The sequence below is a fragment of the Pelobates fuscus genome, chromosome 9, assembly GCF_036172605.1.
Source record: "Pelobates fuscus isolate aPelFus1 chromosome 9, aPelFus1.pri, whole genome shotgun sequence".
NCBI lineage: Eukaryota > Metazoa > Chordata > Amphibia > Anura > Pelobatidae > Pelobates > Pelobates fuscus.
Genome location: NC_086325.1, coordinates 166,041,375 through 166,286,884, shown reverse-complemented (window position 1 = coordinate 166,286,884; position 245,510 = coordinate 166,041,375). Strand labels below are relative to the sequence as shown.

The 245,510-nt window shown below is 43.9% G+C and overlaps 4 protein-coding genes across 6 annotated transcripts; 3 read left to right on the top strand and 1 right to left on the bottom strand.

The window, feature by feature from the left end:
- Nucleotides 1-1,496: 1,496 nt before the first annotated feature.
- Nucleotides 1,497-11,772, top strand: ZMYND19 (zinc finger MYND-type containing 19). Its single transcript, XM_063431767.1, has 6 exons — nt 1,497-1,707; nt 5,353-5,412; nt 8,923-9,029; nt 9,913-10,053; nt 10,615-10,795; nt 11,137-11,772. Exons 1-6 carry the CDS (start codon nt 1,657-1,659, stop codon nt 11,278-11,280), a joined length of 684 nt encoding a protein of 227 aa, XP_063287837.1. The 5' UTR covers nt 1,497-1,656; the 3' UTR covers nt 11,281-11,772.
- A 7,952-nt stretch (nt 11,773-19,724) lies between these two features.
- On the top strand, nt 19,725-35,361 carry DPH7 (diphthamide biosynthesis 7). Its single transcript, XM_063431765.1, has 10 exons — nt 19,725-19,770; nt 29,609-29,760; nt 29,855-29,991; nt 31,294-31,381; nt 32,061-32,152; nt 32,239-32,402; nt 32,707-32,779; nt 33,044-33,109; nt 33,590-33,780; nt 34,372-35,361. The coding sequence occupies exons 2-10, from the start codon at nt 29,620-29,622 to the stop codon at nt 34,785-34,787; spliced, it is 1,368 nt and encodes a 455-aa protein (XP_063287835.1). The 5' UTR covers nt 19,725-19,770; nt 29,609-29,619; the 3' UTR covers nt 34,788-35,361.
- Nucleotides 35,362-38,663: 3,302 nt separating this feature from the next.
- On the bottom strand, nt 38,664-41,349 carry MRPL41 (mitochondrial ribosomal protein L41). Its single transcript, XM_063431761.1, has 2 exons — nt 41,230-41,349; nt 38,664-39,119 (listed from the first exon to the last, which is right to left on the bottom strand). Exon 2 carries the CDS (start codon nt 39,109-39,111, stop codon nt 38,704-38,706), a length of 408 nt encoding a protein of 135 aa, XP_063287831.1. The 5' UTR covers nt 39,112-39,119; nt 41,230-41,349; the 3' UTR covers nt 38,664-38,703.
- Nucleotides 41,350-58,947: 17,598 nt separating this feature from the next.
- Nucleotides 58,948-209,871, top strand: PNPLA7 (patatin like phospholipase domain containing 7). Of its 3 annotated transcripts, XM_063433003.1 has the most exons (37): nt 58,968-59,006; nt 62,868-62,929; nt 64,050-64,078; nt 64,757-64,831; nt 68,285-68,372; nt 74,438-74,520; nt 78,009-78,097; nt 81,555-81,695; nt 82,057-82,216; nt 82,465-82,545; nt 86,105-86,233; nt 90,483-90,563; nt 91,568-91,733; nt 99,437-99,517; nt 101,862-101,962; nt 103,499-103,657; nt 109,684-109,761; nt 111,163-111,368; nt 117,373-117,504; nt 118,220-118,343; nt 139,462-139,575; nt 146,883-146,958; nt 158,642-158,791; nt 164,900-164,963; nt 166,924-167,092; nt 173,993-174,175; nt 177,272-177,390; nt 187,885-188,041; nt 190,640-190,756; nt 192,222-192,291; nt 194,464-194,580; nt 195,228-195,376; nt 195,773-195,925; nt 196,204-196,314; nt 199,392-199,476; nt 204,845-204,954; nt 208,188-209,871. In XM_063433003.1, exons 3-37 carry the CDS (start codon nt 64,052-64,054, stop codon nt 208,269-208,271), a joined length of 4,029 nt encoding a protein of 1,342 aa, XP_063289073.1. In that variant the 5' UTR covers nt 58,968-59,006; nt 62,868-62,929; nt 64,050-64,051; the 3' UTR covers nt 208,272-209,871. The 3 variants fall into 3 exon arrangements, with proteins under 3 accessions (XP_063289074.1, XP_063289073.1, XP_063289075.1); XM_063433004.1 differs by lacking the exon at nt 62,868-62,929 and having other exon boundaries at nt 58,948-59,006; XM_063433005.1 differs by lacking the exons at nt 58,968-59,006; nt 62,868-62,929 and adding an exon at nt 59,031-59,049.
- The last annotated feature ends 35,639 nt before the right edge of the window (nt 209,872-245,510 follow it).

The following is a 245,510-nucleotide window of genomic DNA, read 5'->3' as shown; positions in this document are numbered from 1 at the left end:
TTTCATACTGGACAACAGTGGTAAGTGGGGTCCCTCAGGGTTCTGTTCTGGGACCCCTTCTATTTAACATATTTATAAATTATCTTGAAAACGGCATTAAAAGCCATATATTACTATTATAGTACTGCTTTAATATACACTTGAAATATATTATTGGATGAGAGTTATTCATTATATTCCCCTGTTTTTTTTTATATAATTATTTGTTTTCTCTTCTGTATTGTTATTGAAAAATGTATTAATAAAAACTATTTGAAAGGAAAGTCATGTTTCAGTGTTTGCAGATGACACAAAGCTCTGTAAAGCAATACAATGTGAGCAGGATATTACTTTGCTGCAGAGGGATTTGGATAGATTGGGGGAAGTTATGCACTTCGGGGTTAAGAATGCCCAAGCAATTTACACCCTAAATGGTAGTAAATTAGGGATAACCACACATGAGAAGGATTTGGGAATTGTTATAGACAACAAATTAGGCAGCAATATACAATGTCAATCAGCAGTGGCCAAGTAAGGTTTTGTCATGTATAAATAGGGGCATAAATTATCAGTATGAGAATATCATTTTCCCTCTTTATAAATCACTGGTAAGACCACATATGGAATATGCTGTGCAATTTTGGGCACCTGTTCTAAAGAAGGATATCATAGAACTAGAAAAAGTGCAGACGAGCTACAAAATTAATAAAAGGAATGAAGCATTTTAGTTACAAAGAAAGGTTAACAAATTTAAACTTGTTTAGTTTGGAAAAACGGCGCCTCAGAGGGGATATGATAACATTATACGAATATATTCAGGGTCAATACAAACCATTATGTGGTAATCTATTCACAAACCGGACTTTACATAGGACACGAGGTCATGCGTTTAGACTGGAAGAAATGAGATTTCATCTAAGGCAAAGGAAATGTTTTTATACAGTAAGAGGAATAAGAATGTGGAATTATCGGCCTGATGAGGTGATTTTATCAGAGTCCATACAGATGTTTAAACTGCAATTGGATAAATACTTCCAAAAACATAACATACAGGGATATCATTTCTAATTAGTGGGGTAATAGCTGCTTGATCCAAGGAGACATCTGATTGCTATTTTGGGGTCAAGAAGGATTTTTTTTCCTAGTTTGTTGCAAAATTGGAAGCGCATCAGACTGGGATTTTTTGCCTTCTTTTGGATCAACAGCAAAAACATATGTGAGGAAGGCTGAACTTGATGGACGCAAGTTTCTTTTCAGCTATGTAACTATGTATAATAATAATAATAATAACAATGCCCTATTCTGGGCACATTCTAGCCTATTACAGAAGCACGTGACAGGAAGTGGCACTGGCCCTTTAAACCCAGTCACGTGTCTAACAGGCATGTCATCGAGCGGCACAAAGCTTCCCGCGAAACTGACGTCATCAGACAGCACGACCTGTTGGCTCCGCCCTCCTTGCCTTGTGATTGGTCAGCTCGTGCCGGCTCCCCACGCTGAGCGTGAGCCCGGAGAGCCGTGTGATTGGCTGACCGCTCGCCCGGCCGCTGACCCCGCCCCTTCAGGTTGTAGCCTGCGCGCGCGGCGGGGAGGAGGCGGCGCGTGGCATCCCGCGTGCGGCGGCGCGAGCTCGGTGTGAGGCGGGAACCGGCCGGAGGGAGCGCGACACCGGCCGCCATGACCGACTTCAAACTGGGCATCGTGCGGCTCGGCCGGGTGGCCGGAAAGGTGAGTCTAACCGAGTGTCCCCCGGCCCAACCGGGATACTCACCGTGACCCCGCCCCCTGACACCGGAAGGGTTAACGGGAAACATGGGCGGGGCCAGAAATTGGACACACCCACCTCACCAAGGGGGACCCCCATGCTCCCTCCCCCACCATGGGGGGGGAACCACATCCCCTCACATGGGGGGGGACCACATCCCCTCACCATGGGGGGGGGGGAAACCACCTCCCCTCACCATGGGGGGGGGAAACCACCTCCCCTCACCATGGGGGGGGGAACCACCTCCCCTCACCCTCACCATGGGGGGGGGAAACCACCTCCCCTCACCCTCACCATGGGGGGGGGGGAACCACCTCCCCTCACCCTCACCATGGGGGGGGGAGAACCACCTCCCCTCACCCTCACCATGGGGGGGGGAGAACCACCTCCCCTCACCCTCACCATGGGGGGGGGAAACCACCTCCCCTCACCCTCACCATGGGGGGGGGGAACCATCTCCCCTCACCATGGGGGGGGGGAAACCACCTCCCCTCACCATGGGGGGGGGGAAACCACCTCCCCTCACCCTCACCATGGGGGGGGGGGGAAACCACCTCCCCTCACCCTCACCATGGGGGGGGGGAAACCACCTCCCCTCACCCTCACCATGGGGGGGGGGAAACCACCTCACCCTCACCAGGGGGGGGGGGAAACCACCTCCCCTCACCCTCACCATGGGGGGGGGGGGAAACCACCTCCCCTCACCCTCACCATGGGGGGGGGGAAACCACCTCCCCTCACCCTCACCATGGGGGGGGGGGAAACCACCTCCCCTCACCATGGGGGGGGGGGGAAACCACCTCCCCTCACCATGGGGGGGGGAAACCACCTCCCCTCACCCTCACCATGGGGGGGGGGAAACCACCTCCCCTCACCATGGGGGGGGACACCACCTCCCCTCACCATGGGGGGGGGGGGGCGGTAGTTCCACCCTCACCATAGCGTGGGTCACCTGCTCCTTCCTCCACCCTGCACAAAGCAGAGCTAAGTAGAGGGGCCCACTAGTGAAGCCCACATTTATTTTCAGAGCATTAAATATAACAAACGTTTCAGGACTCCCTTTATCAATGTTAAATGCCACTACATTTGTGCTTTATTATTTGTGATTCCTTATGTGCTTGCTGATTGATCTACAGCCATTCTGGGCACAGTAGCGGCACTGGATGAGACTACTTTACTATTGTGCCGAAGCACACTCCGATACTCTTTCTTTACTGTCATCCTTTTTACTTTGTATGCTAGGAATTTCACCTTTCATTATGACTGTACACAGTGGATCTTTAAAAGTTGAATATCCCTCCTTAAATCAGGGATTCTGTAAATGTATGTTAGAACGTTTAAATGCTAAGAGCCCTTAGAAATTGAAAATAAGTATAATTGTGTTAATCTCATTGAAGGAGTAATTGAGATTTTCAGAACTCCTCATTAATATTTAACCTTTGCAACATCTCATTCAACAAGTACCTTTTAACATCCCCCTTAAATTCAATCAACAAGTGCCATTAGTACAAATGTTTAATGCAAGGCTTTAAGTACAGCTGCTACCTTGTCAAAACTAATATTCTCAAACAGAGAAACCCGATTAGTACAAGGCAGCTAAGGGACTTTGTTTCCAGTTTGAAAGGTTTTTATCTAGGGAGTAGGTCCCCAAACTCTGAATTGTAGCCAATTTAAATCTGAATGGAAATATTTAGGCAAACATAGCTTAATTTGGGCAGTTCTACAAAACTATTTTAGCCTTAATTTCACAATTTGGATTGTACTTTGATTATTTTTAACATTTTATTTTATACAATCTTGGAAAACACCGGAATGTTTGCAGTTGCTGAGGACAATAATTGCTTAAGGGCACAGTTGGTAGATATTTACATTGAGCTTTAGGCTAAAAGAAAGCTAAAATGCCATGTCTAAGGGTTTTGCAGTTTGTGCAGCAGTGCCTTTAATACTTCGTGGCTATTCAAGGTATCTACTACCCTTTCTATATCACTGTTAGCCTTTACTGCTTTCACTGGAAGGCTATTCCAGGTATCTACTACCCTTTCTATATCACTGTTAGCCTTTACTGCTTTCACTGGAAGGCTATTCCAGGTATCTACTACCCTTTCTATATCACTGTTACTGCTCCCACTGGAAGGCTATTCCAGGTATCTACTACCCTTGCTATATCACTGTTACTGCTCCCACTGGAAGGCTATTCCAGGTATCTACTACCCTTTCTATATCACTGTTACTGCTCCCACTGGAAGGCTATTCCAGGTATCTACTACCCTTGCTATATCACTGTTACTGCTCCCACTGGAAGGCTATTCCAGGTATCTACTACCCTTTCTGCTTCCACTGGAAGGCTATTCCAGGTATCTAATACCCTTTCTATATCACTGTTACTGCTCCCACTGGAAGGCTATTCCAGGTATCTACTACCCTTTCTATATCACTGTTACTGCTCCCACTGGAAGGCTATTCCAGGTATCTACTACCCTTTCTATATCATGGTTACTGCTCCCACTGGAAGGCTATTCCAGGTATCTACTACCCTTTCTATATCATGGTTACTGCTCCCACTGGAAGGCTATTCCAGGTATCTACTACCCTTTCTATATCACTGTTACTGCTCCCACTGGAAGGCTATTCCGGGTATCTACTACCCTTTCTAGATCACTGTTACTGCTCCCACTGGAAGGCTATTCCAGGTATCTACTACCCTTTCTATATCACCGTTACTGCTCCCACTGGAAGGCTATACCAGGTATCTACTACCCTTTTTATATCACTGTTACTGCTCCCACTGGAAGGCTATTCCAAGTATCTACTACCCTTTCTATATCACTGTTACTACTCCCACTGGAAGGCTATTCCAGGTATCTACTACCCTTTCTATATCACTGTTAGCCTTTACAGCTTTCACTGGCCATACAAGGCCATACATGCTGCCTCATTAATAATTTGTATGTCCTTGAAACTTTTTTTCTTTTTAAGGTAATCAACATTTCTGCTTAAACACAGCTAGTCCGTTAACAGGGCTGTAAATGTGACTCCTATATTCAAGGCCAGTTGGGTGGGTGATTGTGCCCTGGATTTATCTGCATTTACTACAGGGATGAGTGGCCTTTGTCTCTTTATTGTACTGTAGAACACGTGTTTACGTGGTGTGTCTGCCTGCTATACCCAGCCAGTTGGAGTAGCAGGCATTAGGGAGCAGGTTTAACCAGCATATATAATGTGTTCAGACATGTTTCAGGTGACTTATTAATGTGCCAGAGAATTATAGTGTTGCCTTAGTTCCTGCCCCGATCTATGGGGCATATAGATCTAGGTTTGCATACTATTGCCTGAGTCCTACATATTGGGTGAGGTGTGTTTAATTTGAAGAGTGTACAAACTGTTTGTACTATGTTAGCTTGGTATACGTGGCCTGTGTAGATTTAACCTTTGGTTTATGTGCAACCTTTACATCCATATGGACTTACTAGTTCTCTAAGTGACTTTCGTTGGGTGCCCTCTCATGACTTACTACACGAAGGACAGTACCAGAAACACAGTAAACAAGTTAATGCATTAGTATTGCAGTTCATTGCTGTATTTATTTAAACTGTATCTATTCTCTTTAGATCAAATACACACTAATAGATGAGCAGGATATCCCTCTGGTGGATAATTATTCGTTTGAGGTAAGAATGGTCTAACATACTATAATTTATTATTTTCTGCATCTTCCTCTATAAGGTTGGGGAAAAGTAAATGATTATTTTAATGAAATAAAGGGTGTGTGTGTGTGTGTGTGTATATATATATATATACACACACACACACAGAGACTCCTCACTTACCGACCAGGTTCCGTTTCTACGACCCAGTTGTAGAGCAAATTGGTCGGTAAGTGAGGCGTCAAGGGATGCCCTGCTCTGCTGCGTTCTTCTATGTTCGGAGAAAACACAGCAGAGCAGGGAATCCCTCTAATTCCCACGACAGCTCGCACTTGCCACCTCCAGCAAAACGAGGACCACCTGTATGTGTGATATATATTATATTACACACACACACACACACAGAAATCACAAATTTGCAGTGATATTACCGCAAAGGATTCTGGGTGGGCATATGCAAATTAGTTTAACAAAGAATCACATTTTTGCCTCATTCCATTTTAAACATGGATTCCTTTTTGTCTGTCTGCGGTATACAACAGCTTTGAAACACAACTTGGGAAAAGATGCAAAGACAGTGAACCACTCATGAAACCGCTGTTTGTGTGTATGTGTAAAAGACAGATAAGGGCTGCGCCACATGCAATCAAATGAAGTAAAATATAATAAAAAGGTGGATAAAAATAAATTAAAAGTAAATACTGCGAGTCTTATTCCAGATGTGCAAATTGACACATGTAAGATAAGTCTCTTATTCAGGAGGTAGGTTCAACTGTGGTTCTTGGTACGTAGTGGGTCTTGTAGTCTTGGGTCTCCGTATGTGGGTGAGAATAAACACAAAGAAGACCTAATAGTGCAGTAAGCCAGGGCTAAATAGGCCTGTTATAGAATAATAGTATTGCACTCACATTTGATAGAGCTATCGCCAGCTCTAGCATAAATCGCCTTTAGTGTTCTAATCTCCACTATTTAGGATATGGTGGTGGTGGGTCTTGGCTGGTAGTTGTCTGGATGGTCAAAGACAAGAAATAAAAGAGAGGCCACAGATGGTGCTCTCAGTAAGACACAGTAATTACCGTATATACTCGAGTATAAGCCGAGTTTTTCAGCACATTTTTTGTGCTGAAAAACCCCAACTCGGCTTATACTCGAGTCAGAGTCTGTATTATGCCAATTTGCATTGCCATAATACAGACTGGGGGGAGAGGGGGGCTGGCAGAGCTGTACTTACCTTTCCTGCAGCTCCTGTCAGCTCTCTCCTCCTCCGCGCCGTCCGTTCAGCACCTCGGTCAGCTCCCAGTGTAAGTCTCGCGAGACTTACACTGGGAGCTGACAGAGGGAGCTGCACAGACCGCGCGGAGGAGGAGAGAGCTGACAGGAGCTGCAGGAAAGGTAAGTACAGCTCTGCCAGCACCCCTCTCCCCCCACTGAACTACCAATGACACTGGACCACCAGGGAAGGAGCCCCCCTCCCTGGCCAGCTAGCAAGCAGGGAGGGGGGACGAAAAAAAAAGATAATTAAAAAAAAAAAAGAATAATAATTAAATAATAAATAATAATAATAATAATAAAAAAAAAATAATATAATAAAACTAAAAATTATAATTAATAATATATCAAATGCCCACCCCCACCAACACAAACACACACTGCATCACACACTCACACTTCATTCATACACACACTGCACTCATACACACACTGCACTCATACACACACTGCACTCATACACACACTGCACTCATACACACACTGCACTCATACACACACTGCACTCATACACACACTGCACTCATACACACACTGCACTCATACACACACTGCACTCATACACACACTGCACTCATACACACACTGCACTCATACACACACTGCACTCATACACACATTGCACTCATACACACACACTGCATTCATTATATACACACTGGAAATAAATATTTAATTGATATATACGCACACACTGCACTCATACACACACACACACACACACTGCACTCATACACGCGCACTGCACTCATACACGCGCACTGCACTCATACACGCGCACTGCACTCATACACGCGCACTGCACTCATACACGCGCACTGCACTCATACACGCGCACTGCACTCATACACGCGCACTGCACTCATACACGCGCACTGCACTCATACACGCGCACTGCACTCATACACGCGCACTGCACTCATACACGCGCACTGCACTCATACGCACACTGTAAATAAATATTCAATCAATATAATTTTTTGAGGATCTAATTTTATTTAGAAATTTACCAGTAGCTGCTGCATTTCCCACCCTAGTCTTATACTCGAGTCAATAAGTTTTCCCAGTTTTTTGGGGTAAAATTAGGGGCCTCGGCTTATATTCGGGTCGGCTTATACTCGAGTATATACGGTAAATGAATATAAAGTTTCTACTTACAGACATAGTGAGCCTGCCTGAATAAGAGACTTATCTTATATGTGTCAATTTGCACATCTGGAATAAGACTCGCAGTATTTACTTTTAATTTATTTTTATTATATTTTACTTCATTTTATTGCATGTGGCGCAGCCCTTATCTGTCTTTTACTTTTGTACTTTCTTGAAGGGTTAAGAGGGATCCCGTTTTACTGGGTTGCTGCCTTATTGTTCATTTTCATTGTTATCTAGCACTGACCCATTTGTGTATTTTTGTTCTATATATATATATATATATATTTTCTGTGAATTTGGCTTAATCGTCTAGTGATGTCTACCTTGCTGCGAGTCTTAACGGAGCGCTCCAAGCCCCATGACCAATACATAATGCAGTAATGGTCCTAGGATTGCCCTGACCTCTAAGAGTAAGTAGTGAAACGGTTTAAAAATGGTTTCACCGTTTACTTAGGTCCTGCCGGGCGAATATCGTTGCCTGACTTGGTACCAGAACCACCTGCACTCTCAGCTGATGAGGGCAGCGGATTCAAAGTTGTTACTGGCTATGTAGCAGAGCTTTTAAACAGTTTGACTTCTTACTCTTTGAGCTGGCCAGAGAATGCCTGGCATTGGGCTGTAGTGATTATGGTGCTTGGAAGGTTTCCTATTAAAGGGTATGATAAGATTAAATTATTTTGCAAACCTTGTCATGTAAGGAGACAAATTGCTTACTGCTTCTATAAATTCCCCCATACGAATACATTTATTGGATTCATAGTCAATTCAGGGTTAAAAGAACACTGTAGATACTATAGCTGCTTCATCTGGTGAATGAACTTGTTATACTACCTACAGTGTCCATTTGTTTTTAGTAGGATTTTGGATTGTTATTTAAGACACCATGGTGTCCATGTGTGTATATAGAATTCCTTCTTCATGCATCATGTCTGGCAGTTGACTTATTTTATGAACACATTGAAGTGTGCTCCAGTCAGACTGTTAGTGTTTACGTCTTGGGGCTTAATCATTTAGAAATCTCCCCTGGTGGGGTTATCAGAAAAACCAAAAAAATAATGCACGTATTTGTGTTTTTGATATAAGGAATTTATTTGCTTGATTTTTTATTTTCAGGCTCGAATGGACGTTGATGCCGATGGCAACGGTGCCAAGATATTTGCATATGCATTTGACAAGTATAAAGGAAGGGGCTCTGGCCGGCTGCTGCATGAATTATTGTGGTCCGTATCAGTGTTTAAGAGCTCATTCACTCCAGCTTTATTACGTTCTACGGGTCTCTTTTTGAGCTTGTACAAACTCTGTTCATAATTATTTTTGAGTTTTTTTAAATGTGTGGCGGCTGCTTATTTATTTTTTTCCCCCTTTTCTTTCTACCTTCACAAAATGAACTCGAACGGGGACATTGTGGAGTTACATATGGCTTGATTGCACAGTTTCCTACCCCTGTAGTCCATTGTTGGCTAACCTTGCTTTATATTATAAATTGCTCAACTGCATTTCCTGTGATACATAGCCTGGATTAAAGGGACACTGGGCACAAAACTTCAACTGATTGAGTTTGTCAGCGCTGGGTCCCATATCATTATTACGTGGCTTACCCACTGTTTACCATAGATGCTCGGTCCCCTGCAGCCAAGCCCCCAATTTCAATATGGAGAATGTCTGCTAAACCTTTCATTATACCATTATTCCAGGGATTGTAATCAGCTGTGAGCGCTCAGCTGATACGCTCAGACTGTTACTCAGGTATGGCGTGAGGCAGAGCATAGCTCCGCTGTGCCATATTGTTATTGGGGGGCCAAGTTGCAGGATGTAAGGGAACGAGCATCTGCTAAATGGTGAGTAAGCAATCATTTGCCGTTGTTATTTACAATATTGTTTTTTGTTTTTTCTTTCTTTGCCCATTTCTGCTGCCTTATTTCTCTTGGTCATGTTTTTGACTTTTTAGATTGTTTTGAAATGTGACATCTGACCTGTATCAACAAATTGTTTTAACTATGTATATTTATATTGATGCCTCTTATAAACAATTAAAATAAATAAAAATACAGCCTTTACTTGATGAATTCTTACATGGATCCTGTAATTTTTTATTTTTTTTAGGCAGCGACACAAGGGAGGCATTGCACCTGGATTTGAAGTAATCCATTTAAATGGTATCACGGTTGATAATCGATTGGATAATCTGAAAGTGGTTCTTCGAGGAAGGAGGCCGGAGGTAGAAGAGGTTTCTAGCAAGCAAAGGTAACTATATATGAATTTCAAATAATACAGACCATAGTTACTCGTCTTTATTGTAGTGAGTGTTTTAAGATCATCTTATACCTTGTTTCCCACGAAAATAAGCCCTTATTTTAGGAGGATGCTCGTATTCTAAGCCCTACCCCGAAAATAAGCCCTAGTCGCTAGTCAAACATAGGTTTGCGGGATTCCATTCGCAACTAAGCTAGTCTATGTTCGGGTAAGTTTCCCTGAACATAGATTCGGAGGATTTGCTTTGCAATAAAGCTAATCTGTGTTCTGGGAAATTTCCAGTTCACTAGAAAATAGACCTGTTTACTAGGGCATGAAATCCTGCTAATCTATGTTCGAGGGAACGTCCCCCAAATGTAGACCTGCTTTCTACCACATGCTTGCTACCATTTCCCCCCGAAATAAGACATCCCCCGAAAATAAGCCCTAGTGTGTTTATTCAGGGGAAAAAGTAATATAAGACCCTGTCTTATTTTCGGGGAAATACGGTATTATGGTCCTACACTTATAACTGGCTTAGATTGAAGTGTTTTGCTGTATTTTATATTTTAGGGAGCAGTCTCTGTATTGGCTCGCTATTCAACAACTCCCCACAGACCCCATAGAAGATTTGTTTCCACTGCTAAACGTCACACGCTGCTATAACGCCAACGGAGAAGTGGTTCGAGAGGAAGAGAATTCCTGTACTTATTATGAATGCCATTACCCTCCCTGCACAGTAATGGAGAAACAGGTATGTCATGCCACCGAAAATGGCATAAAGACTGCGTTCTTAAAGGACCACTCCACATCCCAGAAGAGATTTGTGTTTGCTAAAGTGCTTTATGGGTTCGGAGTCTTACCACAGTTTATAAAAGTGCAGATTTGCTATGACAAATTGGCACTTCTATTAATATATTCAATATATAAACAGCCAGGGAGGTTTGCTGCCTCCTTCCATTGGCTCCCCATAGCTAACGAAAGTGGCATAATTGTTGAGGTATAGAATAGATTAGCTATATCTGTACAGTTGTGTTTTTTTTGTTTTTTTTTGCATTCTTAACTCATTCTGCAATTAATCTTTCTGTATTTCAGTTGCGCGAGTTTAATATTTGTGGCAGATGCCAATTAGCACGATACTGTGGTACCCAGTGCCAACAGAAAGACTGGCCCGCTCACAAAAAGCACTGCTGTGAAAAGATCCGGATTTTGCAGTACGAACCTGAGCCAGAGCGATGACTTCAGTGTTCCCCTCTCCCAGGATTTGTTTTGCACAGTTACAACAGACTGGTTACTAAAGCCAACAGCACTGAGAAGAATTTCCTATCATGCTTGAGCGGACAATTTGGCTGTGATGGACAATGCTGCCTTGGACTGTGACTATCAGGAGTGGGCCTCACCATTCCAGTATTTAGGTTTTTCAATCATAAGGACTACTGTGAAAGTCTCCCCCCTTGGAGCTTCTAATTTATGTTACTGTTTGTAAAGTTCAATGTACAGGTTTTTTTTTATATATGTTTTTGAGGTTACAGCGCAGTGATTTTGGTGTCCAAACATGAACCACTTATTGGCCTGTGTTTGCAGTCATAAATCAGCTGGTTTTATTTGCCTTTCCCACTTATTACACAACAATTAAAAAGCAACTGGACTTGGGAAGTGAGAATGATTGGGATTTGAAAATATTATGCATGAAAACGTTGTAAAACTGATAATAAAAAAAGAAAAATGGTTGTAACTTGTTTAATAGTGTACATTTCCCTGACAGCATGTAAGTATAGTACTAACCCCTGCCTGAAGTAATTCTATGATGGTGTTAGAAACATTCTGATAACTTGCCATAAGTAGTAACTCCTTCTAAATGAGTAGGACCTTTCATGCTATATAGGCTAATGCTAAATGAGTAGGACATTTCATTCTATAGTGCCAGCTAACGCTAAATGAGTAGGACCTTTCATGCTATAGAGCCTGGCTAACGCTAAATGAGTAGGACATTCCATTCTATAGAGCCTGGCTAACGCTAAATGAGTAGGACATTTCAGTTTATAGTTAAATGCTATATTATGGCATTCTATATTATGGCATTCTATAGAGCCTGGCTAACCCTAAATGAGTATGACATTCCATTCTATAGAGGTCAACTATCGCTAAATGAATAGGATGTTCCTTAGAGCCTGCCTAACACTAAATGTGTAGGAAATACTATAGAACCCAGCTAAGGCTAAATGAGTAGCATATTTTAGCTAGAGCCCGGCTAATGCTAAATTAGTAGGACATTCTGTAGCGCCTGTATACTGCTAAATGAGTTGGATATGTTATGCTCTAGAGTGCATCTACCACTAAATGAGTAGGACATTCTATAGAATCTGGCTAACGCTAAATGAGTAGGACGTTCTATAGAGTCTGGCTAACGCTAAATGAGTAGGACATTCTATAGAGTCTATATACACAAGAAGGTGTGAACAAGGTGGCGCTATTTATATCTTTAAATACAAAATAGATTTCTATTTAGCTGCTGTGTACACTCTGTGGGGACACCTAATACCCCACCACAAAATAGTAATCACCGGAAAAACAAACTTGCAGTCTGGTTGGTGTTTATACCTCCCGGGCTGTAAGTTTGAGTGCAGCGCTATACCAGTGTGTGAGGTGAAATTCCCTCAATAAAGTGCATAAAACACCCTCTTAATAACACTTGTTTTAGAGGTATATATATAAAAGACAAAAGAGAGATACAAATAATTTGTGCAGTATTGTAACAGGAAATAATAGACTAGTGGGTTTTGAGTGGAAATAAACTCACATTTTATAGAGCGTTTTCCAAACGGAGGCTCTCCAACCATCCAGATATGCTAACCCTAAACACTAAGGACAATCTCACACACAAAACTGGCCTCGACTTCAAAGATTAATGCGGTGTGGGCAAAATATAGACTCCCAATTGTGGTAGAACTGCTTTGCCAGCATTAAAGGAAGATATGAGCTTTAAGAATAACTTAGCCATTTAAGGAACACTAAAGCGTCACTTTGTCCCCTCCGCTGGCAATTAAAGGGTTAAATTACCTGACACCACGGCCGATATCCCTTGGCGTTGGTCAGGCTCCTCTCCCATGATTAACACCTAGAGGCCAAAACTTATTTTTTTTGGTCATTTGATCTTCATAGTGTGACGCCGGTGGACTATATGTATCCTCCTCCTCTGATGTCAGTTGATGGGGGGGGGGACACCTAGTGTGCATTGAACCAGCACCGCGCATGGGTTACGCCTTCCCTATAGGAAAGCATTGAACCAGCACCACGCATGGGTTACGCCTTCCCTATAGGGAAGCATTGAACCAGCACCAAGCATGCGTTACGCCTTCCCTATAGGGCGGCATTGAACCAGCACCGCGCATGCGTTACGCCTTCCCTATAGGAAAGCATTGAACCAGCACCGCGCATGCATTACACCATCCCTATAGGAAAGCATTGAACCAGCACCGCTATAGGAAAGCATTGGACCAGCACCGCGCATGCATTACACCATCCCTATAGGAAAGCATTGAACCAGCACCGCGCATGGGTTATGCCTTCCTTATAGGAAAGCATTGAACCAGCACCGCGCATGCATTACACCATCCCTATAGGAAAGCATTGAACCAGCACCGCGCATGGGTTATGCCTTCCCTATAGGAAAGCATTGAACCAGCACTGCGCATGCATTACGCCTTCCCTATAGGAAAGCATTGAACCAGCACCGCGCATGGGTTATGCCTTCCCTATAGGAAAGCATTGAACCAGCACCGCGCATGCATTACGCCTTCCCTATAGGAAAGCATTGAACCAGCACCGCGCATGGGTTATGCCTTCCCTATAGGAAAGCATTGAACCAGCACCGCGCATGCGTTATGCCTTCCCTATAGGAAAGCAGTGAACCAGCACCGCACATGCATTACGCCTTCCCTATAGGAAAGCAGTGAACCAGCACCGCGCATGCATTACACCTTCCCTATAGGAAAGCATTGGATCAGCACCGCGCATGCATTACGCCTTCCCTATAGGAAAGCATTGAACCAGCACCGCGCATGCGTTATGCCTTCCCTATAGGAAAGCAGTGAACCAGCACAGCGCATACGTTATGCCTTCCCTATAGGAAAGCAGTGAACCAGCACCGCACATGCATTACGCCTTCCCTATAGGAAAGCAGTGAACCAGCACCGCGCATGCATTACACCTTCCCTATAGGAAAGCATTGGATCAGCACCGCGCATGCGTTATGTCTTCCCTATAGGAAAGCATTGAACCAGCACTGTGCATGCGTTATGCCTTACCTATAGGAAAGCAGTGAACCTGCACCGCGCATGCATTACGCCTTCCCTATAGGAAAGCATTGAACCAGCACCGCGCATGCGTTATGCCTTCCCTATAGGAAAGCAGTGAACCAGCACAGCGCATACGTTATGCCTTCCCTATAGGAAAGCAGTGAACCAGCACCGCACATGCATTACGCCTTCCCTATAGGAAAGCAGTGAACCAGCACCGCGCATGCATTACACCTTCCCTATAGGAAAGCATTGAACCAGCACCGCGCATGCGTTATGCCTTACCTATAGGAAAGCATTGAACCAGCACCGCGCATGCGTTATGCCTTCCCTATAGGAAAGCAGTGAACCTGCACCGCGCATGCATTACGCCTTCCCTATAGGAAAGCATTGAACCAGCACCGCGCATGCGTTATGCCTTCCCTATAGGAAAGCAGTGAACCAGCACCGCGCATGCGTTATGCCTTCCCTATAGGAAAGCAGTGAACCAGCACAGCGCATACGTTATGCCTTCCCTATAGGAAAGCAGTGAACCAGCACCGCACATGCATTACGCCTTCCCTATAGGAAAGCATTGAACCAGCACCGTGCATGCGTTACGCCATCCCTATAGGAAAGCAGTGAACCAGCACCGCACATGGGTTACGCCTTCCCTATAGTAAAGGATTGGACCAGCACCGCGCATGCATTACGCCATCCCTATAGGAAAGCATTGAACTAGCACCGCACATGCATTACGCCATCCCTATAGGAAAGCATTGAACCAGCAATGGGCATGCATTACGCCATCCCTATAGAAAAGCATTGAACCAGCACCGCGCATGCATTACGCCTTCCCTATAGGAAAGCATTGAACCAGCACCGCGCATGGGTTATGCCTTCCCTATAGGAAAGCATTGAACCAGCACCGCGCATGCGTTATGCCTTCCCTATAGGAAAGCAGTGAACCAGCACTGCGCATGCATTACGCCTTCCCTATAGGAAAGCAGTGAACCAGCACCGCGCATGCATTACACCTTCCCTATAGGAAAGCATTGAACCAGCACCGCGCATGCATTACACCTTCCCTATAGGAAAGCATTGAACCAGCACCGCGCATGGGTTATGCCTTCACTATAGGAAAGCATTGAACCAGCACCGCGCATGCATTACGCCTTCCCTATAGGAAAGCATTGAACCAGCACCGCGCATGCGTTATGCCTTCCCTATAGGAAAGCATTGAACCAGCACCGCGCATGCGTTATGCCTTCCCTATAGGAAAGCAGTGAACCAGCACAGCGCATGCGTTATGCCTTCCCTATAGGAAAGCAGTGAACCAGCACCGCGCATGCGTTATGCCTTCCCTATAGGAAAGCATTGAACCAGCACCGCACATGCATTACGCCTTCCCTATAGGAAAGCATTGAACCAGCACCACGCATGGGTTACGCCTTCCATATAGGAAAGCATTGAACCAGCACCGTGCATGCGTTACGCCATCCCTATAGGAAAGCAGTGAACCAGCACCGCACATGGGTTACGCCTTCCCTATAGTAAAGGATTGGACCAGCACCGCGCATGCATTACGCCATCCCTATAGGAAAGCATTGAACTAGCACCGCACATGCATTACGCCATCCCTATAGGAAAGCATTGAACCAGCAATGGGCATGCATTACGCCATCCCTATAGGAAAGCATTGAACCAGCACCGCGCATGCATTACACCATCCCTATAGGAAAGCATTGAACCAGCACCGCGCATGCATTACACCATCCCTATAGGAAAGCATTGAACTAGCACCGCACATGCATTACACCATCCCTATAGGAAAGCATTGGATCAGCACCGCGCATGCATTACACCATCCCTATAGGAAAGCATTGAACTAGCACCGCACATGGGTTACGCCTTCCCTATAGGAAAGCATTGGATCAGCGTGGTCTCACAGAGTCTCTAGGAGACAGCCTTTAGAGGCAAGCTTCACCCGGCAATGTACACTGCGCCCGGGCCTGTCCCATTAATCACTAATAGTTATAATGATGTAGCAGCCGTACTGACTGTGTGGCTGCTGTGGCTCTGGCGTGGCTAGTATTATTATTATATTTTTCAGGTTGCCCCGTGGCTGACAAGCCTGGCATGCTGCTCCCCTGAATGATGACCACCGCGTGAGTGACTGGCTGTTAATGGGTTACAGGGTTATTACCAAGATGGGCGACTTTGACTTTAAATTTGAAATTCACTTTGAATTCTCACATTATTAACCACTTAACACCGTTACGGCGTTCTATGCCGTCCCCATTTAAAAGGGCTTTAAAGCCGTTGCGGCGGCATAGAACGCCGTAACGGCTAAAGCCCCCAGAGCGCCCGGGTGACTTACCTTCCCGGCGCTCAGCTTCGGGAGGACTGCCTCACAGCCCAGGCAGCCCTCCCACGGCAAAAGAAGCCCCCGGGGGCCGTGTGATCGCTCTCAGAGCGATAACATGGCTCCATATAGCTGGATGTGGATCTGCCAGCAGGGGGACTGTCTAAAATGTCAGACAGTCCCCGTGCTGGTGGGAGCTGTAAAAAAAAAAAAAAATATTAAACATGTGTAAAATAAAATAGAAATGTATTTCTATAAATAATATATGTATATATATTATATATAATGTAGCGGAGCGGCAATATTAAATCCCACGATCTCCGCTGGTATTAAAGGGTAATCCACAGTCTGCGCTGAAAAGTAAGGCAATATCCCAAATCCCCCAGTAACCGGACGAAACACAGTTCTGGGAGTCAACTGGGGTCTTTATTCACAGCTTCCAGTATTTATGCAAGTCCCCATGCAAGGGGTTTCCTTACTGACATAGCAGGGGTAATACAGTAAGGGACTACATGGGGAGCAATTCTCCCATCAGGCACTGCTGCACGAGAGGGATACTCCCACTGGAATATACCGTTAAGTGGATTATCCCTCCGTGCAGCAGAACCGGCATTTTACGTTTAAATTAACCACTTGTACAATATTCATGTTATTCTGACGAACGGACGTTCGGTAGATAGCTGGGGTCTGACTGCACCTTTCGTAAGAGTACCGCTCAGATCCCAGCTAAAACAACTGAACGCTGCACGAAATACACTTTATTATTAAGGTCGTCTGAAAGTACCGAACACCGATGGGGAACCACAATAGGAGAAGACCGGAGCTCCCGAACGGCCTGGAAGTACAGCGGTGTTCGTGCCGTCGAGTAGCCGTTTTCAGTTCCAGGCGCTCGACGACAAAACACCGCTGGGGAGACAAAGGATCCAAGATGGCCGACCGCCGCGTGGTCGGTAGTCGAACGACGGCCACCCAGGAAAGCACTTAACTACCGATTGCAACAATGTTGCAATCTGGTAATTGGTGCCACACGACCCTCAGTGTGTGGGCTTGGGTTCGGTACTTAGTTTGTTTCACGAACAGCCGGTAAAGTTGCTGTTCGTGAAACAACCATGTAAATGCTAGCGGCTTTCGGCTGCTAGCATACGAATGCTATAGGGATTACAGGCAAACATACATTTCAATACAGAATGCAAAGTACATTCAAACAGAATAGGGCAGCAGGGTTTAGGACAACCTTTAGAGTCACAGTTCTATAGTCTAAAGTGGCTAGGTTTGCTACATATAATATATATATATGTAATGTCATACAAAGTGTACATATATTAGTATTAAAATACACTTAGAATGACGTTACATATATATAATATATATATATCTATATAATAGATATATACACATATATTATATATATACGTATAATTACAATAATAAATTAATAAATAAAATATTGAAACAATTTTATATAAATTATATATTCATATGTAATTTCATTCTAACTGTATTTTGTTATTAATATATATATATATTGGTAACAAAATACACTTGCCATTCTATGAATGACATTCTATATATATCTATCTATATATAAAATGCAAATATATATATAATTACAAAAAAGATTACATTAGTATACACGTAGAATTTAAATACCTATAAATGCATATATGTTAAAATTCTACATGTATATTTAAGTAATCTTTTAACATAATTATGTGATTTGATTAATTAAAATTTGATTGATATGCCTGACAACACAGGGAGAAAGTGCAGAGAATTTAATTCGCAAGCACTATATTTTACCCTGTAACTCTCCAAGACACCATAAAACCTATACATGGGGGGTACTGTTTTACTCGGGTGACTGAACTCAAATATTAGTGTTTCAAACTGGTAAATTGTATTACAACGATGATATTTTAAGTAAAAGTGACATTTTTTGCATTTTTTACAAACGAACTGCACTTTTATGGACTATATTATTGTTGTAATATGTTTTAAAACACTAATATTTGTGTTTAGTGAAGTCTCCTGAGAATAACAGTACCCCCCATGTACAGGTTTTATGGTGTTTTGGAAAGTTAGAGAGTCACATATAAGGCTTGCATTTCATTTTTTTTACATTGAAATTTGCCAGATTGGTTATGTTGCCTTTGAGAGCGTATGGTAGCCCAGGAATGAGAATTACCCCTATGATGGCATACCATTTGCAAAAGTAGACCACCCAAGGTATTGCAAGTGGGGTATGTCCAGTCTTTCTTAGTAGCCACTTAGTCACAAACACTGGCCAAATATTAGTTTTTTTGCTTTTTTCACACAAAAACAAATATGAACGCTAACTTTGCCCAGTGTTTGTGACTAAGTGGCTACTAAAAAAGACTAAACGTTACCCCACTTTCAATACCTTGGGTTGTCTACTTTTTCAAATGGTATGCCATTATGGGGGTAATTCTCTTTCCTGGGCTACCACACCGTCTCAAAGGTAACATTACTAATCTGTCAAATTTCAATCTGAAAATGGAACGTTCTATATTTGACCCTGTAACTTTCCAAAACAACATAAAACCTGTTAATGGGGGGTACTGTTGTACTCGTGAGACATCACTGACAGTTACAAACAGTATTATGACATTCACAGCTAAAATGTCAGACGAAAATACAAATTTTAAAAAAAAATCTTATTTTCTCACATTTTTTTTATTTTATTCATAATAAATTATGTTCCATATATGAACAGTTAATGATAAATTAAAGCCCTGTTTCTCCTGAACAAAATGATATATAATAAGTGTGGGTGCATATAATATGACAGCGGTGAATTACGGTTGAACAGACATATAGCGCAAATTCCAGTTTTTGTTTATGTTTTGCTTTGGTCAGAACGTGCACTATTAACTCCATCCTGAAGGGGTTAAATAACCCTGATAGTGTATGGAGGGGTCTCAAATACTGTTATAGGGAGATTAAACAGGCCAATCACAATGAAGCATTGCTGTGAGAGCACAGATGATTGGCTACTCTTCCTGTCAATCAGTGTGATGTCACTAGAAGGAGACCCGGAAGTAGTAGCTATATACAGCTGACTGCATGGTGAGTGAAGATCACGTGGTCTGTGCAATACTCTGCCATAAACTGAGATTATCATAATTATCATCATCATCATCATTATTATTCATCTATAACACTGAGTGTATATACTGTATCTATATTATATCAGCACTGAGTGTATATACTGTATCTATATATATTATATCAGCACTGAGTGTATATACTGTATCTATATATATTATATCAGCACTGAGTGTATATACTGTATCTATATATTATATCAGCACTGAGTGTATATACTGTATCTATATATATAATATTATATCAGCACTGAGTGTATATACTGTATCTATATATTATATCAGCACTGAGTGTATATACTGTATCTATATATATTATATCAGCACTGAGTGTATATACTGTATCTATATATATTATATCAGCACTGAGTGTATATACTGTATCTATATATTATATCAGCACAAAGTGTATATACTGTATCTATATTATATCAGCACTGAGTGTATATACTGTATCTATATATATTATATCAGCACTGAGTGTATATACTGTATCTATATATATTATATCAGCACTGAGTGTATATACTGTATCTATATATTATATCAGCACTGAGTGTATATACTGTATCTATATATTATATCAGCACAAAGTGTATATACTGTATCTATATTATATCAGCACTGAGTGTATATACTGTATCTATATATATTATATCAGCACTGAGTGTATATACTGTATCTATATATATTATATCAGCACTGAGTGTATATACTGTATCTATATATATTATATCAGCACTGAGTGTATATACTGTATATATATATATATTATATTATATCAGCACTGAGTGTATATACTGTATCTATATATATTATATCAGCACTGAGTGTATATACTGTATCTATATATATTATATCAGCACTGAGTGTATATACTGTATCTATATATTATATCAGCACTGAGTGTATATACTGTATCTATATTATATCAGCACTGAGTGTATATACTGTATCTATATATATAATATTATATCAGCACTGAGTGTATATACTGTATCTATATTATATCAGCACTTAGTGTATATACTGTATCTATATATATTATATCAGCACTGAGTGTATATACTGTATCTATATATTATATCAGCACAAAGTGTATATACTGTATCTATATTATATCAGCACTTAGTGTATATACTGTATCTATATATATTATATCAGCACTGAGTGTATGTACTGTATCTATATATTATATCAGCACTGAGTGTATATACTGTATCTATATATTATATCAGCACAAAGTGTATATACTGTATCTATATTATATCAGCACTGAGTGTATATACTGTATCTATATATATTATATCAGCACTGAGTGTATATACTGTATCTATATATATTATATCAGCACTGAGTGTATATACTGTATCTATATATATTATATCAGCACTGAGTGTATATACTGTATATATATATATATTATATTATATCAGCACTGAGTGTATATACTGTATCTATATATATTATATCAGCACTGAGTGTATATACTGTATCTATATATATTATATCAGCACTGAGTGTATATACTGTATCTATATATTATATCAGCACTGAGTGTATATACTGTATCTATATTATATCAGCACTGAGTGTATATACTGTATCTATATATATAATATTATATCAGCACTGAGTGTATATACTGTATCTATATTATATCAGCACTTAGTGTATATACTGTATCTATATATATTATATCAGCACTGAGTGTATATACTGTATCTATATATTATATCAGCACAAAGTGTATATACTGTATCTATATTATATCAGCACTTAGTGTATATACTGTATCTATATATATTATATCAGCACTGAGTGTATGTACTGTATCTATATATATTATATCAGCACTGAGTGTATATACTGTATCTATATATATAATATTATATCAGCACTGAGTGTATATACTGTATCTATATATATATTATATCAGCCCTGAGTGTATATACTGTATCTATATATATAATATCAGCACTGAGTGTATATACTGTATCTATATATATTATATCAGCACTGAGTGTATATACTGTATCTATATATATTATATCAGCACTGAGTGTATGTACTGTATCTATATATTATATCAGCACTGAGTGTATATACTGTATCTATATATATATAATATTATATCAGCACTGAGTGTATATACTGTATCTATATATATTATATCAGCACTGAGTGTATGTACTGTATCTATATATATTATCTCAGCACTGAGTGTATATACTGTATCTATATATATATTATATCAGCACTGAGTGTATGTACTGTATCTATATATATTATATCAGCACTGAGTGTATATACTGTATCTATATATTATATTATATCAGCACTGAGTGTATATACTGTATATATATATATATATTATATCAGCACTGAGTGTATGTACTGTATCTATATATATTATATCAGCACTGAGTGTATATACTGTATCTATATATATATAATATTATATCAGCACTGAGTGTATATACTGTATCTATATATATAATATTATATCAGCACTGAGTGTATATACTGTATCTATATATATATTATATCAGCACTGAGTGTATATACTGTATCTATATATATTATATCAGCACTGAGTGTATATACTGTATCTATATATATTATATCAGCACTGAGTGTATATACTGTATCTATATATTATATCAGCACAGAGTGTATATACTGTATCTATATTATATCAGCACTGAGTGTATATACTGTATCTATATATATTATATTATATCAGCACTGAGTGTATATACTGTATCTATATATATTATATCAGCACTGAGTGTATATACTGTATCTATATTATATCAGCACTGAGTGTATATACTGTATCTATATATATAATATTATATCAGCACTGAGTGTATATACTGTATCTATATATATTATATCAGCACTGAGTGTATATACTGTATCTATATATATTATATCAGCACTGAGTGTATATACTGTATCTATATATATTATATCAGCACTGAGTGTATGTACTGTATCTATATATATTATATCAGCACTGAGTGTATATACTGTATCTATATATATAATATTATATCAGCACTGAGTGTATATACTGTATCTATATATATATTATATCAGCACTGAGTGTATATACTGTATCTATATATATTATATCAGCACTGAGTGTATATACTGTATCTATATATATTATATCAGCACTGAGTGTATATACTGTATCTATATATATTATATCAGCACTGAGTGTATGTACTGTATCTATATATTATATCAGCACTGAGTGTATATACTGTATCTATATATATAATATTATATCAGCACTGAGTGTATATACTGTATCTATATATATTATATCAGCACTGAGTGTATATACTGTATCTATATATATTATATCAGCACTGAGTGTATATACTGTATCTATATATATTATATCAGCACTGAGTGTATATACTGTATCTATATATATTATATCAGCACTGAGTGTATATACTGTATCTATATATTATATTATATCAGCACTGAGTGTATATACTGTATATATATATATATATTATATCAGCACTGAGTGTATGTACTGTATCTATATATATTATATCAGCACTGAGTGTATATACTGTATCTATATATATAATATTATATCAGCACTGAGTGTATATACTGTATCTATATATATATTATATCAGCACTGAGTGTATATACTGTATCTATATATATTATATCAGCACTGAGTGTATATACTGTATCTATATATATTATATCAGCACTGAGTGTATATACTGTATCTATATATATTATATCAGCACTGAGTGTATATACTGTATATATATATATATATATTATATCAGCACTGAGTGTATGTACTGTATCTATATATATTATATCAGCACTGAGTGTATATACTGTATCTATATATATAATATCAGCACTGAGTGTATATACTGTATCTATATATATTATATCAGCACTGAGTGTATATACTGTATCTATATATATTATATCAGCACTGAGTGTATGTACTGTATCTATATATTATATCAGCACTGAGTGTATATACTGTATCTATATATATAATATTATATCAGCACTGAGTGTATATACTGTATCTATATATATTATATCAGCACTGAGTGTATGTACTGTATCTATATATATTATCTCAGCACTGAGTGTATATACTGTATCTATATATATATTATATCAGCACTGAGTGTATGTACTGTATCTATATATATTATATCAGCACTGAGTGTATATACTGTATCTATATATTATATTATATCAGCACTGAGTGTATATACTGTATCTATATATATTATATCAGCACTGAGTGTATATATATATATATATATATTATATCAGCACTGAGTGTATGTACTGTATCTATATATATTATATCAGCACTGAGTGTATATACTGTATCTATATATATATAATATTATATCAGCACTGAGTGTATATACTGTATCTATATATATAATATTATATCAGCACTGAGTGTATATACTGTATCTATATATATATTATATCAGCACTGAGTGTATATACTGTATCTATATATATTATATCAGCACTGAGTGTATATACTGTATCTATATATATTATATCAGCACTGAGTGTATATACTGTATATATATATATATATATTATATCAGCACTGAGTGTATGTACTGTATCTATATATATTATATCAGCACTGAGTGTATATACTGTATCTATATATATAATATTATATCAGCACTGAGTGTATATACTGTATCTATATATATAATATCAGCACTGAGTGTATATACTGTATATATATATATTATATCAGCACTGAGTGTATATACTGTATCTATATATATTATATCAGCACTGAGTGTATGTACTGTATCTATATATATTATATTATATCAGCACTGAGTGTATATACTGTATCTATATATATTATATTATATCAGCACTGAGTGTATATACTGTATATATATATATATATTATATCAGCACTTAGTGTATATACTGTATCTATATATATTATATTATATCAGCACTGAGTGTATATACTGTATATATATATATTATATCAGCACTTAGTGTATATACTGTATCTATATATATTATATTATATCAGCACTGAGTGTATATACTGTATATATATATATATTATATCAGCACTTAGTGTATATACTGTATCTATATATATTATATTATATCAGCACTGAGTGTATATACTGTGTATATATATATATATATATATTATATCAGCACTTAGTGTATATACTGTATCTATATATATTATATTATATCAGCACTTAGTGTATGTACTGTATCTATATATATTATATTATATCAGCACTGAGTGTATATACTGTATCTATATATATTATATCAGCACTGAGTGTATGTACTGTATCTATATATATATTATATTATATCAGCACTGAGTGTATATACTGTATCTATATATATTATATCAGCACTGAGTGTATATACTGTATATATATATATATATATATATATATATATATAATATCAGCACTTAGTGTATATACTGTATCTATATTATATTATATCAGCACTGAGTGTATGTACTGTATCTATATATATTATATCAGCACTGAGTGTATATACTGTATATATATATATATATATATATATATATATTATATCAGCACTTAGTGTATATACTGTATCTATATTATATTATATCAGCACTGAGTGTATATACTGTATCTATATATTATATTATATCAGCACTTAGTGTATATACTTTATATATATATATATTATATCAGCAGTGAGTGTATATACTTTATATATATATATATATATATATTATATCAGCACAAAGTGTATATACTGTATATATTATATATTATATATTATCAGCACTGAGTGTATATACTGTATCTTTATATATTATATCAGCCCTGAGTGTATATACTGTATCTATATATATTATATCAGCCCTGAGTGTATATACTGTATCTATATATATTATATCAGCACTGAGTGTATATACTGTATCTATATATATAATATTATATCAGCACTGAGTGTATATACTGTATCTATATATATTATATCAGCCCTGAGTGTATATACTGTATCTATATATATCATATCAGCACTGAGTGTATATACTGTATCTATATATATAATATTATATCAGCACTGAGTGTATATACTGTATCTATATATATTATATCAGCACTGAGTGTATGTACTGTATCTATATATATTATATCAGCACTGAGTGTATGTACTGTATCTATATATATATAATATTATATCAGCACTGAGTGTATATACTGTATCTATATATATCATATCAGCACTGAGTGTATATACTGTATCTATATATATAATATTATATCAGCACTGAGTGTATATACTGTATCTATATATATTATATCAGCACTGAGTGTATATACTGTATCTATATATATAATATTATATCAGCCCTGAGTGTATATACTGTATCTATATATATTATATCAGCCCTGAGTGTATATACTGTATCTATATATATCATATCAGCACTGAGTGTATATACTGTATCTATATATATAATATTATATCAGCACTGAGTGTATATACTGTATCTATATATATTATATCAGCACTGAGTGTATGTACTGTATCTATATATATTATATCAGCACTGAGTGTATATACTGTATCTATATACCATATATTATATTATATCAGCCCTGAGTGTATATACTGTATCTATATATATTATATTATATCAGCACTTGGTGTATATACTGTATCTATATATATTATATCAGCACTGAGTGTATGTACTGTATCTATATATATTATATTATATCAGCACTGAGTGTATATACTGTATCTATATATATTATATCAGCACTGAGTGTATATACTGTATCTATATATATTATATCAGCACTGAGTGTATATACTGTATATATATTATATTATATCAGCACTTAGTGTATATACTGTATCTTTATATATTATATCAGCACTGAGTGTATATACTGTATCTATATATATTATATCAGCACTTAGTGTATATACTGTATCTATATATATTATATCAGCACTGAGTGTATATACTGTATCTATATATATATTATATCAGCCCTGAGTGTATATACTGTATCTATATATATTATATCAGCACTGAGTGTATATACTGTATCTATATATATATTATATCAGCACTGAGTGTATATACTGTATCTATATATATTATATCAGCACTTAGTGTATATACTGTATCTATATATATTATATCAGCACTGAGTGTATATACTGTATCTATATATATATTATTATATCAGCACTGAGTGTATATACTGTATCTTTATATATTATATCAGCACTTAGTGTATATACTGTATCTATATATATTATATCAGCACTGAGTGTATATACTGTATCTATATATATATTATTATATCAGCACTGAGTGTATATACTGTATCTATATATATATTATATCAGCACTTAGTGTATATACTGTATCTATATATATTATATCAGCACTGAGTGTATATACTGTATCTATATATATATATTATTATATCAGCACTGAGTGTATATACTGTATCTTTATATATTATATCAGCACTGAGTGTATATACTGTATCTATATATATATATATTATATCAGCACTGAGTGTATATACTGTATCTATATATATTATATCAGCCCTGAATGTATATACTGTATCTATATATATTATATCAGCACTGAGTGTATATACTGTATCTATATATATTATATCAGCACTGAGTGTATATACTGTATCTATATATATTATATCAGCACTGAGTGTATATACTGTATCTATATATATATTATTATATCAGCACTGAGTGTATATACTGTATATATATATATAATATTATATCAGCACTGAGTGTATATACTGTATCTATATATATTATATCAGCACTGAGTGTATATACTGTATCTATATATATTATATCAGCACTGAGTGTATATACTGTATCTATATATATATTATTATATCAGAACTGAGTGTATATACTGTATATATATATTATATCAGCACTGAGTGTATATACTGTATCTATATATATTATATCAGCACTGAGTGTATATACTGTATCTATATATATTATATCAGCACTGAGTGTATATACTGTATATATATATATTATATCAGCACTGAGTGTATATACTGTATCTATATATATTATATCAGCACTGAGTGTATATACTGTATCTATATATATTATATCAGCACTGAGTGTATATACTGTATCTATATATATTATATCAGCACTGAGTGTATATACTGTATCTATATATATTATATCAGCACTGAGTGTATATACTGTATCTATATATATTATATCAGCACTGAGTGTATATACTGTATATATATATATTATATCAGCACTGAGTGTATATACTGTATCTATATATATTATATCAGCACTGAGTGTATATACTGTATATATATATATTATATCAGCACTGAGTGTATATACTGTATCTATATATATTATATCAGCACTGAGTGTATATACTGTATATATATATATTATATCAGCACTGAGTGTATATACTGTATCTATATATATTATATCAGCACTGAGTGTATATACTGTATCTATATATATTATATCAGCACTGAGTGTATATACTGTATCTATATATATTATATTATATCAGCACTGAGTGTATATACTGTATCTATATATATTATATCAGCACTGAGTGTATATACTGTATCTATATATATTATATCAGCACTGAGTGTATATACTGTATCTATATATATTATATCAGCACTGAGTGTATATACTGTATCTATATATATTATATCAGCACTGAGTGTATATACTGTATCTATATATATATTATTATATCAGCACTGAGTGTATATACTGTATATATATATATTATATCAGCACTGAGTGTATATACTGTATCTATATATATTATATCAGCACTGAGTGTATATACTGTATATATATATATTATATCAGCACTGAGTGTATATACTGTATCTATATATATTATATCAGCACTGAGTGTATATACTGTATCTATATATATTATATTATATCAGCACTGAGTGTATATACTGTATCTATATATATTATATCAGCACTGAGTGTATATACTGTATCTATATATATTATATCAGCACTGAGTGTATATACTGTATATATATATATTATATCAGCACTGAGTGTATATACTGTATCTATATATATTATATCAGCACTGAGTGTATATACTGTATCTATATATATTATATTATATCAGCACTGAGTGTATATACTGTATATATATATATTATATCAGCACTGAGTGTATATACTGTATCTATATATATTATATCAGCACTGAGTGTATATACTGTATCTATATATATTATATTATATCAGCACTGAGTGTATATACTGTATCTATATATATTATATCAGCACTGAGTGTATATACTGTATCTATATATATTATATTATATCAGCACTGAGTGTATGTACTGTATCTATATATATTATATCAGCACTGAGTGTATATACTGTATCTATATATATTATATTATATCAGCACTGAGTGTATACAACAATATAGCAATTAGGAGATATTCAGTGGTGAATCTTGATAAATCCTGTTTTTGAGATCTGTAAATCGCAGTACGTCTGTGTGATGTCTCTCTGTAGGATGTCGCAGTAAAAAGACTGTCAGCTTTTTGTTCTCTTTCTCTCTGATTTTTTTTTTGTCATCATTTACTTGTGTGTTTTGCTCAGTTTAATCGTCGCACAGTATTCCTGCTCTCTAAATAAAAATAACGCTGTGTGTTCTGTGGCTGTGACAGGTGTTTAAAACATGGCGGCGCGCACCAAGACTCAGACGCTGCAGGTTATAGACACGGAATATAGTGCTGACTCTGTGGAGTGGTGTCCGCTGGATGGCTGGAGTAACATCCTGGCGTGTGGAACGTACCAACTGAAAAAACCTGAGAATGGGGTATGTATGGATTATTGTTAAACTCCAAATACCCCCCGGACAGGCAGATCATCCAGTTTACGTACTGACAGATTTTGCGCTGTCTCTATTGTAGTGTGGGGAGGAGGAATGGGACCGCCCACATGAAAGGCTCGGCCGAATTTACCTTTATTCCTACGCTGCCGATCAACTGTTTTCTCCCGTCGCAGAACTTCAAAGAATGGAAACGGCTGCCATATTGGATATGAAATGGTAACACACTCAGCAAAGAACTGCTGTATTGGAGGTCACTCTCTAAATAGTGTGACCTTTAGAGTCGATGTAGAAATGGTTTCATGTTCACTTTTTATGATTTATTTGGGTGTTTTCTGTAAAATCTAGTTGGAATCGTCACAGTTAAATCTTCTTAATTTCTTCTTGTCTTCAGTTGATTGATATATACGTCTTTTGTATATATAGTCTTGGGCCAAATGCTCGCCATATTAATATATGTCTATATTAATAAAAAGTACTAATACGCAATCTGACTTACGGTTACTTCAGGTTTATTCTTAGTTACTGATACATAATAAAACAACAAATGATGTTACAGGATAATGGACATTCAACAGCAGATGGTAATTGCTGGACTTCTTTACATCCAGAGAGAGCCAAGAACCAAGAGAGAGACCTCGTGTCCCTCTGTTACTATATAGATGTGCCCATACTGATATCAGACTATAACTCTAGCCATATAAGGACAAGACCCCCAAATCCACATTCCAGAGCTCTCAGACAAAGAAAGCCTTGTGACTTAGACCATCTGTTTCTTATGTCAATCCACACATCTATATATGATAAATAGAAACATAGGATATGCAATATTCTACATTTTCCCTATTTGCCCCTCTTTATTCATTTATTTTTTTCTTTCTTGCCCCCAAATATTCCTTACTGCTCTCTGTACATTTCATTTCCCTGTTACATTCTGTTTATTTTATTTCTAATTCACATCTTTCCCCCCACTGTCGGATTGCTAGACATCCCGTGAAAGGTTAAACGGCTTTGAACACCTTCCTTTTTTTTGTTTTAATGTATTTAAAAAACATAAAATAAATAATTCTTTAAATCGCAAATGCTCCTTTTGACTACTAATTTTGCTTATTTGTAAATGTAATAAATAGTGGCAGAGAGAGATCATTGTCTCACATTACAGAAAAGGAGGAAAAAAGTCAACAATGTATACAGAGTGTAGTGACAGGTTTATACATAAGAAAATATTGCGTGCGCACAAAACCAGCATGGACGTGAACATGACACATTGTATATTCCCCATTTTGCTCTAAGCCCTAAGATGAATGTCACCAACCTCCACATTTATTCAATATATCTTAGTGGTTTTCAAACGTAGCAGCACGTAGAGACCGTTTTCAAGTTACACTGACTGACAGAAGAGGTCTGATTTATTTCCCTGTACTTAATATATAAGGAATAAAAGTACTTTTATTGATCATCGCCTGTCTGGAGTCTTGTGTCAGGAAGGTGGTTAGGAAGTCTGCGTGTGTCTTGTTACAGGTGTCATTTACCAGTTGCAGATCATCCCACCCTGGCTATTGCTGATGCGAAGGGTTCTGTGGCACTGTACAGACTGCTGGACAATAAGGTAAGTGCGCGTGGCGTTTTAGAACGTGCTTGACATAACCCTCACCATTCCTCCATTGTACTTCTTTAATTAATTGTTTTTATAATTCTATAGGGATGAGTATTATTATCGCCATTTATATAGCGCCAACAGATTCCGTAGCGCTTTACAATATTATGAGAGGGTGATTTAACTTTAAATAGGACAATTACAAGAATACTTACAGGAACAATAGGTTGAAGAGGGCCCTGCTCAAAAGAGCTTACATTCTATAGGAGGTGGGGCGTAAAACAAATTAGGACAGCGTGTAAAACCTTTGTTCTATATTCCAGATTGGATATTTAAAATATGTGATTCATTACATGTATCCTCCTAAGTGCATATGTTATCTTTGTTTATTAGGAGCTTGGGTATCACAGAGCTCCACAGCAATAAAACTCACAGTAATATGCAGCTTCTTTAAGTTTATCGCAGAGTTCCACAGCAATAATACTCATATTTTTATTTATAAATTGGATTTTTCCTCATTAAATGCCATGCTTTTATTCTAAATGACTTGCCCATTTACATAAACCACTATTTATATCCCACTATCTGGAGTGGCTATTTGCTTCGTATCAATTGTGAATGTGTTTGCGCAGTGAATGTGGTGGACGTGTGTCTCACGCTAAGCTGTCACTAGCTTCTCTTCTTTCAGTAGGAAAGCTGCAGGCTTGAGTCCATGTGTAATGTGGAGTTAGGGGAAGAATGTCTCGCTCTGTCCCTCGATTGGTCCACAGGAAGATTAGTGAGGTAAGACAAAATACAACCTCTGGGTGATCTTCTAGATTGGTTATATATCTATTGGTTATACACATTACTCTTTGTCTACTCACTAGCAGTCCCATGAAGATAATCTGTAGTGACTCGAAGGGCAGGTTGAGTCTTCTCCTGGTGGATGAGTCCGGACAATCCATGGATGTCGCGTGCCAGTGGGGAGCCCATGAGTACGAAGCATGGATAGCTGCCTTCAACTACTGGGACCATGATGTGATCTTCTCAGGTGGATACTTCTAACAAAGGAGCGTATTTCATCTGAGGACTACTCACATGTGGCTAGTGTAAATTCATATTATTTTTAGGGAATGTTGCTGATAACATGAGACATATTTCTAATCTCACAGACGAAGCCAGGTTTGAGCAGTGGCGGTCCCCAGGGAGTATTGATGGATAAGGATAATGGGGCATTATGTCACTGGAGGACAGCATGTGTCCAAGGCTACACAATCCATTTCTTCTTTGAGAAGAGCTTGTCTTTGTGGTTTGAAATGTAGATCGAGGGCTCATGTTCTTTATTTTGTGTGTAGGTGGAGATGATTGCCTGCTGAAAGGCTGGGACACCAGGATTAATCCAGATAACCCCATATTTATCAGCAAGAGGTAAGCATTAAGATTATGGCAAGCTGGATTAATTAAAAGCCATGGTATTTATTAAGTTCTTTATTGATGCGTTGGTATGGTGGGCTTTCTCTTTGGTCTACCCATCCCCTAGCAGAGCCATGGTTCAGTTAAGAGGGAGACCGTCAAGAGTTCAGTTGCTCTTGTTTCGGGATTAGATCATTGCTGTCTCGATATATACAGTCAGTGGGTTACATTGTATGAGAAATAATTTATTCCCGGGTTTGTTTGATTTCTTCATACCAGGCATTCGATGGGCGTTTGCAGCATCCAGAGTAACCCACATCGGGAGAATATGCTGGCCACTGGGAGGTGAGGAGTCATTGCATACTATTCTGATATTATTTATAATATAGGGCCAACCCTGTCTGCAGCGCTGTACAATATCCAGCTGAAGTGTTTCAAGCTTTTATCTCTCCCCCTGCATCAGTTAATGACTAGATTCATAAAGCGTCAAATGAGTGATGGTTGCCGCGCCACACAAATAACGACTGGGCTACTCAAATTTAGGGAGGTTCAGACCGTATAATGAGATGTGGTGGTTTATGGGTAGACGCCTAAATATTTTAGAGAAAAGCTTTATGAATCATGTTCGTACCTGTCTTCGGGTTATTTTATTTTTTTCTCGTGAGTTAAATGCATGGGACATAAAATATCTAATGTTCTAGGTCTACTGCTGACCTGTGAGTGGGCTGTTGGATGGTTAGACAGCGTATCCGTGAATTTAGATGACTAATCCATGGCTTTCATTGAATCCAGTATGACCATTTAATCGCCTTTTGTGGTTTACAGCTACGACGAGCACGTTCTCCTGTGGGATACGCGGCAGATGAAGAGGCCCATATCGGACACCCATGTCCAAGGTGGCGTCTGGAGGTTAAAGTGGCACCCGACCCGTGGCAACCTTCTGCTAGCTGCCTGCATGCACAGCGGTTTCCACATCCTAGACTGTGACCGCCAATCTGTTAAGGATAGTGTATCAGGTATAGAGTACAGTGATCTCCGATCTTTTTAGCAGAAAGCAGTCACATGTCACTGGCTGGGGCATGTGTGATCAGCTACTAACTCACCATCTCATAAGATACTTACCCACAGCTAAAATGGGCTGGAGTACGTTCTTAGATTTGGTCAAACAGTCAGAACCTGGCAGGTAAGTTACTTCTAGGGCTGCACCAAACTGAATAAATACCCAGCTGGCAAGGAGCTCCTATGGCAGAGCCAAACTGAATAATTACACAGGAGAGGTATGTACCTTAAAAGGCCACCTAAACCAGTACCCAGTAGGCAACTTTATTGAATATACATGTGTCCACAACGATTTTTTTTCTGTTCCCGGTGGCTATTTATTGTGCTCTGACTGCAAATTACTGTAGATTGTCATTTCTTTATAAAAATAAAATCCTCTGCTAGCTAGAATTTATTTATACAGGTATTGATTATTTTTAATAATTGCACCTTAGATAGTCTTCTGGTGTATAGTGAACAGGAAGTTCTGGGGTGTTTACAGTAACAGCCTGTATAAACGCAGATTGTGTAATATTTAAATATAACATTCCCCGCTCTGTCTGTTATAGATGAATGTCCCATCCTGTCATCTTATGTCCTGCACAATTCCTTGGCCTATGGTGCGGATTGGTCCAAACTATCTCCTCAAGCTTCCATACTTGCCAATCGAGAACCTAAACCTCTTCAGTTGAGTAGCTCAGACGGTAAAGAACACAAGCTGGACCGCCCCATGCAGAACTTGAAGATCTTCTACGACTCCCCCACTGCCAGTTTTGATGTGGAAGTTGAGGAAGATCACGAAGAACATGTTCCAGCTGGTTCTCTGGAGGAGAATGAAGAACCAACAGCTGCACCAGTGGGCCAACCTGTCCTACAATCCACCACTTCCTCTGCCTGTGGCGCTTCTGAGAACAGTGTGGTGGCTACTTGTTCATTTTACGATCACATGCTGCACGTCTGGAGATGGGAATGGCCATTACCCTGAAAAATGTGTCAACTGTGAACCGGGCACTATTTTAACAAACACGGTTCTGAAAACAAACAACTTGAGAGAACTTGATTTTAAACTAGTTTGCATTTGTTGTTCTGTAATTTGTTTTTTTCAATTTCCGAGGACGCGGTTGGTGTAAACTAGAATTGCGTCCTGGCCAATGTTAGTTACCATCTTCGTTCTGACTGGCCGCATGGCAATCTCTTACAAAATACCAAGTCTTGGGCAACTGAGTACTTAATACAAGGTGGTAGAAACTGAGTAGCCCCCACGACTGGGGTATTGAATGTCATCGCAAACTATATACAGTGACTTGTGAACTCTGAAACCGCCAACAATACAGACCTCCAGAGCAATAACCTTTTAAAAATAGTCTTTTCTGCAACTTATTGACCAACGTTTAAAGGGCAGCACTCGCTCTGCTCCACTCCCACCTAATTTGACTTCTAGTCCCTGTCCTAATGTATTTTATACCCCACCTCCTATAGACTGTAAGCTCATTGAGCAGGGCCCTCTTCAACCCATCGTTTCTGTAAGTTTCTCTTGTAATTGTCAACTTTATAGTCAAATCCCCTTCTAATAATATTGTAAAGCGCTACGGAATGTGTTGGCGCTATATAAATCGCAATAATAATAACAACAACATATTGAAACTTCTCCAAATCTGTGCTTTTAGATACAGGTTTTATTTACTATATCTTTAAGGCAATCTACCTCCTATAGTGGGTTCTGCCCAAACTTCAGTCTTTAATTGATAAGGGAAATTAAAGTTTTAGATAACATATCTGAAAATTCTCCAACTTAGCTATTTTTCAATTTAAAGGGACACTATAGTCACCTGAACAACTTTAGCTTAATGAAGCAGTTTTGGTGTATAGAACATGCCCCTGCAGCCTCACTGCTCAATCCTCTGCCATTTAGGAGTTAAATCCCTTTGTTTATGAACCCTAGTCACACCTCCCTGCATGTGACTTGCACAGCCTTCCATAAACACTTCCTGTAAAGAGAGCCCTATTTAGGCTTTCTTTATTGCAAGTTCTGTTTAACCCCTTAAGGACACATGACATGTGACATGTCATGATTCCCTTTTATTCCAGAAGTTTGGTCCTTAAGGGGTTAATTAAGATTTTCTTATCCCCTGCTATGTTAATAGCTTGCTAGACCCTGCAAGAGCCTCCTGTATGTGATTGAAGTTCAATTTAGAGATTGAGATACAATTATTTAAGGTAAATTACATCTGTTTGAAAGTGAAACCAGTTTTTTTTTTTTTCATGCAGGCTCTGTCAATCATAGCCAGGGGAGGTGTGGCTAGGGCTGCATAAACAGAAATAAAGTGATTTAATTCCTAAATGACAGTGAATTGAACAGTGCAATTGCAGGGGAATGAACTATACACTAAAACTGCCTTATTTAGCTAAAGTAATTTAGGTGACTATAGTGTTCCTTTAATAATGTTGGTCTGAATTATAGAATACACAATTTCTGCTTGAATCTATAAACAAATATACTGTTGTATTGCAGTTTAGAAAAATGTAAATTTATTCTCAAAACAGTGCCATCAGCTCGGGTCTTTCTAAGATGCAGAGAGCATGAAAATGTAATTTTCTAATGATTTGCTGTGTGTAGCCTGCACTATATAAATCCGATAGCGAAGTGTGTTCCCAGCACAGTAACAGACACTGCTTACTATTGGTTTAGAAAGTCAAAATGGCCAAGTAGAATTCAAACCAATAAAGTAAAAGTTAGAGACCTCAGACAAAGCCTTTTGTTTTCGGTTCTCATCCACACAAGGTGCAATGCAATATCACACTGCAGTACAAATCGTACGGGTCAAAATCTAAAATACAGTCTCTCTTTGCACAATGGCTGCAAACTAAAAGCAACAGAATGACTTTCTTCCCTTTCCAGCGGATGGTAATCTGTTAATGGAAGCTCTGTGGCAGGGGAGAGTGGGAGAATGACTGACGTGAGCAGAGAAACGAGTGATATAAAATACTACTGAACCCAATAAGTGACAAGAAGTAGCTGTAACATTTTAATTTTAATTTTTCACTTGACAGTTTATGGCAATACTGAGGACACTTACAGGAAGCCAATAAATATAGAGTCCTGCACTTCTAGTAAAATTATTTTTTTTAAAAGGCTCCCAATGCAGCATCTAACCAACAGGACACCTGTGTCACGACGAGAAAGCCATCTCTTCGCCCAATATGTCAAAATGTGTTTATAGCAGCAATAAAAATGCAGTGCAATTGTAAAACGCTCACTCTGTGCTGAGATGGAGATTGAGGATCTTACGGTTGAAATTTATCTTGGGTGACAGGTCTGGGGGTCCTTAACATTACTCCAGCTATTTACAGAAATTATAAATGCCTCACTAAGTGTGTATCCTGCTATCTGAGAATTCAAAGCCTTCTGTCTGCCCTATCCTCTCCATGGTAGAATCTAGTAATTATTGGAATTCCCTTGGTATTGTAGATCACCGGTAAAAATATACAATCAGCTCACGGAGTCAGTCTGTAATGATTACATCCTTTAACCCGTTGAGTGCCAGAGTATTAGTTCATTGCATGTACCATATACAAGTTTATACTCCGAGCTCTCAGCACAGTGACAGCATGTGGCACTCGCTCATGGTAGATATTTATTATTCTTCCTGCAGGTATAAATAAAATGCAGCCATACATAATGTAATTTTCTTGGTTATATCCACAGCAGTGTGTATTGTAAGACTGCCGTGGATTGGCCAAGAAGTCACAATACAGAACCACACACTGAGCTGGGTCCAAGTCATGGGATAACAAGTCCCAGCAATCACTTAGCCATTTACCAATATAACCCAGCAACACCAGGGGACCTTTGCAAGTGAATTGTACTCACCCATTACTGTTTGACCCAGCCATCACAACTAATGAATACACCTGAGACAGCATTGGATATAAAATGCTCATTCGTTTTTGTAAAACTTTACCTGCACCTTTGGTATGGGAGGTGTCAGGTCAACAGCTCAAATGCATAGAATCCCTGGGATTTATCATTACCTGTGATTCCTGAGCATCTTTCACAACAGCTTCATCCATTAATCTAGTTCTTCCAGGAGAAACAGAGGAAAGAGCTATAAAAATTGTACAGACAAATATTTAAAGCTTTGTCAAAATGTCCAATGGCAGTTGAATGAAATGCTAGTAGTGGGTAACGGGTGTAAATCTATACAACAAATGGAATTTCAATGAGTGTTCGTGTAAATGTATTTTTACTAGAGACTGGCTGGAAGATCTCAGATATATCAAATTACAGTCCCACTAGGAAGGAGACTAGATTAACTGGAATACTGGCAGAGGGACATTTACAGGTGTGTCTGTGTATAGATGTTATTTGGGCTTGGGCACAACAGGAGACGATGTAAAAACTTTATCGGGGAAACGTATAGATGCAAGTTCAGAATGACACAATAACGCCTTAGGGAAAAGTATGTTGTGGTTTGCCAAAAAAACGTGTGGGTGAGTCTATAAAAACAAGGGCTCGCCTCAAGTAAGAGGTATCTTGGGTGAATTGACAAATTAGAGAGCGTGATCAGCAGTCACAGGCCATGAAGAATAAACGCTACATTATAGCCCACAACTGACACTCTCAGCCAACAAGCATGGAGCTAGCGGCTGAGGGCACCAGGAACATTGTCAGACCATAATGAAAACGTCTTGTCTATTTACAGTAGGAAGAAGTCAGAACACAACTTGCACCATAACCACGACATAGGGTTGCAGTGGTTATGGTACTTTGAGTGTTACATTAAACGCAATGAAACTTCAATGGAGCTCAGAAGCTTTAAAAGCAGACATTAACTCATTAATTTAGAAAATAATTAATATATTTGTTTTTTGGACAGAGGTCGTTAATGCAGGATACACAGTTATTGGACATAGTTTTTGGGGTACAACTGAATCAACTTTCCCTGCTGAGATGGTTCAAACCCGTACTTTTCCAAGTTCTCTGGATTAAATTTTCCTTCTTCGATGTCCTTCTTTATAGATGATGCAACAGTTTCCATAAAGAGTTTTTTAGCCGTCATCTGTTCCTCAGTGCCCTCGGGAGCCTTGTAAGACACATACGGCCTTAATTTAAATCCTGTCAGATCAGGTACCACTAATTCGGGTACCATCTCTTTCACACGTACAAATTTGCCACTGCTGGTCAGGTACCCGGCCTTCCTGGGACCTCGTGCTGTTTTATAAGATTTAGGCCCTCGTTTGCTTGTAGTGACTGACATTCTGTCTGCTCCACGGACCAGCCCTCGAACGATATTATTAAGGAGCCCCATGGCGATTCCTGAAATATAAAAAACACGAGCAAGACTGCAAAATGTTATCACATAGTCCCATTAAATGGGTAAAACATCACAAATCAATAAAGAGGAAAAAGCCAAATCAATAAAAAAAAACAAAAAAAAAAAAACACACACACACAACACAATCACCCTACAAGACGCCTAAATCAATGTAAAAACGAACTGTTCCTACGGCTTGCACCACATGTAGCTCCAAAATCGTTTTATTTGTAGCGTCTAATGGTCTACCATTATTAATAGATTGCAAGCCTCGTGCACTAGAGTTATGGGTTAAAAAAGCAGTATATGGCAAATTTAGCCAACAGGTGTCCGAAAACTGCAACTTCCATGATAAATACTCCAATACAATGTATGATGGGCAGGGATTCAGGCTATTACACGGGGGGTGTCCGGGAATCCATGCTATTACACGGGGGGTGTCCGGGGATTTACACGGGGGGTGTCCGGGAATCCATGCTATTACACGGGGGGTGTCCGGGGATTTACACGGGGGGGGGGGGGGTGTCCGGGGATCCATGCTATTACACGGGGGGGGGGGGGGTGTCCGGGGATCCATGCTATAACACGGGGGGGGGGGGGGTGTCCGGGGATCCATGCTATAACACGGGGGGGGGGGTGTCCGGGGATCCATGCTATAACACGGGGGGGGGGGGTGTCCGGGGATCCATGCTATAACACGGGGGGGGGGGGTGTCCGGGGATCCATGCTATAACACGGGGGGGGGGGGGGTGTCCGGGGATCCATGCTATAACATGGGGGGGGTGTCCGGGGATCCATGCTATAACATGGGGGGGGTGTCCGGGGATCCATGCTATAACACGGGGGGGGGGGTGTCCGGGGATCCATGCTATAACACGGGGGGGGGGTGTCCGGGGATCCATGCTATAACACGGGGGGGGGGTGTCCGGGGATCCATGCTATAACACGGGGGGGGGGGGGTGTCCGGGGATCCATGCTATAACACGGGGGGGGGGGGTGTCCGGGGATCCATGCTATAACACGGGGGGGGTGTCCGGGGATCCATGCTATAACACGGGGGGGTGTCCGGGGATCCATGCTATAACACGGGGGGGGTGTCCGGGGATCCATGCTATAACACGGGGGGGGGGTGTCCGGGGATCCATGCTATAACACGGGGGGGGGGTGTCCGGGGATCCATGCTATAACACGGGGGGGGTGTCCGGGGATCCATGCTATAACACGGGGGGGGGGGGGTGTCCGGGGATCCATGCTATAACACGGGGGGTGTCCGGGGATTCATACTATAACACGGGGGGGGTGTCCGGGGATTCATACTATAACACGGGGGGGTGTCCGGGGATTCATACTATAACACGGGGGGGTGTCCGGGGATTCATACTATAACACGGGGGGGTGTCCGGGGATCCATACTATAACACGGGGGGGTGTCCGGGGATCCATACTATAACACGGGGGGGTGTCCGGGGATCCAGGCTATAACACGGGGGGGTGTCCGGGGATTCATACTATAACACGGGGGGGTGTCCGGGGATTCATACTATAACACGGGGGGGTGTCCGGGGATTCATACTATAACACGGGGGGGTGTCCGGGGATTCATACTATAACACGGGGGGGTGTCCGGGGATCCATACTATAACACGGGGGGGTGTCCGGGGATTCATACTATAACACGGGGGGGTGTCCGGGGATTCATACTATAACACGGGGGGGGGGGGTGTCCGGGGATTCATACTATAACACGGGGGGGGGGGGGTGTCCGGGGATTCATACTATAACACGGGGGGTGTCCGGGGATTCATACTATAACACGGGGGGTGTCCGGGGATTCATACTATAACACGGGGGGTGTCCGGGGATTCATACTATAACACGGGGGGTGTCCGGGGATTCATACTATAACACGGGGGGTGTCCGGGGATTCATACTATAACACGGGGGGGGGTGTCCGGGGATTCATACTATAACACGGGGGGGGGTGTCCGGGGATTCATACTATAACACGGGGGGGTGTCCGGGGATTCATACTATAACACGGGGGGGGTGTCCGGGGATTAATACGGGGTGTCCGGGGATTAATACTCTAATTAATACTCTGTGTATTCTCACCTTCACAGGGTTCCCTCTGCCGTAAAGGAAGTCGCTGAAGTAAATCTATTTCCACCTGTCGTAAAATTGCCGCTAAGCAGCTTCTTCCAAGCCTCGTTCTAGCGACGCATCTGTCCAATCACAGAGGAGCACAGTTCATTTCCGGGAAGTGGCCGGTCATGTGATTTTATTTGCTGTTAGAGAACGCCTGATTGGAAGGAATGTAGCCCCGCCTCCAGTCCGAGTAGCCGATTTGGCGCACTGCGCATGCTCCGCCTCTGTACGCTCGGCTTCCAATCAGAGCACTGAGACGTGAGTCACCAGATTCGGTCCCCCCAGGAGGGGAAACAATAGCCGGGGAGGAAGGTTCCGGCAGTGCAGGTTTATATGGATATATTGCCATTCAGCCCTATAGTTCCAATACCGGAGATGGGATTCATTATAATGTCACTCCATGGCTGCACCTGCCTGGCTTCCGGTCAACATGTCAAAACACTTTACAGCACAGCTATCCATAACTACCTGGAAACCTGGCCACACCCACTGCCGCAAAGCCCCGCCCACATTAAAAATCTCCGCCCACTTAGTGCAGGTCACTGGGTCTATTCAATAAAGAGAGGATTACAGGGAATCAAGAATTAGAGGGAACCGAGAGTTACGGGGAATCGAGAGTTAAGCGAAATTGAGAGTTACAGAGAATCGAGAGTTAAGGGGAATCGAGAGTTAAGTGGAATCGAGAGTTACAGAGAATCGAGAGTTAAGGGGAATCGAGAGTTAAGGGAAATCGAGAGTTAAGGGAAATCGAGAGTTACGAAGAATCGGGAAAACCGAGAGTTACAGAGAATCAGGAATTACAGAGAATCGGGAATTACAGGGAATCGAGAATTAAAGAGAATCGGGAATTACAGGGAATCGGGAATTACAGGGAATCGAGAGTTACAGTGAATCGGAATTACAGAGAATCGGGAATTACAGGAAATCGAGAGTTACAGGGAATCGAGAGTTACAGAGAATCGGGAATTACAGGAAATCGAGCGTTACAGGGAATCGAGAGTTACAGGGAATCGAGAGTTACAGGGAATCAAGAGTTACAGAGAATCGGGAATTACAGGAAATCGAGCGTTACAGGGAATCGAGATTTACAGGGAATCGAGAGTTACAGGGAATCGAGAATTACAGAGAATTGAGAGTTACAGGGAATTGAGAATTACTGAGAATTGAGAGCTACAGGGAATTGAGAATTACTGAGAATTAAATATTACAGGGAATTGAGAATGACTGAGAATTAAATATTACAGGGAATTGAGAATTACATTGAATTGGGAATTAGAGAGAATTGAATATTAAAGGGAATTGAGAATTACAGAGAATTGAGAATTACAGACAATTGAATATTACAGGGAATTGAATATTACAGGGAATTGAATATTACAGGGAATTGAATATTACAGGGAATTGAGAATTACAGAGAATTGAGAATTACCGAAAATTGAAAATTACAGAGAATTGAGAGTTACAGAGAATTATTCGGGCTATTGTACCGAATGACCTATTGGTAGATAGCTGGGATCTGAGCGCATACTTCGGTAGATTACCGCTCAGATCCCAGCACAATCAGCCAAACGCCACATAAAATACATTTTAATATGAATTCTCCATAAAAGACACGAATACATAGTGTGGCGAAACCGACCTCGACACGTGTCCTTGGAGGGGGCTGCTTGCCCGCCTCTTGCCTTTGGACTATGGACCCGACTTTATGTGAATGTCTTAACCCAGATAGCCATGCCATGGAGCCCATTCGTGTAGTTATAGACTTTGGCTCCATGGCAATTAAACTGTATTTGTGTGATCTGAGTGCCATTCACATAATAATGTGCACTCAGTTCTAAGCTATCTGGGAATATGTAGAAATGTGTGTTTTATGTGTTAAATGTATCAGTATGTAATTTTATGTCTTTTACTGTCTTTTTGTCTGCCATGTGGGTAATGGAGTTTTGCCTCTGTCCTTGGAGATAATTAGATTCCTTCCCCAATTATCTCCAGGCCAGAGGGGAGAGATTGCGAGATGTGTGGGAGGTAACACATGTATGATTGGTGTACTGTTAATCCCTCCCTTGCATGGGAGAATCCTTTATAAGCCTGTTGTGTGAATAAATCAGTGTTGTTGCTGTTTAACCCTGAAGCTGGAGTGTGTCTCTTTCTTGGGGGGAAAGGGGACTGTATGCCGACTGCCAGGAGTGTAAGCTGTTCGTATTGCTTTTCCTGTTCGGCTGCTTCCAGGGTTCGTGTGTCTGCTGTTCGAGAGTTGGTGAATACGTGCAGTTTGGAGTTCGGGAGGTTGGTGATTGCAGTAGCTGCTGGTCTATCTGAATGGGGATTATCGCCTAAACTGGATTTTATCCCCTTGTGTGCAAAACGGTCCGTTACAATTGGTGGCAAGCGGCGGGATCGTTCCTACAACCAGAAGGACAGCTACAGACAACACCATTCCTGGATTACAAATTGAGGGCAACGCTAGTACCCGTACAGCGACCCTATCTACAAAGGAACTCAGAAAATGGAGGAGAAGTTTCAAGATAGAGAGAACTATTATGTCCTGGGGTCTGGAGCAGTCTCAGAGGAGGACATGTTGATGTACAGAGAGGCTGTCAGAGCCAGGTTTGGGACAAAGCCCTAGAGGAAGTACAGTATTTGCGAGGGGATCGGCGCCGCAGCAGAAGGCAGCGAATCCTGGCTCGAATGGCAGAGCGGATGCCCCTCCTGAGAAAACAGACCGAAGAAGCGTGGGTGACTAGACTCGAGATTTTAGTATATGCAGAACTGGCGCTAGACGACGCATACCAGGCGATACAATGGTACGCAGCTCAGTGTGTCCCCGAGATGGCAGAGTATGAGTTCCCAGAAGGCGGAGATTACACTGGCCTTGGCCGATTTTGGGATCATATTGACGATGAGGACTTTGGGAAAGCTACCGACTCTCGTTTTTGGGACCTGTGTTACGACCGAGAAGACATGCTGGGTCTCCCTAGCGCTATTGACCTCGAGGCAGACCTACAGTATCTGGTCGCCAAGGAATGGAACCTGGAGGGGGATTACCTGCGACTCATCAATGAGGCCCGGGAAGAGACAACCGGTCCTCCTTCCCAACAGCAACCAGCGGTACCCGAGGTAGCAGATCTCCTAGACTGGTCCTGTGAGGATCCCCAGTGGCAGTGTGTATCCCAGGGAGCTGAAGGTACAGTCCTTCCTCCCCAGCAGCAGAGTAAGCCCAGGGAGCTGAAGGTGCCGTCCTTCCTCCCCAGCGGCAGATTGTATCCAAGGGAGCCGAAGGTGCAATCCTTCCTCCCCAGCGGCAGTGTGTACCCCAGGGAGCTGATGGTGTCGTCCGTCCTCCCCAGCGGCAGTGTGAGTCCCAGGGAGCAGAAGGTGCCGTCCTTCCTCCCCAGCGGCAGTGTGTATCCCAGGGAGATGAAGGTGCCGTCCTTCCTCCCCAGCGGCAGTGTGTATCCCAGGGAGCTGAAGGTGCCGTCCTTCCTCCCCAGCGGCAGTGTGTATCCCAGGGAGCGGAAGGTACCGTCCTTCCTCCCCAGCGGCAGAGTAAGTCCCAGGGAGCTGATGGTGTCGTCCGTCCTCCCCAGCGGCAGTGTGTAACCCAGGGAGCCGAAGGTGTTGTCCTTCCTCCCCAGCGGCAGTGTGTACCCCAGGGAGCTGAGGGTGCAATCCTTCCTCCCCAGCGGCAGTGTGGGTCCCAGGGAGCTGAGGGTGCAATCCTTCCTCCCCAGCGGCATTGTGTACCCCAGGGAGCTGAAGGTGTCATCCTTCCTCCCCAGCGGCAGTGTGTCCTGCAGGGAGCAGAGACCGTCAGTCTCACACCCCAGCAGCAGGACAAAATAATGAAAGGGGAGACAGCTGGTCCCCCTCTCCACCAGCAGAGAGTGTCAGGGAGAGGAACCTGTTAACCCCTCTCCCCAGCGGCAGTTGACAGTCCAGAAAGAGGAGCTTGTTACACCCTCTCTACAGCGGCAGCCTAACCCACCAAGGGGAGATGTTAAGTCCCGCAACTGTGCAGATGGGACCGTAGTCTCTGCACTTACAGCCCAAGGGGTAGGGACGGTCGGTCCTGTCCCCCAGCCACAGAGCAGTGTAGCCAGAGGGGAGACAGTCGGTCTCTCCCTCCCACAACCAGGCTCCAACCAGGCTACTTCCGCGGTAGTACTGGCACCAGGGCAGAGTGTGGCGAAACCTCATATCTCCCGAACCATTCATCCGAATGACCTGATTCTTGAATATGTTGTCCCCCTGAATAAGGGCTATCAGGGGATACCTGTTTTGGAGGTGTAGCATATGTATTTGGGGTACATCCAGGAATTGGGAAAAAGGGTGTACGGTATAATTATATTAAGTGCTAATCTAAGGGGAGGAAATGTGTGGGAGGTACATCCCTGTGATTGGTTAATTTCATCCTCCCCCTGGGAGTGTCCTGTATGTACTTGTTTGTAATAAAAGCCAGACTGGGTGTCCCAGTCCTGAGTTCCTGCTTAACCCTCAAAATGAAGTGTCGTCTCGTTCTTGGGGGGAATTGGATTGTAAGCTGACTGCCAAGAGTGTAAGCGGATTGTATGCTTTTCTTGTTCAGCTGTTCCAGTTCGGAGTGTTATTTCGTATCCAGATCGGGAGTTTGGTGTTCTGCAGTAGCTGTGCCTGTCTCTAGAAAAGGGGATTATCGCCTAAACTGATTTTTCCCCTTTTATGCTGAAACGGTCCGTTACACAGAGTACCGCTGGTCTCTGCCCACTCAGCAACCCACCAAGGCAGACTACCAGTCCCCAACACAGCCGTGGTGAGACACCTGGACCTGGACAAAGTTCTCCTCTACCCAGGTGTAGTAACCAGTTATTGTGGGTGGGCTGTACTGCTGTTTCTGCTTTGTGGGTGGGTTGCTGGACTAACCAGGGCACTGACCGGCAGGAGGTCAGGTACCCTGTTGGTAATTGGTAAAGGGGAGAAGTGTGGCGAAGCCAACCTCGCCACTGTGAACTGGAGGAGCCTGGTTGCCCGCCTGCTGCCTTTAGATTATGGACCGGCAGCTAAAGAGTTAATTTCACTGTGCAGAAGGATTTATTTCTCCCTTTCTGCACAGCCGTTCGGTAGATTCCATCTACCGAACAAACAGCCAGTTTGCAACCTCCCCAGAGCCGTGGGAAGCCGGCCGGCGCCGTTAATTGGCCACCCAGGAGCTGGAGTGTGCTGCCAATTTACCTCCCTGAAGCTGCGGTTAACCGCAGCTTAATTGATTGTTACTGGGTGGCCGCGGTTACACTTAGCGGCCGCTAGATGGCGGTGTTCTGGAGCTCCCCGGGCAGCCAGCGCTTGTCTGCCTGGCTTTCATGCACCAAACCCAGACACTTTTACGTGCAGGCACCGCTGAACCTCCAGCCCCCTGGTTCTAATTCGTATATATTTAACCGAATGCATGTAAATTCGGTAGTTTATTTTATGTGAATGTTAACCCAGATAGCAATGCCATGGAGCCAATTCGTGTAATTAAAGACTTTAACTCCATTAAAGACTTTAACTCCATTGCAATTAAACCGTATTAAACTGTAAAGAATACACAAGCAACGTATACCCTTAATGGAAGCGAATTAGGGATAACAACACACGAAAAGGACTTGGGAATTGTTATAGACAACAAACTATGCAACAATGTGCAATGTCAATCAGCAGTGGCCAAGGCCAGTAGGGTATTGTCATGCATGAAAAAGGGCATTCATTCTCGGGACGAGAATATAATTTTGCCTCTTTATAAATCACTGGTAAGACCACACATTGAATATGCTGTGCAATTTTGGGCACCTGTTCTAAAGAAGGATATTATGGCACTAGAAAAAGTGCAGAGGCGGGCTACAAAATTAATAAAAGGAATGGAACATATCAGCTATGAAGAAAGGTTAACAAATTTAAACCTATTTAGTTTAGAAAAACGTCGCCTGAGAGGGTATATGATAACATTATACAAATATATTCGAGGCCAATACAAACCATTGTGTGGAACTCTATTCACAAACCGGACTTTACATAGGACACGAGGCCATGCGTTTAGACTAGAAGAAAGAAGATTTCGTCTAAGGCAAAGGAAAGGTTTTTTTTACTGTAAGAACAATCAGGATGTGGAATTCTCTGCCTGAAGAAGTGGTTTTATCAGAGTCCATACAGATGTTCAAACAGCTACTAGATGCATACTTGCAAAAACAGAATATTCAAGGATATAATCTTTCAATGTAGGGTAAAAACTGCTTGATCCAAGGATAAATCTGACTGCCATTCTGGGGTCAAGAAGGAATTTTTTTCCTAGCTTGTTGCAAAATTGGAAGTGCTTCAAACTAGGTTTTATTTTTGCCTTCTTTTGGATCAACAGACAAAAAACATATGTGAGGAAGGCTGAACTTGATGGACGCAAGTCTCTTTTCAGCTATGTAACTATGTATTTGTGTGGTCTGAGTGCCATTCACCTAATAATGTGCACTCAGACCTGAGCTATCTGGGGATATGTGACATGTCTGTGTTTTATGTATAAAATGTGTCTTTAAGTATTTTAAAGTGATAGTCTGTTTTGTGTCCCCACGTGTGTAATGGAGTTTTGCCTTTGTCCTGGGAGATAATTGAATTACTTCTCTAATTATCTCCAGGACAGAGAGGAGGAAGCCAGGATGCATTGTGGGAAAGTATTGTGGCTGTATGTCCTAAAGTGATACATGTCTGTCTGCTGTTTCAGTCTCCCATTTGGTCCCTTAGGGGAGTGTCCACCAAGTGGGAGAACTGCATAAATACTGGGCAGGTAGCCCTCAGTAAACCAGATTCTGCTTGACCCTCAAACCGATGTGTCGTCTCGTTTTTGGGGGAATTGGATTGTATGCTGACTGCCAGGAGTGTAAGCGGATTGTATGCTTTTCCTGTTCGGCTGATTCCAGGGTTCGTGTGTTTCCAGTTCGGAAGTTGGTGAATTCATGCAGTTTGCAGTTCGGGAGATTGGTGCTTGCAGTAGCTGCTGGTCTATGGAAAAGGGGATTATCGCCTAAACGGTTTTTATCCCACTTGTGAGCGAAACGGTCCGTTACACATAGTTTGAGCGAAAGTCCGGTGTTCCCGAACGGTCTGGAAATCCAGCGGTGTTCGTGCCGTTGAGTAGCCGATTTCAGATCCAGGCACTCGACGACCAAACACCGCTGGGCTAAAAGTGAATCCAAGATGGCCGCCGGTGCGTGGTCGGTATCCCTAATATACAGTGTTCTTCCTAACTCCCCTCCCCCTGCTCCCAGTATCAGCCTGTGTACCTTATACAGAGAGTATCCATAATATACAGTGTTCTTCCTAACTCCCCTCCCCCTGCTCCCAGTATCAGTCTGTGTACCTTATACAGAGAGTATCCCTAATATACAGTGTTCTTCCTAACTCCCCTCCCTGCTCCCAGTATCAGCCTGTGTACCTTATACAGAGAGTATCCCTAATATACAGTGTTCTTCCTATCTCCCTCCCCCTGCTCCCAGTATCAGCCTGTGTACCTTATACAGAGTATCCCTAATATACAGTGTTCTTCCTAACTCTCCCCCTCCCAGTATAAGTCTGTGTACCTTATACAGAGAGTATCCCTAATATACAGTGTTCTTCCTAACTCCCCTCCCCCTGCTCCTAGTATCAGCCTGTGTACCTTATACAGAGAGTATCCCTAATATACAGTGTTCTTCCTAACTCCCCTCCCCCTGCTCCTAGTATCAGTCTGTGTACCTTATACAGAGAGCATCCCTAATATACAGTGTTCTTCCTAACTCCCCTCCCCCTGCTCCCAGTATCAGCCTGTGTTATACAGAGTGTCCCTAATATACAGTGTTCTACCTAACTCCCCCCCGCTCCCAGTATCAGCCTGTGTACCTTATACAGAGAGCATCCCTAATATACAGTGTTCTTCCTAACTCCCTCCCCCTGCTCCCAGTATCAGCCTGTGTTCCTTATACAGAGAGTATCCCTAATATACAGTGTTCTTCCTAACTCCCTCCCCCTCCTCCCAGTATCAGCCTGTGTACCTTATACAGAGAGTATCCCTAATATACAGTGTTCTTCCTAACTCCCCCCCCTGCTCCCAGTATCAGCCTGTGTACCTTATACAGAGAGTATCCCTAATATACAGTGTTCTTCCTAACTCCCTCCCCCTGCTCCCAGTATCAGCCTGTGTACCTTATACAGAGAGTATCCCCTAATATACAGTGTTCTTCCTAACTCCCCCCCTCTCCCAGTATCAGCCTGTGTACCTTATACAGAGAGTATCCCTAATATACAGTGTTCTTCCTAACTCCCTCTCCCTGCTCCCAGTATCAGCCTGTGTACCTTATACAGAGAGTATCCCTAATATACAGTGTTCTTCCTAACTCCCTCCCCCTGCTCCCAGTATCAGCCTGTGTACCTTATACAGAGAGTATCCCTAATATACAGTGTTCTTCCTAACTCCCTCCCCCTGCTCCCAGTATCAGCCTGTGTACCTTATACAGAGAGTATCCCTAATATACAGTGTTCTTCCTAACTCCCTCCCCCTGCTCCCAGTATCAGCCTGTGTACCTTATACAGAGAGCATCCCTAATATACAGTGTTCTTCCTAACTCCCCTCCCCCTGCTCCCAGTATCAGCCTGTGTTATACAGAGTGTCCCTAATATACAGTGTTCTACCTAACTCCCCCCCTGCTCCCAGTATCAGCCTGTGTACCTTATACAGAGAGCATCCCTAATATACAGTGTTCTTCCTAACTCCCTCCCCCTGCTCCCAGTATCAGCCTGTGTACCTTATACAGAGAGTATCCCTAATATACAGTGTTCTTCCTAACTCCCTCCCCCTGCTCCCAGTATCAGCCTGTGTACCTTATACAGAGAGTATCCCCTAATATACAGTGTTCTTCCTAACTCCCTCCCTGCTCCCAGTATCAGCCTGTGTACCTTATACAGAGAGTATCCCCTAATATACAGTGTTCTTCCTAACTCCCTCCCTGCTCCCAGTATCAGCCTGTGTACCTTATACAGAGAGTATCCCTAATATACAGTGTTCTTCCTAACTCCCCCCCCTGCTCCCAGTATCAGCCTGTGTACCTTATACAGAGAGTATCCCTAATATACAGTGTTCTTCCTAACTCCCTCCCCCTGCTCCCAGTATCAGTCTGTGTACCTTATACAGAGAGTATCCCTATTATACAGTGTTCTTCCTAACTCCCTCCCCCTGCTCCCAGTATCAGCCTGTGTACCTTATACAGAGAGTATCCCTAATATACAGTGTTCTTACTAACTCCCTCCCCCTGCTCCCAGTATCAGCCTGTGTACCTTATACAGAGAGTATCCCTAATATACAGTGTTCTACCTAACTCCCCCCCTGCTCCCAGTATCAGCCTGTGTATCTTATACAGAGAGTATCCCTAATATACAGTGTTCTTCCTAACTCCCCCCCCCTGCTCCCAGTATCAGCCTGTGTACCTTATACAGAGAGAATCCCTAATATACAGTGTTCTTCCTAACTCCCTCCCCCTGCTCCCAGTATCAGCCTGTGTACCTTATACAGAGAGTATCCCTAATATACAGTGTTCTTCCTAACTCCCTCCCCCTGCTCCCAGTATCAGCCTGTGTACCTTATACAGAGAGAGAATCCCTAATATACAGTGTTCTTCCTAACTCCCCTCCCCCTGCTCCCAGTATCAGCCTGTGTACCTTATACAGAGAGTATCCCTAATATACAGTGTTCTTCCTAACTCCCTCCCCCTGCTCCCAGTATCAGCCTGTGTACCTTATACAGAGAGTATCCCTAATATACAGTGTTCTTCCTAACTCCCTCCCCCTGCTCCTAGTATCAGCCTGTGTACCTTATACAGAGAGTATCCCTAATATACAGTGTTCTTCCTAACTCCACCCCCTGCTCCCAGTACCAGCCTGTGTACCTTATACAGAGAGTATCCCTAATATACAGTGTTCTTCCTAACTCCATCCCCCTGCTCCCAGTATCAGCCTGTGTACCTTATACAGAGAGTATCCCTAATATACAGTGTTCTTCCTAACTCCCTCCCCCTGTTCCCAGTATCAGCCTGTGTACCTTATACAGAGAGTATCCCTAATATACAGTGTTCTTCCTAACTCCCTCCCCCTGCTCCCAGTATCAGCCTGTGTACCTTATACAGAGAGAATCCCTAATATACGGTGTTCTTCCTAACTCCCCCCTGCTCCCAGTATCAGCATGTGTACCTTATACAGAGAGTATCCCTAATATACAGTGTTCTTCCTAACGCCCCTCCCCCTGCTCCCAGTACCAGTCTGTGTACCTTATACAGAGAGTATCCCTAATATACAGTGTTCTTCCCAGCTCCCTCCCCCCTGCTCCCAGTATCAGCCTGTGTACCTTATACAGAGAGTATCCCTAATATACAGTGTTCTTCCTAACTCCCTCCCCCTGCTCCCAGTATCAGCCTGTGTACCTTATACAGAGAGTATCCCTAATATACAGTGTTCTTCCTAACTCCCTCCCCCTGCTCCCAGTATCAGCCTGTGTACCTTATACAGAGAGTATCCCTAATATACAGTGTTCTTCCTAACTCCCTCCCCCTGCTCCCAGTATCAGCCTGTGTACCTTATACAGAGAGTATCCCTAATATACAGTGTTCTTCCTAACTCCCCCCCTGCTCCCAGTATCAGCCTGTGTACCTTATACAGAGAGTATCCCTAATATACAGTGTTCTTCCTAACCCCCCCCCTGCTCCCAGTATCAGCCTGTGTACCTTATACAGAGAGAATCCCTAATATACGGTGTTCTTCCTAACTCCCCCCCCTGCTCCCAGTATCAGCCTTTGTACCTTATACAGAGAGTATCCCTAATGTACAGTGTTCTTCCTAACTCCCCCCCTGCTCCCAGTATCAGCCTGTGTACCTTATACAGAGAGTATCCCTAATATACAGTGTTCTTCCTAACTCCCTCCCCCTGCTCCCAGTATCAGCCTGTGTACCTTATACAGAGAGTATCCCCTAATATACAGTGTTCTACCTAACTCCCTCCCCCTGCTCCCAGTATCAGCCTGTGTACCTTATACAGAGAGTATCCCTAATATACAGTGTTCTTCCTAACTCCCTCCCCCTGCTCCCAGTATCAGCCTGTGTACCTTATACAGAGAGTATCCCTAATATACAGTGTTCTTCCTAACTCCCTCCCCCTGCTCCCAGTATCAGCCTGTGTACCTTATACAGAGAGTATCCCTAATATACAGTGTTCTTCCTAACTCCCTCCCCCTGCTCCCAGTATCAGCCTGTGTACCTTATACAGAGAGTATCCCTAATATACAGTGTTCTTCCTAACTCCCTCCCTGCTCCCAGTATCAGCCTGTGTACCTTATACAGAGAGTATCCCTAATATACAGTGTTCTTCCTAACTCCCCCCCCTGCTCCCAGTATCAGCCTGTGTACCTTATACAGAGAGTATCCCTAATATACAGTGTTCTTCCTAACTCCCCCCCCTGCTCCCAGTATCAGCCTGTGTACCTTATACAGAGAGTATCCCTAATATACAGTGTTCTTCCTAACTCCCCCCCCTGCTCCCAGTATCAGCCTGTGTACCTTATACAGAGAGTATCCCTAATATACAGTGTTCTTCCTAACTCCCTCCCCCTGCTCCCAATATCAGTCTGTGTATCTTATACAGAGAGTATCCCCTAATATACAGTGTTCTTCCTAACTCCCTCCCCCTGCTCCCAGTATCAGTCTGTGTACCTTATACAGAGAGAATCCCTAATATACAGTGTTCTTCCTAACTCCCTCCCCCTGCTCCTAGTATCAGCCTGTGTACCTTATACAGAGAGTATCCCTAATATACAGTGTTCTTCCTAACTCCACCCCCCTGCTCCCAGTACCAGCCTGTGTACCTTATACAGAGAGTATCCCTAATTTACAGTGTTCTTCCTAACTCCATCCCCCTGCTCCCAGTATCAGCCTGTGTACCTTATACAGAGAGTATCCCTAATATACAGTGTTCTTCCTAACTCCCTCCCCCTGTTCCCAGTATCAGCCTGTGTACCTTATACAGAGAGTATCCCTAATATACAGTGTTCTTCCTAACTCCCTCCCCCTGCTCCCAGTATCAGCCTGTGTACCTTATACAGAGAGAATCCCTAATATACGGTGTTCTTCCTAACTCCCCCCTGCTCCCAGTATCAGCATGTGTACCTTATACAGAGAGTATCCCTAATATACAGTGTTCTTCCTAACGCCCCTCCCCCTGCTCCCAGTACCAGTCTGTGTACCTTATACAGAGAGTATCCCTAATATACAGTGTTCTTCCCAACTCCCTCCCCCCTGCTCCCAGTATCAGCCTGTGTACCTTATACAGAGAGTATCCCTAATATACAGTGTTCTTCCTAACTCCCTCCCCCTGCTCCCAGTATCAGCCTGTGTACCTTATACAGAGAGTATCCCTAATATACAGTGTTCTTCCTAACTCCCTCCCCCTGCTCCCAGTATCAGCCTGTGTACCTTATACAGAGAGTATCCCTAATATACAGTGTTCTTCCTAACTCCCTCCCCCTGCTCCCAGTATCAGCCTGTGTACCTTATACAGAGAGTATCCCTAATATACAGTGTTCTTCCTAACTCCCCCCCTGCTCCCAGTATCAGCCTGTGTACCTTATACAGAGAGTATCCCTAATATACAGTGTTCTTCCTAACCCCCCACCCCCTGCTCCCAGTATCAGCCTGTGTACCTTATACAGAGAGAATCCCTAATATACGGTGTTCTTCCTAACTCCCCCCCCTGCTCCCAGTATCAGCCTTTGTACCTTATACAGAGAGTATCCCTAATGTACAGTGTTCTTCCTAACTCCCCCCTGCTCCCAGTATCAGCCTGTGTACCTTATACAGAGAGTATCCCTAATATACAGTGTTCTTCCTAACTCCCTCCCCCTGCTCCCAGTATCAGCCTGTGTACCTTATACAGAGAGTATCCCCTAATATACAGTGTTCTACCTAACTCCCTCCCCCTGCTCCCAGTATCAGCCTGTGTACCTTATACAGAGAGTATCCCTAATATACAGTGTTCTTCCTAACTCCCTCCCCCTGCTCCCAGTATCAGCCTGTGTACCTTATACAGAGAGTATCCCTAATATACAGTGTTCTTCCTAACTCCCTCCCCCTGCTCCCAGTATCAGCCTGTGTACCTTATACAGAGAGTATCCCTAATATACAGTGTTCTTCCTAACTCCCTCCCCCTGCTCCCAGTATCAGCCTGTGTACCTTATACAGAGAGTATCCCTAATATACAGTGTTCTTCCTAACTCCCTCCCTGCTCCCAGTATCAGCCTGTGTACCTTATACAGAGAGTATCCCTAATATACAGTGTTCTTCCTAACTCCCCCCCCTGCTCCCAGTATCAGCCTGTGTACCTTATACAGAGAGTATCCCTAATATACAGTGTTCTTCCTAACTCCCCCCCTGCTCCCAGTATCAGCCTGTGTACCTTATACAGAGAGTATCCCTAATATACAGTGTTCTTCCTAACTCCCCCCCCTGCTCCCAGTATCAGCCTGTGTACCTTATACAGAGAGTATCCCTAATATACAGTGTTCTTCCTAACTCCCTCCCCCTGCTCCCAATATCAGTCTGTGTATCTTATACAGAGAGTATCCCCTAATATACAGTGTTCTTCCTAACTCCCTCCCCCTGCTCCCAGTATCAGTCTGTGTACCTTATACAGAGAGAATCCCTAATATACAGTGTTCTTCCTAACTCCCTCCCCCTGCTCCCAGTATCAGCCTGTGTACCTTATACAGAGAGTATCCCTAATATACAGTGTTCTTACTAACTCCCTCCCCCTGCTCCCAGTATCAGCCTGTGTACCTTATACAGAGAGTATCCCTAATATACAGTGTTCTTCCTAACTCCCTCCCCCTGCTCCCAGTATCAGCCTGTGTACCTTATACAGAGAGTATCCCTAATATACAGTGTTCTTACTAACTCCATCCCCCTGCTCCCAGTATCAGCCTGTGTACCTTATACAGAGAGTATCCCCTAATATACAGTGTTCTTCCTAACTCCCTCCCCCTGCTCCCAGTATCAGCCTGTGTACCTTATACAGAGAGTATCCCTAATATACAGTGTTCTTCCTAACTCCCTCCCCCTGCTCCCATTATCAGCCTGTGTACCTTATACAGAGAGTATCCCTAATATACAGTGTTCTTCCTAACTCCCCTCCCCTGCTCCCAGTATTAGCCTGTGTACCTTATACAGAGAGTATCCCTAATATACAGTGTTCTTCCTAACTCCCTCCCCCTGCTCCCAGTATCAGCCTGTGTACCTTATACAGAGAGTATCCCTAATATACAGTGTTCTTCCTAACTCCCCCCCCCCTGCTCCCAGTATCAGCCTGTGTACCTTATACAGAGAGTATCCCTAATATACAGTGTTCTTCCTAACTCCCTCCCCCTGCTCCCAGTATCAGCCTGTGTACCTTATACAGAGTATCCCTAATATACAGTGTTCTTCCTAACTCCCTCCCCCTGCTCCCAGTATCAGCCTGTGTACCTTATACAGAGAGTATCCCTAATATACAGTGTTCTTCCTAACTCCCTCCCCCTGCTCCCAGTATCAGCCTGTGTACCTTATACAGAGAGTATCCCTAATATACAGTGTTCTTCCTAACTCCCTCCCCCTGCTCCCAGTATCAGCCTGTGTACCTTATACAGAGTATCCCTAATATACAGTGTTCTTCCTAACTCCCTCCCCCTGCTCCCAGTATCAGCCTGTGTACCTTATACAGAGAGTATCCCTAATATACAGTGTTCTTTCTAACTCCCTCCCCCTGCTCCCAGTATCAGCCTGTGTACCTTATACAGAGAGTATCCCTAATATACAGTGTTCTTCCTAACTCCCTCCCCCTGTTCCCAGTATCAGCCTGTGTACCTTATACAGAGAGTATCCCTAATATACAGTGTTCTTCCTAACTCCCTCCCCCTGTTCCCAGTATCAGCCTGTGTACCTTATACAGAGAGTATCCCTAATATACAGTGTTCTTCCTAACTCCCCCCCCCTGCTCCCAGTATCAGCCTGTGTACCTTATACAGAGAGTATCCCTAATATACAGTGTTCTTCCTAACTCCCTCCCCCTGCTCCCAGTATCAGCCTGTGTACCTTATACAGAGAGTATCCCTAATATACAGTGTTCTTCCTAACTCCCTCCCCCTGCTCCCAGTATCAGCCTGTGTACCTTATACAGAGTATCCCTAATATACAGTGTTCTTCCTAACTCCCTCCCCCTGCTCCCAGTATCAGCCTGTGTACCTTATACAGAGAGTATCCCTAATATACAGTGTTCTTTCTAACTCCCTCCCCCTGCTCCCAGTATCAGCCTGTGTACCTTATACAGAGAGTATCCCTAATATACAGTGTTCTTCCTAACTCCCTCCCCCTGTTCCCAGTATCAGCCTGTGTACCTTATACAGAGAGTATCCCTAATATACAGTGTTCTTCCTAACTCCCTCCCCCTGTTCCCAGTATCAGCCTGTGTACCTTATACAGAGAGTATCCCTAATATACAGTGTTCTTTCTAACTCCCTCCCCCTGCTCCCAGTATCAGCCTGTGTACCTTATACAGAGAGTATCCCTAATATACAGTGTTCTTCCTAACTCCCTCCCCCTGTTCCCAGTATCAGCCTGTGTACCTTATACAGAGAGTATCCCTAATATACAGTGTTCTTCCTAACTCCCTCCCCCTGTTCCCAGTATCAGCATGTGTACCTTATACAGAGAGTATCCCTAATATACAGTGTTCTTCCTAACTCCCTCCCCCTGCTCCCAGTATCAGCCTGTGTACCTTATACAGAGTATCCCTAATATACAGTGTTCTTCCTAACTCCCTCCCCCTGCTCCCAGTATCAGCCTGTGTACCTTATACAGAGAGTATCCCTAATATACAGTGTTCTTTCTAACTCCCTCCCCCTGCTCCCAGTATCAGCCTGTGTACCTTATACAGAGAGTATCCCTAATATACAGTGTTCTTCCTAACTCCCTCCCCCTGTTCCCAGTATCAGCCTGTGTACCTTATACAGAGAGTATCCCTAATATACAGTGTTCTTCCTAACTCCCTCCCCCTGTTCCCAGTATCAGCCTGTGTACCTTATACAGAGAGTATCCCTAATATACAGTGTTCTTTCTAACTCCCTCCCCCTGCTCCCAGTATCAGCCTGTGTACCTTATACAGAGAGTATCCCTAATATACAGTGTTCTTCCTAACTCCACCCCCCTGCTCCCAGTACCAGCCTGTGTACCTTATACAGAGAGTATCCCTAATATACAGTGTTCTTCCTAACTCCACCCCCCTGCTCCCAGTATCAGCCTGTGTACCTTATACAGAGAGTATCCCTAATATACAGTGTTCTTCCTAACTCCCCCCCCCTGCTCCCAGTATTAGCCTGTGTACCTTATACAGAGAGTATCCCTAATATACAGTGTTCTTCCTAACTCCCTCCCCCTGCTCCCAGTATCAGCCTGTGTACCTTATACAGAGAGTATCCCTAATATACAGTGTTCTTCCTAACTCCCTCCCCCTGTTCCCAGTATCAGCCTGTGTACCTTATACAGAGAGTATCCCTAATATACAGTGTTCTTCCTAACTCCCTCCCCCTGTTCCCAGTATCAGCATGTGTACCTTATACAGAGAGTATCCCTAATATACAGTGTTCTTCCTAACTCCCTCCCCCTGCTCCCAGTATCAGCCTGTGTACCTTATACAGAGTATCCCTAATATACAGTGTTCTTCCTAACTCCCTCCCCCTGCTCCCAGTATCAGCCTGTGTACCTTATACAGAGAGTATCCCTAATATACAGTGTTCTTTCTAACTCCCTCCCCCTGCTCCCAGTATCAGCCTGTGTACCTTATACAGAGAGTATCCCTAATATACAGTGTTCTTCCTAACTCCCTCCCCCTGTTCCCAGTATCAGCCTGTGTACCTTATACAGAGAGTATCCCTAATATACAGTGTTCTTCCTAACTCCCTCCCCCTGTTCCCAGTATCAGCCTGTGTACCTTATACAGAGAGTATCCCTAATATACAGTGTTCTTTCTAACTCCCTCCCCCTGCTCCCAGTATCAGCCTGTGTACCTTATACAGAGAGTATCCCTAATATACAGTGTTCTTCCTAACTCCACCCCCCTGCTCCCAGTATCAGCCTGTGTACCTTATACAGAGAGTATCCCTAATATACAGTGTTCTTCCTAACTCCACCCCCCTGCTCCCAGTACCAGCCTGTGTACCTTATACAGAGAGTATCCCTAATATACAGTGTTCTTCCTAACTCCACCCCCCTGCTCCCAGTATCAGCCTGTGTACCTTATACAGAGAGTATCCCTAATATACAGTGTTCTTCCTAACTCCCCCCCCCTGCTCCCAGTATCAGCCTGTGTACCTTATACAGAGAGTATCCCTAATATACAGTGTTCTTCCTAACTCCCTCCCCCTGCTCCCAGTATCAGCCTGTGTACCTTATACAGAGAGTATCCCTAATATACAGTGTTCTTCCTAACTCCCTCCCCCTCCTCCCAGTATCACACAGACGCCATGTTGTTTCCGGTATGTGTGCGTTCCACCTGGACAGTAGCCAGCTTGTAATTGGTCGGAATTGGTAGTCAGGCAGCCAATGGGCGGCTAGAGGTGTCAGAGATCACGTGACGCAGCTGTCAGGTGGAGGGGGGCTGAGAAACAGACAGAGAGGCTGCTGGGACACAAGAGGAGCAGGCAGTGAGTGACCCCTGGCTTTATTATTATTATGATATTTCTATAGGTAGGTTTAGATATCAGTCATTTCTTTATACTCTGTAAGTCACTGCATAGCCCCTTATATCAGTTTATTATTCATTATATTTATATATCATTTATACCCCATTAATTTTTACCTTATACCCCATTATATATTACATTATACCCTGTATATCACCAGATATATAGACCGCTGTGTACCTAATTAGATATTCACCACTGTATGCACATAACTACATACACACCGCTGTCTCCACAGCTGCAGGCCCAGCCCGGTCTCCACAGCTACATACACACCGCTGTCTCCACAGCTGCATACACACCGCTGTCTCCACAGCTGCATACACACCGCGGTCTCCACAGCTACATACACACCGCTGTCTCCACAGCTGCATACACACCGCTGTCTCCACAGCTACATACACACCGCTGTCTCCACAGCTGCATACACACCGCTGTCTCCACAGCTGCATACACACCGCTGTCTCCACAGCTGCATACACACCGCTGTCTCCACAGCTGCATACACACCGCTGTCTCCACAGCTGCATACACACCGCTGTCTCCACAGCTGCATACACACCGCTGTCTCCACAGCTGCATACACACCGCTGTCTCCACAGCTGCATACACACCGCTGTCTCCACAGCTGCATACACACCGCTGTCTCCACAGCTGCATACACACCGCGGTCTCCACAGCTGCATACACACCGCGGTCTCCACAGCTGCATACACACCGCGGTCTCCACAGCTGCATACACACCGCGGTCTCCACAGCTGCATACACACCGCGGTCTCCACAGCTGCATACACACCGCGGTCTCCACAGCTGCATACACACCGCGGTCTCCACAGCTGCATACACACCGCGGTCTCCACAGCTGCATACACACCGCTGCCTCCACAGCTGCATACACACCGCTGCCTCCACAGCTGCATACACACCGCTGCCTCCACAGCTGCATACACACCGCGGCCTCCACAGCTGCATACACACCGCGGCCTCCACAGCTGCATACACACCGCGGCCTCCACAGCTGCATGCACACCGCGGCCTCCACAGCTGCATGCACACCGCGGCCTCCACAGCTGCATGCACACCGCGGCCTCCACAGCTGCATGCACACCGCTGTCTCCACAGCTGCATGCACACCGCTGTCTCCACAGCTGCATGCACACCGCGGTCTCCACAGCTGCATGCACACCACTGTATACACTACTAGATATACACAACTGCTTACACAATTACATATACACAGAGAGATGTGTGACAATATCCTACCTATGTGTGTCAGGTCTGTATAAATTTGCAAATTCAGCTGGATCTCTGCTTCGTTCTGTTTCTGGTTTAAGCAGAGAATTTAAAGAGTACCTGTCATTTCCCGGGATTTATACAATTCTGTTTACTAATCTAATATGTGTGTTTTTGTGAGCTCTGATAGATTAATGAATAGTAGAAATTCACAGATCTATCCTGTCACTTGGCGAGTCCATCCTGGGTCCCTGTCAACCATCGTTATAGATGTTTATATCGCCCCTTAACATAGATAATGGAATAAGATAAGCTCAAACAATGTCTCTGATCTTCTGGTTTTCATTTTGTGTCCCGGCTGTGCCAGCAATGAATGTGACGTCACTTGCTAAGTCTTTAATATACATTGTAACGATTAATACAAGTTATAATTATAATAATAGGCGATTTATGAATGTTTTACTGATTGGCTAGACAAGTGACGGTTCTGCTGGAAATGCCGTGGAATTGTGCAATGTGCCCCTGTGTCAGATTGCCATCTGGAGTGCCAAAACCTGCCTACCCATGCACATACGAACACCCCTGGCAGGTCTCGGCCAGCTGTACCCTTTTAATCAGCCATGCCCTTTGCTGCTCTTGACAGGTTCCCAGTGCTGCTATTTAATCTATTTACACAGCAGCGGACTCAGACTAGCTGGCAATCGATGCCAGGATAGAAACTGGCACGGGTCACTGGATGGAAATTCCTATTGTTTTCTTATAGAGGTTAAAGAGCATTGCTTGATATTAGTTTCTCTGTACAGTCACTCTTAGTATATCTACACAATATATAATCTCTTGCAAACTGCTTTAGTCTCTGATCATATTAACCCTTTTCATGTTGGCTGGCTGTGCATCATAGGGAAAGTAGTCTGCAGGTGGAGAATATAATGATAACTGTATCTTTTTTTTTTTTTTTTACGCTGAAGCAGGCTAGTCGCTCCAGAGATTGAACCTAATATATTATCTCTTCATTATATCTTCAAATCTTACATCTTTGGCCATTTGACTTTCACATTGATTAAATTAGATTTTCATGTTAAAGGATTACTTTAGCAAGTTTCCAATGCTATCGTGTTTCCCTTTACACGCTGGGCAGCGCTGGTGTCGCTGTGGCTGCTCCGCCTCCCTGGCTGACATTATCAAGGGACCCTGGTTATTTCCAAATATCGGACGGCACTTTACAGGCATTATATGGCTACTGAGCAGGGCATCCACAGCTTTCAACTCCATGCAAGCACAATTTTCCAATAATGGCAGCTGGCACGCTGGAAGGGCCAGATTATCACTGGCGCATAAACCAATCCTTTCTGATCTGATGCAGGAATTAGAGAAGAGGCGAAGTGGACGGGTGTCTGGGGACACAACTCTGGGGTTAAAATGTTTAAAGGATCACTATAGGGTCAGGAGCACATACATGTATACCTAGCCTCCCTGGGTCCCTCATGCCTCCATAAATATAGCAAAATTTTACTGTATTCAAGCCTGAAGCTGTAAATCTGCATGCTGTTAGACTCAGAAAAACAAGCAGACTGCTGACATCATCAGAAGTGGTAGCCTGATCCAATCACAATGCTTCCTCATAGTATTGGCTGAGACTGACAAAGAGGCAGATCAGGGGCAGAGCCAGCATGATTCAAACACAGCCCTGGCCAATCAGCATCTCCTCATAGAGATTAATTGAATCAATGAATCTCTATGAGGAAAGTTCAGTGTCTGCATGCAGAGGGAGGAGATACTGAATCACAGGATGCTGTGCACAGTGCTGCCCTGTGCTCTGCTGACAGCAGATCTGAGTGGATGGAAGCATATTATGCCTCCAACTCAGAAGTCCCTCTGGTGGCATTCTGAGTGACTGCAACGGGAGGTGTTCCTAGCTTTCAATGTAAACACTGTATTTTCTTAGAAAATGCAGTGTTTACATGAGAAAGGCTGCAGGGAGCTATAGTTCTCACCTGAACAACTTTATTAAGCTGAAGTTGTTCAGGTGACTATAGTGTCCCTTTAACTCCGAATGGTAAGAAGCCCCATAACGACTTCATTTAGTTGGAGTTTTTATCGGCGTGGGGGTTTACAGTGCTTTCCTAGTATTACGAGGTGTAAAGTACTCGCCAATCATTACCCATTCTGTCCGGGGTGAATTTCTTTCCTACCAGCCAGTAGCGTTTACAGGTGATCCTTGGGATACGCAGAAATGAATGGGAATTTTAATTTCATGGAGTTTTATTGGCTGAACTGATCCAGTCCATTTCTATCCCCAAAATAGAAAACCAGTCGAGTCTTTATTCACTTAACTGTGAATTGTGATGAGTTGACCACAAAGTTACAACATTTAGTCCAAAGTGGTCTAATTGAAGAATTTCTTCCAATCCGCTACTGTGGCTTTAATTTTGCAACGTTGTTGTTTCCTCACATTATGTTTAGCTCACAGTAACAGAACGGTGAGTGCTGCTGGTTTTAGTGTCTATATGTCGCTGTGTTTGACCCTAACTCGCTTCTAACCTCTTTCTGTCTCTGTTGCGCACTCTCTTCCTGCTCTCTGGCTACTAGCTCTGGATTTCATCTTACTGTTGTGTGGCCTGTAAGCTCCACTCATGTCGTCCCCCAGAGAGGTAGGTTACCTGTTCTAGTGTGGGTAGTGCCACTGTCACAGATCAGAATCCCCTTCTTTAATTTCCTATCCTGCACATACACATATCTGACCGTCATTTTGCCAATATCTGTCACCTAGGCACAGTTCAGTAAAAACCCTCTTATTGTATTGTTCATTGTCCGCTGTTTTTCTGTGTCCGTGGTGGTTTGACGTGTGGCTTGTTGAATTTAAACAGTTCTCTAGCTCTGTAGTTGCGTAATTTGTTTTCCGAGTACATTAATCTTTCAGGTTCCCTTTTTTTAATTTTTTGCACTGTCTTTTGTTCCATCGTGAGATAAAGGCTAATTTCTGCATTTTATTGCCTTATATATACTAACTAAACACAGCCTTGGTTTTCACAAACATTTGTAAAAAATAAATTGCACTCTAGAAAATAACGTAAATACAAAAAAATGTCCCTGCAACTTTGTACCTTTTATTATTCAAACATATCTTGCACATAACACTTAATTCGTCAGCTAAACTAGTGGCATTCAGTTTTAATGATCACTTACCTGAACAAGCGTTCACATCAGTTTTTATATTCCCCTCTACCAAAATCAAGGCAATGCAAATGATTTAAATGCACAAAAACATGAGAAATAAAACAAGCAAATAAGTATTTTTTTTTTTATTTTTTTTTTATATACTGTTTTTTGTTTACCTGTAGTGGTGATGGTGCTTGGAGTGTTCCTGTAAATTGCATACTTTATACACACAGCTAGCATCCTAACTTTAAAATAGGGGTTAGTTAGACTGCACAACTTCATGCTTCCAGTCCTGTACCCACATGGTGCCCCCCGCCCGCTGCACGCATGAAGGCTTGTATCTCACCATCTTTGGGAGATAGTCCTCCTGCTGTCAGAAGGAGCCAGGATCTCCCAGACCGATTATCTGACATTCTTATCTTTCCAGCCCTCTCTTCTCAGCTCTCTGTGGATTTCGTCCAAAGGGGAACCATTAATTCTTTACATAATTGAATAAAACATTTAAAGAAGAGATATATCAAATTTTTTTGTTTTTTATAAATGTCTGCTTGTAGCATATCTATAATATTTTGCTAATGTGATCATAATTGTCTTTTTGTTTTCTTAATGCAGATATGGCTGAAAATAACAGCTGCATGGAGGTAACATGTCTTGCATGTGTTATAACTTTATTATTGCAGGCTTGGGGCTTTATAATAGTGTCCAGTGTCCAGTAGCGTTTGGACAATGACTTGGATTTGAACTGGAGGTGAATACGTGTCAGAGAGTATATTATGGCAATTAGCCACTTTCATTCTAGGATAGTCAGTCTTTGTCCAAATACTTAGATTAGACCCAGACAGATCTAATTCATATCTATCTCACACTGTAAAGGTATCCAGACCCATGCTCAAGCTGCTCCATTATTGCTCTGGCCTTGTGTTTGTCGTCACTGTTGTTTGAGGGGTTAACTTTCTCTCAGAATTCAGGTTATTAATGTACTATCTTGTGGTATTTTCCTCCTTTCCTCTTCCAATTGCTGCCGATCAAATATCTGCACAGCATGATGCAGTTCCCTCGCCCCCCTCCCGTATAGCGCAGCCAAAATGGTGCTAAGTACTGAGCAGTTCTGGGTATTCTACTGGTTTTCACTGGTGCTCCTGCCTAGGATAACCTTTATAAATGATAAAGCACATGTAACATGTTTCATTGTTATTGAGGTGTAGGTTAGGTTACATTTAGTTCTAGTGTCATTGATGAATTTCATAAACATTTATTGAGTTTTGCACTTACTGACTGCTCTCTTCTCACTGTCTGACCGAACGGAACCTCTTTTGCAGCCGACATTTTCTATGGGCATAGACCTGCGTAACCGCGTACTCCAATTTGTGGAGGAACAGCTGCAGACTACAATGGTAAGACCAGGAACTGTGACTGGCGTGGGATGTTTGCTCCAATATTATACATCCTCTGCTTCCCAGGATGCTGTATCAATCCATGTCTGTTATTTAAAGAGGAGTTATCATGCAGTTAAGATGTTTTTTATTCCTTTACTGTAAAAGTTATTGGGGTTTTGTTTAACGGGGATCTGCCACATATTTTGCAGAGACCCATGAAAGTGACAGATTCGCAGGGTGCTGGGGGAAGGTATGTTTTACTTATCTGAAGCTATCCCTCAGAGCCACTGCTGTCCTCCACTTTCTGGTCCTTGACAGCTCCTGGCACCTAATTTTCCCAGAATCATGTCAGTGCTGTACTCTCGTGCTGAGAGATCTGCGTTCACCGAGATTGATGCCTGAATCCCACATCTGTCAGTGTAGCGACTGCTTGGGTTGGACAAACGTTATCGGTGGATCTTCACCTGTTGTCAACTTTTATTAACATCAGGCTTTGTCATTAGACACAGTAGTCCTCAGATTGTCCAACGCAGTCCAGATCAGTATTTCATAAAAAGGATATCTTTATCAAATACTGAGAAGTGACAGATCGGTTTTAATTTCTCCCCCTCCAGTGTGAGCTGCTGTGTTCCCTGAGTATTCTACAGACAGCAGTTACATTGTAATGTCCGTATCCCTTTAATGTAAGAGATATTGGGGAGTTTGGTTAATTGCCCCTCCAGTGTAAGCTGCTGTGTTCCCCCGAGTATTCTACAGACAGCAGTTACATTGTAATGTCCGTATCCCTTTAGTGTAAAAGATATTAGGGAGTTTGGTTAATTGCCCCCCCCCTGTGTGAGCTACTGTGTTCCCTGAGTATTCTACAGACAGCAGTTACATTGTAATGTCCGTATCCCTTTAGTGTAAAAGATATTGGGGGTTTGGTTAATTGCCCCCCTCCAGTGTGAGCTGCTGTGTTCCCTGTGTATTCTACAGGCAGCAGTTACATTGTAATGTCCGTATCCCCTTAGTGTAAAAGATATTGGGGGTTTGGTTCATTGCCCCCTCCAGTGTGAGCTGCTGGGTTCCCTGAGTATTGTACAGACAGCAGTTACATTGTAATGTCCGTATCCCTTTAGTGTAAAAGATATTAGGGAGTTTGGTTAATTGCACCCCCCCCCCCGTGTGAGCTACTGTGTTCCCTGAGTATTCTACAGACAGCAGTTACATTGTAATGTCCGTATCCCTTTAGTGTAAAAGATATTTTGGTTAATTGGTTAATTGCCCCCCCTCCAGTGTGAGCTGCTGTGTTCTGCTTTACAAAATACCAATTATTCATACACTGATCAAAATAATAAACGCAACAAATGCCCCCATTTTTCATGAGCTGAACTCAAAGATCTAAGACTTTTTCTATGTACCCAAAAGGCCTATTTCTCTCAAATATTGTTCACAAATCTGTGTTAGTGAGCACTTCTCCTTTGCCGAGATAATCCATCTACCTCACAGGTGTGGCATATCAAAATGCTGATTAGACAGCATGATTATTGCACAGGTGTGCCTTAGGCTGGCCACAATAAAAGACCACTCTAAAATGTGCAGTTTTACTGTAGTGGTGGGGTCCGAAACCAGTCCATATCTGGTGTGACCACCATTTGCCTCACACAGTGAAACACATCTCCTTCGCATAGAGTTCATAAGGTAGTTGATTGTGGCCTGTGGAATGTTGGTCCACTCCTCTTCAATGGTTGTGCGAAGTTGCTGGATATTGGCAGGACCTGGAACAAGCTGTCGTATACGCCGATCCAGAGCATTCCAAACATGCTCAATGGTTGACATGTCCGGTGAGTATGCTGGCCATGCAAGAATTGGGATGTTTTCAGCTTCCAGAAATTGTGTACAGATTCTTGCAACATGGGGCTGTGCGTTATCTTGCTGCAACATGAGGTGATGGTCGTGGATGAATGGCACAACAATGGGCCTCAGGATCTCATCACAGTATCTCTGTGCATTCAAAATGCCATCAATAAAATGCACCTGTGTTCGTTGTCCATAACATACGCCTGCCCATGCCATAACCTCACCGCCACCATCGGCCACTCGATCCACAACAGTGAGAACAGCAAACCCCTCACCCACACGACTCCATACACACTGTCTTCCATCTGCCCAGTACAGTGAAAACAGGGATTCATCCGTGAAGAGAACACCTCCCCAAAATGCCAGACGCCATCGAATGTGAGCATTTTCCCACTCAAGTTGGTGACGACGACGAACTGCAGTCAGGTCGAGACCCCGATGAGGATGACGAGCATGCAGATAAGCTCCCCTGAGACGGTTTCTGATAGTTTGTGCAGAAATTCTTTGGTTATGCAAACCGATTGTTGCAGCAGCTGTTCGGGTGGCTGGTCTCAGACGATCTTGGAGGTGAAGATGCTGGATGTGGAGGTCTGGGGCTGGTGTGGTTACACGTGGTCTGCGGTTGTGAGGCCGGTTGGATGTACTGCCAAATTCTCTGAAACGCCTGTGGAGACGGCTTATGGTAGAGAAATGAACATTCAATTCACGGGCAACAGCTCTGGTGGACATTCCTGCAGTCAGCATGCCAATTGCACGCTCGCTCAAAACTTGCGACATCTGTGGCATTGTGCTGTGTGATAAAACTGCACATTTTAGAGTGGCCTTTTATTGTGGCCATCCTAAGGCACACCTTTGCAATAATCATGCTGTCTAATCAGCATCTTGATATGCCACACCTGTGAGATGGATGGATTATTTCGGCAAAGGAGAAGTGCTCACTAACACAGATTTGTGAACAATTTTTGAAAGAAATAGGCCTTTTGTGTACATAGAAAAAGTCTTAGATCTTTGAGTTCAGCTCATGAAAAATGGGGGCAAAAACAAAAGTGTTGTGTTTATAATTTTGTTCAGTGTTTATAATACTTCTATTAAGTTAGAACATCCAATAGTAGACATCTAGTGGCATTTGGTTTGCTAGCAACTCGCAGTACTTGGTCAGACTTTGACCCATCGGATGGGGGAATCCTAAAATAATCTCTTTAAAAACAAGGCATATCATTTTAGCGATTATTCAAAAATTAAAAAAATAAGCACACACTTACACGGCAAACTAGGAGGGCCCACAACCACACAAAGAAAAGAACCGCCTAACACGTTTCAATCGGAAGGGTGCTGTCATCACAGAGCATGTGGTTTGTCAATCTGAATCTTCTCCTGCTTCCAGCCTGCCACTTTTCTGGAGGATTCTTATTTAATCCTTATTTTACTCTCACAGTTTGATCTTAGAGATTTTACAAGACACAAATAATGGCGTGTCTGATGTGTGGTACCCTCACAATGCCCCTGTGGAGCTTGGCATATCGATGGCTTACTTTGTTACAGCATAATGATTGGATCTAAACGATAACTCATGGAATTATGTGTGTATTTCTAACATTTATTTCCCCCCCTCCCCCCTTTGTGATCCTGAAGTTGACGGGAATATTCATCGGGGCTGTGGTGGCGATAGGCCTCATTGGGATCGTTGTGTTTGTCATCTACAGACGCTTCAGACAGTCCAGTAAGTCTATTTAACAAATCAATCGTCACTAATTCTATTATTAGTTAATTAAAGGGACACTGTAGGCATAGGCACTATAGCTATTTCATCTTATTGAATTAGTTATAATCCTCTGGCACTGTCCCTACATTCAGTGTTAAACCATTTTCAAGCAGTTTAAGATGGAATGAGGGTCCCTGGCTTCCCATAGTCTAGTCCCCACCAAGGTGTGGCTGAAGTAGAGATTACACACTTCTTTCTAGCCATACTGATTCATATCAGCAATTGGTGGTCAGCTGACAATCGCAGCCAAGCACAGCCATCCATTGTTGCTTGGGCTAACTCATCCTCAGCCCACGCGGCACAGATGGGTTGGGCTGCTGGGGACTCACGTTTAACATTATAACATTAAAAAATGTTTATTGTGGAATGGAAGAACCATGCCAGGGAACTCACGACACTATAACCACTTCTATGAGATGAAGCAGTTACAGTGCCTGTTTAATCATACAATTAATGCCATGTTTTTTTAGCAATGGAAGGTGGAAGGTGAAAGGAACAAAACCTAAAGCTGGAGAGATTGAAATTCAGGGGTAGTAGCTAAACATTTTCCTTTTCCTTAAGAAAGAGTTGTAGCTGCATGGAATAGCTTTCTTGTAATAGTGGTAGAAATGGCAAAAGTTCTGATATAGTGCAAGTCGAAACAAACAAACTTGGGAGAAGCCGCCCTGCCGCCCTGAGTGAGGATCTCAGTGACTGATAAACCCTGGACGGCTGATACTGCGCTCACTAGTTTTAAAGCATTACATGGGGTTCAGATGTTCTGTTTACCCAACTTAGCTTTACTTGCTTTTGAAATGGACTCTTCCATAAATTACACCTATGCTTGCATAAGATATTGAAAATGGGGTGAATCATAACTTTTGCTTAAAATCTGTTTCTGATGTGCACCTGTGCAGTTATTTGCCCACTTGTGCGCTGTATAGACCGTGCGTGACTCCAGATTCCTGCGTTTGGTAATGAGACAGAGTAGCCCATTGTCTATATAAATTCTCTGTGTATGTTGCTCATTCAGGATGGTATAAGGCTAGTTGGAGATCCCTTATCCAGGCCGATAAAGCCTAGCACAGCAGTAATGGCCAGCGACCTTTGTGCTTTAGGAGCGGCTATAATTAATATCTCTGTCCACAGATCCTCAGCCGCCCTATGAGAGTGCTACACATTCTAACTAATCAAATTAGAACACTTTCTTGGTCTACAATGTATGATTTCATTGTTTAGGTAACTGTTTAATATGAAACAACAATTGCTGCTATTGAGGAGTCTGTCTTTCAGTGGAGATATTGTCTGAATGGCTCTGGCTGTTTAAAGGGAAATATGGTTATCGATACAAACCCCAAATAAACACCAACAGGATGGAAAAACCATATAGCATCAACTAAACTATGTACCAAAATATTAAAGAAAATATATATTAAGTAAACCAATAAAACACTACAATTAATTAAAACAAACTGGAGAGACACTGCTATAGCGCCACTCGCCAAACAAGTAAGGATGACTAAGAGAAATTACATTTAAAACGAGAGTAATTGGTACGGACAGTAACCACGTCAAAAACCTTTAATGAATAACCAGAACAAATGAATACAAATATAATTTAAAGGATCACTATAGGGTCAGGAACACAAACATGTATTCCTGACCCTATAGTGTTAAAACCACCATCTAGCCTGCCTGGGCCTCTCATGCCTCCATAAATATAGCAAAATCTTACTGTATTCAAGCCTGAAGCTGTAGATCTGCATGCTGTTAGACTCAAAAAAGCAAGCAGTCTGCTGACATCATCAGAAGTGGTAGCCTGATCCAATCACAGTGCTTCCCCATAGGATTGGCTGAGACTGACAAGGAAGCAGATCAGGGGCAGAGCCAGCATGATTCAAACACAGCCCTAGCCAATCAGCATCTCCTCATAGAGATGAATTGAATCAATGAATCTCTATGAGGAAAGTTCAGTGTCTGCATGCAGAGGGAGGAGACACTGAATGTTTGGATGCATTTTAGGCAGCCATGACCCAGGAAGGATCTCTAACAGCCATCTGAGGAGTGGCCAGTGAAGTTATCACTAGGCTGTAATGTAAACACTGCATTTTCTCTGAAAAGACCGTGTTTACAGCAAAAAGCCTGAAGGGAATGATTCTACTCACCAGAACAAATTCAATAAGCTGTAGTTGTTCTGGTGACTATAATGTCCCTTTAAAACCGAAATATCACCAAGATACAAATGTATCTATAAACAACACACATTTAAAAAAAAAAAAAAAAAAAGTACGCTAACTTTTTTTATACTGCATTCATCTCCTTCCCGATTTATTTCATTTTAGGATATTTTGTGTTTTAGTGTTTGATCCCTATGGGCACTACGGTTCCTGTTTCCTATATAATGAAGTGTTCCTATGTACATATAGAATTTTTTTTGAAAAAAGCACAGGTTACACCGAATACCAAATAAAAGAGAAAATTGTCGAACTGGATATAGGTCACAACTCTTGCGTGTCCAATACCTTTGTTTCCAGTAGGATGGAGTTATGTCCATGGGTGCATACAATGAAACAGAGAATAAAAAGCAATGGTGCAGATTGATATAACTAAAGGGGCAACAGATAACGTGCACTTTGGGAATGCTCACTCACATTTTACAGAGTTTATAACCAGCTCTGGTTTTGGTAGCATGCAATGAGTTATATCCAACAGGTGAGTGCTTCTTGTGATTGATAGCCATTACGCCAATAGTGGGTAATGCACTCAAAAGAAAAATAGCAGGCAACTGTGTTATACTGTTGGTATACACATAGGTGTATACAAATACACAAAAATAAGTCCTGCGCTCAAACTCTCACTACTCCTGGGCGGCAGCAATGACTATAGTACACATCGGCTACAATACATTCAATAAAGATAATAGTTACTTGCCCACTTTCTCAAATCCCCGTGCTGATTTAAATAACTGCAGGTTTTTAGTGTCACTGCAATGGCCATTTAAGTGTAAGCTCACCTGCCACGTCAAGGCAAACCTCTTGGGTAAATCCTATGCTAATAATTCACCTCGATTCCCTATGTGCATAAGGATTTCAGGTAGTGTGCAGATAGCTCTCTTATTTGGTTTTTATTGTATGTATTGGGGCTGATGTGTACTATGGTCGTTGCTGACGCCCAGGCAGGGTCGTCTTTAACACAGGGCAGCTGCCCTGGGCCCAGTTACTCCTGGGGGCTCCCACAGAAGCTGCCCCATGGGCCATTCAGCTCGGAATGTATTTGAGCCCCATGAACCAGGCGGTGCAGCTGCACAGAAAGGAAGGAGTCCCACCGAATGGCCCATGCACTAAGGGCCACCTGGTGGGCATATGTCAGCGTGTCTGTCAGTGTATGTGTCAGTATGTATGTCAGTATACCTGTGAGTGTGTGTGTCTCAGTGTATGTGTCTGTGCCTGTCAGTGTATGTGTCCGTATGGCTGTCATTGTGTGTCTGTGTTAGTATGTCTGTCTGTTGGTGTGTGTGTGTGTCTGCGTGAGTCAGTATGGTTGTCAATGTGTGTGTGTGTGTGTGTGTGTGTGAGTATATGTGTCTGTGTCTGTCAGTATGTCTCTGTGTGTGTCAGCATGTCTGTCAATGTGTGTGTCAGTGTGTCTGAGAGAGTCAGTATATATATGTGTCAGTATATGAGCCAGTGTGTGTCAGTATATGTGTATGTGTCAGTATGTCTGTCAGTATGTGTGTCAATATCTCTGTGTATGTCTGTGTGTGTGTGTCAGTATGTCTGTCAGCATGTGTCTAAGTATCTGTTTGCTGTCATTGTGTGTCAGTGTGTCTGTATGTAGTCAGTGTGTGTATCTGTGTATCTGTGTGTGTCAGCATGTTTTTTAGAGTGTGTGTATCTGTGTGTGTGTTTGTGGGGCAATGTATGTGTATATGTGCATACATCTCCGCATTCAAACACTAACATAACAGCTTTAACACTTTATACAAGCACACTCCTTCATTGAAACAACAACAATACATACAAAACACATCTGTGTTAAACACCAAAATTACATATAAACACACCCTTGCATTCAAAAATCATCACTACTCATAAATGCATGCTTGCATTCAAACACCAACACCACATACAAACATACTCCTACATTCACACAAACATACTCCATACAAAAACATGCTTACATTCAAACACACAAACACTGCTCAGTGCTAAATACAAGCCTGCAAGCATGGGAAAATGTAGAGCCCCCGCTGTCAAAGCATTGTTGGAGCTGCACGACAGATGGCAACCTACCTTTTGGCCACCCTTGCGATAAGAGGCACAAAAAATTCTTGCACCAGGGCCCTCTCTACTTTAGTGCCATCACTGTGATGGAGTGTAATGTGTGATTGCATGCCAGTTAGCAGGAGCTGTGGGACAGGGTCAAGGAGGCCCAAGCTAATGCTTGCCCAGGGTCCATTTAATATTAAAGACAGGCCTGCGCCCAGGAGTAGTGGGAGTCTGAGCACAGGACTTATTTTTGTATATTTGTATTTGCTTTTGTATCACACAGTCATTTTAAAATGCTGCCGCCCATCCCACGTGTTCCCTATTGAGGGTTAATAAGTATGTAGGAGTTTAGAAAAATACCCCTCTCTGTCTTATTAGAGATTTTTGTAACCTGAAGCTGAATGCAACAAGGGGAATTGTTATCGTAGGACTCACCTAAGAGGTTTAACTTTACGTGGCTGGTGAGATTACACTTAAGTCATTACTATTATTTAGAAAGCTCCAACAAATTCCGTAGCGCTAAAAATGGCTAAATGGCCGTTGATGTGAAACTACAAACCTCCAGTTATTTAAATGTGCAGAGGGATATTGGATAGTGTGCAAGTAACTAATTTCTTTGTTTTTTTACTATACACATAACTGTAATGAATCAAAAATACACTCACAATGAAAGAGCCCACAAGCTCAACGTATCAAGTGTGGATATCCGTAGATTGGGGACTCCTTAATCACGACAATACATGTAACAGAAAGATAAACAATCGAGTGTTCTCTGTATAACTGTAAATGTTATAAAATAATGGAATTTCACTCACACTGTATTGAGCAGTTGGATCTGCTCAAGGTAGTCCGCTTTGGTGGTAGGATTCCCAACGAGGATTAGGGGGCTGTCGTTCCTCAGATAGATAACTTCTTAAAGTGCCAGGAATAAAGGCTGAAAATCATTTTACTTTTGCTTTTACTTTTAAAGTATTGTTTGATTTTCTTCCTGGTTTCTGGTGAAACTTTTGGTTTTATTTGAAAGTTTGTATTTATTTGTACTTGTTATTTAATAAAATAATAATTTTGATGTTAAATCCAAAATATTACTCCACATAAACATCAGTGACAAGACGGGCTAAATTATCGATATAAATTTTGTAACTTGTATTCACACCATGTCATATTACAATACCCAGGATTTTCTTCTTAAGAGTCTAATTCATAAAGATAAATTATCAATTTTAGGCAGTTTTATTTCGTTTTGTCACTCTGTAGAGGGGATATCTCATGATTTCTCTCCTTCTAGAGGGTATATGTATACATTTGTATTATGTGGCACTGTGCCAGGGGTGTGGGGGAGGGTGATGTGGGACCTGACACTGGAGACACGAGGAGGACAATAGAGGCACTGTGTCCAGGGGGCAAGGGGAAGGCAATAGATGCACTGTGTCCAGGGGGCAAGGGGAAGGCCATAGATGCATTGTGTCCAGGGGGCAAGGGGAAGGCAATATATGCACTGTGTCCAGGGGGCAAGGGGAAGGCAATATATGCACTGTGTCCAGGGGGCAAGGGGAAGGCAATAGATGCACGGTGTCCAGGAGGCAGGAGAATGGCGATGGGGCACTGTTTCAGGGGGCCAGAGTAGGCGATTGGGGCACTGGGCCTAAAGACATAAAAGGGATAGGATGGCATTGTGCCAGTAAACTGGAGGACGGCGATGAGGGCACTGTGCTTTGGTTCAGTAGTAGAAATGGGATGAATATCACCAGTTTGACCGGTATGTTATCTTTTCAGAACAACAGCAGTCGGAAGCCCATCGATACCGGTTCAGAAAAAGAGACAAAGTATTATTTTATGGACGAAAAATCATGAGAAAGGTATAAAATATTTGTTGTCTAGGTTGAAAAAAGACTAAAATCCATCAAGTTGAACACTAATGCCCATTCTTTAATGCTGTTAATCCAAAAGAAAGGGGAAAAAACAACAACAATTGTAACCATTTCTAGTTATGCCACAAAAAGGGGAAAAAATCTTTCTTCACTCCATAATGGCAATCCGATTTCTCCTTGGATCAGCAACCTGTTTACATACATATTAGTTATATCCTTCAATATTCTGTCTATGCAAAAAGGTATCCCAACCTTTATCTATATGATCTATAGAATCTGATAACACAACCTCTTTTTGGATATAGAATTCCACATCTTTATTGTTACTAAGAACCCTTTCCTCTGCTGTAAGTGAAAATTCCTTTCTTCCAGTCTGTAAGGGTGACCTCCTGTCTGTTGTATGTTCCTGCTAATGAACAGGTCAGCACATTGTACCGATTTCTAAAGAAAACACATCCAGCTTTTCTGGCCTTTCCTCATGGCCTATCTATTATGGTTCCTAGTTAGCATTGACTCTTCTAAATGAAGACTGTGACCTTTTCCCAAGCAGCATGGATTGAATTCAACCTCCGTAGCATGGCTCCTGGTGCCTACTTCATAGCAGTTCAGTAGGTCTTCCAGCGATTTCAGCAGGTGATGTGATCTGGGCCATTGTGTTGTGGCTTTTGTGAAGCTGGTGCCTTAGTAATGCTGAATGAGATCGGAAACTAAAATAATCAGATCTGTATTTTATCTCCGTAAAAAGATATTAATTAAATCGGTGTCTAAAAGCTACATGTTCTCTTTAAACGCCATCGCCCAGTTTACATTTAGTCAGAAGATGGCAGTAGAGACTTGGTTTTCCGCAGCCTTGCTTCAGATCAGGACTGTTTGATACGAAATAGAAATTATATATATATATATATATATATATATATATATATATATATATATAATTCCAAAAAAATTAAGTGGGTGTACTCACGGGATTTTTTGTGAAAAAACTAGTATATTTTATTGCATGTGAGCAAAAAAATTAACACTCTGTCCCGATCTACGTTTCGACCACAAACTGGGCCTTTCTCAAGATCAACAAGTGATAAAACCAAATTAGCAATATATACAGTAGATAATAAAGTGACTTAGCAATCCAAGTGAAAATCTGATGTGTGCCTGAACCTGGAAGTGTTCATGCGGGACACGTGACCCCCCTGTGACGTAGAGGCGTGTGACACCGTGAATGCGTGAAGTCGGGTGCTAGCAAACATCAAAACAACTGACGGTTGAAACCTAATGCTAAGTGAGATAATAATGTGTGTATTTAGGTAAGTCCATATCGATATATGGAATAGTGCCAAGACTAACGATCTAAATTAAAATAAATATAAATATATATATATATATATTCCTCTCCCTTATTTGGATGGTTTGCTCGGTATACGGGAGGCCGGCCCTCCTTCCTGCAGGGTTGTTGTAGTGCATAGTAGTGTGTAAAGGATACAGTGTCTCCATCACATGCCGCTCTGCATTCTGGGATAGCACTGGAGAATGTGTGGTCAATGTCAGCATTCTAATTCTCGAAAAAAAGGGAAATTGGTGGCACACCCGGAACATGCATCCCTCATTAGTGGCGCTGCCACAAAGACCAAAATATACAGAACCAAGTTTTTGATAAACTGCAATGTTTACAATGCAGTATTAAGACAGCCTCTAGTGGCGCTTCAGGGATTTTATGTTGCCTAACTAATGCTGGACGTTCTCACGCTCTGCATGAGGACACCCAGCGTCCGTTAAATCCCTATAGGAAAGCATTGATGCAATGCTTTCCTATGGGCAGGGCCCTAATGCTCCCGGGTCGCTCACCACACATGCACATTAGGTCTCCCCCGTCTGAGGAGGGGGGGGGGTAGCACCGAGGGACATCACTGCTGGAATCGGGTGAGTAAATAAAGGTTTTTTTTTTTTTTTTTTTTAGCCTTTTATCTACGGGGACGAGAAGAAGATTTCTATCCTAGCACTATAGAATCACTTTAAGTGTTTGAAGTTTCTGTAATTATAAGAAACACTTCATTGTATTGCAAGTTAATACAGGGACAGAAAAAAATACATCTTACAGGAACAATTTAGACACCCGGACCTCCATTTTAACCCTGGAGCTGAAAATATTGCCGTTCACCAGGACCAGAACTATTTTCTTCTGGAGTTAACCTGTCTCTAGTAATTGTCCGTACGGCAGCCACTAGAGGCGCTACAGTAAAACTCCGCTATTTAATCAGATCGTGTCTGAGTAGACACCGTTGCTGTGAGGGAGAAAAGGGAAGTAAAATACTTCATATATATATTTATATAAAACGATATAAACCTTGGCAGCCCTGGTCCAGTCCTAAACGGTGACTAGGACACTATTGCTGTAGGAATACATATTTTTGTTCCTAACTATAGTGTTCCTTTAACCCCTTAAGGACACATGACATGTGTGACATGTCATGATTCCCTTTTATTCCAGAAGTTTGGTCCTTAAGGGGTTAAAGCACATATATCACCCCAAAATTATTTTTAATATAATCTTTCATCGAGGTTTGAAAGGAAATATATTTAAAAATAATTTGGAGAAAAAAGTCATTTTCTGTTTCGGTTTTTGGCCAAGGGCATCCTGAATTTTTCATTTTCAGTTTCGGCCCAGAATTTTAATTTTGGTGCATCCCTACTTAATAGCTTCACCTAAAAGTGGAGTGCTGTGGAATTAATATTGGTTTGGCTGCTGGATTACCTAAATTAGGATGAGAACAGAAGCGAGGGCCTGCCACAATACTTTAAATAATGTAACAGGCTAGACATACCCTTCACCTGGAGAGGCCTATCTAGTTATAGCGTGTACCTAATTGCTTGCATACTCAGTCGATGAACTTGATTGCAAGTCACGTACCCTAAAGGGGCCGTATATTATCCTTATAAATCCTATGCATTCCCTTCCAATCATGCTGACAAACTGTAAATTATTAGTAAAACCCTCTCCGTTTCAAACTCTTTGTGACCAAGTAGCTTACTGCTCCATTTTCCGTATCCTGTCCTTGCCATCTCCCACAGACAGCAAAATATTATTTAGTCTGGTGAATCCTGCTGTCTCTGCATAAAATGTTTGGCATTTTCTGTTCCGACACCTTTTTAAGATGTTGTTAATTCAGTTAAAACCTAGTAATGGTTGAAAGAAGATCTAATTCGGACACATATAGATAATGTGGTTCCAGAGGTGTCCACACATTGTCCGCGCTGTTTGTGAAGTGGAGGTAAAAGTAGGAAGAACAAGCTGCAGATCTGAGACAGTCCTGGAAATATTCACATGAAATGCAAATTCTAAAGTCTTCCAGGATTAGCAGCTTCTACTGTAGAAAGTGAGATTTCCATAGGTTTATCTGGTATAGTTGAGAATGTCCCATGAACCTCTATACAAATGTGTTTTTATTATTTTTAGCTGAATATGCCTTCCTCCTCTGTAGGTTACGACTTTGCCAAACACATTGGTTGGTAACACGGTGTCAAGACCGCGCAGTCGGAAGAAGGTGCGGGTTCTGACATTGGCTAAAAGGTAAGCAGGCCACACATTGGATTTAATCTGGACTGGAGACTATAACCACTTTTATTGGTTTGTTTATTTTATTTTTTGATATGTGATTGCTTTGTAATCAATATTTAGGAAAGATAAAAAACCCGCTGTCTATTGATTAACTCTAATGATATAAAGTCAGTTAATTAAGTTTAACTGTAGTATATTGATTGGTAAGAAAGAAATCATTGTATACAAAGCCGTGTAACAAATAAAATAAGCAGGGGGAATATTTACATGTATCAGGGGAATCTGCTTCAAGCAGTAACAGTAAGCAGGAACAATATATTTGTTTCAAAATACATCAAATATAAAAAAATTACAGATATATTTAAATAAATGGTGATCTTTATCTATTTATAAAATATTTTACCAAGAAGGATACATTGAGATTTCTCTCGTCCTGCGTTGACACACATTGCATCGTTACAATAGGGTACAAAAAATTGTAAAAATCTAAAAACAATATTAGTACACATCACATATACACAATCTGAAATAAATATATGTATATGAAATATATCATGGTCTGATTAACATCCAGTCAGTTTACTCAAATTATTAGCGATGTTCAAATAGCATTCATTAGAGAAATAGAATGGTTCGCGTGAACCTGTTTAATCCGTATAAGCTTTTTAAATGAATTATAAAAACATTAACAAATAATTCTTTGGGGAAGGCTAACATAAAGCAAAGCCATGTCCGTTCTAACAAGAAATTTCTCCCATTTTAGTGTTTGTTCTGCTACCTGTGATTAATAGGCAGTGATACAGTGTGCCATCTAAGATGTTAAGATTACATTTCCTATGAAGCTCAGGCAGTACCGTATTTGGTTTAGAAACAAGCCATTGGTGCTCACAGGCATCACTTGCTGTGTTAGTAGATAATGGTAAACGCAGAGCAATCAAATCAAACAAAGCAGCTGCAGCAGCCATACATAACACAAGAAGCATGCGGCAGCATGCACACAAACACAACCCTGCAAAGCAGCTGCAGCAGCTATACATAACACAAGAAGCATGCGGCAGCATGCACACAAACACAACCATGCAAAGCGGCTGCAGCAGCCATACATAACACAAGAAGCATGTGGCAGCATGCACACAAACACAACCCTGCAAAGCAGCTGCAGCAGCTATACATAACACAAGAAGCATGCGGCAGCATGCACACAAACACAACCATGCAAAGCGGCTGCAGCAGCCATACATAACACAAGAAGCATGTGGCAGCATGCACACAAACACAACCCTGCAAAGCAGCTGCAGCAGCTATACATAACACAAGAAGCATGCGGCAGCATGCACACAAACACAACCCTGCAAAGCAGCTGCAGCAGCTATACATAACACAAGAAGCATGCGGCAGCATGCACACAAACACAACCATGCAAAGCGGCTGCAGCAGCTATACATAACACAAGAAGCATGTGGCAGCATGCACACAAACACAACCCTGCAAAGCAGCTGCAGCAGCTATACATAACACAAGAAGCATGCGGCAGCATGCACACAAACACAACCCTGCAAAGCAGCAGCCATACATAACACAAGAAGCATGCGGCAGCATGCACACAAACACAACCCTGCAAAGCAGCAGCCATACATAACACAAGAAGCATGCGGCAGCATGCACACAAACACAACACAAGAAGCATGCGGCAGCATGCACACAAACACAACACAAGAAGCATGCGGCAGCATGCACACAAACACAACACAAGAAGCATGCGGCAGCATGCACACAAACACAACACAAGAAGCATGCGGCAGCATGCACACAAACACAACACAAGAAGCATGCACACAAACACAAACCTACAAAGCAGCTGCAGCAGCCATACATAGCACAAGAAGCATGCGGCAGCCATACATAACACAAGAAGCATGCGGCAGCATGCACACAAACACAACACAAGAAGCATGCGGCAGCCATACATAACACAAGAAGCATGCGGCAGCCATACATAACACGAAGCATGCGGCAGCCATACATAACACAAGAAGCATGCGGCAGCCATACATAACACAAGAAGCATGCGGCAGCATGCACACAAACACAACCATGCAAAGCGGCTGCAGCAGCCATACATAACACAAGAAGCATGTGGCAGCATGCACACAAACACAACCCTGCAAAGCAGCTGCAGCAGCTATACATAACACAAGAAGCATGCGGCAGCATGCACACAAACACAACCATGCAAAGCGGCTGCAGCAGCTATACATAACACAAGAAGCATGCGGCAGCATGCACACAAACACAACCATGCAAAGCGGCTGCAGCAGCCATACATAACACAAGAAGCATGTGGCAGCATGCACACAAACACAATCCTGCAAAGCAGCTGCAGCAGCTATACATAACACAAGAAGCATGCGGCAGCATGCACACAAACACAACCCTGCAAAGCAGCTGCAGCAGCCATACATAACACAAGAAGCATGTGGCAGCATGCACACAAACACAACCCTGCAAAGCAGCTGCAGCAGCTATACATAACACAAGAAGCATGCGGCAGCATGCACACAAACACAACCCTGCAAAGCAGCAGCCATACATAACACAAGAAGCATGCGGCAGCATGCACACAAACACAACACAAGAAGCATGCGGCAGCATGCACACAAACACAACACAAGAAGCATGCGGCAGCATGCACACAAACACAACACAAGAAGCATGCGGCAGCATGCACACAAACACAACACAAGAAGCATGCGGCAGCATGCACACAAACACAACACAAGAAGCATGCGGCAGCATGCACACAAACACAACACAAGAAGCATGCACACAAACACAAACCTACAAAGCAGCTGCAGCAGCCATACATAGCACAAGAAGCATGCGGCAGCCATACATAACACAAGAAGCATGCGGCAGCATGCACACAAACACAACACAAGAAGCATGCGGCAGCCATACATAACACAAGAAGCATGCGGCAGCCATACATAACACGAAGCATGCGGCAGCCATACATAACACGAAGCATGCGGCAGCCATACATAACACAAGAAGCATGCGGCAGCCATACATAACACAAGAAGCATGCGGCAGCCATACATAACACAAGAAGCATGCGGCAGCCATACATAACACAAGAAGCATGCGGCAGCCATACATAACACGAAGCATGCGGCAGCCATACATAACACAAGAAGCATGCGGCAGCCATACATAACACGAAGCATGCGGCAGCCATACATAACACGAAGCATGCGGCAGCCATACATAACACAAGAAGCATGCGGCAGTATGCACACAAATTCATAAAGACTCTAAAAACAATAGGCCAGTGGGCTTCTAAGTCTTGTTTTGACACAGGGCCGCTAGAGGGTTGCCTGCCCTTGCTCTAGAAATCAGGGGTGTGAGTTCTTGTCTGTAATGGTTTATTTCACCGTTTGTATTTTTTATTTCATGTATATTTTATTAGGATACTTCGATTTAAGAAAGAATACCCCACATTGCAAAAAAAAGAACCCCCACCATCACTACTGGAGGCAGATCTCACAGAGTTTGATGTGAAAAATTCCCACTTGCCCTCAGAAGTTCTCTATATGTTAAAGAACGTAAGGTAAGTGCTGAATGACCAACCTAGCTCCCTCGACAGTCCTAACGATAAACATAGCCGGCGGCTACTGCAGAAACCAACCAGAAGATTAATGCCAGTTTTATAGGACGTTACGGAAAATGATCTCCAGCATGTTACATAATAACACATTCTAAATAATGAGCCCCTATCCCGTCCTGACCTAATCCAAGCAGGACCCAGGCGTAGAATTCTGACAGCGAGGGCTGCCGACAGTCTGCTTCTAGGCTCGCTATGTCGGTGTTCATTTCAGTTCGAATTTCTTTCTTTCTCGCTGTAAATTGATTTTCTTGCCGGCAGACTGGTGTCACATGAAATTGTCTGCTCTCTCCCCGGTCTCTGTCAGGGTGCTGGGACACTTTGAGAAGCCCTTGTTTCTGGAGCTCTGCAAACACATGGTATTTGTGCAGTTACACGAGGGAGAGTATATATTCCGTCCCGGGCAGCTGGATAACAGTATCTATGTGGTACAAGATGGGATGCTTGAAGTCTGCATTCAGGAAAGTGTAAGTGTTTGCGAGAGGTAGCCATGATTGATATCAGGGGGTTAGGCACACAAGAATGACCACAATGCCGGCATCGAGCAATGGCAGCAACTGACCCTTTCGGTGTCGCTCTGTGTTTCCCCCGTTGTCCTGACATTTGATTTAGATTTTTTTTTTTTGCCTGTGAGTGATTGATGGGAGTTGTATTTCTGCTATTCCGTTGCTCTAGGTCCTATCCGTGTTCTTATTGTTTCTTTCATGTTTTCTAGGATGGAAATGACATGGTGGTGAAGGAAGTTCTCCCTGGAGACAGTGTCCACAGTCTGCTCAGTATCATGGATGTTATAACGGTGAGTACACCATTCGGTTAATTACCCGCTTCGTCTCTGTGGTAGATTCGCTGAATGCCTCAATGTCTTAACGCGTAGTCAGAAGGTCAAAAATACAGCGTAAATGTTGGGATTACTATATTCCAAATATATATTTATTTCACAATACGGTGGAATGAAAGACTTAATAGAAAACAGCGCTCGGAATGGGTCTTCCAGTATAGGGAGTACCAACTAGAGACAGTGGGTGTTGGTGAAAATGAAAGGTAAGGCAAAAGAATCTGACAAGAACACGTATTAATGGACAACCGCGTGGTTCAGAAAAACAAGCCGAGATTATTCATGTAAAGGGTTATGGATCCATGGAGATCCGCTCATTATGAAAGCATTAGTGAAGCACTATGACCTCGTTAACCTTCCGCTTCACCTGTAATAAAGTAACATGTTAGCTAGGCTCCATCGTCCATCGCTTCGTCATTTCACGCTTTGCTAAATTCCAGGGAATGCTTGAGCTATTAAATCTCTCTGTAACCTGTTTTCTAATTGGCGTCTCTGAGGAGGGGGAGCACAAGATGTGTGGACATCATGTATGCTTTGAAATAGCTCAGTGGGCTAATGCATCAGGATGTTCTAACCCTTGGGTCGCAGGTTCAAATCCTGGCATCCTTCCTAGGTAGATAATATGAGTACCATTAAATTGGGTGATGGTAGCCAGAGTAATCTGGTTAAATACTTTGTTATTATTATTATTATCTATTGTTTCCCACTTTGGAGATATGTGGACATCACAAAAAAAGGGGTATGTTATTCTTTTTTTACTTCAGAAAAGTTGTGTTTAACAGCAGACAGGAGGCATTCATTACTATAGTCAGATCTGTGCATTTTCTGGTGGATAGAATTCTACCTGCATTCTGATTGGCTGCAGACACCCATCCACCAATCAGTCTCCAGCTTTCATTGGAATTGGAACCTGTTGTATCAATGATTGGATGCATCTCCCGTAACTTGCATGTTAATTGATGTTTTTCATGTTGTTTGTTTTCTGTTTTTTTCCGCTTTCAATTTTCCTTTTCTTATGCTCCCTGTGTTTCAGTGATTATGCCCTCTTTTGCCTTTATATTTATTACGTTTCCTTTCTTTTGCTGGATTTCCATAACTGGGCGCCACCATTTCGTTCTCCCCCGTGACGCCCGCAGTTTGCCTTCTGTGGGATTAATTTTATGCATTGTGTCTAAATTACCTTGTCAGCAGAAATGGAACTATGCATAAACTGCTCCCTATCCAAAGATTTAGACATCCCCTTCAGGAAAACGGCGTCCCTACTATGAGTTTAAAATATAACTATATACAAACTTCGAAGAAAATAAAATAACAAAACCTGCAAAATAAGTCACATTACGCCCCTGCAGTATATTTCATGAAACAAAAAATATAACCAGATACTTATTTATGAGTTTCACACAAATTTATGTACTGAGTGCCGGAATTCTCTCCCAACAGTGCTGTAGCTGTACCCACCACAACGCTAAGCTTCCCTATTGCAGACCCAGTTGGCAAAGTAACCATCACTACCTACCTACCTACTACCACCTGCCCTGATTACAAATGTGCATTTCCTGATTCTCTTTTTGTGCTTTCTGTAAATCATGGAGGATGTAACGCAGAAGAGAAATAAAGTCGGTGTGCTTGGTCCCCTAAGATTTCCGTGATGTCAGACACCTGGGATGTGAATGTGTCTCATGCCCGTCAATGCGCAGACCAGCTGATAAAGCAGTCCCACTCTCCCAGTCCAAGACCAGCACTGAACATGATCTGTAATCAGAATTTAATTCCAGGGAGAAGACATTTCTCTACTGGAACAGACAGAATTAGATATCTATTTGCACTCTCTGCAGTTTGCCGTTCATTGTCTTTGTCCTGGGGATTCGTTGGGCAATTATACTTCTAGTAATAAATATACAGTGCTGTGCGTCGGAGGGAGGGGGGGAGTGTCTGGTGTAATATTACGAGCCCCGGCCTGTGCGAGAACGCTGGTTAAATGAGCTGTGGGAACGCAAAACTCTAGAACATCTTTCATGTAATGATCTGCAGAGTTTCCTGGAATTTTTCATCTTTTGAAATTGTTTCTTTTATATTCTTTATCTATACCTGCATTATCTCCCAACTTAAAGGGACATATTGTTCTTTTTTTTTTTCTCTGACATTCCTTTGGCTCCCTGTATCTTCATAATTATACTCCCCCATATGACACTTGCCTTTCTTTATATATACTATCTTTTCTTCCGTGCACCAGGTATTATATCAGGATGCAGCCATTTATTATTCTCTGTCAATAAATCCATACCTGGGGCTCCCCCCTGTCATCTGAGGCCACATTTAGGGGGTCCAGGCTGACCGATCGGCTGTATGCAATGCTGATACTGAGCGCATCCAATGTTTTAATGATCTATTGCTTTATCTAGGAGATCCACCTGCTGATATCTGTACTGACATTGAGGGCAGTCCTTGGGGTCTTGGGTGTCAGTTTAGTGTTGGGGTTAATGCTGTCTCAGGGCTAGGGATAGTGTAGGGTTAACGTTAAGGTTAAGGGAGTTATATGGTTAGAGTTAGTGTAAGCAAATGGCTGGGCGACTTGTACAGGACATGTTAAAATTATCGTAAGCAAAAATGTGTTTTTTTTTTTTTTTTAGTTTTGTTTGTTTTTCCATTCCCCACCTCCCCCCTTTTTAACATTTTACTTAATGTTGTGTTAGGTATACATATAGGATATTAAATTAAAGCCCCTTTTGTCCTTTAAAGCAACCAATCTATTTTTATATATGTGTACATGTACACCTAAAATAAACCCTAAAATGACAGTAAAACAAACACTGCGCAAATTCTAGGTTTTGTTTTTGGCTCCGCTCGTTGTCAGATTTGTCAGCTTGGCTGCTCTACATAAGGAAAAGTAATCCATATGTTTCCATATGTATTTAATGACAACTAGGGTTCTCCAGAAAGTAAAAAGAGATTCAGACACGGGAAGCAATAAAGATAAAAATTAGACAAAGTTTATTTTTGGTGACAGAGCGACTTTTACCTGCTTAACGCGGAATCAACCTGTTTAAACCGTTAGGATTTTTAATGTTCTATTAACCTATCTTTATACGTAAAATACTCTCCAATAACCAGAACTACTGCAGCTCACCAGGTGCTGCTTCCTGCCGGCACTACTGACAATGGGGAGCTGGAAGTAATCTGAGAGAAACCCTGCAATGCCGTCAGCCAATGAGCTAGCCTTGTACTGCAGAGCTAACTGAACGTCCTGCTCTGGAGTTCCCGGCTCTCCATTGTCAATAACGGAGGCGGGCATTGGCGTCCAGCGACTCCCAGGTAAGAAGTCAAACCGCTGTAAAGTTTTGATGACTTATAATGAGGGGCGCAGGGCACAGTGAGTGGTAGTGTTTATGGTGTTACGAATGTCCCTTAAACAATGTGTTTAAACTCTAAAAAAAAATGCCACCCTGCTGTACCTACCTCTATCCTGGAACTAAGCTCTCCCGTATTCGCTCACTGTAATACTTTTTCCGTTTTTGCTCAGGGACACCCAGCACCCTACAAAACTGTTTCAGCAAGAGCCGCAACAGCATCCACAATCCTGCGTCTTCCAGCAATTGCATTCCAAGATGTATTCGCCAAATACCCAGAGACTCTGGTTCGCGTAGTGCAGGTAAGTCTCTTCATTGAATAACACTCAGCTTGGAGTGTTGCTGGGTGTGCAGCTTACAGAATGGTCCGTGTGTGTGACAGCGAGAATCCACTGTCTGGCAGGATGCAATAAATCTGATAGGATGTGGACTGTGTGGCGGGATGCAATAAATCAGATAGGATGTGCAGTTTGTGGCGGGATGCAGTAAATCAGATAGGATGTGCAGTCTGTGGCGGGATGCAGTAAATCTGATAGGATGTGCAATTTGTGGCGGGATGCAGTAAATCTGATAGGATGTGCAGTCTGTGGTGGGATGCAATAAATCTGATAGGATGTGCAGTCTGTGGTGGGATGCAGTAAATCTGATAGGATGTGCAGTCTGTGGCGGGATGCAATAAATCTGATAGGATGTGCAGTTTGTGGTGGGATGCAGTAAATCTGATAGGATGTGCAGTCTGTGGCGGGATGCAGTAAATCTGATAGGATGTGCAGTTTGTGGTGGGATGCAGTAAATCTGATAGGATGTGCAGTCTGTGGCGGGATGCAGTAAATCTGATAGGATGTGCAGTCTGTGGCAGGATGCAGTAAATCTGATAGGATGTGCAGTTTGTGGTGGGATGCAGTAAATCTGATAGGATGTGCAGTTTGTGGCGGGATGCAGTAAATCTGATAGGATGTGCAGTCTGTGGCGGGATGCAGTAAATCTGATAGGATGTGCAGTCTGTGGCGGGATGCAATAAATCTGATAGGATGTGCAGTCTGTGGCGGGATGCAGTAAATCTGATAGGATGTGCAGTCTGTGGCGGGATGCAGTAAATCTGATAGGATGTGCAATTTGTGGTGGGATGCAATAAATCTGATAGGATGTGCAGTCTGTGGCGGGATGCAGTAAATCTGATAGGATGTGCAGTCTGTGGTGGGATGCAGTAAATCTGATAGGATGTGCAGTCTGTGGCGGGATGCAGTAAATCTGATAGGATGTGCAGTCTGTGGTGGGATGCAGTAAATCTGATAGGATGTGCAGTCTGTGGTGGGATGCAGTAAATCTGATAGGATGTGCAGTCTGTGGTGGGATGCAGTAAATCTGATCGGATGTGCAGTCTGTGGCGGGATGCAGTAAATCAGGATGTGCAGTCTGTGGTGGGATGCAATAAATCTGATAGGATGTGGACTGTGTGGCGGGATGCAATAAATCAGATAGGATGTGCAGTTTGTGGCGGGATGCAGTAAATCTGATAGGATGTGCAATTTGTGGCGGGATGCAGTAAATCTGATAGGATGTGCAGTCTGTGGCAGGATGCAGTAAATCTGATAGGATGTGCAGTCTGTGGTGGGATGCAATAAATCTGATAGGATGTGCAGTCTGTGGCGGGATGCAATAAATCTGATAGGATGTGCAGTTTGTGGTGGGATGCAGTAAATCTGATAGGATGTGCAGTCTGTGGCGGGATGCAGTAAATCTGATAGGATGTGCAGTTTGTGGTGGGATGCAGTAAATCTGATAGGATGTGCAGTCTGTGGCGGGATGCAGTAAATCTGATAGGATGTGCAGTCTGTGGCAGGATGCAGTAAATCTGATAGGATGTGCAGTTTGTGGTGGGATGCAGTAAATCTGATAGGATGTGCAGTTTGTGGCGGGATGCAGTAAATCTGATAGGATGTGCAGTCTGTGGCGGGATGCAGTAAATCTGATAGGATGTGCAGTCTGTGGCGGGATGCAATAAATCTGATAGGATGTGCAGTCTGTGGCGGGATGCAGTAAATCTGATAGGATGTGCAGTCTGTGGCGGGATGCAGTAAATCTGATAGGATGTGCAATTTGTGGTGGGATGCAATAAATCTGATAGGATGTGCAGTCTGTGGCGGGATGCAGTAAATCTGATAGGATGTGCAGTCTGTGGTGGGATGCAGTAAATCTGATAGGATGTGCAGTCTGTGGTGGGATGCAGTAAATCTGATAGGATGTGCAGTCTGTGGTGGGATGCAGTAAATCTGATAGGATGTGCAGTCTGTGGTGGGATGCAGTAAATCTGATCGGATGTGCAGTCTGTGGCGGGATGCAGTAAATCAGGATGTGCAGTCTGTGGTGGGATGCAATAAATCTGATAGGATGTGGACTGTGTGGCGGGATGCAATAAATCAGATAGGATGTGCAGTTTGTGGCGGGATGCAGTAAATCTGATAGGATGTGCAATTTGTGGCGGGATGCAGTAAATCTGATAGGATGTGCAGTCTGTGGTGGGATGCAGTAAATCTGATAGGATGTGCAGTCTGTGGCGGGATGCAGTAAATCTGATAGGATGTGCAGTCTGTGGCGGGATGCAGTAAATCTGATAGGATGTGCAGTCTGTGGTGGGATGCAATAAATCTGATAGGATGTGCAGTCTGTGGTGGGATGCAGTAAATCTGATAGGATGTGCAGTCTGTGGCGGGATGCAATAAATCTGATAGGATGTGCAGTTTGTGGTGGGATGCAGTAAATCTGATAGGATGTGCAGTCTGTGGCGGGATGCAGTAAATCTGATAGGATGTGCAGTTTGTGGTGGGATGCAGTAAATCTGATAGGATGTGCAGTCTGTGGCGGGATGCAGTAAATCTGATAGGATGTGCAGTCTGTGGCAGGATGCAGTAAATCTGATAGGATGTGCAGTCTGTGGTGGGATGCAATAAATCTGATAGGATGTGCAGTCTGTGGTGGGATGCAGTAAATCTGATAGGATGTGCAGTCTGTGGCGGGATGCAATAAATCTGATAGGATGTGCAGTTTGTGGTGGGATGCAGTAAATCTGATAGGATGTGCAGTCTGTGGCGGGATGCAGTAAATCTGATAGGATGTGCAGTTTGTGGTGGGATGCAGTAAATCTGATAGGATGTGCAGTCTGTGGCGGGATGCAGTAAATCTGATAGGATGTGCAGTCTGTGGCAGGATGCAGTAAATCTGATAGGATGTGCAGTTTGTGGTGGGATGCAGTAAATCTGATAGGATGTGCAGTTTGTGGCGGGATGCAGTAAATCTGATAGGATGTGCAGTCTGTGGCGGGATGCAGTAAATCTGATAGGATGTGCAGTCTGTGGCGGGATGCAATAAATCTGATAGGATGTGCAGTCTGTGGCGGGATGCAGTAAATCTGATAGGATGTGCAGTCTGTGGCGGGATGCAGTAAATCTGATAGGATGTGCAATTTGTGGTGGGATGCAATAAATCTGATAGGATGTGCAGTCTGTGGCGGGATGCAGTAAATCTGATAGGATGTGCAGTCTGTGGTGGGATGCAGTAAATCTGATAGGATGTGCAGTCTGTGGCGGGATGCAGTAAATCTGATAGGATGTGCAGTCTGTGGTGGGATGCAGTAAATCTGATAGGATGTGCAGTCTGTGGTGGGATGCAGTAAATCTGATAGGATGTGCAGTCTGTGGTGGGATGCAGTAAATCTGATCGGATGTGCAGTCTGTGGCGGGATGCAGTAAATCTGATAGGATGTGGACTGTGTGGCGGGATGCAATAAATCAGATAGGATGTGCAGTTTGTGGCGGGATGCAGTAAATCTGATAGGATGTGCAATTTGTGGCGGGATGCAGTAAATCTGATAGGATGTGCAGTCTGTGGCAGGATGCAGTAAATCTGATAGGATGTGCAGTCTGTGGCGGGATGCAGTAAATCTGATAGGATGTGCAGTCTGTGGCGGGATGCAATAAATCTGATAGGATGTGCAGTTTGTGGTGGGATGCAGTAAATCTGATAGGATGTGCAGTCTGTGGTGGGATGCAGTAAATCTGATAGGATGTGCAGTCTGTGGTGGGATGCAGTAAATCTGATAGGATGTGCAGTTTGTGGTGGGATGCAGTAAATCTGATAGGATGTGCAGTCTGTGGTGGGATGCAGTAAATCTGATAGGATGTGCAGTCTGTGGTGGGATGCAGTAAATCTGATAGGATGTGCAGTCTGCCCTCTATTACAGTTCATTAAGCTGTACGCCGTACATTAAGCTGTAGTTGTTCCGGTGAGTATAGTGTCCCTTTAAGTTATGGGGTGGGTGTGTTCTTTTCATGGTACTACATTTTCAAAGTCACCATTTCTGTTAGGGCTACGTGGGACTAGGAATAATCAGTGGCCCTCCCAATCTCTGCCCTCTTCTTCCCACCAGTGACACCATCCTCTGTTTTCCAGAAGTAGTGATGATTCTGCTCCATAATGCAATATAAATGGTTATTTATCAGTTCCATATCGCTCTGCGTGTGTTATTCTAACTGTAGGTCATTTATTTCTCAGATAATCATGGTGCGCCTTCAGAGAGTCACTTTCCTTGCCCTGCACAACTACCTGGGCCTGACCACCGAACTGTTCAACTCGGTAAGTCCTGCCAGTGACTTCCATACATCGAACGGAAGGGGCGAAATCAACTGGGGAGGACAGAGGGATGATGTGTATTAGAGTTGTATGTTAATTCAGCAATGTGCGGTAACATTAACGCCTACAATCGTGTTTAAAAGGTTATATTCATCACGCCAGGGGAGCCATAATGGGTACCCAGAAACCATTGCAAAGTTCATGGGATGCGATTTGTTGCTTGCTAAGAGTTTCAGTCCGTCCAGTGAGTAAACAGTGAGCTATGATTGCTTGTCGACCAACATGCAAAATATATCTTGTTGTCACAACTTAGAATAGAAGAAACTCCTAAATAATATAATGCAAAGACTTTAAATACCTTCAGTAAATGAACCCGCTTTAACTGTGCAATTCAGTTTATAGCTAGTGGGTTTGCTGTAAAATTAAACTGTTTATCTCCCCTATCCTTTTCTCTTTTAGCCAGTCCCTGGTCAGTCCTAAAAATGAGCAACTAGCCAATTATGGCTCAAACCAAAGCGTTCTATGCGTACGAAGGCCCCATGTCCCTGATCTAATATCAACACATGCTATCTTTAAATTATTGCTGGCTAATGAAGGGTTGAAAATGATATCGCTAATTTGTGCTGATCATTAGTACCGCAGTTATTTTTATTTTTTTGTAATTTTCAGTATGTCTTATGGGAAGTTTTCAACATTTCTGAGTTGGAATGGAGCAGTCATCCCAAAAACCAGGGAAAAAATGAGCAAGGCTTTAGAACATCCATATATTGCGTCGACATTTTTCAGTAGTTTTTAATACTGCTCTGTCAATTACAAGATAGAATTTTTATAGGAAAAACTTTAAAATTTCAACACAATCCAAAGATGTGCATCCGAGAAATCGCTCCGTAGAACCTGCAAAATGCATGTACCAGGTTCCTAAATTGTAACAGTCAGGTTGACTGTATAAACTTAACAAAATGAAATGCTCCTTTAACGATTTACATATTGATTTCACTGATCTACAGGAAAGCCAGGCCATCCCTTTGCTGTCCGTGGCAAGTCTCACATCGGGATCTGGGAGCAATAAGGCGATTAAGAAGCAAGTCTCCACAACCTTTACTGAGGAGGACCACGGAGGGAGTACGGAGAAATCTACTGAAATTCTACAGGACTCAGAATCCGGAATCCTGGGTAAATTAAGCACACGATTTATTGTATGTGCCGTCGGACTGCGATATTGATTTGTGATATCCAGCAGACTCTGGGGCATTTGGGATCATATTCTGTACATCAAGGCTCAAAATCTTCACTCATCACTAACCATTGGCGAGTGAAAATTTAGCTCTGCAAGTAGAAATTCTCGTATGGTGAGTCTGCATTGGCCCCTTCAGGCTTGCAGACCAGTCTGTACAACTCTATAACTCTGTTCTGGAACTTGGCAGCTTTTAATGTCTTACAAGCTGCCGGGTTCCTTGAACAGTCTGTCGAGCTGCAGGGTTCAATATTCAGTCTATGGAGAGCTGCAGGGTTCAATATTCAGTCTATGGAGAGCTGCAGGGTTCAATATTCAGTCTATGGAGAGCTGCAGGGTTCAGTATTCAGTCTATGGAGAGCTGCAGGGTTCAGTATTCAGTCTATGGAGAGCTGCAGGGTTCAGGGATCAGTCTATGGAGAGCTGCAGGGTTCAGGGTTCAGTCTATGGAGAGCTGCAGGGTTCAGGGTTCAGTCTATGGAGAGCTGCAGGGTTCAGTGCTCAGTCTATGGAGAGCTGCAGGGTTCAGTGCTCAGTCTATGGAGAGCTGCAGGGTTCAGTGTTCAGTCTATGGAGAGCTGCAGGGTTCAGTGTTCAGTCTATGGAGAGCTGCATGGTTCAGTGTTCAGTCTATGGAGAGCTGCAGGGTTCAGTGCTCAGCCTATGGAGAGCTGCAGGGCTCAGTGTTCAGCCTATGGAGAGCTGCAGGGCTCAGTGTTCAGTCTATGGAGAGCTGCAGGGTTCGGTGTTCAGTCTATGGAGAGCTGCAGGGTTCAGTGTTCAGTCTATGGAGAGCTGCAGGGTTCAGTGTTCAGTCTATGGAGAGCTGCAGGGTTCAGTGTTCAGTCTATGGAGAGCTGCAGGGTTCAGTGTTCAGTCTATGGAGAGCTGCAGGGTTCAGTGTTCAGTCTATGGAGAGCTGCAGGGTTCAGTGCTCAGCCTATGGAGAGCTGCAGGGTTCGGTGTTCAGTCTATGGAGAGCTGCAGGTTCAGTGTTCAGTCTATGGAGAGCTGCAGGGTTCAGTGTTCAGTCTATGGAGAGCTGCAGGGTTCAGTATTCAGTCTATGGAGAGCTGCAGGGTTCAGTATTCAGTCTATGGAGAGCTGCAGGGTTCAGTATTCAGTCTATGGCGAGCTGCAGGGTTCAGTGTTCAGTCTATGGAGAGCTGCAGGGTTCGGTGTTCAGTCTATGGAGAGCTGCAGGGTTCAGTGTTCAGTCTATGGAGAGCTGCAGGGTTCAGTGTTCAGTCTATGGAGAGCTGCAGGGTTCAGTATTCAGTCTATGGAGAGCTGCAGGGTTCAGTGTTCAGTCTATGGAGAGCTGCAGGGTTCAGTGTTCAGTCTATGGAGAGCTGCAGGGTTCAGTGTTCAGTCTATGGAGAGCTGCAGGGTTCAGTGTTCAGTCTATGGAGAGCTGCAGGGTTCAGTGTTCAGTCTATGGAGAGCTGCAGGGTTCAGTATTCAGTCTATGGAGAGCTGCAGGGTTCAGTATTCAGTCTATGGAGAGCTGCAGGGTTCAGTATTCAGTCTATGGCGAGCTGCAGGGTTCAGTGTTCAGTCTATGGAGAGCTGCAGGGTTCGGTGTTCAGTCTATGGAGAGCTGCAGGGTTCAGTGTTCAGTCTATGGAGAGCTGCAGGGTTCAGTGTTCAGTCTATGGAGAGCTGCAGGGTTCAGTATTCAGTCTATGGAGAGCTGCAGGGTTCAGTGTTCAGTCTATGGAGAGCTGCAGGGTTCAGTGTTCAGTCTATGGAGAGCTGCAGGGCTCAGTGTTCAGTCTATGGAGAGCTGCAGGGTTCAGTATTCAGTCTATGGAGAGCTGCAGGGTTCAGTATTCAGTCTATGGAGAGCTGCAGGGTTCAGTATTCAGTCTATGGAGAGCTGCAGGGTTCAGGGTTCAGTCTATGGAGAGCTGCAGGGTTCAGGGTTCAGTCTATGGAGAGCTGCAGGGTTCAGTGCTCAGTCTATGGAGAGCTGCAGGGTTCAGTGTTCAGTCTATGGAGAGCTGCAGGGTTCAGTGTTCAGTCTATGGAGAGCTGCAGGGTTCAGTATTCAGTCTATGGAGAGCTGCAGGGTTCAGTGTTCAGTCTATGGAGAGCTGCAGGGTTCAGTGTTCAGTCTATGGAGAGCTGCATGGTTCAGTGTTCAGTCTATGGAGAGCTGCAGGGTTCAGTGCTCAGCCTATGGAGAGCTGCAGGGCTCAGTGTTCAGCCTATGGAGAGCTGCAGGGCTCAGTGTTCAGTCTATGGAGAGCTGCAGGGTTCGGTGTTCAGTCTATGGAGAGCTGCAGGGTTCAGTGTTCAGTCTATGGAGAGCTGCAGGGTTCAGTGTTCAGTCTATGGAGAGCTGCAGGGTTCAGTATTCAGTCTATGGAGAGCTGCAGGGTTCAGTATTCAGTCTATGGAGAGCTGCAGGGTTCAGTGTTCAGTCTATGGAGAGCTGCAGGGTTCAGTATTCAGTCTATGGAGAGCTGCAGGGTTCAGTGTTCAGTCTATGGAGAGCTGCAGGGTTCAGTGCTCAGCCTATGGAGAGCTGCAGGGCTCAGTGTTCAGCCTATGGAGAGCTGCAGGGCTCAGTGTTCAGCCTATGGAGAGCTGCAGGGTTCGGTGTTCAGTCTATGGAGAGCTGCAGGGTTCAGTGTTCAGTCTATGGAGAGCTGCAGGGTTCAGTGTTCAGTCTATGGAGAGCTGCAGGGTTCAGTGTTCAGTCTATGGAGAGCTGCAGGGTTCAGTGTTCAGTCTATGGAGAGCTGCAGGGTTCAGTGTTCAGTCTATGGAGAGCTGCAGGGTTCAGTGTTCAGTCTATGGAGAGCTGCAGGGTTCAGTGTTCAGTCTATGGAGAGCTGCAGGGTTCAGTGTTCAGTCTATGGAGAGCTGCAGGGTTCAGTGTTCAGTCTATGGAGAGCTGCAGGGTTCAGTGTTCAGTCTATGGAGAGCTGCAGGGTTCAGGGTTCAGTCTATGGAGAGCTGCAGGGTTCAGTCTATGGAGAGCTGCAGGGTTCAGTATTCAGTCTATGGAGAGCTGCAGGGTTCAGTATTCAGTCTATGGAGAGCTGCAGGGTTCAGTATTCAGTCTATGGAGAGCTGCAGGGTTCAGTATTCAGTCTATGGAGAGCTGCAGGGTTCAGTATTCAGTCTATGGAGAGCTGCAGGGTTCAGTCTATGGAGAGCTGCAGGGTTCAGTCTATGGAGAGCTGCAGGGTTCAGTCTATGGAGAGCTGCAGGGTTCAGTCTATGGAGAGCTGCAGGGTTCAGTCTATGGAGAGCTGCAGGGTTCAGTATTCAGTCTATGGAGAGCTGCAGGGTTCAGTATTCAGTCTATGGAGAGCTGCAGGGTTCAGTATTCAGTCTATGGAGAGCTGCAGGGTTCAGTATTCAGTCTATGGAGAGCTGCAGGGTTCAGTATTCAGTCTATGGAGAGCTGCAGGGTTCAGTATTCAGTCTATGGAGAGCTGCAGGGTTCAGTATTCAGTCTATGGAGAGCTGCAGGGTTCAGTATTCAGTCTATGGAGAGCTGCAGGGTTCAGTCTATGGAGAGCTGCAGGGTTCAGTCTATGGAGAGCTGCAGGGTTCAGTGTTCAGTCTATGGAGAGCTGCAGGGTTCAGTGTTCAGTCTATGGAGAGCTGCAGGGTTCAGTGTTCAGTCTATGGAGAGCTGCAGGGTTCAGTATTCTGTCTATGGAGAGCTGCAGGGTTCAGTATTCAGTCTATGGAGAGCTGCAGGGTTCAGTCTATGGAGAGCTGCAGGGTTCAGTCTATGGAGAGCTGCAGGGTTCAGTCTATGGAGAGCTGCAGGGTTCAGTATTCAGTCTATGGAGAGCTGCAGGGTTCAGTATTCAGTCTATGGAGAGCTGCAGGGTTCAGTCTATGGAGAGCTGCAGGGTTCAGTCTATGGAGAGCTGCAGGGTTCAGTCTATGGAGAGCTGCAGGGTTCAGTCTATGGAGAGCTGCAGGGTTCAGTCTATGGAGAGCTGCAGGGTTCAGTCTATGGAGAGCTGCAGGGTTCAGTCTATGGAGAGCTGCAGGGTTCAGTCTATGGAGAGCTGCAGGGTTCAGTCTATGGAGAGCTGCAGGGTTCAGTATTCAGTCTATGGAGAGCTGCAGGGTTCAGTCTATGGAGAGCTGCAGGGTTCAGTCTATGGAGAGCTGCAGGGTTCAGTATTCAGTCTATGGAGAGCTGCAGGGTTCAGTATTCAGTCTATGGAGAGCTGCAGGGTTCAGTATTCAGTCTATGGTTCAGTCTATGGAGAGTATAGGGTTCAGTCTATGGAGAGCTGCAGGGTTCAGGGTTCAGTCTATGGAGAGCTGCAGGGTTCAGTATTCAGTCTATGGAGAGCTGCAGGGTTCAGTATTCAGTCTATGGAGAGCTGCAGGGTTCAGTATTCAGTCTATGGAGAGCTGCAGGGTTCAGTCTATGGAGAGCTGCAGGGTTCAGTCTATGGAGAGCTGCAGGGTTCAGTCTATGGAGAGCTGCAGGGTTCAGTCTATGGAGAGCTGCAGGGTTCAGTCTATGGAGAGCTGCAGGGTTCAGTATTCAGTCTATGGAGAGCTGCAGGGTTCAGTATTCAGTCTATGGAGAGCTGCAGGGTTCAGTATTCAGTCTATGGAGAGCTGCAGGGTTCAGTCTTCAGTCTATGGAGAGCTGCAGGGTTCAGTATTCAGTCTATGGAGAGCTGCAGGGTTCAGTATTCAGTCTATGGAGAGCTGCAGGGTTCAGTATTCAGTCTATGGAGAGCTGCAGGGTTCAGTATTCAGTCTATGGAGAGCTGCAGGGTTCAGTCTATGGAGAGCTGCAGGGTTCAGTCTATGGAGAGCTGCAGGGTTCAGTCTATGGAGAGCTGCAGGGTTCAGTCTATGGAGAGCTGCAGGGTTCAGTCTATGGAGAGCTGCAGGGTTCAGTCTATGGAGAGCTGCAGGGTTCAGTCTATGGAGAGCTGCAGGGTTCAGTCTATGGAGAGCTGCAGGGTTCAGTATTCAGTCTATGGAGAGCTGCAGGGTTCAGTATTCAGTCTATGGAGAGCTGCAGGGTTCAGTCTATGGAGAGCTGCAGGGTTCAGTCTATGGAGAGCTGCAGGGTTCAGTCTATGGAGAGCTGCAGGGTTCAGTCTATGGAGAGCTGCAGGGTTCAGTCTATGGAGAGCTGCAGGGTTCAGTCTATGGAGAGCTGCAGGGTTCAGTCTATGGAGAGCTGCAGGGTTCAGTCTATGGAGAGCTGCAGGGTTCAGTCTATGGAGAGCTGCAGGGTTCAGTCTATGGAGAGCTGCAGGGTTCAGTCTATGGAGAGCTGCAGGGTTCAGTCTATGGAGAGCTGCAGGGTTCAGTCTATGGAGAGCTGCAGGGTTCAGTCTATGGAGAGCTGCAGGGTTCAGTCTATGGAGAGCTGCAGGGTTCAGTCTATGGAGAGCTGCAGGGTTCAGTCTATGGAGAGCTGCAGGGTTCAGTATTCAGTCTATGGAGAGCTGCAGGGTTCAGTATTCAGTCTATGGAGAGCTGCAGGGTTCAGTCTATGGAGAGCTGCAGGGTTCAGTCTATGGAGAGCTGCAGGGTTCAGTCTATGGAGAGCTGCAGGGTTCAGTCTATGGAGAGCTGCAGGGTTCAGTCTATGGAGAGCTGCAGGGTTCAGTCTATGGAGAGCTGCAGGGTTCAGTCTATGGAGAGCTGCAGGGTTCAGTATTCAGTCTATGGAGAGCTGCAGGGTTCAGTATTCAGTCTATGGAGAGCTGCAGGGTTCAGTCTATGGAGAGCTGCAGGGTTCAGTCTATGGAGAGCTGCAGGGTTCAGTCTATGGAGAGCTGCAGGGTTCAGTCTATGGAGAGCTGCAGGGTTCAGTCTATGGAGAGCTGCAGGGTTCAGTCTATGGAGAGCTGCAGGGTTCAGTATTCAGTCTATGGAGAGCTGCAGGGTTCAGTATTCAGTCTATGGAGAGCTGCAGGGTTCAGTCTATGGAGAGCTGCAGGGTTCAGTCTATGGAGAGCTGCAGGGTTCAGTATTCAGTCTATTGAGAGCTACAGGGTTCATTATTCAGTCTATGGAGAGCTACAGGGTTCAGTATTCAGTCTATGGAGAGCTGCAGGGTTCAGTATTCAGTCTATGGAGAGCTGCAGGGTTCAGTCTATGGAGAGCTGCAGGGTTCAGTCTATGGAGAGCTGCAGGGTTCAGTCTATGGAGAGCTGCAGGGTTCAGTCTATGGAGAGCTGCAGGGTTCAGTCTATGGAGAGCTGCAGGGTTCAGTATTCAATCTATGGAGAGCTGCAGGGTTCAGTATTCAGTCTATGGAGAGCTGCAGGGTTCAGTATTCAGTCTATGGAGAGCTGCAGGGTTCAGTATTCAGTCTATGGAGAACTGCAGGGTTCAGTATTCAGTCTATGGAGAGCTGCAGGGTTCAGTATTCAGTCTATGGAGAGCTGCAGGGTTCAGTCTATGGCAGGGGTAGGCAACCTTTTAGCAGCACTGTGCCGATATAGGATTCTGATGTCCCGTAGCGTGCCAATCCTATTTTTTTAAATTGAGGTGTGTATGCTGCCGTATTCTGCTTTTGTTATTTTTACTATAATTGCTTTGTATCATTGTATTTGTGCGTATATGAGCTATTATATTCTATATGTTCATTAGTAGTTTATGGTATCGTGTATGATACATATGAATGTGGGCTGTGTATGAGGGCTGCTCGTGGAATTGTGTGGGGGCTGTTTGGGGTATTGCATTTGAGAGGCTGCATGTGTGATTGTGTGCATGTATGTGGATTGTTAGTGGTGTTGTGTTTGTGGGGATTGTGTGTACGCTGTTCGTATTATTTGTATGAGGGGAGGCTTATTCTGCAGGTCTGTGTATATCTAGCAGTGTGGGTGGGTTCTAGTGGGGGCCAGGCTGGCCAGGTACAGGTCAAGGACAGGAGCTGCAACAGCAGCTGCAGGCTGCTCTATTGCAGTGTGTATTCCCATTCACAAGTGCTGGGAGGAACTGATCTGAGATCACTTACGTTCTGCATACATTGAGGATTGTCCTTCACTACCTCTTCGTATTAGCAGATATCTGAAGTTTCACTGAGACGCCTGATAGGCCAGAGCCTGTTTGGCTCTAGCAGCCTTGAGTGCCGTGCAAAGACACCTCAAGTGCCGTACATGGCACTAGTGCCGTAGGTTGCCTACCCCTGGTCTATGGAGAGCTGCAGGGTTCAGTCTATGGAGAGCTGCAGGGTTCAGTCTATGGAGAGATGCAGGGTTTAGTCTATGGAGAGATGCAGGGTTTAGTCTATGGAGAGATGCAGGGTTTAGTCTATGGAGATATGCAGGGTTTAGTCTATGGAGAGCTGCAGGGTTTAGTCTATGGAGAGCTGCAGGGTTTAGTCTATGGAGAGCTGCAGGGTTTAGTCTATGGAGAGCTGCAGGGTTTAGTCTATGGAGAGATGCAGGGTTTAGTCTATGGAGAGATGCAGGGTTTAGTCTATGGAGAGCTGCAGGGTTCAGTCTATGGAGAGCTGCAGGGTTCAGTCTATGGAGAGCTGCAGGGTTCAGTCTATGGAGAGATGCAGGGTTTAGTCTATGGAGAGATGCAGGGTTCAGTCTATGGAGATGCAGAGTTGAGAATCATGTTGTCAAAGCACATTGATAATAATATAAATAAGTGATTTTGTTTTGCATTTCAGACCCGAGCAAATTTTCTGCTACTGATGGTTCTAATGGACATAAGAGAAGCAGATCATCTTCCAGCCTCACCGATATTCCTGGTAAGCATCCCCAATATTTAGGGTTTTCTCATTCTTTCCTTGTTTTTACTGCTTTTCATCTTCTTAAAACCTGTTTTAGTTTATTTCCTCGCACTTGTCCTTTTAGTGGTTTTCATGTCTAAAGACGACAATCAATAAAATGTCCAGGAAGGGTGGAAGTAAAACTAATAAATTAAAAGAGAGCGTCGGAATACGGAGCGTGTGATTACCAAGAACGTTCTTTTACTATTCATATTATAACGTTTATTTCATAGCTCTGTCCAATGTATATTATTCACTTTAATACCATATTCTCAATGAAGGGGGTTAATCTTATGTCCATATCTATATATATATATATATATATACTAATTGTACAGCGCTACGGAATCTGATGGCGCTATATAAATAATAAAATAATAATATCGCAAAGCTACACTTTGGTCATTTATCTGTGAACATAGAACAGTTTATTTGTTTGTTTTATTTGAGACATTTTGGAACACCTTCACCGTTCTTAAACTCTTATAAATGGCTCATTGTTAAAGGGACACAATATCCATTTCATCTCACTGAAGTGGTTATAGTATCTGGAGTTTCCTGGCGCTGTCCCTTCATTCATTGTTAAACCATTTCAAGCAGTTTAACACTGAATAAGGATCCCTGGTTCCCCATAGCTCCGCCCCCACTGGAGGTGTGGCTGAAGTGGAGATCACACACTTCCTTCTAGTCATTCCTATTTATACCAGTAATGGGCACTGTGATAGGTTGAAAGTGGTCAGCTGACACTTAGCCAATCACAGCCACCAATTGCTGCTCACGTTACCTCATTAGTCCGAGCAGCACAGAGGGGATGCTGGGGACTCTGGTTTAGCATTAAAACATTAAAAACAGCTAAATGCTGAAGAGCACGTTACCAGGAGACCGCATACATTGTAACCACTTTAATGATATTGTCTACAATGTCCCTTTAATGGTTAAAGGAAATGATGCTGACTGCCAATCCAAACCTAGAATTCCTACAGTTGAGCAGCTTCCTGTGTTCCAGCCTTTGTGAACGGACTTATGATGCATAATGTTCACCTGGTTTAATAAAGAAATTCTTCGTTGGGGTGTAAGAAGTGCTAAATAATGGTGCAAATAAAACATGCCATTTTCTTGATGACGTTTTAAAGTGGTTTATTCACTAAATGGTGAACTGTCCAAATTCTTGCTCATTATGGGAATTCCCGTAGGCTGTTATTTTAGTTTAGCGGGTGGGAGGAGGTTTTTTATTTTTATGTCATGTAAGCGTGGCTTGTAATAAACGTTCCTTTTACTATATCTGATCCCTCCAGCACTCAAAGAGTGAAGACAACACCCGCACATTGACTCGCATTCCATTTCCTACTTGTTATAGCTCGGCCCCCTCCCCCATGAAATCTGATTGCTTCCTCCCCCTGTGATTAATTAGGAAAGATTTTTATTTTCCCATGACCTGCTGTTTCTCTCCCAGCTCTAGAAATCCCTATTTATAGCTCCACACCTTCGATTAATTATTGCATCTCTCCCTCTGATTTCACACGGGAGTGTAGTGTGTCCTGCTCCACAAATCTGTAGCACCACCGTGTATCGGATCATGGAATAAATGACTAGCATTCGTGTCTTCATTAGTGATTGCTGAATCTAGAGCCATGCAATATGCAAAACAAACATTCAAATTTCAGAATAAAGTGAACTAACTTCTCCCTTTCTGGAATCCTGAACAATTCATTTGGTTAATTATAATACAACAGGGATAGTGATAGTGTTCACGTTTACAGCAGGATATCAGTTTGTTTGTGCCTTTGGAAGATTGATTGCTCTACACATTGGTGTAGCATGTAGCAGGTTAATGCGAATGTCCGGGTGTTAAAGTATTCCGTTCTCCCCCCCCCCCCCCCTGGCTGTGATAAAACTACAACAGCCATGATGCTTTGCCAACTTTACTACAGCCTTGAGGAGGATTAGATTATCAAAAGGAGAGAACAACATAATTCAGTAATTTCTTGTCCGATCAGAGGCGCATATCAACATGATTATTCAATTCTGACCTGTACTTTCCCATTGATTCTGTGATCAGGTCTTTGATATTTTCTATTTTTAGGTTTTTCAGACCAGGTTTTATTAATAACCATCACAAGCTGCTGTCGTAAACATCAGCACTCCACATTGACCTGGTCAAGCCAACAGTGTCCGTCTTACAAATGGGATGTATAGGTTTCAGTGCCTTAACAGAACTTATATTGCCCTTTTAGCAGTTATGGGTAATCTATTCTGGATTAGAATGTGGATGTTCCACGTGTACGTTAGGAGTCACCTTTCGTCCTTTTCTCTCCTTTAACAGGCAGTCCCAAAGCCACCAAGTCTGATATGGACATGGCATATGAGCGCGCCCGTGTCAGCCTTACCCCCGATGACCCTCCTCCAAGCCCAATTCTGAACAAGGTAGGTGTGTGTAGCCGTGTGTGAGAATGCCTCGCTCCGAGAATTGATATTGAGGATGTAAAGCCAATTTCTTTGCTATTATCACAGTTTTCTAGATGTCCACACAGAATGTACAGAGCTGGACAGCTGGTGGTGTCTGTTTACAGCCCTCCGTATTGCTGTGTAATAACGAGGGACAGAGACTTCCACTAATGATTGCTTTGAACATTAGATTGTAATTTCTCTAATTACTATTTGCCTTCAGATTCGATGAGCACACCTGACCTCACTACTCTCTCCCCTGATTCCCTCCTCCCTGACCTCATTTCTCTCCCCTGATTCCCTCCTCCCTGACCTCATTACTCTCTCCCCTGATTCCCTCCTCCCTGACCTCATTACTCTCTCCCCTGATTCCTTCCTCTCTGACCTCATTACTCACTCCCCTGATTCCCTCCTCCCTGACCTCATTACTCTCTCCCCTGATTCCCTCCTCCCTGACCTCATTACTCTCTCCCCTGATTCCTTCCTCTCTGACCTCATTACTCACTCCCCTGATTCCCTCCTCCCTGACCTCATTGCTCTCTCCCCTGATTCCCTCCTCCCTGACCTCATTGCTCTCTCCCCTGATTCCCTCCTCCCTGACCACATTACTCTCTCCCCTGATTCCCTCCTCACTGACCTCAATACTCTCTCCCCCGATTCCCTCCTCCCTGACCTCATTACTCTCTCCTCTGATTCCCTCCTCCCTGACCTCGTTACTCTCTCCCCTGATTCCCTCCTCCCTGACCTCATTACTCTCTCCCATGATTCCCTCCTCCCTGACCTCATTACTCTCTCCCCTGATTCCCTCCTTCCTGACCTCATTACTCTCTCCCCTGATTCCCTCCTCACTGACCTCGTTACTCTCTCCCCTGATTCCCTCCTCCATTACCTCATTACTCTCTCCCCTGATTCCCTCCTCCATTACCTCATTACTCTCTCCCCTGATTCCCTCCTCCCTGACCTTATTTCTCTCTCCCCTGATTCCCTCCTCTCTGACCTCGTTACTCTCTCCCCTGATTCCCTCCTCCCTGACCTCATTACTCTCTCCCCCGATTCCCTCCTCTCTGACCTCGTTACTCTCCCCCCCGATTCCCTCCTCCCTGACCTTGTTACTCTCTCCCCCGATTCCTTTCTCCCATTTGCCAATATTAATCTATATTGTTTCCAGTTAATTCTAACTTTGAATGTGCTCATTGATTAGTGTGTAATTACTAATCTATGGAAGGCATCCTGGATGAGAGCATGATATAAGGAATGTAAAGTAATCTATTTAAATTAAAGATAAATTAGTCTGTAAAGGGGATATTGTAAACACTTACAGCTAAGTCCATTGATTTTCTATAAAGATTTGCTTTTTGCTGTGTGGATTAGATTTCTTAGAGAACCTAAGGCTGGCTTATCTCACAGCACCTGGTGCTGCATTTGGGGTTAAGTTTACCATCCCTGACCTTATGAGAATGACAACACCACAGCTCTGCAGGCGCTATATGCTAATTTGATTATTTTCCTTTCAAGTCCATACTTAAAAAGTCTGTGACGGTCACCGAGACACCATCAGCCGTCTATCACTACAAGGAGGAAGATCTTCTCATACCGGAATTCAGCATCAATCGACACAACAACGCCATGTACGAAGCGGCCAAAAATGATCTCTCCACGTTAATGAAACTTCAGGTCAGTTAGTTCCCCCAAACTTATTAGAAGGTGGTTGCAGAGGGCACCAATTTTTAGAAGATAATTGTAAAATTTTCTCCTCCACATTGCAAAGTAGCTTTATATTGAAACTTTACCAAAACATCTGGTGAGAATATCCATCCATTTATACTTTCTGGAGAAATACTGTAGATTTGGCACATGCGCATGTGGGTTTAAGAGACAGTCTTCAGGACATCCCTAACGTGTGTGGGAGCCTGGAGTGTCCGTTTAGTAATCTAAACCCTCCCAGTATAACGAAATGTAACCTAACCTACACAGTGCATCTAACGTGTGTGGGAGCCTGGAGTGTCCCTTTAATAATATAAACCCACCCAGTATAACTAACTGTAACCTAACCTACACAGTGCATCTAACGTGTGTGGGAGCCTGGAGTGTCCCTTTAATAATATAAACCCACCCAGTATAACTAACTGTAACCTAACCTACACAGTGCATCTAACGTGTGTGGGAGCCTGGAGTGTCCCTTTAATAATATAAACCCACCCAGTATAACTAACTGTAACCTAACCTACACAGTGCATCTAACGTGTGTGGGAGCCTGGAGAGTCCCTTTAATAATATAAACCCACCCAGTATAACTGTAACCTAACCTACACAGTGCATCTAACGTGTGTGGGAGCCTGGAGTGTCCCTTTAATAATATAAACCCACCCAGTATAACTAACTGTAACCTAACCTACACAGTGCATCTAATGTGTGTGGGAGCCTGGAGTGTCCCTTTAATAATATAAACCCACCCAGTATAACTAACTGTAACCTAACCTACACAGTGCATCTAACGTGTGTGGGAGCCTGGAGTGTCCCTTTAATAATATAAACCCACCCAGTATAACTAACTGTAACCTAACCTACACAGTGCGCCTAACGTGTGTGGGAGCCTGGAGTGTCCCTTTAATAATATAAACCCACCCAGTATAACTAACTGTAACCTAACCTACACAGTGCATCTAACGTGTGTGGGAGCCTGGAGTGTCCCTTTAATATATAAACCCACCCAGTATAGCTAACTGTAACCTAACCTACACAGTGCACCTAATGTGTGTGGGAGCCGGGAGTGTCCCTTTAATAATATAAACCCACCCAGTATAACTAACTGTACCCTAACCTACACGGTGCATCTAACGTGTGTGGGAGCCTGGAGTGTCCCTTTATTAATATAAACCCACCCAGTATAACTAACTGTAACCTAACCTACACAGTGCATCTAACGTGTGTGGGAGCCTGGAGTGTCCCTTTAATAATATAAACCCACCCAGTATAACTAACTGTAACCTAACCTACACAGTGCATCTAACGTGTGTGGGAGCCTGGAGTGTTCCTTTAATAATATAAACCCACTCAGTATAACTAACTGTAACCTAACCTACACATTGCACCTAATGTGTGTGGGAGCCTGGAGTGTCCCTTTAATAATATAAACCCACCCAGTATAACTGTAACCTAACCTACACAGTGCATCTAACGTGTGTGGGAGCCTGGAGTGTCCCTTTAATAATATAAACCCACCCAGTATAACTAACTGTAACCTAACCTACACAGTACATCGAACGTGTGTTGCCTGGAGTGTCCCTTTAATAATATAAACCCACCCAGTAGAACTAACTGTAACCTAACCTACACAGTGCATCTAACGTGTGTGGGAGCCTGGAGTGTCCCTTTAACTTTTCAGTAACACGTTAAGCTGTTCTCTGACCAGCAGGTGGTGCTATCCCATTCCTATTTTCTTAACTTTTTTCTTTCATTCCCCCTCAATGGAAAGGCATTCAGCACCCTGTTGTGGAAAAATGACTAAACCCTTGAAGGACGGCGGGCGTTCTATGCCGGTCCTTGCGATATGTTTACATTTCAAAAACATTAAAACGTATCACAACGATGATATAGTCGGTGAAAGTGCCGTTTTTTTTTGCATTTTTCACACACAAACGGCACTTTCACTGACGATATTGTTGAGGTACGTTTTAATGTTTTTAAACACTAATATTTGTGTTCAGTCTCCGGAGTATAACAGTGCCCCCCATGTACAGGTTTTATGGTATTTTGGAAAGTTACAGGGTTAAATACAAGGCTTGCCCATTTCAGTTTATACACATTGCAATTTGCCAGATTGGTTATGTTGCCTATGAGACCATATGGCAGCCCAGGAGTGACTTTCAAAAACACCATAAAACTATAATGCTAATTAATAATATACACGTCTAACCAGCCAAAGGAAATTGGGGTTAATAGTGATGTCTGCAGTCTGAAAGAGAACTCAAGGGGGAGGAGTCCTGTAAATCAGTAAAGCCTGCGGTTTGTCGGTGCATTGTGTTTGCAGCTCTGTGTGTGTGTGTGCCATATATTGCACATTCTATGGTACAGTAAGTGTGTGTCTTGTGCTGGGATAATAAAATGATAATCAGAACAGAACGTACCTCTCTCTCCTGGAGCCTGCTTTCATTGTGTTCATACTTTCATCATCTCACATTGCCGCGTCATTATTTAAAATGGATTGCTATTTGCAGAAAGATGTTGCAAAGTGATAATTAGGTGTTTCCGTGTGTCCGGCTCAATGTCCAACTGCCACCTTCTTGCTATCATATAAAACAGATTCTGGCGGCCAGGATTAGGGTCTCTGTATTACACGTGGCGGCCTGAATTAGGGTCTCTGTTATTGCATGTGGCGGCCTGAATTAGGGTCTCTGTATTACACGTGGCGGCCTGAATTAAGGTCTCTGTTATTACACGTGGCGGCCTGAATTAAGGTCTCTGTTATTACACGTGGCGGCCTGAATTAGGGTCTCTGTTATTGCACGTGGCGGCCTGAATTAGGGTCTCTGTTATTGCACGTGGCGGCCTGAATTAAGGTCTCTGTTATTACACGTGGCGGCCTGAATTAGGGTCTCTGTTATTACACGTGGCGGCCTGAATTAAGGTCTCTGTTATTACACGTGGCGGCCTGAATTAGGGTCTCTGTTATTGCACGTGGCGGCCTGAATTAGGGTCTCTGTTATTGCACGTGGCGGCCTGAATTAAGGTCTCTGTTATTACACGTGGCGGCCTGAATTAGGGTCTCTGTTATTACACGTGGCGGCCTGAATTAGGGTCTCTGTTATTGCATGTGGCGGCCTGAATTAGGGTCTCTGTTATTACACGTGGCGGACTGAATTAGGGTCTCTGTTATTGCATGTGGCGGCCTGAATTAAGGTCTCTGTTATTGCTCGTGGCGGCCTGAATTAGGGTCTCTGTTATTGCACGTGGCAGCCTGAATTAGGGTCTCTGTATTGCACGTGGCGGCCTGAATTAGGGTCTCTTTTATTACATGTGGCGGCCTGAATTAGGGTCTCTTTTATTACATGTGGCGGCCTGAATTAGGGTCTCTTTTATTACATGTGGCGGCGTGAATTAGGGTCTCTTTTATTACACGTGGCGGCCTGAATTACGGTCTCTGTTATTACACATGGCAGTCTGAATTAAGGTCTCTGTTATTGCATGTGGCGGCCTGAATTAGGGTCTCTGTTATTGCTCGTGGCGGACTGAATTAGGGTCTCTGTTATTACACGTGGCGGCGTGAATTAGGGTCTCTGTTATTGCACGTGGCGGACTGAATTACGGTCTCTGTTATTACACATGGCAGTCTGAATTAAGGTCTCTGTTATTGCATGTGGCGGCCTGAATTAGGGTCTCTGTTATTGCTCGTGGCGGACTGAATTAGGGTCTCTGTTATTACACGTGGCGGCGTGAATTAGGGTCTCTGTTATTACACGTGGCGGCCTGAATTAGGGTCTCTGTTATTACACATGGCAGCCTGCAGTAAGGTCTCTGTTATTGCGCGTGGCGGCCTGAATTAGGGTCTCTGTTTTTGCACGTGGTGGCCAGGCGGCATCATAGTATGTGACCCACAAACGTCTGCGGTGTTAGGATGTCATCCCGAGTGATTGCAATCTAAAAAAATGTGCATCATGTTAATGAATTGATGACAAAACATTTTAAGTTTGAGCCTAAAAAACTAAAATGAAAAAAGTGACCTGCTAAACGTCCATGGAAATGACCTGCTGCGCGTCCATGGAAATGACCTGCTGCGCGTCCCTGGAAGGGACCTGCTGCGCGTCCCTGGAAGGGACCTGCTGCGCGTCCCTGGAAGGGACCTGCTGCGCGTCCCTGGAAGGGACCTGCTGCGCGTCCCTGGAAGGGACCTGCTGCGCGTCCCTGGAAGGGACCTGCTGCGCGTCCCTGGAAGGGACCTGCTAAACGTCCCTGGAAGGGACCTGCTAAACGTCCCTGGAAGGGACCTGCTAAACGTCCCTGGAAGGGATCGGCTAAACACACATTGCTGTATTACTCCATTTTTTTTTTGTTCTTTTTCATTAATTTCATATTCCATTTACTTTATTTGATACAATATGTAAAGGGTTTGGATTCTATTTTGTGAAAGTGGTCGTTTTCGGTTAATACTGCTGACTAACGTTGGGTGTAGCCACTGATTACTGCCCAGATTGTGAGTTATATCAAGTTCTAATTTTGTCCTTTTTGTGTTGTCCTGAACTCGCGCAGATCGTTCAGCTTGAAGCAGCTTAGCGCCTAATAGCAAGTGACAGCAAGTCGGGGGTTTCTGCCGATCCGATTCTAAATAACTCCTTTAATTATATCTTGCTTATGAAATGAATCATGAAAGCGATCCTTGATTTGAACTAAAATTGCCCGGGAATAATTACAGTTCCCCGCTTTATAATTATGTTTAAACAACCCAACCCTTCGCAATATTCCTGCAGGATCTTCCCACATATCTGTCCTCTGTACACTTTCCTTGTCATCGCTGCGACATTAGTACTTATTATCCTCTAAATATACTCGCTAACTGATTTCCAAGTTACTTTCTGTTGTGTTGCTGTTTCGATCACATTCTAATTTACATGTCGGGTAGATTGGGTAATGTCTCATCATTTTTCTACATTGCATAATTTAAAAAAACTTATAACAAAGCATTTGCGAGGTAGAGAGAGTTCAAAGTTAAACAAATGCAAGTGGGTTTTATTTTTCCGTTTTTATTATTTTATAAAAGAGCCAACTCGTTTTTCGGTCTTGTATAAGGGGTAATAAAAACATACGTGAGAGGGATATGGTGACCCAGTGTTGGACATTGGGCAATGTTTGTGAACATTATCCCTTAGCTTCTCAGTTTATTATAAGCCACGAGTGTTTGTTTAATAAAAGATTCAAACTATTACCTTTGTGAACCCAATTTAGCTGTTTGACTAGGAAGGTATTTCATGATGAAGGCAATGATAGACCGCTAGCAACAAGTAGCTGCCATCTCAACTACATCAAATGCCCTCAACATCTGTAACAGAGGCAGTTCCCCCTAACAAACGGAACCCCGTATACATGTCCGCAGCTGAGACGGTTTAGCTGAGGGTTGGGGTTTTTGTCATAGGCCTCTAAGCCTGTCTCCACTGTTGTAATTCCTCAATAGACTAAACAAGGCGATAGCCCAAATTTTGTCCTCAAGTTCACCTCCCTGGAAAACGCAGTATGTGAAGTGGCAGGACTAGTTTGCCTTTTTTATTTTATATCCATTGGTGGACACATATGGTACAGACATGATTAAATAATAACAGTAAATAATTTGATTTACATTTTGCTTGCTTTTATTTTAACCTGAGATCTGGTCCGATTTACTGCATGATGTCTTTTCCACGTTATTACTGAGGAAGCTATGTGTCCTACTAATGTGTCCCCTCGATCTGAACCACCAGTTTGTTCAATGTGCTCTGCATTGATTTGCCTTCTTTGTATCATAGTTTGTATCATAGTTTGTATCATAGTTTGTATCATAGTTTGTATCATAGTTTGTATCATAGTTTGTTTATACAGAAGGGCTGCTGGTAGAACATCTTCCATCTACAGTGAATGTTTGTGTATGCCATGTTAATCTCATGTGTCTTTTCTTTGTGGATTCTTGCCGTAGACCACATCTTATCCTAAAACAAAACCTTTCTCTCTTCCAGGACCCATCGCTGCTTAATGGAAGAGTTACATTGCATCAAGTCAAAGGGGGAACGGTTTTATCAAGGCAGGGTGACCAGGTGAGTGTGAGTCCTACCGCATTGCTGGCCCGTACACTGTCTCACAATGTGTCTGAGTGTCCGGTTTTATCAAGGCAGGGTGACCAGGTGAGTGCGAGTCCTACCGCATTGCTGGCCCGTACACTGTCTCACAATGTGTCTGAGTGTCCGGTTTTATCAAGGCAGGGTGACCAGGTGAGTGCGAGTCCTACCGCAGTGCTGGCCCGTACACTGTCTCACAATGTGTCTGAGTGTCCGGTTTTATCAAGGCAGGGTGACCAGGTGAGTGTGAGTCCTACCGCATTGCTGGCCCGTACACTGTCTCACAATGTGTCTGAGTGTCCGGTTTTATCAAGGCAGGGTGACCAGGTGAGTGCGAGTCCTACCGCATTGCTGGCCCGTACACTGTCTCACAATGTGTCTGAGTGTCCGGTTTTATCAAGGCAGGGTGACCAGGTGAGTGCGAGTCCTACCGCATTGCTGGCCCGTACACTGTCTCACAATGTGTCTGAGTGTCCGGTTTTATCAAGGCAGGGTGACCAGGTGAGTGCGAGTCCTACCGCAGTGCTGGCCCGTACACTGTCTCACAATGTGTTTGAGTGTCCGGTTTTTAAAATGAGATTCAGGAAAGGTTTAAGAAACGTATTCCTTCTTTAGGAAAACCTGTATATTTGTGTTTTCTTGCCTTTATCTATAGGGTTCATTAGCTAAACAGTGAATTGTTACACATAGATACATACACGGGAGTTAATTTTCAACTTTGCTATTTTAATTCTTTAGTTTAAAATTCACTGTTTAACAAACCTGATGATTTTGACTTATTATTTATGAAAAGCCGAATTTAATGACAGCAAAGCGGCAGACGAAGGAATCTGTGTTGGGAGCGTGCGCGATTTCTTTATCTAACAATAAATGTGCTGTAACTTCAGATCCCTCTCCTACAGCGTTAGCAGCCCAAACAGTGGCCTGAAACAGTCAGATTCCGGCTTTGACACAAATCCTTTCAACACTTTACAAAAGCTTAAATGTGCATTGCCTTCTAATTAGTTTTTTAATATCAAAACGCTGTTTTCTTCACAGCCAGCATTTTCTATCTGATAGAATGAAAGGGTGTTTTACAGAGAGCTCTGTATTTTAACTCCTTGTTGTCATGATTGATAGAAGTAGAGCGCACTCTAGATTATAGTCTGACAATCCAATCCGGGGTTATTTACTGGCGGAGTGATAACAAAAATGGAGCAATTACTCTAAATGGTGTTTCTGTATACGTATGAAAGTGATTAGTCCTCAGAAATGCACCAACAGTAAAATGAATGAAATTTTGCATTTATTAAAAGAAACAAGAAGTTGTCTGTAGAATAAATCTGACCCTATGTCTCCCATTACTGTATTCAGCTGTTCTGCTTTTTGCAATCTCTCCAGGATGTCAGCATTCGGTTTGTGATCAACGGTTTCCTTCACGTTTACCAGCGAAAGATTGACCGTGAGGAGGAGACGTGTCTGTTTATCACGCACCCAGGGGAGCTGGTAGGACAGCTCGCCGTCTTAACTGGAGAGCCGCTCATCTTCACCATAAAGGCCAACCGGGACTGCTCCTTCATGTCCATCTCCAAATGCCATTTCTATGAGTAAGTGTGGAGTACCCAGGTTATGATGAACTAACGAGAACATTGTAATTCTTCTCTTTTTTTTTTTTTTTTTTAATTCTTTATTTTATTGTGCAGATTCAACAAAAGTGTCCACATTGCCACAACAGCTTTTGTAGACACACATAGCAACAAGCATCAACATTGCAATGGCTTAGATAGGCCTAGCACATTTTATTTATTAAGAATATAGAATATAGAAACGGGTACATGACTCTCACCTGAGGTTCTCCCCCTGTCCCCATGTGTATGTCGGTAGCTGTGTCTGCTGATATCGGTTGAGGGGGAGAGTCAGGAGCAGGCACGGTTGGGAGTGCCTCTGGTCGTGAGTGTTAGCGTTCCCTGGTAAGGGGTGTAGTGTGGGGCTGTTGTGGGGCTGTCTCGGGTGTGGGAGGTTAAGCTAGGGGGACCTGTACAGATTGTTTTTATCTATTAAAATGCAACTTAGGGTAACCAAAAGTAAATGGGAGGAACTCTGCGGTTAACAGTATGAGTTCATATGGGACAGAGCGGGATCATCATGGGCTGGAGGTCATTCCCTGGGGAGTGCGGTGTCAGCAGTCCCTGGGGTTGTGTAACAGGAACCCTCCCAGCTTTATTGTTCCTCAGGTTGTCTTTCATTGTTCTCTTTAACTATTTCAGTACCAAGCAAAGGAGCAACTGTTTGCTCACCTCAAATAGTACAGCTCCATCTAATCTTCCAAATGTACATATCTGTTAGACTCCAAACGCACACAGCTCTGTTTCAGACCTCGGTTTTAGGTGTTTTATGGGTTAAGCTCTTCATCTGAGACCCAGCATCAGATGCAGCGCCAGCTACATGGAATGATTAAACAGTGGCCCTGGCTTCCTGGTGCGCTGGTCTGCCATTGATCTACTTTTTAAATAAAGAAGGAAAGGTACTTCAATTTCATATTTCCTGAAGGGTAAGAAATATGACTGATATGTTCATTTGGATGGCATCTGCTTCCCTCTTAATTTGACCATGGTGTCTACAAACATTTTAGATTGACTGCTGTAGTTATAGTGTTGGAGATCTCCATGTAATTCTCCCCAGGGGCTCCATTCTGTAAATGTCACCTGGTCTGTGCTACATTAACCAATGACCTTGCATCTCCTGTGTTCTAGAGGCAGCATGGTGTATCATTCAGTCCATATTATTTATTGCTTTTGAAACAATTTAGATGATTGTGGGATTTAAAAAAAAAAAAAGAATAATTTCTAGGATGACTGGTTTGCTTTTTTTTTTATATTAAAGCAGCAGATGTCATTCTATACTTTCCACGTCTTTGAAATAACAAAAAGCAGGACAAAATCTGTTTATCAACTCACTTTCCATAAAGTCCTACAGGAATCACCGCTAGAAACGTGTGTTGGATGACAGGATCTGTGGATGACTTGTCTGGTCTGATATCTCCGTATTGAGCCGATTGCTTTACAGAGTATTTAATGCACTGCGCTCAGATTGACGGTTCATTACCTTCCAGCCAATCTAACCTTCACATGCTGTTATCCACACATGCCCGCATCGCATTGCCTCCTGGGAAAATCATGGCCGCCGTCTTGCTGTCAGCTCTTGCTTCCACTAGTGGTTCGTAGTATGGATCCAGTTTCCAGAGCCGGTGGTGTGTGACATAATGGGAGCAGAGTCTGCTGTTGCGTGTCTGCAGATATGAGCTTGATAAATAAGATGTAGGTATGCCTGACTAAATATAGAGCCAGCTCCGTCCTGGATTTCATACCTTGTGACAGACTCTAGGGCAGTCGCCTCATTATCTCATCCACAACAATTCATCTTTTTGGCGAATCATTTATTTTATTTCAGAATTGGACAGAATTGGCATTTTTACTTTTTATGGGACCTGAAGTGCCGTTAGCATGCACCACATAAAAACGTGCCCTAAATACTCTTAATATTTTCTCTGTCACAATCTCACAGCATGTACTGATCTCTGGTTCCTTAACAGGGCCTCATTGTCCTTTCTTTAAGAACTGATGCAGGGCTCCGGTGGAGACAAGGTTATTTAGAAAGTTCTGGATTGTTTAAGCTGCAATGAATTCCACAGCAGTTGGATTGAAATGTTTAATTGTTGGTCTTTTTTTTTTTTTTTTTTTTTTATATATAGCAACTTTGTTCTAAAATTTGAAATTGATGTTTAATTCTGGGCAATTCATGCTTTAGTGCAGGGCTGTCCATCATGCGGCCCTTCAGATGTTGCTGAACTACAACTCCCATGATTCCCTGGCTACCTGTTTCATTGAAAGTTCAGCAATTTCGGGGGCGGGGGGGGGGAGGGGGGTGACATGCAGGTTGGACAGGCCTGCTTTAGTGAATAATTCTGTGTTTGTGCTGGTCTTGCTCTGTCTGTAAGTCGGTCAGTTGGTCTGCCTTTTCTTGCGTGTTTGCTGTGTTGCCCACACAGTATCTCTGTTTTATTGAAGACTGCTTTATAAACCGCTCTTGGCCTGCGTGTGCCTTCTGTTTGTGCCTTCTGTGTGCGGCTTCTGGAGCGGTTTTGGGTTCACTTCAGGAGACTATTGTTCCGGTGGACGGTCGTGTTACTCTATGCGGTCTGTGTGTAATTCCGTCTTCCTGCTCCCTGTCTGTTTCGGATTGCTCATTCACCCCCAGTGGGAGCCAGCCTTTCCTGGGGACACAAAATAGATGTTTTCACTAATCAGCGCAGACGTGACGTTTCTTTCTTTGCATTATTCATATGGGAAAGAAACCAGAAACTGGGCCATCCTAATATTCCACTAAAAACACAGAACTGATTAGTTTGTCTGTTACCTAATGAAATGCTATGCCAGGTGCGATGTTAACGATTCGCAATCAAGGCCTTCCTTACAGCAGGATAATTGCAAAAAAAAAACCAAAAAACAAAACACAGGTATGCTGTTATGGCCGAGCAAATGAAATGTCAGAATGACTTTGATAAATCCAGCTCTGTCAGGCAAGGAGCTGTGCCACCTACATGTTAACCTGATTTAAATCAATCCTGACACATGGATTCTGTTACTTCCCCCGCAGTGCAGTCTCTAAAATGGAAAATCCCCATTTTCTGGCTTTTTTTGATGCTTTAAGGTGTTAAATGTCTCTGCAAAATGTGATCAGTTTAATCATTTAAAGGGTTTCTTTGTGCATTAGATGCTGTTGTGGAAAATGTAGTTTAGAAACCTCTTTACAGCCAAGAATAGTCGGTACTGCGTTAGTGTTGCACTTGGGAAAAGTGTCTAAATTCACTGCGTTTCCTCGGAATGTAAACATTACTATAATGGAACCAGCACGATGACATGTGATCCCTCTTGTTTTATGGTCATCGACAATGGCCAGGAGGAATAATGGCTTTTCCAACCACATAAAATAAAACCATACTTTTTGTTCACTCCAATTTGCTGTGTAATAAATAGACCCCTTTTGCTGTGGAGCTCTGTTATACTCTCAGATATACCAGCAATATGGAGCTCCTAGAAAAGAGAGCCAGAAGTACTCAGGCCCAAAATAAAGCCTGTCCCTGATGAATCAGGACACTTGGGAGTTATGGTTACTGAGCAGCTATGAGGTAAGATTGATACCACGTTAGTCATTAGGACTATCTCCTACAAGTGGTGACTGCCACCAAACTGTCATGGAGGATCCTTTAATTTACTTGTGTTTGCTCTTTCATACTCTCCAGGAAGCGTCCAATTAACCCTTAATTTGCTGTATTGCCCTCCGTACCCCAGTCGAGCAGGCAGAACATTATTCCTCCTCCTGGGACTTTGAAGGTTAAGTGTCAGCCGTTGCTCAGGCTCGGAGAGCAAAGGGTGCGTGGCGAATGCTAAATGTGAGACCTCGTTAACTGCCAGCTCACGGCCTTCCATCTCTCCTCGCCTGCCCTCTTTCTTTCACATTGCCATTTGAAACCTTTGATTAGATCCGAAAACATTAGTTCAGACTAATCCTATTATCAGCGCCCTCGTGGAAGTAGATCGCGTTGACAACATCATGACAAGCGATGGGCTTCACAGAACAACGAGGAGAAAGTCAAACAGACAGTTAACCATTTTGCAGATAGATAAATAGTTATCTGTTTTATTTTGTTTGCACTCTGTTTTGTTGGGAACCCTGGCAGTGGTGAATGGGTTTAAGTCCTCAGAATGCGAATCCTATTACCTGGGCCAGAGATCTGGTTTAACCCGTTCCAAGCGGCACGGGATGCCAGACACACGCTTTCTAACAAACTCTGACTGGTTCAGTGCGTTGTGCACCAAGGTGACACCTGAAGAGTTAATGAGTTTCAATGTATTAGTTAACCCAAACTAATGTGTGTTAGATGGTTTATAAAAATAGAAAATGATGGGATAATAATGTGGTGATGGGGTCTTGGAGACATTGTAATAAACCATGAGATGGTATTATTTGCTCAAATATACACATATACGAGTTTTACCTTTACCTTCTGGCTGGGGCTAGTGTTTTATTGTTAGGGCTAGGTGTTCAGGGTGCTGGTGTAAAGTTATTGTTAATGGTTGGTGTAAGTGTTACGGTAGTGTATGGGTTAATGGTTAATGTAAGTATTAGGGCAGTGTAAGGGTTAGTGTTAGTTATTTTAGGGGTTAGAGGTTAGTGTAAGTGTTACGGTAATGTATGGGTTAATGGTTAATGTAAGTATTAGGGCAGTGTAGGGGTTAATGGTTAGTGTAAGTGTTAGGGTATTGTAGGGGTTAATGGTTGGTGTAAGTGTTACGGTAATGTATGGGTTAATGGTTAATGTAAGTATTAGGGCAGTGTAGGGGTTAATGGTTAGTGTAAGTGTTGGGGTATTGTAGGGGTTAATGGTTGGTGTAAGTGTTACGGTAATGTATGGGTTAATGGTTAATGTAAGTATTAGGGCAGTGTAGGGGTTAGTGTAAGTGTTAGGGTATTGTAGGGGTTAATGGTTCGTGTACGTATTAGGGCAGTGTAGGGGTTAATGGTTCGTGTACGTATTAGGGCAGTGTAGGGGTTAATGGTTCGTGTAAGTGTTAGGGTATTGTAGGGGTTAATGGTTTGAGTACGTATTAGGGCAGTGTAGGGGTTAATGGTTAGTGTAAGTATTAAGTCAATGTAGGGATTAATGGTTAGTGTAAATATTGGGGCAGTGTAGGGGTTAATGGTTCGAGTACGTATTAGGGCAGTGTAGAGGTTAATGGTTAGTGTAAGTGTTAGGGTATTGTAGGGGTTAATGGTTCGTGTACTTATTAGGGCAGTGTAGGGGTTAATGGTTAGTGTAAGTGTTAGGGTATTGTAGGGGTTAATGGTTCGTGTACGTATTAGGGCAGTGTAGGGGTTAATGGTTAGTGTAAGTGTTAGGGTATTGTAGGGGTTAATGGTTCGTGTACGTATTAGGGCAGTGTAGGGGTTAATGGTTAGTGTAAGTGTTAGGGTATTGTAGGGGTTAATGGTTCGTGTACGTATTAGGGCAGTGTAGGGGTTAATGGTTAGTGTAAGTGTTAGGGTATTGTAGGGGTTAATGGTTTGTGTACGTATTAGGGCAGTGTAGAGGTTAATGGTTAGTGTAAATATTAGGGCAGTGTAGGGGTTAATAGTTAGTGTAAATATTGGGGCAGTGTAGGGTTAGTGTAGGGGTTAATGTACTGTTAACTGTCAGGGCAACACTGGGACATACATGATCCATTACTGCCCAAGATTAATGGGAGTTAGAGTAGTTCCAGTCTCGGGTTGCAAGTATTTTAATGAGCTGAATCATGTCTGGTTGGAATTCTGTCTGAGATTTGCGTCCGAACTGCCTAGAGGTGACCCAGCATTATTTAACATTCATTACAGAGAATAACTGCACAGAATCTCCATCATCGTCTGACACATTAAATAGAACAGGCAGTTACTGTATCTGTATTATATCTATAATATGTCATCAATGCTTCAATGTTTTAAACAATCGTTTTTGAAAGTTTGTAATTGCCCTCCATTCTGACTGCGTAATGCGTGTTTTTGTTTATTTAGGATCATGCGGGAGCAGCCCAGCGTGGTGCTTGGAGTAGCTCACACCGTGGTGAAGAGGATGTCTGCTTTTGTGAGACAGATTGATTTTGCTCTGGATTGGATGGAAGTTGAAGCAGGACGTGCAGTCTACAGGTAATAAATTGTCTCCTCCCGCACAATGCGTCGCCTCCAGTGTGTCAGCCTCTGTACAGGAACTTCGATCTTGTCACAGCGTCACTTACTGTCACACGTGTGGCTCAGATAATCACTCACAAATCACCAGCAGTCACTGGTTCCCAAAATCTCACAAACACAGGGGACACATCACAAGGAAATTAATGGAGATCAATAGAAAATAGCTTTCATATGTAAAGCTCTAAAATCTTCTTTTTATCCAAGTTGTAGGGCAGCTTTACGCAATACATCGTGTTCTCTTTATATCTAAAAAAAACCTTGTGAATAAATATTAGGACATTTTAGTAATCTGGTAAATTGGGGCATCAGAGACACTTATGTCTAACCTGCAGATCGTTATCTGCTGTGGGTTATATACGTTTAAATATTAAATCTGGCTGGCTGTTTACCTGGTCTGCATTGTTCGATGATTGCAATGGGTAGAAATCTATTGGCTTTTCATCCTGTCGGCTGGCCAGCGTACTTGTTATGTCAGACCACCTTGTCAGTAAGTGTCCCTGGGCACATAACAATGTATCTCAAATCCGCTTCACCTCTTGTATGTGTTAGTATTCTGTATGTCACTTGTTGTCAATATCCCCGTTCTATCTATATATATATATATATATATAAAGGCACTGTGTCTCGGCTTGTTATGTTTTGGACCATTTACAGCTGTCCTTATTTCTTTTAGGCAAGGGGATAAATCTGACTGTACTTTCATCGTGTTGAACGGGCGACTCCGATCCGTCATAAGGAAAGATGATGGGAAGAAGCAGCTAACGGGTGAATATGGCCGAGGCGATCTTATTGGCGTGGTAAGTCTCAATACTCTGTCCCGGGTCATTGACTCCTACTTACGGTCTCACATACTGCGCACACCTTACTAGGATGAGTTTCATTTACAAGTTGTTCGAGGAAATCTGCTCTACCAACTTTGAAAATCTCCTATTTAACTCTTTTTTTCATTCACTTTTTTTTTTTATTTTTTATTTTTTTAGTTTTTTATTTTTTTTTAATTCTTTATTTTTGTTGTGCAAATATTTGTCACAAGAAGGTAGAAGGTGCCCCAAAAGCAGTCCTCCAACTTTTCCCACGCTCAACATGCGGGGCACAGAATAATCAGGCACATTTTTAAAATAATAACAAGTAATAACAGTCGCTTGTGTAGGTAGCTAGGTTACTGTAGGCTAGGTCTATGCGTTGGCTATGTTTTATATACCTGGATAGTGTGGGCTTACGAGATACATTGTGAGAACAATCCAGAATATATGGAGATATTGACAACATAAACTATACTAGGCTAGCAAACCTAGAGTAGGTAAATAAGGATAAACTAGAGCCTATGCATCAAGGTTATGTTAGGCTAAGTGGGTATGGTCAGTGGTTAGACAGTAGGTTACATGCTTTGCCCCGATCTATGCATTTTAGCTCGATACTGTACTGCTCAAGGTGGAGATAGACTGTTTTAAATACATATTTACGTTTTCTGACATTCAGTAGGCTATACACCCATCGTATGCTGGTAGTCACTTAAACGCTAAATAAAAGTTAGACAATTAAACAGGGGCAGTACCGGGATACAACCGCCGTCCTGAAGGCCTAGCTAGTCAGATGTTGATAAAGCTGAGTAAGTATGTAAACTGTGCACCATTAAGTTATGAGCAATTTAAAATATAAAAGCTTATGTAAAACTCATTATTGATGCTGCATTTAAAGTTAAGAGAACAGAGTTGGTACCTTATGCTATTAGTTACTACAGGGTAGTACAGGCAAAGTAATGCATTTAAGAGTGGTAAAGGTGAAACATGTGAAGCCAATATTTAACAGATTATAACCCTCAATAAGACCGTTAAGCCGCCTGGCAGCCTCTGGGGCCCATGTCAGTCATGACAGGGTAATAAGCTGGTGTCCCGCAATAGCATTGGAGACTCAGATGTTAGAAGCTTAGTCCGCTGCAGGGACAGAGTATGTTATGAGTAGAACAATGTCCGTGGGTGTTGGCTTGTTACATTCGTCCTTCAGTTTAAGTGGGTTCTGCCGGGTCGTCTGCGTAGATATCATCACCGGAGCTGGCCATCAGGCAGACCGGGTCTTACCTCCCTTTCACCCGATGCCCAGTCTGTGGGGAGGTGTGCTGTCACGCTGCCGTTGGCCGTGGTTCTTGTGCGGTTGTAGTTTGGGGGGGACAGGGTCAAGCTTCGTCGAGCGCCGGCTCTCGGGTCGTGGAAGTAGCTGGTGTGGGAGGTTGGTTTAGCAGTCTTTGTTGCCTTGGTGTGGGGGTCTGCTTGGTCACTCGTGTAACATGGTGTGGCTTCCTGCCCGTGAGGGCGGTGGTGTGTGCGTAGCCTGGCCTTCCCGGATGCCTGTGGTGGGTGCCTGTAATGGCGCCGGCGGGTTACTGGACGAATCCATGTAGCCACTAGTTTTGCCGCCCGGCGGTAAGGCAGTCCTCGTTCACGCAGTATGTTCCAGAAGCTCTGGCAAAGCCGGTCAAATTCCCCCAGAGGGTGTGTGTATGGTTGGGCGTGTGCGCTCCGCTTTTGGGGTTCTCGCTGGGCGGCCATCTTAGCTGCGGTCCAGTTGCCTGGTGTTTGCCGGAGCTGTGCCAGCCGTGTGGAACGGTCCCCGCTTTAGTTTAGCCGTTGCAAGTTCAGAGTACCGGGATATCCCTCACCGGTGGGGGGGGGGGGAGGAAGTGTACCTGGGAGACCTCTGAACGATTAGCAACAGACGACGTGGATGTCGGACGCCTCTCTTGCTTCGTCTGAGTAGGCCTCAGGTCTATCCCCGGTCAGATGCCACCGATTTCGGTCAGGAAAGTTGCCGTCTGGCTTCTGCATGTAAGTGCTCACTTCTCCAGGTCGTCTAATCGTCGATTCGGTAGGTTTTTGCCCACTTTTGGGCCAAATACAAGCGTTTTGGCACGGAGCTTGTCTCATGTGCGACCTCTCTGCATGGCAGCTTGGCTCCGCCCCCTCATTCACTTTTTTTTTTTTTTTAATATAAATTTGGAATAAAATGGAGTGACGGGGGGGGGGAGGCGGAGCCAACAGCCGAACAGAGTGGTCGCAACTCCGACGAGCTCCGTGATTTTACAAGCGTATTTTCCAACAAACTACAAAATATCACCCCCCAAAATCGTACAAAACAAGCTGATCACCCCAACAAACCAGTCAGCATGGGGAAGTAGAGCAAAAAACTAAAATCGGACGGCACGCGCCCAGGTGCCAGTATTGGAGACCTGTGGCGGAGAGCACAGGGAGCCCTGGAGCATAACATGGCGGATTACACAGGCTATGTGGACGACTTCACTAACTCCGACGACCCACTCTCAGACCAAGAAGAAGTGGCCTTACCCGCCTCGAGACCGCCGACACTACCCGCGGTACAGACGGATGCTGCACCGGTCACGAAAATGGAGATGAGGGAGCTGTTGGCAGAGCTTCGGCGGGGCATCCAGGCCGACATGGCGGAAATGAAGAGAGACATCCAAGGCCTGTCGGACCGGGTGGATGCAGTCGAGCGAGACTCCTTGAGCCACGAACAGCAACTTACAACTGTACAGAAAGATATCGCTACCCTACAACTGCAATGCATACAAACGGAACACAAAATGGCGGCAATGGAGGACACGCGGCGGGCCCAAAACCTCAAAATCCGAGGTATAGCGGATTCTGTCTCTGATGCTGAGGTGCCTCACCTCATTCGACGTCTGGTAAGCACGATTCTACCCGCAAGACAGGCCAAGGGAATTAGCATTGACGGTGCATTCCGTATACCCAAACCCACGACGGCCCCAGCGACAGCACCCAGGGACATTATAGTTAAATTCCAAAAACGCCAAGATAAAATGGCCATAATGGCAGCCACCAGGGGAAACACACCTTATGCCTTTGAAGACATGTCCCTCTCGTTTTACACGGACCTATCTAGGGGAACAATGCAATGGCGCGCAACCCTCAGGCCACTCACTACCCTGCTCCGCGCACATAACATACAATATCAGTGGCGCCCAACCCGCAAAATACAGGTGCTCCATGGGACGGACACATATCTAATAACCGACCTACCAGAGGCAAAAAAGCACCTGGCGGCTTGGGGCCTCCCGCAAGATGCCATACTGCAGCCTGCCATGCCCAACAACTCCCATACGTGGAATCCGGCCACGTCCGGAACATTTGTCCCGAGAACTCCCCAAACGGAAATACCGGCGAGCTCGCGTTGACACCGTAGGTGGACTTAAAGATCTGCACCTGTTATGGTACTTTTTGAAAGTAAACCAAAATGTTCAAATGTCTATCTGTTCCTGTCCAAATCAATAAAATTAAATTGCGTATATACGCTGAAGTAATTAAGTCTGACACACGAGGTTCAGGTTAAAATAACTTCGAGAAAGTTTATTGGCAAGTGAAGAAAAAGCGGGCGCGCAGGCCCTTTTAAGAGGCATTTTGCGTCATCATTGATTATTAGAATATCAGCAAATAAACATCATCAATTGGATTAATTGTTAAGTGACGGGGTTAGTGTCTTACCTATTGGTTCGTAAAATTAAGAGGTTAGTCCCGTGCCCACCCATCAGAGGTGGGATTATTCTGGACACGGGTGGGGGACAAGGGGGTCCTAAGCGTCATTTTACACGGTCAATGATATCAGGCTTTATGTCCAGGTGCAAGGTCTCTTATGAATAGAACATTTCATTACTACTGTGTTCTATGGCCTTCAAACTGTACTATCTTACAAGCTCTAAGGAGTAGCCAGCAAGTCTTAAGGAGTAGCCAGCACCTCCTGGTACTTGTCCTTGAAGGAAACACAGTCTTTGTCTACTGTATTAATTGGGTTGAGAAGTTCAGTCACGTAATGTAGTTTTAAAATGAACAAGTTAAGTCATGAGGACAATATGGAGGATTGAAGAAGTCAGGTTAGGAGGACAAAATGGAGGACGAAGTCACAGTATAAAGTTAAAATGGAGTTAGTACAATAATTCAATACAAGTACAATAAAGATTTTTAATAATTCCACATCAGTCCCCCCTATGAAATGTTAGATTCTAAGAGATAAAACTTTATTATGTTAGTATCAGAAGACGTGTTAACCCAAAGGCACAGAGACCCCGTGGCCGCTAGCTAGATGTTAATGCAAAGTGCAAGGCTGTCCCTAGATCTGACCCTAATAGGCTAACCATCCGTCAGTATGGCTCTCGAACGCTTCACACCCAAGGGTATCCCATGGCAGCTAACCCACCACTTCTCCACATGGGGCCTTTACCATTCACTGACAGATGCTGTCCCTAATCTAGTCCCTTCCTAGAATTCCTGCACTTTATCAACAAAGGGGATAATTTGCAGCGGCAGACAGGGTGAGTTGATGTCTTGGAATTCTTGGTCATCAACTTCGAGATGGGTCAAAGTGGGTGTTGCTTGGTCAACAGTCTTCATGAGGGATTTTCTCAGACATGGGAGGACACAACAAAAGAGAAGAGCAAAGATAAAAAGAAAAATTAGTATAGCCATACCAATCTGCATTAAAGCCTTTTGCCATCCTGTCATCCAACCAAACCATCTTTCCCAGGGATCTTTTATCCCAGAATTCCTTTTTAACTCTTCAGACAAGTCATTTAATTTTTCTATAGCTAGTGTGACTTTACCATTAGGGCCTGTGTTTTCTGGGATGTAGGTACAACATGTCATAGTGTCGGGCAAAATCTTACAAACCCCTCCTTTTTCGGCTAAGATCATATCTAGGGCCATCCTATTCTGAAAAGTCATTTGGGATGTGGCCTGTAACTGTTCGGCCAACCCCTGGAGGGCGTCTCTGGTGTAATTGACAAAACGCTGTTGATTATAATAAATGTAATTTATCCAATTTAGATTCTTGTTTGCGGTAACTATGGTAAAAATTGATTCAAATCCTGCAGCAACTTCATCCCTAGCTTTAAACTCATTGGGCACCCCCCTGGGCACTCCAATGGCATCAATATATACATGAGGATCAAAACTTCCTTTCACTGGGGCGTCACGTTTAACCTTAGTGTGGCTGAACTCATGGGTGTTGAGGTGTGTGTCAGAAATAATATGTATAGGCATAATGGCCTTAGTCAAAGTACACTCTCCCCACCATTCCGTGTCCATTCTGGATCTCAGCTGTAAATCCCCACACAACCAGTAAATGTCTCCTAGTGACCTAGTATGGTGTTGCAGCAAGCGTACAGGAACAGTTCTGTATGTAGCACAATAACCTTTGGAAAAGTTACCCACAAATTTACCAATACCATCGTACATGGCATAGCAAGTGTAATTACCTTTATATACGGTAATACCATCAGGGGGTTTGACGTCTTTGGCTAGAAGAGGATACTCCTTTGTCCATGCAATACATATGGACCTGTTAAAATTATAGTGATAGGCAAAAAGGCTTAAAACACATTCTTCTATATCTACGGGTAGGATTAAAGGTACGGTACCCAGGTGAGGCCGGGCACCTCCACACACATAACATGCGGTTCTATTATGCTTATTAGCATTATATTTCATCCATTCCAACCATAAATTTACATCATTAAAACCTGTTTCAGCGGCCATGGTATCTTCAAAAGTGGGGTTAGCAATGGCCATCATGTCCTGAAAGGTCTGGATATGGGGTTTTAATGGGTTAGGGACCATATGGGTGGCCCCTTGCCACTCAGAAGAGTTGCACATATCTTTGAGGTAGAAATGCCCTAATTTCTGGTAGGAACCCCTTTTCCAGTACATTCCCATCACATACTGGTCTGCATCTGTTGGGCTTGGGTGCTCAATGTTAAGGATTAATTTCATTGGTGTGCTCCCCCCAGGCTTTCTTAAAGTCATTCTCTGGAGAAGCGATCTACCACGATCATCTACTTTAGCTACGGCACTTTTTGGTTTGTAACCCCAGGCAGGCCCGGCATTCCACCCCGCCGCCCCCCAATGGTCACAATTGTGCCCCCATTGCTTGTCAACTACACAAACATATGGGTCTTTCGAATGAGGGATATCTCTATAGATGCTCTGGATTTGTGGTGTGGGAAATGGGCATTCTACAATATCACAGTAGTCAAAGGTATAAGTAGCCACCTGGGTGCATGATGAATTATACCAGAAGGTGTACCCACTAATGTCTTTGGTAATGGCTACTTGCTGGGCCTTCATAAGGCTAATTAAGGAGAAGATGTACCAGAGATACATGTTTGTGCGATATTCGCTTCCTCTGGGGCAGGAGATTTCTTGCAGTGGGAAGCGTGGATCCAATTTGGCCTACCGGCCAATTTGACGGAGGTTGCGGTAATCAGGAGAACTTGGAATGGACCGTCAAATCTCGGTTCTAGGGTATTTTTCCGCACAAACTTCTTAACCAGGACCCAATCTCCGGGGAGTAGGTTATGGGAACCTGTATCCAATTCGGGATCTGGAATTGAAGAGAAAACTTGGGCATGTATTTTGTTTAGGACATTTGCAAGTTCAGTTACATAGTCTACTAAAACATCTGATTGGAGTTGCAACTGCTGCGGATAATAACAACCTAGTCTGGGTGCTGTCCCAAATAGAACCTCATATGGGGACAGTGAATGCTTCCCTCTAGGTGTGTGCCTAACACTAAATAGAGCTATTGGTAGGCTTTCTGGCCAGGGCATCTTTGTTTCTTGTGACATTTTTAACATTCTGGTTTTTAGAGTGCCATTCATGCGCTCCACTTTACCACTACTTTGTGGGTGGTAAGGGGTATGGAAGGCTAGAGTCACCCCTAGAGCAGTCCAAATTTCTTTAGTCACAGTTGCTGTAAAGGCTGGGCCTTGATCACTCTCAATGACTTCTGGGAGTCCGAATCTGCATACAATATCTGTAATTAGGCGCTTTGCGGTTGTCTTTGCAGTGATATTGGCCACTGGGTAGGCTTCTGGCCAGCCTGAGAACATGTCCACTATTACTAGTGCATATTCATGGGGCCCACTCTTGGGCATTTGGATGTGGTCAATTTGAATTCGTTGGAAGGGGTACATGGGCTTTGCCAGGTTCTTTGCAGGCACCTTGACTGGTCTTCCCGGGTTGCATTTTGCACAAATAACACAGGCTTTGCAGAAGTTGCTTATCAATGTTGTGATTCCGGGTGCTTCATAATACTTCTGTATGAGGGCGGCCATCAGTTCTTTTGACAGGTGTGCAGGCCCATGTGCCCATTGGACCACTGCTGGGTATAAATTTCTGGGAAGACAAAATTTGAAGTTGTTGTAATATATTCCGTCCTTTTGGACAGCTCCTTTCTTTTTCCATTTCTGGATTTCCTCAGGAGTGACTGCAGCTTGTTGTTCTTGTAAAATTCGCAAATCAGTAGGAAGAGTTTGCAAAGCAAAAATAGGGACTTCTTCTTCTTCTTCTTCTTGTCCGGACACTTCTTCATCCACTTCCTGCAGATCCCTGGCCGCTAACTTAGCAGCTTGATCAGCCAAATGGTTGCCCTTTGCTTCATCTGTATCCAATTTCCCATGGGCCTTGACTTTCAAAACGGCCACTTCTTTGGGGAGTAGGAGGGCATCCATTAGCTCCTTGATTGCAGTGCTGTGTTTGACTGGTGTACCGGCGGTGGTAAGAAATCCTCTAGTCTTCCAAATTAGGCCGAAGTCATGTGCCACACCCAGAGCATATCTTGAATCTGTATAGATGTTGGCACGTTTTCCTTCGGAAATTTTGCATGCTGAAGTCAGAGCCTGTAATTCAGCTTCTTGCGCAGACATTGCTGGCGGTAAGGATGATGATTTAATGACTTCATCTGTTGTGGTTACGGCATATCCTGTGTGATATGTTCCTCCTTCATCGGCATATCTCGATCCGTCCACAAACAGGGTAAAATCCGGATCTGGTAATGGGTTCTCATGCACAGTTGGTAAGTGCACTGTTTCCATTTTCATCTGTTCAAAACAGTCATGAGGTGTTTCTGGGTCATAATCATTCTTTATGACCAGATCTTGGAATTCCTTTTCCAGGAAATGGCGTGGCCATGCTTCTAGAAGGTCAGTTGTTGGGTATTTGACAATACCATTTTCCTGTAGCTGTTCTTCATTCATGGTGGCCCATAGTTTTGCCATGGGCCCAAGATCATTCCATGACCTTGTCTTCAACTTGGTAACAGGAATATGTGGGATAGCAGTATCCCAATGACGGTAAAGGTAGTTAAGTTGTTGAGGTAGCTGGATCAAGACCATGCTATTGCCTTCAGAGTCACAATAGAAGTCTTGTGCAGTGAGCTTTACATCGGTCCGGTGGTAAAGCTCATCTTCATAGCAAGGTTCAGGAGTAATGTTCGGTTTGTACCACATGGTGCAGAAGGCGTGATCTGGGCCTTCACAGAGAGGTTTTTCGCCTTCATAAAATGTCAAATGTGGATGCATGACTTTCTTGATACATCCACAGAGCAGGTGAATGTAGGTTTCATCCGTGATAAATCCATAATAGATACCCCCCTCAGGGAGTGGAAGAAGAGTGGACGGATTAAGCACTTGACATCTTTGTATGGAAATGTTGTCAGGCAAAAGAAGATGACACTGTAAGCGCAGATGTCTGGCTGGAGACACGTGCTTGAGCTGGACTTGGTTGATGATGGCAGAAATGTCATGAGGGGCCAAAACAACCAGAGGGTGGCCAAGGACCAGGTCTGAGGTTCTTTCTATGAGTTCTCTCGCAGCAAAAACAGCCCTGAGACAGGAAGGAGTCCCTCTGGCCACAATGTCCAGTTGACATGAGAAATATCCAATAGGCCTCTGGCGGCCTCTTGAGTCATTAGTTTGGGTGAGGACTCCTGTAGCATGGCCTTGTCTTTCAGAGACGAATAATTTGAAAGGTTTGGAGAAGTCAGGTAGGCCCAAGGCAGGAGCTGAAGCAATGGCACGTTTTAAAGCATCGAAATTGTCCAGGGCGTCATTGGTCAGACAAAACGGGTCAGACTTAAGAGCGTCATAGAGAGGTTGCATAAGCAGAGAGGCTTCTGGGATCCATGCTCTGCAGTAGGAAATGAGGCCTAGGAAGGCATGAAGAGACTTTGAAGTCCTTGGAGGTGGAATGTCCAGAACAGCTCTTACCCGGTCCCGAGTAAGATGTCTGGTACCTTGAGATAGGCAATGTCCAAGGAAGATCACTGAAGATTGACAGAATTGTAGCTTGATGAGTGAAGCTTTGCATCCCTGTTCTGCCAAATAGGAAAGAAGACTGATTGAACACCTTTCAGTAGTGGGAATATCATCTCCACACAGCAGTAGATCATCCACATACTGAAGCAGGACAACTTCTGGGTGCTCAGCTTGCCATGGGTCAAGGATGGTGCCCATGGCCTTAGCAAATTGGCTTGGAGAATTTTGTGCCCCTTGGGGCATGACAGTCCAGGTATACTGTTGCATTTCATGAGTGAAAGCAAACAGGTATTGACAGGATGGGTCCAGTGGGACACTGAAAAAGGCATTGGCCAGGTCAATAACTGTGAAGAATTTTGCAGATGGTGGGACTCCAGAGAGCAGAGTATGAGGATTTGGTACAAGAGGGGTGTCCAGGACGGTAGCTTCATTAACAGCACGGAGATCCTGAACCATCCTGTACTTCTCTGGCTCACCCTTTGGAGTTTTCTTTTTCACAGGAAATAACGGGGTGTTGCATTCAGATTTACATTTGACAAGTGCACCCTTCCCCAAGAGTGCCTTGATGTGGACAGAAATTGCAGCAGACTGTGCTGGTTTTAATGGATATTGTGGTTTTCTTGGTAACTTAGCTCCTGAAATAAGCTTTACCACCACAGGGGGAACATTTAGGTGACCTATGTCCTCTGGGCCTGAGGACCATAACTTAGCGGGCACCTGTGTTTTTAATTCCTCTGGGAAATTGGACCTTAATTCTGCTGCCTCCTCACGGGGCTTTTCTAAATGCAGCATCAGAGGCAAAGAGCATAGGGCTGAAGTGTCTGATACAGACAGAGGTGTAAACATTTCTACCTGCCCATCCGGGGTAAAGGTGATGGATGCTTGCAGGCGTGAGAGAACATCAGCACCTAACAGGTTAATGGGGCATGTGGAGGATACTACAAAGCGAGCAAGCAGGCTAGAGCCAACTCGTAGTGGAGTTGTTAAAGGGCTACGTCTTGGCTGGCCATCCACTCCAACACAAGAGACATCAATACTGGACAGGAAGGATGGGTCTGGCAGGTCTTGTTCTCGTAGAACACTACGGGCTGCACCTGTGTCAACTAGAAATGTAGTAGGATGGTCTTCAATGGGCAAAGTCACTGTGGCAAGTGGCCCTCCCTTATCCCCTGTAGACGCTGCCATTACAGGGGTTACAGACACAGGCTTGCCAGGTTCCTAATCATCTGGTTCTTCAATAATTGGAATCTTTTTCTCGGTCTTGGGGCCTGGGGCAGGTTTAGAGAACTTTCTGGGTGCCCCAGGTTCCTTTTTAGGTTCCGGACAATCACTTCTGTAGTGTCCCTGAGCCCCACAATTAAAACAAGTTACATCCTCTAACTTGACACCCTTGGTGCCAGAGGTGATGGGGGTAGCGCGGGCCACCATGAGTGGAGCTGGATTGGGTCTTCTTGGGGTCTGAACAGATTCCAGACCTCTAGCAACTAAAAGCAGGGTATCCAAGGGAACAACCTTGTATTCAGGACGTGCAGCAATGATTCCCTTGCGTATAGAGTCTTTAACACCTTGGACAAACGCACCTGACAGCATTTGTGAATGAATCTTATCTGTAAGATCAAACCCCAAATCTGTGAACATTTGATACAGTCTTGCATGAAACCTTTCCACTGATTCTCCTTTATCTTGAATAACATCAGTAAGGCCAGCAGCCTGATCCGCAAGTTTGTCCTTAGCCCATTCTCTTAATTGGGTGCAAAAAGTTACTCCAGAGGGGTAATCAACATCACTGCTGAGCAGATCTGTACTGAGGTGTCGGGCCATACTTGGCCAATATGCATCCCCTGCTTTGATAGCACAAATGCTCAGCAAATCACGCCATGCGGCGGAATAAGTCTTTTGAATTTGAACTATCCCTCGGTAGAAGGGCATAGGCTGTTTTTCTGGGTCAGGGAGTGATTTCATTAGAGCACTAGCTTGAGTGGGATTGAAAGCAACATATTTAGGAGGGGCCTGTTCTCCCCGACCCTTGTGGCCAAAGGGGTCGTCGATAGAACGATGAGTTGGGGCTCCCGCGGCAAGCTCCGATGAGACATGGGACACCCTGTCCATCTCGTCATCATCGAATTCTATGATATTGGCTCTTTTGCGCGGTGCAGGGCCCGCATGAGGTGAAAGGATCGGTGGTTGGGAACGAGCCCCGGATGCAGGGGTGGCTAGCGAGTCATAACCTGGGGATAGGTAGTCACCGGGAATTACCGGCATCAGGGCCGAACTGGGGGCCGCCATATTGGTGGCCGGAAAAGGTGTTACATTAGGGTTAAGGGAAGGAGTGGCGGCCATGTTAGATGTGGGCACACCCGGAGCAACCTGTGCCGGACTGGGCATAACCGGAACCTGGGGAGTGGCTTGGGGAAGGGGTAGTGGATATCCGGGATAGGGCAGGGCCATGGGATATGGGAAGGGGTAGGGCCAGGCTGGGGAGGGAAAGGAGGTGGGGTATTGGACTGGGGCGGAGATGGGAGGGGACGGAGAGGGATTGGTAGGGGTGGGAGTAGAGGGAGGAGCCGGGGTGAGGGTGGAAGAGGTGGTTGGCTGGGCGGATGCAGAGGGGAGGGGATCATTAATGGAGAGGGATTGTAGGGAAGGGATGGCAGATGAAATGGTAGGGGAAGGTATAGCAGGTAGCGTAGGGATGGATGAGGATGATGGGAATGTCAAGGATGGGGAAGGGGAAAAGAAAGATCCATCAGAATTCAGGACCGGGCAGACAGGGGAGGTAATGGGATGGGTGTTAGGAGGATTGGGAGTGGGGAACATAGTCGGCTGGCTATCACTTATGGCTGACTGAACCTTGGGGATAGACATTCCCTGGGCGCCGGTTTTGGGCGCTGGCTGAGGGTAGACCCCAGCAACACAATTATTATGATACACAAACAATTTCACACCTTTGTGATTTATCTCTTCCTCAACCCAACCTTCTAGCTGAATAGCCTTCGCTACTCTATACCATGCTTCAGCAGTCTTTAATAAACCATTATCTGTAAGTTTGCCTTTCTTTTCTGTCAGTAACCTACGCCAACTTTCTGGTTGCAATCTTCCACATGTCGGTACAGCAATTCTACATACGTTCGCAATCTTTTCAACACCTTTAACCATTTCCTCACCCTCTCTGTCTTCGACTAAATCACATGCTAACCAGCCCTTACTGGGCTTGCTTAAATCCTGTCCCATAATCCCTTTACCCCTATACCAGCGTCCTAGATATAGGGAGAGAGAAGGAAAACTGGACAAGAACGTCTACAATGCTCGACTGCCACCCGAGAATCGTGGGATTTTCTCAGGTGCGTCTTCCCAAAACGTAGACTAGTCACTGAATCCGCCTACCCGGGGTGGTAGACACGGATTGGAGCGAGGTGAGAAGTGTGTGACCAATCACTTCTCTTTCAAGAGAAATGGGAGTGGATAGTATAATAATATAGGAAGTTTAGAAAAGATGAAAGGCAAGGAAAAATCCTTAGAGACAGACACAGGAGTTCATGAGACTCCTAATAAAACAGACAAGACAACAATACAATTGAAATACAGTGCATGCATTACAGTTCAAATAAAATCAACAATAATCCCTTTCCTTCTACATGTGCTTACTCCAAAGTCACCTTTCTCAACCTCGTAGTGTCCCCGCTCGGAGAACGACTTTCATAAGTCTCACTACCAGCGGCCAAGGATAACAGCTAACACCGGTCCGAAATCCTTTCCAGCCTCCCTCTACTCTGCAGTCCACAAGAATGTGGCCACGTCTATCCTCACTCCCGTAGTGCCCCTATAAAACCCACTTATAAGTCTCACTACCACGTGATGCGAAAAACAAGCAATACCTGCCTGAATTCCCCCAGGAAACAAAGTCCCCTGCCACAAGGCTAAGTCTCCTACCACGATTAAATAATCAGTGGACCTTCAGCTCAACTAGAGCCGAAGGATCCGGGTCAGGACGTCCCCAACTCAACTAGAGCTGGATGGTCCGGGTCAGGACGTCCCCAACTCAACTAGAGCTGGATAGTCCGAACGCGCACAGTGAAGCTAGCTAGGCTATCAAAGTGACACAAACTTGGATCACAGGAAACTATGATTCTACACAGATCCCACAGTTCCACAAACTTCTTTTTCCTTACAGCCACAGCCACGAGGCTCCTAAAAGAAGTAAACAGGCAAAGAAGACCCCCCAGGAACACATCCACGGGTCAACCCCTCTTTTTCCTTACAACCACAGCACCGTGGTTCCTAAAAGAGGTAAAACAGGCAACAGAAGACCCCCCAGGAACACATCCACGGGTCAACCCCCCTTTATCCCAAAAGGGGTAAAATACAAACAGATAGACAGACACACTGAAGACCCAGGCAAGTCCCCTCAGGTCCACCCCCCTTTATCCCAAAAAGGGGAAAACAAGCAAGACAGAACCCCAGGCAAATCCCCTGCAGGTCCACCCCCCCTTTATCTCAAAATGGGGAAACAGGCAAACAATTCAAACACAATTCAAACACACCCAGGCAACAGATAGACTAAAATGCAGGTAAACAAGTGAGTAACGAGACACCGGGCAAGATATTACCTGTCTTTGATGTCCTCCCGGGAAGCAGTCACAGACACGTGGACGGGTCAATCAAAGGGGCCGGAACGTACCGGTGGCTCTGCAGAAGTCTCTACCGTGTATCTGGAGGTGATCAATCTCCCTTCCTTCCCCCTGGATTCCTCCGTCCACCCTTGTCTTCCTTAGGACGGCTCACCGGCCGGACATAGCCCGATGCCCCACGTTGGGCGCCAAGTTGTTATGGTACTTTTTGAAAGTAAACCAAAATGTTCAAATGTCTATCTGTTCCTGTCCAAATCAATAAAATTAAATTGCGTATATACGCTGAAGTAATTAAGTCTGACACACGAGGTTCAGGTTAAAATAACTTCGAGAAAGTTTATTGGCAAGTGAAGAAAAAGCGGGCGCGCAGGCCCTTTTAAGAGGCATTTTGCGTCATCATTGATTATTAGAATATCAGCAAATAAACATCATCAATTGGATTAATTGTTAAGTGACGGGGTTAGTGTCTTACCTATTGGTTCGTAAAATTAAGAGGTTAGTCCCGTGCCCACCCATCAGAGGTGGGATTATTCTGGACACGGGTGGGGGACAAGGGGGTCCTAAGCGTCATTTTACACGGTCAATGATATCAGGCTTTATGTCCAGGTGCAAGGTCTCTTATGAATAGAACATTTCATTACTACTGTGTTCTATGGCCTTCAAACTGTACTATCTTACAAGCTCTAAGGAGTAGCCAGCAAGTCTTAAGGAGTAGCCAGCACCTCCTGGTACTTGTCCTTGAAGGAAACACAGTCTTTGTCTACTGTATTAATTGGGTTGAGAAGTTCAGTCACGTAATGTAGTTTTAAAATGAACAAGTTAAGTCATGAGGACAATATGGAGGATTGAAGAAGTCAGGTTAGGAGGACAAAATGGAGGACGAAGTCACAGTATAAAGTTAAAATGGAGTTAGTACAATAATTCAATACAAGTACAATAAAGATTTTTAATAATTCCACATCACACCTATCACTTTGTTGAGGTCCCTTGGACTGTAAAGTATAACACGAACGCTTTCCAGATCAAAGACTACCCCATAAAGCACACCGAGAACATCGGTTAAACGACAACACTGGCCTACACCCCGGAAGCCGGCCTGGACACAGACCGGGATACCTGATGTTCTTGCGGGGATACCACTGATTGCATACTCAGAGACCCAAGCTCTTCCTTGTGATATGTTATGTTATTATTATTTGCTTTGTTTTATGCCCTCATTCAGAAACTACACGACACCAAGCTAACACTTTAAGTCACAGTAACGCGCGAGAGGCACAGCATACAGAGGTGCATATCTCTCCCGGGCATACGTAGCGCTCAAGCAACTAGCCACGGGGCTAACCCCCCAACTACTCATTACGTCTTTGACCTAATAACGCCTCCACATAGAATATGGCCGTCAACCACCGGCACAGTCGGCATGCTGGATTAGAATGCCTACCCCAAGACCTCAGCGTAACCTCTATGCCCAGAAAAGTAGAACAGGGCACACATTTTTTCGTTTCCCTTTTTGGTATACCGCTATATAGGCATATAACCTACGTAGCCCCATCCCGTGCCTGACTAGCAAGACCCCAACTTACTTGACCTGCTACACAGACAGCGCCCACATAGTCAGACTGAGCAAAATCAATCACACATTCCATCACCTAGAACCACTCTTCGATTTATCCAAGTTATTTATATTTTTTTCTTGTTCTATAGTTAATCTTGTACCTCTCCAACTCAGCTGAGCTGAACCAGTTAATCAGTCTGTCAAGCTACGTTGATATATACAAAAATGTGCAGAATTCTCTGAATGCTATTCACTTTTGTTACATTACGATACATCGTTTATTCCTACATGCTGTTGTGGCATCGTAAACATGTTGTGTTTTTTCCATGTAATGTTTAACATTAATCTAGAACTGTTAAACGTTGACCGTCCTACTTTACTTTACTTTACTATTGCTAAGTTCACCGTTTAGCTATGCTTAAAAATACAAAAAATGTGCAATTCCTCATGCCACTGTCAAACTCCAGTACATCTCTTAACACGCTGATGTGGCGTATGTCGCTACCATGTAACACCCTGCACAACAAAAATAAAGAATTCAAAAAAAATGGAGTGACGGGCATCACAAACTAGTTCAGTCCTGGCACAGCCAAGGCACATAATGTAAACTAGGGGGAGATATAGAAACATTGTTTCAAAGATTATAACCGTAATTAACAAGGGGCCAAGAGGGAGGCACTCTACGAAAAAACTAAATGGAGCTCTGTGGATAACTATATTTAATTTAATTTTCCAGACTTCACAAACACATATTTATTAGATAATAGGACTAAGGAAGCAACATATCAAAATTCATAGGAAGTGATGGTTTTCTGTTATTATTAAAACGTTTGAGTCCCTAAAACTCCCATGTCTGTAATTTTTCTAGTTTGCATCATGTGCAATTTGGCCTGATATTAAGGTGCCAGAGTTCCCATGTTATTGGCAAATGCAGATTTTCATCCGAATAGCTGGTGTATGCCATTCGTACCAAATTTTAGTTTTTTGCTATTTAATTGTTAATCATTTTGCTATTTACCAACAGTCGAATTGCAACCTTATTTGCTTATTTTCCCAAAAATTGCACCCTTTGCAGCCGAACTAGGTAAAGATATGGCACTGGAGTGATTCCTCTCCAAGGGCTGCACCTGTCAGCTAAATCTGTGCTGTTTGAGCTCCCCCATATTCTTCGGCTTGATATCATATAGGCAGTATTGGGGTGTCTTATTGTCTCAGGGCCCCATCAATGGAGCAGAAAGGGGGCGATGGCGAGAGCAGGTCTGAGTCCTGGCATTAGTGGTTGAATTTAACCAGGCTTGTGGGATAAAGGGCTCTGTGCTCAGCTAAACTTAACCCCACTCCTAACTTAATTATTTGGCTGCTGTGCTGCCTTCTGTTCATTTACAGACATTTTCAAGCAAGTCTTTCTCTGCTACCAAAATCTGTTTAAAAATAGCCGGACTCATTGACATATGTTCGGTTAGCATTTGATTGTTGGTGAACACACTGAACCACGAGGGAATTTTAACAAGTGAATTCAGGAGAGCTGGCCCGCATGAAATCAGCAGAACTGGCAAAAGTAAATGAGTTACTTATTGAATAGACCCTGTACTAATGGCAGTACATGGAAAGTGCTGATCAGCTAAATATAAATGGATGTTGGTGGTTCTGGCAATGTACCGAGTGGCTTAATGACTTGTTACTGTGCATTACATCTAAACCAATCGGATGGCTCTGTCACAGTGGTTCTCCTAATGTCTACATTCCCGCTTCCTGCAAATAGTGAATTTAATGCATTTTCCAGATGTGTCTGATCAGAGTGTGAGGTGAGATACTGTCGCCTTAGTTAGCTGCGTAGTAAGTTGCTGCTGCCGTAGTCAGGTGTCAAGTGCTTTACTTTTTCACCCTTCTCAATGACCCGAATAGGTTTTCTCCAGGGATGGATCGTACGTTATGCGCCTGTAAATAGCATCTGCTCAGCTCGCTATTTTTATTTCTCGTCTTTATAATAAAAGATGAGATGGAAATACTTTGTGACGCGTGTGTATATATAGCGCTCTTTGTCGTTACCAGGAAAGCTGCGGTGACGCGGTCAGTTTTCTGCCTGTAATCTCCACTAATTGCGAGTGCTGTTGCCCTCCGTGTCGCAGACAGTATACGGGGATTTCAATCCCCGTGTGTGAATTCTCGGTTGCTATGATTCGCAAGACTCACGCGTCCTGCAGTGTTAACACGGACCGCAATCCTGCAGGTCAGATGTGACGACAAAACCAGGATCGTACTATGGGTCATTAGACATCCTACAAAATCTGGCTCTGCTCATCTAGATTCTAATAAATGCTATTAATAAATGTATTTTTTGTGTATTTTTATGAAGCACCAGATTTGCAAAGCTTTCACGGACAATGAGATAAAGAAGTTGGTGTCTAAGAAATCCCAGTGCTTCTTTAGTTAACGTGACTTTCCCTACCCGAGTAATCAGAAAGTGCAAACTCTTGTATAGTGTTTACAAGCTGCCCATTCAGTCTATTTAGCGTTCTGGTTCACTCAACCCGTTGGTCCCCAGAGGGGTTTGAAGTGCAATGCATTCTGGGTTTTGTCAGGGACGCCCTCATTTACTGCCGGGTGACCTGTTTGTGATGTGTATCATGGAAGTGATCACACGGCACGTATTATTAACAAAGAATCCCAAAATGGGATGGATGGCACTGCTCTGACAATCTGAATTGTGGGAATGCTAAAAAGATTTACATTTACTAATCAAAACTAAATAAAGCTTTTTTTCCAAATCCGATGTTTTAACATCGATCAATACAATTCATAGTTTAGTGAATAAACCCCTCTTATGACTCAAGCGGTTCTCGTCTGGGTAAAGCGTCTCCGTACCTTTCAGGAAGTGAAACCCATGATTGTTGCTCAGAATATTGAACAGTACCGTGCCAGACACATGTCCTGCCAATTGTGCATCAGACGTTGTACTGGTGATTAAAGTGACTTGGATGAAAGCTGTCCGGTCATATATAGAGAGATTCCGTGTGCAGTTAATATCCAGAGATCATTGCTAAATGGACCGCACACATTACATCTTATCAAATAACGTTTCCCAGACACAGATTTAAGATGCCAAGCATTTGGCAATAGTTCACTCAGGCAGACAGGACTGCAATTAAAATTTGTCTCCGTGATTAAAATCTTTATGGACCTGACGGGTATTATGGTAGATCACAAAAAATGCATCAATGTAGAAAAATGAGCGTTTCATCTGAACAATGAGAGGGACGATCTCCAATTACAGTCAAACTCGTGTCTAATACAGACTACAATCTAAAACCCAGCCTGTTGTCGCTACAGTCTAATACCCAACCCATTGTCGCTACGGTCTAATACCCAACCCATTGTCGCTATGGTCTAATACCCAGCCCATTGTCGCTACAGTCTAATACCCAGCCCATTGTCGCTACAGTCTAAAACCCAGCCCATTGTCGCTACAGTCTAAAACCCAGCCCATTGTCGCTACAGTCTAAAACCCAGCCCATTGTCGCTACGGTCTAATACCCAGCCCATTGTCGCTACGGTCTAATACCCAGCCCATTGTCGCTACAGTCTAAAACCCAGCCCATTGTCGCTACGGTCTAATACCCAGCCCATTGTCGCTACGGTCTAATACCCAGCCCATTGTCGCTACGGTCTAATACCCAGCCCATTGTCGCTTTGCTCTAAAACCCAGCCCATTGTCGCTACGGTCTAATACCCAGCCCAATTTCGCTACAGTCTAATACCCAGCCCATTGTCGCTACGGTCTAATACCCAGCTCATTGTCGCTACAGTCTAAAACCCAGCCCATTGTCGCTACGGTCTAATACCCAGCCCATTGTCGCTACGGTCTAATACCCAGCCCATTGTCGCTACGGTCTAATACCCAGCCCATTGTCGCTACGGTCTAATACCCAGCCCATTGTCGCTACGGTCTAATACCCAGCCCATTGTCGCTTTGCTCTAAAACCTAGCCCATTGTCGCTACAGTCTCAAACCCAGCCCATTGTCGCTACGGTCTAATACCCAGCCCATTGTCGCTACGGTTTAATACCCAGCCCATTGTCACTACGGTCTAATACCCAGCCCATTGTCGCTACGGTCTAATACCCAGCCCATTGTCGCTACGGTCTAATACCCAGCCCATTGTCGCTACGGTCTAATACCCAGCCCATTGTCGCTACGGTCTAATACCCAGCCCATTGTCGCTACGGTCTAATACCCAGCCCATTGTCGCTACAGTCTAATACCCAGCCCATTGTCACTACAGTCTAAAACTGAGCCCATTATGGCTTCAGTCTAATACCCAGTCCATTGTCGCTACAATCTAAAACCCAGCCCAGTTGTCGCTTCAGTCTAAAACCCAGCCCATTGTCGCTACGGTCTAAAACCCAGCCCATTGTCGCTACGGTCTAATACCCAGCCCATTGTCGCTACGGTCTAATACCCAGCCCATTGTCGCTACAGTCTAATACCCAGCCCATTGTCACTACAGTCTAAAACTGAGCCCATTATGGCTTCAGTCTAATACCCAGTCCATTGTCGCTACAATCTAAAACCCAGCCCAGTTGTCGCTTCAGTCTAAAACCCAGCCCATTGTCGCTACGGTCTAAAACTGAGCCCATTATGGCTTCAGTCTAATACCCAGTCCATTGTCGCTACAATCTAAAACCCAGCCCAGTTGTCGCTTCAGTCTAAAACCCAGCCCATTGTCGCTACAGTCTAATACCCAGCCCATTGTCACTACAGTCTAAAACTGAGCCCATTATGGCTTCAGTCTAATACCCAGTCCATTGTCGCTACAATCTAAAACCCAGCCCAGTTGTCGCTTCAGTCTAAAACCCAGCCCATTGTCGCTACGGTCTAAAACCCAGCCCATTGTCGCTACGGTCTAAAACCCAGCCCATTGTCGCTACGGTCTAATACCCAGCCCATTGTCGCTACAGTACTCGCTAAACAAGGAAATGGGGATAATTGCCAATATAATCGAAAATTCCGGGCTCAGTACATCATATCTGGGGAAATCCGATGGGTTTGGTAAATTAGTAAATCAGGGTTAAGGCCAGGGTGTGCGAGTAAGGGGCTGCTTTTCCTTTTTAATTTAGTCTGTTCACATTGTGCGTTTTATCACCACGCTGCAATAAATAACTTGCAGTCGGGCGCAGATCGTTCATTCTGTGTTGTGGGAGTAGGAATGCTACACCTATATATCAGCCGCAGAATACAAAGTCATTATACAAGCGACCGTATTGTATTCTTTCTCGTACACGGTGTCTTCACTTTGTGAATCTGTCACAGAGACCGTCTGCAGACACTCTGTCACTCCGTGGATTCTTTGCTGACATTCATAGTGATGGCTCAGCAAGTTAGCGCTGTGGATGCCATCCGTTACTGTCCTGAACGGTAAAGCGAAAGGAAAGTAAGCCAATCACAGCACTTTGTTCATGTCATTCCCTGCCAAGCCGTCTGTGTACCCTCTGCACACAGGGTAATGTTAACCCCTTACTTCACAGAAAACATTTAGCTGTTTAAGGGTATTACCGTTATTAGATTAAAGAACACACACCGACTGGCACTGATGGTTTCCTTTTATATCTGTACAGGTAGAAGCATTAACCCACCAGCCACGGGCCACGACTGTCCATGCTGTGCGAGATTCCGAACTCGCCAAGTTACCCGAGGGAGCTCTGACTTCCATCAAGCGCAAGTATCCACAGGTAAGGAAAGTGCCCCAGCAACGTTTGGATCAATAACTCTTAGCCTGCTTTCTAAATGACTCCTAGAAAGAGAGGGAAAAGCCTTTCTGTTTCCTCTCTGTCTCAACGGGAGGGCTGTCCGACGCTGGCAGGCGTCTGTTTATTTGTCCTTTTTATTTCCATGTAACGATCCACTTCATTCCCACACAAGAGCAGAGAACACACGTCTGATTTAATCCCGGCTCTCTTGTTTCAATAGTCACTCATTATCTTGTTGTACATTATTCCTCAACAGAGAATCTGTAGCAAAAGGAAAGAAAGAACGTTGTATTAAAAGAACTGTGCTGTGGCAGAGGAATGTGGAGAGTGCGATATTCAGTTTTCGGAAACAGAATGAGAGGAGCACCTTGCCCCTAAAGCTTGCAATCTAATTAGCTGACTTTAGCTGCCAGTGCTTCAACCACGCTAGGAGCTTATCTCCCATCTGGGATCTGGCAGGTCATCCCATTGGATTCTATAGATTTTACCTAGAATGGAGCTTGTTCGTTCTGTCATTTACTCTGAATATACGTAGGAGCATTAACCATTTAGTTATGAAATAAATCAGGTTTTTTTTCCCCCTGTAATGGTTTTATAGATGAGTTCCTATCCGAATGCATCTTATATCCCATTCTTGACTTCTGTCTAGTGACTCACTCCGGACAGTAACCTGTCTGAATAATTAGTTACAGCCATTATTAGAATGCTGATCATTTCTCGTTACCATGACGGCAAAGTAATTTAAGTAAATTCTCACGTGGATTAAGCCGCTTTCTTGCAATAAATAAAAAATACACTGTATAATTCTTTGTTCCTTTTTGGGGTTTTAATTTTTTTTTTTTTTTTTCGTGTGTATACAAGCACGTTTGTTATGTCTCTGTGTGATAAAATGTGTTCTAATGTAGAAAAGGGAGCCGCACTCAATCCACATTAAGCCAAGCATGCTGAACTAATAGCAAAAAAAGGAGGGATCCGCACTCTCATCACCTGTAGACATCGGTACACTGTGCCCTAATCCATCTAGTGACAGCAAAGTAGTCCTGAAGGGATCGAAACGTTGCTGGATCTGTCCTGTTTTTCCAATTAATCTGCTGATGTATGAAGACCTTGAGTGCTTGGACTACTTTGCTGTTACTATAAGGATGCTGAACTGGACAGTGATAAATACCAGTAACAGAGAGAAGGTCAAGGCACCCCAATAACTTGAGGCACGTTTATCTGAACATGTGGAAAGCTGCTAGTTTTGACCCAAGACCAGGATTCTTGAAATAGACCCTATCCTGGGTAAAAACATTGCAGTGTTCCAAATGTTCAAATAAACGTGCCTGTAGTTATTGGGGTGCCTGGACCTCCTCGCTGTTACTGGTATAAAATTGTAATCTGCCAACCCCATACGCAACATCTACATGTTGCTACACAATGATACTCATAATAAACCCCCAATTTGTGCCTATCACGACCCCAGTATCCCTTTAATTATACCCCAGCCTGCACTCATTAGGCTCCTAGCATATGAATATGTGACAAGTACCCACTTGATATGGCTGACAAGCACTCTATGGAGGCCCCTACTTACCACTACTCATAAAAGTAAAGTTAGTTTTATACTAACACAGTAAAATTCGCAAGGCAAAGTGTTGAAAAGTTTATTGTATAATTTAACTCAAACATGCACAGAGTTCTAGCTATACCAAAGTTTGTTTTGTATTTTTATTCTAATTCGCCACTCAGGTGCAAAGCCTTAGACAGGACGTAGTTTACAACCGTTAACTGAAAGATGTGTAGTCTTGGTTGCGCCAAGGCTCGTCAACTATACTATCTAAAATCGTGTGATCCTCGATACGACATAGCCTATATAGCCTAGCTTATTTCATCGAATGCAATTGATATGTTAAGCCTGCTTCCAACGAAAATAATAATAATGTGCATATACTCCGGCCACGGTTTACCTTGCATACATCTATGTACGCCGATGTGGCATTTTGCTTATGCTTTGTACTCACCTGCACAGCAAAAATAAAGAATTAAAAAAAAAAAAAAAAATTGTAATCTGACCCTTTTAATATTCGTACTGCAGTTCCCCTTATTATTCCCCTCTGCTGTTGCAAAAAAATAAATAAATACAAATCCCTGATCAGCTTGATGGGCGACATCACAAAATTCTGATTAAACTCTATGGGAAGTTGCCAACTTCACTGTCATTGGCTGCCTGGCCGCCCCTATTGTTTGTTAATGGAGGTCATTAGGGCGCCAAATGGGCGGGACAAACATAGCCCTTTGTAGATGGGCTCCACTTACTAGCCCGCCCACTCAGTTCTCATTGGCTGTTTGCACCAGGGGTGGAGCTGTCAGAACTCCCCTTCTCCTGGTGCAGTTGTGGAGAAGGATTGCTGGCCATAGAGGTATTTGGCTGTGGTTCCGTCCATCTTGCTCTTGTAGCTCCCTGTCTCCTTGCCTCACTCAGCCCACTCTCTCCCTGTGCTAGCAGACCACCGCCCCGTGTAAAAGGCTGGCAGTGGCTGCTAGCTCCATTTTCAGAAAGGAGGGAGCCAGCCGGCCATGCTCTGTTATAATTTTCAGTAATGGTGGCAAACAAGGCTGTAATATGAGGTGCCTATCGCCGATCTGCCTCTCTGTACTCCCTCACTGCCTGACTGGCCTTATTGAGGCAGCACCCAATGTGTGGCGCGGTGCATGCTTTAATAAGCTCTATGATCAGGCAGTGCGTCAGCCAGCCAGGAAGAGCGCAGAGTGGCAGATCAGCCTGACGCCATTAGTGCAACTTAAAACATAGCATGGCCTGCTACCTCCCTCTTCTCTGTTATAGGGACAGGCATTGCACGCACAGCGCTGCCTGCATTATCTCCCAGCTCCCCCTGATACTAATAAGGTGCCTACCTTACATCAATGTTAAAGGCCCCTGCCTGAGCCCAGCACATAGCGACAGGAGGCACCACTCCAACAGCATGTACCTATCACATCAATCTGGACAGTCTGCTCATTTATTTTATTATGTTATGTTTTTTATTTTGGTTATAAAATATTCTCCCTTCGGGACAAGGACGGGAACCTCCACAGACACCCTACCAAGATACAGGAGATCATCCGATCATATTATGCAGACTTATACTCCCTACCACGACCGCACACGGACATGCACACCCTCAGACTCCGCGACTCTATTGATGAGTACCTCTCGGCCCATACACTCCCCACCCTAGCGACAGACGTATCAGACCGACTAGAAGAACCCATCACCTCGGAGGAACTTGCGCTAGCGATTAAAAGCTCCAAATCAGGGAGGAGCCCGGGCCCCGACGGGCTACCACTAAAATATTACAGGACATACGCTGACATACTTTACTCCCCATTGACAGACATGTTCAACGCGATCAGAGAAGGACACGAACTCCCCGGACAGGCACTAATGGCGCACATTACTATCATCCCCAAGGAGGGGAAGGATCGGGAGCACTGTGGCAGCTACCGACCCATATCCCTCATCAATACAGACATTAAACTCCTGGCAAAGGTCCTGGCGACTAGACTCCAGACACACGTTCCCGGCCTGGTCCACGCAGACCAGGTTGGGTTTGTGCTGGGTCGGGAGGCTAGGGACAATACTATCAGGGCCCTGACACTAATGCATAGGAACACCGAGACGAACACGGGCCTTCTCCTACTCTCCACAGACGCGGAGAAGGCCTTTGATAGGGTCAATTGGGAATACATGTTCCGGACATTGACACACCTGGGGATGGGACCACACCTTCTGGGCTGGATCAAAGCCCTGTACTCCAAACCGTCAGCACACGTACTGGTCAACGGGGCCCTAACAGACCCGTTCCCCATATATAACGGTACGCGTCAGGGATGTCCCCTCTCCCCGTTACTTTTCGTCCTAGCGTTGGAGCCATTCCTGAACACCATCAGACATCACCCCGACATTACCGGCATTCATACAGGAGACACGCACCACAAAATTGCCGCTTACGCGGATGACCTACTGTTTTTCCTCACACATCCAGAGGTCTCCCTGCCCAACCTAGTGCAGGCCTTCCACACATTCGGACTCCTCTCGGGATTGAAAATTAACTTCTCGAAATCATATGTCCTAAACATTAGTGTACCCGCACCCCACGCAGACCAACTGCGCAGGAGCTACAAATTCCAATGGGCCTCGGACAAGATACGCTACCTGGGCACCTGGCTGACAGTGAGCGCAACCAACCTGTATGCGACGAACTTTACCCCACTACTGACCCAGTTTCGGAAAGAGATGAGGGAATGGGCCTTCCCCCACATATCCTGGTTGGGTAGGGTGCAAGTGGTGAAGATGATTTTTTTGCCACGACTGCTCTACCTCTTCCAGGCCCTGCCTATCCTGATCCCAACATCTTTCTTCACGACACTCCGGGGAGCACTGGGGTCCTATGTGTGGGACGGGAGGAGACCCAGACTGAAATACTCACTGCTCACACGGCCCAAAGACAAAGGAGGACTAGCCCTCCCAGACTTTCTGCTATACTACAGAGCGTGTCACCTACAACGAGTAGTGGAATGGTCCAAACTAGGGGTACACAAGCTGTGGAAGTCCTTAGAGGGACACGCAGCGGGTGTCCCCGCCGCCTTACTCCCGTGGCTCCCAGTGGGAGGTTCAGGGAGGGAAGCCCGTTACACACCCTACACAAGAGCGACTCTGACGGTATGGAGAAGGAATATAGGGCGTCATGCTCTTAGTACGTACCCCTCCCCCTTACTGCCTCTCACCCATAATCCGGACTTCCAACCAGGCCTTGACCCGAAAGCCTTGCAATCTTTAGTAGACGACCCCCTACCTCGACTAAGGCATGTCTGTTCCAACCGGGGACTGAAAGACCTGACAGAGTTACGTGGGGTGACCCCTCAGCCCTTCCTGACGCGTTTTCGTTATGCACAGGTACGCAACTACATAAAACTCCTCCCACAGGGACAGGCTTTGGGCAGAGATCTCACAACCTTTGAGAGACTGTGCTCAGCCCCTGACCCACTACCACATGGAATTTCACACCTCTACTCCCTTCTCCAAATGCAAACCCCAGTAGAGACACCTAACTTTATGGGGAAATGGGAGGAATCCCTAAATAAGACGTTTAGCGCCCCCGAATGGGAGAAGATCTGCAACACTGTTCACCACTGCTCAACATTTAGCAAGAGTCAGGAGACTGCTTATAAACTACTCACGAGATGGTACCACACACCAGCTACTGCGCACCACATGAACACTCAAGACTCCCGCCTATGCTGGAGGTGTGAGAAGGAGATAGGCACACTCCTACACATTTGGTGGACCTGTGAACTGATCCAACCGTTCTGGCACACTATCCATCAAGTCATAGCCCGCTTCTCAGATAACCCCCCACCTCTTGAACCAGCAGCTATGCTGCTCCACCACACACCCACCCCCACGTCCAAATATAAAAAGACGCTCACGATCCGGATCATTAATGTAGCAAAACAATTAATCCCACAGTTTTGGAAGAAAAAAACGGCCCCGCCCTTATCCCAGTGGTTCGCCCAAATGGAGGACCTCAGAGCAGTTGAGGAACTTATCATGTACGCGGCTGGCCCGCAAAAACAACAACAGACTTACCTAGACATATGGACGCAGTGGATACTGACGACAACGAAACCGGAATTCCAGTCCATACTAACGGACCACACGACCGATACCCCAGGACCAACAAAAGCAGAGACAGTAGACTAACCCTATCCCCCCTTCCCTACTTGGACCCTGCCCCCCTTTTCCCTGACTCCCTTACTTCGCACCGACTAGAGAGACGGAAACCCGTAACCAAGAGCAAGCAGACGCATTAGGCTGCATGATCATGAGCATTGGGCACTGACGACTAATGCACACAACTATGCCCATCGGCCTAACCGACCTACATTCCTGGAGACCTGGTCGGTAGCCGAACTCGTAATGCCCAGTACGATCCTATATACCACCAGACCTAACTCAGGATAGCTACGGATCTAGCCAGACAAAATGTTGCTTGTAGACTTCTGAAGAAAACCTGTGAGCTCTGAGCTCCGTAGGGCCTGCGCGCCCACAAGACTATGTTATTGTTCTTTTGTTTTCTCCCAAAGGGACACACGCCATGTCCTGAGTCTTAGACATGATTGTATATACAGTGTGACTCCTGATTTGATCTATCACGAGACAACTATCTTTTGATAATATGGTTATGTGAAGTATAGCACAGAAGTTTTGATAACTGACGAGGACCTGCGAGTCCACTGCTCCATGGGGCCTGCGCGCCCACAAGTTTATATTTGTGCTCTACTGTTTCTCTATAGTTGGACACACGTTGTGTTCTAAATACTGCTAATAACTGTATGTGGAGACTTGCACGTCTCGGAATGAACCTTATATCTTTGAAATAAAAATCATATTTACAAAAAAAAAAAAAAAAAATATTCTCCCCTCAGGAGAACCAACAATAAATACCGATAAATACTAGGATGTGAATAAAATCTAGCATTGCAGCAATACTCATGCAGGTCAGTGTGATCCGATCTGTTTAAATTGCGGACAGGAAATGATCATGTCCCTGCCGTGCTTTACCGCAGCCTCCTGCTCCCCTGTCTCCCTGTATACTGCTGCGTAAACCTGAATTGGGGCTGTTCAGTTAGTACTTGGCAAATCGAGTCAATGCAAAGATGTGTCCCCAGGCCATGATTGCGGATTCCTAGGTTGAGCCGGGTTTCCTGTAAATTACTTCCAAGCATTTTGTACGGGAACTACAGACAGGCAAAGCAATTTATTCAGTTTATCAAGATTTTCATTGGTTTACGGTCAGTTACTCTGAATCTAAAAGGAAACACACCCTGGTCCCCATTTTAAAGGTCCCTCCGCCACATGAAATACCTTGTGATGTCCGATATGAAAATCCCATTAGCATAAAGAGCCCAGATGGAAGGAACAAGAAAAAAGAAATCCTCTGTTTCTGAATCAAATATTCATAAAAATGAATCTGAAATAGTTTGTACAGAGGGTTAATACGCTGTGGACATTAAGGAGTTAACATAACTTTTTCAGTACATGACCCTCTTTCAAGGATCATACAGTAACCGGAAAAGATATTTCAGATGGAATGCAATTACCCAAATGCACAGAAAAATCAATACTTTATGTATGTGTTAGGCCAGACGTGCAGGTTGTTACCACCTGATTGATGGGCGTATGGCGATTTGGCAACATCTCACTCTAATAAAATCATCTTCTTTCTCTTCCTGTCCAAATGCAGGTGGTTACCAGACTCATTCATCTGCTCGGGGAGAAGATCCTTGGCAGTTTACAGCAGGTCAATGGCCCACTTACAGGTGAGATATAGCCCTTGGCTTGCTCGGGGGGTTTTAATTGGCAAATTGCTGAATCTGAATTTTTAGGAAAGTGGCTGAAAGCCAGCTCACTGCAGAAACTGGCTCATTAGCAGTGCACATGGCTCGGCCACACAACCCATGGAATACAAAGCGAATTCAGCTACCAGTCTTCAAGTGACAGAGATCTTCTCGGAAGCACTCAGAATCCTTTGCTTCATTGGATACATTTTAAGAGATTGTGGCATCTGTTTGTGTGTTGTCATATGCGATCGAGTGGATACATTACTGAAACCGTATCTAGCATCATTAAGATATTTTGCTTTAAAAATGTCTTTTTTGTTTAAGAGTTTTTTAAAAATTAAGCTGTGTGGCACATGAATACAAATTAAATGTAACCGCATCCAGGCACGTTTTTTTCCAATTTTTATTACAGCCGTTTTATGACCGTTTTATTAATTGCAAAGCCGTTTGTAACTTAATTCTACCCCCTTTTCAAGTGCACGAGTGCTGTAATGGCATGCACGTTTTACTTAAATGCCTGTATTTGTTCTGAACTGTAACGTTTTTTAATTGAGAACTTGAGAGGACTTGACTTAGAGTTTAACACAGTAAAGGAGTTTAAGCATGCGTGGGATAGTCATAAGGCTATCCTAACTATAAGATAAGGCCAGGGACTAATGAAAGTATTTAGAAAATTGGGCAGACTAGATGGGCCGAATGGTTCTTGTCTGCCGTCACATTCTCTGTTATGAAATAATATATTTCAATGTGTTAAGTGCAAATGCTAAAAAGGGGAGTGTAGATAGGCTCAGCAGATGTTCTGTAGCAATCCTCAGAGTGTTACGGAGTGATGTCCTCTGATTAGTTAAAGGAGCACTGTAGAGTCAGGAACACAAACATGTATTCCTGACCCTATAGGGTTAAAACCACCATCTAGCCCCCCTGGGCTCCTCATGCGTCCCTAAACATAGTAAAATATTACTTGTATTCAAGTCTGCAGCTGCTTACATGTCCCTGTTTCCTTTAGACCTACCCACTGCCTGCTGACATCAGCAGAAGTGGTGGCCTGATCCAATCACAATGCTTCCCCATAGGATTGGCTTAGACTGACAAAGAGGCAGATCAGGGGCAGAGCCAGCACAATTCAAACACAGACCTGGCCAATCAGCATCTCTTCATAGAGATGAATTGAATCAATGAATCTCTATGAGGAAAGTTCAGTGTCTGCATGCAGAGGGAGGAGATACTGAATGTTTGGATGCATTTTAGGCAGCCATGACCCAGGAAGGATCTCTAACAGCCATCTGAGGAGTGGCCAGTGAAGTTATCACTAGGCTGTAATGTAAACACTGCATTTTCTCTGAAAAGACAGTGTTTACAGCAAAAAGCCAGAAGGGAATGATTCTACTCACCAGAACAAATTCAATAAGCTGCAGTTGTTCTGGTGACTATAGTGTCCCTTTAATTATATAAATGTGTTACGCAGCCACTTCATTTAATGTCCTGATAGCTGAAACACTTTATTCTGTTGCTGTCTGTCATACTCAGTATTTTAGAAACAGAATATAAAAGAGACAGAATGTGCATAAAAATTGCTGTTTATTAACAGAGATTTCTGGAGAATTGACGACAAGAGAATTGAACAACGAAAGTTAAAATATCCTTGTGGAAAAATCTCCTAGTTGGATTTGGCTATATTGATCTAAGATGTGCGTTTCCTTTGTAGATTTTCCAGCATTCCTAATTAGTCAATAGCGTGCATAGTGTTCGCTACATGGAGAGGATTATATAAAATATCGATATGTCGATTACATTGTTTCCGGCAGGATTCCTCTCGGAGCAGTGACAGCTGCCGCTGCCGGTGATATAATGCTCGGTCGGCCGTTGTTGACATGTGATGTTTTTATAGGTCACTATTCTATTTATATTCGCCCATATTGGCACCCAAGGTAGGTCTGACCAGACCATTACCAGCCCCATCTTAAACTGCCCTTCTCAGGCTACGTGTATTCAGATTATTTTATGGGGCTACTAATACGGAATATACAGAATATATTCCAATCTGAGATCCATGGCTCTATTACTTTATGTGACAGTAATTAATCTGGCTGAATTATCCCGTTTTGTTTTCCCTCGGGATTAAATGAAATGATAAGTAAAGTGCCCGGTGCCCCATATTTTCATAACTGTGTTTTTATTCCACTGAACTCGCTTCACAGCCAGGTCACTGACAATAACGTCTTCTGCCCGGGGTGTTGCCATGGATACAACATGGTGACTCATCCTCCCAATGGAGAGGAAGCGGCCTGCAGCGGAGTACGGTAGAGAAACAGACTTTATCGGCCGTGTCACTATTTAATTCTGCGCAGACAGAGCTACACAACCCCCTGAACGACAGGCAAGGTTAGAAGCTGACCCATTCCTGCCTAAAGCAGGCGTATTGTCCAAAAAATACACTTTACGTGAATCGCTCAACTAGGTTTTAAAAACACGTAGATTGTGTATCGCCGTTTGCGCGTGTTTGTAGTAGGTTCTAAGGCAGCTGTGCTTTGAACAGATCTCCCAGCATGCATCCCTTCAAAGTCAACTTCATCTGCGGATCAGTGATATGACAGCAAATCACTTAGTCAGTAGTGTAAGTACTCTTGAAATAGATCGGACACTAAGAGGTCTCCCACATTAGGTGACGTGTTAGTGAAAAACTTGTAGGATCCTGCGTGTCGCACCCTGGGCATGATTTTAGTATGACCATTGAGTTCTATTATTTATCATTAACAGGCCGGTCCATTATCAGTATTGGACTTTCATTCTAGTGATGGTATGTTACAAGCCAGTCACTTGAAGTGATGAATCGGCCCTTTACTTTTGAAAACAGAATTCATGTTAGCGGGGGGCAACATTTTCTCAAAGATTAGAGAGTCTGCCAGGAGATAAATCGCATTATGAAGAGCCAGTCTCCTTTTTTTTTTTTTTTTTTTGACAATCTTTATTTTCAATTTTCAGTTTACACATAACGAGCGACAAGGACAGGCTTTAGCTCGTGTTCATCATCAATAGCATAAAAACGTAACATAAATGAGTGGCATAAGTGGTAATGACACGGCGAGATTAAATCACAACAAAGACATAAATAGGGTGCCTAAGAGTAACCAAACTAAGCAACTGGTAGACATGCACGTACATATTTTTGTAACCAGCGGTTGACACCATCGTGAGGTCTGTACCGTGCTACGTGGGGGAGACTTAGGGTGCCTCGAACCAATAGGGCGTACTGAGGAAGACTCCCAGACGTAGACAGTAGCATGTGTGGTGGTAACGGTATCAACATATACCACAAGCGTAATTACAACTACATTGGTGAGTCACGTAATAAGGAGACACAATCTAAGTACATTCATTGGCTAGAAAACATTCAGGTGTTCATGATCATCAATACCCGCTGGCAATAGAGCATGTCCTGTATCATGCTATGGGGGGGAGTGAAGGGACTCCTCTAGCCCGTTGGGCAAGTGGGGGCCCACTCCAGATTATGAGTGGTGTCTCGCATGAGGGTAACAGAAACGGGGCGTAAAGTACGTGTAGTTTCAGGAAACATAGAGAGCTAACGCGGGTGGGCGGTGTGAGATTATACAGCCCAAAACAGTGAAACCAGGTGGGGACCACCTGTGGGGTTACTCAGATTGACCATAGTGGTAGTTGAGTTTCCAGATTCTGCGGCTGTCAGTAACTGGGGCTACCGGTGTATCGGCCTGGAACATGTCACGTAAAGGAAAGGTGGGGTCCCCAGTTTCAAAGGACGGTTTACCTCACCTGGTCGTGGAGTGTTTGCGGGGCGGTCTGGTGAGTATAGGTAGGGTTCGTCTGGGTCTATAGTCTAGGGGTCCAGGTCATACAAGGTCCGTAGTGTCGGGCATTCGTCGGGTTTGGATCCGGAACAGTCAAGGTCGGGGGGTGTCATCAACCCTATATCCGAGGTCGAGGTATGGGTGGCAGGCAGTCTAAGCGGGGCAGGGCTTGGGTAGCGGTTAGCCTATGTTTCATCGCAGGTAAGTGGGGAGGGTGTGGGGGGAGGAAGGGATGGGGACGAGGGGGGGGGGGAGGGAGGGGATCCACGGGCTCCGGTCCCGTCCATCATAAGGTACCACAGCCATGGCATCCAGATGTGGTCACATTTCTCTAATCTGCCTTGCAGGGCTGCCGTGAGTGATTCCATGTGATGTATCTCCCCAACCCTGTCTAGCCACCGCTGGAAGGTGGGCGCGCCCTTTTGTCTCCACATGGTAGGTATGAGTGCTATGGCTGCAGTCAGTAGGTGCCTAAGCAAGGATTTTTTGTAGGCAGAGATGGACATGTCAGTATGGTGTAGGAGCATAGTGAGGGGGTGGAGGGGTAGGGTGATATCTGTTATAAGGCGGATAGCTTCTCTGATCCGTGTCCAGTAAGGGACAATATCAGGGCAATTCCACCATATGTGGAGGAAGGAGCCGTCTGGCCCTCCGCAACGCCAGCATTCATTAGGGATCCCAGGGTCTATGCGGTGGGCAACATCAGGGGTCCTGTACCAGCGTGTGAGAATCTTATAGCTTGTCTCCTGAACTTTAGAGCTGATGGAGGTTTTGTGCGTCAGTATAAAGATCTTGTCCCATTCCTGAGCTGTTAGAGTAGTCCCTGTCTCCTCTTCCCACTTTGTCACATATCTGGGGTGTGTCTGGTGTTCGTTGTGTAGAAGCGTCGCATACAGCATAGAGATTCCCTTGTCTGGGTGGGTTCTAGAGATGCATAGGGATTCGAACTGCGTGGGGGGTCTGTGTAGGCACTGTTTGTTTGGGAATGTCTTATAGTAAGCCCGTATTTGAGCATAGCGGAAGTGATCCAGTCCAGTGGGTACCTTATCGCCCAAGAGGTCCGTGAGGGGTCTAAGTTGCTGTCCCTGCAGGAGCTGTCGGAAGCTAAGCCAGTCGGGGTCGGGAAATGAGTGTAGGTCTGCCGGCGTGAGACCACCTCCCACACCCGGATTGTGTGTAATAGGTGTGAGGGGGCTGTCAGTAGAGGTGAGTTGATGTGTATACCTCAACGAGCACCAGACCCGTAGTGTAGCGTCAATCAAAGGATTGCCTGTTTGCAGTGAGGAAAGCGTGAGGGAGCTGAGCCATAATCGGGAAGGGAGCGCTCCCCTTGCCTGCCCATGTTCCATGGGGACCCACAGTTTAACCGTGGGGTGGGCATGCCAGTCTATCACTCTGAGTAGGTGTGTCGCGTGGTAGTATCCTTGAAGGGATGGGAGGCCCGCGCCCCCTTTGCTTTTGGGACGCTCCAATAGCGCCCTGCTGACCCTGCTCGCCTTCCCGTTCCATACAAACTGCCGAATGGCTGTGTTCAGAGATTGGAAGTATGCTCTGGGGATAGTGATAGGGACGGCCTGGAACAGATACAGGAGACGTGGCAGCACGTTCATTTTTACCACGTTGATGCGGCCGAACCAGGAAACGTAGAGGTTCCTCCAACGTTGGAGGTCTGACTGTACTGTCGCGAGTATGGGTAAAAAGTTTAGTCGGTATAGGAGTGACAGGTCATTGGGCAACCAGACGCCAAGGTATTTAAGTTTGGAGTCACACCAGGAGAAGTGGAATTGCGATTTTAGGTGCGCGACCTTCTCTGCCGTGAGAGATATCGGTAGGGCTTCCGACTTGCTTAAGTTAAGTTTCAGGTTGGATATACCGCCGAAGGTCCTAAAGGCTCGGAGCAGGTTGGGAAAAGAGATTGTGGGGTTATCTAGAAAAAATAGCATATCGTCCGCATAGGCGGCCACTTTGTGTTCTACGTTGTGGAGTCTGTACCCACTAATTCCCCCGTCCTGTCTGACCGCCTCCAGGAAGGGTTCTAGAGTGAGGGCAAACAGGAGGGGGGACAGAGGGCACCCCTGTCTGGTTCCGTTCCGGATGGCAAAGGGGGCAGACAGAGCGCCGTTAACCCGAATGCGGGCCGTGGGGTTCGTATAGAGGGAGAGGATCCATGAGCGGATATGAGGGCCGAATTGCATGTGGCGGAGGGTGGCTTCAAGGTACATCCAGTCTACCCGGTCGAACGCCTTTTCCGCGTCTGTGGAGACCAGGATTAGGTTCCTCTTCGTCGACCGGGCAGAGTGGATCATGTGTAGGGCTCGGGTGGTGTTATCACGCGCCTCACGCCCCGGAAGGAATCCCACCTGGTCCGGGTGGACCAGGGTGGGGAGCACACGGGAGAGCCTCATGGCTATGGTTTTGGCGAAAAGTTTGAGGTCGGCATTGAGGAGGGAGATCGGTCTGTAGCTCCCGCATTCCGCGGGGTCTTTGCCTTCCTTCGGTATGACCGTTACGGTGGCGCGTAGGGCATCAGTTGGGAACCGACCTTCTTCTAGTAGAGAGTTGAAACCGTGCACCAGGCATGGGAGCAGTATGTCCCTAAACCTGCGCAGGTACGAAGTGGGCAGTCCGTCCGGGCCTGGTGCCCTATGGGTTTTGGAACTTTTGAGTGCAATAGCTAGTTCCTCTACCGTGAGCGGTTGTTCCAATTCCTCAGCCAGGTCTTCCGGGAGCGTGCGGCCTATATGGTCCGTGAGGAAGTCATCTATTTTGCGCCGATGTTGGCGCGCGTCAGTACTTCGGTCGGTGGTATCCAAATTGTAAAGCTCTTCGTAGAAGAGCCTGAAAGTCTGCAGGATATCTGTCGGGGTCCTTTTCATTGTCCCGTCCCGTCCTTTGATTTGGTGTATGTGATGCAGTCTCTGTCTCTGTTTCAGTGTGCGTGCCAGAGTCCTACCGCATTTGTCAGAGAACTCATAAAAGTGTCTGTTGGACTTGCGAATGGTGTGTAATAGGTTCTGGGATAGGAGGTCCTTGAGTTGTCTACGTGTGTCCGTGAGGTGTCGATAAGTGTCGTCCGTTTGGTCAAGTTTATGTCGCGTTTCTAGGGTGGAGATCTCACGTATCAGAGCTTGGGTTTTGGCGCCGTGTTCCCTCTTCCGTTGAGTGCATAGCCTGATCAAGTGTCCCCGTATTACACATTTATGTGCCTCCCATACAGTGAGGGGGGCGACATCTGGTGTGGTATTTTCCTCAAAGTATTGGGTCAGTGTCTGGGCTACTTGTGTGGTGATAACATTGTCAGTCAGGATATTTTCATTAAGTCTCCAGTGGCGTTCACTGGGTTTAAAGAGCGGAGATTTGATTGTAACCTGGACCGGTGCGTGGTCCGAGTCGTGCTGTGTGCCAATGGAGGCGTCTATCAGGAAGGGGAGGTATTCCTGTGCAAGGAATATATAGTCTATCCTGCTGTATCTGGTGTGGGCCGCTGAGTAGCATGTGTAATCCCTGTCTTCGGGGTGCGCCACCCTCCAGCAGTCTATCAGGCCTGATCTAGCTAAGGATTGTTTGGCCTGTCGTATACAGTGTGAGGGGATGGTGCTGGTGCCCGCGGATGAGTCCATCCGCGGGTCCAGAGGAATGTTGAGATCGCCCGCCAGGACCAGCGTTCCCTCCCGGAATTTCTCTAATAGTGCAAGGGTTTTTGTCAAGAACCGGTGTTGACCCTTGTTAGGGCTGTACACCGTGGCGAAAGTGTACCTATGGTCGGCGATTTCACCCTTGACAAATATGTACCTGCCCAGGGGGTCTGCCTGCGAGGCGGAGCTGACAAAAGGGGTGTTGTGGGAGAAGAGAATGGCGACCCCCGCTCGTTTGGCTTCGGGGTGATTGGCGTAGTAGCCTAGGGGGAATCGTTTATCGCTAATCAGGGGGGCATCTTTACCTTGTAAGTGTGTTTCTTGAATAAATGCCACAGAGGTCCTTTGTGCCCAGAGGGAGCGTAGTAAGTGTCTCCTCTTTTCGGGAGAGTTAAGACCTCGAACATTATGCGTTCGTAGGAGCAAAGGCGAGGGCAGATAGCTCGATGCCATGGCTGTGTTCGGGCTCGGAACGCGTGGGGGGGGGAGGGGGGTAGAGGAAGGAAAGGCGATGCGGGGGGGAGTAGATGGGGGTCGGGACAGAGGTTGAGTCAGGGGTTATAGGCAACCGTGGCCCTAGGTCAGGTATGGGTGACCTAATATACAGGTGGGTCCGTTGCTGGGGGACTAGGAAGTCACGTGTATGTGGTCCGTCAGGTGGTACCGGGAATCACGTTCCCCCGGACCACTTAGGGGCGGACAGCAACACTCAGGGGTCGTGCGAGTTAGGACGCATAGGATAAACAATATATGGGAAGTCAACGGTCTTATTGAGGGGCTACGGAATCATCAGACGTTGGGCGGTCCGTGCGGGCTGGCGTGGGGCGGTGCAGGGGACTAAGCCGTGGTACGGTGGGAGTCGGAGCCGGGGGGGCGCCCTGTCTCGTCAGGCTGGCTTCCATGGGGGGGGGGACGTCTCTTGGGTATCCCAAGTGTGGCTGGGGGGGCGGGGGTCCAATAATGGTCTCAGTATCCGGAACTTGGGGTGACTTCAGTCGGTCGGGGCGGAACCGGGGGGGGGGGGGAGGGGAGGGATGCGCGGGCAGGGAAATTGCACACATTCTGATAAAGGGAGAACAATTTTGCAGAGAGCATACAGTACAGGCAACATTATTCAGATTTAACAGTAGATAAACCTTTAGCAAAGTTCCCCTTATGCTCACAGTTCCCCATGTCTTAGCCACTGGGCAAAGGGAGGTTCGCCAGTACCCGTAGTCATTGAGAACTGCGGCATTATGGGGCGCAACCGGTATATCGGCTATCCTGGGATCGTACTGTGTCTGACAGGGCGTGGGCGGTGCAGGCTGCTCACTATCTTATTTGTAACACCCCGTGCAGCGTGCAACTCCCAGGCCCATTCGAAACTCCCCGCAAGCCCCCCTCCCCCCCCCCCCAACTAAGGAGCGGGCGGCCGCTCCATCAGCAGCAAGGGGACGTGCCAGATCCGGGAAAATGGCAACTTCAGAAGGGTGGGGTGTATGGTGGTTATACAGGTTAAGACATGCATACAGTGGCGAATTTACTAGTATCTTACATAACGGGCTACAATATAGTTGGCATGCAATATAACACTCATAACCAGAATCACCCAAATCCCCCCTCTCATCCAGCGCCCCACCCCCAGCTGACACTGGACCCCCCCAATTCTAGCCGTAGAAGTAGCTAACGGTTCCAGGGAGTCCTGTAAAATTAAGGGAGGTCTCGCCATTCGGCGTGGGCAGTCGGGCGGTTCTGGGCTGAAAACTGGGTAGCGTCCCGATCTCCGACCCTGATGGAGTCGGATGTCAGAATGAGGCATAGTACCCCAGTCCCCTGGTCGGGAAAAGATCCGCCGGTGGGCAGTCCCGATACAAGATAATGAGGGCCTATTCCCGCTCCCCACCCAAAAGCAATAAACGGTGTGTGAAAGAGAGCCCCCCCCCCATATCTGGAGTGTCCCCAAAATGTCGGCCCCGGGTCCCCATGGCCTGCGTGGAGAGGGTAATAACTATGCCCCCCACATGAGGTTCAGTGTGTGTACTTAGCTGTCGTCGATGCTTTCAGATAGGCACATCATCATACGGGGGCAGTTCTGGAGGGCCAGATGACACCGGGGTCGGGATCAAAACGGGTTCAATTATTCTTCGGGCCCATTAGGGCCTCCCCAGCGGATAGGTAGCGTGTCGTTACGTGCTCGGTTGCGGAGCGGCTCTGGAACCTCAGGATGGTCCGGGCGTGGCGGAGGATGGTCCAGTATCCAATTGCGAACGTTGACAGGTGGCAGGTCCATCGATCTCAGGAAGCCGGGTATGTCGTTGGGCCACCTCAGGGAGCACCACGTGTTCCCCCGCTTGGCCTGGAGGCTGAAGGGGAAACCCCATTTGTAGGGTATGCGTTTCTCCTGGAGGATATGCGTGAGTGGCCGCAGCGCCCTTCTTGCGTCCAGGGTGAGGGTAGATAGGTCCTGGTAGAGCGAAACATCGGCATCTTGGAAGGTGATGGTCTGAGCACGTGCTGCTCTCATGATGGCGTCTTTAAGCTGGAAGGACAATAGGCAGCAGATAACGTCACGTGGGAGGCCATCTCTCCTGGGGGGACGAAGGGCCCTGTGGGCTCGTTCTATCTGGTAAACTTCTGGGGCATCTTCACCCAGAATATGGGTGAAAAGCTGCGTAAGGGTCGTGCCTAGGTTTTCATGCTCAACCTCCGGCAGGCCTCTGATTCTTATGTTATTACGCCGTCCCCTGTTGTCCAGGTCCTCCACCTGTCTGCGAAGCTCGAGCAGAACCGAGCCCTGTCTAGCAGTGGCGTGGTCAGCGGATTGGGAGTGTTGGATGGCCCTGATATTCTCCCCTTCCAGCTCCGTGACTCTTTCCTCCAGGGCAGTGAGGTCCCTACGTACCTCTTGGATCTCTTCCCTGATCGCCGCCCTCAGCTCCGCCACAAGCGCAGTTTTGTCGCCCTTGGAGAGCATGTTAGCAGATATGGACGCTAGTTCAGCAGTAATGTGTGCTAGCTGGTCGCCCCCCGCCGGGCCCGACTCCGGGCCTGCAATATTGTCCAAGTCCGGTGGCGCGGCCGCCATCTTGTCCGCGTGTCTCGCGGCTCGGGGGCCGTCCGGGTATGCTAGAAAATCATCCAGCGGTCCGGCGTTTTTCCTCACTGGACTCGAGCCCGATGGTCCTGGGGTGCCCTGGCGCTTAGTTTTCCCCATTTTAGAGGTGAAATGTGGCATAGATAAGGGGCTTTGTGGTCCGGGTTCGCGGAGCTCCGGCGATATGCGACTCACTCCATGCACGGCAAGCCACGCCCCCCCAGTCTCCTTTTTTTATTATTATTTCTTTTGTGTCATTGAAAGGAATATTCAGTTCCCGAGAGGCAGATAGTGAGAACAGAAAGCGCTCGAGTGCAGTTGGCCTGGCGTCCCGCTGCCACTAAATCTTTTTAGTGTCTGAGATTTGTACTTTTCAATAATACGTACCCCGGCAAGCCATCTCGTAGCCCTGGACTTTCAAATCTATTCCAGAATGTACCCTGCACATGTCACAGCGTTCCGAACGAAAACTTAACACCATCAAAACTGTGCTTTTATATACCTTTTGTGTACCTTTAATTTAACACACGACCATGTACCTGCTCATTTCTTTTATTTCTGTTCTTCCATAAATTAGCAGTTTAACATCAGGAAGGAAAGTGAAACCCAAAAAAACAAGCAGATATCCATATGTGTCTATTATTAAATGGACTGTCAGGCTAGTGATTGTTTTATATAAATAGTGCTGGTCTGTATTGTTAGCTTTCACTGTGCCTTGTTTTCTATCAGCGTTTTTAATTTGGTTAATTCCTGATCCTGTTGGCAAAATAGTGGAACTTGAAAAATTCTTCAACTCCGGTATCTTATATTTTCTGAGTCTGTTGTCCGCTTTTCGCAAGGTCCCTGGATAGCGAATATGCTTCTCATTGTGACCTGCTAATAAAACACACAGCTTAACAAGGTAACTCGGTAATAGAGCACAGGGGAAATTTGGAAATGTAAAAGTAGGGACCATTCCCAAATGCCCTGAACACGCATTAGACAACATCATTGCCAGATTACTTCCGGCATGGCGACTGCATTTGCAATTCCCTGTGTGTTATTGTTTCCAGAACACTTTGCACTCGGTGTCACTGACTGGGTTATTGGACTGTTTTACCGCTATTAAATATTTTCTATTTTCTCTCCAGGTCACGGTTTGGGTCTTCACACCACCGGCAACAAATGGGATTCCGGAAACCCGGCTAGTAACCTGTCCACAGTGGCCATCCTGCCAGTATCGGAGGAAGTTCCTCTGACTGCCTTCACCCTGGAACTGAAACACGCACTCAATGCAGTTGGTAAGTGTCTCCTTACCAGTGTCCGGCTGGGGATTCAAACAAATTTAGCTCCACAATGCTATGTCCAGGGCGTCATCCGCATTCCACAATGCTCTGGGCTGGCATTTGATGTAAATTAAAAAGTAAAATAGCGCAACCAGCATCGACTTTTTTGAATAACATAACCAGGAAAGGTTAAAGGATCTTAACATGTATAGCTTGGAGGAAAGACGAAACATATAAATACATATATTTGATAAGATAGAAAGATTTAAATACATAAAGGGAATCAACACAGTAAAGGAGACTATATTTAAAAGCAGAAAAACTACCACAACAAGAGGACATAGTCTTAAATTAGAGGGGCAAAGGTTTAAAAATAATATCAGGAAGTATTACTTTACTGAGAGGGTAGTGGATGCATGGAATAGCCTTCCAGCTGAAGTGGTAGAGGTTAACACAGTAAAGGAGTTTAAGCATTCGTGGGATAGGCATAAGGCTATCCTAACTATAAGATAAGGCCAGGGACTAATGAAAGTATTTAGAAAACTGGGCAGACTAGATGGGCCGAATGGTTTTTATCTGCCGTCACATTCTATGTCTCCATGTTTGGATTGTGCAAAAACCAAAAATAATTGCATGTGACTTTTCTCCTTTAACGATGCTCTGTGTGAACACGGTTAATTAGCTAAATATGTCCCGTCTAATAACGAACCAGGGCTAAAATAAGCACTGCGGTTATATATTAGAACACATTTAATTTGAATTAATGTTTCTGTGAACGTTAGTAGAATACTTCATTTTCTCTGTTAATCTTTATTTATTATTAGGTTGATTTGTACACTCCTTGTACAGCGCTGTGCAATATGTTGCTGCTCTCAGCTGATCATGCTTGTTGTACATGCTTCAAACCCATATTATCCTCCCATAAAACATGGTTTGGGATCTTTAGTAGAAGGCGCTGGGGCGGTATGTTTGATGAAGATGAGACCGGTGACATGGTTTCCAGCTTTTGTGAAAACAATTGTTGCTCTAGACGGGAAACGCTGATTCTGTAACCTTTAGACTGCCGTGTTCATCTCAAATCATCAACAGCAATAAATGGAAACACTGAAATCTTTATATTGTATCTGGCACACGGCGATGTAGCTGCTAAGCCAGGCCAGTGCCAGCTTGTCGTCTTAGCAGGCGTGTGTGTGCATCTGCCACAGTAATCATTGCATCTTATCTGAGCGAGCTTCGCAGTCTGTGATTCTATCCGCCAAATGCTCAAAAATGTGCTCTATGCTTGTGGCAGGGGAACGGAATGTGGGAATAGAGCAGGGATTATTGTAGAGCTAAAGCTCCCACATGCTTTGGCCATCCCTATGCCCTTTGTATATTGCATGATCTGCGGGGTACCTAGCAGTTGGTACTAATCAGTTTTTGAGGTAGGTGCTGTGCTGTAAGCAAGAGGCATTATGTTTTGGGGAAGGTATTGGGTTGGACGATACAGGCAGTTTTGTGGGGGAGGTGCTGGGGTGGACGATAGAGGCAGTATTTGGGGTAGATACTAGATTAGAAGATGCAGGCAGTTTTTAGGGTACAAGCTGGGTTGGAAGATAGAGGCTGTATTTGGGGTAGGTACTGGGTTGGAAGATAGAGGCTGTATTTGGGGTAGGTTCTGGGTTGGAAGATAGAGGCTGTATTTGGGGTAGGTTCTGGGTTGGAAGATAGAGGCTGTATTTGGGGTAGGTACTGGGTTGGAAGATAGAGGCTGTATTTGGGGTAGGTTCTGGGTTGGAAGATAGAGGCTGTATTTGGGGTAGGTACTGGGTTGGAAGATAGTGGCTGTATTTGGGGTAGGTTCTGGGTTGGAAGATAGAGGCTGTATTTGGGGTAGGTATTGGTTGGAAGGTGCAGGCAGATTTGGGGTAGGTATTGGTTGGAAGATGCAGGCAGATTTGGGGTAGGTATTGGTTGGAAGATACAGGCAGATTTGGGGTAGTTATTAGGTTGGAAGATAGAGGCTGTATTTGGGGTAGGTATTGGTTGGAAGGTGCAGGCAGATTTGGGGTAGGTAATGGGTTGGACGATGGAGGCTTTTTTGTGTGTAGGTATTGGGTTGCAAGCTAGAAGCAGTATTTAAGGGAGGTCCTTAGTATTGTGACAGTAAGGATGTGATCTGATGATTTACCCACGTATTTGGCAACGTTGCCCCTTCTAAATATCTCTGTGTTTGGGGAGTGGCAGTGTGTCCTTGTGCACTGTCTGTATAGGAAACTATAACTTGTTTTACCCATTAGATTTTAAATTTAGGAGCTAGTGGACAAAACACTAGAGAAAAATATTCATTACTTTAATATTAATATAATAATATATTCACATGTTTACAAGCTTTATCCATATGTGTACGTTTTTACTTCACTTAATGGTAATGGCTTTAAATTCTCAACCAGTTCATGTTTTATGAAGAAAGAAAACCCAACAGAATATAAAGACACCGGCTGGCCAGTAATATAGACAATACAGTTGTGACTATGAAACCTGAATATGCTGGCTGTATGAGGCTGAGTGGGCACATAACTATTTAATTTGACTAATTCCGTAGCAGTCGGTATACATTCCCGTCTCTCCTGCCGTTGTATTGGGAAGGTTGCGATGTTGGCAGACTCAGATAGAGAATTGGCACAAGTGCCAGAGGCAGTTGCATCCAAAATATTTCTTGGATTGATTTTGGGCATCACAGCATCCATCGCTGTGTTCTTCGCCTCCCTGATTAACTCATTAGAGCAGCGAGGACGGTGTCTGATTTTTTTCCTGATTAAATAGATATGTCTGAGCGCAGTTCTATGCGTGGCATATTACATTGATGCTATTGGGCACAGAAATGCCTAAATATTGGTTTTGACAGATAATTGCTGTTTGGCCAGGCTAGTCTGATATTTGATTCTGTTCTGCGTTTATTAAGGTTTCATTCTCTTGGTACCCAGCTTGGGTGGCATTCACCATCTTTAGTCAATCCTAAGCTGTGAACCATTCTGCTGGCTCTTGTATCGGTCGGTGGTGTAACTCTTTTATTATGGAGTGATGAGGGTACACCATGTGTAAGCGTGGTGGAGTAGCCCTGTATGCATAGTAGAGATGTATATACCGTTGTTTTAGGTGAAATTACATGTGTATATATAAGGCTGAGGAAGTAGACGTGAACAAGAAGATGATGAAGTATGGGAGATGATTGACAGAGGATGGCGGGAGTATGGGAGATGATTGACAGAGGATGGCGGGAGTATGGGAGATGATTGACAGAGGATGGCGGGAGTATGGGAGATGATTGACAGAGGATGGTGAGAGTATGGGAGATGATTGACAGAGGATGGCGGGAGTATGGGAGATGATTGACAGAGGATGGCGGGAGTATGGGAGATGATTGACAGAGGATGGTGAGAGTATGGGAGATGATTGACAGAGGATGGCGGGAGTATGGGAGATGATTGACAGAGGATGGCGGGAGTATGGGAGATGATTGACAGAGGATGGTGTGAGTATGGGAGATGATTGACAGAGGATGGTGTGAGTATGGGAGATGATTGACAGAGGATGGCGGGAGTATGGGAGATGATTGACAGAGGATGGCGGGAGTATGGGAGATGATTGACAGAGGATGATGGGAGATGATTGACAGAGGATGGGAGATGATTGACAGAGGATGGCGGGAGTATGGGAGATGATTGACAGAGGATGGCGGGATTATGGGAGATGATTGACAAAGGGGCTGGAAGATTGCTGATGTGAATTTGGAGGTTGGCTGGTGGGAATTGGAGGGGGCTGGAAGATGGCTGGTGGGAATTGGAGGGGGCTGGAAGATGGCTGATGTGAATTGGGAGAGGGTTGGAAGATGGCTGGTGTGAATTGTGAGGGGGTTGGAAGATGGCTGGTGTGAATTGGGAGGGGGATGGAAGATGGCTGGTGTGATTCGGGGGGAGTGGGGCTGGAAGATGGCTGGTGTCAATTGGAGGGGGCTGGAAGATGGCTAGTGTGAATTGGGAGGGGGCTGCAAGATGGCTGGTGTGAATTGGGAGGGGGCTGCAAGATGGCTGGTGTGAATTGGGAGGGGGGCTGGAAGATGGCTGATGTGATTTGGGGGGGGGGCTGGAAGATGGCTGGTGTGAATTGGGAGGGGGCTGAAAGATGGCTGGTGTGATTCGGGGGGGGGGCTGGAAGATGACTGGTGTCAATTGGAGGGGGCTGGAAGATGGCTGGTGTGAATTGGGAGGGGGCTGAAAGATGGCTGGTGTCAATGGGGAGGGGGCTGGAAGATGGCTGATGTTATTTGGGGGGGGGGGGCTGGAAGATGGCTGGTGTGAATTGGGAGGGGGCTGGAAGATGGCTGATGTTAATATCGGAGGGTGGAATTACTAATTTTGGTGATGGGATTGTGGGTACCTCGTGGAGGGTTTGTTTAAGTCAATGCACTGAGGATTATAAAGATTTGAGAGTTTCCCCCATAACGGTTGGTGGTGATAGAGAACTGATCTCTGATTACGTTTGTTTTCTGTCCTTTTTCTCGCTGTTGATTTAGAGTTTGCTGCCCACTCACTGTTCGCTCTGCATGGTCTTTTCTTGGTGACGAAGTGATTTAAATTGAGTGGTTAAGAAAAGAGCCATAAATTCCTTGTGGTTTCCAAGGAGATTGTGGTCAGAAGGACTTGCTCTGAGGGGTCTGGCTTTATCTTAGAAGTCCTCATCCTGTTATTAACACCAGACGCACAAAGACTACAGCGCAGGCCAACTCGTGGAGCTCTGGAGTGATTAAAAATCACTGTGTGAGCGTTCACTGAACCTGCTGAACCACTCGGGTTCCTTTCCTTTTAAATAATGATTGGAGGTGCATCTACCAGAAAAACGCTGGGGCCGTAGGGCCTGAGAAAGGAATAGTTATGGGATCTCCAATAGCAGCGCTTCCTTTGGTAATGCGGAGCTGTCACAGCGTGCTCTCTCGCCATTAGGTGACCCTGTAATATTAATGCTTGCTGACTCCATGCACTGTGTTATTGAGACACTAACACGTGTTCTGCGCCAATAACCCTATATACTGTATATACTAAAAACATGTTGGATAGGCAGCTGCTCCGGTATTCACTTAGAAGTCACAGAAAGTCAGGGTCTCGTTTTATCAAACTGTCTGCAGATCTCTGCGTCTCCTGTGTGGCCTGGCAGAAGAACATGCTGGCCATGGCATTTTGTACAAACATTGATCACTTGTAGAAAAATCAAGGCTTTGTAGGTTGACTGAGAAGGAAGATTTATATATATTTTTTTTTATCGTCTTGGCTGACAGCAGTGTGAGTTCTGTAAATGTCATCGGAATCACACGGCTATCACTCTCCTAAGTCCAGATTTGTTTTGTACGATCTGAAAGGTTTGTCAGCATTACCAAGGCAAATAAATGTAAATTCTAACACTCTCCAGACGCGTGTCCCAACCTGTCACTCCGTCTCAGAGAAAATCCGATTTCGACGTGACAAGCAGCAGAATAATGATGTGAAAAATCTCTGGTCAAGTTTGCAGGAAGTCATGCAGCGCTACAGAACTGTATCCGAGAGTCTTTTAAAAATAAAACTTCCCTAATAGATCTTTGTCAGCGCTGCACCCAAATACTGCAGTCGTTTCCGGTCCTTCATTAAAGCTGCTCTAGGGATCATTTATAAAATTTGTATGTCTCGGCTGACCGTCCAACCAGTACAGCTTATACAGAGCGCATAAAATTCTTATCACTATTTATAAAGCGCCAACAAACTCCACAGCGCTGTACAATAGGTGGACTAACAGACAAGTATTTGTAACAAGCAGAGTTGGACGCACATGAACAGAGAGTATTGAGGGCCATGCGCAAACCAGCTCGCATTCTAGAGGGAGCATAATGAAAGTGAACAGGTTGAAAAAAAAAATCAACAACATATTTCATAGCGCTGCGCGATGGATACCATAACTGATATAGCAGCCATGTTTAACCTTGGCCCCACAATAGTGTGTACACTACATTTCCCATCATGCTCAGTCCCAGTGCAGTTGAGAGATCAGAGATCATGCATATGGTGGTGGCTTCTTGCTATGTGGTATCTAATCCTCCACTCTCTCCTCGTCCAGGTCCCACGTTACTGCTCACCAGTGATAACATCAAACAGCGACTCGGATCCGCTGCCCTCGACAGGTTAGCTAATCACCAACACCCTTTATGTTACTCTGTTACCTTATGTTTACACTTTCAGGATTATTCACTGAGAGAATTCAAAGTGAATTTCACATCTAAGCCCAAAGCAGCTGATCAGGAAGCATAGCTGACTTGAATTTTCTCCAGTTCGATTATCTTGGTCTGAAATTTGAAAATCCCTTTGAATTCTCACCGTTTACGTTTTAAGAATCATCGCCATTTTTATAATTGTAAAAACTCTAAGTATGTCACACATAGTTTTAAAATATAGCATTTGTAATGGCACAAGATGAGCTAAACCTAGCTTGAGATCTGATTGGGGACCCACCGAAGGGCAGGCTATGTGAGCTGTTGCCCGTACTCTCGCACCTTGTTGTTATTTCTTTTTGCTCTCCCCATAGTAAAGTTTTTTTCGTTAGCTATTTTTTGTTTATATCATCTTGATTTACATTGTTAAACGTCAACTGTGTGGTTGTTATTTTCTAATACTCTCATTGCATCGATCTCACCTGTTCCTGGGGCACTTTGTGTATGAGGCAGGGCTACATCAATATACTGGCAGCCCTGCAGGATGTGTTTTCTATATGTGTCATGGAATGAGATACAGTTTGTGTGAAGTTGTTTATTAAACAGACACGCAGCTGCAGGAGGTGTGAATGCAGAGTATCACGCCTGGAGCTCTGTTTATCTCATCCAGCCTATATACAGTAACTGTAATTCCACATACACCGTTCCATTTAAAGAGACAGTTATGTTATTATAGATATTTCATACACCATACTAACCAGATTGCTAGGAAATGTATAAATAAAATGTTGGTGTCAGTTTACATATTTGTGAAAACGTATATTTTTCCTCGTAGCTTTTAGTTCTGCTTGTCACATCTGAAAGGGACACTCCGCTGCCCGCATTAAAAGGGACACTTTGCAAACTCTCCCCCTCTAACTACACCCGGACTTTCTGTGGATATCTAATCACAGACTTCACAATGCAGCTCAATACAAAGTCTTTGCACTGCAGGTGATCTGGGCAACTAGCGCCTCTTGAGTCTATCTACATTGAGCTAAACAAACCAGGAAGTAACATGATCTGTTGTGTGATTGACAGCCGGGGGGTGTAAAAAGATTAATTTATAAAAGTGACAATTTGCAGTGAAATCTCCATTTTTTTTTTGCAAAAGAAAAAAAGAGGGCACACTCTTCGCACATAAAGTATTTTAGCAAATTAAAGTGCTTTGGGGGTCTGGATTGTCCCTTTAACATTCAGTACTTTGAAAGAAACTTTGCAAATCTCCCGTTTTTATAATGGCAGAGGGACGGAGAAGGAGAGGGCACTCTTGATATAAATCTGTGGATAGACGGCTAAACAAGACTGTGTGTATACCAGCAGGCAAAGCTGTTGAAATGGAGATTTTGAATTGTCAAGTATTGTTTGAGAATTAGAGCACAGCATTGTTACATTTATAATGGATCGGACTATTTGTAACCCTCATCACTCTCAGACAAGCTTCCATTGTCTTACCTGATTAGTGTCTGCCCAGCTTTACAGCAGTGCTCTCAGGATATGGGGTTATAGTGCTAATTGCCTTGCTGTACCCCATTCTTTAATAATGCTCACTGTTATAAACTGCGACAAATAAAGCATTGCTCTTATTAGCACAGCGGCTTCCTGACATTATAATATGTAGTAACACTTAAAGGGAATGATTGCAATGTGATGTACACCTCCTTGCTATTTATACAGTCAGCGGGTTCTATTTGTGTTTCTCATTTAATTTATTGATTTTACTTTATTTTATTCATAAGAACCCCTTCAGCTTAGTGAGCCACTACAAGAGGAGAATAAAAAGTGGTTTGCTGAGCATTTAAAAAAACAAAAATGCTGCTTCCATCCATTTTTGCTCCGAGTTTCTGTACACATTATTAACATCGACTGTGTTTGTCAATTTGTTCACACCTAGTGTCCACGAGTACAGACTCTCCAGCTGGCTGGGACAACAGGAAGACATTCATCGCATTGTCCTGTACCAGTCTGATTACTGCCTCACCCCCTGGACCCAGCGCTGTATCAGACAGGCTGACTGCATCCTGATTGTTGGGCTAGGAGACCAGGAACCCACCGTGGGAGAGGTGCGTTAGATATTCTAGGTGCCATTATCAACCCCTTATGAGATTGTTCGGATTGTAACATTAAAGGTTTTTTTATTTTTTATTACTGTACTCTAAATTACTATTAAAGGGATACTCTAAGCACCAAAAACAACTTAATTAAACCGCTTTAGTGTATAGATCATGCGCTTGCAGTTTCACTGTTTAATTCTCTGCCATTTAGGTGTTAAATCACTTTAGTTTCTGTTTATGCAGCCCTAGACACACCTCCTCTGGCTGTGACTCGCACACCCTGCTTAAAAATAATGGTTTCGGGGGCAGGGCCTGACCGCAGAGCCGAGCGGTCGACATCCTTGTGGGCTCCTGCATGACTCCGCTGTTTAACCGGTTTCCCCGACCCAAGCGTGACTTAAGCGGGCCGACAGAGCCAGCAAACGATGGGGAATGCCGAGAGGAACAGAATGTTACCCTTCAAGCGGCGAAACAAGACTTTTATGCCCGACGACCATCGGAGGCCTAGTCAGCAGGCGGGAGCAGGAGAGACGGCCGCTCTCCCCCCGCCAAGACTGAGGGCTTCACTGCGAAAGGACCCTTGGCCCCCACCCCCCGGACCGGTGGGGGGTCATCCCGGTCCTCCAGCATAGGAAACATACCTCTGGGACACAGACCCGGGCCATGCCGCCATGACAGCACCACGAGGCCTGGCCTGGCCAAGATGGCCGCCGACAGAGCGGTCCCTCTGCAACAACAGAGAGAAGAGGACTGGGCGGCGGCATTCAAGGCCAAGTTCGACGCAATCTGCCAGCGCTTCTGGGACCGAATCGAGGCTGGGTGCCCACGTCCTGTAAGGGTGCCTGCCTCACCGGCAACGAACCGACGCACACCCCTAACCACTCAGAAGGGTCACCCCCGTCAGCACAACCACCACTCACCCCAACCACCGCGAAAGCGGAAAAAAAACACGGAGACCAGGTGGATAAAGCGAAGACCGGGGGCACCCAGCATGAATCTGCCACACAAAAGCCGGGCACAGGCGTCACAGAAAAAGGTGAGAGACTCTTGCAGACCGCCCATCACAAAGGGGGGCCCCAACAGACCGCAACCTCTAGGGCTCCACCGCCAAACTAAACCCCTGCCGACATCATCCGCCAACCGCACAGCCAGCCCCATTGGAACGGACCTGAAGGGCAGAGACACTCGTCCACCGGGTACACACCTGGTAAGAAACAACTCCTTACCACAACCAGGACCGGAGAAGACACGGCTGACTAGCACCTACAGGGACAAGACTCATCCCCGGCTGCTGATGCCTCTGAATACACTAGGGTGCACTAATACTCTACCTGTAAGCACAGGGTTCCTGCTCAACCCCAAGCTGGAGAGGTCGGTTCACCAGGTGGGCATAGGCTGAAGGGGCCCACTTAAAGGGACATTATCACCGCTGGCAACGACCCACAACCCGGACACCCACCTCGCACTATGTGTTCCTATTGAACATAATATTGTCTGTCACTATCGTGTTATTATGATTAAAGCTGTTATACTAGGATTAGCATGTTAGCTCAGCATATTAGCTCAGCATATTAGCAGATTAGCCCAGCATATCTTCGGACAGTGGCATGTCTCTGGATCCCTAAGCATACCAACATACCCAGTAAGCGAACGTCACTAACTTACTCTCCATACCGTGCCTGCTTTAGAACATGCCGTAGCCTGTTCCTTCTACACGTTTCCCATTTCATGTACCTAGCATGCATTATAAGCGCAGGGTTTGCTACACCTGCTCATATAGAAATATTAACATTGAACCCGCCTAACATGTACCTCAAACGTTGACCTTAGCATTCTTGTGATTACTTAACATGGTAGGCAGCAATAGATGGTCAGACTAGCCTGTTTAGCATATGCTGTGACACTCTAACCACGTAAACATAGGCACTGGGATCAACCTGCTATGCAGGACTCTAATCGAGACTAATGTAATGTACCCTACAATGCAGCGAATTACCTAAGCCTGTATATCATATGTTAACCTTTATACATTCTTGATGTTACTCAAAATGTCTATCCTACCGTCCGTAGCCACTAGCTTGATTGAAACTAATGTTATAGACATCTACACCTAGCCTGTTCCTGTTTTCTTTAAAAAAAAAAAAAAAAAATTGTGCTGTCAATGAATGCCATGGAACTGTATATTCTTTGTTATATCATCGGCCTGTATCTGCTGTCGTGGCAATACACGCGTTTGTAATTCTAAGCACTACAAAAATAAAGAATTTAAAAAAAAAAAAATAATGGTTTCATTTTTCATCATATCTAACAGCACATTGTGTTTACTTTAGAAGTTCATATCTCCTGCATTGTTAATTGAACTTTAAGCACACACTAGGATGTTGCAGGCTGTTAACAGAGCAGAACAATAAACATTCTCAAATAAATCGTAATAAAGTGAGCAAAAATTGTAGACTCTGGAAGTGTATAAAGAGGCTGTGTGAGTCACGGACAGGGGAGATATGGTTAGGGATGCATAAACAAAGTGATTTACCTCCAAAATGGAAGAGAATTGAGCGGTAACACAGCAGGGGTATGCTCTATATACCAAAATTGCTTCATTTATCTAAAGTTGTTTAAAATAAAACACCAGATTAGACACAAAAATGGCTGCCTCCTGTCTGCCAGAAAATCAGGATTTCCTGCAAGGATGAAAGTAAAAACGAATTTGTTGCAAAACATTTCCATTTATGATGACTCTGCTCTAATTATATTTTTTTACATAAACTGGACTGATTTCGAAGTATTTCAGTCTCTTTAACTCAGTAGGCTCCCCCTTCCAGATCCCAACCGCTTTATTTATTGAGAAAGCTTTCATTTTTTGTGTAGGAGTCACTTGTCATTGACAATATCTATACCTTGATATACAATTTTTATATGATTTACGTAGTGAGTGGGCATTTAATGTAAAGTGCTGTTTTTTTAACGGACACGGAAGTAACACACAAAACCCAGCAGACAATCAATTTCCACAGATATGACAATCGAGTCTCTAATCTCTCTAGGGAAAACCATCAAACCATAAAGAGCTACAGATATGCTGCATTAGCATTGATTTCAAATTGTGCCGGCAATGTAGTTTTAAAATTATTATCTTTTGTAGTAAACTTACCAGAAATCGTTATTATGAATCTATTTACAAAGTCAAAGAAACACTAGAGTCACCTATGACTGCTATGGCGGAAATACACCGCCTCGAAAAAATACATAAACATGACTCACAACCCCAAATTCCGACCCAAGTGACTGCTGCAAGAGATCTACTAAAACGACTGACCATGGAGGATACTTCTAAAGCCGTCATGTGGCTCAACCAAACATTTTATGAACACGGCAACAAAACAGACTCCCTGTTAGCAAGAAGCCCTAAAACAATGACTACAATCAAAACAGATCTTACAAACCTGTACCGGCCGACGATCGCATTAGCGACCAACCAGATCACATAGGACACACATTCCTGACCTACTTCACAGAGCTATAGAATCGTTCGACACGACCCCAAACCACCCCACAAGACATCACGTTCCTGTCCAAACTAAACCTACCAACCCTAACCGAAACGGCGAGCGCTCGCCTGGCGGAAGAGGTCTCAGAGGCCGTCCTCTGGCATACCCCCAATGGCCCCATCCGCACTTTAAAAAAGCGGATCCTCCCGTTACTCATTGGAACACTCACACACACTCACTGACAGACATACACATACACTGACAGACACACAGAATCACTCCGACACACACATACACTCTCAGACACACACATTCACTGACAGACGTACAGCTCCCTCACAGCCAGCCAGACACGCAGACTGCCATACACCTATACACACAGACAGACACACACACATAAATACACATACACAGTCATACACACAGACAGTCAAAACTTATACACACACAGACAGCCAGACACATAAACAGCCATACATACAGACAGCCATACTTACAGCTATACACACAGACAGCCATACACACACACACACACACAGCCATACACACAGACTGGGTTGGTTTCTTACGTGGGGTCTAGTGGGGCTGCTGGGCAGGTGGGCAGGGGGCGGACAGGCAGTGAGGGAGCACGGAGTGTAAGCTCTACCTGCCCAGCTCCCTCGCCCAACGCAGTGATGCCGGGAGTGACGTAATTTTCCGGCTCCCGGGATCACTGCGGGGAGCTGAGCAGGGAGAGCTTACACTCAGTGCTCCCTGCCCACGGGCCGCATAAATATCAGTTGTGGGCCGCGAGTTTGACATGGATGATCTACATTGTGCATAATATTAGTAATACATAGAAACACATGGCCATTTCTGACCATGGTTTCCCTTTAAATCCGCGCCTTGCAGTACAGCACAGGGAATCTGTACACCCACACACCCCTTGGCATTTTGGACAGATTTTGTCTCCGTAATGGAAATCTATGTCCTTTTGCCGCATGCTTTTCCTTGCTTTGTCATGCACGTATTTTATTGCAATTAAAAATACTCTCTTCATGTAGTGAATGCAATAAAGTCTTGTGGTGATAAACGCCACGCATCTTGTCCTTAACTGCACTTTGCTAGCGCCATGGAAACCGCCACGTAAATTTTGAAACATTTGGCTGCAACGCATTTTAGCGAGCAGATTGAAGTTAGGTTTGTTTTGTTCTTGAAAGAAGAACGCTAAGAAGCTACTGAGAGTGAGGGGGCATCTGATTCCATGTCTAATGTGACTGACGTGAGGTGATAAAATAGTGCAGCTTTAGACAATGCTCTCGCAAAGCTAGCGCAGACGCCATATTTTAGGACATTACAGTATATATATATGTGTGTGTGATCTGTAAATATATCTCCGTTTAAATTATATTATGTAGTGCTCAAATGTTGCAAATTCTTTAAGCATAAAGACACGTTATTTATTAATTTATTTTTATTCTTAATTTTAATGGGAAGAAAAGAGTCCGTTAGCTGTGAGATAACAAGAGAAACAAATGAAACACTGTCCCGCTGACAAATGTATCAACGCCGTGTAGGTGTTAAAATCGGATATCCAGTTCAGGCCATGTCTGTGCTCAGAGGTCAATACACCCTGTTCCAAATTATTGTGCAAATTCTATCTAAGTGTCACAAAGATTAAATATTTTGTTTTTCACAGTTTAACTCATGGATGGCATTGTGTCTCAGGGCTCTTTTGATCACGGAAGACAATCTCGGACACCTGTGATAATTAGATTGCCAGGTGAGCCCAATATAAGGAAAAACTACTAAAGGAGGGTGTTCCACATTATTAAGCAGAGCACCATTTTCATGCAATATGGGGAAGAAAAAGGATCTCTCTGCTGCCGAAAAGAGTGAAATAGTTCATTGCCTTGGACAAGGTATGAAAACATTAGATATTTCACGAAAACTTAAGCGTGATCATCGCACTATTAAGAGATTTGTGGCTGATTCAGAGCACAGACGGGTTCGTGCAGATAAAGGCACATTGAGGAAGATTTCTGCCAGATCCATGCATCGGATCAAGAGAGCAGCTGCTAAAATACCATTACATAGCAGCAAACAGATATTTGAAGCTGCTGGTGCCTCTGGAGTCCCACGGACATCAAGGTGTAGAGTCCTCCAGAGTCTTGCAACTGTGCATAAACCTTCTATTCGGTCACCACTAACCAATGCTCACAAGTGGTACCGGCTGCATTGGGCAGAAAAATACACGAAGACTAATTTTGAAACAGTCCTGTTCACTGATGAGTGCCGTACAACCCTGGATGGTCCAGATGGATGGAGTAGTGGATGGTTGGTGGACGGCCACCCTGTTCCAACAAGGCTGCGACGTCGGCAAGGTGGTGGTGGAGTCATGTTTTGGACCGGAATCATGAGAAGAGAGCTAGTCGGCCCCTTTAGGGTCCCCGAAGGTTTAAAGATGACCTCTGCAAAGTATGTTGAGTTTCTAACTGACCACTTTCTTCCCTGGTACAGAAGGAAGAACTATGCTTTCCGTAATAAAATCATCTTCATGCATGACAATGCACCATCTCATGCTGCAAAGAATACCTCTGCATCAATGGCTGCTATGGGGATAAAAGGAGAGAAAGTCATGGTGTGGCCTCCATCCTCCCCTGACCTCAATCCTATTGAGAACCTTTGAAGCATCCTCAAGCAAAAGATATGAGGGTGGGAGGCAGTTTACATCCAAACAGCAGCTCTGGGAGGCTATTCTGACATCTTGCAAACAAATTCAAGCAGAAACTGTCCAAAAACTCACAGGTTCAATGGATGCAAGACTTGTGAAGCTGCTATCAAATAAGGGGTCCTATGTTAAAATGTAACGTGACCTGTGAAAATGTTTAACAAGTTAAAATGTTGTTATAAGTTTGATCGAAATAGCTTTTGATTTCAGTAAATATGCTGCAAACACAACAAATGACAATTTTCAGTTCTTTACAACCTAAAGTGTTTTGAAACTTACTGTGCGTAATAATTTGGAACAGTGTATTATACGTTTTTTATGTTTAAAAAAAATACTGTTATCATTAGGAGGTTTGTTCAATACAATTTGAATTGTACTCTTAATAGTTGATAACATGAGAATTATGCTGACTGTTATTTACATCAGGTATTTAGGTAAATGAGAAAAATATAATTTGCATAATAATTTGGAACACGGTGTAGAACCACTATAAAGCTGCCCGTGAAGATCATGTCAGGAGACTGGCTGACTCCCTGTCTTCCAGTATTTTTACTGTATATTTATAATAGAAAGCTTGTTACCGTGTTGGTCTGTTTGCGATAAAGTGGGGTTTGTGTTTTTGTCTTTATTCGTTGTACATTGCTGTGGAATACGTTGGTGCTATGTGAATAATCCGTGTGTTAAGGTGGCCTGTCTCATTCTCTTTCACAGCTGGAGAAGATGTTGGAGAACACAGCCGTGCGGGCACAGAAACAGCTCGTTCTGCTCCATAAGGAAGACGGACCCCCGCCGTTCCGCACGGTGGAATGGCTCAATATGAGGAGCTGGTGTTCGGGGCATTTGCATCTCAGCTGCCCCCATCGTGTTTTCTCTAAGAGAAGCCTACCTAAACTGGTGAGAGAGTGGCCCCTTGGGCCCCGGCTGGAACACGCAAACTTATTGGGGTTTACAGAAATGAATGAAACACATAGGGGAGCAGACTTTAAAAACAAATGGGTGAATGCGCTAAACTGAGCTTTCTGGGAAATTGACAAGTGATTTGCAATTATTATATCAAAATTGTGGTATTTAAACTTTTCTGCAGTTTGGATATTTTTACGTAATATTTGGGGTTTTCCTTCGTGCACAGTTTACTGGAAACCCCTGAGAATTTAAAGCATGAATTGTCAGCAGTTGACTATTGAATTTAAAATGTTTAGGGTAAAATAAATTAACTGTGGCTTATTCACAAAAAAACAACATTGTGGTGAATTGAAACCCAGTAAGAATAGCCCAGCTGTGACCATTTCTGTACGATCCGGAGTTTAGCGAATAAATCCCAGCTGAGTTGGAGGATATTGCCAGCTTGGCTTTTGGTTTGAAAGGTTTGAAATTCACGGATCAGCTGCCGCGAGTTCATGGTTTAATGAATTGCACTAATTGTGCAAAATGTAAGCAACGAAAAAAGCGTAAATCTGGTGCACACGATATATAAAATTTATTTCTTTCTACTAATGCAGCAATAGGCCATGTTACACTGAGAAGGGTTCAACGCTGTCATTTCATCTGGTCCTGTTTGATTTCTCCCTTTTATGTTCCCTGTCCTGTGAGCTATGACGAAAATGTCACTCTGTGTATAATTAGAACAGTCAGATGTCTCTGTCACCCTCGCAGAACTCGTTATTGTGTCTCCGTGGGATTCTGCAGGGAACATGTTTTATAAAAGGGGTGACTGTAACATGGTGAGATCACTATATCGAAATGCAGATCCAAGCCTCGGAGTCCTCACAATCTACCGTCGCTCTGCTTATTATTCAATGAAAGGACCCACAAGTAATTCTAAAGTACAACTCCCAGCATCCTACTCTGGCATTGGTTGGGAATTTTAAAAAATAAAAAGGGGGGGGGGGGTTCTATTGAAACTCGGGACTTGTAAAATATCAATTCTTAATATCATCCTCTGTCTTGGGAGGTCCCTTCCCCCTCTCTCTCAGTAATTTGCCTGCCATTAACCAGCTGGCTCCCTTATCCCTTATTTGTAACGCTCACCTACAGTTACATACCTTTCCAATTGTAAGATAAGTAGACATATTAGAAATCGTGCTGTAACAGTAGTGATGCTGCTCTCCTGCCAGCGTAGACCGTGTGTATCAGCAGTAAACGGTGCCCGCTAACATGTGACCTTACCCCATTTTCCTTATCCCAGCTCCCACTTCCATCTTACTCTACTCCCCAGGACCAGCCACTCTTTCCCTTCTTACAGAGCAGCCATATGTCCAAGCAATATCTTCTTTTACTGCGAGTGGGCAGGAGACTGGAAATACAGGGTCCCTCTGCCACATATACAGATCCTCTCGTATTCATTAAACCAGTGCTTTTTTCAAAAATGACCTCTGAATCTCCCCCTTTCCATAGATAAACTATGTTTGCCTGTTTAAAGGAACACTATAGTCACCTAAATTACTTTAGCTAAATAAAGCAGTTTTAGTGTATAGATCATTCCCCTGCAATGTCACTGCTCAATTCACTGTCATTTAGGAGTTAAATCACTTTGTTTCTGTTTATGCAGCCATAGCCACACCTCCCCTGGCTATGATTGACAGAGCCTGCATGAAGAAAAAAAAAAAAAAACTGGTTTCACTTTCAAACAGATGTAATATACCTTAAATAATTTGTATCTCAATCTCTAAATTGAACTTTAATCACATACAGGAGGCTCTTGCAGGGTCTAGCAAGCTATTAACATAGCAGGGGATAAGAAAATCTTAATTAAACAGAACTTGCAATAAAGAAAGCCTAAATAGGGCTCTCTTTGCAGGAAGTGTTTATGGAAGGCTGTGCAAGTCACATCCAGGGAGGTGTGACTAGGGTTCATAAACAAAGGGATTTAACTCCTAAATGGCAGAGGATTGAGCAGTGAGGCTACAGGGGCATGTTCTATACACCAAAACTGCTTCATTAAGCTAAAGTTGTTCAGGTGACTATAGTGTCCCTTTAATCCTTCCTCTACAATGCCACGGTCTGCCTATAAACCAGAAATATTAAGCAAGGTTGGGCAGCTAAAATAAACTCCATTTCATTTATTTCAATAAAATAACACCTAAAATAGAGTATTATTTCCTAGAAAGGACTGGTGATCTTTATTAGTGCTGAAACACTCTCGTTAATGCTATATAGCTCCCACTGACGCTTCGCTCTGTTCTCGGACAGTGAGATGCTTGGTACTATTAAAACATTTTCTGTAAAGCGGTGGGTTTTATGGTTTAACCATTGGCCCTCATATGGCCAGTAAGCTGTAGGTTCACAGAGAAATGATGGACATTTGGTGGGGAGGGGGTATTGTACCGGTGGGTTCAGAGCCAGTGATTTGCAGGTATTCCCTGTGTTAGGGGGTTAATAAAGATTGAATCCTTATTGCTGAAGTTTTTTGGGGTCTGTTCCTCTTTTATCCTTGACGAGCACTGAGGTGACACCATACAGTCACGCTGACGGCCCAGACCAGAAGATCACAGCCGCTACCCCCGACTGCCAGAAATTCAGGGGCGATTTATTACATGCTTTCTTGACTTGCTTTTGTCAGCGTTTCTGGGCCTTTTGCTTGATCACTCCGATATCACAGTCCTGCACTCAATTACATCTCCAGCTTTCCTTGCTGAATGTCACCCTGAACCAGGCGCTTTACCCAGATAATCAGGGACAATAAACGTCCTCATGCTTTCTTCATTCACAAAATGTACAAAATATTTACTTTGCTTTTTATGTTGCTAATATAGAAAGGGAACGTATTTTGAGCTGATAAGTTGTCCCAGCCAGGATTTAATATTTGGTGTTCGGAGACTCCTTACAATCGCCCATGAAAAGCTAGTTAATGAGACGGGTGGATTATCTGCCAGAATTCAGTGTGTTTAGCTTTGCTTGCCGAGTAATGTGACAGAATAATTACAGTATTATTTACACCTAAAATCTTACTGCCTGTCTGATTGCCTGTTCTCTGCTCTCATTTCTGCTCAGATTGAGATGTACGAGCGAGTTTCTCAGAAGCCGCCAGACCGCCACTGCGACTTCTCCCGATTGGCCAGAGTCCTGACAGGGAATGCGATTGCCCTGGTGCTGGGAGGAGGAGGAGCCAGGTGAGGGACTTTTATTTAGGGGACACTTTCTTTCGTGGTTGACGCTGTATTGGTTATGGTGCTCGGCGTGTTCCTTTAATGCTCTGGAACCAAGACGTGACCCCTAACAGGAGCCTCCACCACCAGTTAGTCGTCACAATGTTCTCTCATCCCCTAATTGGAGGCCTCGGAATACTGCACAGTGTTCCCCATTCTCAGAGCCAAATAATAGGGTTTACTTTAAATAATATCTCCAACAGTAAGCACGAAACGCGTGTTGGTATAGTATGTATAGAGATTTATAAATGGGATATAAGTGTGCCTATTCACACATGCGGATATAGCCAGACAGAGGCTGGGGGTGATTGTAGTTCCATAAATTGATCAGAAACATAAAATGCCTGAAAATGATTTGATTGTTTTTTAATTTTGGCACATCTCGCGTTTGGGTAACGATTTCCAGCTCTCAGACCTTTTGATGTGTCTCAGCTGTGACAGATTTATCATGGAAACACTTTGTACCCCTGGTGTTCTCAATAATGATAAAATGATAGACTGCAGAGGGGACATAGTGCGGACGTTTATATTGCATTGTTGTTATTCTTTATGGAAACATATTTAGGAAGGATACCACCTTTATTCGAGCAGGGTTAAACTTTAGATATGATCCCACCTTTATTCAAGCAGGGATAGTCGTAGGAAGGATCCCACCTTTATTGAAGCAGGGTTAAACTTTAGATAGGTTCCCACCTTTATTCAAGCAGGGATAGCATGTAGGAAGGATCCCACCTTTATTGAAGAAGGGATAGCCTGTAGGAAGGATCCCACCTTCAGTCAAGTAGGATAGCGGATCCCATCATTATTGAAGCAGAGATAGCCTTTATGAAGGTTCTCACCTATATTGAAGTAAGGGTACCCTTTAAGAAGGATCCCACCTTTATTAAAGCAGGGATCCCCTTTAGGAAGGATACCACCTTTATTCAAGCAGGGTTAGGCTTTAGGGAAGATCCCACCTTTATCCATGCAAGGATAGCCTGCAGGAAGTATGCATAGCCTTCATTGAAGCATGCATAGCCTTCAAGAAGCCTTTGGAGCAGGGATAGCATTTAGGAAGGATTCCACCTTTTTCAAGCATGGATAGTCTGTAGGAAGGATCCCATGTTTGTTCAAGCAGGCATAGCTTTTAGGAAGGATCCCACCTTAATTTAAGCAGGCATTGCCATTAGGAAGAATCCCACTTTTATTGAAGCAGGGATAGCAGATCCCACCTTTATTGAAGCAGGTATAGTCTTAGAAGATATCCCACCTTTATTGATAGCCTGTAGGAAGGATACCACCTTTTTTCAAGCAGGGATAGCCTGTAGGAAGCAGGGATAGCGGATCCCACCTTTATTCAAGCAGGGATAGCCTGTAGGAAGGATCCCACCTTTATTCAAGCAAGGATGGCAGATCCCACCTTTATTGAAGCAGGGATAGTCTTTAGAAGGTATCCCACCTTTATTAAAGCAGGGATAGTCTTTAGAAGGTATCCCACCTTTATTGAAGCAGGGATAGTCTTTAGAAGATATCCCACCTTTATTGAAGCAGGGATAGTCTTTAGAAGGTATCCCACCTTTATTGAAGCAGGGATAGTCTTTAGACGGTATCCCACCTTTATTGAAGCAGGGATAGTCTTTAGAAGGTATCCCACCTTTATTGAAGCAGGGATAGTCTTTAGACGGTATCCCACCTTTATTGAAGCAGGGATAGTCTTTAGAAGGTATCCCACCTTTATTGAAGCAGGGATAGTCTTTAGAAGGTATCCCACCTTTATTGAAGCAGGTATGGCCTGTAGGAAGGATCCCACCTTTATTCAAGCAGGGCCAGGAAGTTCTCTGTACCAGCACCCCTTGTTTTATTAGTCTGCTAATTACCCCCAAAACCCCCAAAACACAACATACCAACCTGTGATAATGAATTACTGTATTAAATATTTTAGCTGGCACATTCGTCATTTAACCCTTGCATTACAGCGAGTGGAGCAATGCGTTTTGGCAGTGAAATGGTTGAGGATGCGGCTGGTTTCGGCTGATTTCCACCTCCACAAGCGACAGATTTTTTTTTTTTTCTTTGCAGCGTGGGCTAAAGCCTGCATCTGTTCAGTCTCTGACTTAAAGGGCAATCAGCACTTTACAGGAACCGCTTCCTCGTCAATTAGTTTAGTCACCTGTCAGGTATTCAATGAGAGAGCTTGAATAATCGGACATTTTTCTGTACAAAAAGGCATTTTTCAAAAGCCGATATTTTAGCCCATACTTCGCAGCTGATTTTTCATTTCACTGCAGATTGGTTTTAAGTGGATGAACCCAGTGATTTAAGGAGACATGTAAATAAGCCAAGAACAATGAAATACAGCTCGGGTCGCTGGTTTATCAATGCGTGTCAGGCTCGCCTTAAACCCAAATGACCGGTTGGTGCACAGGTACACGGCCAGATGCAGGATGTAATTTGTAGACATTACTTTGTTATAATTACTTGACTCACTGCAGAGTGTAATAATGCTAAATGCAATGTCAATATACACAATAGAATTTATATTGTAAACAACAGAGTGCCGTATTGCACCTCGCTATGCTCCTCTTTCTATACTGTGCGAAGTACATCTATAGGGACTACGAATGGACACTCCAAACATCTAATGCACTTTAGCTGAATGCTTTATGTGTGAGGTGTCATCTTTTCTATTTTTTCATTTTCATTTTTAAAAAAGTGCAGATTTCAATAAAAATGTACACTTTTATAAATTAGCCTGGTTACACCCCCCTGGCTGTCAATCAGCCAAATGGTCCTGTTACTTCCTGGTTTGTTTAGCTCAGTGAAGATAAACTTAACCCCTTAAGGACCAAACTTCTGGAATAAAAGGGAATCATGACATGTCACACATGTCATGTGTCCTTAAGGGGTTAAGAGGTAGCAACTGCCTTGCAAAGACTTCTCATTGAGCTGCAGACAAGAGATCCTTCACTTTTGCAAGATGTTACAGATGAATGCATAATTAAATGCATGAAAGTTTTTTTTTTTAGGGTATATCTGCTAAATAGGGATTGTTTATTTTTTTATTTTGTCAGTGGCCCTTTAGGCAGTGCAATCATATTTGGCCCTTAGTATTGCAACTGTGTATATCTGTAAATTCGTATGCCCTAAGCAATGCAGTTGTATTCACATTTGTAACACAGTAATCACTGCTGTGGCCACTTCATGCATCTGTTTACATGTTAAGTTTATCACTGGTTACATAGTTGTCTAGTTCTAAAGAAAAGACCAAAGTCCATCAAGTTCAACCGTAAATCCCATTATTTTATGCTGTGGATCCAACAGAAGACAAAACACAATATTAGCCACAAAAAGGGGAGAAAATCCTTCCTGACCGTATCATGGCAATCCGATTTTTCCTTGGATCAACAACCTGTTCACATACATTTCAATTCTATACTTTTCCTATTCTGTTTATGCAAAAAAAGTATCCATTCTAAACCTATAGAATTTGATAAGACAACTGCAGAGAATACGAGTGGCAGATTACTACTTACTTAGAGTCCCTACCACCACAGCCATTCTAGCCTTTCTTACATACTCAACCCCAGGTGTATTAGAGGGACTGTTCCCTCGGCCACTCCTGAGCTCATACTCTCAACATCTTCATTCAAGTGGGCAAATCTGCTGGGGTGTACAAAGTTAGGACAGGTTCCCTGCTCCCCCACCTTCTGTAACTATCACCCAGCGACCTGCCTGATCCTCAGCTGTCTCTTCTCCTCCAACTCCACTACTTGCCCCCAATAAACTCTGCCCAGTGACCAGCAAGCCCTTTCTAAAGGTTGTCAATCCAGCTCAATGTTGCAATTTGCTTCTCCAGATCTCCAAGCACACATACAGCAGACTGACACTTGTACTTAAACCAATTGCAAAATGTTAAAGTGTTGTGTTCTTGGACCCCCCCTACTGTTGGATAGACTGACGGAGAAGATGTTGGTGAGCAAGCTCTGTGGGTTATGTAGGTGCACACAAAGTCACTCAGCCCTGACCACAATCACTCAATTTGTCTGAAATAAAAACCAGCATTGTTACCATGGCAGCTGCTAGTATTAATCTTACAAACTACAAAGAATTGTATTTGTGTTTTCATCCTTCATTGTAAGTACCTCCTGCAGGGGATCGAAGGCCGTGTAACCAATAGTGTTTTGTCCTGAGCTGAACCTACCCGAGGGAGTCAGAGCAGATGAGACTTTGTCTTCTCCAAACGCACCTAACGCAGCCCCCCCTCGCCTAACGCAGCCCCCCCCTCGCCTAACTGGGGCTAATGCACCACGGGGCTCTTACTAATTATCTAATTGTATCTAAATAAACAGTCCTACATCTGTGAGTGCTACAGAATGTCCACATAAACAATGGCTAAAAACCCCAGATCTTTCATGATCCTCAGCCGTCCTTTAAGATTGCATCACACAATAAGGGTGTACATTTAGCTGTCTGTGCTGCAAACGAACGCGGACAGCCGCTATTCAGCATGCAGTGATACTAAGCATTTTATTCTTTAACTCTGCCATATCCAGGTTTTAGACCACCCTTCTTTCTCGGCAAGTAAAAGGTCCCTTTTTTGTTTTGCTACAAACAGCTGTGACTCACACATGTTGTAATCAGAGGAACACAATTAGACACTGCTACATTTCGGCTGAAAACTGGACACTTTGGACAAAGTGATTATTCCAGAACAGCCATAACGTGCAATCTAGTAACCTGTTCAATACAAATTCCAGATTAAAACAAATTTTATTTAATCTCCCTTCATCTCCATTTCCTTGTAATTTAGCCGATCATGTGAATTTAACATGTTCTGATAGAGCCCTGGGATAGACATTAAAACCGACAGTACCGGGTGTAGAAAACGGTCTGAAAAATAAGCACCCTGAATATATCTCCTACTAACTCTGTGTGATATTTCAGCCTAGTGCAGGCATGCTTTCTCTACACAGCATGTAAAGCTAGCCTCACAGGCATCCTGAATAGGTCTGTCTGTATATATATATGCTTTTTGTGTGGCAGCAGACTTGTCTATCAGTGCTAACACTATACAATGTACAATAGCAGTTTCGTTTATTTTTACTAAGGGAAGGCCCTCGGGAAAATCACTTTATACGCAGCTAAGCCGGCTGCTCGCTGGTTAATAGCTTGGACCATCGTCACCTGCCAAGCTTTACTCTGGTGACCAATACAAGGTGCTAATCTCTATGGACTAGGGTCTCATATCTGGTTGGAGGTAAACTGTCACTAATATTGTGTCATTTTATGTCAGTAGTATAGAATAGCATTATATAGATAAGTGTATGATGTATAGATTGCAAAGATTACCCAGTGTGCATTCCAGGTGTCATCATGTGATGTCAATTGAACGCATGACGCTTCGATTTTGCTAACAATCTTTAAATCACTGTGTCTGTCATTAAAATTATTGTCATGATCCCACAGCCTTAAACACGGCATTTTACCTCTGTCCAAGATTTATTCGGGTTCTTTACACCACTGTGACGTTGTATCCCACATCTTCAATTAGCATTCTGTTATAGATGGAGCAGGTTGGAGTTGGTAATCACTTACCTGGGCCAGTAAAGATGGTGGAGCAATGAGTTCACGTGTTGGGCTCCCTATTGTGGCCCGGACGTGCTCTTCCATTTGTCACGTCTGAGGGGTTAACGCAGTCAGACCCAGATATTTCAGAATCACCTCTCTATCAGCGATAGACAAAGAGGACGTGGCTGCTTGCTTGGCCGTTATCCTAGGGCTAGAATTAGCCAGTGAGCATATACACTAGATGGTAAATAAATGAATAAGCACAATACATTATATACCCAAAGGGAGCACTTAGACGTTTTAAAAAGCTGATGCGTGCCTTGTTAAAACACAGTCTGTGCGTCCTGAAAGTCATTGCATTTGGCTATCAAGGCTTTGTCGCGTTTACCATGTGTGTTGTCTCCTCTCGGCGTTCCGCTGTAACTTATACTGTAGATATTTTCTGTCTGTTGCTGTATTGAAAGTATTCTGGTTCGGAGAGTGAATCCCTAGTGCAGATCTCTGTAGAACACACACCTTGAACATCATGCTCGCGTCATCAGGGGCCGCCACCATCCAATCATGGTGATTTTGTCTCTATATGGAAAATTCAGACAAACAGACATTCACAGATCTTGGGAGACATCTTGTCCAGAATCTGATACTCAATGAAAATGGCTGCTATCTGATTATCTAATTTATATACTACACCTTCTACACATACTGTAACACTCTATAGAATGGCCCTCTCCATAGAGAACAAAATAACATATTACATGTAGGATATAAAGATATTCTAGCTTTGATTAGGTTATGTTGTTCTCTATAGAGTGGGACATTATAGGATAACATGAAACCATTTTCTGTTCCTCAGACTCTGTATCTTCTAGTCTGCCATTAGACCAAGTCTGTCCCCTATGTTTTGTTTGCAGCGAGTCGACCTCAGAAAGTGTTGATGTTCCCACAGGCAATACTTGCGACTTAGTTGGAATACACCGCGCAGAGCATGGCGACTATGCCCCAGTTAATATAAATAAGAGAATTTGGGGGGCCCACCGAGAAAATGCGTTTCTTGGTAGTGGTGTTGATGTTAAGGGCTGTAGAAATATAATTTCTCTCTGTATCCTGTTTCTGTAAAAGCTACTGACTCAGTTCGATAATCCCTGCTGGGAATATTCGCTTACACCCTACTGCATACACCGGGGTCAGGTTCAGAGCCAGGTCTGGGTTAATAACACCTAAAGTGAGAAATTAGAAGAGCTTTGGAGGCTGAGGATGTATTTCTATAACTTGTATTTATATGAACATGCTGGTAGAACGCTCTCGGCTCTATGAGGTTACTGCGCTTGGTAAACGTACAGGAGAGAACATGTAACTATATTGCTCTTTAATCTAAAGCCAATATTTCTTCTGTACAGAACCAAGGTTGGGATATGTCTTTAATAGCTAATGTTTTTGTACTATATTTACTGTCAGGCTTCAGGCTTGCTTAGCATTATGGGAAATGTAGTTCAAAGAACATCTGGGGTGGAGAGGCTATCCATTCATAACAAATCATTAAAAACCATTGCTAGTCTATGCCTTCATCATAATTTGTATGTTAATGTTCTCATTTAGCCTTTACTTTTATTTTTTATTTTTTTTTTAAATCCCACCACTGACACCATGAAAATGCCCCTGCTCACAGGATAATGACACATTTGAAATATAATTGTATAGTTTTGGAAAAGTGCTGCATTTTAATGTGTCTGTGTGGGTCACAGAGTGTCGTGAGAGGTTTATGGTAAACCCTGTTCATGCTTATAAAGGGTTACATTTCAGTCTGGTCATCCAAAAAATCAAAAGCTGGGAATCGTGATTTCATGTTTTTCAAGGAAATTCACAGAGCTGGGCCTTTTTCCTGGACTTTACAGCAAAACATACCAATTACTTAAATATATAGGCAGTTATATATACCGTCCTATTAGACAAAAAGGGCTAGAGTGGCATTATGTTCCATGTTTTGTTAAGTGAATGGACTGTGATCTGTCTTGGCTGCGATTTGCCGCTTCAATTATACTCCACGTATAGATTCAGTCTGGATCGGATGCCTTTCACTAAACGACTCCTCATCTGAAAATATAAATCTGTTTTTTTTTGCTTGAAGAGTTTGCGGATTTTAATGAAGCCGTATGTAAATGAGTCTGAAATCACGCTGACAGCGGTATCTGCATGTCTTCCGATGAGATCCAAAAATACTGTTTCAGAATTAATCCGTGATTAATGACATCCAGAGTTATCAGCAGGAGACAAGTGAAAGTGCTTCCTTACTGCGTATATCAGTGGGGAGATTAACCCTCTCACTGCGCGATATTCGGTATTGTGGGATTTGCGTGCTATGAGGGCACTTACAGTGTACAGTGATTTCATTATCAATATGCATGTCCCAGGCAATGTGCGACTCGCCTCGCTGTTTAATAAGAAACGTGTGAAAGTCGAGCATTCATTTATCTTTGGTCTAGACACCATTCATGTAAATCCCCCGGTACTTTTTACAAATCCGAGACTGATTTAAGCTAGACATTTCTATCTATAGCACAACTTTCCAGCTCTCATATCGTTTTGATATCTATATTTTTTGCTTTTTTTACCCTCCCACCTCAGGGTGCAGATCATAGCAGAGAATCATAGCATAGAAAAATCGTTTTTCAGGGAAGGGATTTTTCCTGGGCAAATAACAGATCCTGTTAGATCAGGGGGATATGATAGAAACATTTAAATACATAAAGGGAATCAACACAGTAAAGGAGGAGACTATATTTAAAAGAAGAAAAACTATCACAACAAGAGGACATAGACTTAAATTAGAGGGACAAAGGTTTAAAAATAATATCAGGAAGTATTACTTTACTGAGAGGGTAGTGGATGCATGGAATAGCCTTCCAGCTGAAGTGGTAGAGGTTAACACAGTAAAGGAGTTTAAGCATGCGTGGGATAGGCATAAGGCTATCCTAACTATAAGATAAGGCCAGGGACTAATGAAAGTATTTAGAAAGCTGGGCAGACTAGATGGGCCGAATGGTTCTTATCTGCCGTCACATTCTATGTTTCTATGTTTCTGTTCTGATTAGTGGATGGAGAAGCATTTTCTTTAGACTAGGCCGATAGCTGCAGTGTGCTTGTCTCAAGTAGATAAATAATAAAAATGGCAGCTTGCAATTGAATTCAGACATTTTCTCTCACAGCGGTACATATAACCCCCTTTATTTAGTATACAGCAGGATTTGCTAGCGAATATTTCTGGTGGCGGTCTCATAAGTAACCTGCCAGCGTGCAGACTGCCAGAGCATAGTGGGAGCTGTGGTCCTAGTACTGGAACAAGCAGAGGAAAGCTTCTAATGGGTTAAATATGTCACCCAGAGCCCTACATCACTGTCACACAACGTGTCAAGATCACACATCTGTTCTAAATGATGGGATGAAAAACTAATTAGAAGGATGACAGGCGAGGCAATGACTTGTGAGATAAATGTTTACATGGTAAAGCGGTATGTTGTCCCCTATTAAAACTCGTCCACAGCTCAATGGATGATAAAATATTTGGTGTTGAAATGCATACATGTTTGCCTCGACATGAATGAGTGTCACGTAGCCACCTTAATAGGTCACCAGCGGAGACAACGCCTTCAGCGCGGTCAGCCATCGCAGCTGGAAAATGTATCGTTGACTCGACCCCAGGTTTTGTGTTCGGGGTTTTTATCTGTCCATCTAAAGCCTTTACAAACATCCTTACTTCCATCGTGACAGCGAAGAGCCCTAGGGCGTACGTTTACTGCTCTAAATGGTGGCTTCTAATTAGGCTTCTCTCCCAGAGCAGTCACACAACACCCGTCTATGGGTTCGAATTAATCAATTTAACACTTAGGGGGTTATTTACTAAACAATTAAAAACTTAATTTGCAAAATTGATGGTAAAATAGTTGAGTGGAAAACCTCTACAGATCGGGGTGTGCGGGCCTAACTTTAACAAATGTATTTATTTCGCCGTTAATTAAGGAAACCTCTTTGAAGTGCGTCTGCTGAACAGAATTGAATAAAACATTTGTAAAACCATCCAGTCCGGGCACGTACATCTTTAGTCCCAACACATTTTATCCCCGTTGTTTAGTTTTTCATGGGAGGTTAATTCATTCCAGCCTATAACCATGTAACTCAAGAGCACTAGAACAAAAAGCATATTTTAAAATGTTACCATGTTTTAACATATCTAAAAGTAAGAAGTTAGAGACGTTCCATTGTATTTGCGTATGTTTTAAGAACTGTCTGTTTAATGTATTGCTGAGTGTTTAGTCTCCTCTGAATGTACAAAGTTCCTTAGTTGCTGGATCAGCGAGCTGTGCTCTAATCTCTCTCTCGCACAGCTAAAAACTCTGATTCGGGCATTAAACTTTTCTTTCCTCGCCTTTCACAAACCAGACAAAATATACCGTAAATCTGATTTATTTGTTACAAGACATACCCGGTATGTAAATCAGCCCCAGAATGTGCTGACTGCTTGTCTTCCCAATAGATCCAAAAATAGCATTTCCAACCATTCATTGCCGGGATCATTTTAGTATTTGTATACTTAGGAGGTCTGTTGTTTTTTTGACATCTCAGAATAAGCAATGACTGAAGGCTAAGACAATGCTATACCATTCTTAATAATTAAAGACGTCTAGACATTTGATGAATATTTTATTTTGGCTAATGAGCTGTGAGCGCTAGAAATCGTGTCATGGGGCGAATTCCATCTTACAGCTGCCTGGGATGACGTCTTTGTACAGTCCTGTTACTGAACAGGTCAGAGAATGACCAGTAGCTGATTACAACGGAGCACTAACCGATCTCTTCAACAGCATTAACGTATTGTATTGTGCATACTGTATACAAGCTGTTCTTATGTCTCTGCAGGGGCTGCTCCCAAGTTGGCATCATTAAAGCTTTGATTGAGTGTGGTATTCCCATAGACATTGTCGGAGGTACTTCCATCGGTTCCTTTATGGGGGCGCTCTATGCTGAGGAACGCAGTTTTAACCGCATGAAGATCAGGGCACGTGAGTGGTGTATGGTGAGTACCAACTAATGAAGATGTTATAAAGTTAATTCGATCTAAACCGACTCGGACATTTACACAAACATTGCATGTGCCGTGTTTTTAAAAAAAGAAAAAAAAAAAGCACCTAAACATTTACAAATCTGTACCAAAATCTGATCAAACAACCTCTTTAGGCAGAGAATTCCAAATATGTAAATAACGGTTTTCTTTGCTGTTGGAGAAAATCTATATTCTGTTATTTGACTTCAGACACGGTTGGGATTATATTAATATTATTTTTATATTACTGTAAGGCCACATATTGTTTAGATCTCTCTAAATCTTTCATTAGAAAATAAAAAAAACTGTTTTATTTCGTGAAATTCTACAATGGGTTTAAATTGTGTGGGGTGTGATTTAACCAACTTATATACACTGTGTCACTAGAGGTATGGATTAAACAATATTTACAGTCAAAGCAGAATCTGCATTAAATCTAACTAAAAGATACAAAGAGATATATGTTGCTCATGCCCAGGCTCATATACATTGATCAGCCACGATATTAAAACCATCTGCCTAATATCATGTAGGTTCCCCTTATGCTGCCAAAACATTTCTGATGTGTGGAGGCATGGACTCCACGAGGCCTCTGAATGTGTCCTGTGGTATCTGGCACCAAGACATTTGCAGCAGGTCCGTTAAGTCCTGCAAGTTGAAAGGTGGGGGCCTCCATGGATCGGATTTGTTGTTCCAAGACGTCTCACAAATGCTCAATCGGATTGAGATCTGGATACTTCGGAGACCAAGGCAACACCTTGAACTCTTTGTCATGTTCCTTCCAACACTTGAAATTCAGGAACCAACTGTTTGCTTGCTGCCTAATATCCCCCACCCCTGGACAGGTGTCATCGTAACGATATAATCAATGTTATTCACTTCCCCTGTCAGTGGTTTTAATGTTGTGACTGATCTCTGTGTGTGTGTGTGTGTGTGTGTGTATATATATATATATATATATATATATATATATATAGTCAAAGATGAAGTAGGAGCACTCAAAAGGACTTTTTCGGTGATTTTAATGTGGTAAAAAGGTTTACAACCAAGTGTAACGCATATCAATCGACGTTTTCGACCCCTAAGGGTCTTTTTCAAGATCCCTTAGGGGTCGAAACGTCGATTGATATGCGTTACACTTGGTTGTAAACCTTTTTACCACATTAAAATCACCGAAAAAGTCCTTTTGAGTGCTCCTACTTCATCTTTGACTACATATCTCAGACGCTGGTAGCACCTAAGGCAGGACAACTGAAAGTTTTTTAAGGGTGAGTGCCTGAATTATCGTTATTTTTTTATATATATATATATATATATATATATATATATATATATATATATACCCCCACCCTCCATTTTAAGAAGTTGGAAGTAAGCTTATAGCTTCTGTCTTACATTATTGCTGCTCTGCAGAGGGGTTAACCCACCTAATTATTAATATTATTTTGTGAAATGAATGCAGGAGACTGGAAGTGATTCATTTACTCGCCACCGGTCTCTGACAATAAATGTTCTTTAGGGAAATGCTAAGAATGTAATACCTTCCAAACGTTAGATGTGTTATTTAGCTTTTTCAATCTTGGTACATTATTTAAGTTTTTTTTTGTTTTTTTTTTTTTTATCATCTGCGCAGAATTATCACAACTCTGTACCATGCAGTGTGAGACTGTAAAACAGGTCGAGACTTGAAACGATCGTTAATGCGCTCGCTCGTGTTGCAGTTTGATTCAGTAATAAAATCAGATGATGCTGGCTCACGCTGCTTCATTGACCTTTGACTTGGGCCCAGACGAGGCATAATTCATAGAACCGCTTGCAAACTCAGGATTTCAGTTAAAGCCGCTTTTGGCTGGTGCCCTTTTCGGATGCATCACTAGAACAAACTGGTTTTAAAGTGATACATGCCTAAAGTTTCTGTCCACAAATACGTTTAAAATAATAAGGTAAATGGATTAATTTTATAAAATAATAAGGTAAATGGATTAATTTTATAAAATAATAAGGTCAATGGATTCATTTTATCATAATCTAAGCAAGCTTTGGTCAGTTTTTAGCTTTAATTAATCCTTTAAGATCTGTCAGCATGGAGGCAGCCATCTGGGAATGGTGTACTTTTTCATACTGTCAGTGACCATTACAGACTGGAGAAAACAAGCAAGCCCGTAGAGAGCTTGTCAGCAGCCAATCAGAGTCTGTGATTTCAGCATATCTCCCAGCATTCCACAGTGTAGGAAACATGACCTCTGCGTTGATACACTGTGTCCAACATGCCACAGTTTAAAATTTGCAGGTGATTTGGGAAAATTACATTTTCCCTGTGAATTGCCCCTAGACTTCCTGAAATGAAATCCAACAGCTTAGAATTTTTTTATTTTTTAGGGTATTTTTCCTCCTTTTGGATGAGAGCAGCAGCGGATTATGTGGGATTTTTTTGTTTTTGTTTTGTTAAAATATGATGTAACTGTGGGTGCTTTATGAATAAAGGGTGCTGATTTGGGTCCCTGCGCTTCCAGTTGATATAGATAACTTGGGTGGACATGGCAATGACGTCACTGTGTCTTCTCTCCGCAGGACATGACGTCGGTCTTTAAGAAAGTGCTGGATCTGACTTATCCCATCACATCCATGTTCTCCGGAGCAGCTTTTAACAGCAGCATCAGCAGCATCTTTAAAGACAAGCAGATTGAGGTGGGTGCTGCACTCTAAACCCCTGTACTGTGGGTAGATGTAATGCTTGTACCAGCCAAGACCTGCCCTGCAATGCACCTAGTCTGTAACCCAGGTTAGAGACGCCTTCCATGCACTGTCTGACTGTTCACTATGGGAGTTGTAGTCAGACAGCTAGAGAGTCGCAGAGTACCCAGTAGTGTTCAGAATAACATTCCTGGATGCCAGGACATTAATTTATAATAATGATCTGTGCGCACAACTCCTAACATTTTTTACACGGACCGAGAGGGATACTTTTAATTTGCATTGGGTGTGTGGCCAGGGCGGGCTGTTTAGGGTGTAAGTGAGGGTGTGGTCAGGGGTGGCGCTGCTCTGAGTGTGAGTGGGGGTGTGGCTGCTCTGGGTGTGAGTGGGGGGTGTGGCTGCTCTGGGTGTGAGTGGGGGGTGTGGCTGCTCTGGGTGTGAGTGGGGGGTGTGGCTGCTCTGGGTGTGAGTGGGGGGTGTGGCTGCTCTGGGTGTGAGTGGGGGGCGTGGCTGCTCTGGGTGTGAGTGGGGGGTGTGGCTGCTCTGGGTGTGAGTGGGGGGTGTGGCTGCTCTGGGTGTGAGTGGGGGGTGTGGCTGCTCTGGGTGTGAGTGGGGGGTGTGGCTGCTCTGGGTGTGAGTGGGGGGTGTGGCTGCTCTGGGTGTGAGTGGGGGGTGTGGCTGCTCTGGGTGTGAGTGGGGGGTGTGGCCGCTCTGGGTGTGAGTGGGGGGTGTGGCCGCTCTGGGTGTGAGTGGGGGGTGTGGCCAGGGACTGGGCTCTTCTGAGTGGGGGTGAGGCAGGGATGGGGCTGTTATAAGAAATTTTTGGTGACATACTAATCATTTTTGGAGCGAAAATATAAATTAGAAGAATAATGTATCTTATTTACACAGACTGATTTCTAAACACATTTAATTTAAAATATTGCTGTGGAGCTCTGTTATACACTCAGACACATTACTGGGAGTATTATTGCTGTGGAGCTCTGTTATACACTCAGACACATTACTGGGAGTATTATTGCTGTGGAGCACTGTTATACACTCAGACACATTACTGGGAGTATTATTGTTGTGGAGCTCTGTTATTCTCTCTGACACATTACTGGGAGTGTTATTGCTGTGGAGCTCTGTTATACGCTCGGACACATTACTGGGAGTATTATTGTTGTGGAGCTCTGTTATTCTCTCTGACACATTACTGGGAGTGTTATTGCTGTGGAGCTCTGTTATACGCTCGGACACATTACTGGGAGTATTATTGCTGTGGAGCTCTGTTACACACTCAGACACACCAACAATATGGAGCTCACAGAAAAGAGGGACATTAGGAGATAAAAGACATACAGAGGGATTTGGGCCCAAAATAAGGACTCTCCCCCTAAATAGGGACACTTGGAAGGTATGTGTATGCAACCAACCCTGTGTCTGAATCACGTCTAACCTTTCTTTTCTATTGTAGGATCTCTGGATTCCTTATTTTAACATCACAACGGACATTACAGCCTCCACCATGAGGGTCCATACAGACGGTGAGTGTTGTCACCTTGTACCTCTTTATTATCCAGCATTTAACCCACCCAGGGTCTGTAACCATTACGGAGATTTGCAGACAGAAGTTTACATGATAAAACATACTGCTTACTGTTTAAAGGGACACTAGACACACCTTAATGCTCTGTATCTCTCTGAATGCTATGTGTGTGAGGAGTGTGTCCTGCAGAGTTTAATATAATCGTTTTAAACCCCCTCGCTGCCAATTGGATAAACAATATATACATTTGTGCTGCAACACCAAAATTATGGGAAAAAACAAACATTCTAAATGGAAATAAGTCATTGACATCCAATCCTTATTGCAAATCCAGACATACAGTGCTGATATCTTAGTTCCACATCAATGTATGACAAGTACTAGGATAATATAACCGCACTCCAAGGAAATCCAAAGACAATCCAAGAAGCAAATCCATGTACGTACAAGTTTCATAAAATACTAAGAACCATTTCGGATCTCCTTGGAGTGTGGTTTCGTTGTCAATCTGACCTGTTACTTTCTGGTTGTTTAGCTCAGTGGAGATCTACTCATTAGGCAGAAATTGCCCAGAGCACCTGCCTTGCAAAGACTTCTCATTGAGCCGCATCGGGAAGTCTGTGATTGGACAGCCACAGAAAGACTGGGTGGGGTTAGGAGAGGGCTGCAGACAAGAATTCTGCAGTTTTTAAAGAAAAAATGATAAATGAAATGCATGCATGTTTTTTCTATTTGAGCGATGGAGTGTCCCTTTACAGTGGGAGGCTTTCCAGCTGTTCATTAAGAGTAGGAATCAGAAGCATACAAGGGATGTGCTTTTCCCCACATGAGGTCAGCGGAAGATGTGAGTGTGTCATCCTTTTACCCTAGTGTCAGAGGGGTGTGCATAGCTAGTTTGTCCCCAGCACTGATGATGTGGGTCATTCCCCTGACCTGTAATACTATGTTGTCCATCACAATGTGTGTTACTGGCCCATGAAGCTTGCAATCAAAATAGTGAATACATAGGAAATTCGTATTGGTACACAATGAGTTAACTGGGGTATTCTCTGTGTCAAGACTCCTGCTGTGTTTCCTCCTAAGGATGGGTCTTTTTTCAGCTGCACATACAAATTAATTCAGTTACTAGAGCTGTGTGATTAGCTGGTATTGATTGGCTCCCCGTTGGGGGTCCTACTTTAATCAGCTCATTATGATGGGCGGTCCATGGGGGTTACCAAAATAATTGGACATTATAGGATCTGGGTCAAAGAGGAGAACAGAGCCTATCTTGTTTCTAGACGTCCAGCTACAAATCGTCTGATTGGTCAGACCAGTTGAGGATGGGCTATTTCCATTTAATTAGCATATAGTGCCACTGGCATCACGAATTTACCATCAGAAAATCTCAATAAACCGCTACATTATTTACATGTTTGCTCGCACAGGATTCACTTGTTAATGGTTTGTTTAGTCTGAGCTTTCCTGATAAAAATAATACTCTTCACAAATACATAAAGATTTCATCGCTGAACACACAGAGCGAACCCACCAGGGAACACTCCCGATTTTCAATAAAGTGATCAGTAAACATGCTGACAATACTTGGATGCTCACATTTAATTTTCCAGCCGTGTATATAGCAAGCTATCGTGTTAGGAATAAATCAATCTTTGGCGATTGAAATATCCCAGGAGTATTTCCAGAACTCGAACTTACTCTGTAAATAGCAGGAAGTCTTTTTCTGAGGACTTGTGAAAGACGTGTTTCGTTTGTTTGTTTTTTCAAGTTAATGTAAGAGGATTTGGCCGTGAAGTTCATGCTTTGATTCGTAGAGGATCCATTAATATTAAAAAAATCAATGTGGAGCTCTATGAAAGCAGACACTTCCAGAGCTTATATTGAATTTTGGGCTTCTTTTGAAGCCTGAGAGTGGATTGGCTAGATAATGAGTTTTCTCTAGGTCCCTGTGCTGCTGTCCGAAACGCTGTCCTATCTAGGTCACCAGACAGAACCTGCACAGGTAATGTCAAAAAGCATGTGAGACTCCCCACTGCGCAGCAGATCTTACAAGATACCTTTATTTAAATCGTCCTCTATAAGAGATATGTGGATGGTTAACTTGTGATACATCAGACATAGCTCAGCGGTACTTGCATCCATGTGAATAATTCCTGTTTGTTTTGTATAGGCTGCCTCTGGAGATATGTTCGTGCCAGCATGTCTCTGTCTGGGTATATGCCCCCTCTGTGTGACCCCAAGGATGGCCATTTGCTGATGGATGGAGGTTACATTAACAATCTCCCAGGTAGGTGTCCCACGGTAATAGCCAGAGAGGATGGTACTCCCGGTATTAGTATTATCCCAGGTAGGTGACCCACGGTCATAGCCAGAGAGGATGGTACTCCATGTATTAATAATCTCCCAGGTAGGTGACCCACGGTCATAGCCAGAGAGGCTGGTACTCCCGGTATTTGTATTATCCCAGGTAGGTGTCCCACGGTAATAGCCAGAGAGGCTGGTACTCCCTGTATTAATAATCTCCCACGGAAATAGCCAGAGAGGATGGTACTCCCTGTATTAATAATCTCCCAGGTAGGTGTCCCACGGTAATAGCCAGAGAGGATGGTACTCCCTGTATTAACAATCTCCCAGGTAGGTGTCCCACGGTAATAGCCAGAGAGGATGGTACTCCCTGTATTAACAATCTCCCAGGTAGGTGTCCCACGGTAATAGCCAGAGAGGATGGTACTCCCGGTATTAGTATTATCCCAGGTAGGTGTCCCACGGTCATAGCCAGAGAGGATGGTACTCCCTGTATTAATAATCTCCCAGGTAGGTGACCCACGGTCATAGCCAGAGAGGATGCTACTCCCTGTATGAATATTATCCTAACATATCTGAGAAAGGCTTAGATAGCGGGATCCATGTGAATCCATTTTCTTTGTCTAATAGCGGATGTGGCCCGGTCAATGGGCGCTAAAGTGGTGATTGCGATTGATGTGGGCAGCCGCGATGAGACCAATCTCACAAACTACGGGGATTCTCTGTCCGGCTGGTGGCTCTTATGGAAAAGGTGGAACCCCCTGTCTGAGAAAGTAAAGGTGAGTAAGAGATTGCTTTCATTGTATCTCTTTACCAGTTTATATGGAAAAACCACTCTGGCATCAGAGGGTTAAAATATATTTTCCACCAAGAACTAGTGACTTTGAATGTTTTAATAGAAAATGCTGACTTAGAGCCATTAATCCATGTCTTCATTACAATGCATTTATTACCCATAATACACCAGGCTTTGGAGGTCATAAAACAGCCCATGTGAAGAGACACAAGGCTAATGAAATGTAAAATATATTTATTGGATGTTCCATCGCAGTTAAATAGCAATAACTGGAGGCACTCCGCCATGTCTTCTGCTTTGGTCGTCTAGTCATGACGAATGATGTGGATGCATTTTATATGTGTAAAATGGCAGTTTATTAACCCCTGGCTTTCTGCAGGTACTCAATATGGCGGAGATCCAAACACGGCTGGCGTACGTGTGCTGTGTGCGGCAGCTGGAGATGGTCAAGAACAACGAATACTGCGAGTATATCCGCCCGCCCATAGACCGCTACGGCACGCTGGAGTTTGGCAAGTTTGACGAAATCTGTGTAGGTATCTCGCTTGTCTTGAAGCTTTCGGCCAATCAGAATGCGGCTAGAAATGAAATTACTGTGAACGTTCTGTAAATGCGCAGATGGTAAAACAACAATGGCAGCTGCCATGGTCTGCGGTAAAGTAGAGTCATCTCTATACAAGTACTTACATTCTTTCAATGTTTTTGGTTTTATACATTGACTTACAAACCATGACTGGGATTTCTCTAAACAGAATTGAAAACTGAAAACCAGAATTGAAAAAATTCAAGATTCTTTGTCTTCTCTCGTAGGACGTGGGATTCCAGCACGGAAAGACCGTGTTTACTGTCTGGAGCCGCAGTAGTGTGATTGAGAAGATGCTGAAAGATCGGCAAGACACGTGCAAATCCAAAACATCCGATGTAAGTGTTGAGCAGCTTGTCCACTGTTGGGGGTAGTACATCCGTGGTACCTGCAGAAAGAGATCTGTGGCATGAGACATACACATCATATATATACACAGAGGGCAGGTCTTGGGAGGATTCGATTAGCCAATGATAATGTAGCCATTAACTGAGTTTTTTATTTTCCATGGAATTAAATGTTGCTCTGACCACATGTGCATGGGATTATGGGAAATGCATGTATGTGAAGACTGATTTTTTTTTTTTTTCTTCATCCAGTTAAAGGTTGCCTTAGAATTATTAAGGTTTAGTGTCGCCGTCCCCCGGCATGTAAAGGATTTATTTACTCACCCGATTCCAGCGGTGAAAGCCCACGACGCTCTCCCTCATTCGACGGAGGAGCGTAATCACTGTGTGAATAGTCCACATATCGGATTTAGCACTGTGTGAATAGTCCACGTATCGGATTTAGCACTGTGTGAATAGTCCACGTATCGGATTTAGCACTGTGTGAATAGTCCACGTATCGGATTTAGCACTGTGTGAATAGTCCACGTATCGGATTTAGCACTGTGTGAATAGTCCACGTATCGGATTTAGCACTGTGTGAATAGTCCACGTATCGGATTTAGCACTGTGTGAATAGTCCACGTATCGGATTTAGCACTGTGTGAATAGTCCACGTATCGGATTTAGCACTGTGTGAATAGTCCACGTATCGGATTTAGCACTGTGTGAATAGTCCACGTATCGGATTTAGCACTGTGTGAATAGTCCACGTATCGGATTTAGCACTGTGTGAATAGTCCACGTATCGGATTTAGCACTGTGTGAATAGTCCACGTATCGGATTTAGCACTGTGTGAATAGTCCACGTATCGGATTTAGCACTGTGTGAATAGTCCACGTATCGGATTTAGCACTGTGTGAATAGTCCACGTATCGGATTTAGCACTGTGTGAATAGTCCACGTATCGGATTTAGCACTGTGTGAATAATCCACGCATCGGATTTAGCACTGTGTGAATAGTTCACGTATCGGATTTAGCACTGTGTGAATAGTCCACGTATCGGATTTAGCACTGTGTGAATAGTCCACGTATCGGATTTAGCACTGTGTGAATAGTCCACGTATCGGATTTAGCACTGTGTGAATAGTCCACGTATCGGATTAAGCACTGTGTGAATAGTCCACGTATCGGATTAAGCACTGTGTGAATAGTCCACGTATCGGATTAAGCACTGTGTGAATAGTCCACGTATCGGATTTAGCACTGTGTGAATAGTTCACGTATCGGATTTAGCACTGTGTGAATAGTTCACGTATCGGATTTAGCACTGTGTGAATAGTCCACGTATAGGATTTAGCACTGTGTGAATAGTCCACGTATCGGATTTAGCACTGTGTGAATAGTTCACGGATCGGATTTAGCACTGTGTGAATAGTTCACGTATCGGATTTAGCACTGTGTGAATAGTCCACGTATCGGATTTAGCACTGTGTGAATAGTCCACGTATCGGATTTAGCACTGTGTGAATAGTCCACGTACAGGACGGTCACTGTATGAATAGTCCACGTACAGGACGGTCACTGTATGAATAGTCCACGTATAGGACGGTCACTGTATGAATAGTCCACGTACAGGACAGTCACTTTATGAATAGTCCACGTACAGGACGGTCACTTTATGAATAGTCAATGAATAGAATGGTTATAGGGGAAGCAGGCACTTTAGTTTTATACCAGATGACATTGCGTGCTTTTTATTGGATGTAAAGTATTAGACCACATCCCGCCATCCACGGCAATGATTGAATTAATCCCAGTTTTTAATGAATCTGTGGTTTTCATATTGCTTCTAGTGCAGGTTCCTCATAAGGTACAGCTGTTAGTCCTCTCCAGGGGTCCCACAACCCTATGATGTCATTCCACACCAACGCACAGCCTGCTCCCAGTGGGATGCTCTCTCTAGAGAATGCTGTGTGTTTGTAATACCTTCATCCAAACCAGATCTCTCATCTGTCACCATGTGTTCTATCCACGAATGTTACCACATTCTACAGACATGGCACAGACATATGTTAAAGTCATTCTGCTCTGAGCTTTGAGTTAATTTGCATTAGTTCCATTTGTAATCCGTTTTATATCCCCTCCATTTTAGCCGTACCTGGCTCTAATGATCTATGTGTGAGAGATGCAGAAAATATACTGTAAATAATGAGCGGAACATCCAGTCTGACAGCACACAACATCATGGGTTTACTGTGAAATACAGAGAGTAGGATTGATAGAAGATTTTCATCAATCTGCTGACTTTGATATCATAGAATGTCTGGGTTCTATTCCTATGTGTTTTTGCCTTTACCTTTATTACAGTGTTTATATGGGCAGATAACGAGGCCACGTTTCTCCTGTAGCACTCTATGCTATTGTTATGTCCTGTGTGACAAGTGCGAGATTTAATAAAACGCAATGTACCTGCTCTGTGATATGGGGATACAATTACACAAATAGGGCCAACTAATAACTTCACACAATAAAGGCCAGATTTTAGTCTCCAATCAAATCAACTAAATACATGGCCCAGGCATGTCTCTGTTCTGTGACTTTTTGGAAATAGACCCCGTACAATGATCCCAGCCAGGATGTACAGAGAGGACACATGTGGTAATGTCACACGTGCCGGCTTACATCCCTGCTCCTCACAGTTATAAATAGACTGGAAGGGCAGCTTGACCTTGATCAGCAAGAGATCGTCATGGCTTAAAGTTTGCCAGTTCATCAGGATGCTGGATCACTGCATATTGCTCAGCACTTGCTGAATCGAAGGAGCCAGAGCAGGCCCCCGCTTCCAAGGAAAATCGTTATAGATATGTCAAACAATAGCTTGACAAAGCATTTAAAGTGAGCCCATCTCTAGCACACCACATGATACATTAACAAAAAAGAGACTGTTTCTCTTAACCAGGGACGCTTGTCAGGTATGCTACTTGACTTGTGAAGTATATTGTGGCAGCTCCTAGTTGCCCTATCTCTCTGTATTTATTGGATGATATAATGATGGGTCTGTTTGTGTCTTCTCTCTATTAACAGCTGAACACCTGCCCCAACGCGTCCTTTACAGACCTGGCTGAAATAGTGTCACGGATTGAACCAGTCAAAGCAGCAGTCGTGGATGGTAAGTTAAACAGATCAAAGCAGAGGGGGTTTTTCAAACTTCATACAGCTTTCTCGTGCCTGAGGGTGCTCGGAGTATTCATCCACAGTATCAGGGGAGTGTCAGATTGCTCACCACCTTGGTATGCGCTGGAAATTCCCCAGCCCTGTGATCTATCATGGACCTTTAACTAAACTACTCTTTGCCAGATCGGCTGTGTGTGATAGGAACATTGTGCCACTAGACCAAGACCTGAGTACAAATTGTGTATTCCAGTGGGGTTTGACATTGTAATGCTGTAATGCTAGACAGGGTCTGGATTATTCACATATTTATGCAGATTTGAAGCAACATAGAAACATTCTCCAATCCAGCTTTGTGGTCAGTTTGGCTTTTTGTAACACTTTACTGAATTCACCTGCGAGCCTTTATCTTTCTTTACTTTGGTAACTTGTGTCAGAGCTTGGCCTCCATCCCCCAGGAGTAGCTCTCCCTGTAGGCCTGTAACAAGGAATAGATGATGGCTGACCGCGAGAACGAGGCCCAGGTATCACATGCAGGGGAGGGCTGGCAGCCTTAGGCCTGGGGGGCAAAACCAGTCAAGTGGCCCATTGCGCCACCAAATCAGTTCACCATCCATGCCCACCTTTTTCTGGTTTTATAACGGATGTTATTGATGTTATGCTAATCAGTAGCTCTTTGCCATACCCGCTCCTTCACGGCTCTGACTTTCAATGTTGTCAGAGCACAGGCTGAGAATCTCTGAGCCTGTGCTCTGACTCACTAACTGAGCGCCGGAACCACGAGGGAGAGGATTTGATCTGACTGCACCTACTGCTGGTGCGCACCAGTGGACCACCAGCGAATCGTTTAAATTAAATATGCTGGTGTACCCAACTTGTGAGCTGTGTTGGCCGCCGGGCGCCTCTGTTGTCATGGCACCCTGCGTGACCGCACAGCTTGCCCACCCTAACGGCTGGCCCTGCTGACACACACTGATGTTACTACTTAGACATCCCTCAATATTAATACAGAGATGAGAGTAAGCACCAATAAACTGTGGAAACAGAGCTAATCCCCCCAAATTTATAAAGGTTTGCTTAGAGGATTTATTCAAGATTAAATCATGCCTCCTCCTCTCTGTAGGCTGGGAGGAAGTGAAGAGTAATCACAGTCTCCCAGCACAACGCCACCTGTGGCTGCATGGGGAACAGCTGTTTAATGTAATGCTTGCAGGACGGCCAGCTGCCGCAGAACCTCTTTGTTCCCGTCTCTGCAAAGGGCTCCAGGCACTGCTTGTTGTGAGTGTGAGCCACTGTAAATTAGGGGCAGAGGGCACTTGCACTGCGGTCAAGACGGGTCTGGGCAGGAGGAGAGTGCAGTGCAATCAGTGCACTCCCCTCCTGTGGGTCACCAGTAGACTGGTGCACCTGCCCAGGATCAGAGCCGGTGCAAGTATTTTTGCCACCCTAGACAAAATATAAATTTGCCGCCCCCCCATGTGACATCACAATGCCCCACCCATATGATCTGCCATATGAACTAACGCCAGTGCTGCACACAGTGTGTGTTTACATTAAAAAGCCTGCAGGGACCAGCTATAGACACCAGAACCACTTCATTAAGCTATAGTGTCCCTTTAATGTGAGGTAAATTATAGATTAGTGTCACTAATAATATACTAGATTGCCTACTTACAATTAGATGAGGATGATGATGGGCTGCAGTTTGGCTCCACTGGTCTGGTGTAGAACAGGACCTCTGGAGGCTGTTTGCAACTGTGGTCACAACATTCAACGTTCTGGGAGAATTGGAAGCAGCTCCATTTTTTGGGGGCCTCTTACACAGCTCAAGGTCTGGGCCCCAGTGCCTGATGGTGAGTATGCCCATAAGGCCCACTCATAAATCCACTTATATGTTCCACCCACCCATGAGCTCGCTCACAGGGAGTGGAGTGTGTAGGGGATGTGTTATGTGTTATCTAATATGTGTGCTTATGGTATGTAGTGTATAGGGATACCAGTTTGTGCAGGTGATGCAGTGTGTTTGTGTGTAGTGGAAGCAGTGTGTATTTGTTTATAAGGGATGTATTATGTGTTTCTGGTTGTATGTGAGGGATGCATTGTGTGAATCTGTGTTTGTATGCATAAGGGATGCAAGGTGTGTGTCTGTATGTGTGTGCATTGAGTGTAAGAGATGCATTGTGTTTCTGTGTGTATGTAAGAAAAACAGTGTGTGTGTTTGCATGTGTGTGTAAGGGTTTGCATTGTATGTTTCTGTGTATGTGTGCAAATGATGCATTGTCTTTGTGTGTAAGGGTTGCATTGTGTGTGTGTGTAATGGATGCATTGTGTGTTTCTCTGTGTGTAAGTGAAGCATGTTCTGTTTCTGTGTATGTATAGGGATGCATTGTGTGTTTCTGTGTATGTATAGGAGTGCATTGTGTTTCTGTGTATGTATAGGGATGCATTGTGTGTGTGTGTGCGCGTAGTGTTAAAGAGCTCCCTGTCTTGCCCCCTGTCCTATAGAGCTGTCCCTTCTGTCCCTTAGAGCTCTCCCCTGCCCCTTAGTGGTCTCTCCTCTCCCCCACCCTCCCCTAGCGGTCTCTTCTCACACTCACCCACCCTCCCTGTGCTCTTCTCATCCCCCCTCCACCCTCCCTGTGTTCTTCTCACTCCTCCCTCTGTGTGTTCTCACCCCCCCTGTGTTCTTCTTACCCCCCCTCCTCCCTGTGTTTTCTTCTTACTCCCCCCCTTGTTCTTCTTATTACTCCCCCCTTCTTCTTACCCCCCTTCTTCTTAACCCTCCTACTTCTTCTTACCCCCTCCTTCTTCTTCTTCTTACCCCGTCCTTCTTCTCACCCCCCTTCTTCTTCTTACCCTCTTCTTCTTCTTACTCCCCCTCTTCTTCTTACCCCCTTCTTCTTCTTACCCCCCTCTTTTTCTTATCTCCCCTCCTTCTTACTTCCCCCTTCTCTTACTCTCCCCCCTCCCCTCTTTTTACTCTCCCCCCTCCCCTCTTCTTACTCTCCCCCCTCCCCTCTTCTTACTCTCCCCCCTCCCCTCTTCTTACTCTCCCCCCCTCTTCTTACTCTCCCCCTCTTCTTACTCTCCCCCCCTCTTTTTACTCTCCCCCCTCCCCTCTTTTTACTCTCCCCCCCTCCCCTCTTCTTACTCTCCCCCCTCCCCTCTTCTTACTCTCCCCCCTCCCCTCTTCTTACTCTCCCCCCTCCCCTCTTTTTACTCTCCCCCTCCCCTTTTTTTACTCTCCCCCTCCCCTCTTTTTACTCTCCCCCTCCCCTCTTTTTACTCTCCCCCCTCCCCTCTTTTTACTCTCCCCCCCTCCCCTCTTTTTACTCTCCCCCTCCCCTCTTTTTACTCTCCCCCCTCCCCTTTTCTTACTCTCCCCTCCCCTCTTTTTACTCTCCCCCCCTCCCCTCTTTTTTACTCTCCCCCCTCCCCTCTTTTTACTCTCCCCCTCCCCTCTTTTTACTCTCCCCCCCTCCCCTCTTCTTACTCTCCCCCCCTCCCCTCTTCTTACTCTCCCCCCCTCCCCTCTTCTTACTCTCCCCCCCTCCCCTCTTCTTACTCTCCCCCCCTCCCCTCTTTTTACTCTCCCCCTCCCCTCTTTTTACTCTCCCCCTCCCCTCTTTTTACTCTCCCCCTCCCCTCTTTTTACTCTCCCCCCCTCCCCTCTTTTTACTCTCCCCCTCCCCTCTTTTTACTCTCCCCCCTCCCCTTTTCTTACTCTCCCCTCCCCTCTTTTTACTCTCCCCCCCTCCCCTCTTTTTACTCTCCCCCCTCCCCTCTTTTTACTCTCCCCCCTCCCCTCTTTTTACTCTCCCCCCCTCCCCTCTTCTTACTCTCCCCCCTCCCCTCTTTTTACTCTCCCCCCTCCCCTCTTTTTACTCTCCCCCCCCCCCTCCCCTCCCCTCTTTTTACTCTCCTCCCCCCTCCCCTCTTTTTACTCTCCTCCCCCCCTCCCCTCTTTTTACTCTCCTCCCCTCCGCCCCCCTTCTTCTTACCACCTCCCCTGTAGGTGGCCGAGCTGCACTCCTGTCCGCGGTCCCGGCCGGAGTGATAGGAAGGTGCTCAGTGTGCACCTTCCTGTCAGTCCGGCCGGGTACAGGAAACAGAAACTCCTGTTCCGCGCGGAACAGGAGTTTCTGTTTCCTGTACCCGGCCGGACTGACAGGAAGTGCACACTCAGTGTGCACCTTCCCATCACTCCGGCCGGGACCGCGGACCGGAGACCGGCTCGGCCACCTACAGGGGAGGGGAGGGGAGGGAGGGGAGAAGCTGCTGCAGCCGTCTGAGCGCTCTTTACAGAGCGCTCGGCGGCTGCAGCATTTAAAGGGCCGGCCCGCCGCGGCCGGTCCTAAAATAATTTCGGGCGGCCTGGGGGGCAATTGCCTCCCTGCCCCCCGGCCCAGCCCGCCCCTGATCACATGGTTTCTAGCTACAGGGAACACAATGTTAAAAAAAAAATAATAATACATTTACACATTATCTGTAAATGTGCAGAGCTCCTACAGTGTGAGATGAGTCTGGGTGGTCAGGCACTCAAAATACTGCAAGCTACCACTCCCAGAATGCTAATCCAGCAAACCGGTAGCAAGAGTCTACAACAGCCGTAACAGCGTTACTTATTCCTGATCGGTTTCTACAGCCACTGCAGGCTCTGCTAATGCTGTAATTAATAGCAGTAAACTGAGAATTCCTCCTGTAGCAGCCAGTGGCCATTCTCTGTCTGCTCTGTGAATCTTGTGCACTAGAGCCAGCCGTCTATTAAGCAAATGTATTCATTAAGCAATTGAGAGAGACCATTAATTAGACTATATGAAAGGCTGTCGACATCTGGAGCAGCTACTTACTGGCTGAAATCCATGACTTCCCCCCACGCTGCCTGCGATTCTTCTCCTCCTGGTAAACTCTACCATAAAGTAACATAATGCCAGTGTTTGGGATCGATGCTTGGCCAGACTCATAGAAAGGCTCTGCTTTCTGGTCCTTTGTTGGCTGTGGGGTGTGACATGACACATGCAATAGGGCCAAACTGGAATACGAAAGAACAAAAACACACTACAAACAATACTTGTAATAAATAATCTGTTTTGTAGCGTTGACAAAAATTCTTCTAGACATGTTGAAAGGAAAGAAATGGATTAACATCTGCCCAGGATTACAGAAGGAATAGTGTGGTCTAAAGTTCTACATAGAGAACACAATGTGTCTGCGAGTAAACTACAAAAAACGCATCTGAAACTTGTTCATCCCTATTGACCCCAATCTCTAACCTTTGGGGTTACTGCTTCCATGTTACAATACGGCCACGGCATGATTCACCTCCGCTCCCCCCATGTAATCTAATCTTTTCCCCTCTATTTTAGATGAATCAGATTATCAGACGGAATATGAAGATGAAGAAATCTCAGACTCCAAAAAAGAGGATTATCTTAATTTCCTGAGCGCCCAAAATGACGAAGACGTTACAGACAGTGTAAGTGAAGGGGCTAAGCTATTCAAACCTCGCTCCTGCCACTGACAGGGATTACAGATTAAACCCAGGGAAGCAAGCAGAGCAAGTCTTCTACAGACATGGTTTCTTGTATTCAATGCTTCTCCACAAGAAATATTGCAGACCCAGAGATGCAGTAACCATGCACAAGCTCTGCGTCCTAATGCGGTCTATGACATGCATTCTATCACATTCAGTACTGGATAATATCCCGAGCTGCACCGAGGGACCCTATCGCCATTGGATTAGAGGTTACTTAACACTATCCTAGCGCTGGCCCGGCTGTGTGCCTTCATGGGCCGGTGGGGAGATCAAAAAATCCCCCTCACCGGCCCACAGGCACTGACAGGCAGCCTGCAGTAGAGGGAAGGAGGAAAGGGAGGACTGAACGTTGCCTGCAGCCAGAGTAGTGCTGCCCATCTCCACCGGACCACAAGGGCAATGTCCCCCCCCATCCCCGTAATAAAAAAAAATATATTTTTACTCCTACTGACACACACAGAACCCCTCACATACACACACACAGAGCACCCCTCACATACACACACACACAGAGAGAGGGCAATAGGGGGGGCTAAAAATGTGTGCGCACACACAGCACCCCTCACTCACAGCACAGTGTCTGTGCCAGTGTGTGTATCTGTGTATCTGCCTGTGTGTCAGTGTGTATCTATTTGTCAGGATAAGTATCTGTTCATGAGGATGTGTCAGTGTCTGTATCACACACAGATGCACACTCAAGCACACATGCAGATTCACAGACACACACACATTGACACACAGATACATATACACAGACACATGTATACATACACTGACACAATGGTTAATACTCTGACACACATGCAGTTACAAAGACACATAGATGCATACACTGACACACTTAAGGATTCATACCTTATGTTTCTTTGTATCTGCATGTGTGTCAGAGTATGTATCCTTAAGTATGTCAGAGTATGTATGTATGTGTCTATGTATATGCATCTGTGTAAGTGTATGTATCACTGTGCATCTGCATGTGTGTCAGAGGGTGTATCTGTTTGTCAGGGTGCGTGTGTGTATCTGTTTGTCAGTGTGTCAGGATGTGTATCTGTATGTGTGTCAGGGTATGTATCTCTGTGCATCTGCATGTCTGTGTGTCAGGGTATGTATATATGCGTCTGTCTAAATGCATGTGTGTCAAGATCTGTATGTGTGTCAGGGTATGTATCTGTGGGACATATACACTGACACACAGCTACATACCCTGACAGACATGCAGACACACATGCAGATACACACACATATATACAGACACTAACACACAGATACCATACACTGACACACAGATACACATAATGGCACCCACACCAACACTGACACACATGCAGATACAGACACTGGCACACATACAATGTCTGTATCTGCATGTGTGTTTGTATGTCAGTGTGGGTATCTGTATGTGTGTGAGAGTGTGTATTTGCATGTGTGTCAGTGTATGTATCTGTGATTCACTGTATCTTTGTCAAGGTATGTATCTGTGTGTCATTGTGTGTATCTGTGTGTCAGTTTTATTCTGTCTGTATGTGTGTATCTGTATGTATGTTTTTGTGTGTCTGTGTATGTATGTCAGTTTCTTTATTTGTATGTGTGTGCATCATTGTGCCTGTACATCTGTACCTGTATATATGTCTGTGTGTGTATCTAAATGTTTGAATCTGTGTATCTGTATCTATATGTGTGTCAGTTTTGTTTATGTGTGTCTGCATGTGTGACAGTTTGTGTGTCTGGGGCAGATGATAAGCAGGGAGAGCCTGGGGGCAGGGGATAAGCAAGGAGAGCCTGGGGCCGTGGGATAAGCAGGGAGAGCCTGGGGGCAGGGGATAAGCAGGGAGAGCCTGGGGGCAGGGGATAAGCAGGGAGAGCCTGGGGCCAGGGGATAAGCAGGGAGAGCCTGGGGCCAGGGGATAAGCAGGGAGAGCCTGGGGCCAGGGGATAAGCATGGAGAGCCTGGGGCCAGGGGATAAGCAGGGAGAGCCTGGGGCCAGGGGATAAGCAGGGAGAGCCTGGGGCCAGGGGATAAGCAGGGAGAGCCTGGGGCCAGGGGATAAGCAGGGAGAGCCTGGGGCCAGGGGATAAGCAGGGGGAGCCTGGGGCCAGGGGAGAAGCAGGGAGAGCCTGGGGGCAGGGGAGAAGCAGGGGGAGCCTGGGGCCAGGGGAGAAGCAGGGAGAGCCTGGGGGCAGGGGAGAAGCAGGGGGAGCCTGGGGCCAGGGGAGAAGCAGGGGGAGCCTGGGGCCAGGGGAGAAGCAGGGAGAGCCTGGGGCCAGGGGAGAAGCAGGGGGAGCCTGGGGCCAGGGGATAAGCAGGGAGAGCCTGGGGGCAGGGGAGAAGCAGGGAGAGCCTGGGGGCAGGGGAGAAGCAGGGGGAGCCTGGGGCCAGGGGAGCAGCAGGGAGAGCCTGGGGGCAGGGGAGAAGCAGGGGGAGCCTGGGGGCCAGGGGAGAAGCAGGGAGAGCCTGGGGGCCAGGGGAGAAGCAGGGAGAGCCTGGGGGCCAGGGGAGAAGCAGGGAGAGCCTGGGGGCAGGGGGAGAAGCAGGGAGAGCCTGGGGGCAGGGGGAGAAGCAGGGAGAGCCTGGGGGCAGGGGGAGAAGCAGGGAGAGCCTGGGGGCAGGGGGAGAAGCAGGGAGAGCCTGGGGGCAGGGGGAGAAGCAGGGAGAGCCTGGGGGCAGGGGGAGAAGCAGGGAGAGCCTGGGGGCAGGGGGAGAAGCAGGGAGAGCCTGGGGGCAGGGGGAGAAGCAGGGAGAGCCTGGGGGCAGGGGGAGAAGCAGGGAGAGCCTGGGGGCAGGGGGAGAAGCAGGGAGAGCCTGGGGGCAGGGGGAGAAGCAGGGAGAGCCTGGGGGCAGGGGGAGAAGCAGGGAGAGCCTGGGACAGAGAAAAATAAATGCAGCTATATCAATTACAAACATTTTGCTAATGGGGGGGGGGGGGGGAATTTATGGAAATGGACTGCCAAGGGGTACTCAAGTGAAAAAAGGTTGTGAACCCACTGCTTTCGGCTAATGGCATTCATACAGTTACTCTGATTGTATACATTGCAGCACTGTTCACAATGTTCTTATATGAAAAGAGATTTTACTGGACTTCCTCGAGGGAAATGTTCCCATATCCCCATCATGGACACTGTGCTGACTGGCCGGAGTCCGATAATGAGTTTAAAAAGTTTCTTTAAATCCGCAGGATGAAGACGAAGAAATCAAGGTTCGGCACCGCACAGTGCTTGCAAAGCGCAAAGGCGGGGACAAGACGCAGGAGAACAGCTGAGCCAACCTCGCTGGAAAGTCACTTATTTTACCCATAATCCTTTCCTCCTGCCCTGGCCTATTCCTCCCTTTGTGCTGCTGACCACTAATTAGCAGCTGGTGTCCAGCCGGCGACTTCTCAATGCAGTACAAGTTTGTAGCTGTTAGGGGTGAGTGGCGATCGCTTACCAAGGAATGAGTTTCCAAGAAAACCAAACCTGTATAAGCCTTAAGAACATTTTGCCATCAGATATTGTATGGGAGGAGAAACCATACATGTTATTATAGGAAGGAGGCTCCTATGGAAGTATAAAGATTATATTTCCCGTCATGCCACAGAAACTGCTGGATTTATTAACTGGGTTTCCGAAGGGAGCGAAACACAAGTATTTATACGGTAAACTTGCTTAATAAATGATCTGCCCACTTTAGGGATTGAGGCAAAATTGGAAGAGGTCTCATATTGTCCCCCCTCCCTCCTGTTATAAGGATTATTATATTATTATACCCCTTCATGTTTGTTTCTTAGTTCTTAGAATGAGACTTAGAGTGATTGGTTACTAGGGTTCCTTATCTATAGCAATCCATGTGCAGGGGGCTTTATTTGGTTTCTGTATGTCACGAGGTACACAGAGTGGGTTTATCCAAACTAGGACATACCAAAGTGAAAATGTCACATTTTATCAATGACAATATCGGGGTTATTGCTTTAAGTGCCTACATGATGTGATATCTGAATGGAGATTCTGCCACTAAGCAAACATGGTCTCCACCTCGCACTGTCTCCAGCAAACACCTCCAAAATCTGGCTACAAGTCAAACTTCCACAGCAATAGGCTGTGTTACATGTGAAACGTTTTATCTGGCTATCCAACAGGTCCAAGCTGCCAAATCTACCATTAGCTATTATAGTCCAATAAGCTGGTCCTTCAACACTCTTAGAATCTGGAGCATTTTACCCTCAATATTTTACTTAAATACATTTTTGTGATTAAAAATCAAAACCGTTTCATCTCATCTGTTGATTTGCACAAGTACACTTTAGATAAACTGGGGAAAAATCTCAAGTTGGGGTTTGGGATCAAAGAGACAAATTACTTAATTAAAATGAAATATTCAGTCTGTTATGTAATATGTCAGAAATCTGCAGTACTAATCAGCGTGTGAGTTTTACACTCCTTGCGTAGAAATGTGGGCTCAGGAGCTGCTCGCTGGAGTGACACCAAGGGCGCATGCCACTAGCCAGTCGTACTCTGTCTGTGACATGAACCCGGGCTAATTAACAGCTTATGGCCCCATAACACAGTCTGCGTCTTGTGCAACTTATAGCTCAAACATCTGGTACCTATAGGCAAGTGATTATGTGTTGCGCCTGAAGTGGTCTGTATCCAACCAATTACTGAGAATCCCTGTTATGTGAGAACTTCTTGCCTGCATTGCCAACTTCCAGTGCTCACTCAGAGACAAAGCCAGGCAGTGCCCATCTCAAATCCGCGCGGGCAGACTGTGTGCCCATACGGAACTGCAACAGCAGAATATTTTGCTTTGTTATAACCGGGATGGATTTGAAAGATAAAATGTTGATATTGCAGATGTACTAACATTTTATACAATAAAACTGGTTACACAAACTGTCTGCTGTCTCAAATTATTTATCTATTATTTAAGAAGCTGTTCAAAGTATTGATTGTTTAATACAATCTTCACAGATTCTGTAAATTGTTCATATAGAGATAGACTTGGATACGAGGAATCGATCAGCTCTGTGCCTTGTACCATTCCATGTGTGTTACTTGGCATTAGACAGGTGATGTTTTCAGATCAGTATATCGTTTAATCGTCTGTTGTATAAATTTACAGATTTTTTTGCCAAAGTAATTCAATTAAAAGCAAATTTCAAGTTTTAGTCCAAATTTGCCTAACTATAAACAGCTGACTTTACGAGGGTTTTACAATCGGGCTATTTTAGCCTAACATTTTTAATTCATTTTGACTTCCTAACTCTTAACAATACATCAAATTCTAGTGAACTGAAAATGAATTGCACCATTTAGGCAAAGAGCGGGTTTGGATAATCTCTCCAACGTAGTTCTAGTTAGAGTTCACTGTTTAATTGGCAAATCCCAACATGGGACAATGAGTTATTCTCTGTTCTCTGATTAATTCAACTTACTCTGCAACAGTTAAGGCAATAATACCCTTTAAAAGGAAATTAGACGCCGTGTTGTCCGCTACCTTACTATTAATTGGACCGTTAATGTGGTTAAATAACTTATTAGGTGAATTTTAGCCAGTACAGCCAGGCTGGGACATTTCTATCCCGTCCTATATTTTACAATTCAGTTCCCCACTGACCATTTAGTGAATAAAGTGCAGCGTGAATGGGGTTAAATTCTTTCTTGATAAATCAAGCTCTGCAGATGCGGCTAACTAAATTAGGTCTACAAATAGGAAGACTCCTGGTGAGATTTCTTATTTGCTTTTTCATCGCTTTTTGTGATGAGTGCGAGACCTTCTCATTAACGAACGCAGATTGTTTGCAAACCTGGCAGCGATATCTGACCAGGAAATTGGTTTAAGCAAATTCTGTAAAAGGGCCGTATCGGGCTCCCATAGCAGCCAGCCTGGAGTACGAGCTGCTGATTAATCCTATTTGGAAGCTAATAAACCTCTTAACACCTTCACAATATCCTCAAATCCCATTCCAAACCTCGTACAAGGCATTTAAATGCAAGCCAAGCCTGGAGAATCTAGGCCAGACTGCATTATGGGAATCAGCGGTTTGAAAATAAAATATTAAAAAAGTCTCTTAAGTTCCTGCATTTGCTGCATTTGATCAGGTTTTGCAGATTCTTCCGTGAACTCTTTCAAGAAGATGAATTGGCTTAGATATTCAGAGCTAATACCACCAAATTATTACCGCCGCAAGCATCGTAACAGAGGAACCTAAAGACCAAAGCAGCCAACTGAAGCACAGCTGATTTGGAGGTCATTTTTCCAGGTCGGCTATTTTGGTCTTACAATTAAAGTTCCCTTTAAATTCCCAACAATTCTCACGTTAGTGAATAACTGTTGATTTTAGCAAATTGCTATTTGCTGCATGTAACTCAGACACAAGCAGACCCTTAGCTGAGGTTTATGGGCAGGGCTGGTGCAAGGATTCCTGCCGCCCTAGGCAAATATCCATTTTGCCACCCCCTCCTGTCACTCACTCACTGACAGACAGACACACACTCACTGACAGACACACACTCACAGACAGACAGACAGACACACACTCACTGACAGACAGACAGACAGACACACACTCACTGACAGACAGACAGACAGACACACACTCACTGACAGACAGACACACACTCACTGACAGACAGACAGACAGACATGCATACACTCACTGACAGACAGACAGACAGACATGCATACACTCACTGACAGACAGACAGACAGACATGCATACACTCACTGACAGACAGACAGACATGCATACACTCACTGACAGACAGACAGACATGCATACACTCACTGACAGACAGACAGACACTCACTGACAGACATGCATACACTCACTGACAGACATGCATACACTCACTGACAGACATGCACACACTCACTGACAGACATGCACACACTCACTGACAGACATGCACACACTCACTGACAGACATGCACACACTCACTGACAGACATGCACACACTCACTGACAGACATGCACACACTCACTGACAGACATGCACACACTCACTGACAGACATGCACACACTCACTGACAGACATGCACACACTCACTGACAGACATGCACACACTCACTGACAGACATGCACACACTCACTGACAGACATGCACACACTCACTGACAGACATGCACACACTCACTGACAGACATGCACACACTCACTGACAGACATGCACACACTCACTGACAGACGCACACACTCACTGACAGACACACACACTCACTGACAGACACACACTCACTGACACACACTGACATACATACATACACTCACTGACAGACACACACACTCACTGACAGACACACACACTCACTGACAGACACACACACTCACTGACAGACACACACACTCACTGACAGACACACACACTCACTGACAGACACACACACACACTCACTGACATACATACATACACTCACTGACAGACACACTCACACACACTGACAGAAACACACACACACACTCACACACACTGACAGAAACACACACACACACTCACTGACATACATACATACACTCAATGACTGATAAACACACTCACTCACTGCCAGTCTAACACTTACCTCCCTTATGGAAGACATAGTCCAGCCCTTGGCAGCAATTCCATGGCGAGCAGTGGATATAGTGGATTATTGGTGCGAATGAGATGTGTGGGATTTAACGCCACAAATAAAAATAATTTTCTGTATTTAAAAACAGAGCAGTCTCTGCCATGCACTGCATTCTGTTGGTGTCATTGAATTGATGCTATCAGTGTAAATACCAATATTAAATAAATTAATTGGCATATTCCCGGATACCAGGAATTTGTGCTCCGAATTACTTGTTCTCTCACAGCAGACGATGGTTTCATAAAAGGAAATCAAAACTTATACAATGATTTATTTAGAGGCTGCATGAAACGGACACCAATTTACTAACATTACAATGGTTCCAGTAATGCGGTTAGAATGCTGAATATAAAGCATGGTGTAATGGTTTCAGTAATGTGGTTAGAATTAATGTAAAGCGCGGTGTAATGGTGTCAGTAATGCAGTTAGAATGCTGAATGTAAAGCACGGTGTAATGGTGTCAGTAATGTGGTTAGAATGCTGAATGTAAAGCACGGTGTAATGGTGTCAGTAATATGGTTAGAATGCTGAATGTAAAGCACGGTGTAATGGTTTTCACTAATGTGGTTAGAATGCTGAATGTAAAGCGCGGTGTAATGGTTCCAGTAATGTGGTTAGAATGCTGAATGTAAAGCGCGGTGTAATGGTTCCAGTAATGTGGTTAGAATGCTGAATGTAAAGCACGGTGTAATGGTTCCAGTAATGTGGTTAGAATGCTGAATGTAAAGCGCGGTGTAATGGTTCCAGTAATGTGGTTAGAATGCTGAATGTAAAGCGCGGTGTAATGGTTCCAGTAATGCGGTTAGAATGCTGAATGTAAAGCGCGGTGTAATGGTGTCAGTAATGCGGCTAGAATGCTGAATATAAAGCGCGGTGTAATGGTTTCAGTAATGCGGTTAGAATGCTGAATGTAAAGCGCGGTGTAATGGTGTCAGTAATGCGGTTAGAATGCTGAATGTAAAGCGCGGTGTAATGGTTTCAGTAATGTGGTTAGAATGCTGAATGTAAAGCGCGGTGTAATGGTTCCAGTAATGCGGTTAGAATGCTGAATGTAAAGCGCGGTGTAATGGTTCCAGTAATGTGGTTAGAATGCTGAATGTAAAGCGCGGTGTAATGGTTCCAGTAATGCGGTTAGAATGCTGAATGTAAAGCGCGGTGTAATGGTTCCAGTAATGTGGTTAGAATTAATATAAAGTGCGGTGTAATGGTGTCAGTAATGCGGTTAGAATGCTGAATGTAAAGCACGGTGTAATGGTGTCAGTAATGTGGTTAGAATGCTGAATGTAAAGCACGGTGTAATGGTGTCAGTAATGTGGTTAGAATGCTGAATGTAAAGCACGGTGTAATGGTGTCAGTAATGTGGTTAGAATGCTGAATGTAAAGCGCGGTGTAATGGTTTTCACTAATGTGGTTAGAATGCTGAATGTAAAGCGCGGTGTAATGGTTCCAGTAATGTGGTTAGAATGCTGAATGTAAAGCGCGGTGTAATGGTTCCAGTAATGTGGTTAGAATGCTGAATGTAAAGCACGGTGTAATGGTTCCAGTAATGTGGTTAGAATGCTGAATGTAAAGCGCGGTGTAATGGTTCCAGTAATGTGGTTAGAATGCTGAATGTAAAGCGCGGTGTAATGGTTCCAGTAATGCGGTTAGAATGCTGAATATGAAGCGCGGTGTAATGGTTTCAGTAATGCGGTTAGAATGCTGAATGTAAAGCGCAGTGTAATGGTGTCAGTAATGCGGTTAGAATGCTGAATGTAAAGCGCGGTGTAATGGTTTCAGTAATGTGGTTAGAATGCTGAATGTAAAGCGCGGTGTAATGGTTTCAGTAATGCGGTTAGAATGCTGAATGTAAAGCGCGGTGTAATGGTGTCAGTAATGCGGTTAGAATGCTGAATGTAAAGCGCGGTGTAATGGTGTCAGTAATGTGGTTAGAATGCTGAATGTAAAGCGCGGTGTAATGGTGTCAGTAATGCGGCTAGAATGCTGAATATAAAGCGCGGTGTAATGGTTTCAGTAATGCGGTTAGAATGCTGAATGTAAAGCGCGGTGTAATGGTGTCAGTAATGCGGTTAGAATGCTGAATGTAAAGCGCGGTGTAATGGTTTCAGTAATGTGGTTAGAATGCTGAATGTAAAGCACGGTGTAATGGTTTCAGTAATGCGGTTAGAATGCTGAATGTAAAGCGCGGTGTAATGGTTTCAGTAATGTGGTTAGAATGCTGAATGTAAAGCGCGGTGTAATGGTTTCAGTAATGTGGTTAGAATGCTGAATGTAAAGCACGGTGTAATGGTTTCAGTAATGTGGTTAGAATGCTAAATGTAAAGCGCGGTGTAATGGTTTCAGTAATGTGGTTAGAATGCTAAATGTAAAGCGCGGTGTAATGGTGTCAGTAATGTGGTTAGAATGCTGAATATAAAGCGTGGTGTAATGGTTTCAGTAATGTGGTTAGAATGCTGAATGTAAAGCGCGGTGTAATGGTTTCAGTAATGTGGTTAGAATGCTGAATGTAAAGCACGGTGTAATGGTTTCAGTAATGCGGTTAGAATGCTGAATGTAAAGCGCGGTGTAATGGTTTCAGTAATGTGGTTAGAATGCTGAATGTAAAGCGCGGTGTAATGGTTTCAGTAATGCGGTTAGAATGCTGAATGTAAAGCGCGGTGTAATGGTGTCAGTAATGTGGTTAGAATGCTGAATGTAAAGCGCGGTGTAATGGTGTCAGTAATGTGGTTAGAATGCTGAATGTAAAGCGCGGTGTAATGGTGTCAGTAATGCGGCTAGAATGCTGAATATAAAGCGCGGTGTAATGGTTTCAGTAATGCGGTTAGAATGCTGAATGTAAAGCGCAGTGTAATGATGTCAGTAATGCGGTTAGAATGCTGAATGTAAAGCGCGGTGTAATGGTTTCAGTAATGTGGTTAGAATGCTGAATGTAAAGCGCGGTGTAATGGTTTCAGTAATGCGGTTAGAATGCTGAATGTAAAGCGCGGTGTAATGGTGTCAGTAATGTGGTTAGAATGCTGAATGTAAAGCGCGGTGTAATGGTTTTAGTAATGCGCTTAGAATGCTGAATGTAAAGCGCGGTGTAATCGTTTCAGTAATGTGGTTAGAATGCTGAATGTAAAGCGTGGTGTAATGGTGTCAGTAATGTGGTTAGAATGCTGAATGTAAAGCGCGGCGTAATTGTGTCAGTAATGTGGTTAGAATGCTGAATGTAAAGCGCGGCGTAATTGTGTCAGTAATGTGGTTAGAATGCTGAATGTAAAGTGCGGTGTAATGGTTTCAGTAATTTGGTTAGAATGCTGAATGTAAAGCGCGGTGTAATGGTTCCAGTAATGTGGTTAGAATGCTAAATGTAAAGCGCGGTGTAATGGTGTCAGTAATGTGGTTAGAATGCTGAATGTAAAGCACGGAGTAATGGTGTCAGTAATGTGGTTAGAATGCTGAATGTAAAGCACGGAGTAATGGTTTCAGTAATGCGCTTAGAATGCTGAATGTAAAGCACGGTGTAATGGTGTCAGTAATGTGGTTAGAATGCTGAATGTAAAGCACAGTGTAATGGTTTCAGTAATGCGCTTAGAATGCTGAATGTAAAGCACGGTGTAATGGTGTCAGTAATGCGGTTAGAATGCTGAATGTAAAGCACGGTGTAATGGTTCCAGTAATGTGGTTAGAATGCTGAATGTAAAGCGCGGTGTAATGGTTTCAGTAATGCGGTTAGAATGCTGAATGTAAAGCGCGGTGTAATGGTTTCAGTAATGCGGTTAGAATGCTGAATGTAAAGCGCGGTGTAATGGTTTCAGTAATGCGGTTAGAATGCTGAATGTAAAGCGCGGTGTAATGGTTTCAGTAATGCGGTTAGAATGCTGAATGTAAAGCGCGGTGTAATGGTTTCAGTAATGCGCTTAGAATGCTGAATGTAAAGCGCGGTGTAATGGTGTCAGTAATGTGGTTAGAATGCTTAATGTAAAGCACGGAGTAATGGTTTCAGTAATGCGCTTAGAATGCTGAATGTAAAGCGCGGTGTAATGGTTTCAGTAATGCGGTTAGAATGCTGAATATAAAGCGCGGTGTAATGGTGTCAGTAATGTGGTTAGAATGCTGAATGTAAAGCACGGAGTAATGGTTTCAGTAATGCGCTTAGAATGCTGAATGTAAAGCACGGTGTAATGGTTTCAGTAATGTGGTTAGAATGCTGAATGTAAAGCGCGGTGTAATGGTTCCAGTAATGCGCTTAGAATGCTGAATGTAAAGCACGGTGTAATGGTTTCAGTAATGCGCTTAGAATGCTGAATGTAAAGCGCGGTGTAATGGTTTCAGTAATGCGGTTAGAATGCTGAATGTAAAGCACGGTGTAATGGTTTCAGTAATGCGGTTAGAATGCTGAATGTAAAGCGCGGTGTAATGGTTTCAGTAATGCGGTTAGAATGCTGAATGTAAAGCACGGTGTAATGGTTTCAGTAATGCGGTTAGAATGCTGAATATAAAGCGCGGTGTAATGGTGTCAGTAATGCGCTTAAAATGCTGAATGTAAAGCACGGTGTAATGGTTTCAGTAATGCGGTTAGAATGCTGAATGTAAAGCACGGAGTAATGGTTTCAGTAATGCGCTTAAAATGCTGAATGTAAAGCACGGTGTAATGGTTTCAGTAATGTGGTTAGAATGCTGAATGTAAAGCGCGGTGTAATGGTTCCAGTAATGCGCTTAGAATGCTGAATGTAAAGCGCGGTGTAATGGTGTCAGTAATGTGGTTAGAATGCTGAATGTAAAGCACAGTGTAATGGTTTCAGTAATGCGCTTAGAATGCTGAATGTAAAGCACGGTGTAATGGTGTCAGTAATGCGGTTAGAATGCTGAATGTAAAGCACGGTGTAATGGTTCCAGTAATGTGGTTAGAATGCTGAATGTAAAGCACGGTGTAATGGTTTCAGTAATGCGGTTAGAATGCTGAATGTAAAGCACGGTGTAATGGTTTCAGTAATGCGGTTAGAATGCTGAATATAAAGCGCGGTGTAATGGTTCCAGTAATGTGGTTAGAATGCTGAATGTAAAGCACGGTGTAATGGTGTCAGTAATGTGGTTAGAATGCTTAATGTAAAGCACGGTGTAATGGTTTCAGTAATGCGCTTAGAATGCTGAATGTAAAGCACGGTGTAATCGTTTCAGTAATGTGGTTAGAATGCTGAATGTAAAGCGTGGTGTAATGGTGTCAGTAATGTGGTTAGAATGCTGAATGTAAAGCGCTGTGTAATGGTGTCAGTAATGCGGTTAGAATGCTGAATGTAAAGCGCGGTGTAATGGTGTCAGTAATGTGGTTAGAATGCTGAATGTAAAGCGCGGTGTAATGGTTCCAGTAATGTGGTTAGAATGCTAAATGTAAAGCGCGGTGTAATGGTTCCAGTAATGTGGTTAGAATGCTAAATGTAAAGCGCGGTGTAATGGTGTCAGTAATGTGGTTAGAATGCTAAATGTAAAGCGCGGTGTAATGGTTCCAGTAATGTGGTTAGAATGCTGAATGTAAAGCGCGGTGTAATGGTTTCAGTAATGTGGTTAGAATGCTAAATGTAAAGCGCGGTGTAATGGTTTCAGTAATGTGGTTAGAATGCTGAATGTAAAGCTTGGTGTAATGGTTCCAGTAATGTGGTTAGAATGCTAAATGTAAAGCGCGGTGTAATGGTGTCAGTAATGTGGTTAGAATGCTGAATGTAAAGCGCAGTGTAATGGTGTCAGTAATGTGGTTAGAATGCTGAATATTAAGCGCGGTGTAATGGTTTCAGTAATGCGGTTAGAATGCTGAATGTAAAGTTCCTGCTTACTGATCACCCTGATATTATCCCACGGATCCCCTCTGAGTATCCCAATATTCCATTACCAGAATCCTGGCTGTTACCTCTGAGTGCCAGCGAGGTGTAATGTGATTCTTTGTGTATCTGCAAGCCCTGCCATGACACTGTAATTCGTCACATTTTGCAAGCTACAAACATCAATTAAATACACTTTTTCTGCCTTATAAATCAATAAGACTTTTCTGCTTTCCTCTGATTTCTGTCATCAATAAATCAACATTTACCGGCGCAGTTAGAGCTTCTCAAGCGTCCGTCAGACCTTTCTTCTGACATTCAAACTATCTACAAGCTGCTGGGGCAGCCACATGGCCAGTTTAATCATTTATTTATTATTTATGGTGTATTATTTATTTACAGAATACATATTCCAGGGCTGGATTAAACAAAATTTGCTCGCCCTGTCTCTCTAACTTGGTTAACAAAATGACTTTAAAGGGCGACCCCGCTGTTTGATCGCTCCAATGCAGTGTACCCCAACCCAGTCCTCATGGACCACCAACAGTCCAGGTTTTGTCAGCATCTCCATTGGAATAAAACAGGGAAATACATAAATACTGGACTGTTGGTGGTCACTGAGGACTGGGTTAGGAAACACTGCTCCAATGGGTCCAGAAAATCGAACAAACAAGGAACAACTCTTTCTACTGGGTCTAGCGGACGCAGCGTAATAAATTCTCTTTGGCCGTACTGGAAACTATTCTAGAATGCGTTTATTTCCCATGCCGGTGCAGCATCAGATCACGCAGAGTAATTATTACAGATCATGTCCTCAACACAGGGACACAAGTAGAACACGGGGTTGTCCTGAATTGGGGGAACCGTCACTGCACTGCCTGGATTTCAGCATTTTACACGTAAAAGATAAACCAAAACAACAGAACAAATGTTAGAAGTGTTTAGTGTTTCCCCAATAAAAGTCACACAGAATATTGTTTCTTTACTCTAAGAGGTAATTACAGCGGAGCATAGACGTGGAATCGCCACCTAAACTTTTTGTTCTTTCAGATCATGGTCATTATTCAGCCCTGGTGCTTATGGTGACTATGCAGGATGCAACGTTGGTAGAGATGGCCATTGACACTTACTATGTGGCAGAACTCTCTTCTCCAAGATCCCCTCCTCCATCCAGACATACTGACTCTGTGGCAGGACCCTCTTCTCCAAGATCCCCGCCTCCATCCAGACATACTGACTCTGTGGTAGGACCCTCTTCTCCAAGATCCCCGCCTCCATCCAGACATACTGACTCTGTGGCAGGACCCTCTTCTCCTAGATCCCCGCCTCCATCCAGACATACTGACTCTGTGGCAGGACCCTCTTCTCCAAGATCCCCGCCTCCATCCAGACATACTGACTCTGTGGCAGGACCCTCTTCTCCTAGATCCCCGCCTCCATCCAGACATACTGACTCTGTGGTAGAACCCTCTTCTCCAAGATCCCCGCCTCCATCCAGACATACTGACTCTGTGGCAGGACCCTCTTCTCCAAGATCCCTGCCTCCATCCAGACATACTGACTCTGTGGCAGGACCCTCTTCTCCTAGATTCCCGCCTCCATCCAGACATACTGACTCTGTGGCAGGACCCTCTTCTCCAAGATCCCCGTCTCCATCCAGACATACTGACACGGTGGCAGGACCCTCTTCTCCAAGATCCCTGCATCCATCCAGACATACTGACCCTGTGGCAGGACCCTCTTCTCCAAGATCCCCGTCTCCATCCAAACATACTGACTCTGTGGCAGGACCCTCTTCTCCAAGATCCCCGTCTCCATCCAGACATACTGACTCTGTGGCAGGACCCTCTTCTCCAAGATCCCTGTCTCCATCCAGCCATACTGACTCTGTGGAAGGACCCTCTTCTCCAAGATCCCCGTCTCCATCCAGACATACTGACTCTGTGGCAGGACCCTCTTCTCCAAGATCCCCGTCTCCATCCAGACATACTGACTCTGTGGCAGGACCCTCTTCTCCAAGATCCCCGCATCCATCCAGACATACTCACTCTGTGGCAGGACCCTCTTCTCCAAGATCCCCGTCTCCATCCAGACATACTGACTCTGTGGAAGGACCCTCTTCTCCAAGATCCCCGTCTCCATCCAGCCATACTGACTCTGTGGAAGGACCCTCTTCTCCAAGATACCTGCATCTACCCAGACATACTGACTCTGCCGCTAGTGGCTTGGGAAGTGAACGGATGGTTTTGAGTTTCTGTTTTTTTTCCAATAAAGTCATAAAGACCTTGTTCGGTGTATTATGTTGCGGCCATAGTCCCTTTAGGAAGTGTTTCCTTCTTGTTAATTTTTCTGGACACCATTTGAGTCAAAATCTTTAGCTCTCACTTTCTACAACTGGCTCAAGTCCATTATCCAGACAGGTAGTGGCTACCTCGTGGGCTTCCATGAACAAAACCCAAATGTGTGAGGCAGCCACTTTGCGCACATATTATAATTTTTATTTTTGTATCCTTTGATGCTGATTCCGTCAAGACGTTGTTCCCAATTAGTCACCATCTATACATTCCCTAGATTTGTGGCCTTGTGTCCTGATATGTTTAGGACTAAGATCCCAAATGTTATGATTCATGGACTCACCATCCAAAGAAGAAAAAAAAAAAATTTGCGTCTTAAACCAACAACTCCATTCCCTTGTGGATGGTAACCGCCCACGAGGCCCTGCCTTGCACTGGATGCTGGAGCCTTTACTTGTGCTTCCACTGCCCTGCTCACTGTGTTGTATCTTCCTGCTTTTGCTCCTCCTCCGACTGGTAGTATGTAGGACTGGGGATTCTAGAGGCCGGACTGGTGAGGCTGGAGAAAGTTGAACCATTGTATTGTGGAATGTTTCTACCTCTTTCCAGTAGGGATCAACTTTATCCCACATGCCTTGAGTTGTGACCTATCACGATCTGGAGCAAATTGCTAATTTTTGTCTAAAATAGCAGAACTAGAAAAAACATCTCCAAAACTTTCACCAGTTTTGTTATTTTTGCATACAATTTGCAATAGTTTTCTCAATTCTCCACAATTCACGGTTCAATGAATGATCCCCACTAATTGGAAATAATAGGGCACAGAGCTGACTGAGCTCATAAAATAAAGGGTGTGAGAGCAAAAAGCAGCTGGCTGGATAACCTGATGGGAGTTGGAATGTGATACCAGTGGAATCTATGACTTCCAAACAAAACATTACGATAAAGCAATTGGAATCTTTCCACTGAAACTCTATATTCGAGACGGTTTTATCAGACTCCTCTTTAATCCCTTTTCCGTAACCGCAGAGTATCGCCATGCGTGTTAACCCATGCTTGACGGATGGCGGCTCATGATTAGTGAATAGACTAGATTCAGCCACACAGAAAGGTCCTGCAGACAGGACGGCCATCAGAAATATTTAGTCTTATCATTATATTAAAATCCTGCACCTTCCCTAATACCAGTTTCAGCTGGAGGAATAATTACAGCTTGCAGAATACATGCACTATAAAATTCCACAGGTAATATATAGATATATAAAAATCATTCTACATTATTTACAATGCAGAAATGGAAATCTATGATGTACAGGTTGGGAGGGATAAACAGAGAATCTAATACTAAAATTGGGAGCACTGAGATATCTTCCTCTTTTTATGACAAATAAGAAAACTGTGTCTAAAGTGGCCATCAGTAGACTGTGTCTCTGATCCTGTAAAGTAGGGAAGGTGCGTGGTAGTGTGTGAGCATTGTGTGGGAAGGTGGGTGATAGTAAGTGTACGAGCTTGGCGTGGGAAGGTGGGTGTTAGTGTGCGTGAGAGCTTGGTGTGGGAAGGTTGGTGGTAGTGTATGTGAGCTTGTTGGAAGGTGGTAGTGTGTGCGAGGTTGACGTGGGAAGGTGGGTGGTAGTGTGTGTGAGCTTGTTGGAAGGTGGTAGTGTGTGCGAGGTTGGCGTGGGAAGGTGGGTGTTAGTGTGCGTGAGAGCTTGGTGTGGGAAGGTTGGTGGTAGTGTATGTGAGCTTGTTGGAAGGTGGTAGTGTGTGCGAGGTTGACGTGGGAAGGTGGGTGGTAGTGCGTGTGAGCTTGTTGTTGGAAGGTGGTAGTGTGTGTGCGCTTGTTGTTGGAAGGTGGTAGTGTGTGCGAGGTTAGCATGGGAAGGTGGGTGGTAGTGTGTGTGTGAGCTTGGTGTGGGAAGGTGGTAGGTAGTGTATGTGTGTGAGCTTGGCGTGGAAAGGTGTGTGGTAGTGTGTGTGAGCTTGTTGTTGGAAGGTGGTAGGTAGTGTATGTGTGTGAGCTTGGCGTGGAAAGGTGTGTGGTAGTGTGTGTGAGCTTGTTGTTGGAAGGTGGTAGGTAGTGTATCTGTGTGAGCTTGGTGTCAGAAGGTGGGTGGTGGTATGTGTGTGAGCTTGTGGTAGTGTGTGTGAGGTTGGCGTGGGAAGATGGGTGGTAGTGTGTGTGTGAAAGCGTTGGGCATGCAGTATGCCATGTCAGAGACCTGCTGTGCTAATCATGGAAGGACCTGAGGAGGAAATAATCCAAGTTTAATTAAAAACAGAAAATGAACAGAAACGATGCAGCAAATTGCAGCTCTCTCTGATCACCGCAGACAAACGTGCATTATATTTATTATAAATCTGAACATTAGCCCTGCCATCGGACGGTAACTTACCAAGACCAGGCAGTGGGTTTGCAGGCCGTGTTGGAGCAGAATCTCCTCCTCTTAGTCATCCACATCTTCAATTATTCAGCTTTAAAGTCTGTCAGCAAACCTTCGCCATCGGCAGGATGTGACCGTGCCAACTCACAATGAATAGAGGGCACGACAAATATTCAGGTGGCAGCTTAAAGGGCACTGTCTGCAATGGGTCCTCCTCCATGGTGGTCCTGAGGAGAGAAATAGATTTACACATCTCTGTCCGGAGAGCCACCTTCCTCTTTAGATCTTCCTTATATACAATCAGTGTATGTATTTTTTATTTATATAGCGCTAACAGGTGTACTCAGCACTTTACAGGTTACATTACAGTAGAGGGAGGTACAGTAAGTGCAGTAGGTATACAGTGTATGTATTTTTTATTTATATAGCGCTAACAGGTGTACTCAGCACTTTACAGGTTACATTACAGTAGAGGGAGGTACAGTAAGTGCAGTAGGTATACAGTGTATGTATTTTTTATTTATATAGCGCTAACAGGTGTACTCAGCACTTTACAGGTTACATTACAGTAGTGGGAGGTACAGTAAGTGCAGTAGGTATACAGTGTATGTATATTATATTTATATAGCGCTAACAGGTGTACTGAGCACTTTACAGGTTACATTACAGTAGAGGTAGGTACAGTAAGTGCAGTAGGTATACAGTGTATGTATATTATATTTATATAGCGCTAACAGGTGTACGCAGCACTTTACAGGTTACATTACAGTAGAGGGAGGTACAGTAAGTGCAGTAGGTATACAGTGTATGTATATTATATTTATATAGTGCTCACAGGTGTACTCAGCACTTTACAGGTTACATTACAGTAGAGGGAGGTACAGTAAGTGCAGTAGGTATACAGTGTATGTATTTTTTATTTATATAGCGCTAACAGGTGTACTCAGCACTTTACAGGCTACATTACAGTAGAGGGAGGTACAGTAAGTGCAGTAGGTATACAGTGTATGTATATTATATTTATATAGCGCTAACAGGTGTACTGAGCACTTTACAGGTTACATTACAGTAGTGGGAGGTACAGTAAGTGCAGTAGGTATACAGTGTATGTATATTATATTTATATAGCGCTAACAGGTGTACGCAGCACTTTACAGGTTACATTACAGTAGAGGGAGGTACAGTAAGTGCAATAGGTATACAGTGTATGTATATTTTATTTATATAGCACTAACAGGTGTACTCAGCACTTTACAGGTTACATTACAGTAGATGGAGGTACAGTAAGTGCAGTAGGTATACAGTGTATATATATTTTATTTATATAGCGCTAACAGGTGTACTCAGTACTTTACAGGTTACATTACAGTAGAGGGAGGTACAGTACGTGCAGTAGGTATACAGTGTATGTATATTTTATTTATATAGCGCTAACAGGTGTACTCAGCACTTTACAGGTTACATTACAGTAGAGGGAGGTACAGTAAGTGCAGTAGGTATACAGTGTATGTATATTTTATTTATATAGCGCTAACAGGTGTACTCAGCACTTTACAGGTTACATTACAGTAGAGGGAGGTACAGTAAGTGCAGTAGGTATACAGTGTATGTATATTATATTTATATAGCACTAACAGGTGTACTCAGCACATTACAGGTTACATTACAGTAGAGGGAGGTACAGTAAGTGCAGTAGGTATACAGTGTATGTATATTTTATTTATATAGCGCTAACAGGTGTACTCAGCACTTTACAGGTTACATTACAGTAGAGGGAGGTACAGTAAGTGCAGTAGGTATACAGTGTATGTATATTTTATTTATATAGCGCTAACAGGTGTACTCAGTACTTTACAGGTTACATATACAAAAAAAAGGGTTGAATACTTCCCATTTCTGTCTTTATGTTCTGCCCTTTTTAGTCTCTATTGAGCTATAAAACTGGATGTTTTTCCATTGCGTCACCGCTAATCCCATTGTCCAGTAGCCTTTAAGCCGCACAAAGTACCAGATCCTCGGAATCCGACACCGAACGATAGCTAAGCTTTGTTTCCAAATGTTCATAACCGCACGCTGACAAAATTAGCCCCAAAGAAACTGTATCTCTGCGACCAGCCCGTGACCTGCACGGCGGCGAGAGATTTAAAGAAAAGTCTCTTCTTGACTAAATTAACCCCTCGCAACCAGGGGGGAATGCTCCACGTTATTCGGGAAGAATTAAGACTCCGTCCAGCGCTAAATGTAAAATGTTAAGATTCTGTGCCAATAAAACTACAATAAGCGACCCAGAACCTCTGTAGGCTCAGTGGGAAGCATCCATCCCAAAACATCTGCAGAAAAACATAAATAAATGTTTTATTTACTAAACTGAGAGAGGAGAATGACAGGGGATAAAAGTCAGGCCAGAAAAACATATTAATAAAATTGCACCAACTCAGCTATTTCGAGACGTGAAATTTAAGATTCTCTTATTGAGTCTCCAGAATTCCCAGTTTAGGAAATAATCCAAAATGTGTCTGAAGTCACGGCGAATCTGACAGTAACTGCAATCATTTGCGAGGCCGAATGGTGGAAATAAAAGGAAACCCATTCCTTCCTCAACGATCTGTCTAATGGGGTGAGGAGCTGACAATCATTTTAGGAGACAGACAAAGACAGGGCTATTCATGAAAGTGTGGAGTGTTGGGAACGCACAATAAATTCAAGGAGAATTTCTCAATTTAGGCAAAAATAGTCAAATGGGAAAAGTCAGTTATGGTTTAATTTTTGCTAAAATGTGAAATACACTCTGAACAACCCTGGCTGACAGCCAGCCGCAGACAGAATCTCCTTCAATTCTCACATAAAATATCAAATTGAAATCTGCAGTAATTTTTTAATTGTCTTCATTCCAGATGCTTCAAAGCGAATTGGAAATGTTTCGACCCTTGCGGATCTTTGTGAGGGTTTGACAAATTCCTGGCAGGTTTGAAATGTGGCCCCGGTCATATTATGGTGACTGTAACGAATCTAATGGTGATTTAAAATTACTGAGGGACCAGGTAAGTCTCATTAATATATAGACTCCTTGCGGCTGCTGGCAGAGCCTCGGTATATGCTGCATTAGACACAGACAGACAGACACAGACTGACGGACAGACAGACACCAACACTGGTTTCCTTCAAGCAATGTCTGAAAACAAACTCTGAATCCATGGGAAATGGAAGGATTTTATTTCTGCTCAAATCCTCACGGTAATAAAGTGTTTGGCTGGGCTTCCCTGTGGATTATTCACGTATAATAATAAAACGTGCTGTTTCGAGTAAAGAAATCAGGGGATTGGTCAATGTAAGAGGAGGCAAACTAAGTGAATATTAATGTTTATTTGTGAATGCATTATATACATGCACCTAGACAAGAAGGACTGAAACGGCCATGATGGAATGAGGTTTCTGAGCATGCGCAGAACTTAAATCTCCTGTTATTTTCACTGGGAAGAGACTGGACTCATATCTTCAGACAGCCGGGTATTGTAAGGTTCCCATAGTGCTATGTAATACAGTAATCTGTCAGGGTTATTCTCTGAAGTGAGAATTGTCAGATTAAATGGGAATTTCACATTTAGGCACAAATTGGTCAAATTGGGAAAATACTCCTAGTTTGGCCTTAAATTTTAAATTCACTTTGAATTCCTGACAGTTCCCACTTCAGAGAATAACCTGCCCTGTATGTATCAAGCTGCCATAGACTGATTACTGTTGTGGTTATGGTGCTTGGAGTGTGCCATTAACTTGGATTGCAATAACGCCATGTTAACATCATCAGGAAGGATAGCAGAGGTTTCTGGTAGCTGGAGTCCAATTAAAAGTTTCCTTTGTATGAAAACTACAACTACCAGAACCTCTACACCCCTCGAGGAAAACTGAGGCTGTGAACAGAGGGCTTTGAAGTCTGCTAATCACTACTACACACGTTAACAAGTTCAGTGCCATTTTCATCACTTCATTGACTAGCGGCTACTGATTGGACAAGCTACTTCCTGGAGTAGATAAAACATCAAGGCTAATGACATAATGTGTCGAGATTGCACAAAAAGAAGACATTGTAGTATCTTTCTTTTATATTTTGTTATTTTGAGTTGTTTGTTTGTGGGTAACGTATCTAAATGCCTTCTCTACACAATTAAACAAAGGGGTCAGATCCAGCCCGGTATGTCCCTTTAAGCTGAGACCAGGGTCATAAAACCAAAATTAGAATCTAGTTTGCAGATTATGATGGTTCATGATCACTCAGTGAGTGTCAGCAAAGTAGCAGAACTGAGCGGCCACTCACTATTACCCATGATGCAGTTTTACAGCCGCCTTTGTTTAGCTGGGGCTGCGGACAGTATTACATAAGGTTGTTCTAAATACACCAAGTAATGTTTTCAACGTCCATGTAACCTGCAGGGGCTACATTTCTTTTACAGGACCATCTACCACGGAAACCAATATACGATAAACTTATATTATTATTTATATAGCACCATCAGATTCCGTAGCGCTGTACAATGGGTGATCAACCGAAACTGCCAGAAAGTGCAGAATACTAAACTTTTCTGATTAATAACACAAAGATATTTTATCCATTGAAATAAATAATAGGTTATTTTTATGTTCTCACCCCCTTGTGAGGTCTAAAGTTTGGCCTGTAACGCAATGCAGTAGCCATATTGGAAAAGCGGCTGCATTATGCAGAATTTGTGACCAGTCAGCCACGAGAATAAAACAGCAGCCTGTATCACATCTCGTCGGTTACCGAGCGCTCGCGCTGATGCTTCCAGTCAGACAGCTGCGAGAGTTACGCAGATTCTGAAATGCCAGCTGTATGAATACACCTCTGCGATAATACACTAACCCAGGGAATTCAGGCAACACTCAAGTAAACAGAAGATTTCAGGACAATATAGACAAACTAGTAAAATTATTCACAACGCGTCTGTTTTCACTCTCCATTCTCCACACTTCCCAGTTTAGGCAAAGAAAATGTTGCTAACAAATACAATCTAGCCAGTAAGACCATACATTGATACAGCATGATTTCCAGCATCGCGGCCTGCCGTGAATCGTGACGCCGGTGAGACGGGTAAAAGGGGGCAGACAAGCAAAGTGAATCCCGTCATTGCCGTAGCCCAAAGGTGTTGGACCCTCCCCGGCGAGTCCAGCCAAATTACTGGCATAAACGCAAGGTGAGCTGCTTGCCAATCACACAGGCCGGCCAATGAGGGCAGACCATAGAGGGAACACGGTTTCAATGCTCGCTGAAGGGTCCTGGTGCCCTTAGCACACAGCTAGCGTGTCTAATGATGTGCCCGTGTTATGCTTTTGGGGAACAGATCTCTGGTGTCCCTTAGTACTGTCTCTCCACTGAATGTAAAACCATTTTTAGCAGTTTAACATAAATGGCTCCCATAGCACCTGCCCTACCAGAGGTGTGACTAAGGCAAAGATGATACACTTTCTTCTGGCCATACCTACATATACCAGCAGTGGGTGCTGGGATAGGCTGAAAGCAGTCACCTGACACTCAGCCAATCACAGCTGCCCATTGCTCATAACACTAATGATTCCTTATTAGGCCGGGCTGCTGGGGACTCTAGTTTACCAAAGTAAAAGTTTCGGTTCAACACTGAATGGAAGATAAAGCAGTTGTGATGCATCGAAGGTCCCTTAAATGATAAATGGAAAGTATACAGTTCAAGCCCCATTCAATGACTACATTTCTAATGAGAGGCCCGGTAGATGGAATATTGGCCAAATTTGTCACATCCACAAATTGTAACTGAGCATCATGGGAAAGATAATCTGACGGTGCGTAGTTTTGAGATTTGTCTGACAAAGATAACAGAAGCTCCGGGAATCTCTCCCACACACGGGGGAGGCCAGCACATTATGACACATGCCAGCTGCCAAGCACATCGCCAGAACACGCTCTCTGTGTCACCAAAATCCTGCCATCTACAACGTGTACGGGAAGACTCTGTACGCTCACTTTATTTACTAACCAAGTGAGCTCACGAGAGGCAAGAGAGCGGAGCAAGGAACAGATGAGCAAAATTACCCATCTGAGCAGAATTGGCACGAGACAAAAATCCCTATAGCAACCCGGCACGCCCGCATCACTGCGTGTAATTCTGAGCACGAAATATAAACATTCATCTCATCTCGAAATCCAATGGCTTTATTAATTATTTATACTGTGTATGCATGGGCCAGGTGTTATTTTATTGGCACCGAGTACGTGCCAGACAGCTAATTATTTCATGTCTTATGACAGACTTTATAAGGCAGAATCTTTTAATAACAGTACACGTGTTACGCACGACCACGTCATATTTACGGTTATTGAAAACTGAGAAAACGTTTTGTCAGTTTCTTTGGTGCATGTTCTCATATTTTGCAATGGACGCCTGTATCATGTACAGTCCTGCTTCTGGAATCTTGCCCTGCTGTCCAAGATTTTTTAACATGTCCCGGTATATTAGAACGCCAGAATGTGCCAGCCCATTGGTGGTAATTATCCAAGGCTCTATCCATGGGTTGCACTAGCTGACTGGGATGCAACATTCCCCGTTTTTGGGCACCGTCCTACCATATATACAGCGACGCAGTGCACATCAATGGCGTGCACTTTGTCTATACACCTTCCATTCCTCATAGCAGCAACTGTTGAGATATGTTGCTTTTTGGTTAATTTTAAAGATGTTCTATAGCTTATTGTATATCAGAGGGGATATGATAGCATTATACAAATATATACGGGGTCAGTATAAACCGCTATCTGCTCACCTGTTCACTAGCAGCAATATGCAACAGACAAGAGGTCCCTCATTGAGACTGGAAGAAAGGCGATTTCTCTTACAGCAAATGGTTTATTACAGTAAGATCAAGAAAAATTGGGAATTCTCTGCCCTAAGAGGTCATCTTTAGCCACCGATTCAAACTGTTATTTTTTATTGCTTGCTTTTAGAACAACAGCATAAAAGGATGTGTTTAAAGGGACACTATAGTCACCCAGACCACTTCAGCTCAATGAAGTGGTCTGGGTGCCAGGTCCCCCAGGTTTTACCCCTTCAGATGTAAACATAGCAGTTTCAGAGAAACTGCTATGTTTACATTTGGGGTTAATCCAGCCTCTAGTGGCTGTCTTCTAGACAGCCACTAGAGGCTCATCTGCGACGCTGGAGGCGAATTTCGCCTCCATCGGGCAGAGCATCCATTCGGCTCCAGTGACATCGGATGGGGGAGATGACGTCGGACAGGGAGGAGAGGTCACCAGCGCCGAGGGAGCCCGGCGCTGGATTAAGGTAAGTGGCTGAAGGGGTTTTAACTGCTTTGTTTTCCTGACACTATAGTGATCCTTTAAAGGTTAAACTCGATTGGACTTCAGCCTTTTTTTTAACCTGCCAAAATCAGGTATGTGGGCGGCTTCCAAGTCTGCAGATCCTGGCAAATGTTTCCAGTTTAAAGGGATACTATAGGTGCCAGGAATACAATGCTGTATTCAGGGCAGTATAGACCCTCTACCTCCCCCTCCCTCAAGTCATTGAATAAAGGGTTTAAAACCATTTTGTTTACTTACCTGATCCCAGCACTAATGTCCCTTGGCGCTGGGTCATGGCTCTGCCTCCTCCGGGGTCCCACAACTAGTGGGCGCTAATGCACATGGGGACAGCCACGGGAGGCAGACTTAGTGCTGATATGTAAACATTGCAGTTTCTCTAAAACTACAATGTTTACCATGGCAGCACTAAGTGCAATAGGGACACTGCACCCAGACCTTTTCAATGAGCTGAACTGGTCTGGGTGCCTACAGTGTCGTTTTAACAATTTTTCTTATCTTCAATACAAATCCACTTACTTTATAAGGTTCTGTAATTGAAACTGGAGACAAGTTTTGAAGGTAAAGTAAAGTTTAACCCCTTAAGGACACACGACATGTGTGACATGTCATGATTCCCTTTTATTCCAGAAGTTTGGTCCTTAAGGGGTTAAAGGGATTCTTAAAAAACATGCCAGAGCCCCACATTGTCGTACAGGGGAGTAAAAAGGATTGGATTTACATAAAAAGAGATCTCAGTGTTAGTGGCATCACTCTGTATATGGAGATTTATGGATCTGACACATGAAGTTGTGAAGTGTGACATGATATATCCCAGTAACCTCCGTCAGTATGACCTGTGCAGACCAAACACTCCAATACCACACATGCCAATCATCTACAGCCGCCCAGGTAATCTCTGTGGGCCAGTACTACCGGGTGAACATTGAGACTACCACCCACCAGACCAAGCACAATGCCACACTGTGCCAAGCTAAAAAAAGGCCCTGCGTAGCCCCTGCTAGCTGCCTCACGCTGGCAGTACATATATCTGTTGTCCCCCTGCCGCCCCCCTACCAGCACTCCCCTATATCATTATATACAATAAGGGTATATCTACATAAAGCACACCATACACACATATTCTCCCATTAATGCGGTCACCATAAAGCTGATGAGAAAAAATAGTTTACTAGAGAAGAGCAAGGGATCATGGGAAATGTAAGTTAATTTGCATGGAATGCCCTGCTTGGCACGTTTAACAGTGATGTTAGAATGACTCACATTGTAACAAGAAAGGTCCAAATGTGGAACTAAAATGGAATTCTTGGATCCATGTTGAGTATGCCAGTACTGTTCTTCGTCTGGAGGACCTAAATCTCTCCTCTCAAATGTGACAGATGTGCATTCATTTAAACAAAAGAAAGAACTGCGATTGGGGATCTGAATATTTACATTAACACTGCCCATGGGGCTGTGTTACAATATTTTTATTTAAATGTTCAACAGTTTGTGAGACCTGACCTCATCGTCCCAATTGTTTATCGACTCTGTATCTTTCTAAGTCCTTGTATCACATAACTGGTGCAGGACTCTCAGCAAACCTTGCCAACGACCCCTTTGAAGGTTGAACTGTTGCAGGATCCCTTTGATGGTGACTGAATAAAACATCTACGTCGATCTCCAGTGTGGCAGAGAATTATATCTGGTTTATGTTAGGCTGTGGGTGGAGAGCCTACAAGTTCCCAACACTCTGTAGGCAGAAGGGGCAGTTAGAGACAACACCGACATCTCAAATCTACATCGTGACCATTTTTGCGTCTTTCTTTGAGTTTGTCTTTTTCCTCACTATGTTTTGTTTTAATTGTTCTGGACTTGGTTTACGACATTGATTGTCTGGACAGAGCAATTTAAATAGCACCCGTAGTCTGCTGATACCCGATTCGCCAAACATAGTTTGCATGTCAGCCCTGTGTTCTTTAATAAAAGAATTTAAACTTAAAAGTTACTATGAAAGATAGAAAAATGGTTATTAACAAGAAACTGCAATACATGTTCAGCTTGTTAATAAATAATTTATTTTATATACATATTTATAACCACGTCTCCTATAAGGTGTCTGTATCGCTGTAAATTGAAAGCATTTGAAATATTAATAAGATGGATACGATCCCACATCGTAGCCGCAGATATAAAAAGACAGCGTGACATTCACAATTATGAAATCGTTTTTTTAATACTAAATGTTTTTTTGTGATTATACGGGATTGATCCAATGCACCGTGAAATATATTATCACAGAGGATTAATATGACATAAATAACCTCCACGAATGGCTGAAATAACCAGTTTATTGTATGCTGAATACCGGTCACATTTCCCGTAGAGGATTGAGAACGACTTGAGGCGTGTTTTCACTACAGTGGGAATTATTGTGAATTGTTCATTTTAGGACAAAATAGATCATTTGGAGAACTCTTCATCTTGGTTGCAAATCTTCAATTTCCCCGTCCAATCTCCACTATGCCTAGAGAAGGGGACATTTATTCTGAGGCAAAGTGCTCAAACAAGGAGCAATCATCATGTAAACCGAAAGAAAGTCTCAACAACTCGCACTTTGCACCCAAAATAGAACCAACTTTGGTAAATCCACCTCAGACGTGCCAGACCGCCACACCCACCATAAAACAGGGATGGGTTTATACATTGCCTCCATTTCAAGGACAATTGTCACCTCAAAACTACAGTATTTTTAATATTTCAATGCTTTCATCAACTATTGAAAATAAATATAATTATTTTAATTGAAGTGTGTGAAAATCCCTTCCTATTGAACAACCGGATCCTTCAGCCATATACATACACCTTGGGTTTAGACAGTCTCTATAGTAAGCCTCTATGGTCTCTATAGTAAGCCTCTATGGTCTCTATAGTTAGTCTCTATAGTAAGTCTCTATAGTTAGTCTCTATAGTAAGTCTCTATAGTAAGTCTCTATAGTAAGTCTCTATAGTAAGTCTCTATAGTAAGTCTCTATAGTAAGTCTCTATAGTAAGTCTCTATAGTAAGTCTCTATAGTAAGTCTCTATAGTAAGTCTCTATAGTTAGTCTCTATGGTCTCTATAGTAAGCCTCTATGGTCTCTATAGTAAGCCTCTATGGTCTCTATAGTAAGCCTCTATGGTCTCTATAGTAAGCCTCTATGGTCTCTATAGTTAGTCTCTATGGTCTCTATAGTTAGTCTCTATGGTCTCTATAGTTAGTCTCTATAGTCTCTATAGTTAGTCTCTATAGTCTCTATAGTTAGTCTCTATAGTAAGTCTCTATGGTCTCTATAGTTAGTCTCTATGGTCTCTATAGGTAGTCTCTATGGTCTCTATAGTTAGTCTCTATGGTCTCTATAGTAAGCCTCTATGGTCTATATAGTAAGCCTCTATGGTCTATATAGTAAGCCTCTATGGTCTCTATAGTAAGTAAGTCTCTATGGTCTCTATAGTAAGTCTCTATGGTCTCTATAGTAAGTAAGTCTCTATGGTATCTACAGTAAGTCTCTATGGTCTCTATAGTTAGTGTCTATGGTCTCTATAGTAAGTCTCTTTGGTCTCTTTAGTTAGTCTCTGTAACGAACTGAACCTCGTCACGGGTTCTTGGAGGGGCCTGCTGGCCAGCCTCTTGCCTCAGGACTATGGGCCCTGCAATATACCTTGCCCAATGCACTTTAAAAGGCTCTGTTCATGTAAGGTATGTACTTTTGTACTCCAGACAGAGAGGCCGGCCGTTAGCCCTAATTCTCTGGAACTGTTTTGGGCATGGGATCATGTGCATGGTGGGTCAAAAATAAGACTTCCAGGAAATTCCTGAACCCCTGAATTGATCTGGGTGATTTTTGGATATGTTCATCACCCAGATCAGGGCTTTTTAACCCCTTAAGGACCAAACTTCTGGAATAAAAGGGAATCATGACGTGTCAGACATGCCATGTGTCCTTAAGGGGTTAAGTTTTATGTATTTTTTAGGGTACTTTTGGGGTGTTTTAAAAAGTATGTTTTTTCTGTGCTTGGAGATAATTAGATTAATTGTGTACAGTTTCTGATTCAATTATCTCCAAGGCAGAGGGGAGGGATTGTGTGTTTGTATATGGGAGTGTCATGCATTTAACCATTGTTGTTATTGGTCTGTGACTTGGTGCTGCAGTTCCCCACAAGGTCCAGGTGGGAGTGCCCCTTGCATGGGGACTTGCATATAAGGCCAGTGATGGCTGCCATTAAACAGAATGCTTTACCACTTCATGAAGTCTTGGCTCATGTTTGGGGGATTGGAGACCTACATTTACTCTGGGGATTGCTATATCACAATACTCCCCTTAGTATAATCACTAGCTCTTACAAGAGCTGTTCCTGCTATGCTCTCTGGACTAGGAGAGGTCTACCCACTGGAAGCTGGATCCTGGTTTTGGGTCCAGGGTGAGTGGAGGATGGCGAGACCCCCAAGCTGCGGCGGTTTGTGGGGTTTATGGTGGTTATGGTGTTCCAGTGCAGTGTTTATGGTACTCACAAGTACTAGGAAGCAGCGATTGACGGAGGTACCCGGTTGGGGTGCCAAGCGGTCCGTCACCGTCTCTATAGTAAGTCTCTATGGTCTTCCTTGCTTCACTCCCAGCAAAGAAAGAGGGAAGACCATAGAGACTGACTGTCGGTTTTCAAACACTGTCTGACCCGAGGTGTACGTATATGGCTGAAGGATCCTGTTATATACTAAGTTAAAAAAGATTTATTTTTAAAACTTGATTAAAGAATTATTATATAAAAATATTCTTTTGAGGTGACAGTGGTTCTTTAAGTCCCCACGGGTGCTAATGTGAAAATCTGACGCAGTTAAAGAGTATTGTAAATCTTTATCACAAGATCAATAGCAGTTTGCACCATATTATAAGTCGGTAATTAAAAATAATAGTTTAGCCAAGTTTCACATTGTTTGATGAATATAAATGACTCTTTAATGGTTGAATTTTAATAAATATGGTCTTTTTATTAACAAGGAACCCTGGATGTGCTCCGCAGTAAATGAATTGTGCTCTCCACGCCTGAATGAACGAACCCCGTGGGATGGATATTTCTTCACAGCCCGCCGGCACAGAATGGTTAGCCCGTCTCTGTAGTTCAGTGCTCGTGGTGGTGTGGTGGAATCTCGGTAAAAATAAATTTAGTAGGCCGAGATTACCACGTGGCATGTGTACGTGCATATGCTGACGTATCGATCAGTTGGTTGCACGAGGCAAGATACGATCAGTAGTGTACGGAGCATGTGCAAGAATACAGGATATAGTATTCCCCTCCTCCATTGTGCTGGACAAGCCATGCGGTCAAACAGGAAGTTAATTCTTATTTGTATTGATTGGTCAAGAGAATGTGCGGGTGGAGCTTAATATGGGAGGAGTTATATGCCTATATAAGGAGCCTGCACTATTGTCCGGGGCTCAGAACTTGTGGTATTTTGGTGACGTTAGTCCCTCTGAGTCCCGATCGGTGATCCAATAAAGAATCTCTTCCTTCCTGAAGAAACCTGTGTCCATCTCTCTGTGCTTGGCTTCCGTCAGTTTCTCCGGTATCATTTGGTGCATTGGCCGGGAAGCTCATCGTTCAACGGTAGCTGAGAGGCAGAGGCGTGAGACGGTCTATCTTTGCCCACGTTCTCTACGGCTGCACCCCTGAACTTCTGCGTGGACCTCCCTTCGTCTCGGCGCCACTGGGCCGTTGTCCAGGAGATCATCGGCCTCTACGTGAGAAGTGCTGGGGTGTCCCCGTCGATGAGTGTGAACTCAGGTTCAGGAACGAGGAGGTAAGACAACTGCTGTTTTAGACGGCAGGACCCACTAGGGGTATACCGATTGTGCGGTAGGCCCAAAGGGGTTTTTGAATCTGTGTATCTGCCCCCTCTGTCGGAGGGAAGGAGCGAAGGCGCACCGCTCGATCGAACGCTCTTTAGTCAGACCGTTTGATTTGGTTAGTCAGGCGGGGTCCTGGTGTAAATAGCCCTAGCCGGACACCGGTGTCTTGTCTAGACTAGCGTTCTAGGGTGTACATTTTGTTCGCTAGGTCGGAGAGACCGGGAGACTAAGCGGCGCCTGTGTAAATTCGGTTCGCTAGTTCTCATCCTATCTGGGCTAAGTGGGAAGGCGTGTAAATTTGGAACCCACTAGACTTTTGATAGTGCGACTAAGAGGCGCCTGTGTAAATTCGGTTCTCTAGCTCGCTATATATGTGGTGATTGGGCAGTGTGGCTAACCAAAACGGGTGTATATAGTTTTAGGTAGTCCATCAAGGTACTGGCCAATAGTTTAGTTGGGAATTGTAAATGTGTTAACGATTGTTTTAGTAAAGTGTATATCTTGTTAGATAGCGCGAGCTCAGCCGTCTAGCGAGAGTGTTAATAGTGTGTTGCTGTATTATAGTGCACGGTACCATAACCCTGTATATTTACTGACACTGTATATAAGTACTAATCATTGTTGTCCATTGCATGTTTAACACCATAACCACTAATAATTGTATTGTGACCTTAACTTGTGCTTTGACCTATGCTAACCGTACTGTAACCGCTATTTGTAAAAGACGATGTTACTGGGGTGTGTTATAGACGGGTAATTCGTATATAGAGAATTATAGCGTGGGTGACTGTATAGTTACGCCAAAGGGCATAATATTGATTATATAGTGACTGGTGTAACAGCTGTGTGTGTACGGGAATTCCCTGAGTGTTTATTGTTATTGTGTACGTTTCACTTGGTAACCGTACCACGTGGTGCTGTTGCCAGAGGAAACGGGTGTGACTGTTGAATAGTACGCGTGTATAGTATTCGTTGTCGACGACGTTCCATTGTTAAGTATGGGTGCGTCGCAGTCAACGATTCCGGATCCCTTAGGTTGTATGGTGAAGAATTTTAAAAAGGGATTCAAAACTTGTGATTTTGGGGTTAAGATGTCTCCTGTGCGTTTAGTTACTTTGTGCACTAGGGAGTGGCCTACTTTGGTTGCGGCATGGCCGCCACGTGGCAGTTTGGATCTAACTCTGGTACAGCGCTTACACGTGGCTGTATCAGGTAGGCCTGAACTTTACGGCCAGTTTCCTTATATTGACTGTTGGAGACAGGCCGTAAATGACTCGCCAAAATGGCTCCAGACATGCCACGAGGAGCAGTGTCGCCTCATGGTAGCTAGGACTTGTTCGTCCACTAGGACTGGTGTTAGGCCCATTTTGGACACGCCCCCTGAGTCCGAGATCCCTTTGCCGCCCCCTTACTTTCCGTTAAGAAGAAGTGACGCAAACGCAGGAAGTCCTGCAGCCCTCCCCTCATTACCCCCATCCACTTCCGCTTCCTCCTCCAGTACAGGATCCACCCCCCCTCGTACTAAATCTCCCCTTCCGGAACCAGAACCCACCCCCATTAGAAACGAATATCCTGATTTGGCGCCACTTCAGACTTCCGGTCAAGCTTCATCTAGCTCGGCTCGAAGTGTTTTATTTACGACCTTTTCCCAAAACCAACCTCCCACATCCCCATACCCTATCTCTCCCCGACCGGAACCCATGACTGACGCCTCTCTACGTAGCCCCATCCAAACCCGACAGTTGACTGGTGCCCAACAATTAAAGCACTATCAGATGCCTCTTCGTCTGAATCCCGGGTCAGCTTATATCGATGCCGCAGGTCAAATGGCACACGCTGACCCAGTCTTCGTATATGTCCCATTTACCACAACCGATCTTTTAAACTGGAAGACCCATAATTCCTCGTATACTGAGAAACCACAAGCTATGACTGATCTGTTCACCTCAATAGTACAGACGCATAATCCGACATGGGCTGATTGCCAGCAGTTACTAATGACTTTATTTAACAATGAGGAAAGGACAAGAATAAATCAAGCAGCCATAAAAGCACTAGAGGATAGAGCCCGTGCTTTGAACCAAGCTAATCCAGCAGCATGGGCCGCAACACATTATCCCAACACTGATCCCGATTGGAACGTAAATGGTGCTGATATGGTTCAACTCAGAGCCTATAGAGACGCTATAATTGCTGGCATGAAAGCAGGAGGAAAGAAAGCCATTAACATGTCGAAGACAGTTGAGGTGATTCAGAAAAGTGATGAAGCGCCCAGTGTCTTTTATGACCGATTATTGGAGGCATACCGCTTGTATACCCCCTTTAATCCGGAAGACGCAGACAATTCCCGAATGGTTAACTCCGCCTTTGTCAGCCAAGCATACGGAGATATTAAGCGCAAGCTACAAAAGTTAGAAGGGTTTGCAGGTATGTCCATCACCCAACTAATGGAGGTAGCAAATAAGGTCTATATGAACAGGGATACAGAGAGTAAGAAAGAGGAAGAGCGCAAGATGCGTAAAAAGGCTGATATGCTAGCGGTAGCGATCGCAGGCGTAGATAAACGGGGCCCAGATAGAGGCAATAATAGATGGAGTAGGGAGCCTTTGAGTAGGGATCAATGCGCGTATTGCAAGGAAGAAGGGCATTGGAGGAACGAATGTCCGCAAAGAGAGCAGTACGAGAGAGACCAACCCAGGGCAGGCTACGGAAACTTTAGAGGCAGAGCGAGAGGTAGAGGAGGCCCCGGAGGGAGTAATGGTTATAGAGGGAGTAATGGGAACAGAGGAAGTGTTAGGGAAGACAGGTATATTCCAGCAGCGCAAAGGTCCCGCGATAGAGAAGGTAGGGACTTTGTAGGATTGGCTGACACGGTCATGGAGGACTATTGATACCGACCGGGCTCCATCCCCCTTGGTCGAGCGGAGCCTATGGTCGATGTATCAATAGGGGGAAAAAGGAGTGCGTTCATGATCGACACTGGTGCTGAACATTCAGTGGTGACTAATCTAGTTGCTCCTCCATCTGGAAGGACTATTACTGTGATAGGAGCAACTGGAAGAAGTGCTGAAAAACCGGTTCTTAAAAGTCGACTCTGTACATTGGGAGGCCACGTAGTAAAACATCAATTCCTTTATATGCCTGAATGTCCAGTCCAATTGCTGGGACGTGATATGCTATCAAAATTACAAGCGCAGATTACGTTCCTACCAAATGGAACAGCATCCTTAAAGTTTAATGGACCTTCAGGTATTATGACTTTATCCGTACCAAAGGAAGAAGAGTGGCGACTTTATACAGTGTTGACTAGCCAAAACCCTAGGAGTGATGAGACATTGTTCAACATACCAGGAGTTTGGGCAGAGAACAACCCACCAGGACTGGCCCGCAATATTCCACCTATAAAAATTGAACTAAAACTTGGGGTTTATCCAGTAAGCCTAAGACAATACCACATCCCGCAGAAGGCTAAGAAGAACATTCAATCCTATCTGGATAAGTTCATACGGTATGGTATCCTAAAATTCTGTACTTCCCCCTGGAACACCCCATTGCTGCCTGTTCAAAAGCCCGGTACAGATGAGTATCGACCTGTGCAGGACTTGAGAGCAGTCAATGATGCGGTTGTTAGTATACATCCAGTCGTGCCCAATCCATATAACCTGCTTGCTTTAATTCCGGGCGGGGCTACTTACTTCACAGTCTTAGACCTCAAAGATGCCTTCTTTTGCCTCCGAATTGCCACAGAAAGTCAATGTATTTTTGCTTTCCAATGGGAGAACGCTGTAACGGGCTCAAAACGCCAAATGACTTGGACAAGACTGCCCCAAGGGTTTAAAAATTCACCTACCCTATTTGGTTCAGCTCTAAGTCAAGATCTACTGGATTTCGAGTCTATCCCAGGAGAATGTGTATTGTTACAATATGTAGATGACTTGTTGATAGCAGCAGTTACAAAAGAAAAATGTCAGCAAGCAACGCACGATCTACTACATATTCTCTGGAAGGCAGGATACAAGGTGTCTAGAAAGAAGGCTCAGTTGTGTTTGCCAACTGTCAAGTATCTGGGATTCCATATCTCTGAAGGTCAAAGGATTATGGGGCCAGAGAGAAAAGAAGCTGTCTGCCAAATACCAATACCCAAGAATAGAAGACAAGTGCGAGAATTCTTGGGGGCAGCAGGCTTCTGTAGGATATGGATTCCCAGCTATGCGATACTGGCAAAACCTCTGTACGCAGCCATCAAAGGTACAGAGCACGACCCCTTCTTATGGACCCAAGAACAGCAAACGGCATTTGAAGATGTGAAGAAGGCTTTGATGAGTGCCCCAGCATTAGGTCTACCTGATCACACACGACCATTCTACTTATATGTACACGAGCAAAGAAGAATGGCTGTGGGAGTATTGACACAGTACTTGGGATCATGGCAAAGACCTGTTGCCTACATGTCTAAGCAATTGGATGCAGTGGCCAGCGGACTTCCACCTTGTCTAAGAGCCGTAGCTGCAGCCGCCCTGCTAGTAGCTGAAGCCGATAAACTCACTCTGGGTCAAGAACTTTATGTACGAGTCCCACATGCAGTACAGACGTTGTTGGATTACAAAGGAAATCATTGGTTTAGTAACAGCCGTATGACCAAGTATCAAGCAATGTTGTGTGAAAACCCAAGAGTGCATTTAGAGACTGTAAACACCTTAAATCCAGCTACCCTTTTGCCGCAACCTACTGAAAGTCAACATGATTGTTTGGAAGTAATGGATGAAGTATTTTCAAGTAGACCAGATCTTCGTGATTTTCCCATCCAGAACCCCGATGTTCAATATTACACCGACGGCAGTAGTTATGTGAAAGAAGGGATCCGCTATGCAGGATATGCAGTAACAACAATAGACAAGGTGATAGAAGCTCGGCCACTGGCAAAAGGAACATCAGCACAAAAGGCAGAATTAATAGCACTAACACGAGCGTTACAATTGGCTGAAGGTTTAAGAGTAAATATCTATACGGACTCTAAGTATGCGTTTTTAACCACTCATGCCCACGGAGCTTTGTATAAAGAAAGAGGACTACTGAATTCAGAAGGCAAAGAAATCAAATACGCAGCCGAAATCCTACAACTATTGGAAGCAGTGTGGGAGCCGAAAGAAGTCGGTATTATACATTGTCGAGCGCATCTGAGAGGAGATGGTGATGTAACCAAAGGAAATCGGATGGCAGATAGTGCAGCTAAGCGTGCTGCTGAATCAGGAAGACAGGAGTATGTGGGGCATATAGCTGCTCTAATACCAACCCCACTGTCTCAATGGACTCCAGTTTATACAACTCAAGAAGAGGAGTGGTTAAAGACTGAACCGGGAAAGTATTTGGAGAACAAGTGGTATCAGCTAGAAGATGGAAGAATAGTTATACCAGCATCACTAGCAGTAGAAATTGTCCAGAACTATCATAACGGGACACATTCTGGGAGAGACAGTACAGAAGAATCTCTCAGGAAACATTTCTACATACCAAGATTGTCCAACTTGACTCAGGCCATTGTACGCAGATGTGTAACGTGTGCTAAGAATAATGCAAGACAAGGACCAGTAAAGCCACCAGGAGTCCAGTTTATGGGGGGACTCCCCATGTCCGATCTACAAATAGACTTTACAGTGATGCCTAAATCGGGTGGACATCGTTACCTGTTGGTAATTGTGTGCACCTATTCAGGCTGGGTAGAAGCATGTCCTACTCGTACAGAGAAAGCAGGAGAAGTTGTGAGATTCCTGCTACGAGAAATAATACCCCGATATGGACTACCCTGTTCTATAGGATCGGACAATGGTCCAGCTTTTGTTCATCAGTGCCTACAACAACTGACTCATATGCTTGGTATAAAGTGGAGGCTTCATACCGCATATAGACCCCAGAGTTCTGGTAAGGTAGAGAGAATGAATAGAACTATTAAGAACCAGTTGGCTAAAATGTGTCAGGAAACCCAACTTAAGTGGAACGTTCTCTTACCTATAGCTCTATTGCGAATCCGCAGTACCCCTACCAGAAGGATGGGCCTCTCTCCTTTTGAAATTATGTATGGGCGACCACCTCCCGTACTTGGTAACTTAAGGGGGGATTTGAGTCAGTTGGGAGAAGGAATTACCCGGCAGCAGGTTGTAGAGTTGGGTAAGACTATGGAGGAGGTACAGAAATGGGTACAAGATAGATTACCTGTGAATATTTATCCCCCTGTTCATAGTTATCATCCAGGAGACCAAGTGTGGATTAAAGAGTGGAATAATGTACCGTTAGGGCCCAAGTGGAGAGGTCCTTATGTTGTTCTTTTGTCTACCCCTACAGCGATAAAAGTAGCCGAAGTGACTCCGTGGATACATCACTCCAGGGTTAAACCAGCAGCAGTCGATTCTTGGCAAGTTACAGCAGATCCAGAGAATCCCTGCAAGATCCGGTTGAAACGCACTACTCAGTCGGAGTAACGAGGAATTATTGTGGATTACAAATTTTATTGTTACAGGTGTGAGTGAGAAGGCCATAATAAAGCCTGTCCGCTTACCAACACATAGTGTATAAGCCAGGAAAGTCTCGAAGGGACACCTGTGAAGACGAGCAGAACTCCATTCCCTGCAGCCCTCACATCCTGGAAGCTGAGGTTCCATCGCACGGACGAAGACTGAGGATGACGGCGAAAGATGTGCTTTTGATTGTGTTTATTTACATGTGTTTTTATATTCAGGAAGGTAGAGGTACCGACACTCCTAGCTGTGAGGTATGCATTAAGACTACGAGAACAGGTAACCATATTTCCCAAACCCTAATTTGGCATTCACAATACGAATGTAAAGGAGAGGTATCAAGATGTAGATACCTAAATATAGACTATAGTGTGTGCCATTTAGGAGTAGGAGAACCTAAGTGCTTCAGTCCAGAGTATCAACCTCGTACAATTTGGTTGACTCTCAGGAATGGAGATCCTCAGGGGACCCTAATTAATAAGACGGTGTTAGAATCCGTATATTCTTCGGGTGTTCTGCTATTTGATGCATGTAAGGCGATATCAAGTGGTAGAAAACCGTGGAATGTATGTGGGGATCTTAGATGGGAGAGGACGTATGGGTCTAATGATAAATATATTTGTCCCAGTAGTAAAAATAAATATGTAAGTCCTAGATGCCCAAATAAAGACTATAACTTTTGCCCATATTGGTCTTGTGTGGGGTGGGCGACTTGGGGACAGACAGTAGATAAAGACATGATAGTGACTAAGTTGCCGACTAGCCCTTATTGTAAGTCTATGGAATGCAACCCAGTCCATATACTTATTAATAACCCCGACAAGTTCCTAGATAAGTATGGAAATTTATTTGGGTTTCAGATATACGGGACGGGTTTAGATCCTGGGACATTATTGTTTATAGGAATAGAGACTGATACGGTATCCTCCCAGACTCATCAAGTATACCATTCCTTTTATGAAGAGATGAGTATAGATAATAAGATCCCCCATAACGCTAAAAACCTGTTCATAGATTTAGCCGAAAGTATTGCCGGTAGTCTTAATGTTACCAACTGCTATGTGTGTGGAGGTACTAACATGGGAGACCAATGGCCTTGGGAAGCAAAGGAGGTAATGTCCGGTTCTGAGGCAGTTGACCAACTAATATCTACACAAGCCGATTATCATTTGAGTGTTAGAGGTAAATCTGAGTGGAGATTAAAGACCTCCATCATAGGTTATGTTTGCATAGCAAGGAAAGGAATAATGTATAATACTTCTGTAGGAGAATTAACTTGTCTAGGGCAAAAAGCTTATGATGATGATACTAAAAATACAACTTGGTGGTCGGCTTCAAATGTCTCAGAACCATCTAACCCGTTTGCTAGATATGCCAGTTTAAAGGATGTGTGGTTTGATTTATCCATCACATCTACCTGGAGAGCCCCAGCAAATTTGTACTGGATCTGTGGTAAGAAAGCCTATTCGGAGTTGCCACAGGACTGGGAAGGGGCATGTGTGTTGGGTATGCTCAAACCATCCTTCTTCTTGTTACCGATTGAAACAGGTGAGACTTTAGGTGTTAAAGTGTATGATGTGAATCATAGGAAGAAAAGGGGACCCTTAGAGATAGGCACCTGGGAAGATAATGAATGGCCTCCCCAGCGTATCATAGATTATTATGGGCCAGCCACGTGGGCAGAAGATGGTACCTTTGGTTATAGAACCCCTATTTATATGCTCAACCGCATTATAAGATTACAGGCGGTGGTTGAGATTATCACTAATGAAACATCACAAGCGCTCAATCTCCTAGTGAAACATAATACCAGGATGAGGACAGCAGTATACCAGAATAGATTAGCCTTGGATTACCTTTTGGCAGTAGAGGGAGGTGTATGTGGGAAGTTTAACCTAAGCAATTGCTGTCTTCAAATAGATGACGAAGGGCAAGCAATAGCTGAGCTTACTAGCCATATGGTTAAACTAGCGCATGTGCCTACTCAGGTATGGAAAGGGTACAATCCAAGTAGTTGGTTTGGTAGCTGGTATGAGTGGTTTGGAGGGCTTAAGGCAGTGGTAGGTGGAGTCCTACTGATTTTACTGTTGTGTCTACTCCTACCGTGTCTTATACCCTTAGTAGTTAGGTCTGTGCAAAGCCTGATAGGAAGTATAGCAGAGAGGAAGGCTGCTGCACAGATAATGGCGATATATAAGTATAAGGCTCTAGATCAAGGAGAACCAATGCAGGAAGATGAGTGTTAAAAGATTCACATCATAAGATAAGCCTGGTCTGGTTCAAGGTAACTTGCGGTGTAAGCAAAACTAAGGTTATGTGATGCCTCAAGTAATTGTAAAATATCAAGAGGCATCAAAGGGGGGAATGTGGTGGAATCTCGGTAAAAATAAATTTAGTAGGCCGAGATTACCACGTGGCATGTGTACGTGCATATGCTGACGTATCGATCAGTTGGTTGCACGAGGCAAGATACGATCAGTAGTGTACGGAGCATGTGCAAGAATACAGGATATAGTATTCCCCTCCTCCATTGTGCTGGACAAGCCATGCGGTCAAACAGGAAGTTAATTCTTATTTGTATTGATTGGTCAAGAGAATGTGCGGGTGGAGCTTAATATGGGAGGAGTTATATGCCTATATAAGGAGCCTGCACTATTGTCCGGGGCTCAGAACTTGTGGTATTTTGGTGACGTTAGTCCCTCT

Bases quoted from the DNA above. Each gene is read 5' to 3' on its own strand.
- ZMYND19 (XM_063431767.1), top strand. From the start codon at position 1,657: ATGACCGACTTCAAACTGGGCATCGTGCGGCTCGGCCGGGTGGCCGGA. The intron at 1,708-5,352 runs GTGAGTCTAACC...TATTCTCTTTAG, and splicing joins TCGGCCGGGTGGCCGGAAAG to ATCAAATACACACTAATAGA. The intron at 5,413-8,922 runs GTAAGAATGGTC...TTTTATTTTCAG, and splicing joins TGGATAATTATTCGTTTGAG to GCTCGAATGGACGTTGATGC.
- DPH7 (XM_063431765.1), top strand. From the start codon at position 29,620: ATGGCGGCGCGCACCAAGACTCAGACGCTGCAGGTTATAGACACGGAA. The intron at 31,382-32,060 runs GTAAGTGCGCGT...TTCTTTCAGTAG, and splicing joins ACAGACTGCTGGACAATAAG to GAAAGCTGCAGGCTTGAGTC. The intron at 32,153-32,238 runs GTAAGACAAAAT...TCTACTCACTAG, and splicing joins TCCACAGGAAGATTAGTGAG to CAGTCCCATGAAGATAATCT.
- MRPL41 (XM_063431761.1), bottom strand. From the start codon at position 39,111: ATGGGGCTCCTTAATAATATCGTTCGAGGGCTGGTCCGTGGAGCAGAC.
- PNPLA7 (XM_063433004.1), top strand. From the start codon at position 64,052: ATGGCTGAAAATAACAGCTGCATGGAG. The intron at 99,518-101,861 runs GTAAGCATCCCC...CTCCTTTAACAG, and splicing joins CAGCCTCACCGATATTCCTG to GCAGTCCCAAAGCCACCAAG. The intron at 117,505-118,219 runs GTAATAAATTGT...TATTTCTTTTAG, and splicing joins GCAGGACGTGCAGTCTACAG to GCAAGGGGATAAATCTGACT.